Source organism: Macaca mulatta, chromosome 1, assembly GCF_049350105.2.
Source record: "Macaca mulatta isolate MMU2019108-1 chromosome 1, T2T-MMU8v2.0, whole genome shotgun sequence".
NCBI classification, from domain to species: domain Eukaryota; kingdom Metazoa; phylum Chordata; class Mammalia; order Primates; family Cercopithecidae; genus Macaca; species Macaca mulatta.
In genome coordinates, this window is record NC_133406.1 from 110,539,262 (window position 1) to 110,751,127 (window position 211,866).

At 49.3% G+C, this 211,866-nt stretch overlaps 10 protein-coding genes, 1 long non-coding RNA gene, 1 other non-coding gene and 1 pseudogene across 81 annotated transcripts; 6 read left to right on the top strand and 7 right to left on the bottom strand.

Moving 5' to 3' along the window:
• Positions 1-6,026: 6,026 nt before the first annotated feature.
• Positions 6,027-26,376, bottom strand: RHBG (Rh family B glycoprotein). Of its 9 annotated transcripts, XM_077998620.1 has the most exons (12): positions 22,626-22,852; positions 20,211-20,933; positions 17,034-17,155; positions 13,319-13,505; positions 12,665-12,815; positions 12,400-12,547; positions 10,067-10,233; positions 9,637-9,774; positions 9,379-9,512; positions 8,714-8,835; positions 6,647-6,832; positions 6,027-6,470 (listed from the first exon to the last, which is right to left on the bottom strand). In XM_077998620.1, the coding sequence occupies exons 4-12, from the start codon at positions 13,483-13,485 to the stop codon at positions 6,454-6,456; spliced, it is 1,230 nt and encodes a 409-aa protein (XP_077854746.1). In that variant the 5' UTR covers positions 13,486-13,505; positions 17,034-17,155; positions 20,211-20,933; positions 22,626-22,852; the 3' UTR covers positions 6,027-6,453.
• A 14,385-nt stretch (positions 26,377-40,761) lies between these two features.
• TSACC (TSSK6 activating cochaperone) lies at positions 40,762-50,753 on the bottom strand. 13 transcript variants are annotated; one of them, XM_077945089.1, is made up of 4 exons: positions 50,518-50,753; positions 48,302-48,459; positions 43,054-43,182; positions 40,762-40,989 (listed from the first exon to the last, which is right to left on the bottom strand). In XM_077945089.1, exons 2-4 carry the CDS (start codon positions 48,333-48,335, stop codon positions 40,775-40,777), a joined length of 378 nt encoding a protein of 125 aa, XP_077801215.1. In that variant the 5' UTR covers positions 48,336-48,459; positions 50,518-50,753; the 3' UTR covers positions 40,762-40,774. The 13 variants fall into 13 exon arrangements, 11 of the variants coding, with proteins under 11 accessions (XP_077801215.1, XP_014967540.1, XP_014967527.1 ...); XM_015112054.3 differs by lacking the exon at positions 50,518-50,753 and adding an exon at positions 49,469-49,531 and having other exon boundaries at positions 40,762-40,978; positions 48,302-48,358; XM_015112041.3 differs by lacking the exon at positions 50,518-50,753 and adding an exon at positions 49,469-49,531 and having other exon boundaries at positions 48,302-48,358.
• On the top strand, positions 49,827-77,976 carry CCT3 (chaperonin containing TCP1 subunit 3). Of its 6 annotated transcripts, none has more exons than XR_013397321.1 (14): positions 49,827-49,920; positions 52,480-52,541; positions 53,769-53,819; positions 53,912-53,974; positions 55,376-55,472; positions 62,212-62,329; positions 66,333-66,519; positions 68,326-68,475; positions 69,469-69,601; positions 69,767-69,848; positions 74,702-74,886; positions 75,736-75,981; positions 76,244-76,375; positions 77,637-77,976. XR_013397321.1 is itself a non-coding variant. In XM_015112024.3 (14 exons), exons 1-14 carry the CDS (start codon positions 49,890-49,892, stop codon positions 77,739-77,741), a joined length of 1,638 nt encoding a protein of 545 aa, XP_014967510.1. In that variant the 5' UTR covers positions 49,827-49,889; the 3' UTR covers positions 77,742-77,976. The 6 variants fall into 6 exon arrangements, 5 of the variants coding, with proteins under 5 accessions (XP_014967510.1, XP_077799978.1, XP_077799973.1 ...); XM_015112024.3 differs by having other exon boundaries at positions 74,702-74,882; XM_077943852.1 differs by lacking the exon at positions 53,769-53,819 and having other exon boundaries at positions 52,480-52,593; positions 53,878-53,974; positions 74,702-74,882.
• VHLL (VHL like) lies at positions 89,437-89,982 on the top strand (annotated as a pseudogene).
• Positions 94,091-98,629, top strand: GLMP (glycosylated lysosomal membrane protein). Of its 5 annotated transcripts, none has more exons than XM_028827755.2 (6): positions 94,091-94,244; positions 94,749-95,006; positions 95,199-95,399; positions 95,527-95,745; positions 96,187-96,443; positions 96,522-97,072. In XM_028827755.2, the coding sequence occupies exons 1-6, from the start codon at positions 94,125-94,127 to the stop codon at positions 96,604-96,606; spliced, it is 1,140 nt and encodes a 379-aa protein (XP_028683588.1). In that variant the 5' UTR covers positions 94,091-94,124; the 3' UTR covers positions 96,607-97,072. The 5 variants fall into 5 exon arrangements, with proteins under 5 accessions (XP_028683588.1, XP_014967416.1, XP_077800387.1 ...); XM_015111930.3 differs by having other exon boundaries at positions 96,554-97,072; XM_077944261.1 differs by having other exon boundaries at positions 96,334-96,443; positions 96,554-97,072.
• Positions 97,320-107,717, bottom strand: TMEM79 (transmembrane protein 79). Of its 3 annotated transcripts, none has more exons than XM_077944596.1 (5): positions 107,572-107,717; positions 104,607-105,403; positions 104,115-104,328; positions 101,721-101,838; positions 97,320-98,396 (listed from the first exon to the last, which is right to left on the bottom strand). In XM_077944596.1, exons 2-4 carry the CDS (start codon positions 105,361-105,363, stop codon positions 101,757-101,759), a joined length of 1,053 nt encoding a protein of 350 aa, XP_077800722.1. In that variant the 5' UTR covers positions 105,364-105,403; positions 107,572-107,717; the 3' UTR covers positions 97,320-98,396; positions 101,721-101,756. The 3 variants fall into 3 exon arrangements, with proteins under 3 accessions (XP_077800722.1, XP_028683598.2, XP_014967436.2); XM_028827765.2 differs by lacking the exon at positions 101,721-101,838 and adding an exon at positions 106,195-106,328 and having other exon boundaries at positions 107,572-107,713; XM_015111950.3 differs by lacking the exon at positions 101,721-101,838 and having other exon boundaries at positions 107,572-107,713.
• Positions 98,265-143,613, top strand: SMG5 (SMG5 nonsense mediated mRNA decay factor). 7 transcript variants are annotated; one of them, XM_077996685.1, is made up of 23 exons: positions 98,265-98,378; positions 103,802-103,956; positions 111,588-111,686; positions 113,125-113,248; positions 113,901-114,057; positions 116,782-116,871; positions 118,024-118,113; positions 118,778-118,856; positions 123,471-123,596; positions 123,703-123,771; positions 124,204-124,412; positions 125,204-125,341; positions 125,503-126,102; positions 129,026-129,201; positions 131,200-131,275; positions 131,985-132,160; positions 133,438-133,596; positions 139,302-139,361; positions 139,734-139,893; positions 140,320-140,410; positions 141,337-141,411; positions 141,837-141,975; positions 142,161-143,613. In XM_077996685.1, exons 4-23 carry the CDS (start codon positions 113,150-113,152, stop codon positions 142,242-142,244), a joined length of 2,853 nt encoding a protein of 950 aa, XP_077852811.1. In that variant the 5' UTR covers positions 98,265-98,378; positions 103,802-103,956; positions 111,588-111,686; positions 113,125-113,149; the 3' UTR covers positions 142,245-143,613.
• On the bottom strand, positions 117,176-122,587 carry LOC144330981 (uncharacterized). Its single transcript, XR_013397750.1, has 2 exons — positions 122,070-122,587; positions 117,176-119,319 (listed from the first exon to the last, which is right to left on the bottom strand). It is a non-coding gene; the product is annotated as an uncharacterized LOC144330981 (long non-coding RNA).
• Positions 143,614-144,448: 835 nt separating the features above from the next.
• On the top strand, positions 144,449-149,157 carry PAQR6 (progestin and adipoQ receptor family member 6). Of its 17 annotated transcripts, XM_077944704.1 has the most exons (9): positions 144,449-144,550; positions 144,886-145,012; positions 145,765-145,831; positions 146,268-146,395; positions 146,531-146,736; positions 146,873-146,999; positions 147,354-147,450; positions 147,679-147,829; positions 148,184-149,157. In XM_077944704.1, the coding sequence occupies exons 3-9, from the start codon at positions 145,790-145,792 to the stop codon at positions 148,456-148,458; spliced, it is 1,026 nt and encodes a 341-aa protein (XP_077800830.1). In that variant the 5' UTR covers positions 144,449-144,550; positions 144,886-145,012; positions 145,765-145,789; the 3' UTR covers positions 148,459-149,157. The 17 variants fall into 17 exon arrangements, with proteins under 17 accessions (XP_077800830.1, XP_077800787.1, XP_077800845.1 ...); XM_077944661.1 differs by lacking the exon at positions 144,886-145,012 and having other exon boundaries at positions 144,449-144,603; positions 145,765-145,840; positions 146,873-147,020; positions 147,333-147,450; XM_077944719.1 differs by lacking the exon at positions 144,886-145,012 and having other exon boundaries at positions 144,449-144,603; positions 145,765-145,840; positions 147,679-147,900.
• Positions 149,158-149,260: 103 nt separating this feature from the next.
• On the bottom strand, positions 149,261-150,378 carry BGLAP (bone gamma-carboxyglutamate protein). 2 transcript variants are annotated; one of them, XM_077996281.1, is made up of 4 exons: positions 150,272-150,378; positions 149,982-150,014; positions 149,740-149,809; positions 149,261-149,538 (listed from the first exon to the last, which is right to left on the bottom strand). In XM_077996281.1, the coding sequence occupies exons 1-4, from the start codon at positions 150,333-150,335 to the stop codon at positions 149,409-149,411; spliced, it is 297 nt and encodes a 98-aa protein (XP_077852407.1). In that variant the 5' UTR covers positions 150,336-150,378; the 3' UTR covers positions 149,261-149,408. The 2 variants fall into 2 exon arrangements, with proteins under 2 accessions (XP_077852407.1, NP_001074237.1); NM_001080768.1 differs by having other exon boundaries at positions 149,409-149,538; positions 149,976-150,014; positions 150,272-150,335.
• A 2,163-nt stretch (positions 150,379-152,541) lies between these two features.
• PMF1 (polyamine modulated factor 1) lies at positions 152,542-183,440 on the bottom strand. Of its 11 annotated transcripts, XM_077944972.1 has the most exons (6): positions 183,259-183,440; positions 181,812-181,905; positions 162,676-162,781; positions 160,755-160,855; positions 158,014-158,209; positions 152,542-153,035 (listed from the first exon to the last, which is right to left on the bottom strand). In XM_077944972.1, the coding sequence occupies exons 2-6, from the start codon at positions 181,889-181,891 to the stop codon at positions 152,982-152,984; spliced, it is 537 nt and encodes a 178-aa protein (XP_077801098.1). In that variant the 5' UTR covers positions 181,892-181,905; positions 183,259-183,440; the 3' UTR covers positions 152,542-152,981. The 11 variants fall into 11 exon arrangements, with proteins under 11 accessions (XP_077801098.1, XP_077801087.1, XP_077801072.1 ...); XM_077944961.1 differs by lacking the exon at positions 181,812-181,905 and having other exon boundaries at positions 158,014-158,148; positions 160,755-160,852; XM_077944946.1 differs by lacking the exon at positions 181,812-181,905 and having other exon boundaries at positions 160,755-160,852.
• A 198-nt stretch (positions 183,441-183,638) lies between these two features.
• On the bottom strand, positions 183,639-203,506 carry SLC25A44 (solute carrier family 25 member 44). 6 transcript variants are annotated; one of them, XM_077996660.1, is made up of 5 exons: positions 203,362-203,506; positions 197,704-198,412; positions 196,954-197,591; positions 188,394-188,521; positions 183,639-186,167 (listed from the first exon to the last, which is right to left on the bottom strand). In XM_077996660.1, the coding sequence occupies exons 3-5, from the start codon at positions 197,576-197,578 to the stop codon at positions 185,976-185,978; spliced, it is 945 nt and encodes a 314-aa protein (XP_077852786.1). In that variant the 5' UTR covers positions 197,579-197,591; positions 197,704-198,412; positions 203,362-203,506; the 3' UTR covers positions 183,639-185,975.
• A 1,108-nt stretch (positions 203,507-204,614) lies between these two features.
• On the top strand, positions 204,615-204,742 carry LOC114675132 (small nucleolar RNA SNORA26). Its single transcript, XR_003726228.2, has one exon. It is a non-coding gene; the product is annotated as a small nucleolar RNA SNORA26 (small nucleolar RNA).
• Positions 204,743-211,866: the final 7,124 nt, after the last annotated feature.

Consider the following 211,866-nt stretch of genomic DNA (forward strand, 5'->3'; position numbering starts at 1 on the left):
AGATGGATGGTGCTGAGCTGGGAAGGAGGGGATGTTGGTGTGGTGCGGGGGCAACTTCTCCAGCTGAGGGCTTTCCTGCCAAGAAGAGCAGGGTGGGAAAATCCAGACGATGCCCAGGCACAACAAAGCCCACTTCCTCTCTCAGCCTCAGAGCCAAGCTGGGCCTGCTTGGTGCCTGCCTGGGGCCCCACAGACCAGCCCAGAGAGCCCTGGAAATCCAGGCAAAAGGGAAAGGGACACTTCGGGGCAGGGAGCTCTGGGGCCTGCCCAAAGCAATGCTGACCATCTGCTAATGCCTTGGAGAGGGAGGGCAATGGAAGGGACACGTATGCTCTGGGGCTTGGGTGGGCAGAGGAGAGGGGTAGGGATGCTGGATCACTTTCTGAGTTTCCATGAGGCTGTGCAGCCCCAGGTCAGAATGCTGTGCAGGGATTCCAGGTTGGACTAGCACCCTAGATAGGAGAGTGGCTAGATGAGGAGCTGAAGGAGGGTCCACTACCCCAAATAGAGGTGAACAGAACTCTGGCTGCCTCCGCGGCACCATGAAATGCCTCAGCTCCTAGGCCTGGTCCCTGCTCCCAACCTTCCTCTCATCTAATAGTCTTCCAAATACTATTCCAGAAGCCAGGCCCCACTGCCTCACACACCCCAGAATGGCTGACATGCATGCTGCACCTGGATCTTTATAGAGGCCAGGGGGACAGAGGGGAAGAGCTGCATCTCAGGTGGAAGGCTGGGCCACAGCACAAAGGAACAGGCCTCTGAGCCCAGCGCTGGGGCCCTGCCTTCCAGAAGACTGCCTGCCCTCCTCCCTTCCTCCCTCCTCCGTTCATTCAGCCTCTCTCACCTTCCTGCCACTGAAGACCTGGGGATCCTGGGACAGTTCTCATTTTGGTGTTGCCCCTGAAGCCATTATGAATCCTGGAAGCATCACTGCTTCAAGGACCCAAGCACCGTCTCCAAAACAGCATCTCACTTGAGTGGCAGAAGCCCTTGCTCCTGAGTCTCAGGGTGGGTTTAGAAAAGGTGAACTCAGGTCCTGTGCCTTGAAAAGACTCCAGCCCATTCACTGAAGCTCATCCTGGAAGTGCTCAAGTCCAGAGTGCCAAGTTCCCAGCCAGAACAGGCTCTGCTTTGAGCAGAGAGCTCCCCTGCCTGCTGCCCGGGTATTCTCAAGTGTTTGATCAGTGCCTTCTATTAGATGGGTACAATCTCCCGTGCTGGGATACAGCGATGCCCTTCTTTTGCTTGTGGGAGGGACTTTGTGTGACAAGCCCACACCTCTGCATCATTGGAGAAGTTTATTTTCTTTTTTTTTTTTTTTTTTGAGACGGAGTCTCGCTTTGTCGCCCAGGCTGGAGTGCAGTGGCCAGATCTCAGCTCACTGCAAGCTCCGCCTCCCGGGTTTACGCCGTTCTCCTGCCTCAGCCTCCCGAGTAGCTGGGACTACAGGCGCCCGCCACCTCGCCCGGCTAGTTTTTTGTATTTTTAGTAGAGACGGGGTTTCACCATATTAGCCAGGATGGTCTCGATCTCCTGACCTCGTGATTCGCCCGTCTCGGCCTCCCAAAGTGCTGGGATTACAGGCTTGAGCCACCGCGCCCGGCCTGGAGAAGTTTATTTTCATCCTGCCATAACTGGCGTTTCTCCCAGTAAAAAGTTGGGTTATCCACCTGGTGGTGGATGGCAGAGAAAAGAAAGAAAGAAAGCCTGGACTGGGCCTTGGGGCATCTCTGCCCAGTAACCTCTTTTGCTTTGGGGACACCACAAGTATTTCTCTCAGGGCTCTGGAAAGAACTGGCCTCAGAGACACCTGTCAAAGTCTTTTGGGTCAATATGAAGTGTATAAATGGATGGCGTTTGCAGGGAGCAAGTTAAGAGGGAGGGAGGGTAAGAAGAGCCCCAATGATGACCAGCTTTAAACCCCAAGAGACACAGGCTCAGACTTGTGCAGCCCCCCAGGCTAGTGATGGGGCAGCCAAGACGGGGGCCACCATGGCCGGGGCCACCATGGCCGGGTCCCCAAATCAAGGCTCTTTGGGGAGAGGAGTAGGTACGTGGGACGGGGGACAGATGACCACCCCTCTGCGCCCCAAGGCCTAGTTCCGGTCACCCTCCGCCTTCCTCTCGGGCTGGCGGACTCCACTGGCGATCACACGACGGCAGCACAGACAATGGCGCTCTGTCCCGGGCGCTCCGGGACGACAGCTCATCCCTATGCAGTGGCCGCCTCCCCCATCCAGGCCCGGCCGCCAGCCCTTTTCAGGCCGTGGAAGCCCAGGCGTCGGCGAAGGGAATTCTCACAGGCCGTTGGGCATTTGCATAGCCGGCTCGCCCGCCCGGAGACATTGGCCCGCATTGTTCCCGGGCGGCGGCGGCGGGCGCACGGGCCGGGGCGCGCCGGGCGGCGCGGCTGACCGGCTGGGAGCGGGCGGGCCAGACAAAGGAGAAGGGGCGCGCAGGGCCGGAGGCGGCGGTGGGGGAGATCCCGACGGTGGGAGCGGAATATCGGGGTGAGATGGGGGGACGCGGCAGCCGCGCTCGTCTGCCCCAGGACGGCCACCGCCCCGCACTTGGGACACCCACGCCGTGTCTAATTCCTCCCTGAGTTGGGGCCGCCGCGTCGTGATGTGAATCCCAATAGGGGGGAATCTCAGGCCTTTCCCAGGCTGCGCGGGGTTCGGAGTGCCCGGTCCTCTAGAGGTCAGAGGAGCAGCTTCTAGCTCCTGGCCGACAGGGCTCTGGCCACACACGGCAGAAGCACCTGGGGGCCCCTGGGGACCTTGGGCCTCCTATCCAGAGTCCCTGGGCAGGAAATCCTGCTGTCGTCCACAGACACTTGCGCCAAGCCAGAACAGCGGCTGCTTCCGGAGAACCTTCCCTCAATGCCGCTGGCCCCGCGGGCTTCCACCTTGACCCCAGCGCAGCCTGTCTCCCCGCATCAGTCTTCTCTGGGGCGCAGGCAGGGGCCGTGTCCTCGTCCATCATTGTCCTCAGAGATCAGGCATTGGGGTTGGATAGACAGAGTTCATGAGCGGGCAAGTGTCCGATTGTCCTGAACTGAGAGGAATAATGGTGCTGATCAGAGGGGCTGTCCCTGAGGGGCAGAGGCCTCATTGTCCTGAAGGGGTGAGGAAGGAGCCCCCTTGGCCCCTGTCCCTGCCACCTCCTTGACCTGCTTGTTGTCCCCCTATTGACCCAGCCTGAATAGATGGGCCACCATGTGGGGGACAATGCTGCTGAGGCAGGGACTCCAGGGGAGAGGAGGGAAGGGCTTGGTCGCATTTGAGCAGGGGCGCTAAGGGTACCTGTGTTTCCTGTCCTCTGCGCTCCCTGACTGAAATCAGTGGTGGGATGATCACCCACACTCAGACCACAAAGAATGGCTCAGTCCTATGAAGTGGAACAAGGTCTGGAGGGCCCATGATGAGTCCAGCACTCAAGGTAAAGTAGTGGGAGGGAGAGGAGGAAATAGAGTGAAATACCAAGGGTTAGGCTTAGGAAAGTTCCATCCCGGGCAGACAGTCCCCTGAATGAGAATGGGATCAGGGTGCAGGGGCTTGAGGCAGGGATCAGCATCATTGCCTGGGCCATGGGAGGCTTCACAGAGGCGATAGAGCTTAGAACTATCTGTTTACAGGGCACACAGGGCCACCTCTTATGGGTTAGCTCTCTCCCTGACCTTTTCTCGGACATCTTGGCAAGCTATGATGAGACCTATACCCTTTGTCCTGTGGAACCTGGCTGGGCAACTGCCTTCCCCTAAAGAGGGCTCAGTTGTCCCTTTTCCAGGAAGCCTCCCTGGATTGAGATGGGCCGCTCCCCCCAGTCAATGACCAGTCTGGGCTAGAGCTGCCCATTTTTTTCAGACCTGGAGAAGATTTGGTTGTAATCAGGAAGGAATCAACCAGCAAAGGGAAAGGGTCAGGTTGTAAAATGTTAGTGCCATGAAGTTTTGTTTGTTTGTTTGTTTTTTGAGCTAGGGTCTCTCTCACCTAGGCTGGAGTACAGTAAGCGATCATAGTTCACTGCAATGAACTGCTGGGCTCAAGCGATCCTTCTGCCTCAGCCTCCTGATTCGTGGGGACTACAGGTGCACACCACCACACCTGGCTAAATTTTGTAGAGATGCTGTCCCACTATATTGCCCACGATGGTCTCAAACTCCTGGGCTCAAGCAATCCTCCTGCCTCAGCCTCCCAAAGTGCTGGAATTATAGGTGTGAGTCACCTCACCCAGCTGGTGCCATGAATAAATGAAGATTTGTAGCTTTCCTCACCCAGAATGGGCTGGGGCGGGAAGAGATCTCACTCTATCCTTGAATCCCCCTTTCCTGAAAGTCTTCTTTCAGATCTCTGAGGACTTGGGAGAACCGGCCAGCTGGCTGTATCTGGGCCCACGCAGAGCAGAGCTGGGAACTGAGGCCCCATAGGCAGAATGGGGGGTGGGGCCTCAGCTCTCCCAAACTCCCTCCCTTCCTCTTAGCAAGGGCTGACAGTGACCAGGAACCTTTTTGTGATCCCAGCAGTCATCCTTCTGCTTCCACACAAGGGTCTCCTCCCAACACACCTACCCCAGCCAACAATGGGCATGGGGGGCTGTGGAGGAAGGAGAGGAGCTGAAGAGACAGAGGCACAATTGGGCCACATGAGCTGGGATGGCTCCACAGAAGCCTGTTCCTCAACCTCCTTCTCCTCACCCCTGTGCTTGGCCTCTCCAACCAGCCCAGCTCAGTCCCTCCAGCTACGGTGAGCATGGAGCCTGATGGGGCCACCTTTTGTCCTCATTCCAGGGCTAGGTCCCAGGTATCCTTCCACTTCCTCCTTAGGTTCCTATGTCTGATTGGTCTTGGTTTTAGGGGAGAGATAGCTGTAGTCAGAAGCCTAGGGGACAGGCAGGAGAAGGCGGAGGGGGTCCCAGTCCTTCAGTGTTGGAAAGGGGGCTCCAGTCTACTTGGAGGGATGGATTTCTGCTGGATGAGAGACCTGAAACCCCTGGCATCTGCCTGACATGTAGTGGGGGATAGGAACTCAAAAAAGGCTTATGGCATGAATGCATGAGGACCAGAGCTGAAGCAGACAGGAAGAGGGTTAGGCTGTAGGAAGGAGTTTCATTCTTCATAGAGGACCAAGGAGGAGCATAAAGGCTCCTCTTCTGGATTTGGAGCGCCCTCTGGTGGTCAAATGACTTCAGGACAACAGAGGCCCTTGGGTGGGGATCGGGTGGTGTCTTCAACCTTCTCTGCCACAGCCCTAATCCACACAATGATATCCTTGCTATTCCCCACTCCTCAGTCTCGGGACAGGGACATAAGTGGCAACTAGGTGCTGGCTGCTTCTAGCTTATTGGTGGCCCCTTGGGCTCTGTGGGCACCCTCTTCCTTCTCTGCTCAGAGGCTGCCCGAGTTGAAGGTCAGAGTAGCAGCAGTTCTGGAACAGGAAGAACTCTCTCCCGCAGCCCAAGACATCCTATAACAAAAAAAATCCTGCCGGGCGCGGTGGCTCAAGCCTGTAATCCCAGCACTTTGGGAGGCCGAGACGGGCGGATCACGAGGTCAGGAGATCGAGACCATCCTGGCTAACACAGTGAAACCCCGTCTCTACTAAAAATACAAAAAACTAGCCGGGCGAGGTGGCGGGCGCCTGTAGTCCCAGCTACTCGGGAGGCTGAGGCAGGAGAATGGCGTAAACCCGGGAGGCAGAGCTTGCAGTGAGCTGAGATCCGGCCACTGCACTCCAGCCCCAGCAGCAGAGCAAGACTCTGTCTCAAAAAAAAAAAAAAAAAATCCTGTTTCCTGGGAGAGAATGAACTCCCTGTGCCTGGAGACAGGCAAGCCTAGGCGGGGCACTGGCCTGGTAGGACATGGCACTGGGGAGGGACTTCCACAGATCAGGAATCAGGCATCTGTCAGCACTAAAGCCCTCTCCTGCCTCTCCAGGAACCTCCAGGAGGTTCTACCATTGTTGGTTAGAAGGTAAGAGGAACTTCTTATGTTCCCAGGGCACAAAGACAAGGAGTCAGAACCCTTAGAGATGGTGGCGTTTATCACCCTCAAACCAGGCCTGGCTCAGGCTTCACTGTAACTGTGTGACATGGGGCCAGTGGATCACTTGGGTGCTTCACTTTGGCCTCTTCTACCCAAGTGCAGGCTGGTAGGGCAGTCGGTTCAGGTAGCTGGTGAGGTTCCCCCCGCCGTACCCAGTTATGGCCCCACTCCCCACCATCTCCCAGCCTCCTGTTGCCCCTTTCCCTGTGGAGATGCTGCCTGTGGAAAGGGGCCTCCTTCTGGCTCATGGCTCCCTTCTTGCAGCCAGAGGAATGGGGGCTCAAAAAGAACTTCCCAGTAGCAGCCAGTCAGCATCTTTGAAAAGGAGCGTGTCCTCTCAGGGGCCAGCAGTGGGTTAGGCCTGAGTATCTGCCTCCTCCACCCTCAGAGGTCTCTGGGCTTCATCTTCATGCTCGCCAGGCACCTGGAAGGCAGGAGTGGGTAGAGGTGAAAGGGTAGCTCCAGGAGCCTGGGAGCCACAGCTCAGGAGTGTACCCCAGAGGAGAAGCAGCGGCAAGGAAGGAAGAAGGCAGCTTGGGCCATGGGAGACAAGGCAGGGAAGGGAGACTCAGAGGGTGTAAGTGCCCAGTGATGTCTCACCTGCCAGTGAACTTGGTCCTCGTAGCACTGGGAGTCTGGGGGGGAGTCCAGAAAGGGTAGCTTCAGCAGGAGCCCTGGTGGTGGTAGGGAAGGATCTGTGAGGCTTCTCTGCCCCCACCATGGAGGAGGGTGCCACCCAGTGCCATAGGGCACAGGGGTCTAGGAGGCATGAGACCAATATGATGCCTGTGCAGGCAAAAGCAGTATTTGTTGAGTGTCTACTATGTGCCAGGCCCTGTGCAAAGTGCTTAATTAGTCTTGCTTTCCTGAGTAATCACAACAACCCTGCAAGGCCAATATTACCCCGTATTACAAACAAAGAAACAAGACTCAGAGAAGTTAAATAATTTGCTCAAGTGTATGCAGTTGGTAATAGACCAGCTCCTGATTCTATCATGAACCACAGCTGCTGAGCTTTCTGTGGCCTCCCACACAGAAGGGGCACAGAAAATGCTTATTGTGGCCGGGCACAGTGGCTCACGCCTGTAATCTCAGCACTTTGGGAGGCTGAGGCAGACGAATCACTTAAAGTCAGGAGTTCAAGACCAGCCTGGCCAATATGGTGAAAGCAAGCCCATCTCTACTAAAAATACAAAAATTAGGAAGGGTGTGGTGGCTCACGCCTGTAATCCCAGCACTTTGGGAGGCCAAGGCAGGTGGATCACCTGAGGTCAGGAGTTCGAGACCAATCTGGCCAACATGGTGAAACCCCGTCTCTACTAAAAATACAAAAATTATCCGGGTGTGGTGGGGGGAGCTTGTAATCCCAGATACTTGGGAGGCTGAGGCAGGAGAATCACTTGAACCCGGGAGGCGGAGGTTGAAGTGAGCTGAGATCGTGCCATTGCACTCCAGCCTGGGCTACAAGAGCGAAACTCCATCTCTCTCTATAGAGAGAGATAGAGAGATAGAGAGATAGAGAGAGAGAGAGAGAGAGAGAGAGAGAGAGAGAGAGAGATATGCGGGCATAGTGGCATGCCAGTACTTGGGAGGTTGAGGCAGGAGAATCATTTGAGCCTGGAAGACAGAGGTTGCAGTGAGCTGAGATTGTGCCACTGCACTCCAGCCCGTGTGACAGAATAAGACTCTGCCTCAAAAAAAAAAAAAAAAGCTTATTGCATAAAAAAGTTATTAAATGAATGAACTAAACCATATTAGAGAATGAAAATCTCCAGGTGGTCGGGCACCGTGGCTCAAGCCTGTAATCCCAGCACGTTGGGAGGCTGACGGGGGCGGATCACCTGAGGTCAGGAGTTCAAGACTAGCCTGGTCAACACGGTGAAACCCCATCTCTAGTAAAAATACAAAAAATTAGCTGGGTGTGTTGGTGCATGCCTGTAATCCCAGCTACTAGGGAGGCTGAGGCAGGAGAATCGCTGGAACCTGGGAGACAGAGGTTGCAATGAGCCGAGATCGTACCACTGCACTTCAGCCTGGGTGACAGAGCAAGGTTCCATCAAAAAAAAGAAAAAGAAAGGAAAGAAGAAAAAGGAAGGAAGGAAGGGAGGGAGGAAAGGAGGGAAGGAGGGAGGGAAGGAAGCAAATTTCCAGTTAAGAGCAGAAGGCAGGGGATGCTGAATCAGGTTTTATTTTTGAAGGCCAAAAAGACTAAGGCCAAACATGAAGAGGGACTGCCTGATCCAGGGCCATGGGCAGTGTGCCTCTGTGAAAGGTTTTTGCACTGGGATTTGGAGGTGGCAGGCCGTCTCCTCCCCTCCCTGTCCCTGTCCCTGCCCCACATGGCGCAGCCAGCCTCTCCTAGGCTTCAGCCTGAGGTTGGACTTCCCTCTAGTGGGCAGAGGGAGCAGCACAGGCAAGCACAGACCCGTAATTACCAGAGGGCCTCGCTCACCCCTCGCCAACTCCCCAGCCGCCCTTGGCACCAGAAAGGAGCAAGCAACTGCATGCACCTCTGTGCCTGCAGGAGGTTGGTTACCCCTTAACCCACAACCCAATCCCTACTTTATGGCACAAAGTAGATGCTCCATAAATATCTATGATTGAATGAATTCATGTCAGGTGTTAGGATCCCATGCCCCTTCCTCTGGAAAATCCAAGGTTACTCACCTCCGAGGCCCCCACCCACAGAGGCAAACATCAGTGTGACAAACAGCCCGAAGAGCTGGAGCATGGCCTGTGACGTGGCACTGCGCTGGCCCTCAGCTATGAGTGGAAACACACTCTCCAGGCTGCAGGGAGACCAGACGGTGGAAAGGCAGTGGTAGGGGGAGAGAGGGATGCAGCACGGAGCCAGGGCTACTCATGGCACTGAAACTCGCACTGGAGGATGCGAAGTGGCCAAGAGGGTCTCGAGGGTGCATGCCAGGCTGAGTCTCACCTCCAGGCCACTGATTAAGCCAGGCCCACAGCCTGGAACACTTTCCCACCCTCGTAGGCCAGCAGACACCTAGGCACCTTTCAAGACTCCATTTGTGGATTGCTCTTGCCCACCCTTGATGTGCAAAAATAGATCCTAAGAGTTATTAACTCTTATTGACCCTTCAGTAACAAGTAACACTCTTGAAGTCATTTGTCCATGACCTTCTGCTGCACTTGATTGAGGACCAGAAGGGCAGTTTCTAGATTGGTTTTGTTAACTCCAATTTCGTTTGCTCCCAGAATATGGAGGAATGAATGAATTAATTTTTTTCTTGGTCACACACAAAGAAAGAGAATGGCAGACGTCGTTCCAGAGGGATGGTGACTGCAGTGCGGGCTGGGAGGAAACTCACCCATCTCCATAAGCTTCATGGGTAGCAAGCCCAGCCACAAGGACCCCCAGGAGGGCCCCCAGGACCCCCGGCATCCCATGGAGGTTGTGGACTCCACATGTGTCTTGGACTTTGAATTTTGATTCAAGGATGGGCTGGAGGGCAGGACAGATCATGAGTCTCCTGTGCCCACTCCCCACCACCTCATCCTGTTGGAGAGGCGGGAGGAAAGGCACCAAAGACTCCATGTTCTGCCCAGGCCCCAAGAGGCATCTGTACCGTAAAGAACTTGTACCCCAGCGTGGAGACAGTCCCAGCCAAGAAGCCAGCTGCCAGAGCCCCAAAGGGCGTCAGCATCATCTCACTCGAGGTCCCCACCACAACCCCTCCGGCCAGCGCTGCATTTTGGATGTGAACCTAAGGGAAGGGCAAGGTGTCGGAGGCCCTTTCAGATCACCACACCCACAGCAACCCAACCCTACCCACCACAGTGACACCTACTGCTTCTGGAAGTCCCTCTGCCATCTAGCCTCTCAGTCTCCTGCTATCATATCTCCTCCCATTCTGACCCCACAGCCACCAGCACAGATGGAGCCCCTATGCCTGTGCCCTTATCTGTTCCCCGGGAGAATCTTTCCTGAGGGTCTCAGACCTCTCCTCCCCCACCCAGGCCACCCCCTCTGCCTCTCTGAAGTCCTCTTCCCCATACCATGTCAAGCCTCCCGTCTTCCCCCACAAGGGCTGACAAGGCAAAGGTGCCGAGGGTGCTGGCAGCCAGGGAGTAGTATGTGTTGAGGGCCGTCCGATGCTGCCCAGCCCCCAGCGCTGTGAGTGCAGAGTTGAAGCTAGGCCAGAAGATCCACAGGAAGATGGTCCCTAGATGGTGGACAGGCAGTGAGAAGAAGGAAGTGGCTCCCACACAAGGTACAAGTTGTATAACTGCAGGCAAGTCACCTACCCTCAGCAGCCTCAGTTTCCTCATCTGTTCAGTGGGATTGATAATAATACCACCTTGGGCTGGGCACAGTGGCTCAAGCCTGTAGTCCCAGCACTTTGGGAGGCCGAGGCGGGCAGATCACTTGAGCTCAGGAGTTTGAGACCAGCCTGGACAACATAGTGAAACCCCATCTCTACCAAAAATACAAAAGAATTAGCCAGGCATGGTAGCACATGCCTGTAGTTCCAGCTACTTGGGGGGCTGAGGCAGGAGGCTCGCTTGAGCCTGGGAGGCAGAGGTTGCAGTGAGCCGAGATGACGCACTGCACTCCAGCCTGGGAGACAGAGCAAGACTCCATCTCAAAAAAAAACAAAAACAAAAAAAAGAAAGGAAAGGAAAAAAGGCAAAGGCCATTGCATGTTGGGGACTATGCTGGGTGCTTGATACACATATCAGGAAAACAATGATAACCTCAACCTCTCCTAGAGAGGGTGGACCCTTCAGTGTTTGGGAGAGGCCTCTGTTTGCTGAGTACTGAATGGGCTGGGCCTGTGCATTTTGGGAAAGAACTGGGAGCCCATTTACCCTGCCTTCCTGCATGAGGTTCCCAGGCCCGTCCTGGAGGGAGAGAGAGAAGGACCCAAAGGACAAGGTGAGGGAGAAGGCTGGGGATCCTGTGGTGTAAGCCATCGAGGTGGGAGGCTTAGGGACCGCCCCTCAGTCCTGAGTAGTCTGTTGGGTGTGGCTTCTCCCAGCAGCCCCGCAATCTTGAGTAAAATCTCCCACACTCATATTTGCATCCTGTAGGTGGAGCATTTGTGGGAGAATCCAAGAAGGGGCCTCATTCCTGTCTGGGTGACACTAAAATCCAGGAGCTGGGAGGCAGAGAACTGAGAATGCAAGTCTCCTGGGAACACCTGGAAATCTTGGGGAAGCCTTTGGAATTCAAGGCAAACTTATCTGGGTCTCAAAGGACAAGGAGGCCTCAGCTGCCCTGGGGTTCTCTGTACTCTGACCCAGCAGTGCTGAGCAATCCTAAACCAGCCTCTCTGTTTCATACAGGAATAGGCACTTCAGTCCCTATTCAATACCTTCGATGAAAAAAATTAAAAATACGGATTTGCCTCTGTCTGCAGTTATGAAAATAGAGGAACAGAAGCCAAGGTGGAGGCACATGCTTAGAAGCAGGTGGTGGTGGCCGGGCGCGGTGGCTCACGCCTGTAATCCCAGCCCTTTGGGAGGCCGAGGAGGGTGGATCACCTGAGGTCAGGAGTTCGAGACCAGCCTGGCCAACATGGTGAAACCCTGTCTCTACCAAAAATATAAAAAATTAGCCAGGTGTGGCGACACACGCCTGTAATCCCAGCTACTCAGGAGGCTGAGGCAGGAGAATTGCTTGAACCCAGTAGGCAGAAGTTGCGGTGAGCTGAGATTGCACCACTGCACTCCAGCCTGGGCAACAGAGCAAAACTCCGTCTCAAAAAATAAAAAATAAAATAAAAAAAAAAGAAGAAGCAGGTGGTGGTGACAGGGCTCCTAGCTCCTATGGGTCCCTGGGGTGACCCAAGACCCTTCCTCTCCTTATCCCTGCCTGAGAGTGCAGGGGCTTCCAGGCATCAAGAATCTCCCGGGAAGAAATATCCTTAGGAGGGGTAAGGCAGCACCAGGGGCCTGCAGAGACTGCCTGTTTGTCGGGAACCAGACACGCAAAGGCCTGGAGGCAAGGGCAGGCAAAAGCTGAGTCTGGCTGGAGCCTGAGCCAGTGAGGAGGGAGGAGGAGGGGCTGACATGGCAGCTGAGGAGGCCACTTTCTAACCTGTGGCTGGTGGGAGCCCTGGAAGGTTTTAAGTAGGGATGGAGGTGGATTTAGAAAGGACCCAGGGCATATGCATTCCCCAGGGCTGAATTCTAAGAACTTATCATAAAACTGTTGAGAATGATAAGTGCAGATCCCAGAGCTCTCACAGCAGAATCCAAATGGGAAGTGAGTGCCCAGGCACAACCCCAGGACTGCAGTCAGCACCACGAGAGACAGTCGCCTCTAGCCGGGATCAGAGGCCTCCAGACCAGCCCCCTGCCCTGCTACTGCACCTCGCAGGCCTCACCAATCATGGCGAAGAGGTCTGAATGGTAGACGGAGCCCTGGCGGTGCTTGCTCTTCTCCAGCTGGGGCCTGTACAGAACCCGCGAAAGGACCAGCCCAAAGTAGGCACCGAAGGTGTGGATAGTCATGGAGCCTCCGGCATCTCTCACCTGGGGAGGTGTGGTGAGGTGGAGAGGCAGCACCCTGCCCCCGCCCCCACGCTCCTGGCTCAGAGGCTGACCTTGACCAGCCCCCACCCCCCACTCCATCCCTCCCCCGACTCTCACCCCCAGGAGATGAAGGAGCACAAACTCATTGATGCCAAACAGCACCACTTCCAGCAGGGCCATGAGCAGCAGCTGTGCAGGCCCAGTCTTGCCCAGGACGGCACCAAAGGAGATGAGCGCGGCCCCCGCACAAAAGTCAGCGTTGATCATGCTGGGGATGGGGCAGAAGAGGGAGCACAAGAGGGGTGAGGGAGACTGGCCTCTGGGCTCCTGCCTGGCATGAAGCCAGGGCAGCATGTCTTGGTGGGTGGGGTGGGGGTGGAGTTCTGGAGAAAAGACAAGGAGGTCAAGCTCCTCCCTGGAGTTAGAAGGGATCACCTGGCCCTGTTTGTAGATGAGGAAATCGAGTCTCAAGGAGGTTCTGTGACTCGGCTGACAAAAGCCACACTAGGTGGAGGAACCAGAGCTGTCTACCCTTCTCACAGCTCTTGGGGAACAAGGGCCCTAAAGAATGAGGAGGTGGGGCTGAGTGTGAGGGTCAAGGATGGGAGAGGAAATCAGGCAATAAGGACAGGCAGGACACCTAGAGAAACCAAGTGACACCCAGAATCATGAGTCAGGAAGCAGACTTGAAGGGCAGGGCTAGATCTGGGGCCCATGGGCAGGGGCCCCCCGAGTGAACCTGGGGGAGCTGGGCAGGCGGTGGCTGCCCACCTCTCCACGCCAACATGGATGTGTCCACTGTGGAAGGAGTGGAGAAAACCCTGGACCAGTGTGGACCACTGCAGGGCAAAGGCAGCCAGGAGGAAGGTGAAGCCCACGCTGCTGAAGCCGTAACGCTGCAGGAAGACCATGAGGAAGCCAAAGCCCACGAAGACCATGGCATGCACATCCTGGAAGCCTGCAGTGGACAGGGACAGGTGGGGCACTTGGGGGCTGCTCTAGCCGTAGCCCATAATTCAGTCAGCTACCCTGCCAGTGCCCCTGGCTCTCACCAGCCAGGGCTGCCTTGAGCCGAGCCTATAAAACTCCCCAGGCATGTCAGGGGCTCCCAGCTCTGAGCCACCTGCACAGAGCTGGCCAGCTTGGAGCAGTGGGACCCCAACATCCCTGCCGTCCTCATGTCAGAGCAAGGGAGTAAAGCCTTCTGCTCTATTCATTTGCCTTATCCCTGGGTCTCTTACAACAGACTGGCTGGAAGTCCAACCTGTGCTCTTTTCTGCTGCAGTCCCTGACTTTCTCCATGCTCAAAATTATCCCCACTACAGACTTCTTTTCAACATTTCCTCTCTGCTAGAAAGTCCTTCTTCACATCTACCCTCCATCCCTCATACTTCAGAGACTATACCTCTTCCTTTTGAGGATTTTTAAGTTATTATTATTACTAGATGTCTCGTTCTGTCACCCAGGGAAGAGTGCAGTGGCATGATCATAGCTCATTGCAGCCTCAAACTCCTGTACTCAGCCAATCCTCCCACCTTGGCCTCCTAAGACGCTGGGACTACAGGTGAGGCCCACTGTGCCCAGTTATTTTTTTTAAAAATTTGGGGCCGGGTGCGGTGGCTCACGCCTGCAATTCCAGCACTTTGGGAGGCCGAAGCGGGTGGATCACGAGGTCAGGAGATCGAGACCATCCTGGCTAACGCGGTGAAACCCCGTCTCTACTAAACTACAAAACTTAGCTAGGCGTTTTGGCGGGCCCATTTATATAAAACAATAATAATAATCAACTTGGCCTGGTGGCAGGCGCCTATAGCTACTCAGGAGGCTGAAGCAGAAGGATCGCCTGGGCTCAGGAGTCTGAGGCTACAGTGAGCTATGATCACATCACTGCACTCCAGCCTGGGTTACAGAGTGAGACCCCATCTCTAACAAATAATAACATACAGTAATATTGAAAATGAGGTCAGCCGGGTGCGGGGCGCACACCTGTAATCCTAGCACTTTGGGAGGCTGAGGTGGGCGGATCATGAGGTCAGGAGATCGAGACCATCCTGGCTAACACAGTGAAACCCCATCTCTACTAAAAATACAAAAAATTAGCGGGCGTGGTGGTGGGCGCCTGTAGTCTCAGCTACTCCGGGAGGCGGAGCTTGCAGTGAGCCAAGATCGCGACACTGCACTCTAGCCTGTACAACAGAGTGAGACTCCATCTAAAAAAAGAAAGAAAATGAGGTATGAGGTAAATGCAAATACTTTGCTTTAGTTATTAGCTTGTTCTGTAACTGCCCCCTCCCATCTATTTGTAAACTTGTAAATAAGGTTTGAATCAACCTAGTCTGATGATGTTCAGCCCAACCATCTGGTCCTGTTTTCTTTTGTCTTGGGTCTATGTACATAGTAATACCATGCTATATTTTTTACTTTAATCAAGAAACACCAGAGAAAGCATGTCATGAGCACTGTTATTGCATTTGTTGTAAATATGTTATTGAGAAATGGGCTATTATCACCCTAAACCCCAATTTTATAGCTTCATGTAAAAATTTTCTTTCTTTTTTTTAGACAGTCTCACTCTGTCACCCAGGCTGGAGTGCAGTGGTGTGACTCAGCTCACTTCGACTTCTGCCTCCTGGGTTCAAGCGATTCTAGTGCCTCAGCCTCTCCAGTAGCTGGGATTACAAGCATGCACCACTCTGCCTGGCTAATTTTTGTATTTTTCATAGAAGCGGGGCTTAACCATGTTGGCCAGGCTGGTCTCAAACTCCTAATCTCAAGTGATCCACCTGCCTCAGCCTCCCAAATTGTTCAGATGACAGGCATAAGCCACTGCACCCGGCTGTGAAAAATTTCCCTTAGAACTTAGTGCTAAGAAATGTCACTTTCCCCAGGAACCGGTCTGCTTTCCCACCTTCAGGCAGCCAAGGTGCTGCGCACCATGGACCGGGCTCTGGGAATTAACTGTCATCAAGGCAGCCATAGTCCATACTCTCACAGAGCAAGGAAGACAGGCATGGAAGAGTCAAAGCACTGCATGTGTGAGGCTTCCTTGGCTGCCTGGAGCTCAGAGTTCCACTGGAATCACAACTGGACAACTGTAGGCCCCGTATGTGGTTCATTATTTATGTTCTGCTTCTCTCCTTTGCTTTTCTTATACACATGTTTTGGTTGTAAATGACTTCAAGTCTCTTGTAGAAAGAGGTTGATCATAAAGAAAACAAGCCGGGCACGGTGGCTAACGCCCGTAATCCCAGCACTTTGGGAGGCCTAGGTGGGCAGATCACAAGGTCAAGAGATCGAGACCATCCTGGCCAACATGGTGAAACCCCATGTCTACTAAAAATACAAAAATTAGCTGGGCATGGTGGCATGTGTCTGTAGTCCCAGCTACTCGGGAGGCTGAGACAGGAGAATCACTTGAACCCAGGAGGCGGAGGTTGCAGTGAGCCGAGATAGCGCAATTGCACTCCAGCCTGTCAACAGAGTGGATTCCACGTCAAAAAAAAAAAAGAAAAGAAAAAAAATTATGCTCCCCTTTTTTTGGTGGAATCTGATGAGGCACCGACAAGTCAGAAAATAATTGTTGAACTTTATTTATTTTTGTAGAGATGTCAGTCTCGCTATGTTACTGCCCAGGCTGCTCTCAAACTCCTAGCCTCAAGCAATCCTCTCACCTCAGCCTCAAGAGTAGCTGGGATTGCAGGCATGAGCCACCACACCTGGCTCAATTACTGAACTTTAGAATGCAATCAATAACTTTGAGAGAAGTATGATTTTACGCTTTGTGTGTGTGTGTGTGTGTGTCATATGCATGGGCAGATAAGAAATGAGTTAGCAAGGCCCTGGAAGAGGGCTGGATACGTGCTGTAATTAGAGGTCTGAGGCCGGGCGCAGTGGCTTACGCCTGTAATCCCAGCGCTTTGGGAGGCTGAGGTGGGTGGATCACCTGAGGTCAAGAGTTCAAGACCAGCCTGGCCAACATGGCGAAACCCCCCCTCTACTAAAAATATAAAAATTAGCCGGGTGTGGTTGTTCACACCTGCAATCCCAGCTACTAGGAAGGCTGAGACAATAGAATCGCTTGACCCAGGAGATAGAAGTTACAGTGAGCCAAGATAGTGCCATTGCACTCCAGCCTGGGCAACAAGAGCGAAGCTGTGTCTCCAAAAAAAACGAAATTAGAGAGGTCTGCAGCTACCAACCCTGCACTGCTTCTCCAGACCTACCCACTCCCCAAATCATCCAGATCCTAAAACAGTAACAGATGAATGGATAAAGAAAATGTGGTATATATACACTGTGGGATACTATTCAGCCATAAAAAAGAATGGAATCTGGCTAGGCGAGGTGGCTCATGCCTGTAATTCCAGCACTTTGGGAGGCCGAGGCAGGCAGACCTGAGTTCGGGAGTTCGAGACCAGCCTGACCAACATGGAGAAACCCCATTTCTACTAAAAATACAAAATTAGCCAGGTGTAGTGGCGGGCACCTGTAATCCCAGTTACTCAGGAGGCTGAGGCAGAAGAATCACTTGAACCTGGGAGGCAGAGATTGCAGTGAGCTGAGATCGTGCCATTGCACTCCAGCCTGGGCAACAAGAGCGCACTCCATCTCAAAAAAAAAAAAAAAAAAAAAAAAAAAAAAATGGAATCCTGTCATTCCTGGCAACACGGATGGAACTGGAGGACTTTATATGTGAAATAAGCCAGGAATGGAAAGCTAAACACTGCATGTTCTCACTCATATGTGGAAGTTAAAAAAAAGTTGCTCTCATAGAAGTAAAAAGTAGAACAAACGATAATAAAGACAGAAGAGTAGGGGGAAGGGGGAATAGGGAGAGATTGTTAAAGGATACAAAATTACAGCCAATTATATCTAAGACAGAAGGAATAAGGTATAGATCTAGTGATCTATACCCAGTGATCCCCAACCTTTTTGGAATCCGGGACCAGTTTCCTGGAAGGTAATTTTTCCACAAATGGTTGGGGGGTGGGAGATGGTTTCGGATTGATACTGTTCCATCTCAGATCATCAGGCATTAGATTCTCATAAGGAGTGCACAACCGAGATCCCTCACATGCACAGTTCGCAATAGGGTTCGCACTCCTATAAGAATCTAATGCCACCATGATCTAACAGGAGACAGAGCTCAGACAGTGATATTCATTCGCCTCCTGCTGTGCAACCCCGGTCCTAACCAGCCTAGGAGTTGAGGACCTTATAGCACTGTAGAGTGACTACAGTTAACAATAATATATTCTATCATTTCAAACAGGAGGAGGGTACTGAATGTTCCCAACGCAAATAAATGATAAACATTTGAGATGATGGGGAAAAAAAGGGAGGGGAAGCATCACTTAAAACTCAGCCCACACCCTAAGTTCTTTTAGCCTCACCGCTGGCTGCTTTTCTCCTTGTGCAAAAAGTAAAGAGAATCCATGTCTATTCTAGTGCTCAAGGACAGCAAGATAAGGAAGGGTGCTAGGTCGAAGGGCTCCTGACCATTACATGCCAAAACCAGTCCAGAACTTGTGTGGTGTAAGTGTTTACATCTCCCACCCCAGGTTTGTTGGGAATCAAAACTCAAGGCTCTGACCTTTCAACTAGAGTCTAAACATCAAGAAATCTCCTTCTCTGGGAACATTCCACAATGAGAAATTCTTTTTGGGCTCTGAGAGGTGAGGGGCTGTTCCAGTTGGAGGTGGAGGAAAAAGATAAGGCAACCTCTCAACATCCCCTTTAGAGTATGCCTGTGCGGGTGGGATGGAGTCTGATGCCCACCCTGCCCCACCTCCACCAAACCCATGCACTTTTTAATTTTTTTGAGACAGAATCTTGCTCTGTTGTCCAGGCTTGAGTGCGGTGGTGCCATTACAACTCGCTGCAGCCTCAACCTCCTGGGCTCAAGCAATTTTCCCTCCTCAGCCTCCAGAGTAGCTAGGACTACAGGTGCTTGTTACCACATTGGGCTAATTTTATTTTTTATAGAGAAGAGGTCTCACTTTGTTTGTTGCCCAGGCTGGTCTCAAATTCCTGGCTTCAAGCAGTCCTCTCACCTCGGCTTCCCAAAGTGCTGGGATAACAGCATGAACCACAGTGCCCAGCCCCAAGCACCTTTGACTGGAGAGAAGATAAAGCTCTTCAAAGCCACCTATTACTCTCCCTCCTTCTCTTACTGCCTCTCTGCAATCCGGCTAGATAAATCCTGGACCAGACAAGATTATGGGAGAAGAAACTGTTAAAGCTGGGGCTTTGGCATCTAGCAGAGCTTGATTTAAATTCTAGGTCTGGCCAGGCCTGGTGTCTCATGCCTGTAATCCAAGCACTTTAGGAGGCTGAGGCAGGAGCATTGCTTGAGCCTGGGAGGTGGAAGCTACAGTGAACCGTGATCATGCCACTGCACTCCAGCCTGGGTGACAGAGTGAGACCCTGTTTCAATCAATCAGTTAATTCCAGGACTCCCTGCCTCCTTCTGATCCTATGACCTTGGGCAAGCCTCTGAGCCTGTTTTCTCATCTGTAAAGTATGGATATTAAATATGATAAGCAAGAAGAAGCAGGGGGAGCTGAGGGGGCCATCTACCCCAACTTCCCCACCATTCATCCCGCCTGCCTCTAGGGGACAGTAGGGCTGTGTTCTCTCTCCTAGAAGAGATCACAAGCCACTCTGGTGCTGGTCACATCCTTCATCCCCCATCTCTTCCAGGAAGATCCTGATTCCATCTATCTTAAATCCCTCTCTCTGCAAGTAAGGTCTGTGATACGTATAAAAATAAGAACCTGTCCATGTTTTTTCAGAACGCTTTCTCATGTTTGCTTCTGTAGCCCTTTAGCCCTGGCTCTTTCCCCTTCTTTTTTTTTTTTTTTTTTTTTTGAGACGGAGTCTCGCTCTGTCACCCAGGCTGGAGTGCAGTGGCCGGATCTCAGCTCACTGCAAGCTCCGCCTCCTGGGTTCACGCCATTCTCCTGCCTCAGCCTCCCGAGTAGCTGGGACTACAGGCGCCCGCCACCTCGCCCGGCTAGTTTTTTTTTTTTTGTATTTTTTTTAGTAGAGACGGGGTTTCACCGTGTTAGCCAGGATGGTCTCGATCTCCTGACCTCGTGATCCGCCTGTCTCGGCCTCCCAAAGTGCTGGGATTACAGGCTTGAGCCACCGCGCCCGGCCTCTTTCCCCTTCTTTGTTATTTTTCCACCACTTGCTTTCAGGAAGAAGAGGCTTGTAGTGTAGGGGGAAGGACACAGATGGGGAATCAAGAGACCTAGTTCTAGCCTGGCTCTTCTGTAACTTGCTGTGTGACTTGGCCAGGTCACATGACCTCTCTGGCTCACTCTCAACATCTGAGTGGGTGAACCAGATGGGCTCTCAGGGTCCTTCCAGCAGAGAAAACAGACGGACCCTCAGACTAGCCATGTCTTGGCATTGGCCGGTCCTGGAGCTCAGCAACAGCCGCACAACTCCCTTTCATCTCCCGAATCAAAGGGCAGTGACTACACCTCCCTCTGGCCCTGACCCCTTCCCTTGGGCACAGGGACAGATGAGGACCCGGCTCATCAAAGCCCCAGGCTCTAGGGACCTTGCACCTCCCTCCTTTCCAACCTTCCCCCACAACAGTATCCAAGTCCACAGGAATGGAAACCTAGGGCAAAAAAAGAAGTAGGAATCCCACCTGTTATATCTCCCTTATTGCAATTCAGAGATGAAATACTGTATGTCTGAGGAGAGCCTACCATTGCAGCACAGGGGCAAGAGGCTGGACTCCAGGGAAGGCTTTGTAATAAGGAGGGCTTCGAGGAGAAGCAAGTCAGGGGTTCACGGCAAGCAGCCAGGTCAGACCCTTACACAACAGCTTACTTCTGTCAGACTCTGGACTGCTCCCTCCCAACTCTTTATCCTTCTTTTCTAGCCAGGACTGTGGATGAAATATGGGGAGGGAGGAGCTGTAGCCCCTTCTGCCTAGGGTGGGTGGGGGGTCTGGTGTTTCATGCCCAAGTCCAAGTTTCCACCTCACCCTCTATATCCGCAGTGTTTTGAGCTTCATTTTGTTGGGTCTAGAACAGGGTGAGGTGGGGATAGCCTGCCATCAGCTCTGCATACAGAAAGTAGGGTAATAGGGCCAGGTGCGGTGGCTCACGCCTGTACTCCCAGCACTTGGGAGGCCAAGGCGGGTGGATCACCTGAGGTCAGGAGTTCATGACCAGCCTGGCCAACATGGCGAAACCTTGTCTCTACTAAAAATACAAAACTTAGCTAGGCGTTTTGATGGGCGCCTGTAATCCCAGCTTCTCAGGAGGCTGAGGAGGGTGATTTGCTTGAACCTGGGAGGTGAAGGTTGCAGTGAACCGGGATCGTGCCATTGCACTCCAGCCTGGGCAACAGAGTAAGACTCTGTCTCAAAAAAAAAAAAAAAAAAAGAGAGAGAGAGAAAGGAAGTAGGGTAATGACAGCTGGAAATTTTTAATAGGAGACTCTCACGCTCTAGGCCTTGTTTGAATGTATCTCCTTTAAACTGAGGCATCCTTTTTCCCCTTGCTCAGATGGGAAAAACTGAGGCTTGGAGATGACCTGCCCAAGCACTTGTGATAAATTCTGGGAGATCTGGTGCTCTTGGTCCCAGATGCCTAGGGTCTAAATTGCAAGACAGGGTCCCCAACCTTTGAAGGAGAGGCTCTATTCCCATGGGGCTAAGGGTGGGGGTGGGAGGTTAACTCTCTCTCTATCGAAACTTGTCAGCAGGCAGGTGACTTGGGCAAAAAGCTTAGGATGCCTGAGTTCTAGTTCCAGCTCTGCCACTCACCTGATGGGTGATAGTGAACAACTCACAACCCCTCTGAGACTCAGTTTCCCCCTCTGTGAAATGGGCTAATGACCCTACCATGCTTCCTGCCAAGTCTGGGGGCTGCTGCTCTGTGATTAGCAGGTAGAGGGTGCCTCATTTTCTTTCTTTTTGTCTTTCTTTCTTTCTTTCTTTCTTTTTTTTTTTTTTTTTTTTTGAGACAGAGTTTCATTCTGTTGTCGCCCAGGCTGGAGTGCAGTGGTGCAATCTCGGCTCACTGCAACCTCGCAACCTGCACTTCCCTGGTTCAAGTGATTCTCCTGCCTCAGCCTCCCAAGTAGCCACGATTGCAGGCGCCCACCACCACGCCCGGCTAATTTTTTGTTTCTTTTGTTTTGTTTTTGAGATGGAGTCTGGCTCTGTCACCCAGGCTGAAGTGCAGTGGCATGATCCTGACTCACTGCAACCTCCGTCTCCCGAATTCAAGAGATTCTCCTGCCTCAGCCTCCCAAGTAGCTGGGACTACAGGTGCCCACCACCACACCCGGCTAAATTTTTGTGTTTTTAGTAGAGATGGGGATTTCACCATGTTGGCCAGACTGGCCTTAAACTCCTGACCTCAGATGATCTACCTGCCTCAGCCTCCCAAAATGCTGGGATTACAAGTGTGAGCCACCACGACTGGCCAGTTGCCTCATTTTCTCTTTGTCTCTGAAAGGACCAGCTTTGAGGGACTGGGGAAGAAATGCCTGATCCCAACTGGTCTTGGCTGCCTACATGTGTGGGCGATTCATACCTAACACCTGCCATTATGACCTCTCGCAACCCCACTCTTACCTTCCTTGCCCAGCAGGATTCTCTTTCCCATGCTCAGGGTGGAGCCCCTAGGAAAGGCAGTCTCAACTAGGCCAATTTGCTGGGCCTAGTTGGGCCCAGCAAAGCCCAACTAGGCCAATTGAGAGTGGGACAAGGGGATGGTTAAAGCTGGGGCTCTAGATCTGGCTTCCAATCCCAACTCCCCCACTTGTGACTATGTGACCCTGAATCAGCCACTTAACCAAGCCTCAGTTTCCCCACCTTTGTCTATCTCATAGACTAAGTGAGATAATGTATATGTACCAGCACGGTACCCTGGATCATAGCAGGCACTAGTGAAAGGGTGAGATTTTAAACCCAGAGCCTCTCCACCTCAGAGCGAGATGGCTGCCCAGCTACATGGGGGCACCCAAATGCTCCCTCCCAAAACGCCGGAGGATCTTTGCAAAGCTTGGGTTCTTTGCTTCCCGCGCGCCCTCACCCCACACTCACTTGGGTAGCGAAAGTAAAATTCATTGTCCGCGTTACTGTGGTTGCCCCGGTGCCAGAGGGCAGCGTCGGTTTTGTGGTTGTAGCGGACAAAGACAGCAAAGAGAACGGCAGTGGCGCCCTGGAGGAAGAGGCAGAGCAGGGGAAGCTGCAGTCGCCGGCCCGCGGCGCGGCTGGGAGACCCGGCCATAGGTCTGGGCTGCGATATAGGCTGGCGCTCGCAGGCTCTGGCAGACAATCCCCGGCGGCAGGGCAGGTTTCGCGGAGCTCCGCCCACAGAGGCCCTGCCCACAGAGGCCCCGCCCTCACCTGCCGCAGGCCCAGGGCCCCGGGGACCAGGAGCAGGGCGTCGGGGGGTCCTGGACCCTCGGCCCGAGGTGGGGCCAAGACTTGGGGAAGGGAGTCGCACAGTCCTGGCGCTGACCCTAGCACTGTTACGGTGCCAGGTCCTTGGACGTGACCCTGGAAAGGCACCATGTGTTCTGCCCTGATAGGCACAGCTGTGGGACCTGGGGGTGGGAGAACCCGCACCCTCATACATGATGTTACTTTAGAGTGTCTCCCAAGGAATAAGTGGCCCTTAAAAATCCTGGTCTGGGCCGGGCGCGGTGGCTCAAGCCTGTAATCCCAGCACTTTGGGAGGCCGAGACGGGTGGATCACAAGGTCAGGAGATCGAGACCATCCTGGCTAACCCGGTGAAACCCCGTCTCTACTAAAAAATACAAAAAACTAGCCGGGCGAGGTGCCGGGCGCCTGTAGTCCCAGCTACTCGGGAGGCTGAGGCAGGAGAATGGCGTGAACCCAGGAGGCGGAGCTTGCAGTGAGCTGAGATCCGGCCACTGCACTCCAGCCTGGGTGACAGAGCGAGACCCCGTCTCAAAAAAAAAAATAATAATAAAAAAATCCTGGTCTGGGCCGGGCGCGGTGGCTCAGGCCTGTAATCCCAGCACTTTGGGAGGCCGGGTTGGGTGGATCACTTGAGGTCAGGAATTGGAGACCAGCTAGGCCAACATAGTGAAACCCTGTCTCTACTAAAAATAAAATAAATAAAATAAAATAAAATAAAATAAGATAAAATTAGTTCGGCATGGTGGCAGTGCTCCTGTAGTCCCAGCTACTCAGGAGGCTGAGGCAGGAGGATCTCTTGAACCCAGAAGGTGGAGGTTGCAGTGAGACGAGATCGTGCTACTGCACTCCAGAGTGGGCAACAGAGCAAGACTCTGTCAAAAAAAAAAAAAAACCCTTGGTTTGGCCCCTCTAGGGTTAATACAAGAGAGAGTTTAGGGGTTACTCAATCTTTTCCCTACTGAAAAAGCAGAGGTGGAGAACAGAGATAAACAATGCTCTTCAGGCACTCATGATTAATCAGGCTGGGGAGTCTGGGCCTCTGCAGTGGAGTCCCTTACACTGCTCTAAGTGGTGTAAGGTAAGGGACTCTTCCCTTTCCTACCCCCAATCTGTACCACACCACAGGGAAGCAGGCCGGGCAGGGGCCACACTGACACCCGGGTTCCCTGCGTGCCCACTGTGGATGTGAGAGAGCCTGGGCTGCCTCTGCAGCTGCAGTGGAGGGAGGCTGAATGCAACGAGGGCTTCTCAATTCCAAGTCCAGAGTTCCTCATTACCCAAGCAAGATTGGCATCCACTGGGGGCCCGGTAGACAGACATGGAGGAGACAGACATTTATTGAACACTTACTGTGAGGCAGGCTTTGGAGATGAACCAGATAGCCCCTCCCTCCAGGAGCCACTGTCTGGTGTGGAGACAGACACTTAGGAGGAAATTTGATTACCAGTGGGATAAGCGACCAACCCAGAGAGGAACAGAGATTGCAGGGGCCCAAGAGGAGAGGCTGCAGAGGCCCCAGGGATGGGGTAAAGGAGGGGACTGAGACGGAGAATAGCTTCCTGAGAAGGTAGTGAATATATGAAGGTGATCTGGAAGGACAACCTATGAATTGGACAAGTGAAGAAGGAAGAGGAGATATTACAAGAAGTGGGACCAACATAGACCGAGCCTGGCAGTGTAAGCATCCAATGTGTTCAGGAACTGAGGCTGGGAGAGGCTGGGGGCAGTGCTGGGAAGGCCCTGAAGGCCCTGCTAAGGCACAGAGCCTCTACTCAGTGGGTTCTGGGCCACTGAAGGGCTCTAAATAGGTGTGGAACCCTGGCACTATTGGTTCTGACACGTGACACCTCCACAGGGTGAAGGCAAGTGTTCCACGGGGCTGGTGGGAGGGGAGGCTCTCTCTCTATGCTGCCGCCCATCCCAGGCCAGCCTGTCTGAGGGAGCCATTGTGTGGAAGGAGCCCGTGGGGTGTCCCAAACCCCAGTCCCAAGGGAAAGCTGCCACTCCCATGAATATGGCCTAGGTCCCTAGGGGCCAGCCTCCCCCCAGAACAGATGCAGGGTAGGGCTCCTTCTCAGGAATGGGCAGGGATGGGGTCAACAGTAGAGTCCCTAACCTCTTCCTTTTCTTTCCTGCTGTCCCTTCCCCAGCTCACTTCTCTCTACCTCCCCTTAGGGGCTCCAGCCTCTGGCACAGAGTGGACTCTGGAGGACAGTTGGATTCTAGGTATCCAGTTTCCCTAACTCAGGTGCCAGCCAGGGGTCAGACTCTGGGTGGCAGACTCTGGTAGCACTGCTTTCTGGTAGAGGGCTTTCTGGCCCTCAGTGGCCTCTGTCCCAGAGAGACTCTCTGTCCCTACTTGCTCAGCAGGAAGCTTGTTTTCTAGCCCTTCCTGGGGCAAGGGGTATATCAGGTCAGCATCCTTTGTATAATGATTCTGCATCTGGAGGCTCCACCCAGGTCCAGCCTTCTGCCCCAAGACACTGCCTGAGTCCTGTCTGGGAGTGGGGGGTTGCTCAGGGCTGTCCAAGCAGGGACTGGACAGGCCCTGGGATGGGAAGAGCCTTCAAAAGCTGCAAACCAGGGAAAACAAGGAGTAGGCTGGGCCTTCCCAGCATCTTCTGGGAAGTGCCTCCCTGATTCCAGCCTCTTCCATCTCTTTGTCACCTTAGTCTCTTTTCATTCCTCTAGGTCTCTGATTCTCTCTCCTCTGTTGCTCATTCATTCACTCAACAAATACTCATTTAGCACCAACCCTGGGCCAGGTCTGGGGCTACAACCTCATGTTCTAGTCAAGGTATAAAACAGGGCTCGGTCCTGGGGCCCTCTGCCTGGTAGGTGTTAACCTCTTCGTTGCTGGATTATGGGGAGATATAAAGGAACTCCCCCCTGCTGGCCCAGGAGAGCTGGGCCAATCTCTGGAGGGTACACTTAGAGACCTTTGGGCAACAGCTACTTGCCAACTTGAATGAGATAATCTTGATATTTCAACAGCTAGTGAGCACCAGCTTAGCTGGTATCAGCCCTGGTCCAGAAGACAGCAAGACCCTGACAGCCCTCCCCTTGGGAGGGTCCCCTCCCTGGCTCCCCCACCTGTCTGAGGACTTCCCTGCCAGGCTGCCACCTTAGGGGATCTTAGAGGACCCCCTGACCCACCACTTACCAAACACTATGGAGAGGCTTAGTTTATGGTTTCCTTTTGGATTGTGAAGTGATGTCAAGCCCTTGGTCCTCCCCCTGCCTTCTCTGGCCCTGGTGGTTCTGATGGAATGGTGAGGGCTTCATCTCTCACTCCTCCTTCCACTCCAGGCCTCCTCTGAGAAGCCCCTGACTCCACCATCAGCTGTCATTTGCCTGGCCTGAAGTCTGTCCCATCTTTGACCTTCCATCTCCAGATTCCAGCTGTGACCAGCTGAGTGCCAGAAGGGTGGCCAAGGGGAACCGGTGTCTGCTGCCTGCCCTGGCCCAGATTGGCCAGTTTGTCCCTGGGGACCAAGTATTTGAGGTTACTGAGTAACTTGGGGTTGCTCAGAGCTGATTTCTACCAGGGTCAACTCCTCCCAACCTCCTGCTCTCTTGGCTCAGGAATCCCCAAAGCCACTTGGCCCCTTTAGTTCCATGGAGCCACCCCCAATGTTTATATTGGAAAGAGAGAAAAATAGCAAAGCACCAGAGTCAGTAAAGCTCTTGTTAATCCATTTATTCATTCATCCACCCATCCATCCATCCATCCATCACATCTTTACTGTATGACCTTGGGCAAGTAATTGAACCCTCTTTGAGTCTCATTTTTCTTATCTGTAGGAGTAATAACAGTTCCTTTGTGGAAGTATAAGGATTCCAAATAAGTGATGTAGATCACTGGCATTTTTGTAAGCATTCAACAGATGTGCTGATTATTATTGTTCTGATTGGCTGAGCAGGAAGGGCAAATGGGTGGCTGGCTCCAATACACTACGGGGTGATAGTGTCTCTGATAGGAACAGATGGAGAGGGCAGGCAGAGTCTTGACGCATTCTCCTGTCATTGACTGGAGGGAGGTGGCAGCAGGGGCTAGGGGCCTAGGATAGGCACATTCGGGAAGGACCATCAGACCAGCAGCCCCAATGACATAATAACTTTTTTTTTCTTTTTGAGATTGGGTGTCACTCTGTCACCCAGGTTGAAGGGCAGTGGTACAATCACAGCTTGGCTTACTGCAGCCTCAATATCCTGGGTTCAGGTGATCCTCTCACTTTCAGCCTCCCAAGCAAGTAGCTGGGACTACAGGTGCAAGCCACCCTACAGGCTAATTTTTGTATTTTTTGTAGAGATGGGGTTTTTCCATGTTGCCCAGGCTGGTCTTGAACTCATGAGCTCAAATGATCCTCCTATCTTAGCCTCCCCAAATGCTGCAATTATGTGCCCAGTCCATAACAACTTTCGAACAGATGAGATTTGGAAGAAGACAAAGTCTTCCTTCATTTAACAAACATGTGTTGAGTGAGCACCTACTGTGTGCCAGACACTGTGCTAGGCACTGGGCATCCAGTGGAACAAGGTATAACCCCTGCTATACATCATCTCTACCCAGGGCCTGGCAAGAGACCTGGCACAGCAGGGTAGGAAGAGACAGGATGGAGATGATGAGATGGGTCCTCAAGGTCTGGCAAGAGCTGTTGGCCCTGAGCAGCTTGTGGCTGGAACACGAGCAGTGCAAGGGGCATGCTGGGAGGGGGGCAGCTGGGCCAGGGCACCCAGGGTGCAGGGAGGAGCAGGGACTTCACAGTGAGGACTACGGGGAGCAACTAAGGGGTTAACAGCAGAGAAGTCATATGATCCGACCTGGCGCGGTGGCTCAAGCCTGTAATCCCAGCACTTTGGGAGGCTGAGACGGGCGGATCACGGGCGGATCACGAAGTCAGGAGATTGAGACCATCCTGGCTAACACGGTGAAACCCCGTCTCTACTAAAAAAATACAAAAAAAACTAGCCGGGCGAGGTGGCGGGCGCCTGTAGTCCCAGCTACTTGGGAGGCTGAGGCAGGAGAATGGCGTAAACCCGGGAGGCGGAGCTTGCAGTGAGCTGAAATCCGGCCACTGCACCCCAGCCTGGGCAACAGATCGAGACTCCGTGTCAAAAAAAAAGAAAAAAAAGAAGTCATATGATCCGATTTGTTATGTTAAAGTCCTGGCTGCCTGGGGACCATGGGCTGTAGGAGCCAGTGGAAGCAGGTTACCAGTCAAGAGGCCACTGCAATAACCCAGGCAAGAGCAGATGGTCATGGTAACAGTGGTGAAGAGAAGTAGGCAGGTTCTGGATGTATTTGGAAAGTAGGAGGTACATCCTGTTGGATTTACTGAAGGATTAGGTATGAGGGTGAGAGACAAAGGAGTGCTGATTGGACCAGACTGTGTCTCTCCAAAGTTCATGTTGAAGCTCTAACCCCAATGTGATGGTAATTAGAGATGGGGCCTTTGGGAGGTGATTAGGTTTAGATGAGGTCCCAAGGGTGGCTCTCGTGATGGGATTAGTGCCCTTATAAGAAGAGACACCAGAGAGCTTGTGCACACTCGTTCTCCCTCTCTCCCTCTCCACCCCACCTCATTCTCTATCTCTGTCTCTCTCTGCCATGTGAGGACACAGCAAGAAGGTGGCTGTCTACAAGCTAGGAAGAGGGCCCTCAGCAGAACCATCCTGGCTGACCATGTGGGCACTCCGATCTTGGACTTCCAGCCTCCAGAACTGTGAGAAAATAAATTTATGTTGTTTAAGCCCCCCAGCCTATGGTACAGTCATGCACTGCATAATGATATTTTGTCCAACAAGAAACTATTATATATGACAGTAGTCCCATAAGATTGTAATGAAGCTGAAAAATTCCTACACCTGGCATTTACCCTCCTATACTTCTTATCATTCTCTTAGCTTATGTTTCTTCTACTTATTAAAAAGAAGGTTAACCGTAAATAGGCTCAGGCAGGTCCTTCAGGAGGTATCCAGAAGGTGGCATTGTTATCACAGGAGATGAGCGCTCCGTGTGTGTTACTGTCCCTGAAGACCTTCCAGTGTGTCAAGATGTGGAAGTGGCAGCCTGGCCAACATGGCGAAACCTCATCTCTACTAAAAATACAAAAATTAGCCAGGCGTGGTAGCAGGTGCCTGTAATACCAGCTACTCAGGAGGCTGAGACAGGAGAATCATTTGAACCCAGGAGGCAGAGTTGCAGTGAGCCAAGATCGTGCCGTTGCACTCCAGCCTGGGCAACAAGAGTGAAACTGCATCTCAAAAAAAAAAAAATGTTGAGATGAAAGACAGTGATATTGACAATCCTAACTCTGTGCAGACCTAGGCTAATGTGTGTGTTTGTGTCTTTTTTAACAAAAAGTTTTTTAAATTAAAAAAAAATAAGTAGGAAAAAGCACAGAATGAGGATATAAAGAAAACATATTTTGTGCAGCTATACAATGTGTTTGTGTTTTAAGCTAAGTGTTATTACAAAAGAGTCAAAAAAGGCCAGGCGCGGTGGCTCACGCCTGTAATCCCAGCACTTTGGGAGGCTGAGGCAGGCAGACCACGAGGTCGAGATCGAAACCATCCTGGCCAACATGGTGAAACCCCGTCTCTACTAAAAATACAAAAATTAGCTGGGCGTGGTGTCGCATGTCTGTAGTCCCAGCTACTCAATAGTCTGAGTCAGGAGAATCACTTGAACCCGGGAGGTTGCAGTGAGCCGAGATCATGCCAGGCTGGCAACAGAGCCAGACTCTGCCTCAAAAAAAAAAAAAAGAGTAAAAAAGTTTTTTAAAATTTGCCAGGTGCAGTGGCTCATGCCTGTAATCCCAGAGCTTTGGGAAGCCGAGGCAGGAGGATCTCTCAAGCCCAGGAATTCAAGATCAGCCTGGACAAAACAGGGAAACAGTCTCTACAAAAAATGTGAAATAGACAGGCATGGTGGCACACTCCAGTGGCCCCAGCTACTCAGGAGGCTGAGGTGGGAGGATCACCCAGCCTGGGAGGTCGAGGATGCAGTGAGCCATGATCGCACTACTGCACTCCAGACTGGGTGGCAGAGCAAGACCCTGTCTCAAAAAAATGTATAAAAAGTTTTTAAAAGTTAAAAAAATTGCTGGGCACGGTGGCTCACACCCGTAATCCCAGCACTTTGGGAGGCCAAGGCAGGTGGATCACAAGGTCAGGAGATCGAGACCATTCTGTCTAACACAGTGAAACCTCGTCTCTACTAAAAATACAAAAAATTAGCTGGGCATGGTGGCAGGCGCCTATAGTCCCAGCTACTTGGGAGGCTGAGGCAGGAGAATGGCGTGAACCCAGGAGGTGGAGCTTGCAGTGAGCCGAGATTGTGCCACCGCACTCCAGCCTGGGTGACAGAGTAAGACTCCATCTCAAAAAAAAAAAAAAAAAATTAGGCCGGGCGCAGTGGCTCATGCCTGTAATCCCAGTAATTTGGGAGGCTGAGACAGGAGGACTGCTTGAGTCCAGAAGTTAGAGACCAGCCTGGGCAACGGTGCAAAACCCAGTCTCTAAAAAAATTTTTTTTTTTAATTAGCCAGCCCAAAAAACAAACAAAAAAAATTAGCCGAGCATGGTGGTGCACACCTGTAGTCTCAGCTACTCAGGTGAAATGATTGCTTGAGTTCAGGAGGTCAAGGATTCAGTAAGCCATGATCATGCCAGTCTGCATTCCAGCCTGGGTGACAGAGTGAGACCCTATCTCAAAAAAAAAAAAAAGAAAAAAACAAAAGTTAAAAATATTTGAAGGCCGGGCGCGGTGGCTCAAGCCTGTAATCCCAGCACTTTGGGAGGCCGAGACGGGCGGATCACGAGGTCAGGAGATCGAGACCATCCCAGCTAACCCGGTGAAACCCCGTCTCTACTAAAAAATACAAAAAACTAGCCGGGCGAGGTGGCGGGCGCCTGTAGTCCCAGCTACTCGGGAGGCTGAGGCAGGAGAATGGCGGGAACCCGGGAGGCGGAGCTTGCAGTGAGCTGAGATCCGGCCACTGCACTCCAGGCTGGGCGACAGAGGAGACTCCGTCTCAAAAAAAAATAAATAAATAAATAAATAAATTTTAAAAACACTTTTTTTTGTTTCCAATAGGGTTAGACAAAAAAAAAAAAAGCTTTTAAATACATTTAGTGTAGCCCAAGTGTAGTGTTTATAAAGTCTACAGTAGTGTTAACACTCTAGGCCTTCATATTCATACACCACTTACTCACTGACTCATACAATACAACTTCCAGCACTGCAAGCTCCATTCATGGTAAGTGCCTTATACAGGTATACGTTATTTTTTTTCTTTTTCTTTTTTAGACCCTGTCTCACTCAGGCTAGAGTGTAGTGGTACCATCTCGGCTCACTGCAGTGTCGACCTCCTGGGCTCTGGTGATCCTGCCACCTCAGTCCCCCAAGTAGCTGGGACTACAGGGGTGTTCAGGAATGCACCACCATGCCCAGTTAATTTTTCTTAAGACGGGGTTTCGCCATGTTGCCCAGGATGGTCTCAAACTCCTGGGTTCAAACAATCTGCCCACCTCGGCCTCCCAAAATGCTGAGATTACAGGCGTAAGCCACAGCACCCTGCAGGTGTGCCATTTTTTATCTTTTATATTATATTGTTATTGTGTCTTTTCTATGTTTAGATACACTTAGATACACAAATACCACTGTGTTACAATTGCCTACAGTATTAGGTACAGTAACATGCTGTACAGGTTTGTAGCCCAGGAGCAACAGGCTATACCATACAGCCAAGTGTGTAGTAGGCCATGCCATCTAGGTTTGTGTAAGTACACTCTATGATGTTCACACAACAACGAAATTGCCTAATGACACATTTCTCAGACTGTATCCTCGTCATTAAACAAAGCATAACTGTACTTTTTTATGGCAGCCCAAGCTGACTATCAGAGGAGTCAAAGATGGTACCCAGGTGCTTGGCCTGAGCCACTGGTAGAATGGTGGTACCGTGTGCCAAGCTGGGGAGCACTGAGAGAAGAGCAGGTCTGGGAGCCATCGGGTGTTCCATCTGAGATGTCAGGAGGCATCAGATACATGAGCCCAGAGTTCAGGAAAGAGGTCCAGGGTAGGGACAGAAATGTGGGCGTCGTCAAAGCCTAGCACCGTGGCTCAAGCCTGTAATCCCAGCACTTTGGGAGGCTGAGGTGGGTGGATCACCTGAGGTCAGGAGTTCAAGACCAGCCTGGCCAACATGGTGAAACCCCGTCTCTACTAAAACTACAAAAATTAGCCGGGCATGGTGGCACATGCCTGTAATCCCAGCTACTAGTGGGGCTGAGGCAGGAGGATCGCTCAAACTTGGGAGGCAGAGGTTGCAGTGAGCTGAGATCACGCCACTGCACTCCAGCCTGGGCAACAGAGCAAGACTGTGCCTGGAAAAAAAAAAGAAAGAAAGAAAGAAAGAAAAGAAAAGAAATGTGGAAATGTGGGCATCGTCAGTGTGGAGCTGGCATTTAGTCATGTTCTGGGTGAGGGCAGCTTGAAAGCAAGTAGAGAGAGAGGGACAGGAAAAGAGGGGGATCCCAATTGAGCTGGGAGGTCTAGGCTGCAGTGAGCTGTGGTTGCACGATGATGGCACTCCAACCTGGGTGATGCATCAAGACCCTGTCTCAAAAAAAAAAAAAAAAAGTGCTTTTGAACTGGTAAAATGCTGGTAGAATTTATCAAAACTATTGTTCACAAACCTACTTACCAAACAGATGAGAGTAATAAAGATGGCTCTGCAGAAGTGCTCCAGGAAAACATTTTCTGAGCAGTTCACATATGGCAACATGAGTTATGAGCTTAAAATCTTTAAATCCTAGTGATGAATTTGGGAGTAAAGTAGCAATGGCTTAAATCTCCCACAGCTTCTCCTAATCTTAAAGGATCCTTATAACATACCATATAGGAAGATGTAGTGCAACTGAAAATACTCAGAAAATATTTCTGTTTCTTGAAGCATGCATACCAGCCGCTAAAGAGGAAAGTAACTTCCAAACAGAAAGAAATTGCAAAGATAAGTTAGCCTCTTGCTGCTCTTGGGAGAAGAGACAGCCTGAGTGGAGAGTGAGCAATCTGGGAGAGGGGGAAGCCTGGGAAACAGCCAGCTCACCTTTCAGAGAAAAAGAGATGGGCCATGCCTCTGCTGTGCCAATTCCAGGAAAATGCACTTCAAAAGACTTGGGTGAGCCTGTTGTCATGGAGACCACCAGATTGAAGGGCTGAGGGTCCAGCCCGGCCCTGGACAGGTGACATTTTCACTCCTCCTGAACCACAGGGCACTTGGCCTCTGATGTCTTTCTCTTGGCTTAGCAACCCCTTTTTCCACCTGCCTCCAACTCATTCTCCAAGTCTCCTGCCCACCTTGGGGAACCTTCCCCCAACACCAACTCCTGTGCCCCCTCTCTGGGTATAGACTCCTTAAGTAGGAGCTTATGGTACAGTGGAAAGAGCACAGTTTTAGAGTCAAAAAGACTTGGATATCAATCTTGCTTCTGCTCAAACAAACTGGATGACCTTGAACTAATTACTTAACCTCTCTGGGCCTCAATCTCTGTTTATTAAAATGGGGATGCCACTATGAGGTTGACCAGGTGGTTGTGATTCTAAGATGCTGTGTATCCAGTACCCAGGACAGAATAAACAATGAACAGAGCTATTATCACTTTATTATTACGTAGTATTGTAATGAATTGTTTATGTACCTTTTTGGGTAGACTATGAACCCCTCAAGGGCAAGGGCCCTGTCTCATTGACCTCTATCTAGTGCCCAGCACAATGCCAGATGAAAGTAGGTGCTCAGGGAGTATCTGTAGAATGCATGCATGAATGAAGCAACTGGTGGGGGGTGCAGAACCACTCCATCAGGTCCCCAGTTCTTCCATGATCATTTTACTTATTTATTTATTTAGAGACTGTGTCTTGCTCTGTCGCCCAGGCTGGAGTGCAATGGCATGAACTCGGCTCATTGCAACCTCCACCTCCCAGATTCAAGCCATTCTCCTGCCTCAGCTTCCCAAGTAGCTGGGATTACAGGTGCCCACTACCATACCCAGCCTTTTTTTTTTTTTTCCATTTTTAGTAGAGACGTCGTTTAACCATGTTGGCCAGGCTGGTCTCGAACTCCTGACCTCGAGTGATCCATCTGCCTTGGCCTCCCAAAGTGCTGTGATTACAGGCGTGAACCACCCCGCCCGGCCCTCCATGATCATTTTAGAACATCCCTTCTCCCTCTGATTCCTACAGATGCTGGAGAGCCAGCCCGTGGTCAAGGTGTCGCTGGAAGCCTCGGTCAGCCTCCACTCGTCTTTGTAATTCACATACACCACACACAACCCCACACTCCCCAAGACCTCACCCCCTCCAGCCACCAAACCCCTTCGGACAGAAGCAGGCAGGCCTATCTCCAGCGGGGAACTGAGAAGACCCCTCCCCAACGCAGCCTGTTCCTCCCTCCAGGTTGAAAGACTCATTTTCCAGGCTCTGCACTTGTTCAGGCTGTTACCCACATGCTGCTTCTGCTAAAACAGAACTCCGCCTGCAAGGCGCACCCCAAATGTGATTTCCTTAGGAAATGACCCCTGCCTTTGGACTCCTTGCTGCATTTTCCCCCCGAATTAGAGCACAGAGCACTCCACTGGGATTTATACTTCCACCCCTTTCTCTGGACTGGGGGTGCCTTGAGGTGACACCCCTTCACCCCTGCCCCGCATACTGGGCATAGCATGGTCCCTATTCCCAATTCCTGAATGAAATATCTCCTTGAACGAAGTCGTAGCCTTGACTCCACCCAAGGGAAGCGTCCCCCAACGTTGCTGGGGGTCCTACGCAGATTCCCTCCCACCGCCAGGGTCCTCCCCTGCCCTTCCCTGCTGGGCTCCTCCCCCTCCGGCTCTCACTGCCGGGCTCACTAGTCCTGAGCCAGCCCGCCACCTAGCGGCGGAGCGAAGTCCACGCCCTACTCTGTCGGCCAAACACCTCACCGTAGGCTTTCAGCCAAATAGTTCATTCAGGTATAGAGAGCAGGGACCAGCGGCTGCAGCTAGCCCACAGCCTGTGAGCTGGGGGAGGGAGCAGCGCAGGGAAGGGTACGTCCTCCCTCTCCAACACCACTGGTGGCCGAGGGGAAGGGGTGCCCCCCACTGCCTTGACTGGGCTGTGCTCCCTGGCTGGCTGTTTCCTCTTAGCCTCCCTTTCTTCTCAGCCGGATTAATTTGTAAACAATATTATCCTTCCCACTTATCCATTCAATAAGTATTTATCTATTTAAATATTTAATTTTGGGCAAGCAAGGCGGCTCTTGCCTGTAACCCCACACTGTGGGAGGCCAAGTTGGGAGGATCACTTGAGGCCAAGAGTTTAAGACCAGCCTGGGAAACATAGGGAGATCCTGTCTGTAAAAAAATGAAAAAAATTAGCCGAGCATAGTGGCGCGTGCCTTTAGTCCCAGCTACTCGGGAGGCTGAGGCTGGAGGATCATATGAGCCCAGGAGACTGAGGCTGAACTGAGCTATGAACGCACCACTGCACTCCAGCCTGGGTGACAGAGTGAGACACTGTCTCAAATATGTATGTATTTAATTTTATTAGTCAAATAGGTAGCAAATACTTAAGAGTGACAGCTATGTGACAGGCACTGTTCTGTGCACTGGTTATACAGCAATGGAAAAAAAAAACTGTCAAGAATGGGGGGAAAAACACTGATTTTTTTTCACTAGTGTGAAACTTTTAAAAAATTGTATTGTTTTAGGCGGGGCATGGTGGCTCACGCCTGTAATCCCAGCACCTTGGGAGGCCGAGGCAGGTGGATCACGAGGTCAGGAGATCAAGAGCATCCTGGCTAACATGGTGAAACCCCGGCTCTACTAAAAATACAAAAAAATTAGCCGGGTGTGGTGGCAGGCGCCTGTAGTCCCAGCTGCTCAGGAGGCTGAGGCAGGTGAATGGCGTGAACCCGGGCATCTGTCTCAAAAAAAAAAAAAAAAAAAAAATTGAATTGTTTTAAAATGTGTTACTACTTGAAACTGGTAATTTGACTTTACACCAAACTCCTACCAAGTGGATCGCAAATGTTAGAAGATGAAAAATCTGGCAGGGTGTGGTGGCTCACGCTTGTAATCCCACCACTTTGGGAGGCTGAGGTGGACGGATCATGAGGTCAGGGGTTCAAGACCGGCCTGGCCAACATGGTGAAACCCCATCTCTACTAAAAATGTAAAAATTAGCTGGGTGTGGTGGCCCATGCCTGTTATCTCAGCTACTCTAGAGGCTGAGGTAGGAGAATCGCTTGAAACTGGGAGGTGGAGTTTGCAGTGAGCTGAGATCGTGCCATTGCACTTCAGCCCAGGCAATAAGAGCAAAAGTCTGTTTCAAAAGGAAAAAAAAAAAGAGAAAAGAAGAAAGAAAAATCCCAGATCATGTTTCCAGGAAGGGAAGAGATGGGCTAGGTGTTGGAGCAGGACCCAACAGGATGTCTTGGGGAAGATGCTCCCTGGAGCATGCCTGGAGAACCCCTGCCAGCTTCCTGAATCTCCCCTTCCAAATTCCATTTCTCCCAGACTCTGAACACACCTGGATCTCTGGACTCAGTTAGCAGTGCTGCATCTGAGATGGGCAATAAATAGGCAAGTTTGGATGAAAACTGCAGGAGGGTGTTAAAGGAACTGGGCTGCTTCATCTGGAGAAGAGGGGCCTAGGATGGGAGGGGGAGCAAAATTGGTCCCTGTCTTTCCTACGAAATTGGCTCACTACGGGCTTGGAGAAAGATGTGGGAGTCACACCCAGGTCCAGGTACAGGAAGAGCCTTCTCACCCAGACCTGCTGCCCTGGGAGGGGGCTGGCCCTCCTGAGGCTAGGCTGATAGCCGGGTGACTCCTGGCAGGAGAATCATGGACCCAGAGGGGTAGGAAACCTAAAGCACACTCACCAGAACCCCTGGGTAACATTTTATTCTACTTGCTTTTTTACATAACTATACATCTATCCATTAATCCATTTTATTTTTGTATGCATTTCAGAGTGAATTGCAGATGTCAGTATACTTCACCCCTAAGACCTTCTGTATGAGTAGCATTAAGTACAGTTCAGTATTTGTTTACAGTTTTTTAAGGTAAAATTTATATCCAGTAGGCCTGGCGCAGTGGCTCACACCTGTAATCCCAACACTTTGGGAGGCTGAAGCAGGAGGATCACATGAGGCTAGGAGTTCAAGACTAGCCTGGCCAACATGGCAAAACTCCATCTCTACTGAAAATACAAAAATTAGCCAAGCATGGTGGAGGGCACCTGTAATCCCAGCTCCTCAGGTGGCTGAGGCATGAGAATTGCTTGAACCCGGGAGGCAGACGTAGAAGTGAGTGGAGATTGCACCACTGCGCTCCAGCCTGGGCGACAGAGACCTTGTCTCAAAAAAAAGTGTATATCCAGTGAAACGCACAAATCTTAAGGGTACCGTTTGATGAATTTTAATAAATGCATAAACCTGTATAACCCAAGCCACTGTATCAAAATATAAAACCATCAACCTATAGTTTCCTATGCCCCTTCTGTCAATCCCTATTCCCACTCCTCCCACAATGGCCACCACTGTTTTTAGTTTTATCTACCATATATTAATATTGCCTGTACTAGAACTTCAAATAAATGGAATGGTACGATGTGTATTCTTTTTTTTTTTGAGATGAAGTCCCCCAGGCTGGAGTGCGATGGCACAATCTCGGCTCACTGCAACCTCTGCCTCCTGGGTTCAAGCAATTCTCTTGCCTCAGCCTCCCACGTAGCTGGGATTACAGGTGCCTGCCACCACGCCCAGCTAATTTTTGTATTTTTAGTAGAGACAGAGTTTCACCATGTTAGCCAGGCTGGTCTTGAACTCCTGACCTCAGGTGATCCACCCGCCTCGGCCTCCCAAAGGGCTGGGATTACAGGCATGAGCCACCGTGCCTGGCCAATTTGTGCCCGGTCAATGTGTATTCTTTTGTGTAAGACTCCTTTTACTCAATGTAATGTTTTTAAGATACTTTCATACTGTTGCATTTATGAGTCCTTTGTTCTATTTTATTGCTAAGTAGTGTTCAATTGCATGAATGTAAGTTTATTCTAACCTTTTTATCATTATGAAATGTCTCTATTTGTGACAGTACAGTTTGTCTTAAAGTTTGCTCTATGTTCTCTGATATTAATATAGCCATTCCAGTCATCCTCTGATTACCCGTGGCCTACTGTATCTTTTTCCATCCATTTACTTTCACCTAAATGTTTTTATATTTAAAGTATGTCTCTAATCAGACTGACTCCTGAGGGTTTGTTTTTTTTTTTCCCCCACAATTCTAGCAAGATTTGATAGCCTCTTTTTACCAAATAGGGTAAGATATTCTAGGCTTATCTTGTATTTTTTTTTCCTGCCTGAGACCTGAAAACAGTCATTTCTTCAGGATCCTTCCTTCATTTCTTGAAAAAAGTGGTATTTAGAGACTATAATCTGTGTGCTAGGGGTATTGTTGCTACCAAGTTAATCACTGTTTGAAGGTCTTTTCAGTGAGCATGACTTTTTGGCAGGGTCTAATTTTTTTGCATGTGATGTCTAATTGTTCCAATACTATTTGTTGAAAAGACTATCCCTTCTCCTTTGTATTGTCTTTGCTCCTTTGTCAAAGATCAGTTGTCTATATTTGTGTGAATTTTTTCAAGAGCTGTGTATTCTGTTCCATTGGTATATGTCTATTCTTCCATCAGTATCACACTGTCTTGATTAGTGTAGCTTTATATTAAGTCTTAAAGTTGGGTAGCATCAGTCCTTTCAACTTTCATTCTCCCTCCACATCAAAATGTTTTGCCCATAGTGTTTCTACTATCTTATGTGTGTCTCATCGCAACCTGGACGCTGACAATGGCTTTCCAGACTTTCTCTTTTTTTTTTTTTTTTTTGACAGGGAGTCTCACTCTGTTGCCCAGGCTGGAGTGCAGTGGCACAATCTCAGTTCACTGCAGCCTCCACCTCCTGGGTTCAAGCAATTTTCCTGCCTTAGTCCTTAGCCCCCAGAGTAGCTGGGATTACAAATGCGTGCCACTACGCTTGGATAATTTTTGTATTTTTTTTTTTTTTTTTTTTTTGAGACGGAGTCTCGCTCTGTCGCCCAGCCTGGAGTGCAGTGGCCGGATCTCAGCTCACTGCAAGCTCTGCCTCCCGGGTTTTTACACCATTCTCCTGCCTCAGCCTCCCGAGTAGCCGGGACTACAGGCGCCCACCACCTCGCCCGGCTAGTTTTTTGTATTTTTTAGTAGAGACGGGGTTTCACCGTGTTAGCCAGGATGGTCTCGAACCCCTGACCTCGTGATCCGCCCGTCTCGGCCTCCCAAAGTGCTGGGATTACAGGCTTGAGCCACCGCGCCCGGCCAATTTTTGTATTTTTTAGTAGAGACAGGGTTTCACCATGTTGGCCAGGCTTGTCTGTAACTCCTGACCTCAAGTGATCTGCCTGCCTCAGCCTCCCAAAGTGCTGGGAATACAAGTGTAAGCCACTGCACCCAGCCACTCTCCAGACCTTCTAAAAGCTGCCATCAGAATAATTCTGCCGGAAAAGCTGACTTGCCTCAGCTCCTTTACATTCTACTTCACACTCTATATTCTGGGGGAAAAAACTCTTCCCCTTATTTACGATGACTTATTCTCCTACTGATATGGTTTGGATATTTGTCCCCACCAAATCCCATATTGAAACGTAATCTCCAGTGTTAGAGGTGGGGCCTGGTGGGAGGTGTTTGGATCATAGGGATGGATCCCTCATGAATGTCTTAGCACCATCCCCTTGGTGATGAGTGAGTTCTTACTCTAAGTTCACATAAGATCTGCTTGGTTAAAAGTGTGTGGTACGCCGGGCGCGGTGGCTCAAGCCTGTAATCCCAGCACTTTGGGAGGCCGAGACGGGCGGATCACGAGGTCAGGAGATCGAAACCATCCTGGCTAACACGGTGAAACCCCGTCTCTATTAAGAAATACAAAAAACTAGCCGGGCGAGGTGGCGGGCGCCTGTAGTCCCAGCTACTCGGGAGGCTGAGGCCGGAGAATGGCGTGAACCCGGGAGGCGGAGCTTGCAGTGAGCTGAGATCCGGCCACTGCACTCCAGGCTGGGCGACAGAGCGAGACTCCGTCTCAAAAAAAAAAAAAAAAAAAAAAAAAAAAAAAGTGTGTGGTACTTCTCTTTCTCACTTACTCTCTTGCTCCCTCTCTTGCTATGTGACATGCTGTTCATCTTTGCCTGATGCAAAGCTCCCTGAGGCTCTCATCAGAAGCAGATGTGGCACACACAGCCTACAGAACCAAACCATGAGCCAAAATGAACATATTTTCTCTACAAATCACCCAACTTTAGGTATTTATTTATAGCAATGCAAGAATTAACTAATACATCTACCTCTAGGTTTTTGTCCAAGCTTCCCAACTGATTTGGACCTACCTGACTTCATCTGTCCATGCCACCCAACCCCTCCCTTCTTCAAGTGGCATCATAAAGCCACATTCTCCAGCAAGATTCTAAAATTGGTCCAGTTGTATCCTAGTAATCTCCAGTGTTATTTCTTAACCTCCATCCCCTTTCAGAATACCACTACATTTTGCAATGAATTGTCTGCCTCGTTAGACAGTAATTCCCCCAAACTCCTTTGTACAATGCTTTGAACTCAATGAGCACTTATTATGAACCTGTGAACAAATTAACCATATGTAGAATACATATACCCAGATTCCAAAAGGGTTTACTGGGAACACAGAGGAAAAAAAACACAATAACTTTGTTCCACAATTCATTTACTGAATTGGGGCAGGTGATTTAACAATGGATTAGGAGATAAGGCTGGGAGAGAAGAGTTATTGCTTCCCCTCCCAGGAGCCAGTTGTGTCACGGATGCCTGTAAATGTTCCAAAATAGCCATCTGTTGTTGGGCGAGCTGGGTCTGAAGCTGGAGGTTGGCATACATACATTCCAGGAGTCCTAGGCATTCCTTGGGCTTGTGATCAACTCCAGAAGGAAAAGCAATGGAGGTGCAAGGAAACAAAGGAGAGAGATTTGGTAATTGTACTGAGGTTAGAAGGACCCTAATAAAATGACCTCTCCAATCTTTCCAGGCACAACCCAATCCAGACATACCTTTGCCCAGCTGTCACCTCCCAGTGAGGCATACCTGGCTATCCTATTTTAATTTGAAATCAGTCATTGGAACTTATACCTCTCTCCCTTGTTTTACTTTTCCCATAATATTTATGGTCATATTGCATATTTTATAATTACTTTATTTTTGTCTAAGTTCCTCTTCTAGAATGTAAGCTCCAGGAAGGCAAGGATTTTTATCTGATTGATTCACTACTTTAACCCAGCACCTAGAAAAATGCCCGGCATATAACAAATATTTGATAAGTGAATGAAATGGTCTGGGAGGGAGTCCTAACTTCCCTAGAGCTCATGGGATACCTCAGCCTCCTCTGTTACCTGACATAGTGTCTCACTGACCTGAAGTTCCCTAACTTCAACCATTCTTGCTGCATCGGTCCATTCTTTTTTTTTTTTTTTTTTTTTGGAGACGGAGTTTCACTTGTCACCCAGGCTGGAGTACAATGGTACGACCTCGGCTCACTGCAACCTCCACCTCCTAGGTTCAAGCAATTCTCCTGCCTCAACTTCCTGAGTAGCTGGGATTACAGGCAGTGCCACCATGTCCGGCTAATTTTTGTATCATTAGTAGAGATGAGGTTTCACCATGTTGCGCATGCTGGTCTTGAACTCCTGACCTCAGGTGATCTGCCCGCCCTGGCCTTCCAAAGGGCTGGTATTACAAGCGTGAGCCACTGCACCTGGCCAGTCCATTCTTTTTCTAATAATTTTCTTTTTCTTTTCTTTTTTTTTTTTTTTCAATGGAGGCTTGCTCCATCTCCCAGGCTGTAGTGCGGCAGCACAATCCCAGCTCACTGCAACTTCTACCTCCCAGTTCAAGCAATTCTCCTGCCTCAGTCTCCCAAGTAACTGGGATCACAGGCAGGTGCCACCATGCCCAGCTAATTTTTGTATTTTTAGTAGAGACGGGGTTTCGCCATGTTGGTGAGGCTGGTCTCAAACTCCTGACCTCAGGTGATCTGCCCGCCTTGGCCTCCCAAAGTGCTGGGATTACAGGCATGAGCCACCACGCCCCGCCAGTCCATTCTTTTTTTTTTTTTTTTTTCTGAGACGGAGTTTCACTCTTGTTGCCCAGGCAGGAGTACAATGGCCCAGTCTTGCCTCACTGCAACCTCCGCCTCCCGGGTTCAAGCGATTCTCCTGCCTCAGCCTCCGGAGTAACTGAGATTTCAGGCATCTGCCACCACACCCGGCTAATTTTTGTATTTTTAGTAGAGATGAGGTTTCACCATGTCGGTCAGGCTGGTCTCGAACTCCTGACCTCAGACAATCCACCTGCCTCGGCCTCCCAAAGTGCTGGGATTACAGGCGTGAGCCATTGTGCCCAGCTACTTTTTCTAATATTTTAAACTACACTATACACAGCCAGTTAACTTTGGTAATTATATTATCTGCTGTTTGTATTTTTATCAGTCTTGACTTCTTTGTTGGACTCTGAGGTCCTCAAAAACAGGGGTTATGACTATCTAGTTAGTGCCCTGTTTGGTTCCCCATAGCTATGCCAAATACCCACTGACCTCCCCAGGGGAAGATGAATGATGAAAATTCAAAGAACCTGAGACTGAGCTAATAGTTTCCTTCTCTGGCCACCATTTTTAAAAATTTTACCTTCCCAAGTGAACAGGGGTAAACCTGGCCATCTTTTAACTAAAATTATCAGTAAGCAATGAGGGGTTCACTTCACTCCTGCCTAGTCTAGCAAAGGTGCTAACAAGCAAGGAAACAATACAAGTTGGTAGAACTGGGATGATAATGAAATCAATGAAACTAAATAATCAACAAGCTACCATGGAAAAATCTATAGATGCCTAACATAGATTTGGCTCTTGATCAATAGGTGACAGCTCAAGCCACCTCCTCCATGCAACCCCTCCCCCTGCTGAGTCCATTAGAAAACCCTCCCTACATACTTACCTGAGGGCAGCTTTGTTGTCTGGATGTTCAGAAAAGTGGCTGGTGGGGAACTTGCTTGAAGATTAATATAGCTGGGGGAGGGTTTTGCTCTACAAAGAGGCACAGCATTAGCTTCCTCTTTGGCTGGAACTAAATCAGAGGTAACTAAATCAGAGCTCATTCCAACAAGGGACAGCCATTCTAATTAGATCCCTGCACCTGGTCCATGAAAGCAGGTGCCCAGGCCCTGCCTTGAATATGTTACATATCAGAAAGACACATAAGACAAAAAGGAAATCATAATAGGATTAAGAGAAACCAAGCAGGAGTGGGATAAGCTAAAATCTGTTTACAAGTTCTTACTGATACACACTACATGTTTGCGACTATACTAAATCCTAGCGAGTACATGAGATATGTTAAGACGTGGTTTCTTAGATGCTTATTATCTAGTTAGGAAGACAAATCGCAGGTGAAACAGTGATCTAACAAGACGAGGACATAAACAATGAGTCTGATAGTCTGGGGTGAAAATAAAAGCCTTTTATCTGTTAGTTATACTATGTGATTACATGTAAAGGTGAATTTGTTTTTTTGTTTTTTTGTTTTTTTTTTGAGACGGAGTCTTGCTCTGTCGCCCAGGCTGAAGTTCAGTGGCGCAATCTCGGCTCACTGCAAGCTCCGCCTCGGGTTCATGCCATTCTCCTGCCTCAGCCTCCCAAGTAGCTGGGACTACAGGCGCCCGCCACCATGCCCGGCTAATTTTTTTGTATTTTTAGTAGAGACAGGGTTTCACCGTGTTAACCAGGATGGTCTCGATCTCTTGACCTCGTGATCCGCCCGTCTCGGCCTCCCAAAGTGCTGGGGGATTAGAGGCGTGAGCCACTGCGCCCGGCCAAGGTGAATGTTTTTTAAAAGGGAGAAGAGATCAATATGAGTAGTGAGAGAACTCTACCTGCCTTCTGGTAGAGGATATTCACTAAATCTTAAAAACTTGAGAAGTGGCTGGGCACGGTGGCTCATGCTTGTAATCCCAGCACTTTGGGAGGCCGAGGCGGGCAGATCAGCTGAGGTCAGGAGTTCAAAAAGTAGCCTGACCAACATGGTAAAACTCCATCTCTCCTAAAAATACAAAATTAGCCAGGCGTGGTGGTGGGTGCCTATAATCCCAGCTACTTGGGAGGCTGAGGCAGGAGAATCGCTTGAACTCAGGAGGGAGAGATTGCAGCGAGCCAAGACGCCACTGCACTCCAGCCTGGGCAAAAAAAGTGAAATTCCTTCTCAAAAAAAACAAAACAACAACAACAAAAAGCTTGAGAAGCCAGGCTATACTGGTAAGACCACAATCAAGCCCCTCTCCCTAACAAGGATTGGCCTGTGACCCAATACAGGCCAATCATGGTATTCCCATTCCCCTTGGCAACTGTGACTGAGCCAAGGGAGTAGGCACATGAGGTAAGCTGGGCCAGAGTCATTCCCTGGGATCAATATATGGATTCCGTATCTAAGAAATTTACTTTCTTCTGATCTCCTATTCTGAGAAAATGTATGGTTGGGCCCAGTGAAAGCTATATGGCTACTACACCATGAGAAGTGGATAAAAGCAAGAGATCAGAGACAAGAAAAAGCATAGGAGATAGATGGACACACAGACACCAAGAGGCACTGAATCTCCAGTTTTAGTCCCTGAGGCCCTGGTTTTTGCCACTCTTCTTCCCATTATTCTGTGAGCTACTTCAGCATCTCTCCCAACTGCACAACCCCTGAATTGCCTTTTTGACTTAAAGAAGTTTGAGTACAACTCAACTCTCATATTAACATAATCACATCTGGACATATTGAATCTGAGGTGAGAGTAGGAAATGCCAATAGAAGTGCCTAGAAAAACAGCCAGAGAGCTGGCACCAGAGCTCAAGTGAAAGGTCAAACTGCCAGGCCAGCCCCAAAAAGAGGATAAAGAAGCTGCAAAAATACATTAGCTCTCCAAGCTAAAAAACAGAGAGAGAAAAACTGAACCTTCAAAGAACTCCTCCTCAAGAGTCTAGAAGATGAAAAGGAAGTGGCAAAGTAGACAAGGGCAGTGGATGGAAAGTCAGACAGCTGGAACTAGGTAAGAGTTAAAAAGGCAAGACAGTAGGGAGACAATAATTCACTGTTACAATGAAATCAAGAAAGGACGGAAAAACAATTCATTTTCATTCACACACATAAGAGACAGCTAAGTGCCTGCTATGTGTCAGTCACTGTGGATACCACAGTTTGCTAAACAGAAGTGGTCACTACTCTGCTGGAACTGACAGTCTTGCTGTGCAGACAGTCATTAGGTGATCAAGCACACACACTATTACACTTCAGTAAGTGCTATGAAAGCAACTGACCTAGTCTGTAGAGCTGGAAAACATGTCCTAAGGAAGTGATATCTCAGCTGGGATCTGAAGGATAAAGAAGGGCCTCTTCATAAAAAACAAGCCTGGTGGCAGAAGTGTGAAAAGTAGGTTGTATGAAGAAAGATGTCTTATTCTTGTTCTTTACTCAGAGGGCAACAGAAGGAATGGCCTGGTAAGAGGAAGAAGTGCTTATATGTGGGTGCCAGGGTGAGATGCTTTCTGTCTGGAAGGTCACTGAGCCTATGAAAACTGAAATCTGTTCTCTGTCAGTCACTCTTGGTGAGGAAAATATATTTTATTGGTTTTGCTATTTTTCTTTTGCACTGGGTTACTGGGTTTGTGGATTTTCCAAGCTCTACTGGTAGGTCATCCATCTTCTTTTCCCTCCTGCTCCAGAGTCATCAGCTCATTTGATGGTTTGTACAGAATGTGGTAAGGAGACAGAAGCTGAAACTCAGGTCTCAAGACTCTTCTCAATAATGTGTTAATTTCCATGCAAAATATGTTAATTCCCATGCAAATGCACTTCAAAATAATTTGAGTCCTTCCTAGACATATGAGAATGCATTTTGTTTTTTTTGGAGACGGAGTCTTGCTCTGTCACCCAGGGTGGAATGCAGTGGTATGATCTTGGCTCACTGCAAGCTCCGCCTCCCAGGTTCATGCCATTCTCCTGCCTCAGCCTCCTGAGTAGCTGGGACTACAGGTGCCCGCCACAATGCCCGGCTAATTTTTTGTATTTTTAGTAGAAACGGGGTTTCACCGTGTTAGCCAGGATGGTCTCGATCTCCTGACCTCGTGATCCGCCCGCCTCAGCCTTCCAAAGTGCTGGGATTACAGGCGTGAGCCACCGTGCCCGGCCGAGAATGCATTTTATACTGGGTTATAAGGTTTGAAGAATGCTTTACACATTTTTACACAAGGTGGCATGAGAAATTAAAAATTGTTTTTAATTTAAAAAAAGAGACTGCTTTACATACACTCTATACTAAAGGAGCTGTATTTCTGACAACGTATGACAGAGGATGAGGGTGGAGAGAGGCCAAAGGAGGCAGAACAGAGGATATGATAATAAAATGTGCTTTACGTACATTCTCTTATATGTTTCTCACAATGACCCTTAAAGTAGAGTCATTGTGGATACCACAGTCTGCTAAACAGATGTGGTCACTACTCTCCTGGAACTGATAGTCTTGCAGTGTAGACAGTCATTAGGTGATCAAGCACACACACTATTACATTTCAGTAAGTGCTATGAGAGTCTTGTGGAACTGGGGAATGTGACCTGAGGAATGCAGATAAAGTAGGTAGCTTTACCTACATTTTACTTGAGGAAACTTAAGTCAGGAAATTTGCTCAAGATTCCACAGTTAATATGTGTGAATGAGTAATGTTTTTTAGTTAGGCCTTGCTTTATACCCTTAGCCCATCCCTTAGTAGCAGTAAATTTAAATGTTTCAATCTGTTGTGGGGTTAACAGTATTTTCTAGTAGAATTGTGAGCATTAAATAAGTGGTAAACTGGCTGGGCGCGATGGCTCACGCCTGTAATCCCAAGACTTTAGGAGGCCAAAGTGGGTCGATCACCTGAGGCCAGGAGTTCAAGACCTGGCATAACCCCATCTGTACTAAAAATACAAAAATTAGCCAGGCGTGGCAGCATACACCTGTAATCCCAGCTACTTGGGTGTCTGAGGCACAAGAATCACTTGAATCTAGGAGGCAGAGGTTGCAGTGATCCTAAGTAGGTAAACTGCTTAAGAGGGTCTGGCAAGGCTGGGCGTGGTGGCTCAAGCCTGTAATCCCAGCACTTTGGGAAGCCAAGACAGGTGGATCACGAGGTCAGGAGATCGAGACCATCCTGGCTAACGTGGTGAAACTCCGTCTCTACTAAAAAAAAAAAAAATAATACAAAAAAACTAGCCTGGCGAGGTGGCGGGCGCCTGTAGTCCCAGCTACTCCGGAGGCTGAGGCAGGAGAATGGCGTGAACCCGGGAGGCGGAGCTGGCAGTGAGCTGAGATCCGGCCACTGCACTCCAGCCTGGGCAACAGAGCGAGACTCCATCTCAAAAAACAAAAACAAAAACAAAAAAAAGAGGGTCTGGCAAATAGCAGCTGGAATTAAATTTGGTCCTGTAGACTCCAAAGTCATGCTCTTTACCACTGCACTACATACTCTGTGAAAAGAGCTAGTTAATTTATGTCCAAGCTGGGGCCGGGCGCGGTGGCTCACGCCTGTAATCCCAGCACTTTGGGAGGCCAAGGCAGGCAGATCACCTGAGCTCCGGAGTTGGAAACCAGCCTGACCAACATGGAGAAACCCCATCTCTACTAAAAATACAAAATTAGCTGGGCGTGGGGGCACATGCCTGTAATCCCAGCTACTCGGGAGGCTGAGGCAGGAGAATTGCTTGAATCCGGGAGGCAGAGGTCGCGGTGAGCCAAGATCATGCCACTGCACTCCAGCCTGGGCAACAAGAGCAAAACTCTGTATTAAAAAAAAAAAAAAAATTATGTCCAAGTTTTGGAATAGTAGGTCTTTCAGATAATGTATTCCACCTAAAGTTAAGTGGATAGGCTCTGGAGTCAGAAGGCCTCAGGCATTTCCCTGGCCACCAATGGAACTGTCCCACTATAACTCAGTATCTGTTCACTCTAGCTAACACCATGTCTTCTAAGATCCTGTACACAATCTTGTTCTAAGTATTAAGAGGAGATACAAAGGAAGAATAATAAATTCATTTAACAAATAATTACTGAGCATCTACTATTTAACAGATCCAGTTCTAGGTTCTGGGAATACAGCAATGCTCCCAATTTAATGGGGAATGCAAAGGAGGTCTTGCTTTTTAAGGGAGGGGAAGCAGGGCCTCCAACACACACCTTTTCTGTTAGGATGACTAGTGTGCTGCTCCATCTGAACACCAACAGGTGTGGTGCCTGGGAAAGAATCATAGCATCAGATGATCAACAATCCATGCTAGTATTTTCACTATGACAATTTCCTAAGTTGTCTCCAGCAGATCTCAGGCTGTTCCAGTCTGCGGAGGAAAAAGTAGGAAACTCTATTTCATGGCCAAACGCGTGACTGTTCTCCTTCACTAGTTTGGAAAACAGTTATTTCTATACCAGTGCTTCATTTTTTTTTTCTGGACAAAATAGTAATTTAACCAAAGCCAAACCTTAAACCTCTCTGATGAACGGGCAATTACTTTCCGTGTTCTCACCATGTTTTAATTTCCACGGTATGATGAGTCCTTCTCCTATCCCGAATGGTAATTTTAAAACTCTGGCTCCCCATCATCTCTAACTAAGACTGAGGACAGCGGGAGAGGGATGGATGTGGGGAAATAAAATCTCAAAGCACCACAGGGAATACTTTTTTTTTTTTTTGAGATGAAGTCTCGCTCTGTCGCCAGGCTGAAGTGCAGTGGCGCGATCTAAGCTCACTGCAACCTCCGTCTCCAGGGTTCAAGCGATTCTCCTGCCTCAGCCCCCCGAGTAGCTGGGATTATAGGCGCGCGCCACCACTCCCGGCTAATTTTTGTATTTTTATTAGAGACGGGGTTTCACCATATCGGCCACGCTGGTCTCGAACTCCTGACCTCAGGTGATCCACCCGCCTCGGCCTTCCAAAGTGCTGGGATTACAGGCGTGAGCCACAGCGCCCGGCGGAAATACTTGGGAAAATATTTTAGATAGGGTAACTTAAGGAAACGCAAGCCATCACCCTCCGGTACTGCTCACAGCCTCACTGAAAGCATTTCCTAAGAAGGGAAAAGTCCACACACAGCCATTAGTCCAGATGCGATAAACCACAACTCCCAGTGTGCCCGGAAAAAGGCTGCCCAGTCCCGCACTGTAAGACTACAACTCCCACTTCACCCAGGGCCAAGCCGGCCAGGTCTTCCCCCATCTGCTGGCCGGAGTCCCGCCTCTCTAGTCCACCTATTACTAAGGCTAGAACAAAAGAGTGGAAACTGTCAAGCCTTTCTTAGCCTTCACGGTCGGATAGGAGCCGAGTCGCAATACACAGTTTAACGACCTCACCTGCGGTGTTAACCGAAAGCCGCAACCCCAGCACCCAACCCTAGAGTTGACACACATGCGTAGCGGCGTGCCGGCCAACTGCCAGAGCCTTGGCGCCTGCGCCGACGTTCGCGCTGCACGCGGCCGGGAGCGGCCACCCTATTGCGCAAGCGCCTGTGCCCTCCCAGTGCCTTCATCGTGCTCTCTCTGCCTAACTTGTCTGGTCGTTCTTGCGTAGAGGGCGGGACTCAGGATGTCAATTGGTCTGTTTTTGTGCCGATCAATGAGATAGGTGCGGTGATTGGTGACTACCTTGAGAGTAGCGGGTTAAGGTGTAAGCCCTGAGGAGGCAGCGTTTTCTGGGTTTCCGTCTGGTTCTCTCTCTCCAGAAGATTCTGCCGGTTCCCCCAGCTCTGGGTACCCGGCTCTGCATCGCGCCGCCATGATGGGCCATCGTCCCGTACTCGTGCTCAGTGAGTTCTGGGGATACCAGGAAAGGGACTCCCTTTTCACCCTTCTGCGTCCATGGTTTTCTGTGTTGCCTCAGCTCCGTCCCGCCCTGACCCGGCCCCCGAGCCTTCCAGTCATCATCTTCATTTTGGAAGCCCGGTGTCCCGCTTTCCTTTCTTCCCTTAACCTATTCGCTTCTCTTCACAAACTCAAACTGACCTTTTTCTCGCCGAGCCTCTTTTCTTGACGTGTGCTCGTCTTGGGAAGCTCTTCCCACTCCGCGTTCTGTCCCTCAGTCCCCACGCTTCCCCCGCCGCTGCACCCTTTCTAGCCTGATTGTCGCTATATAGTTGCATGAATAATGTTTTTTGTTTTTTCAGTTAGGTCTAGCTTTATATCCTTGGCCCATCCCTTAGTAGCGGTCATTTAAATGTTTCAATCTGTGTTACGGAGTTAATAGTATTTCCTAGTAGAATTGTGAGAATTAAATGAGATAAGTGGGCAGACTGCTTGAAGAGGGTCTGGTGAATAGGTAATATCCTTGGTCACTTTACGTTACATTTATTTTCAGTAACAGTCACTTGAACAGCAACCCCTGTTCTAGAAGTAACCGTACTTGCTTCACTGATCATAGATGTAATCGTTCCCTCCGTGTCCCCGGCGTTATAATCTTTCCCACTCACCAGTTGGGTTTTCCCAGATTTCTTGACTGGTCATCTTTTCCCGTTGGAAGATCCCTTATTTTTTTTCTTTCTATTTTTTGAGACAGAGTCTCGCGGTGTCACCCAGGCTGGGGTGCAGTGGCGCGATCTCTGTTCACTGCATCCTCTGCCTCCCAGGTTCAAGCATTTCTCCTGCCTCAGTCTCCCGAGTAAGCTGCGAGTACAGGCGCGCGCCACCTCGCCAGACTAATTTTTGTGTTTTTGGTAGAACTGGAGTTTCACCATGTGGGCCAGGCTGGTCTCCAACTCCCGAGCTCAGGTGATCCGCCCACCTCAGCCTCCCAAAGTGCTGGGATTACAGACGTGAGCCACCGCGCCTGGTCCCTTATTTCTTCTAATGAGCACCACCTCCATTGTCTTCCTTTGATATGTTTCCATTCTGTGTGTAACTTCTGTACCTCATCTGCAGAGCCTGACTAGCCATCTCTCCTCCCTTACCGTCTTCTGTATACTGAATGCCTTTCAGAGTTTTTATTCATTATCTCTGTACCTGGGAAATAACTTTTAAGGAAAAAAATAAAATAAAACTTAACGCTATTTTGGGGAAAAAAAAACAGGTTGGGCGCAGTGGCTCACGCCTGTAATCCCAGCACTTTGGGAGGCCGAGGCGGGCGGATCACAAGGTCAGGAGATTGAGACCATCTTGGCTAACTCAGTGAAACCCCGACTCTACTAAAAAATATAAAAAATTAGCCGGGCGTGGTGGCGGGCGCCTGTAGTCCCAGCTACTCAGGAGGCTGAGGCAGGAGAATGGCGTGAACCCGGGAGGCGGAGCTTGCAGTGAACCGAGATCCCGCCACTGCACTCCAGCCTGGGCGACAGAGCGAGACTCCATCTCAAAAACAAACAAACAAAAAACCTTGTTTCTGATGGATTGTAGGTCCATGCGGGTTTTTGGTTACAGCTCCCTGAGATAGATGTAAATCCTAAGCATTGTGGGTGTTTTGGTTTGATGGGACTGGATTGAAAGATTTACAGACTTAAATTGTAAGGGAATGTAATTTAGAGAGAGGAAGGAAATAAACATTATGTTGGTTTGGTTGTAACCACTGGCTTGTCTCCACTGGGATGACCTGGGGGTGAGTGGTGTATTTGCAAAGCTCCTTTCAGATCTGCATTAATCTCTGGCATTAGTTGACTGTGACCAATTAGGCTCCCAGTTAAAGTATGTAGTCAGTTCTTAGTGGTGGTAAATGGGTTACTGAGGCCTTCTTATTACATCCAGTTATGAGGTGACTATATAATTTATCTTGCATACTGTTGAGTGTGTTCTAAACAGTATACTGTGGGGGCACTATCACTAATTATGTTGGACCTGTTAGAGTATGATCCCCCTATCCAAGCAGAAAATGTGAATCCCCAAACTCTTTCCCTGCTTACATAAAGCAATGAATGGTCATTTCTTAGGGTCACCAGCCCTTTGAGATAAATAGCTGTGGATCCTTTTTCTGGGGGAAAAAAAAAAATTGCAGTCTCTCTCATTTTCTCACATAATCTCAGGGAGTTCACTATCCCATTAAGGCCCATTCATGGATCTCAGGTTATGAATCCCTGCTGTAAATATATGAATATTTGGTTAGAAGATAAGTATTAACCAAGATTGCAAAGTTATTTCTTAATACATCAAGGGTTGAAATACAGAAGGAAGTAAACAGCCATACGGACATATGTTTACAGTTTTTTGAGATATGGTTGACATATAATAAACTGCACTTATTTAAAGTGTAGAGTTTGATAAGCTTTGCTCTGTGGATACACCGTGAAACCTGCATTCTTATTTTTCAAAGACTGGGAAATAAATAGCTTGCGTACGATGGGGCAGTCCTGGGCTGTTAACTGTTGTGTTTTTATCTATTTTAGGCCAGAACACAAAGCGTGAATCTGGAAGAAAAGTTCAATCTGGAAACATCAATGCTGCCAAGGTCACAAATCTTTTAAGTGTTTATGGTAGTTTGTCTCCAGCTATCTTCCCTGGTATTTGGTCATAGCCGTGTGTCCTGTGCATCTAGACTTTATAGAGTGAGCAAATAGACAGAGGAAAAGTTGACCTCTTCTTTCAGAACATTTTCCTGATGATGGTGGGGGAAAGGAAGCCCTCCCCTTCCGAGTTAGGACTGATAATCTTCTCATATTGTGCATTATTCTGTTGCTGTATATTGTTTTATAGTATTCCATTTGTGTTTGTCTCCCATACTAAACTGAGTTACTTGAACAGAAGTACTTTATTAATTCCCTTTTGTATTCCTAGTGCCCACCGTAGATCTTGAATAGATATTCGGTAAATGTCTTTTGAATGAAATAGTGAAGTAGCCTTATATCTGATTTAGGATGGTGTAGAGGCCACTGTCATGGAAAGAAATACTAAGACGTGGACTTCTAGTAATAAGGACTGCTGGGAAACAGAAGCTCTGGGAGCCATTTCCCCCTTACTCTTGTGAAAAGTCATTTCTGTATCCATCCTGAAAGCATTCCCAAGGGGAGAAAAACAACAGAGCTAGCCACATGCTGTATCTTTTTTTTTTTTTTTTCTTTAGACGGAGTCTCGCTCTGTCGCCCAGGCTGGAGTGCAGTGGCTGGATCTCAGCTCACTGCAAGCTCCGCCTCCTGGGTTCACGCCATTCACCTGCCTCAGCCTCCCGAGTAGCTGGAACTACAGGCGCCCGCCACCTCGCCCGGCTAGTTTTTTGTATTTTTTAGTAGAGACGGGGTTTCACCGTGTTAGCCAGGATGGTCTCGATCTCCTGACCTCGTGATCCGCCCATCTCGGCCTCCCAAAGTGCTGGGATTACAGGCTTGAGCCACCGTGCCCGGCCGCCACATGCTATATCTAAAGTGGCATGCTGTGTCTAAAGTGATTGCTAACCATGCTTTAGGGGTGTCATTAAAAACACTGACTCTGGCTGGGCGCAGTGGCTCATGCCTGTAATCCTAACACTTTGGGAGGCCGAAGTGGGTGGATCACTTGGGCCCAGGAGTTTGAGACCAGCTTGAACAACATAGTGAGACCCCATATCTAAATATAAAATGAAATTAAAATAAAATAAAACACTGGCTCTGTGGGTTGTTCATGCCCCTTTCCCCTATTACTCCAACATTCTCACACTGTCCTCTGATTTGTGCTTGCATGTTTTATGTTCCCTTTCCATTAGACTATTGCAGATATCATCCGCACATGTTTGGGACCCAAGTCCATGATGAAGGTAGGCTTATCTCTTCCTAAAACTCTTAGACTACAATTTTTTTCTTCCTGTTATCTAGGACACTTTAAATATACCTTTTGCTTTCATCTTAGATGCTTTTGGACCCAATGGGAGGCATTGTGATGACCAACGATGGCAATGCTATTCTTCGAGAGGTGTGTTTTGTTTTTGTTTTTGTTTTTTTCTTTTTTTCTTTCTGACAGTTCTATAAACATAAGGGACCTATTAAGATACAGGCTCTGATTAGTTTTTTTAGGGCTGCTATAACAGATTACCAGAAACTGGTTGGCTTCAACATTTTTATTTATTTATTTATTTTTTTTTTGAGATGGAGTCTTGCTCTGTGCCCCAGGCTGGAGTGCAGTGGCGCGATCTCGGCTCACTGCAAGCTCCGCCTCCCGGGTTCAAGCCATTCTCCTGCCTCAGCCTCCCAAGTAGCTGGGACTACAGGCGCCCGCCACCTCGCCCGGCTAATTTTTTGTATTTTTTAGTAGAGACGGGGTTTCACCGTGTTAGCCAGGATGGTCTCGATCTCCTGACCTCGTGATCCGCCCGCCTCGGCCTCCCAAAGTGCTGGGATTACAGGCGTGAGCCACCGCGCCCGGCCCAACATTTTTATTAACAACAAATTTATTATCTTATAGAATGAAGCTAGAAGTCTGAAATAAAGGCGTCAGCAGGGCCATGCTCCTTCTGAAGTCTCGGGAAGATCCCTACTTTTCTTCTCGCTTCTGATGGTTGCTGGCTTTCCTTGGCATGAACTTGGTTTCTGCCTCAGTCTTCATGTTATTCCCCTTGTGTGTCTTTTACACAAGGACACTGGTGATTGGACTTGGAGCCTGCCCTAATTCAGAATGACCGTATCTAACTTGGTTACATCTGCAAAAACCCTATTTTAAAATAAAGTAAAATTTACAAGTTCTGGGAGTTATGACTTCAATATATCTTTTTTTTTTTTCTTTTTTGAGACGGAGTCTCTCGCCACCCAGGCTGAAGTGCAGTGGTGTGATCTCGGCTCACTGCAACCTCCGCCTCATGGGTTCAAGCAATTCTCCTGCCTCAGCCTCCTGAGTAGCTGGAATTACAGGCACGCGCCACCACCCCCGGCTAAGTTTTATACTTTTAGTAGAGACAGGGTTTCGCCACGTTAGTCAGGTGGTCTCGAACTCCTGACCTCGGGTGATCCACATGTCTCCGCCTCCCAAAGTGCTGGGATTACAGGTGTGAGCCACCGTGCCTGGCTGGCTTCAACATATCTTATTGAAGAACACAATTCAACCACAGTGGTGCCTCCAGTAGATAAGCTAAAAGATATTGGTCTGTACTCTGGAAACTTTAATAGTTGAGTTCATGTAATACATTTTTTTCCCAAAAAGAATTTGGAAAGTGCTTTACTTAAGCTATTTGGGGTGCCATTTTTAATCTTTCAAGATATGGTAAAACATTAAAGGGAAAGTAAGTACGTATAGAAGCAAGAAGCCCAAGAGTTAGGGCCAAGCTTCATGAGTTAAGAAGTCTTTGAATAGTGTGAATTCATTAGTGATCTACCTTTTTAGATTCAAGTCCAGCATCCAGCAGCCAAGTCCATGATTGAAATTAGCCGGACCCAGGATGAAGAGGTTGGAGATGGGACCACATCAGTAATTATTCTTGGTAAGAGGAGAATAGGAGATTGATAAGAAAAATTAGAAATAACACCCGCGTCATATTTTAAGAAGGAATTTATGTTACCAATCCACTAATTACAAATATTTAAATAACTTATTGGTTATTTTCTATGTATTCTCTCCAATTGAGTATAAAATATTTATATGAGCCGGGCGCAGTGGCTCAAGCCTGTAATCCCAGCACTTTGGGAGGCTGAGACGGGCGGATCACTAGGTCAGGAGATCGAGACCATCCTGGCTAACACGGTGAAACCCCGTCTCTACTAAAAAATACAAAAAACTAGCCGGGTGAGGTGGCGGGCGCCTGTGGTCCCAGCTACTCCGGAGGCTGAGGCAGGAGAAAGGCGTAAACCCGGGAGGCAGAGCTTGCAGTGAGCTGAGATCTGGCCCCTGCACTCCAGCCTGGGCGACAGAGCCAGACTCAGTCTCCAAAAAAAAAAAAAAAAAAATTTTATATGAATAGGGTGAGCCATGCAAATCTGGCTGATAAAGTAATAGTTAATTCTCTTTATTCACCGTAAGTTATAATTTTTTTTTTTTTTTTTGAGACAGAGTCTCAGTCTGTCACCAGGCTGGAGTGCGGTGGCAAGATCTTGGCTCACTGCAACCTCCGCCTCCCAGGTTCAAGTGATTCTCCTGCCTCAGCCTCCCAAGTAGCTGGGACTGTAGTCGCGCGCCACCATGCCCAGCTAATTTTTGTATTTGTAGTAGAGACGGTTTCACCATGTTGGCCAGATGGTCTCGATCTCTTGACCTCGTGATCTGCCTGCCTTTGCCTCCCAAAAGGCTGGGATTACAGGCGTGAGCCACCACGCCTGGACAAGTTACAATATTCTATAAAGTCACCACAAACACTGAACTGGCAAATAATAAATCATTGCTTCTATAGAAAATACAGGGTTAAGTACCTATAAGCCTCTGGTCACACTCTTTTTTCTGTTCGTTTGTTTGTTTGAGACTTGAGTCTTGCTCTGTCGCCCAGGCTGGAGTGCAGTGGCGCAGTCTCGGCTCACTGCAAGCTCTGCCTCCTGGGTTCACGCCATTCTCTCGCCTCAGCCTCCCAAGTAGCAGGGACTACAAGGTGCCCGCCACCACACCCGGCTAATTTTTTGTTTTTGTATTTTTAGCAGAGATGGGATTTCACCGTGTCAGCCAGGATGGTCTTGATCTCCTGACCTCGTGATCTGCCCGTCTCGGCCTCCCAAAGTGCTGGGATTACAGGCGTGAGCCACTGCGCCCGGCTGGTCACACTTTCATCAACTGATAAATATATACCTTATTGTATGTGTTTTCTGTCTTCAAGACGCCCATTTAATATATATAGTTGATTTATTAGCATTGAACTCATAGCCCATAGCAATATAACTCGTGCCTGGACAAAGCTCACCTAACATGTATTTTCTCTGTAAGGCACATCACAGCCTTCTCGCATGTAGAAGCGTTAGATAGCAGTGAAGCACTACACTTGTGAGCCGTTATAAATACCGAAATCATCAAGAAAAATGTGAAAAACATAACCTTAAATATACTGCATAAAGGACACTTTTTTTACAGTGTGAGAGCTAAAGGCCTTGTTTGACCTCACCTAGGAATGTCTGTCATTGGGTGACTCAGATTTTTTGCCATCCTGTGAATTTCCATGAATGACTATGAAAGTGTCATGAATATTGATTTGGGGGTTGCAAATAATAAGAAATGAAATCTTTAGGATAAGGACCCTGGGCTATGTATGTTTAAAGACTGATCTTTCTACTTCCTATAGGATCATAAAGAATTATTTTTCAAATCTTGGCCTATTGCCTTTATTGTGTAAATGTCAAGATGATAGTAAAATTTTTATACTAGAAACACTAGTTTTAAAAAATCTGATTGCAATCAAGTGTGGTGGCTGACGCCTGTAATCCCAGCCCTTTGGGAGGCCAAGGTGGGCAGATCACGAGACCAGCCTGGGCAACATGGAGAGACCGCGTTGCTATAAAAAAATTTAAAAATCAGTTGGATGTGGTGGCACACACCTGTAGTCCCAGCTGTTGGGGATACTGAGGTCGGTGAGGCAGGAGGTTGAGGCTGCAGTGAGCTGTGTTCGTGCCACTGCACTGCAACCTAAGCAACAAAGCAAGACCATGTCTCTTTTTTTCTTTTTCTTTTTTTTTTTTTTTTTTTTTTTGAGACAGAGTCTTGCTCTGTCACCCTGGCTGCAGTGCATTGGCACAATCTCAGTTCACTGCAACCTCCGCCTCCCAGGTTCAAGTGATTCTCCTGCCTCAGCTTCCCTAGTAGCTGGGATTACAGGCATGTGCCACCACACCTGGCTCATTTCTGTATTTTTAGTAGAGACAGGGTTTCACCGTGCTGGCCGAACTGATCTCAAACTCCTGAGCTCAGGTGATCTGCCAACCTCGGCCTCCCAAAGTACTGGGATTACAGGTGTGCGCCACTGCGCCCAGCCAAGGGATGCTAATTTATAGTGTTGGCCCACATACCTAAAAATAAAGTTCTTAATCAAAATTATTATTTATTTTTCATAGAGATGGGGTCTCATGTTGCCCACCCAGGCTTGCCTCAAACTCCTGGGCTCAAGCGATCTCCTGCCTCAGCCTCCCAAAGTGGTTTTTTTTTTTTTGGAGATGGAATCTTGCTCTGTCACTCAGGCTAGAGTGCAGTTATGCAGTCTCAGCTCACTGCAGCCTCTGATCCTGGGTTCAAGCGATTCTCCTGCCTTAGCCTCCCGAGTAGGTGGGATTACAGATGCCCACCACCGTGCCTGGCTAATTTTTGTATTTTTAGTAGTGACGGGGTTTCACCATGTTGGCCAGCTGGTCTTGAACTGCTGACCTCATGATCCACCTGTCTCAGCCTCCGAAATTGCTGGGATTACAGGCTGTGAGCCACCATGCCTGGCTAAGCCTAGCTGATTTTTCAAATTGAATTTACTTATTTATTTATTTATTTTTGAGACAGGGTCACCTAGTCTTGGCTCCCTGCAGCCTCCACCTCCAGTGTTCAAGTGATTCTCCTGCCTCACCCTTTCTGTTAGCTGGGATTACAGGTGCCCACCACTGTGCCCGGCTAATTTTCATAGTTTTAGTAGAGACAGGGTTTCACCATGTTCGCCAGGCTGGTCTCAAACTCCTGACTTCAGGTGATCCTCCTGCCTCAGCCGCCCAAAGTGCTGGGATTACAGGCGTGAGCCACCATGCTTCTCAGCCATCTTTTAAAATGCAATAATATGCTGCTTAATGATGGATATATGGGCCGGGCACGGTGGCTTATGCCTGTAATCCCAGCACTATGGGAGGCCAAGGCAGGCGGATCACAAGCTCTGGAGTTCGAGACCATCCTGGCCAACATGGTGAAACACCGTCTTTACTAAAACTAGAAAAAATAACCTGGGTGTAGTGGCGCACACCTGTAGTCCTAGCTACTTGGGAGGCTGAGTCAGGAGTATCGCTTGAACCTGGGAGGCGGAGGTTGCAGTGAGCCCACCATATCCCACCATTGCACTCCAGCCTGGCGACAGAGCGAGATTCTGTCTCAAAAAAAAAAAAAAAAAAAAAAAGATAGGGATACGTTCTGAGACAAATGTGTTATTAGACAGTCTCATTACTATGCAGACTTCATGGAGTGCACTTCACAGACCTGGGTGGTACAGCCTACTATATACTTAGGCTGTATGGTATAGCCTATTGCTTCTAGGCCACAAAGCTGTATAACATATTACTGTACTGAATATAGTTATAATACGGTGGTATTTGTATAATAAGCATAGCTGAACATAGAAAAGGTACAGTAAAAATATGATATTATAATCTTACAGGACCACTGTCATATATGTGGTCCATTGTTGGCCAAAACATTAAGTGGTACATGACTGTATTTTTTTATTATTTTTCTTTCAATATACATGATTGACACTTAGGAATTGAAACCAAATATATTGAATTCAGGCCGGGCGCGGTGCCTCAAGCCTGTAATCCCAGCACTTTGGGAGGCCGAGATGGGCGGATCACGAGGTCAGGAGATCGAGACCATCCTGGCTAACACGGTGAAACTCCATCTCTACTAAAAAATACAAAAACCAGCTGGGCGAGGTGGCAGGCGCCTGTAGTCCCAGCTACAGGGGAGGCTGAGGCAGGAGAATGGCGTAAACCTGGGAGGCGGAGCTTGCAGTGAGCTGAGATCCGGCCACTGCACTCCAGCCCGGGCAACAGAGCAAAAGACTCCATCTCAAAAAAAAAAAAAAAATATATATATATATATATATATATATATAGAATTCAAACACTGGAGCACAAACTAATGAATAACATATTATGTACATTTCTAAAAGCTTATTTTACCTGCCAATAAGCAGGTAGTACAAGCAATTTGTGCAAAAGGCTTTTGACAAAAAGAATATTTACAATACTCTCTTTACACTTTTTCTAGAAACAGGCTTTTTTGTGTGTGCATTTATATCTATGTATGTGTTATTTTGTGTGTGTCTATTAGAAAGTAAAGACAAATTTATTCATTTTGAGACAGAGTCTCACTCTGTCACCCAGGCTGGGGTGCCTGGGCACAGCCTCCACTCACTGCAACCTCTGCCTCCCAGATTCAAGCAATTCTTATGCCTCAACCTCCCAACTAACTGGGATTACAGACACCCGCCAACACACCTGGCTAATATTTGTATTTTTGGTAGAGACAGTTTCACCATGTTGTCCAGGCTGGTCTCAAAACTCCTGGCCTCAAGCAATATGCCTGCCTCGGCTTCCCCAAAGTCCTGGGTAAAGACAAATTTTAAAAGAAGGAGATGTTTTACCAATAATCCCTCATCCAGTGGGTGAATTGTATACATTTTCTTTTTTTTTTTTTTTTTTTTTTGAGATGGAGTCTCGCTCTGTCGCCCAGGCTGGAGTGCCGTGGCCGGATCTCAGCTCACTGCAAGCTCCGCCTCCCAGGTTCACGCCATTCTCCCGCCTCAGCCTCCCGAGTAGCTGGGACTACAGGCGCCCGCCACTTCGCCCGGCTAGTTTTTTGTATTTTTTAGTGGAGACGGGGTTTCACCGTGTTAGCCAGGATGATCTCGATCTCCTGACCTCGTGATCCACCCGTCTCGGCCTCCCAAAGTGCTGGGATTACAGGCTTGAGCCACCGCGCCCGGCCTTTTTTTCTTTTTTTTTTGAGATGGAGTCTCACTCTGTCACCTAGGCTGGAGTGCAATGTCATAATCTTGGCTCACTGCAGCCTCCACCTCCCTGGTTCATGCGATTCTCCTGCCTCAGCCTCCCAAGTAGCTGGGAATACAGGCACTTGCCATCATGCCCGGCTAATTTTTGTATTTTTAGTAGAGACAGGGTTTCACCATGTTGGCCAGGCTGGTCACAAACTCCTGACCTCAGGTAGTCCATCTGCCTTGGCCTCCCAAAGTGCTAGGATTACAGACGTCAGCCACCACACCCAGCCTTAATTGTGCACATTTTTAAATTTTAACTTTTTCTTTTTTTGAAACAAAATCTTGCTCTATTGCCCAGGCTGGAGTGCAGTAGCGTGATCACGGCTCACTGCAGCCTTGACCTTCTAGGCTCAATGAGCTTCCCAACCCAGCTTCCCAAGTAGCTACAGGCAAATGCCACCATACCTGGCTAATTGAATTTTTTTTGTAGAGACAGGGTTTTGCTATGTTGCTCAGGCTGGCCTAAAAACTTCAGGGCTCAAGTGATCCACTCACCCTAGCCTCCCAAAGTGCTGGGATTACAGGTGTGAGCCACCGCATCCAACCCTGAATATTCTTTCAAATGTAAGTTTTTGTGTGTTTTGTTTTTAGTTCCAGCAGTTTGACTAGATCCTAAGGTATTAAGGTACTAATAAACAAGTCAGTTTTTCTTTTGTGCATTTTTCTTTATTTTATTGCCTTTAGGGAAATTTTTTTTTAGAAAGATCAAGAGAAGGCCAGGTGCAGTAGCTCACGCCTGTAATCCCAGCACTTTGGGAGACCAAGGCAGACAGATCACCTGGTTCGAGACCAGCCTGGCCAACCAACATAGTAAAACCCATCTCTACTAAAAGTACAAAAGTTAGCTGGGTGTGGTGGTGCATGCCTGTAATCCCAGCTACTTGGGAGGCTAAGGCGGGAAAATCGCTTGAACCTGGGAGGCAGAGGTTGCAGTGTGCAGAGACTGCGCCACCGCACTCCGGCCAGGGTGACAGAGCGAGACTCCTCAAAAAAAAAAAACTAAAAAGATCAAGAGAGTAAGTAAGCCCTGGAATCATTCTTTCATCATTTTATTTGTTGAGACAGGGTCTCACTCTGTCACCCAGTGCAGTGGTGCAGTCAAGGCTTATTGCACTGTCAACCTCCCAAGCTCAAGTGGTTCTCTTAACTTCAGCCTCCTGAGTAGCTGGGACCGCAGGCTCGTACAACCACACTAAGCTAAATTTTAATTTTTTTTGTAAAGACAGGGTCTCACTATGTTGCCCAGGCTGATCTTGAATTTCTGGGATTACAGGTATAAGCCACCATGCCCAGCCTGGTCTTTTAAAAAATGGACAGCAAGGATGTTTTCTGTATGAATTGCCCTGTCTTACACAAAGTGTAAAATTTGGAATAGTATGAATGGCCAAATGTCATATCTTTTGGGAGAGTCTGATTTAGGAGAGTATTTTTTGGAAGAATAATGAAGTTACTTGCCTTGTTATCCAGATACTTTTAAATATTACTGTGGTGCTTATATCTTTTTCAGCAGGGGAAATGCTATCTGTAGCTGAGCACTTCCTGGAGCAGCAGATGCACCCAACAGTGGTGATCAGTGCTTACCGCAAGGCATTGGATGATATGATCAGCACCCTAAAGAAAATCAGGTATCTTGGGGGCAAGAAATAGGTAGTATCAAATATGATACTGGCCAGAATTGGTGGCTCATGCCTGTCATCCCAGCACTTTGGGAGGCCTACGTGGGTGGATCATGAGGTCAGGAGATCGAAACCTTCCTGGCCAACATGGTGAAACCTTATCTGTACTAAAAATACAAAAAATTAGTTGGGCATGGTAGCACATGTCTGTAGTCCCAGCTACTCGGGAGGCTGAGGCAGGAGAATCTCCAGAACCCAGGAATCAGAGGTTGCAGTGAGCTGAGAGAACCCCATTGTACTCCAGCCTGGTAACAGAGCAAGACTCTGTCTCAAAAAAAAAAAAAATTAGCCGGGTATGGGTGGCGCACACCTGTAATCCCAGCTATTCGGGAGGATGAGGCAGGAAAATTGCTTGAACCCAGGAGGCGGAGGTTGCAGTGAGCCAAGATCTCTCCATTGCACTCCAGCCTAGGCAATAATAGTGAAACTCTGTCTCAGAAGAAAAAAAAAAGCATATATTACCTCTAGCTTCAGGGAATTTTAGTTAAGGTTTAACATCGTGTGGAGTCATGTAGAGCAGGTCTTGAATAAACGTTTTTGTTTAAAAAGTAAAACTTGGCAGGGCCCGGTGGCTCGTGCCTGTCTGTAATCCCAGCACTTTGGCCAAGGTGGGCGGATCACGAGGTCAGGAGTTAGAGACCAACCTGGCCAACATGGTGAAACTTCGTCTCTACTAAAAGTGGAGAAAATTAGCTGGACATAGTGGTAGGTGCCTGTAATCCCAGCTACTCAGGAGGCTAAGGCAGGAGAATTGCTTGGACCCAGGAGGTTGCAGTGAGCTGAGATTGTGCCACTGCACTCCAGCCCAGGCGACAGAGTGAGACTGTCTCAAGAAAATAAAAAGTAAGACCTGGACTGGGCGCGGTGGCTCATGCCTGTAATCTTAGCACTTTGGGAGACCAAGGTGGGTGGATCACCTGAGGTCAGGATTTCGAGACCAGCCTGGCCAACATGGTGAAACCTCATTTCTACTAAAAATGCAAAAATTAGCCAGGCGTGGTTGCATGCGCCTGTAATCCCAGCTACTCAGGAGGCTGAAGCAGGAGAATCACTTGAACCCGGGAGGCGGAGGTTGTGGTGAGCCAAGATCATGCCATTGCACTCCAGCCTGGGCAAACAGCAAAACTCTGTCTCAAAAAAAAATAAAAATCGATAATGTATTCTTTTTTTCATGCCTGACTGGAAATAGTTTGTTTGTTTTTTTCTTTTCTTTATTTAAATGTTCTACTCATATGGTTGAGTCACTAGATGCATAAGTATTTAGTAATTTGGTGAGGTTTATATTATACTGTCTGCGCTTTTTTTTTTTTTTTTTCCTAAGATGGAGTTTTTGCTCTTGTTACCTAGTCTGGAGTGCAATGGCGCGATCTCGGCTCACCGCAACTTCCGCCTCCCGGGTTCAAGCGATTCTCCTGTCTCAGCCTCTTAAGTAGCTGGGATTACAGGCATGCACCTCCACGTCCAGCTAATTTTGTATTTCTGGTAGAGACGGGGTTTCTCCATGCTGGTCAGGCTGGTCTCGAACTCCCGACCTCAGGTGATCCACCTGTCTTGACCTCCCAAAGTGCTGGGATTACAGGCGTGAGCCACCGCGCCCAGCCATATACTGCCTGCTCTTAAACAAGTTGTATACTAATATCTTTGTCTGGCACACTTAAGGAATGAAGTGTTTAATTATTTTTATGCAGTAAGCTCTGTGAGAATGTAGAGGTACCTAGAGATTTTATTGTGTGGAGCTGCACCCTTAGCTTTTTTTTTTTTTGAGATGGAGTTTCACTCTTGTTGCCCAGGCCAGAATGCAGTGGCTGGATCTCGGCTCACCTCAACTTCTGCCTTCTGGCTTCAAGCAATTTTCCTGCCTCAGCCTCTTGAGTAGCTGGGATTATAGGCATGTGCCACTAGGCCTGGCTAGTGTTGTAATTTTAGTAGAGATGGGGTTTTTCTCCAAGTTGGTCAGGCTGGTCTCAAACTCCTGACCTCAGGTGATCTGCCCACTGCCTGCCTTGGCCTCCCAAAGTGCTGAGATTACAGGCATGAGCCACCGTGCCTGGCCCAAAATATATATTTTTTAATCAAGTAATAACTGCCTACCTAGAACACTTTAGTCTTATGTAAAAACATTTTTTGGGGGGGAGTGGGGGGTCTTGCTCTGTTGCCCAGGCTGGAGTGCAGTGGCACGATGTTGGCTCACTGCAGCCTCTGCCTCCTGGGTTCAAGCAGTTCTCCTGTCTCAGCCTCCCAAGTAGCTGGGACTACAGGTGCATACCACCATACGTAGCTAATTTTGGTATTTTTAGTAGAGATGGGGTTTCACCATATTCGTCAGTCTGGTCTCAAACTCCTGACCTCAGGTGATCCACCCACCTCGGCCTCCCCAAAAATTTATTTTTTAGAGATATGGTCTCACTCTGTTGCCTAAGCTGGAGTGCAGTGGTGCAATCACAGCTTACTGCAGCCTCCGGCTCCTGGCCTTAAACAGTCCTGCCCCAGCCTCCCAAGTAGCTAGGACTACAGATGTGTCCATCACGCCCTGCTAATTTTTTTTATTTTTCATAGAGATAAGGTTTACTATGTTGCCCAGGTTGATTTTGAACTCCTGGCCTCAAGCTCTCCTCAGTCTTCCAAAGTGTTGAGATTATAGGTGTGAAGCATGGCACCCAGCCCCCTTTATCTTAGATACTACTTTTGGAGTCATTTCTTCTTCCCAAAAGTCCATAATTCAACCATTTAATAATTGGTATATTATGTGCCTTTCACTGTTAAAAGAGGAATTTGGTTTATTTTGGTGTTGTTTTTTTTTTTTGAGACGGAATCTCTGTCGCCCAGGCTGTAGTGCAGTAACACGATCTCAGGTCACTGTAACCTCTGCCTCCAGAGTAACTGGGACAACAGGCACAGGCCACCACTCCTGGCTAATTTTTGTATTTTTAATAGAGCTGGGGTTTCACCATATTGGCCAGACTGGTCTCGAATTCCTGACCTCAAGCGATCTGCCTGCCTTGGCCTCCCAGAGTGCTGAGATTACAAGTGTGAGCCACTGTGCACGGCCAAAAAAGATATTTTAGCATTATGTGAAAGTATCTTGTGAGGAGAGACTGAAATTAATATAAAAATGGAAAATACAGAAAATGTGTTTACAGTAACATAAAAACACAAAGATGACCAGTTGGTGGTCATCTTTGACCACTGTGGCACACCATGAGTTAAAAAATAAAATTTGCTGTTCAAAATGAATGATTGATGAAACTCTTAAAGTTAGCTAGTTACAGGATAGAGTTTCATAGAAAAAAAGTGTCTTGATCTGAGTTGTAAAAGTTGAAAAGTTTACTTGGTTGAAGCAGAAAATAAGGAACAAATTATTTTACTATAATCTTTGTATGTAAGTGTAAAGGGTTGCTCAGGGAATTAAGGCACTTCTACAGATGAGTTGTAATCTTGCTGAAAGGCAGAGGAATGGATAAAGGTTACCTCCTAATGTCCTTTTTGTTTCCTCCAAAAGAACAAGTCCCGGCCGGGCACGGTGGCTCAAGCCTGTAATCCCAGCACTTTGGGAGGCCGAGACGGGCGGATCACTAGGTCAGGAGATCGAGACCATCCTGGCTAACACGGTGAAACCCCGTCTCTACTAAAAAAATACAAAAAAAACTAGCCGGGCGAGGTGGCGGGCGCCTGTAGTCCCAGCTACTCAGGAGGCTGAGACAGGAGAATGGCCCGAACCCGGGAGGCGGAGCTTGCAGTGAGCTGAGATCCGGCCACTGCACTCCAGCCTGGGCGACAGAGCGAGACTCCGTCTCAAAAAAAAATAAAAAAAAAATAAAAAAATAAAAAAAAAAAAGAAAGTCCCCGTGTTCTGCCTCTTGGTCCATTATTATAGTCACTGCGGTATAGATGAGGCACATCTCTACATATCTAACATGCCTTCTTCACATATCGTCTGGTTTTCTTTCTCTAGTATCCCAGTCGACATCAATGACAGTGATATGATGCTGAACATCATCAACAGCTCCATTACTACCAAAGCCATCAGTCGATGGTCATCTTTGGCTTGCAACATTGCCCTGGATGCTGTCAAGACGGTACAGTTTGAGGAGAATGGTCGGAAAGAGATTGACATAAAAAAATACGCAAAAGTGGAAAAGGTAAACTTTCACAGTGTATACATTGGGTCAAATTATATCTTAGCATGAGTCATCTCACTTGTGAGGAAATAGTTCGTTTTTAGTGTTGTTTTGTTTTTGAGACAGAGTCTCACCCTGTTGCCCAGGCTGGAGTACAGTGGCACAGTCATAGCCCACTGCAGCCTCAAACTCCTGGCCTCAAGCAAATCCACTGATTTTCTAGGACTACAGGCACATGCCACTGTGCCCAGCTATTTTTTTTTTTCTTTTTGTGGAGATGAGGGTCTCATGTTGCCCAGGCTGGTCTTGAACTCCTGGCCTCAGGTGATCCTCCCACCTCAGGCTCCCAAAGTGCTGGGATTACAGGCATAAGCCATCGCACCCTACTTGAATGAAATAGTTTTAAATCAGGGCTAGGTATGTTTGTTTGTTTGATATGGAGTCTTGCTCTGTCGCCCAGAGGCTAGAATGCAGTGGTGCAATCTCAGCTCACTGTAGCCTCCACCTCCCAGGTTCAAGTTATTCTCCTGCCTCAGCCTTTAAAATAGCTGGGATTACAGATGCCCGCCACCACACCCAGCTAATTTCTTTCTGTATTTTAAGCAGAGACGGGGTTTCACTGTGTTAGCCAGGATGGTCTTGAACTCCTGACCTGAGGTGATCCGCCCATGTTGGCCTCTCAAAGTGCTGGGATTACAGGGTGACCCACTGCACCTGGCCAGAACAAGGTACCTTTAATTAGAACTGGGAAGAATTGGCCGGGCGCGGTGGCTCACGCCTGTAATCCCAGCACTTTGGGAGACTGAGGTGGGTGGATCATGCGGTTAGGAGATCGAGACCATCCTGGCTAACACAGTGAAACCCCATCTCTACTAAAAAAAAAAAAAAAATACAAAAAATCAGCCAGACGTGGTAGTGGGAGCCTGTAGTCCCAGCTACTCTGGAGGCTGAGGCAGGAGAATGGCGTGAACCTAGGAGGCGGAGCTTGCAGTGAGCTGAGATTGCGCCACTGCACTCTAGCCTGGGCAACAGAGCAAGACTCTGTCTCAAAAAAAAAAAAAAAAACGGGAAAGAACTATACTTGCTGCCTGGAAACAAAAACCTAAAGAGGCTACCATCCTGAAATAATTTTGTTGTTACCTTCACTGCTATCCCTACACAAGGTTTATAAGGACAAGGGACAGGCTTATTGGTGTCTCCATGTTTGTGTATTTGCATACATCAGTCATTTGATCAGGATATAAGCTTAACAAGGGCTCTATTATATAGTACTATTATAATGGTAAGCCCCAGAAAGCTTTCTCTCCTCTACTAAGTTTCATTAAGATCAAAAAGTTTAGTAGTATAGCTTGTGGCCAGTAGATGGAGCCCCAAGCCTAAAATTCTCTGGCAGCTTTTTTTTTTTTTTTTTTTTAATTGGAGAGACCTAAGCCCTTATTTATTTAAATAGCAATTGGGTCTCAATGTGTTGCCCAGGCTGGTCTCGAACTCCCAGCCTCGAGGGATCCTCCTGCCTGAGCCTCTTGAGTAGCTGGGATTTTAGGTGTGAGCCATTGTGCCTGACTCATAAGCCCCTCTAAGTCTTTTGTCAAGTCATTGAATTTCTGTGGGTCTCAGCTGACCTTCAAGTTGAGTGTCATGGTCTAAAATTGGTGTATTTCCTAGTGGGGAAAAAACGTGATTCCAACCATATTTTTGAACTTCATCAAAGAAAGGAACTTTAGAAACCTGAAACAGTGGCTATTTGGGAAAGATGAACATCTGGGAAGGAAATTAAGAAATTGTCTCTTGATTGTGGATTATAAAGTGCAGTTGTCTTTTGTTCAGATACCTGGGGGCATCATTGAAGACTCCTGTGTCTTGCGTGGAGTCATGATTAACAAGGATGTGACCCATCCACGCATGCGGCGCTATATCAAGAACCCTCGCATTGTGCTTTTGGATTCTTCTCTGGAATACAAGAAAGGAGAAAGCCAGGTAAGGTTCTTGGCCTTGTTCCTTAAAGTAGATGCAAGAATCTGACTACAAATATGAACAACAGAAATAAAAGGTATGTTTACTGCATGCCTTCTGGGTGCATAGTGTACACTGACTCTTAGAACAGTCCTTTAGTTGGTATTGATTCCATTTTATAGATGAGGGATCTGAAGCTCAGACAAGTTAGGTTAATTGCTCAAGGAATACAGCTGGTATTGGCCAAAATCAAGATTTGAACCTGGTCATGTTTGGCTTGTTTTATACTATCATGCGACCTTTCCTAATGTACCAGGGGAACATAAGGTAGGAGTTAATTCAGCTTTGAAGTACTAAAGGAGAATTTCAGCTGGATGCAGTGGCTCACACTTATAATCCTAGCACTTTGGGAGGCTAAGGTGGGTGGATGGCTTGAGCCCAAGAGTTCAAGACCAGCCTAGGCAACATGGCGAATACTGTCTTTATTTAAAAAAATTAACTGGGCGTGGTGGCACATGCCTGTAGTCCCCACCACTAAGGAGGCTGAAGCAAGAGGATTCTTGAACCCAGAAGGTCAAGGGTGCAGGGAGCTGTTATCACACCACTGAACTCCAGCCTGAGCAACAGTAAGACCTGTCTCAAAAAAAAAAAAAAAAAAATCTAGGGTGCAGGAGGCTCACAAGGCTCCATCACATTTGGAAAGAACAAGAATCAGTTAGTGGGAAGAATTAAGGCCTGGAATTTTCATGCACATTGCCAGGACAGATGTAGGATTGGACTGGGTGGTCAGAGTAGAAAGGCCAGACTCAACACTAATTGCTGTGTGACTTTCAGTTCTGGTTGTTTTATAATGATATAACTAGAGCTAAATTGGCTTACAGAGGTATTGAGGTCATGGCTTTAACATAATTCTGAGTCTGAGATACGTGGGAGACGTGGGTGGAGGGAGTATAGTAGGACCCTTAGAGCTTCACCAGTCCAGGGATTTTAAAATCGTGTCTTTCCTTTACCACATAGACTGACATTGAGATTACACGAGAGGAAGACTTCACCCGAATTCTCCAAATGGAAGAAGAGTACATCCAGCAGCTCTGTGAGGACATTATCCAACTGAAACCCGATGTGGTCATCACCGAAAAGGGCATCTCAGGTGGGACTTGTTAATTTTTCCAGCCTACCTTTGAGGTAGATGAGGGTGGGTGATTTGTTTTTTCCCCTCATGTTTGGCAGAGGCGTAATAGCATGATGGTTAGAGTACTTTGATTATAAAACCAGTTCAGAACCCAGTTTGACATCTGTACTCTTGGATTTGTAGATTTAGCTCAGCACTACCTCATGCGGGCCAATATCACAGCCATCCGCAGAGTCCGGAAGACAGACAATAATCGCATCGCTAGGTGAGTAGGCCAGGTAAAAATAAGACTTTTCTTCCCGTGTGTTTCCTTTTTGTAGTTGTATAACATAGTCATCATTACCTGAAAAGGTTTAATAAAGGATACAGTAACAGGTGGAAATAACCTTGGCTTAGCTGCCTGCCCTCTTCAGAAGTCCTCTAGTCCAATGGTTATTTACTGCATGAGTCTCATCTGTGCTGCCCCTAACCATTAGTGAGCAGCTCGTGCTTAGACATCTGTAATTGCTACCTTGGTGGGTGTCCATTACATTTCTAAATAACTGCCTATCAAAGAGGTTTTTTTTTAATGTCATTATGATGATTTTTGAATGAACATTTCCAGAATAGCCTGTTTTAAGTGGCCTGGATTATAGCAGAACCATCAGTTTCCTCAACTACATCCTTAGCTGCTGTTTATGCAACTCTAGATTGCATTCACTACTTTTGCACTGATGTCTGTGCTCAGAGACCATTCTTTTTAATAGACGAGGTCTTGCTGTATTAGCTAGGCCTGTCTCAAACTCCTGGGCTCAAACAGTCATCCTGTTATCAGCCTTCCCAGTACCTGGAACTATTGGCATGCACCACCATGCCCAGCAAAGTTCATTCGTTTTTAATACTAATTTATTAAAAAGCTGACAAATGTACCCCAACATAATATATCACAGATCCAAATCATCTTTTATACCTTTATACCCCAAAGGGTATTAACATGCATACACATAGTTGACTTCACATGCCCATGAGTTGGAGGGAGTGCCAAATAAGCAATTAGTCCTATATTCATTAAACTTGGGTCAGACGTATGCAGTCATCCCTTGATATCCATGGGGCATTGGTTCTGGGATCCCCCCTTGAATACTAAAGTTTGTGAATGCTTAATCCTTGTATAAAATGGCATGGTATTTGTGTATAACCTATACGCATCCTTCTTTACACTTTAAATCACCTTTAGATTGCTTATAATGCCTAACATAATGTAAATGCTATATAAATAGTTGCTATACTGTATTGTCTTTAAAATTTATATTATTTTTGCCGTTGTATTATTGTCCGTCCCCCCACCCCACCCCCCTGCCATATTATCGATGCTTGGTTGGTGGAATCTGGATGCGGGACCTGCGGATATAGAGGGCCGACTATACTTACATGCTTATTCGCCTTCCTCCTTGCTTGACGTTTGCATCTTTGGTACAGTCCTATTATTGGCCTGGAGACTCAACTGGGCTGTACAGGATGGGTTGTATCTAGAAATTACCATTATATAGTATAGACATGTTAATTTTTTCTTTCTTTTTTGCACATTCTAATTCTCTAGTTGAAATATGTACATGTTAGATATGCATGAGAACTAATTTGTCCAAATTTTAGTAACCACATAGTATATTTTTAATTCAACCATATCTGGTTATAGTAGTGATGACTAGTTGCCTTAGGTGTACACTTGACCCTTGAACAACTTGGGGGTTAGGGGAATCAGCCCCTAAGGAGTTGAAAATCCATGTATAATTTTTTAACTCTCCCACTCCTAATAGCTGACTGTTGACCTGAACCGTTACCAATAACACAATTAACTCACATATTTTGTACATCATATGTGTTATATACTGTATTCACTTCAATAAAGTAAGCTAGAGAAAATAAAATGTTATTTTTTTATTACAGGCTCATGCCTATAATCCCAGCACTTCGGGAGGCCAAGGCAGGTGGATCACCTGAGGTCAGGAGTCCGAGACCAACCTGACCAACATGGTGAAACCCCATCTCTAATAATAATACAAAAATTAGCTGAGTGTGGTGGTGCATGCCTGTAATCCCAGCTACTCAGGAGGCTGAGGCAGGAGAATCGCTTGAACCAAGGAGGCGGAGGTTGCAGTGAGCCAAGATGGTGCCATTGCACTCCAGCCTAGGTGACAAGAGTGAAACACCGTCTCCAAAAAAAGAAAATCATAAGGAAGAGATAACACATTTACTATGCCTTAAGTGGAAGTAGATCATCATAAAGGTCATCATCGTCTTCATGTTGAATAGGCTGTGGAGGAAGAATAGGGGCTGGTCTTTCTGTCTTGGGTGTCAGAGGCAGAAGAGTGGTGGAAGGGGAGGCAGGATGGGCAGGAGGCACACTCGGTGTAGCTCAATGAAAATACATCGTAATTTGTCTGACTTTTGCTTTTTCATTTCTCTAAAAATATTTCTGTATAGTACCGGTTGCTCTTCCACTGTTTTAGTTTCAGTGCCTCTATCATAGAAGGGTCCATATTGTAAAAGAAGTCAAAAGCAGTCTTGAATAATCAGAAGCCTTCTGCCAGATTGTCTGATGTCAGTTTGTTTTCTGGCACTGCTTCTTCTACGTCCTCTTCCTCATCGTCTGGCACTGGTTTGGAAGCAGTCGTGTCCATCAAGTCTTCTTCTGTTTGGTTGTTTTTGTTTTTGAGACGGAGTTTCGCTCTGTCGCCCACGCTGGAGTGCAATGGCACAATGTCAGCTCACCACAACCTCTTGCCTCCCAGATTCAAACGATTCTCCTGCCTCAGCCTCCCGAGTAGCTGGGATTACAGGCATGAGCCACCATGCCCAGCTAATTTCGTATTTTTAGTAGAAACGGGGTTTCTCCATGTTGGTCAGGCTGGTCTCGAACTCCCAGCGTCAGGTGATCTGCCCGCCTCAGCCTCCCAAAGTGCTCGGATTACAGGTGTGAGCCACCGCACCTGGCTTGTCATCTTCTGTTAATTCCTCTGGTGTATTGTCTGTTAGCTCTTTAATTTTTCCAAGATTCATATCTTGAAACTGTTCACCACCACCACACCAATTTTTTTAGCCACATCCAGTCTCTTTCATGATTTCCTTGATTGGCTCTGTCATAAATCCTACAAAGTCATGTACAACATCTGGACACAGTTTCTTCCTGCAGAAATCTTCTGTTTTGGGCTTGATGGCTTTCATAAGGCTTTTTCTATAACAACTGGTATCTTCAGTAGTATAATCCTTTCATATTTTCATCATATTCTCTTTGTTGGGGCTCTCTTTCATAATGTTGACTTTATTTTTTATTTTTTATTTTTTTGAGACAGAGTCTTGTTCTGTCGCCAGGCTGGAGTGCAGTGGTGTGATCTTGGCTCACTGTAACCTCTGCCTCCTGGGTTCAAGCAATTCTCCTGCCTCAGCCTCTGGAGTAGCTGAGACTACAGGTGCACACCACCATGCCCAGCTAATTTTTGTATTTTTAGTAGAGATGGGTTTTCACCATGTTGGCCAGGATGGTCTCGATCTCTTGACCTCGTGATCTGCCCACCTGAGCCTCCCAAAGTGCTGGGATTAAAGGCATGAGCCACCATGCCCAGCCAACGGTTCTTTACATGAAGTACCATGTGTAATAAGCCTTTCTCTGACTGTCTGGTCTAGAGTATTTGAATGTCTTCAGTGTTGAACTTATGTGTCTCTGGGTATCCATGGGCATTGCCCAATATCAGAAGCACTTTCAAAAGTAGTCCCTTTGTGGAAAAGTACTTCCTGACTTAAAGGACAAAGCATGGATGGAAGCAATCCAGAAAAAGTGTTCTTATTGTCCAGGCCTGGTTGTACAACCACAAGACATAAACTTGACCCTCCAAGGGACAGGCTAACTTCTTTGCACAAAATCCTGGTGCTCCCTTTTCTTTCTTACTAATAAATGTCATTTGTGGCATAATCTTCCTGATTAGGTCACTTTCATATACATTAAAATTGTATTTAGGCAGATACCATTTCTCCTCAATGATTTCTCTTTTTTTTTTGAGACAAAGTCTCACAGTCACCCAGGCTGGAGTTCAGTGGCACGATCTTGCTCACCACAACTTCTGCTTCGTAGGTTCAAGCGATTCTCCTGCCACAGCCTCCCAAGTAGCTGGGAGTACAGGCGTGTGCCACAACACCTGGCTAATTTTTTCTTGTATTTTTAGTAGAGACAAGTTTCACCAGGCTGGTCTCGAACTCCTGACCTCAAGCGATCCACCCGCCTTGCTTGGCCTTCCAAAGTGTTGGGATTACAGGCATGAGCCACCAAGCCCCTGGGAACATATCTGCTGTTTCTTGGTCAGCAGAAGCTATTTCCTGTTATCTTGACATTTTAAAAGCCAAACAAACCTCTTTCTAAAATTATCAAACCATCCTTTGCTGGCATTAAATTCTCCAGCTTTAGATCTTTGACCTTCCTTTTTTGATGAGGTGTCATAATGATTTCATGTTTTCTCAAATCATATTAGCATATATAGGTATGCTGTTCTTACCTACATAAAAGCTGCATTTTCAATGAGATTAATAGGTATATTTCTCAAAAAGCACAGGGTTTTCACAGCTGCTGGCATAACTGCAATGCTGCTGTAACGCAATGACAGCTTCAGTGGTTTTTTTTGTTTGTTTTTTGGGTTTTTTTTTTTTTTTTTTTAAGATAGGGTCCCACCCTGTTATGTAGGCTGGAGTGCAATGGCATGGTCACAGCTCACTGCATCCTTGGTATCATGTTTTCAAGGGATCCCCCACCTCACCCTCCTGAGTAGCTGCAGCTACAGGTATGCATCACTATGCCCAGCTAGTTTTTTATTTTTTGTAGAGACAGTCTTGTTACGTTACCCAGGCTGGTCTCAAATTTCTGGGCTCAAGCAGTCCTCCTGCCCGGCCTCCCAAAGTACTGGGATTACAAGTGTGAGCCGCTGTGCCTGTCCCTCTGGAAATCTTTTTCACCAGACAGGCAAGACCTCTTAAGTGATGTTTCCAGCAATCCACTTTTGCCCTTATCCCTAACTACAGACCTTAGAGACTAGGGAAATGGGTAAAAGTATCTGAAATCATCTGATTCTCCCCACCTTTTCCATCCAATAGAGCCTGTGGGGCCCGGATAGTCAGCCGACCAGAGGAACTGAGAGAAGATGATGTTGGAACAGGAGCAGGCCTCTTGGAAATCAAGAAAATTGGAGATGAATACTTTACATTCATCACTGAGTGCAAAGACCCCAAGGCCTGCACCATTCTCCTCCGGGGGGCTAGCAAAGAGATTCTCTCGGTGAGTCAGCCTTGGATGTATGACCAGATGAAATAGATCACTGGACTTTTTGAGAGTTTCCCAAAGGGCCTGAAATAATTCTGTGGTCCATTTATAGCTATTTAATTTGGACTTATAGCCACAAATTCCTTTTCTGCTTCCTTTTTTAAATTAAATAATTTAAAATTTTTAAAATTGTAATAAGCATAAAATTTACCATCTTAATCATTTTAATTGTACAGTTCAGTAATGTTAAGTATATTCACGTTCTTGTGCAAGAGATCTCCAGAACTTTTTCATCTTGCAAAACTGAGACTCTGTACCCCTTGAACAAGATATCTCATTTCCTCCTCCCTGGCAACAACTGCTTTCTTATTTTTTATGTTGAAGTTATAAATATTACTTTTTTTTTCCTCGTTGAGGCTAAGTAACTTTCCCAAAGGCACATAGCTAGTAAGTGGGAGAGTTTGTACAACACCATGCAACCTCCTAAAAGATACAGCTAGGAAGGGATGGAATAGGTTTTGGCTCTTATCTAGCAAGACACATGCTGTTTATTTCCAGATAACTAGCAGGGGATGAGATAGGTTATTGCTCTAATCTAGCATAATGGATAAAGACCTAACTTTATGGTTGGGTGATACCCCCAAACCCTTTGCAGTTACCACTCCCTGCCACCCTATATTATAGTCATGAGTTACATATTCTCAGATAAATAATCTCCCCTGCCCAGCAGGGGTTCCAAGTACCTTTTCTAGTTGCCCTTCTTGGTGGTTTATTAACTTTGGCAGTTAGGAAGTCCTTTTGGTGCCTCTGATTTTTTTTTTATGAGTCATCAAGCTTTGGCTTCATACTGTCTGTTTGCTTCTCCAAGGAAGTAGAACGCAACCTCCAGGATGCCATGCAAGTGTGTCGCAATGTTCTCCTGGACCCTCAGCTGGTGCCAGGGGGTGGGGCCTCCGAGATGGCTGTGGCCCATGCCTTGACAGAAAAATCCAAGGCCATGACTGGTGTGGAACAATGGCCATACAGGGCTGTTGCCCAGGCCCTAGAGGTCATCCCTCGTACCCTGATCCAGAACTGTGGGGCCAGCACCATCCGTCTACTTACCTCTCTTCGGGTGAGTTCCTCTCCAAGCTTTTCTCTTGATGGAGCAGGGAAAGCTGTGTTTGCCCTGAGGGGAAGGTTCATATCTGGCTATCCAAATTCTCTTTATAGTTTATTCCTTGAAATCTTTCTCTCCTTTTAGTCTTTGACTTGTTTGCTGTCATTGCCATTTTTCCCTATCCCTTCCATACCAGTCCATTATTTTTTACTTCATTTTTTACCTGATGTTTCCTGTTAACGATTATTTTCCCCTTTACTTCTTGCTTCAATTGCAGGCCAAGCACACCCAGGAGAACTGTGAGACCTGGGGTGTAAATGGTGAGACAGGTACTTTGGTAGACATGAAGGAACTGGGCATATGGGAGCCATTGGCTGTGAAGCTGCAGACTTACAAGACAGCAGTGGAGGTAAGGCACCCTAAGATATGTACATGCTGTTTAAATTTTTTTTTTCGTTTTTTTTTTTTTTTTTTTTTTTTTTGAGACGCAGTCTCACTCTGTCACCCAGGCTGGAGTGCAATGGTGTAATCTCAGCTCACTGCAATCTCTGCCTCCCGGGTTCAAGCGATTCTTGTGCCTCAGCCTCCCAAGTAGCTGGGGCTACAGGCATGCACCACCACTGCCAGCTAATTTTTATATTTTTTAGTAGAGATAGGGTTTCACTATGTTACCCAGGCTGTCTCGAACTCCTGACCTCAGGTGATCTGCCCACCTTGGCCTCCCAAAGTGCTGGGGTTACAGGCATGAGCCACCATGCCCAGCCTGGTCTAGTCTTGAAGGGAGGCGTATAGAAGGCAGAATATTCCTCCAAGGTATTATACCTAAGATAATCCCTAATTATCTTTAGCTCATACTAAAAGCAAGATAACATAGCACAAGCTGTATCACTTGCTTAGGGAGAACTGCAATTGTTTTTTCTTTTTTTTTTTTTTTTTGAAATGGAGTCTTGCTCTGTTGCCCAGGCTGGAGTGCAGTGGCATGGTCTTGGCCCACTGCAGCCTCCACCTCCCGGGTTCAAGCGAATCTCCTGTGTCAGCCTCCCAAGTAGCTGGAATTACAGGTGCCTGCCACCACGCCTGGCTAATTTTTTCTATTTTTAGTAGAGACAGGGTTTCACCATGTTGGCCAGGCTGATCTCGAACTCCTGACCTTGTGATCCACCTGCCTTGGCTTCCCAAAGTGCTGGGATTACAGGTGTGTGCCACCGCGCCTGGCTGAGAACTGCATTTTACATTCAGGACTGAAAAGGTGGGACATGGTGGCTCACGCCTATAATCACAGCACTTTGGGAGGCTGAAGTAGGTGGATCACGTGAGGTCAGGAGTTCAAGACCAGCCTAACCAACATGGAGAAACCCCGTCTCTACTAAAAATACAAAATTAGCCAGGCATGGTGGTGTGAGCCTGTAATCCCAAATACTTGGGAGGCTGAGGTAGTAGAATCGCTTGAACCCAGGAAGCGGAGGTTGCAGTGAGCTGAGATCATGCCACTGCACTTTAGCCTGGGTGGCAAGAGGGAAACTGCATCTCAAAAAAGAATAAAAGACTGAAAAGGTAGATGTCAGACAAAATGGCAGTTCTGTAGTAGGATCTAGGTGATAGATCTAAAGGAAAGAAAAGTGTCCTTTCCTTCTCTGCTGACCTCTTTGCATCTGTGGTTTTTCTTCTAGACGGCAGTTCTGCTACTGCGAATTGATGACATCGTCTCAGGCCACAAAAAGAAAGGCGATGACCAGAGCCGGCAAGGCGGGGCTCCTGATGCTGGCCAGGAGTGAGCGCTAGGCAAGGCTACTTCAGTGCACAGAACCAGCAGAGTCTCCCCTTTTCCTGAGCCAGAGTGCCAGGAACACTGTGGACGTCTTTGTTCAGAAGGGATCAGGTTGGGGGGCAGCCCCCAGTCCCTTTCTGTCCCAGCTCAGTTTTCCAAAAGACACTGACATGTAATTCTTCTCTATTGTAAGGTTTCCATTTAGTTTGCTTCCGATGATTAAATCTAAGTCATTTGAGAAAGTTGTTATGTGTTTTTCAACCTTGGGCCATCTCTCTTATCTTCTGGCAAATAGGAGGAGGCAGAAAACCTTACTGGGGAGGGAAGGGAGACCTGGAATGAGGGCATTCAGACTCTTTTGCCTTCTTGAGGGAGTATTCTTCAGATTTCTCAGTAAATTTTGGTTGGAAAGACCCTTTTGGAGTTCAAAGGATAATACTGTAAAGCTTACGAAGCACCATTTTGCATTCACCACCCAAAGAATGAGCAACCTGTCTAAAGCATGGGTGTTCCCCATATGTGGTTGTGTGTAGAGCAACACCCAGTACCTCCTAGGGCTCTGGTATATAACATATAACATATAAAGGACATATAACATATAAAGGACATATAACATCTTTTTTTTTTTTTCGTATAGTTTTCAGAATTCTCCCCTTACCTGGAGTTATTTTTCTCTGCCTTCTTCCAATGTTCCTTACGATTCCAGTCTTCATTTTGGCTTTCCGGCCTATTCTCATGCCAGTATTCTGTCACAGTCAGACCTCTCTGCCTTTCTGCTAGCAGAAACAAAATATTTAAATTTCATTTGTTTTTATCAAGGAGAGAAAAAAATCTTGAGTAGTGGTCCCAGGATGCTAGAGGCTAGGTGGTATTATCCTTTGATTTCTTCAGTGTTCCACTTGGCTACTGGGCTTTTCACCCTCACGTCCGTCCTTATGACTCATACATTTAGCCTTGTTTATCTCTTCCCTGACCATAGGACCTAGTCATATTAAGTTGAATACTTGGTAGAATGAAGGTAAGTACTATCTAACAGATGTATTCTAGTCATTTTGAATGTTAACTAATGGATCCTCACAACAGCCCTCTAAGACAGGTAATGTTATCCCCCATTTTGTGAGGAAGAAATCTAATGCATAGATATGTAACTTGTCGAAGGGTCACAGACCTGGAATTCATATGTAGGCACTGTGGTTCTAGAGGCCTTGCTTTAGAGATGGGGTTTCTCCGTGTTGGTTAGACTGGTCTCGAACTACTGACCTCAGGTGATTCATCTACCTCATCCTCCCAAAGTGCTGGGATTACAGGTGTGAGCCACCATGCCCGGCCAACAAAGCCATGCTTTTACTGCTGGCTATCCTGACTGAACTGAGGTGGGATGGAAAGGGGCTTGTGAGATGCCTATGGCTTTAGCTTCCTGCTTAGGTCAGTCCAAAGCCGTCTGCCTATACTCTTTTACAAGGGGCTCAGAAATAAGCCTACCTGCCTTTTGCTGAAGTCTCTGCCTCTTTGATTGCAGTGTTTTAATTCTCTTGGAGCTTTAACTCCTCAGAGATAAGTTAATTCTTTTATTTATTTATTTTTTTTTTTTGAGACAGAGTCTTGCTTTGTCACCTGGGCTGGAGTGCAGTGGGGTGATCGCAGCTCACTGCAGCCTCCGCCTCCCAGGTTCAAGCAATTCTCCTGCCTGAGCCTCCCGAATAGCCGGGACTACAGGCGTGTGCCACTATGCCCAGCTAATTTTGTTGTATTTTTAGTAGAGACAGGGTTTCACCATGTTGGTTGGCCAGGATGGTCTCCATCTCTTGACCTCGTGGGCCTCCTGCCTTGGCCTTCCAGAGTGCTGGGATTACAGGCGTAAGCCACACCACTTGGCCGATGAGTTAATTCTTAAATGAATTAGTAAAACAAGATAGTGAAATAGTGTCCATAACACCTGAGAAATGATGAAAGTCCTGGGAAAGCTAGTCATCTTGTAGATTCTTTCCTCCCCTTTGTTCCTTAGTCAGTCTAGGTTCGTTTTGTTGTCAGCTCTAATAGTTAAGCACTTGGGTAGTGTCATAGTCTTCCTTACTATTATTGGTACCTCTTTTTTTTTTTTTTTTTTTCTTTTTAATGAGATGGAGTCTCACTCTGTCACCCAGGCTGGAGTGCAGTAGCACAATCTCAGCTCACTGCAAGCTCCGCCTCCCAGGTTCACGCCATTCTCCTGCCTCAGCCTCCCAAGTAGCTGGGACTACAGGCACCTGCCACCACGCCCAGCTAATTTTTTGTATTTTTAGTAGAGATGGGGTTTCACTGTGTTAGCCAGGATGGTCTCAATCTCCTGACCTTGTGATCCACCCACCTTGGCCTCCCAAAGTGCTGGGATTACAGGCATGAGCCACTGCGCCCAGCCTATTGGTACCTCTTTTTTAAAGCATCTGTAATATTTGGTTTCTTTTTCCTTTTTATTTATTTTCTAGTTGTTTTTGCCATTTCTAAACCTATGTAAATCCTTCTGGCATGTTACATCACTTTGGACTGTTTATCTTTCAAAGCCCCACTTTGCTGTCTAAAACTTAGCGATGTACAGATTTAGCATAGGCTGTACGTGGCAGCTCATGCCTGTAATCCCAGCGCTTTGGAAAGCCGAGGCAGAAGGATAACTTGATTCCAGAAGTTCAAGACCATTCTGGGCAACCTGGCAAAATCCTGTCTATAAAAAATTTAAAAATTGGCTGGGCGCAGTGGCTCACACCTGTAATCCCAGCATTTTGGGAGGCCGAGGCGAGTGGATCACCTGGGGCCAGGAGTTCAAGACAAGCCTAGCCAACGTGGTGAAACCCCATCTCTACAAAAAATACAAAAATTAGCCAAGCTTGGTGGTGGGTACCTGTAATCCCAGCTATTCAGGAGGTTGAGACAGGAGAATCACTTGAACCTGGGAGGTGGAGGTTGCAGTGAGCTGAGGTCTCACCGCTGCACTCCAGCCTGGGCAACAAAGTGAGACTCCGTCTCGAAAAAAAAAATTAGCTGGGTGTGGTGGCATGGCCTGTAGTCCCAGCTCCTCAGAAGGCTGAGGCAAGAGAATCGTTTGAACCGGGGAGGTGGAGTTTGCAGTGAGCCAAGATGGTGACACTGCATTCCATCCTGGGCGACAAAGTAAGACTGTCTCACTTTTGTTGCCTCCCAGGTTCAAGTGATTCTCCTGCCTCAGCCTCCCGAGTAGCTGGGATTATAGGCATGTGCCACCATGCCTGGCTAATTTTTTATTTTTGTATTTTTAGTAGGGAAAGGTTTTCTCCATGTTGGTCAGGCTGGTCTCGAACTCCTGACCTCAGGTGATCTGCCTGCCTTGGCCTCCCAGAGTGCTGGGATTATAAGTGTGAGCCACCACACCCAGCCCAAACAAAAATTTTAACAGTGATGAAAGGCTGCCCAGGCCACTTCTGCTCCCCTGCATGAACCCTATTCACTAAACATTTGATTCCATGAGTGTGAGTTTCCCATGTCCTTGACTCTGCCAATGATCCTTCCTCTGTCAAATTCCTACATTTTAGTCGAGTCCTATGTCGCCTGCCATAAAGCAGTAATTTGGGGGTTGTTGTGGGAGTTTGAATTCCTGACTGCTATTTAAGCCCTCTGTACTCAGCCAAGACTTGTTTTTATTCTCCCTTATCAGATTCTAGAGTTGATATCTTAGAAGATAAATGTACAGTCATCTCTCAGTATCTGTGAGGGATTGGTTCCAGGACACTCCCCTATACCAAAATCTGCAGCTGTTCAAGACTCTTACATCATCATCATTTCCTTATTATTATTAGAGACAGAATTGCTGTCACCCAGCCTGGAGCGCAGCAGCACAATCTTGGCTCACTGTAACCTCCACCTCCTGGGTTCAACCAATTTTCATGTCTCAGCCTCCTGAGTATCTGGGATTACATGCCTAGCTAATATTTGTATTTTTTATAGAGATGGGGTTTCACCTTGTTGGCCAGTCTGGTCTCAAACTCTTGACCTCAAGTGAACCACCCGCCTAGCCCCCCAAATTGCTGGGATTACAAGCATGAACCACCACACACAGCCAGGACACATTAAATGGCATGGTATTTGCATATAACGTATGTACATTCTCCCATATAATTTTTTTTTTCTTTTTTTTTTTTTTTCTTTCGAGATGGAGTCTTACTCTGTTACCCAGGCTGGAGTGCGGTGGCACTATCTCGGCTTACTGCAACCTCTGCTTCCCGGTTTCAAGTGATTCTCTTGCCTCAGCCTCCCAAGTGGCTGGAATTTCAGGCGTCTGCCACCACACCCAGCTAATTTTTGTATTTTTAGTAGAGACAGGGTTTCACCATGTTAGCCAGGGTGGTCTCGAACTCCTGACTTTAGGTGATCCACCCGTCTCGGCCTCACGAAGTGCTGGGATTACAGGCGTGAGCCACCACACCCAGCCCTCCTTTCATATATTTTAATCATCTCTAGATTACTTATGTAACTTAAAGCATTGTCAATGCTGTGTAAATAGTTATACTGTTTTCTTTGTAGTATTTTAATTTTTTCCTCAAATATTTTCTTTCTTTTTTTTTTTTTTTTTGAGACAGCCTTGCTCCGTCGCCAGGTTAGAGTGCAGTGGCACAATCTCGGCTCACTACAACCTCCGCCTCCCGGGTTCAAGCAATTCTCCTGCCTCAGCCTCCCGAGTAGCTGGGATTACAGGCGTGCACCACCATGCCCAGTTGTATTTTTAGTAGAGACGGGGTTTCACCATGTTGGCCAGGATGGTCTCGATCTCTTGACCTCCTGATCCGCCCACCTCGGCCTCCCAAAGTGCTGGGATTACAGGTGTGAGTCACTGCACCCGGCCTTTTTTCCTCAAATATTTTCAATCCACAGTTGAATCTGTGGATGACGAGCCAGCAGATACAGAGGGCCAGGCCAACTATACCTTTTATTCTCCAGAAAAATGAGTTTCTGAGAACATTTTGAGAGTTTATTTCTGGAGTAGCTATTTGTGGTTGAGGGGGGGAGGCAGGAAATTGGATCCCTACTAAATTACAACAAAGTTAATTCCCGGCAGCTGAAAGGTGTAAATATAAGAAAATACAGGCCGGGCACAGTGGCTCACGCCTGTAATCTCAGCACTTTGGGAGGCCGAGATGGGCGGATCACAAGGTCAGGAGATCGAGACCATCCTGGCTAACACAGTGAAACCCCATCTCTACTAAAAATACAAAAAATTAGCCGGGCGTTGTGGCGGGCGCCTGTAGTCCCAGCTACACGGGAGGCTGAGGCAGGAAAATGCCGTGAACCCGGGAGGCGGAGCTTGCAGTGAGTCGAGATCGCGCCACTGCACTCCAGCCTGGGCGACAGAGCAAGACTCTGTCTCAAAAAAAAAATAAATAACCATAAGAGCACTAGAAGAAAAGTGGGGTTTAAAATATGTGAGGGGACTTTGGGAGGCTGAGACGGGTGGATCACCTGAGGTCGGGAGTTTGAGACCAGCCTAACCAACATGGAGAAACCCTGTCTCTACTAAAAATACAAAAAATTAGCCAGGCGTGGTGGCGCATGCCTGTAATCCCAGCTACTCAGGAGGCTAAGGCAGGAGAATCACTTGAACCTGGGAGGCGGAGGTTGCAGTGATCCAAGATCATGCCATTGCACTCTATCTAGCCTGGGCAATGAGTGAAACTTCATATCAAAAAAAAAAAAAAGAGTTAGGGGGTAAGGAACTCCATACAAAGTTTGCACTGCAAAAACAAAAGGGGGAGAGGATTTGCAACAATGTTAATTTCCTTAAAGAACTTTTAGGGTGGACAAGATGGTGTATGCCCATAGTCCCAGCTACTAAGGAGGCTAAGTTGGGAGAAATCACTTCAGCCCAGGAGTTTGAGGCTGCAATTGAGCTATGTTTGCACAGCTGCACTCCAGCCTGCCTGATGCAGCAAGACCCTGTCTTAACAACAACAACGTAACACTTTCAGAACTTGACAATTAAGAAAAGGCCTGTAGGCCGGGCGCGGTGGCTCAAGCCTGTAATCCCAGCACTTTGGGAGGCTGAGATGGGTGGATCACGAGGTCAGGAGATCGAGACCATCCTGGCTAACACGGTGAAACCCCATCTCTACTAAAAAATACAAAAAACTAGCCGGGCAAGGTGGTGGGCACCTGTAGTCCCAGCTACTCGGGAAGCTGAGGCAGGAGAATGGCGTGAACCCGGGAGGCGGAGCTTGCAGTGAGCTGAGATCCGGCCACTGCACTCCAGCCTGGGCGACAGAGCGAGACTCCGTCTCAAAAAAAGAAAAGGCCTGTAGAAAAATAGGTAAAGGATTTAAGGCCGGGCGCGGTGGCTCAAGCCTGTAATCCCAGCACTTTGGGAGGCCGAGATGGGCGGATCACGAGGTCAGGAGATCAAGACCATCCTGGCTAACATGGTGAAACCCCGTCTCTACTAAAAAAATACAAAAAACTAGCCGGGCGAGGTGGCGGGCACCTGGAGTCCCAGCTACTCGGGAGGCTGAGGCAGGAGAATGGCGTAAACCCGGGAGGCGGAGCTTGCAGTGAGCTGAGATCCGGCCACTGTACTCTAGCCTGGGCGACAGAGCGAGACTCCGTCTCAAAAAAAAAAAAAAAAAAAAAAAAAAGGATTTAAAAAGCTCCAGAGAAGCAAAAATTGACTAAAATGTGAAGAGATGCTGGCCGGGCGCGGTGGCTCACGCCTGTAATCCCAGCACTTTGGGAGACCGAGGTGGGAAGATCAACAGGTCAGGAGCTCGAGACCAGCCTGACCAACATGGTGAAACCCCATCTCTACTAAATACAAAAAAAAAATTATCCGGACGTGGTGGCGCACAACTGTAGTTCCAGCTACTCAGGAGGCTGAGGCAGGAGAATCGCTGGAACCCGGGAGGCAGAGGTTGCAGTGAGCCAAGATCGTGCCACTGTATTCCAGCCTGGGCGACAGAGCAAGACTCCATCTCCAAAAAAAAAAAAAAGAAAAACACCAGGCACAGTGGCTCACACCTGTAATCCCAGCACTTTGGGAGGCTGAGGTGGACGCATCACGAGGTCAGGAGATCGAGACCATTCTGGCTCACATGGTGAAAGCCTGTCTCTACTAAAAATACAAAAAGCCAGGCGTGGTGGCAGGCGCCTGTAGTCCCAGCTACTTAGGAGGCTGAGACAGGAGAATGGCGTGAACCCGGGAGGCGGAGCTTGCAGCGGGCCGAGATCATGCCACTGCACTCCAGCCTGGGTGACAGAGTAAGACTCCATCTCAAAATAAACAAACAAACAAACAAACATGAAGAGATGCTTAACCTTATTCAAAGGGAAATGTAAGCATAATTTGGTAAACACTTGCAATGTGCTCTCAAGCATGTGGTTTGAGTGTCAATTGGTAAACCTCATATAAAGGGCAGTTTGAGCTGGCGATTCCACTCCTTGGTACTTATCTTACTGAATTTGGTTATTAATATGAAATGCTGAGAACTCAGTATTTCTCCTTGGTTGAGTCCATTTCAGATAGGGATATTCTTTCCAGCATTGTTTGCCACAGCAAAATATTACTACATCAACAAGGTTCTGATTAAAAAGATCAGGGAACATACCCCTGCAAGGAGAATGAGGTAACTCCCAAGTGCACTGATACAGAACATTCCTCAATATATGAGTTAAAAATGCAAACTGGGGCCAGGTGTTGTGGCTTATGCCTGTGATCCCAGCACTTTGGGAAGCCGAGGTGGGTGGATCATTTGAGCTCAGGAATTCAAGACCAACTTAGGCAACCTGGCAAAACCCCATCTCTACTAAAAATACAAAAATTAGCCGGGCTTGGCAGTGCACACCTGTAATCCCAGCTACTTGGGTGACTGAGGCAGAACAGCTTGAACCCAGGAGGTAGAGGTTGCAGTGAGCCAAGATCTCACCACTGCACTCCAGCCTGGGTGTGACATCGTCTCAAAAAACAACAACAACAACAACAACAAAAAAAAAACGAAGAACAGTGTCTGGGTACCACTGTGTATTATTTGTATGTGATTTCAGTATATTTGTATTCTTGAGTATAGGATATATTTAGAAGGATACATAAGAAACTGGTAGTGGGCTGGGGTGGTGGCTCACACCTGTAATCCCAGCACTTTGGGAGGCCGAGGTGGGTGGATTACCTGAGGTCAGGAGTTCGAGACACCAGCCTGGCCGACATGGTGAAACCCCATCTCTACTATAAAATACAAAAATAAACCAGACTTGGTGGCACATGCCTATAATTCCAGCTACTTGGGAGGCTGAGGCAGGAGAATTGCTTGAGCCCAGGAGGCGGAGGTTGCAGTGAGCCAAGATTGTGCCACTGCACTCCAGCCGGGCCAACACAGCGAGACTGTTTCAAACAAACAAAAAAACTGGTAATGATGGTTGTCTCGGGAGGGACCAGTTTGTTGGTGAATAGGAATGATGCCCTTTGGTACATTTTTTTTTCTTTTTTTTTAATGACAAGATCTCAATGACGCAGGAATTTTCTCAGACACTTTGCCAGCCGGGGACCTCTGCAGCCAGCGATGCCCCCTACCCAGGCCTCACGCCCCCGGCTTGCTGCTGGAGGTACCCTGCCCACTCGGCCCACCTGGCCACGCCTGGCTTGCACACTGGCTCAGCCCTTGGCTGGGCTGAGGCATGCCCCAGGCTGCCTGTGTTTCAGCTTGTACCCATGTTCAGCAGTTTCCGAGTTTTTGTCGTGCATCCAAGAAGAATGAGGTTATGCTGACAGTTCAAAGGATGAAGAGGGTCGGAGAGAATTTTATTGAGCGATGAAACAACTCTTAGGCCAGGCGCGGTGGCTCAAGCCTGTAATCCCAGCACTTTGGGAGGCCGAGACGGGTGGATCACGACGTCAGGAGATCGAGACCATCCTGGCTAACACGGTGAAACCCCGTCTCTACTAAAAAATACAAAAAACTAGCCGGGCGAGGTGGCGGGCGCCTGTAGTCCCAGCTACTCGGGAGGCTGAGGCAGGAGAATGGCGTGAACCCGGGAGGCGGAGCTTGCAGTGAGCTGAGATCCGGCCACTGCACTGCAGCCTGGGCGACAGAGCGAGACTCCGTCTCAAAAAAAAAAAAAAAAAGAAAAAAAGAAACAACTCTTAATGGAGAGGGGAAAGGAGAGTGGTCTCCCAAGTTAGGTGGTTTCTCTCCCATTGTGGCTGGGTCCGGGGCTTTGATGGGCTCAAAATGGGGGTGTGTGTGCTGATTGGTTTGAGTGTATGCAAAAAAAAAAAAAAAAAAGGCTAAAAAAAAGGCTAAAACAGGCACGGTGGCTCACGCCTGTAATCCTAGCCCTTTGGGAGGCCAAGGCAGGCGAATCAGGAGGTCAGGAAATCAAGACCATCCTGGCTAACGCGGTGAAACCCGGTCACTACTAAAAATACAAATAATTAGCCGGGCGTTGTGCTGGGCACCTGTAGTCCCAGCTACTCGGGAGGCTGAGGCAGAAGAATGGCTGAACCCCAGAGGCAGAGCTTGCAGTGAGCCAAGATCACGCCACTGCACTCCAGCCTGGGCAACAGAGTGAGACTCCGTCTCAAAAAAAAAAAAAAAAAAGGCACCATTCAAAGATGGGCTTGACAGTGTAACAAACCAATTAGGGAAGGGTAGGTATACGAAAAATAGGTGAAGGGTAGGGATCAATCAGAAGAAAGTGCAACAAATGGGAAGAGGGGTTCTCAATTCCACCCATGCATTTATCCAGGACTTGTAGCTTGGCTTTCAACTGTTTTCTGCTTGAAGGTGGAGTTTCACTGGGAACCTGCCCCTGTCTGCCTAGGATTTGTCTGCCTCCTGTTGCTATCCTCACTTTTTTGCCAGGCTGGAGTGCAGTGGTGCAGTAGGAGGATCGAGGGATCCTCTCATTTCAGCCTCCGGAGTAGCTGGGACCACAGGCATGCACCACCAGGCCCAGCTAATTTTTGTATTATTTTGTAGATATGGGGTCAGGCTATGTTGCCCAAGCTGGTCCTGAACTCCTGGACTCAAGACATCGTCCCACCTCAGCCTCCCAAAGTGCTGGGATTACAGGCATGAGATACCACACTGAGCCCTTTGGTACCTTTTGAATTTTGTACCATGTTCATTTATTAGTCAAAATAAGATTAAAGTAGGCCAGGTGCAGTGGCTCGTGCCTGTAATCTCAGCACTTTGGGAGGCCAAGGCGAGCAGATCACTTGAGGTCAGGAGTTCGAGACCAGCCTGGCTAACATGGTGAAACCCCATGTCTACTTTAAAAATACAAAACTTAGCTGGGCATGGCAGTGGGCACCTGTAGTCCCAGCTACTTGGGAGGCTGAGGCAGGAGAATTGCTTGAATCTGGGAGGCAGAGGTTGCAGTGAGCTGAGATTGCACCACTGCACACCAGCCTGAGAAAACAGTGCAAGACTCCGTCTCAATAAATTAAAAAAAAGAAAAAAAACGTGCATCCCACCAGATGTCACCTCCCTCTTTTGACAAATACCTGTATTGCCCCCATATCCTATTTTCTCATATCCTATCTTTTCTCCACAATCAAATTGTGAACTCTTCCTGGACCAGAACCTGAATAATTAAGTGTTCAATAAATATTACATTTTTTTGTTTGTATTTTGTTTATTTGTTTTTCCGAGATGGGGTATAGATCTGTCACCCAGGCTGGAGTGCAATGGCATGGTCTCAGCTCACTGCAACCTCCACCTCCCAGGTTCAAGTGATTCCCCTGCCTCAGCTTCCCGAGTATCTGGGACTACAGGCACACACCACCTCACCCAGCTAATTTTTGTATTTTTAGTAGAGATGGGGTTTCACCATGTTGGCCAGGATGGTCTCGATCTCCTGACCTCGTGATCTTCCTGCCTCGGCCGCCCAAAGTGCTTTTGTGAGACACGGTTTTTTTTTCACCGCGGTTTTTTTTTTGAGCTGGAGTTTCACTCTTGTTGCTTAGGCTGGAGTGCAATGGCGCAATCTCAGCTCACTGCAACCTCCAACTCCCGGGTTCAAGCAATTCTCCTGCCTCAGCCTCCTTAGTAGCTAGGATTACAGGCACCTGCCACCACGCCTGGCTAATTGTTTGTTTGTTTGTTTGTTTATAAGATAGGGTCTCACTCTGTCACCTAGGCTGGAGTGCAGTGGTGTGATCTTGGCTCACTGCAACCTCTGCCTCCCAGGTTCAAGCAATTCTCCTGCCTCAACCTCCCAAGTTCCTGGGATTACAGGCATACGCCACCATGCCTGGCTAATTTTTTTGTATTTTTAGTGGAGATGGGGTTTCACCATGTTGGCCAGGCTGGTCTTGAACCCCGACCTCAGGTGATCCACCTGCCTCGTCCTCCCAAAGTGTTGGGATTACAGGTGTGAGCCACTGCGCCCAGCCATGAAGTGTCCAATAAATACTAGATTGACATAAAGAACCCTCAGGTGTGCTATCTCATGGAATACCCTCAAATTCCTCTTTGGATCTTCCTATCACAGTTGTATTATTGGGATTCCATTTGGATCTCTCCCACTATAGGTAGCTCTTCAGTGGGACGGGCTAGGTAGGAGAGACTGGGAGTAAGTCTGTCTGATCTAGGATGTCTTGCTTACCACCCAGGTAGGAGGTTATGTACTCGCAGCCTGCTGAAATCCAGGTGAAGGGAAGTAGTTTCTTTAAGAACTGGTATGGGCAGGCCCGAGTTGTCAAGGCTTCGGAGGTAAGGCCCTGGAGAGCGGGGAACGGGGTGGAGTTAGAGGCCAAGGCGGGCACCCAAGAGGCAGGCCCAGAAGAGTACTGCCAGGAAGAGTCGGGCGCCGAGGAGGAGATGGCGGCTGGAGCAGCATGGCCTGTGCTGCGCTCCAGAAACTCACCTGGGCTCTCCCTGGTCATTTGCAACCGCAGCCCACGCATCGTGCTGCCTGTGTGGCTCAACTGCTATGAAGAGCTGCTGCCCGGCAGGGACTTCTGCATCCACAATTTCCGAAGCCACCCATGGCTCTTCAGAGATGCAAGGACACATGATAAACTTATGGTTGACCAAACTGAATTGTTTACGCCATGTTCCAATGTTGATGGACAGCCTGTTTTTGCCAACATCACACTGCCAGCGTATACCCTGAAAGAGCGATGCCCCCAGGTTTTCCGAAGCCTAGTTAAGCCTGAGAATTACATGAGACTGGACATTGTCAGATCACTCTGTGACGATCTGGAAGACCAGCCAAATGTACTTGAAAGACCTGGAGCGGCTGACGCAGGAGCACAGTGAAAATCTGTGGATGGCTGGGCATGGTGGCTCACTCCTGTAATCCCAGCACTTTGGGAGACCGCAGCAGGCAGATCACTTGAGGTCAGGAGTTTGAGACCAGTCTGGCCAACATAGGGAAACCTGTCTCTACTTTAAAAATACAAAAATTAGGCCGGGCGCGGTGGCTCAAGCCTGTAATCCCAGCACTTTGGGAGGCCGAGACGGGCGGATCACGAGGTCAGGAGATCGAGACCATCCTGGCTAACACGGTGAAACCCCGTCTCTACTAAAAAATACAAAAAACTAGCCCGGCGCGGTGGCGGGCGCCTGTAGTCCCAACTACTCGGGAGGCTGAGGCAGGAGAATGGCGTGAACCCGGGAGGCGGAGCTTGCAGTGAGCTGAGATCCGGCCACTGCACTCCAGCCTGGGCGGCAGAGCGAGACTCCATCTCAAAAAAAAAAAAAAAAAAAGGACAAAAAAAAAAAATACAAAAATTAGCTGGGCGTGGTGGCACGTGTCTGTAATCCCAGCTACCAGCTACTCGGGAGGTTGAGGCAGGAGAATTGCTTGAACCCGGGAGGTGGAGGTTGCAGTTAGCTGAGATTGTCACTGCACTCCAGCCTGGGCAACAGATTGAGACTCCATCTCAAAATAAATAAATAAATAAAAAGAGAGAGAGAGAGAGGGAAAAAAAAGAAAATTAATGGATGGAAGAGGAGACTGGAGATTTTTTTTTTCTTTTTTTTGAGACGGAGACTCGCTCTGTCGCGATCTCCACTCACTGCAAACTCCACCGCCTCCCGGGTTAACGCCATTCTCCTGCCTCAGCCTCCAGGGTAGCTGGGACTACAGGCGCCCGCCACCACGCCCGGCTAATTTTTTTTTAATTTATTTTTTGTATTTTTAGTAGAGATGGGGTTTCACCATGTTAGCCAGGATGGTTTCTATCTCCTGACCTCGTGATCCACCCGCCTCGGCCTCCCAAAGTGCTGGGATTACAGACATGAGCCACCGTGCCCGGCCTGAAGTTTTTTTTTTTTTTTTTTTTTTTTTTTGAGACAAGAGTCTCACTCTGTCACCCAGACTGGAGTGCAATGGCGCAATCTCGGTTCACTGCAACCTCCACCTCCTGGGTTCAAGCGATTCTCCTGCCTCAGCCTCCCGAGTAGCTGGGATTACAGGCGCCGCCTTGCCTGGCTAATTGTGTGTGTTCAGTTCGATAGCAGTCTGGACAACATGGTGAAACCAGCCGGGCGCGGTGGCTCACGCCTGTAATCCCAGCACTTTGGGAGGCCGAGGCGGGCGGATCACAAGGTCAGGAGATCGAGACCACGGTGAAACCCCGTCTCTACTAAAAATATAAAAAAATTAGCCGGGCGCGGTTGTGGGCGCCTGTAGTCCCAGCTACTCGGGAGGCTGAGGCAGGAGAATGGCGTGAACCCGGGAGGCGGAGCTTGCAGTGAGCCGAGATCGCGCCACTGCACTCCAGCCTGGGCTGGGCGACAGAGCGAGACTCCGTCTCAAAAAAAAAAAAAAAAGCAAAAAAGAAAAAAAGAAAAAAAACATGGTGAAACCCCATCTCTACTAAAAATACAAAAATTAGCCAGGCATGGTGGCGCATGCCTGTAGTCCCAGATACTCGGGAGGCTGAGGCAGGAGAATGGCATGAACCCGGGAGGCGGAGGTTGCAGTGAGCTGTGATCACACCACTGCACTCTAGCCTGGGCGACAGAGAGAGACTCCGTCTTGAAAAAAAAAAAAAAAATTAGCTGGGCATGGTGGCGTGTGCCTGTAATCCCAGCTACTCGGGAAGCTGAGGCAGGGGAATCACTTGAACCCGAGAGGCAGAGGTTGCAGTGGGCAGGGATCTTGCCACTGCATTCCAGCCTGGGAGACAGGTGGGACTCCGTCTCAAAAAAAAAAAAAAAAAAAAAAAAAAAAAAAAATCCCCCCAGTAGAGAAAAATTTGGAAGACACAGAAAAGTAAAAAAGAAGAAAAAAATCACTATAGATAGACTACTTAAATACAACCACTATCACCATTTTGAGCTATTACCTTTATCCTTTTTTTCCCACATAGTTGAGATCTTACTTTTTATATAGTTTTGTATCCTACTTTTTCATTTAATTTTAATTTTATAACAAATATTTTTCTATGTTATAAGCTCTTCACAAACATTAGTCTTTTTTTTTTTTTAAACAGAGTCTCGCTCTGTCGCCCAGGCTGGAGTGCAATGGCACGATCTTGGCTCACTGCAAGCTCCGCCTCCCAGGTTCACCCCGTTCTCCTGCCTCAGCCTCCCAAGTAGCTGGGACTACAGGCAACCGCCACCAGGCCCGGCTAATTTTTTTTGCGTTTTTAGTAGAGACAGGGTTTCACCGTGTTAGCCAGGATGGTCTCCATCTCCTGACCTCGTGATCCACCTGCCTCAGCCTCCCAAAGTGCTGCAATTAAAGGCATGAGCCACCGTGTCTGGCCAAACATTAGTCTTTTTTTTGCAATTAATGTTTGGGGTATTTTTTGGCATCTTTAGTTCCTTATCCTAACCTTTGCGTACAAGTCCTATGTTCTAAAATCAGAGTGATGGCTGGTGTGGTGGCTCACCCCTATAATCCCAGTACTTTGGGAGGCCCATGTGAGAGGATCACTTGAGCCCAGGAGTTCAAGACCAGCCTGGGCAACATAGTGTGACCCTGTGTCTAAAAAAAAAAAAAAAAATTTAAATTAGCCAGGCATGGTGGCATGTGCCTGAAGTCCCAGCTACTTAGGAGACTAAGGCAGAAGGATCACGTGAGCTCAAGAGTTTGAGGCTGCAGTAAGTCGTGATTGTGCCACTGCACTCCAGCCTTGGTGACAGAGCAAGATGCTGTCTCAAAATAAATAAGTAAAATAAAATCAGAGTGAAGTGAAGAAAACAAACACTTCACAGTTTTCTACAACCCTTTTAAATTTCACCGAATTTTAGCTCTTTCCTTCCTTCCTTTCTTTTTTTTTTTTTGAGACGGAGTCTCGCTCTGTCGCCCAGGCTGGAGTGCAGTGGCCGGATCTCAGCTCACTGCAAGCTCCGCCTCCCGGGTTCACGCCATTCTCCTGCCTCAGCCCCCCCAAGTAGCTGGGACTACAGGCACCCGCCACCACGCCCGGCTAATTTTTTGTATTTTTAATAGAGACGGGTTTCACTGTGTTTGCCAGGATGGTCTCGATCTCTCTCTCTCTCTCTCTCTCTCTCTCCTTCGACAGAGTTTTGCCTCTCGTTGCCCAGGCTGGAGTGCAATGTCCTGATCTCAGCTCACTGCAACCTCTGACTCCTAGGTTCAAGCGATTCTCCTGCCTCAGCCTCCCAAGTAGCTGGGATTACAAGCGCCTGCCACCATGCCTGGCTAATTCTTGTATTTTTAGTAGAGACGTGGTTTCACCATGTTGGTCAGGCTGGTCTTGAACTCCTGACCTTAAGTGATCCACTTGCCTCGGCCTCCCAAAGTGCTGGGATTACAGGTGTGAGCCACTGCGCCCGGCCTTTTCTTTCAACATTTAACAAGTAAGTTGGCTTTTTTGGAAGTATGTTGTTATTTAGTGACACATCTCTAAATATTTACAATTTTTGTTGAAATGTTAGGCAGGGAAGAAGAACCACACTGTTCCACAGGGAAGAACCCCAAGGAGTTTCATAGTTCACAGAGAAGAGGAACCGCAGGATTTCATGTGCTAGAGTAGAAAGCAGCTGTATGAGTTCCACAATGGGACAGGGTCGGGGACTTAAGGCAATGTGCTGGTCCTGCAGTAGTTCCCTGTTGGGTTTATTTTCTTTAACCTGTCTTTGTGTCAAAATGAGATTTCACATTCCTCTTAAAACATGCCGTTTGAATACTGTATTTTTGGCATTGTCCAAGGAAGACTGAAAACTTGTAGCATGAATAATGTATTTTTTCATTTAAAATCTTGTGACTGTATTAAATTGTATTACTTGTAAGAGACTGTGACGTTTCCTGTTTTAAGATAGAATACAAAATTGTTCTTTAATACATTAAATGGTGCTGAGGAAAGGAAATTAAAAAAAAAAAGCAAAAACTGGTTTGGTGGCTCCGCCCTTGAAAGGGATCAGCTGAACCTGAGTCATGTGACCCTCCGTGGCACCTCTTCCGTCGGCGGAATTGCGGCCGTATGCACGGCTCTGTGGAGCACAGCTGGGGTTGGGGGCACTCTGCCCCCAGCCCCCTGCTCCTTTTGACTCTGTTTCTGTTTGCAGCCCCATTTGGCCTGCTGGGGGAGACGACCCGCCAGGTGAGGGCCCTGGGGCTACAGCGATAGAAGTTTCAGGAAATGCTACCCTTGCAGGGTGGCTGGAACCGGGCATCCAGGGGCTAGGGGTGGAGGGCAGCTGCCAAGAGGAGGGTTCTTCAACCTGGAGGGTGTGGGAGATGGTCATGGGTCATGGGACGGGATTGTGGAGTAGGGTGAATGTGAGGGTGAAGTCTGAACCCCGACTCAGCCCTGGGTCCAGGCAAGTGTTGAATGTTTTCTTCTTCCCAGCCCTGTGCCCTGACCTGCCCACCAGGGTCAGGGGAGTCCTGGCTATACCCTCTACCCTACCCCTTTTTGGATATCCTGTACCCACTGCCCCTTACCCCAGGGTTCCCTCAGCTCCCGCACACATTCCTCTTGTCTAGTCCCCAAGATCCCATCTTTTCTCCAGCACTTTCCAAACTCCCCTCCCCTCAAACTTCTCTTTTGCCCGTGTCTCTCCTTGATCCTGTTCCCTCAACCCTCCACTACTCCATGTTCCAGGTGTCTCTGGAGGTCATCCCTAACTGGCTGGGTCCCGTGCAGAACCTGCTTCATATCCGGGCAGTGGGCACCAATTCCACACTGCACTATATATGGAGCAGCTTGGGGCCTCTGGCAGTGGTGCTGGTAGCCACCAACACCCCCCACAGCACCCTGAGCGTCAACTGGAGCCGCCTGCTATCCCCTGAGCCCGATGGGGGCCTGATGGTGCTCCCCAAGGACAGCATTCAGTTTTCTTCTGCCCTTGTTTTTACCAGGGTGAGGAGGTTGGGAGAGAACCAAGGAGAAGAGTGCAGAGGAGAGAGTTCATCCCAATTAGAGGGTGGAACTAAAGACTGGGGGTGGTGAAATAGACTCAGATATGAAAGCCTTGGTAGGGGGTGAGTGGGAGGTGTGGTCTCGGGAGAAAAACTGAGGCAAGCCCAGTTCCACCCCACCCCCACCCTCCAGCTGCTTGAGTTTGACAGCACCAACGTGTCTGATACGGCAGCAAAGCCTCCAGGAACACCATATCCTCCATACTCCTTGGCTGATTTCTCTTGGAACAACATCACTGATTCATTGGATCCTGCCACCCTGAGTGCCACATTTCAAGGCCACCCCATGAACGACCCTACCAGGACTTTTGCCAATGGCAGCCTGGCCTTCAGGGTAAGGGGTGGGAAATTGGAAAGACTCAAAAAGGCTGATTTGAGAGGGTGGGATTTAATGATGGAGGTGGCCCTTAAGAACAGGCATCCAGCTATTTCCCACACCTCCCATGCTTCTTCCTTCCTAGGTCCAGGCCTTTTCCAGGTCCAGCCGACCAGCCCAACCCCCTCGCCTCCTGCACACAGCAGACACCTGTCAGCTAGAGGTGGCCCTGGTTGGAGCCTCTCCCCGAGGAAACCGTTCCCTGTTTGGGCTGGAGGTAGCCACACTGGGCCAGGGCCCTGACTGCCCGTCAGTGCAGGAGCAGCACTCCATCGACGATGAATATGCACCTGCCGTCTTCCAGGTCAGGCTTCCTGGAGAGAGGCAGAGGGGTGAGGAATATAGGTGGGACGCCATTGGGACCTAAAACTCATTCAACCATTTGCCATTTAGCAACACTTACTTTGGGTCGTTTAAGTGCTAGGCACTGTGCTAATGAGTCTGACCCAGTCCCTGCCCTCAGTGGAGACAGACAGGCAGTGCAGTATGACTTACACTCTGGCAGGTGGAGATCTGCAAGGGGCCTGGGGGCCAAGAGGAGGGCTGAGTCCAGACTTGCAGGCTTGGAAAACAACTCAGTCCTCACCCAGTCGAACTCTCCATTTTTACAGAGGAGGGATTGAGGCCCTGCCTAGGACTCAGGACTCCTGTTGCTAGTCACAGATGAAGGCTGGGAGAGGCAGGGAAAAGAGGGTTGGGCACAGGTTGGTCCTCTTTACCCTCCCTTGTTTGCCTTTCTTCCCAGTTGGACCAGCTGCTGTGGGGCTCCCTCCCATCAGGCTTCGCACAGTGGCGACCAGTGGCTTACTCCCAGAAGCCGGGGGGCCGAGAATCAGCCCTGCCCTGCCAAGCTTCCCCTCTTCATCCTGCCTTGGCATACCCTCTTCCCCAGTCACCCATTGTCCGAGCCTTCTTTGGGTCCCAGAATAACTTCTGTGCCTTCAATGTGACGTTCGGGGCTTCTACAGGCCCTGGCTACTGGGACCAACACTACCTCAGCTGGTGAGAGCCAGGGCTTGGGCTGCGGGCTTGGGGAGTTGAAGTGGACCAAGGCTGAGTCTCCCAGCCTTTCCTCCTAAGCCCGCTTACCTCTCTCTCTCTGCTTGCTCTAGGTCGATGCTCCTGGGTGTGGGCTTCCCTCCAGTGGATGGCTTGTCCCCACTAGTCCTGGGCATCATGGCGGTGGCCCTGGGTGCCCCAGGGCTCATGCTGCTAGTGGGAGGCTTGGTTCTGCTACTGTACCACAAGAAGTACTCAGAGTACCAGTCCATAAATTAAGGCCCGCTCTCTGGAGGGAAGGACATTACTGGACCTGTCTTGTTGTGCCTCAAAACTCTGGAGGTTGGAGTATCAAGTTCCAGTCGGCCCCTTCACTCCCCCGTCTTGCTTTTCTGTGGAACCTCAGAGGCCAGCCTCAATTTCCTGGAGACCCCCAGGTGGGGCTTCCTTCATACCTTGCAGGGGGAACTTTGGAGGGGGTGGAGGACAGGGCTATTGATAAGGTCCCCTTGGTGTTGCCTTCTTGCATCTCCACACATTTCCCTTGGATGGGACTTGCAGGCCTAAATGAGAGGCATTCTGACTGGTTGGCTGCCCTGGAAGGCAAGAAAATAGATATTTTTTTTTTCACAGGGCTCCAGTTTATTGATGTGTGAGTGTCGTTGGGCTGGTCTTGGGCTGGTTCCAGGGAATGGAAGGGCTAAGAGATGGGCTTGGAAGGCAAGTTTCTGTTTGAGGCTCCATTTCCTTGCTGTGGAACCAAGGAACCTGCCAGCTCCACTCCACCAGGTAGAGTTAGGAGGTTTCTATTGTCATCTGAATGAAACAGGGAAGGGACACTCGAGACTGGGGGACAAACAGGAAGAAAAAGCCAGCAAAGACTGGTAGTAATTTATTGTTACACACACACACTCATACTAGGTTAACATCAGCCACCGCACCATCCAGGCACTCCCCAGCCACCACGTGTGAGCGTGCGCGTACACACACACACACACACACAGACACACACACACCCTCTTGGGAGGCAGATTTCCCTGTCTGCTCCCCTCTTCCCGTGGGAGAGGCATGGCTTCTGGGCAGTTTAAAGGTGGGTAGTTACAGGGGCCTAAATAGGTAGAAGAGCAGCAGCTCTGGACTGGCCAGCTGTAAATAGTCTTAACTCAGGCTAAGGGGCCCTAAGGCCAGTCATGGAGGGTCCTGAATCCAGATCCCCAGGAAGGTTTTCACCAAACATCACAGTCCCATTTGATGTGATGCCCAGCCTCTATCCTTAAGGCATTTCCAGCGTCCTTGATGCACTGTGCTTAGACAACTGGCACAGAAGTGGTCAGGGCCTTGGCTGTGGCTCTGCCTCCTGCCTCATGGGAAGCCGGGGAGTGGACCAGAGTCCAGCATTAGGGAGCCCTTGTGGTAGTGGTGGGAGGCTGCTCAGGAAGGAGCTGTGCCTCTCCCCTGGTCCTGGCCCCATGCCCTCAGCATCCGTAAGAAACATGGCTGTCCACCTTTTTCCCTGCAAGAAAACTAAGTCCATCCCTTATGACTGTCCCGGGCACCAAAGGTGAAGGGCAGCCCGGGCAAGGGGAGAACTCTGATTGATTGGAGTCCCTGTTGGGGTAGTAGCAGGGTTCCACCCACCGCGGTCCTAGGCCTGGGGGCGAAGTCCAGGCCTGGCCACAAGGTTCAAAGATATGTCAGACCCACGCTGCTACCCGCTACTCCGAGTGGGAGGGCGGAGCGGCTCAGCCCCAGGGGCGGGGCCTGTAGTCGGAGGCCGACCGGGCGTGGTCCGGGTAGTCCAGGCGGCTCTCCGTGGCAGTGAGCATGCGCTCCGGCTCCACCACGAACATGTAGTAGAGGTTCCACATCAGCATTGACAGCAGCGGCAGAAACGTCAGGCCATAGCCGAAGCCGCGGAAGGAGCGGCCCACGGCGAAGGTCAGCCAGTAGATCAGACTGGGGGGGCAAGAAAAGGGTCAGGCTACTCTCAAGGGAAGCGCTTCAGCTTGGCAATAGGCTGACAGTGGGGGGAGTAGATAGGGAGGCAGATGCAGTTGGTGGGTATGGCTGGTGCTTCCAAATACAGCCAAAGTTTATGCATTTAAAATGTATTAGGCACAGCGCTAATTACTATAAGTGATTGATTTTGACTTCCCCACATCTTTATGAAGTCGAGTATATTATTCCTTTCCCTCTTTTATTTATTTTTCGATTTATTTTTATTTTTTTAGAGACATGGTCTTGCTATGTGTTGCCAGTCTGGGCTCAAACTTCTGGCCTTGAGTGATTCTCTCACCTCAGACTCCTGAGTAGCTGGGACTACAGATGCGAGCCACCACACCTGGCTGTACAAACTTTAAAATGTTTGAGCAAATTCAATCAGTATAGTAAAATATTTTCCTCCCTTTACCGATTCCCACCCTATTCTCCCCCACCCCCACCCCAGGCATCAGTATTATGGTTTCTTGTGCACTAAGTGATTTTTTAAATTATTATTATTATTTTGAGACGGAGTCTCGCTCTGTCACCCAGGCTGGAGTGCAGTGGCATGATCTCAGCTCACTGTAAGCTCCGCCTCCCGGCTTCAAGCGATTCTCCTGCCTCAGCCTCCCGAGTAGCTGGGACTACAGGTGCCCGCCACCATGCCTTGATAATTTTTTGTATTTTTAGTAGAGACGGGGTTTCACCCAAGATGGTCTCAATCTCCTGACCTGATCATCTGCCCTCCTTGGCCTCCCAAAGTGCTGGGATCACAGGAGTGAGCCACCACGCCTAGCCTTTTTTTTTTTTTTAGAGATGGGGTCTTACTCTGTCAGCCAGGCTGGAGTGCAGTGGCAGCCCCCAACTCCTGGGCTCAAGCAGTCCTTCCACCACAGCCTCCCAAGTAGCAGGGACTACAGGTGTGTGCCGCCATGCCCAGCTGATTTTTTAAATTATTTTTGTACAGATGAGGGTCTCAAACTCCTGGCTTCTAGCAATTCTCCTGCCTTGGCCTCCCAAAGTGCTGAGATTACAGGTGTGAGCCACCATGTCCAGCAGATTTGTTCTTTTATTTATTTTTTCTTAAAGACCAGTGTGCTTTTCTTGGAGAAAGAAGAAGGAAGAAAGAAGAAGGAAGGAAGGAAGGAGGGAGGGAGGGAGGGAGGGAGGGAGGGAAGGAAGGAAGGAAGGAAGGAAGGAAGGAAGGAAGGGGAAGAAGAGCCAGTGTGATAGTACATTGAGTGATTTTTTTAAAAGTGCATATATGAGCAAAAAACTATTTTTCCCTTTTTTGAAGTATGGCAGCATACTATATAGACTGTTCTCTGCATGTTTATTTTTTTCCCCATTTAATATATCCTGGAGGCCGGGCGCGGTGGCTCAAGCCTGTAATCCCAGCACTTTGGGAGGCCGAGACGGGCGGATCACGAGGTCAGGAGATCGAGACCATCCTGGCTAACACGGTGAAACCCCGTCTCTATTAAGAAATACAAAAAAACTAGCCGGGCGAGGTGGTGGGCGCCTGTAGTCCCAGCTACTCGGGAGGCTGAGGCTGGAGAATGGCATAAACCCGGGAGGCGGAGCTTGCAGTGAGCTGAGATCCGGCCACTGCACTCCAGCCTGGGTGACAGAGCGAGACTCCGTCTCAAAAAAAAAAAAAAAAAAAAAAAAAAAAAAATATATATATATATATATATATATATATATATATCCTGGAGATCATTTTATATCAATATAAAAATGGTTTTTCCATTCTTTTATAGCTGCAGTGTGTTCCACTGTATTTATCCTTTTGCAGATGAAGAAACTAAGATTTCAAATGGGTTAAGTAAGACTCATCCAAGATCACACATCTGGGAAACAGAAAAGTCATGATTTGAACCCAAGCCTGTTCATTACCTCCTCTTCTGCCAATTTGAGGGGCAGATGTAAAGAGGAGAGCAAAGAAGCCACCTCCAGGAGGGCTTGAAGCCCAGAGGATGGGTCAGCCACAAATTTCGTGGAAGATTTGTTCAATACACACCCCTCAATGGAGGGAGGGAAGAGCAACTTCCTCTTACATAATTCATGTGCCTCTGTTCTTTTTCACCTGTGAAAGGGAGGGAAGAATAACTGCTGCTTCTCTTCTGCACTAGGAAGCAGCACAGCATAATGAACCCTTACCAAATACCAGATTTTTTTGTTGTTGTTCTTGTTGTTTTTTTTGAGATGGAGTCTCACTGTCGCCCAGGCTGAAGTGCAGTGGCCCGATCTCGGCTCACTGCAAGCTCCACCTCCTGGGTTCACGCCATTCTCCTGCCTCAGCCTCCCGAGTAGCTGGGACTACAGGCGCCCACCACCACTAATTTTTTGTATTTTTAGTAGAGATGGGGTTTCACCATGTTAGCCAGGATGGTCTCAATCTTCTGACCTGGTGATCCGCCCACCTCGGCCTCCCAAAGTGCTGGGATTACAGGCGCCCACCACCACACCCAGCTAATTCTGTATTTTTATTAGAGACGGGGTTTTACCATGTTAGCCAGGATGGTCTCAATCTCCTGACCTCATGATCCACCTGCCCTGGCCTCCCAAAGTGCTGGGATTACAGGCGTGAGCCACTGCGCCCAGCCCCAAGTACCAAATTGTTTTAAGTACTCTACATGAGTTAACTCATTTAATCCCCATAACAACCTCATTTTACAGATGATGAAACTGAGGCACAAACTGCTTAATGAACTTGTCCATGGTAAAGAAGGACCCTGGATAAGAGAGGGAAGGGACCTGGATTCTAGTGCTGACACTATTGCTGACGACCTGAGCAACTCTTCTCCCCTACATCTGTTGTGATTTCCCCTTTGTAAAATGGGAAGCCTGGACCAGACAATCACTGAGTCTTCCTTTAGCTCCCTGATTACTTTTACTGCTTAAGCCAACTTCTATCTGAGACCAGTATTCCCCAAGAGTTTGAGATGGGAGGCTGAGTTACGTGAGCAGGAACATATTTATTTCGGGAAAACCTACTGGGAGAAAATGCAAGGCTGCATGATGGTCAGGAGGCTGGTGGGACAACTGACTGCTGGACCACAATCAGAAGTGACTGGAAGATTAATTTTAGCTCAACAGGAATAATATTTTATTTTAGCAAGCTACCTGGAATCCTGTATCAAAAGTAACAAGAGCAGGCCAGGCGTGGTGGCTCACACCTATAATCCCAGCACTTTGGGTGGCCGAGGCGGGTGGATTATCTGAGGTCAGGAGTTCAAGACTAGCCTGGCCAACATGGTGAAACCCTGTCTCTACTAAAAATACAAAAAAATTTACCTGGGCATGGTGGCTCACACCTGTAATCTCAGCTACTCAGGGGGCAGACGCAGGAAAATTGCTTGAGCCCAGGATACAGAGGTTGTAGTGAGCCGAGATGGCGCCACTGCACTCCAGCCTGGGTAACAGAATAAGACACCGTCTCAAAAAAAAAAAAAAAAAAAGTAACAAGAGCATATGTATTAGGGAAAATGGAAGAAAACACCTGCATTTGGGTTAAGAAATTCAAAGGTGCCTTCTAGGTTAAGGTTAATAGTAGTTCATGTGAAAATACCCCTAAGGATTTTAGGTGATGGTAAAAAGTCTGAATGAAAGGAGAGTAAGGGCCAGGCGCGATGGCTCACGCCTGTAATCCCAACACTTTGGGAGCCCAAGGCGGGCAGATCATCTGAGGTCAGGAGTTCAAGACCAGCCTGGCCAACATGGTGAAACCCTGTCTCTACTAAAAATACAAAACATTAGTTGGGCCTGGTGGTGGGTGCCTATAATCCCAGCTACTTGGGAGGCTGAGGCAGGAGAATAGCTTGAACCCAGGAGGTGGAGATTGCAGTGAGCTGAGATCATGCCATTGTATTCTCCAGCCTGGGCAACAAGAGTGAAACGTTGTCTCAAAAAAAAAAAAAAAAAAAAAAAAAGAGAAGAGTAAGAAGGCTGCGACGAGAGCTCACATGTCCTTGGTTTGTATGAAGAAAAGGACGGTACCTTCTACCGGGGCCCTCTCGTCATTGACAAACAGGAAGAGGACAGTACCCTCAACCAGGCCCCCCAACTGTGACAGGCAGAAGTTTCTTCCCAGGACAGTGAAGAAACCGGGCCATTTTGCAAAGCAGATACTAGGGGGACAGAGTGTTAGAGTGGGGGGATTGAGAGGTTGTGTCAAATATCTAAATTTGTCCTAGGCAATTCTGGAGGTCAGAATCTGGGCAGAAATGTTTAGCGCAGTATGAAGAACTGTCTAACAATTAGTACCTTTAAAAATGGAAAAAGGCCGGGCACGGTGGCTCAAGCCTGTAATCCCAGCACTTTGGGAGGCCGAGACGGGCGGATCACGAGGTCAGGAGATCGAGACCATCCTGGCTAACACGGTGAAACCCCGTCTCTACTAAAAAAATACAAAAAAAAACTAGCCGGGCGAGGTGGCGGGCGCCTGTAGTCCCAGCTACTCGGGAGGCTGAGGCAGGAGAATGGCGTGAACCCGGGAGGCGGAGCTTGCAGTGAGCTGAGATCCGGCCACTGCACTCCAGCCTGGACGACAGAGCGAGACTCCGTCTCAAAAAAAAAAAAAAAAAAAAAAAGGAAAAAGACTGGTTTATATGAAGAATTGAGTAATCAGCACACTGGGAAGTTGAGGCAGGAGGATTGCTTGAGGCCAGGAGTTTGCGACCAGCCTGGGCAACATAGTGAGACCTCATCTCTATTTTTTATTTTATTTTAATTAATTATTTATTTGTTTGAGCCAGAGTCTCGCTCTGTCACCCAGGCTGGAGGGCAATGGCGCGATTTCGGCTCACTGCAACCTCCGCCTCCCAGGTTCAAGCGATTCTCCTTCCTCGGCCTCCTGAATAGCTGGGATTACAGATGCCCACCACCACACCTGGCTAATTTTTTGTATTTTTAGTAGAGCTGGGGTTTCACCTTGTTGGCCAAGCTGGTCTCGAGCTCCTGACCTTGTGATCCACCCGCCTCAGCCTCCCAAAGTGCTGGGATTACAGGCGTGAGCCACTGCACCCGGCTATTTGTTTTTTTGAGATGAAGTCTAGCTCTGTTGTCCAGGCTGGAGTGCAGTGGCACGATCTTGTCTCACTGCAATCTCCGCCTCCTGGGCTCAAGCAATTCTCCTGCCTCAGCCTCCTGAGTAGCTGGGACTACAGGTGTGCACCAGCATGCTCAGCTAATTTTTGTATTTTTAGTAGAGACAGAGTTTCACCATGTTGGCCAGGCTGGTCTCAAACTCCTGACCTCAAGTGATCTGTCACCTCGGCCTCTTAAAGTGCTGAGATTACAGGCATGAGCCACTGCACCCAGCCTTCTCTCTATTTTGAAAAAATATATCTATTTTTAAGTTGTACATTTGGTCATAGGGGGTGTTCAGCTAGAGACCAAAACAGCTACCTGACCAGATTGCCACGGGAGTGGCTGCAATGGGTGCATAGATCTAGATGACACCTGAAAGCCTTTTTGTTTGACATGGTTATATGTATCTCTGAAATCAGCTTCCATCTGCTGACCAGCTGAAGTAAGGTACAAGAGAGAAGGTGGGCTTATCTCCCCAGGGCACACATTTGGGCCAGGGTAGAATCCGGAAAGCTCCTGACCCTGATTCTCCAGACATTCAGATGCCTAGGTTCTCTAGCACCATTCCCTCTCCCATGCCCACCCCCTGCCCCAACTTACCGGGAGATGGCAAAGAGACCAGTGAGCAGAGGGAGCAGTTTGAGGGTGTCCTGGGGCAGGTAAGTGGAAAGCACGGCCAGGTTGAAGAAGTAGAGGATAAAGAGCTGGATTGACTGGGCCACATATCGCCGGTGGATCTCCACTTCCCGCCGTGGCTCCCCAAAGGGCCGAAGGGCAGAAAAGCATAACAGGCTCAGCCCGTACACCAGGATCCCTGGGTGGAGTTGGGAAACACAGGGTAGGGTCAGAACAGGCAGGGTAAGGGCGCAAGAGGCAGTAAGCTGGGGGCAGGTTCACTGTGGGCAGTGCATAGCCTCTACACAGTGGGGTGGAAGTGGTCCTGGGAGGATATGGGCATGCAGACTGGCAGGGGGTGGGAGACCCTGAGGGGCCCAGGCCAAGTGAAGGGAAACCCTCCTGCTCCCCATGGCAGGCAGGCCCTGCCCTCCTCAAGTCCACTTCCCAATCTCCCCTTTCTTCTCACAGGCTCACCCAGCACAATGGGGAAGGTGGCAAAGACCCCGCAGCGGAGTGTGTAGATCAGGCGGGAACTCATGGTGGGCAGCCGTGGGACATCAAACGGCAGGAAGGCATATGCCCCATATAGTAGGCAGGGGAAGAGGATGAGTGCAGCTCCCACGGAGGCCACAGCCCTTAGCCACTCACGGTCTCCACAGCTCCCGCAGCCCCCACAGGAATGGCCAGGCGGCCTCACCACCGCCTCAGCCCACTTGCGCTCAGTGGGGTCGGGCTGGGTGGCCCGGGGGGGCATGAAGGTTCGGCACTTGCCCTCGCCTGCCTCACAGCGCATGATAAGATCTTCTTGGGGCCGCCGCTCAATGCACTGTAGGTCAATAGGCACGAAGGCACGGGCCGCTTTCTCAGGCAGCAGGTTGGCATCGTCTTCGGGCAGCTCCTCTAGCTTGGTAAGTGGCTCTGACTCAGGGGGCTCTGGTTCAATGTCCCGCCAGCCAGGGGGATCCGGGAACGGAGCACTGGGCTGAGGGCCGGTCCCCCAGGGCAAGGTGGCAGCCTCGCTTACTGTGCTGTCTAGACCATCCTCAGCCCCCTCTATGGCTGTGGGAGACCCAGCTGAAGACCCCACTCTGACGGACTCAGCTCCTGGGGATTCGGCCCCACCTTCCCCTTCTGGCTGCCGGCCATTGGGAACCAAGGCCTGGGGTGAGCTCTTCTCTGGGGAATCCGACCTCTTCACTTCCAGCAGGGCCAGGGTCTCCTGTTCTGTCATCCTGGGGCCTCAGTTCTGGGATCTACAATGTCAAGTCATCCTGCAGGGAGCAGAGGAAAGCTCTGTCAGAAACCCCTGTCTTCTAGTTGTTAGGACAGGTTGACAGAACTCATACTCCCCAGGGCAACTGGTTTCATGGGCTTTGGCCCCTTCTGGAGCCTTAGGGAGAAACTGGTACAGAGGAAGACGTTGAAACAGAGGGAGGAGGGAAGGAAGTGAGCAGCCGAAATGGAGGCACCCTTTCGACATCAAATGCCATCCAACAGGAGAGGGTGAGTCAAGGGGCACAGGCCCTGGCAGCTGTGGCCTCAGTCAGCCTCCACCCACGCCTTCTATGCCCCTCCACCAAAACCCCTGGAGTCATGGCCACCCTAATGCAGGAACAGGAGGCAGAAGAGGTGTCTAGAACTTTGCCAAGTTTCTTTCCTACCGAGGATCTTGCTGTATGTAGACAGAGAAGCTTCCCCTCCACTGTCCCATCTCCCCTTCTCCCTGCATATCCCTGCTTGGAACCCTCCTGCATTCCAGGTGAGACCAGTGATTTGCCAACTAATCTGTCCCAAAAAGCTGGCAGTTGCAGGCACCCTCTTCCTTCATTGGTACTTGGTCAGTTCCCAAACTCCTCACTAGCCCACCTCATCCATCTCTGCAGGGCCTGGATCTGTTATTCCGGCATTTAGGTCTGATCATGACTGTTTTGTATGCCTTCTCTCCTGTCTTTCTCCCCTCCCTGCTGCCCTTCATCTCATTGCTTCTGGATGGGACTGATTCCCTTCCTTCATCTCAAGGGCCCTCCAAACCTTGTAGTTTGGACCCAGGACATCCTCTTACTTTCCATATGGAGTGGAGGGTCCCCAGCGTCCATCCGTCTGTCCGTCTGTCCGGGAAGGAGCTGCCCAGCTACCTGCTGGCTCTGCAAGTATTTCTCTCTGTCTCCCTCCCTTTACCTGTGTCTCAAAACCTGTCTGACCAGAGCAGGTGGGGCCCAGATTAAAGGGGCAGGCCCCGCCCTGCTGAATCTGCCGACAAAAAAAGCATTAGAGGAGGATGTCGTCATTCTTTCCGAAAGTTGGGATGCAGCTGGGCAAAGAGGTAAGTTCACATTCTAGGCAACTGGAATGTGTAGGAGCTCCCAGCTCAGGAAAGCAGAGGGAGAAAAGTGGATTTGTGCACCAAAGGGTGCTCGGAGTAGGCTGGGATACCCAGAGATGGAATTTGTACACTTATTCATTCAGTAAATATTTACTGGTCACCATTATTAGCTAGGAACTATTCTAGGCAGACACAGAGGAGAACAAGATGACAGTCAAGGTCTCTGCCCTTGAGAAGCTTATGTTCTATTGGGGTAACAGATAATGAAGAAGCCTAGCAACTAAATCAATTAGACAATTTTTATAGGAAAGACCTCTTTGGTAAGGTAATATTTGAGCTGAAACCTGATGGGAAATCAGGAGTATGAGTGTTACAGGCAGAGGAACAGCAAGTGAAAGACCAATGGATGGGAAAGACTTAGGCTGTTTCAGGAACAGAAAGAAGATGGGTGGCTGAAGCCAAGAGCATAGCGGTAGAAGGGCAATTTATGTTCTCATTACAATTCGTACACAGGCAAAAAACAAAACAAAACAAAACACAAAAAACAAAACAAACAAAAAAACCCCTTGCTTTTAAACTTAGGTTTAAGCTAAAACAAGACAAAGCAGTCACGCTCCTAGCTGTGAGCCCACCTGCCCTGATATCCAATGTGAGGATCAGGAGATAGAAACGTGAGGGACTAGCTTCTCATTCCTATGAGTCCTTATCCCTAAAGTCATTTGAGCTTTGTGAGGGCAGGGATAGTGTCTAGCTTGCTCACCTCTCTGTGTCTAGAATCCTGCACTGTGGCTGGAAGACAGCAGTTCAATAAATGTTACTGGGTGGTAAGAGATATGCAAGCTGGAAATCTTTGGGAGGGGAGCTGAAGGGCCAAGACGCTTGTACAAGTCATTTCTTCCAGGGCTTTACTCCTATGTGATGCTCGGCCCTTTCCAAGGAAACTTTCACATGCACTTTTTGTTTGTTTAAATTATGGGGGAAAAGGGAAAGCTGGAGTCACTCTAACCAGTAATCTGAAAGAGGCTTGGTTCAAACGGGGAGGCGGGAAAGGGGCAGAAGGATGGACCAAATGACCACTGTGGGACAAAGCAGTCACCCTCCTAGCTGTAAGCTCACCTGCCCTGATCCAGTTAAGCTTTGGCCGCCTCAGTGGGTACACTGTCAGTTCTCTGATAGCTTTGCCAATAAAGTTTTTCGCAAGGGTTTGGAGAAGCCGGAAAGAGGCCATGCTGCCCAGAGTTAGTTCTGGCAACTTCCCGGGAGGGAAAACGAGTTTCGCGAGATTTGGTAGCAGCAGGCCACTGGTCCGCAACTGTGCGGCTGCCATCGCGAGATTTGCCAGGCGGAGGAGGAGCTGTCGCGGGCAGCCGCCTCACAGCGATGGCGGCCGAGCAGGGCCGGCGGCGGCGGCGGCTGCGGCTACGGCCGGAGACGGCAGTGGTGGTGGTAGTGGTGGGTGGCGGGGGCCTGTGACCGGGAGCTGCCCCCGGACCCGGGCACCATGAGCCAAGGCCCCCCCACAGGGGAGAGCAGCGAGCCCGAAGCAAAAGTCCTCCACACTAAGCGGCTTTACCGGTGAGAGGGGCCAGGGCGTGAGAGCAGCCGCCAAGGGAAGTGGGGAGACGGCGAGGGGCGGGGCCTCCCGGGCGGGCGGGGCCCCTGTGTCGGGGTAAGGTGCAGGCGAGGAAGGAGGATGCAATTTTGGAGGCGGGGCGGGGTCCCGTAGTAACTCAGGATGGAACTGAAAGGAGGAATTGGGTGGGTGGGAGGTTTGGAGGGAAGCACGTGGAGGAATCCCCTCTGCAGTGAGCTTGCTTGGGGCGGGCACTAAGCTTTGTGGAGTTCGGGTAATAGGGTGAGAATTGAAGGCTGGAAGGGTTGGGTAGGTGAAGGTGGGGTCATAGGTGTAGAAAAACCCGGAAGGGAACGATGCTTGGAATCCTGTGGGATTTACAAGGAAGAGTCTTGGACTAAAGTCCGTAGAGCTAGGCTTAGGTCCATCCTTTGCCACTCTCTCACGATGTGACCTTGGGCCTCAGTTTCTTTATCCTTAAAAATAAAGATTTGAATTGGATGTGCTCTAAATTAGAGTCCCATACAGCTCTAATTTTGAGGAGTCTGAATGAGAAAGTCTTGGCCTGGAAGGGCCACGAACGACTTTGTGTACAGAGCGTTCTTGGGATCTGGGAGGCAATTCCGGGCACCTGGGGACTCCTGAGTCCTGCCTTCCTCCCAGCCTCATGACTGTAGTCTCTTGCCAGGCAACTTCCGTTCCTGGTTTTTGACTTCCATAATGCCACCCACGCTTCACAAGTCACATCTTCAGCCCTTCAGCCCTCTGTTAGGAACAGGCCCGAATGAGCTCTTCCCATCGAAGGTGGAGAATTTGTTGTGTAGGTCAGCTAGAACATGGGCTCCATAACTGGGTCAAAATAGGACGAAGCATGGAAACTGAGTTTTGTGCTTTCTACTACAGAGTCGAGTTTGGGGTTTTCATTTAGCTTGGGCTTTATAGAACACGGATGCTTGCATGAGAAGAAGACCCTCAGAGCCTTGGCCCCGTTTTGGCAGTGAAAGAGTCAAGAGGGCATGTTGTCTTTTCCTCTGAGTAGGCATCCTGCCTTCTCTGGCTTTGTAAGCCAGAGGCAGAGGGGACTATAGGCTACTCCAAAAATAGAAAAGTGATTCAATCTAGCGGCCCCTGGGCTCCCACTATGAGCTGCCCCAAGCAGTCCCCAGGCGGGTGAGGAGTTGGCTAGGGGCGGCACGTGTGCCTCATCATGCTGCCGAGTGTCAGTGCTGCCAGTCAGACAGCGCGTGGGCAGTGTCTGCAGTATTCCTTGTCTCTAGCATTTAGGGATGGCTCTGGTCATCCTTCCAGTTGTCGTTAAATGTAGTTCTTTCTTAAACCACTACATTCACAGGACTAACCTAAGCTGATGTGTTTGCCTATGTGGCTTACCTATGTGCACATGGGTGTAATTGTGTTGTTGACTTTGAGCAGGGTAGAAATTTGAAGCAGCCAATCACTGTTTTTATAATTTATTATAGCTGGGTGATATGTGGAAGGAACTAGGAGGAAAGTCTGATTTCTCTGCTCAAGATAAATGTGTTGCTAGACTGGACTTGTCACTCTGAGCATCAGAAATTTGGGGAACTCCCACACGTAGCTGTTTACTGATATGAAATTCTGAAATATTTTAAGTCAGAAGAAAGGGCAGCAGGAGAAAGGAGCCTGGAAGCACCAGTTAATTAGGCCAATTCATTAGTTCTTTGTTTTTAAAAACATTTTTGTTTTTGCTAGGCCCGGGAGTGAATGAAACACACGACTAGATTTTGTAGTTTTTGTCCTAAGAGAGATTATAGTTTAGTGGAGGAGCTTATGATCTGACGGAAAATGAGAAAAAAGTGGTGAGCCCTCTCATATTAAAGCATCTGCAATTAGAACTTCCCAGAGTGGTGGTGATTTACCTTCTTTTGGATTAATGATATAAAGAGAGCTATGGAGCTTTTCTATAAAAATATACACTCACATTAGCTCTTTCCATGGCACCAAAGATAAAAGCCCTGCCCTGGGAACTGAGCTGGTATAAAGTAAATCACTAGTGCTGCGCCTGGCATCAAGGGCCAGGTTGGCCAAAAGGGCTTGGCATGCATCTCTAGGCTGTCCAGTTTGAAGAAACATGATTGTTTGTGAGAAGGTATTGATTACCATCCCACCCGCTCCGCTGGGTGCTGGCGGTCACTTCACCCTGTGCAGGGCAGCTTAGTAGTATGCCTCCTGAGCCACCACCACCACAGGGTGCCAACTGTTGTGGCCCACTTTCCCCAGCCTGGGAGCACCTCTTGGTTTGTTTGGAAATCTTCGCTGTGTTTTTGTTGCTTTTGTGTCCACAGTTGTGCCTGATTCACATGTTCTTATAGCTCCTGCCTGATGTCTTCTGGGTTTTACCCTTCCAGATACAAGACCTACCTCTGGGATTTCTTGGCCATCCATTGTAGAGTTTCTGTGACTTTTTCTTTGCTGTGATGACAGACTCCCTTAGTGCCTGGAGTCTCCCCCTCAGCCTTAGGACAAGAAGGATGGAGACTAACACTTGGAGTGATTACTATATATACCAGGCACTGTTATGGGTGCTCTGTGTATTAGCTAATTTAATCCTCACAAAATAGGTAATAATATTTCCATTTTATGGTTGGGTGAAGGAACCCAACCATAAGGAAGTTAGATATTTTGCCCAAGACCACATAGCTGGTAAGAAGTAGAGGTAATATTTGAATCTAGGCGGTCTGGTTTCATGCCTCCACTCTTAACCACTATGTTCAACAAATAATTCCTTCAGCAGAATCCAGGCTTACCCGAATCCTACTTACGGCTAAGTAGTCTAGGAGCTCCCTCTACTTGCCCATCATACCCTACAATTCCGTAGTAGAATTTTATACTAGAAATGCCTTTCCTTTATGTCAGGGATAATAAGGCCTTATATAATAATTTATTCATTCTACTATTATTGAATGTTTACCATATACTAGAGCTATATAAAAATTATGATTTCATTTAATCCTCAAAACAGTTCTCTGAAGTAGCTATTATTATCTTCATTTTTATTGATGTGGTAACTAAGGCTTTAAAAGGGTAGGTAATTTGCCCAAAGGCACAGAGTAAGACACAACCAGGGTTCAAACCCTAGATTTTCTGCCTGGCATCACAGCCTGTGCTCTTTCCATTGGGAGAGTCTGCCTTACCATATCACAGTTTCTCTAGTTTGACACTGTTGACATTTTGGGTAGGGTAATGCTTTATTGTGGTGGGCTGTCCTGTGCATTACAGGAGATTTAACAGCACCCTCTAAATGCCAATGGCAACCCTCTTTCCCCCGAGTTGTGATGACTCTAAATGTTTCCACCATTGCCAAATGTCCCCTGGTGGGCTGCGGGTGGGGAGGGGCAGGTGTTACTGTAACAAGATGGAGACTGTGTTCATCTTGTTTTGTACAGAGCTCAGCCTGCAGCCTTCTCCTTTTTTCCTCGCCACTGATTCTGTAGCTTCTCCTCTAGAATCAGTGTCCCAGCGTCATCCTACGTGGACCATGCATATGGCTCAGGGGACATTTGCCTGTATTTTCCTGCAGGGCTGTGGTGGAGGCTGTGCATCGACTTGACCTCATCCTTTGCAACAAAACTGCTTACCAAGAAGTATTCAAACCAGAAAACATTAGCCTGAGGAACAAGTAAGCTAGAGACTCTAAACCACAGATCCTTACTGTTTCCCTGCCTATCTCTACCAGAAATCTTCTCAGATATATAAGCACAAGCTCTGTTTTGCCTCCTTACCTCATGGTTCCTTTATGGTCTCTGTAATCTCTGGCCTTCCTAAGAGAGGAGATAGGATCCCTCACTCCATCTGCAGGTTTTACATCTAATAGACTGGTGCTCTAAGGTAGCACAGTCTCTACATCTAAAACGTAGAGTAAAATAAAACAAAAAGAATGGCATTCGAGGCTGGGCACAGTGTCTCACATTTATAACCCCAGCACCTTGGGAGACCAAGGCAGGAGGGTCACTTGAGCCCAGGAGTTTGAGACCAGACCTGGCAATATAACAAGACCCTGTCGGCCGGGCGCGGTGGCTCACACGTGTAATCCCAGCACTTTGGGAGGCCGAGATGGGCGGATCACGAGGTCAGGAGATCGAGACCATCCTGGCTAACATGGCGAAACTCCATCTCTACTAAAATACAAAAAAAAATTAGCCGGGCGTGGTGGGTGGGTACCTGTAGTCCCAGGTACTCGAGAGGCTGAGGCAGGAGAATGGTATGAACTCCGTCTCAAAAAAAAAAAAAAAACAAGACCCTGTCTCCACAAAAAACTTAAATTAGCTGAGTGGCCGGGCGCGGTGGCTCATGCTTGTAATCTCAGCACTTTGAGAGGCCGAGGCGGGCAGATCACGAGGTCAGGAGATCGAGACCATCCTGGCTAACACGGTGAAACCCCGTCTCTACTAAAAATACGAAAAATTAGCCGGGCGTGGTGGCGGGCATCCGTAGTCCCAGCTACTGGGGAGGCGAGGCAGGAGAATGGTGTGAACCCGGGAGGCGGAGCTTGCAGTGAGCCCAGATTGCACCACTGCACTCCAGCCTGGGTGACAGAGCAAGACTCCGTCTCAAAAAAAAAAAAAAAAAAATTAGCTGAGTATGGTGCCACACACCTGTAATCCTGCACACCTGTATTTAGGCTGAGGTGGGAGGATCATTTGAGCCCAGAGGTTCAAGTTTACAGTGAACTATGATCCCACCACTGCCACAGAGTGAGTGAGACCCTGTCTCAAAAAAAACCAAAAAAACAAAAAATTTGAGTCAAGGGAGTTGGCCATACTGCATAATGAAGGGGAAAAAAGAGGCAATAAAAAGGCAGAGAAAAAGGGAGCAAAGTGTGCAAAGGGAAAAAATGAGGCTTATTAGAATGTTTAATGCTTCGTGCTTCTGTCTTCTGGGACTCCCACTGCCTTCCTAGGTTGCTATTGTGCTGGGTCATATTGACCCTGCATGTCTCTTGGAAAGCACAGAGATTTGTTGGTGGGGGTGTTGGCACATGACTTCTTGCCCTTAGTTCTTGTGTCCCCGCTCCAAGGGATGGGCTGTCTCTCTCATGCTCCCCTACACCCTTCCAGGCTGCGTGAGCTCTGCGTCAAGCTTATGTTCCTGCACCCAGTGGACTATGGGAGAAAAGCTGAGGAGCTGCTGTGGAGAAAGGTATACTATGAAGTTATCCAGCTTATCAAGACTAACAAAAAGGTAAGGGGAGGTCCTTGTCTAAAGAGGGAAAGCCAAGGAAGGAAGAGACAGCTAGGAAAGTGGGCCCAGAACAGGGTTGGAGGTAGGGGAGCCAAGAAAAGATGGCAGAAAGAGGCTGGGCATGATGGCTCATGCCTGTAATCCCAGCACTTTGGGAGGCTGAGGTGGGCGGATCTTCTGAGGTTGGGAATTCGAGACTAGCCTGACCAACATGGAGAAACCCCGTCTGTACTAAAAATATAAAATTAGCCGGGCTTGGTGGTGCATGCCTGTAATCCCAGCTACTCGGGAGGCTAAGGCAGGAGAATCACTTGAATCCAGGAGGCAGAGGTTGCAGTGAGCTGAGATTGTGCCATTGTACTCCAGCCTGGGCAACAAGAACGAAACTCCATCTCAGAAAAAAAAAAAAAAAAAAAAAGACAGCAGAAAGGAAGGAGAGAGAGAGTCAGATATAATTAGGATTGAAGAAGGAGGGGAGCCTGGTCCCAGATGGGAAAACCAGAGAGTTAGAGCTAAGAGTATGAGAGTAACTTGTAGATGAGAGTAGATGTAGATGAAGTTCCAGAGCCAAGTGAGATGAACAGGGTAAGGGAGGGTGAGTACAACTCTGAGTTTATTGCTTAACCAGCCCCTTCCCTTTCACAATCTGTAGCACATCCACAGCCGGAGCACTTTGGAATGTGCCTACAGGACGCACCTGGTTGCTGGTATTGGCTTCTACCAGCATCTCCTTCTCTATATCCAGTCCCACTACCAGCTGGAACTGCAGTGCTGCATTGACTGGACCCATGTCACTGACCCCCTCATAGGTCAGTGGAACCTGAAAGGTGGATTTGAGCAGGTTCTCATGCTTCTACCTCTGGCCTTATCCCTCAGGGTTCATGTAGCTTGTGACCCAGCCAGGCAGAGAGAGTTCTAGCAGAACTACATACAAATGGTTTATGAAGTTTGGTTTTATCCAGAAAATCATATGAGTTAGTGTAAAGATCTTAAGGAAAGAGAGAGGCCTGGGATTGTGGACTGAGGCAGAGGGAGGGACGGAAAGACCTAGAGTAGGTCTGGCACTGGAAGGTGGTGTGAATAACATTTCTTCTCTTCTCCCAGTTGAATTTGGCCAGCACCGTTTCTTTTGACTTTAGAAATTATTTCCCAATGTTTGATGAAAATATTGAAATCTTTAGATATGTTGGGAAAATTGTGGACAGTCTTTCAAGATAGTGCAAGTTCCTTTTCTACCAGCTGAGGTACTGGCAACTATAATTTTAACTCCTTTTCTAGTTGGTAAATTTTCTCTTCAGTTCAGCCATCCTTTAGAGCTCCTTCCCCCAGCTCTCTCTGCTTTCTCTGTCCCCTCTATTACCAAGACAGACATTCTGGGTCAGAGATGGAGGTTGTGTCCTTGTCACCACATGGAAGAATTCTGTGATCAGAAGCAGAGCACTTGTGTTTTATGCATTTAAAAACATCTAGGCCGGGCATGGTGGCTCATGCCTATAATCCCAGCACTTTGAGAGGCCAAGGCAAGTGATCACCTGAGATCAGGAGTTCGAGACCAGTCTAGTCAACATGATGAAACTCCGTCTCTATTAAAAATATAAAAATTAACTGGGCATGGTGGTGTGCACCTGTAATCCCAGCTACTCAGAAGGCTGAGGCAGGAGCATCGTCTGAACCCGTTAGGTGGAGGTTGCAGTGAGCCAAGATCACACCACTGCACTCCAGTCAGGGTGACAGAGTGAGACTCTGTCTCAAAAAAAAACAAAAAACAAAAAAAACCTCTAGGCCAGAGGTGGTGGCTCATGCCTGTAATCCCAGCACTTTGGGAGGCCAAGGCAGGAGGATTGCTTAAGGCCAGGAATTCAGGACCAGCCTGGGCAACATAGTGAGATCCTACATAATCTCTAAAAAAAAAAAAAATAATTTAATTGGGCATGGTGGTGCATGCATGTTGTCCTAGCTACTTGGAAAGCTGAGGCAGGAGGATCACTGAAGCCCAGGAGTTCGAGGGTGCCGTGAGCCATGATTTCATCACCAATATTCCAGCCGGGGGCAATTCAGCAAGACCTTCTGTCCAAAAAAAAAAGGCCACCACATTATCTAAAAACAAAGACAAGATTATTCTGGGACCATGTTCATAGGTTACCAGATAGCTAGAGGGGTCCACAGCTTTGAAAAAAAATATCACTTCAAAAAGTTACTTCCCCAAACCACTTTAGTTTTTGTCTTCACTGATGTTTTCTCCATTCAGCCAGCTGAGAAGTATCTATAGAAAACATTAGGAATGGCTGTTCCAAATGGAAGCAACATACCCGAGAGAGGCAGTAAGAAGGAATGGATAAGAGGACAGTCTCGCCGGGCGCGGTGGCTCACGCCTGTAATCCCAGCACTTTGGGAGGCCGAGGCGGGCGGATCACAAGGTCAGGAGATCGAGACCACGGTGAAACCCCGTCTCTACTAAAAATACAAAAAATTAGCCGGGCGCGGTGGCAGGCGCCTGTAGTCCCAGCTACTCAGGAGGCTGAGGCAGGAGAATGGCGTAAACCCAGGAGGCGGAGCTTGCAGTGAGCCGAGATCGCGCCACTGCACTCCAGCCTGGGCGACAGAGCGAGACTCCGTCTCAAAAAAAAAAAAACAAAAACAAAAAAAAAAAGAGGACAGTCTCTGGAGCCTTTTGTATCCTAGCTCTGCTGCTTAGCAGCTGTGTGACTGATTTCCTCAACTGTAAAATGGGAGTAATAAGAGTAACCTCATAGGGTTGCTGTGAGGATTAAGTCAATACTGTAGAATGCTTAGACAAGTTTCTGGCACATGAGAAAACTGCCTCCCAAAGATCTCAAGCTCTCTGAAGTTACCAGGCAGTTTCTTGGAAGGGAGAGGTAGGTGAGTGCTCAGGCATATTTAGCTTTGGCCATCAGCAGCCTCAGGCAGGGCAAGCCCACTTTTCTCTTTCGTGGGCACACTCTCCAATAGGCTGCCTTCTCTGTGAATCTCCACTAGGAGCATCTACCTTGGCCTCATTCACATTTCTTTCTTTTTTTTCTTTTTTAAATTTTGTCGTTGTCATTGTTTTTTTTTTTTTTTTTTTTTTTTAGTTGGCGTCATTCACCTTTCATTCTCGGGCAAGTTAGTTTCCCATATTTACCCAAAACCTTTTACCTTTATGTGTGTAACTTCTACCCAAGACACTTATGACCCTCTTCATACTTGAAGCTCATCCTTCCTCCTTTCTGGAAGCCTTCCTGTGATGATCTTCCTGCAAGGTGCCATCCTAGGTTGAGGGCCCTAGCCCTCCTCTTCCAGTTCCTTCCTTTCCTGTGAATGAATCTGCCTATAAGTCTCTGAGTCCCTGTGTGTGGCCACCTGTGATCCTCTGTGTCTCTCCCTGTGTCCTGGATGAGTGTCTCTCTGCCCTGGAAGACAAGTTCCAAGACAGGCCCTGGATTCTTAGTCTCTACATCTCGGAGAGTTATTTCCCCATAGGTGCAGGGAGGCAGAAGAATGGGCTCATAAATCTCTTTCTCTTTGTCTCATAGGATGCAAGAAGCCAGTGTCTGCCTCAGGGAAGGAGATGGATTGGGCACAGATGGCATGTCACCGATGTCTAGTGTACCTGGGGGATTTGTGTAAGAATTTGCACCTTTCATTTTCTCAGTTTTGGGTTACAGGACAGGCCCAGGCTGCTTCAGTTGTTGGTAACACCCATTACATGGTTGGAGAGCAGGAGGGATAGTTTGGCCTCTGAGAACTTTTTTTCCCTCCCATCTGTTTCAGTGATCCCTTCTTTTCACTGCCCTTCCATGAGTCAGAGAGGATCAGTGAATACAGGAAAAAGGGAAATGTCTTTGAGCTTTGAGCAAATGAAGATAATAATTCTCTTTCAGTAGTGGGTTGGGAAGATTATAATTTGATATTTTTCTTCTTTGAGTGTTTCTTTTTTTTTTTTTTTCTTTTATCTTTATGGACTCCTAGATAAGTAGCAACTTCAGCACAGGAATTGAAATTAGACAGCAAGGAGGACTTACCTTCCTAACAGATGTTTCTAAGGATGGAAAAGTACTCTTTTGCTTTATGGCCCCTGGGGCCTCTCGTCCTGATAAGACAGTGGTTTCTCATTAGGCTGTTGGTGTGTGGCTCTGGGTGCATTATCTCTTACTGACCTGGGTCTCCTATCCCTGCCTCCAGCCCACTCCTGGACCCCTCATGAGCAATGTGTGCAGAGAGTCAGCTGTTTCATATTTGGTGGACCAGAGTATCATTAGTAATGTCTTCCCTGTGGAATTGAGCATTTGCATTTCAGAACTAAATATCAGAGGTCTTTGCAAGCATGTATGTGTGCTGCAGCTCCCCTTCATTGGGAAGAGATTATCAAGAAGAGCCTGTTCAGGCTGGGCGTGGTGGCACGCTTCTGTAGTCCCAGCTACTTGGGAGGCTGAGGCAGGAGAATCATTTGAACCCAGGAGTTGGAGACCAGCCTGGGTGACAGCAAGACCCCATCTCTAAAAGAAAAAACAAAAGAAAACAACAAAAAAAGAGCTTATTTACTTCACAAACACTATTCTTTACATTTTGAACCTACCAGCAAGGAAGAGAGTTGAACAATTTGCCCATAGTCATGCAGATTTAGGACTGTGCCAGAGACCCTAGCAACCTGCCTCCTAGCTCAGGTACCTTCCTTCCAGGCTCTTGTTACAGCTCTCAGAGTGGACTCCCAGATGTGGGAGAGGGTTTTCTGAAACAAAATCATCGAGTTTCCCTTCCTTTTCTCTCTTGTGCAGCACGGTATCAGAATGAATTAGCTGGCGTAGATACTGAGCTGCTAGCCGAGAGATTTTACTACCAAGCCCTGTCAGTAGCTCCTCAGATTGGTAAGTTGTCCCCAACTTGGGCCTCCCAATCCAGTAGGATTTTCCTAGGGAAGATGTTGTGGAGATGGCAGGCAGTTCATACTCATTTTCCCCAGCTCCTCTTCATTCTCAGCTCTCTCGTACTTCACCTCATTTATACCTTTTCCCTCTTGTAACACACTCGGAAAATGGTGGAAGGGGAAGATAAATGGGAAAGTCTTGAACTAAGAAGGAGTGAGGCAGAGTAGAAGGAAAAGAGAAGATGGCTTTCCTCTCCCCGAGGTCTCTTGTGGAAAGAGGAGCACAATGAAATAGAGCGTAAGACTCTATTATAGAGAGAGATGGGGATTTGCATGTAGGAACAAGCACTCAGAGCTGAGATAGAGGAGAGGGCTCTGTGGAGTTCCATCAACCTTGGAGGAGCCATAGTGGAAGCCAGAGGAATGGTACTTCATCAATTCAGGTAATGCCTGGCACACCAGGCGGGAACAAGCTGATGGATAAAAGAAGATGTCAGTAATCCCCTAGAGGAACAAGATTAAGCTGCTAATCACCTGAGACACCAGTGTTGCCTGCAGACCCAGCTGTTCTCCCCACAAGTTCTCTGATACTTAGCATTGCTTGGGCCTGGCAGCTTTGAATGAGTATTGTGGCCTTAGATTGCATGAATTCTCTTTCTCCCTAGGAATGCCCTTCAATCAGCTGGGCACCCTGGCAGGCAGCAAGTACTATAATGTGGAAGCCATGTATTGTTACCTGCGGTGGTGAGTATTTGCCAGCTCTTTTTCCAACCCTGTTTTTTTGTGTGCATATTATTCCAGCTTTGTTTTCCTTCTTCCCTTCCTCCGTCCTCTAGCTTGTGGCTGAGATAGGGGAATGCTAAGATTGAAGGGTCCCTCCGTCCAGGGGGACTCTGACACAGCCCTGCTGCTTTTCACATAACCGCTGGAGCTGTAGGCACTTGGGCAGCTAAAATAGTTATTTACTATCTTATGCAAAATACAAGATTGCTGTTTTCTTGAAGAAGGAAATAAATTTAATACAGTTAGTAAAATGTTACCAAAGTGGCTTCTGACAAGATCATGAGAATTCTAGAGTGTGTTAATGTGGTAATATATGTGGAGGGACCGGCAGGGTGAGTCACTGCTTCCCTGGGTCTGACTCTTAGCTGTTAGAATAAAAAACATTTTTGTCAGGGCCTGGTAGCTCACACCTGTAATCCTAGCACTTTGAGAGGCTGAGGCAGGCGGATCACCTGAGGTTAGAAATTCGAGACCAGCCTGGCCAACATGGCAAAACCCCATCTCTACTAAAAATACAAAAATTAGCTGGCTGTGGTGGTGAGCGCCTCTAATCCTAGCTACTTGGGAGGCTGAGGCAGGAAAATCACTTGAACCCAGGAGGCAGAGATTGCAGTGAGCCAAGATCATGCCACTGCACTCCAGCCTGGGCAACAGAGCAAGACTCCATCTCAAAAAAAAAAAAAAAATTTTTTTTCAGGGCACCCAGAATTGGTTAAGCTTAGGGTATTGAGTCACTGTACAAGTCACCGTAACAAGAGCACATGAGACTGAGAGGTAAACCAGAATACTTTACCTGGAATGCTTTTAAGTTATACCGAGAAATAAATTGCTCATTCTCAGAAGAAGTTATGTAATAAGCTTGGGCTTCAAGCAAAAGGAGTAGGGTGGTCTTCATAGCTTAAGTGGTCAAGTACTAAAGTATATCCAATCCAAATAGTAAAGTAATCAGATAATAAAGTACAAAATAGTAACATACTAATTGTACCTCATAATTCCATATGCCATGGTTTCTGGTTCACCTGGCCAAGGTGACCTAGTCCCTGTGTTCGGTTTAGCTTGTTGGGAGTCCCTGTCCTTGTCTAGATAAGTGCAGGCTGGCCTTCTATACTTGCACCACCACGTCCATTCATTCTTAAGTATCATTACTAGGTTTATAACCTGGTGTATCTTTCTCATGTCTTTTTTTTTTTTTTTTTTTTTGAGATGGAGTTTCAAGCTTGATGCCCACAGTGGAGTGCAGTGGCATGATCTCAGCTCACTGCAACCTCTGCCTCCTGGGTTCAAGTGATTCTCCTGCCCCAGCCTCCCAAGTAGCTAGGATTACAGGCATGCACCACCACACCTGGCTAATTTTGTATTTTTAGTAGAGACAGGGTTTCTGCATGTTGGTCAGGCTGGTCTCGAACTCCCAACCTCAGGTGAGCCGCCCTCCTTGGCCTCCCAAAGTGTTGGGATTACAGGTGTGAGCCACTGTGCCTGGCTGTATTTTTTCCATTTCCTTTTCTTTTTTTTTTTTTTTTTTTTTGAGACGGAGACTTGCTGCTCTGTCGCCCAGGCTGGAGTGCAGTGGCACGATCTCCACTCACTGCAAGCTTCACCGCCTCCCGGGTTAACGCCATTCTCCTGCCTCAGCCTCCCTAGAAGCTGGGACTACAGGCACCTGCCACCACGCCCAGCTAATTTTTTTGTATTTTCAGTAGAGACGGGGTTTCACCGTGTTCGCCAGGATGGTCTCGATTTCCTGACCTCGTGATCCGCCTGCCTTGACCTCCCAAAGTGCTGGGATTACAGGCGTGAGCCACCGCGCCCGGCCTGTTTTTCCCATTTCTTAAATGCTTCCAGAGAATGATCTCCCTTACTTGTCCTGGGTCCCTCATCACACTCTTAAGCATGATTTAGGGTGGGTCAGTTCCAAAAGAGAGCCAGGCATATCCAAGTTTGGGAGGTGCCCACTAAGGGCATACCTGACTCTGCTAAAACAATTCTCTCTCATGGTTTATGGGTTAGACATTTGGGCAGGGCTCAGTTGGGCAATCCGCCTTCTCCCAGTGGCATTGTTTAGGGTTAGTCATTGGTATTCAGCTGATCGGAAGGTCTAATATGTCTGAAGAGTTGACTCATTTGGCCCCTCTCCTTCTCTGTGTGGTCTTAGGACCATATGTGGTATCTTCCACAGGGTAGAAGAACTTCTTATGTAGTGGCTCAAGGCTCCAACAGTGAACAATGACTTAAGAGACTTGGAAGTTGTTACTTCAGTAATATTCTCTTGGTCATAGCCCTTCCTCCCGCAGCCCCCTGCAAGATTTAAGGGGAGGAGATAGAGACCACATTTCTCAGTGGAAGGAGTGTCAGATAATTTGTGGCTATCTTTAATTCACCACAGATATTGGTTTCTTCTATTTTATACCTCACTTTTTATAATTGAAAACATGTTTTTAAGAAACAAGACACAAAATGTCATGAGTGTTAAAGTCATTGGGGTTTTTTTTTCTTTTTTTTTTTTTGAGACAGAGTCTTGCCCTGTCGCCTAGGCTGATGTGCAATGGTGCGATCTCAGCTCACTGCAGTCTCCACCTCCTGGGTTCAGGTGATTCTCCTGCCTCAGCCTTCTGAGTAGTTGGGATTACAGGTGCATGCCACCATGCCCGGCTAATTTTTTTTTTTTTTGAGACGGAGTCTTGTACTGTCGCCCAGGCTGGAGTGCAGTAGTGCGATCTTGGCTCACTGCAAGCTCCACCTCCTGGGTTCATGTCATTCTCCTGCCTTAGCCTCCCAAGTAGCAGGGACTACAGGTGCCCACCAACATGCCTGGGTAATTTTTTGTATTTTTAGTAGAGACGGGGTCTCACCGTGTTAGCCACGATGGTCTTGACCTCCTGACCTCATGATCCGCCTGCCTCGGCCTCCCAAAGTGCTGGGATTACAGGCGTGAGCCACTGTGCCTGGCTCTGTGTGTGTGTGTGTGTGTGTTTTTTTTTTTAAGTAAGATTGGGTTGAGGGCTGGGTATAGTGTCTCACACTTGTAATCCCAGGACTTTTGGAGGTTGAGGGTCACTTGAGTCCGGGAGTTTAAAGCCAAGCCTGGTCAACATAGTGAGACCCCATCTCTACAAAAGAAAAGTTAAAAAATTAGGTGGGGCTGGGCTTGGTGGCTCATGCCTATAATCCCAGCACTTTGGGAGGTTGAGGCAGGTGAATCACCTGAGGTCAGGAGTTTGAGACCAGCCTGGCCAACATGGTGAAACTCCATCTCTACTGAAAATACAAAAATGAGCCAGGCGTGGTGGCAGGCACCTGTAATCCCAGCTACTTGGGAGATTCAGGCACGAGAATTGCTTGAACCCGGGAGGCGGAGGTTGCAGTAAGCCGAGATCGTGCCATTGCACTCCAGCCTGTGTGATAGAGTGAGACTCAGTTTCAAAAAATAAAAAGACAGGCGGGGCTCAGTGGCTCACGCCTGTAATCCCAGCACTTTGGGAGGCCGAGGCGGGCGGATCACGAGGTTGGGCGATTGAGACCATCCTGGCTAACACGGTGAAACCCCGTCTCTACTAAAATACAAAACAGTCGGGAGGCTGAGGCAGGAGAATGGCCTAAACTCGGGAGGCGGAGCTTGCAGTGAGCTGAGATCCGACCACTGCACTCCAGCCTGGGCGACAGAACGAGACTCCATCTCAAAAAAAAAAAAAAAAGCCGGGTGCAGTGGCTCACGCCTGTAATCCCAGCACTTTGGGAGGCCGAGGCGGGCGGATCACGAGGTCAGGAGATCGAGACCATCCTGGCGAACATGGTGAAACCCCGTCTCTACTAAAAATACAAAAAAATTAGCTGGGCGTGGTGGCGGGCGCCTGTAGCCCCAGCTACTGGGGAGGCTGAGGCAGGAGAATGGCGTGAACCCGGAAGGTGGAGCTTGCAGTGAGCCGAGATCACGCCACTGCACTCCAGCCTGGGCGACAGAGCGAGACTCCGTCTCAAAAAAGAAAAAAAAAGAAAAAAGAAATAAATAAAAATAAAAAGACAGTGGGATTGAGGACTTTTCTCTACCACGTACTAACTGTGTGACCTTGGTGGGTGTGCTTGTTCTCTCACAGGCTCTGTGTCCTCATTTGTGAATGTGGACAATATTAGAATACATTGCCTCTCACAGTGGGTGCTCAGTACATGTTTGTGTTTGCATCTTGGGAGGATTAACTGAAATAGTACATGTAAATATCCTTGCAGGTAGTAAATGCTTGTTAAATGCTATCCATTATAAAGTATTCTATGCTTAAAAATAGATGAAAAATAGTGTATTTCAGGGATGGTAATAACTAAGTTTGTAACAGGGTGGGATTGATATTCTTCTTTCTAGATACAAAGGAGAATAAGACATCCTTTTTTTCTCTGACTAATCTAGAAGTTATGTGTGTGTGTGTGATCAGGAAAGCTAGCTCATGAGCCTTTTACCCTGAGTATGTACATGGAAGCTGAGGCTGGGAGCAGCCTGTATTTACTAGTAACATTGTTTCCTAAAGCCCCAGCAGAGTAACATATCCTCCCCTGGTCAAGACTCAATAGCTCACCTCTCTCCTACAGCATCCAGTCAGAAGTGTCCTTTGAGGGGGCCTATGGGAACCTCAAGCGGCTGTATGATAAGGCAGCCAAAATGTACCACCAACTGAAGAAGTGTGAGACTCGGAAACTGTCTCCCGGCAAAAAGCGGTGAGTGGGGCCTGTGAGGTGGAGGGGGTTTTTCTGCAGTTGGTGCAGTAGGACCATAGGGACTGTGGGGCCATTCAGCATTTACTTTGGGCTCTTCTCATTTCAGATGTAAAGACATTAAAAGGTTGCTAGTGAACTTTATGTATCTGCAAAGCCTCCTACAGCCCAAAAGCAGGTGAGTGGAAGACAGCATGAACCCAAACTGTCCTGTGAGCCCCAGCCATGATACTTTACAGAAGGAGCCTTGAAAAGGGTGGACTGTCGAGTTCTGCCCTCATTTGGAACATCCGTAGCCAATTTGTCTTTTCTTGGCATTCCTCACTGTTTCTCCCAAGAGTCCTGTGCCCATCCTTCTCCCAGCAGCTCTCTGGCACAGAATAGGTGCTTAGAAGATGTTGAAGAGGGAATGGCTGAATGGGAAGCCTATTCACATCCCTTCCCCTGTTTTAGTTGCTGTGGAGATCAATCCAGCACTGCCCTTCCCTGCTGTGCTCTCAGGTCTCCCCTGCAGCATCCCATAGTCCTTTCTCTGAATCTTGTATTCCCTGCTCTTCTCCTTCCCCAGCCCCCACCACTGACCTCCCCTGTTACTCCTGCCCCTCTGTAGCTCCATGGACTCAGAGCTGACCTCACTTTGCCAGTCAGTCCTGGAGGACTTCAACCTCTGCCTCTTCTACCTGCCCTCCTCACCCAACCTCAGCCTGGCCAGTGAGGATGAGGAGGAGTATGAGAGTGGATATGCTTTCCTCCCGGACCTTCTTATCTTTCAAATGGTCATCATCTGCCTTATGTGTGTGCACAGCTTGGAGAGAGCAGGTAACCTTCCCTATGTTCCTCTTTTCTCTTCCACTGGGTTCAGGGATCCTCACTCCCCTTTTCTACAGCTCCTTATTCATAAACTTCCTTCCACAAGCAGCCTCTTCACTCCTGTGTCACTGCTTGGCTGTGGGCGAGTAAGGGCCAAGGGATCCTAACCTAAAGGAGCTCCTGGTAATTGAGTACAAGCAACAGCACATTTCCTTCCCCCTTCTCCTTACCACCTCCCATAAATATGCACACCCTTGGCCGGGGCCTATGCAGAGACGAGGGTCAGGATACTTAGTGATGATCCAGACAGAATTTCAGACCTTGCCCTCGGAGGCATTTAGGCAATTCTGGAAGCCTTTCTGGCAGATGTGTATGCAGAGCAAGATTGGGAGGTAAGGAGGGATAGGGCTGGATGTGAAGGTTCTTGAGGTATGGGGAGGAACCTCAAAGCCAGGAAGGATGAGGTGGGACAAAAGGATATGCTTATCTGAAGGAGCACAAGGTGAGATGTTACATTCTAGATTATGGAAGGAATAATAGGACACGTACAGTGCCTCACGCCTGTAATCCCAGCACTTTGGGAGGCTGAGGCGGGCTGATTGCTTGAGCCCAGGAGTTCAAGACCCAGCCTGGACAACATAGTGAGACCCTTGTCTCTAAAAAGTTTAAAAAAAAAAAAATCTTTGATGAGTAGTTGGATCCTTGGAAGAGTTGAGAACAAATGAGATGTAGTTGGAATTAATGGTGCCTGCTCCCCATCAGGGCCCTAGGCCCCTAATGCCTGGCTTTCCTAACTTCAGGATCCAAGCAGTACAGTGCAGCCATTGCCTTCACCCTGGCCCTCTTCTCCCACCTCGTCAATCATGTCAACATACGGCTGCAAGCTGAGCTGGAAGAGGGCGAGAATCCTGTCCCGGCATTCCAGAGTGATGGCACAGGTGGGAGAATGGGGGAGATCATCACTATGGAAAGATTGGTGTGGGGCATGGGGATGAAGGAAAGGAACACAGACTTGGGGGGAAGTGGTGTTGGAGAGCACATTCCAGCATCCAGGCTCTACCTGTTCCTCGGGCTCCACCTGACCTTCCTCTTTCCGCAGATGAGCCAGAGTCCAAGGAACCTCTGGAGAAAGAGGAGGAGCCAGATCCTGAGCCTCCTCCTATAGTACCCCAAATGGGTGAGGGCAGAAAGAGCCGTAAGTTCTCCCGCCTCTCCTGCCTCCGCCGTCGCCGCCACCCACCCAAAGCTGGTGATGACAGTGACCTGAGTGAAGGCTTTGAATCGGACTCAAGCCATGACTCAGCCCGGGCCAGTGAGGGCTCAGACAGTGGCTCTGACAAGAGTCTTGAAGGTGGGGGAACGGCCTTTGATGCTGAAACAGACTCGGAGATGAATAGCCAGGAGTCCCGATCAGACTTGGAAGATATGGAGGAAGAGGAGGGGACACGGTCACCAACGCTGGAGCCCCCTCAGGGCAGATCAGAGGCTCCCGATTCCCTCAATGGCCCACTGGGCCCCAGTGAGGCTAGCATTGCCAGCAATCTACAAGCCATGTCCACCCAGATGTTCCAGACTAAGCGCTGCTTCCGACTGGCCCCCACCTTTAGCAACCTGCTCCTCCAGCCCACCACCGACCCTCATACCTCGGCCAGCCATAGGCCTTGTGTCAATGGGGATGTAGACAAGCCTTCAGAGCCAGGTATTTGGACCACTTCATCATCCTGTTCTGGTCCGCACCTCCATGCCACAGACACTCACCAGAGAGGCCACTTTCCTCTGTATGTGAATGACCTTTCATCTCTACCCTTCCCTTTGGCCCTCTGCCTATGGTGTAGCCCATGAGTTTTTTCCTGAGGATCCGCTCTCCTGTTCACTTCCTTATTCCCAGCTCCCAACCCATTTGTTGGTTTTAATTCTCTTGCACTTCACCCTGCCCTGTGGGTTTGGGGCTTTCCTCCCTACACAATTGCAGCTGCCGCTTCCTTCCCCAGTACCATCTGGTACCCACCGGGGCAGGTGCATTAGAGTGAGACTTCTCTCTTGAGGATCTTCCCTGCAAAGAGAGTACCCATTTAGTAGCAGCAACTCTTTGTTAAGGCTACCCTGCGTTGTTCTAGGGTGGTGTTTTATTTAACCTTCATAGCAGTCCTGTGGTAGAAGAGTTGTCATCCCTACTCTAGGCTGTCTTTTACTTCCAAAGTTTTTTTATTGTTTTTTTTTTAAAGACAGGGTCTTACCCTATTGCTGAGACTGGAGTGCAGTGGCGTGATCTTGGCTCACCGCAACCACTGCCTCCCAGGCTCAAGCGATTCTCCTGCCTCAGCCGTCTGAGTAGTTGGGATGACAGGCACGCGCCATCACGCCTGGCTAATTTGTGTGTTTGTAATATATATATATGAAAAATATATAATATATAATATATATTATATATATGAAAAATATAATATATAAAATATGTAATATATAATATATATAACATATATAATATACATAAAATATATATTATATATATTATATATATATTTTTTGGAGACAGAGTCTCACTCTGTTGCCCAGGCTGGAGTGCAGCAGCACGATCTAGGCTCACTGCAGCCTCCGCCTCCTAGGTTCAAGTGATTCTTCTGCCTCAGCCTCCCAAGTAGCTGGGACTACAGGCGTGTGCCACCATGCCCGGCTAATCTTTGTATTTTTAGTAGAGACGGGGTTTCACTATGTTGGCCAGGCTGGTCTCAAACTCCTGACCTTAGGTGATCTGCCTGCCTCGGCCTCCCAAAGTGGTGGGATTACAGGTGTGAGCCGCCATGCCCAGCCTCTCCACACTTTTTTTTTTTGAGACAGAGTCTCACTCTGTCACCCAGGCTGGAGTGCAGTGGCCGGATCTCAGCTCACTGCAAGCTCTGCCTCCCGGATTTACGCCATTCTGCTGCCTCAGCCTCCTGAGTAGCTGGGACTACAGGCGCCCACCACCTCGCCCGGCTAGTTTTTTGTATTTTTTAGTAGAGACGGGGTTTCACCGTGTTAGCCAGGATGGTCTCGATCTCCTGACCTCGTGATCCGCCCGTCTCGGCCTCCCAAAGTGCTGGGATTACAGGTTTGAGCCACCGCGCCGGGCCCCCTCCAAACTTCCATACATAGTGTTCTGTCTGTCTGGCACGTGCTTTTCCTCCCTTGCTCCCAGTCTGTCACTTAGCTAATTCTTTTTTTTTTTTTTTTTTTTTTTGAGACGGAGTCTTGCTCTGTTGCCCAGGCTGGACTGCAGTGGCCGGATCTCAGCTCACTGCAAGCTCCGCCTCCCGGGTTTACGCCATTCTCCTGCCTCAGCCTCCCGAGCAGCTGGGACTACAGGCGCCCGCCACCTCGCCCGGCTAGATTTTTGTATTTTTTAGTAGAGACGGGGTTTCACCGTGTTAGCCAGGATGGTCTCGATCTCCTGACCTCGTGATCCGCCCGTCTCGGCCTCCCAAAGTGCTGGGATTACAGGCTTGAGCCACCGCGCCCGGCCTCACTTAGCTAATTCTTACTTGCCTCCCTAGATTTTAGCTTAAAAGTCATTCATTTGGTCTGGGACTCCTTCAAGGGTATGTTAGATTTGCTTCCTGCGGCCACCTGCACCTCTGCAGCCTCCAGTCCTTTCCCACTCTGGTGAGGTTGCCTGTTGGTTTGTCTGTCTTCCCAGTTAGAGTCCGAACTGCTTGAGGGCAGGACAGAATATATCTTACTTATTGCTGTATCCCCAGTAACTAACACAGTGCCTGGCACATGGGTGGGACTTAAGAACTATCGAATACTGGGCGCGGTGGCTCAAGCCTGTAATCCCAGCACTTTGGGAGGCTGAGACGGGCGGATCATGAGGTCAGGAGATCGAGACCATCCTGGCTAACACAGTGAAACCCCGTCTCTACTAAAAAATACAAAAAACTAGCCGGGCGAGGTAGCGGGCGCCTGTAGTCCCAGCTACTCGGGAGGCTGAGGCAGGAGAATGGCGTAAACCCGGGAGGCAGAGCTTGCAGTTAGCCGAGATCCGGCCACTGCACTCCAGCCTGGGCGACAGAGCGAGACTCCGTCTCAAAAAAAAAAAAAAAAAAAAGAACTATTGAATGACTGAGTGAATGACAGAAATGAGGAAGCTGATGCTCAGAGATGTGAAGGGACCTGCCCAGTGTTCTCACTTGCAAAGTAGAAGAGCTAGGAATTGAAAGTAACTCTTTTAAAACCGTACCCCTTGCTTTTCTCCCTCCCTTGGAGCTCCCCTCTAATTATCTGCCCTGCCTTCCAGCACAGAGGAGGCACTTTATAAATCCTGGTTGAATGAATAGCTGTAGATCAACATCACAAATTACTAGAGTCTGTAAGAATCATATTTAAAAGGTACCATATTTAAAAAGCAACCTTGGTAAAATGAATTGGAGGAGATTAAAAAACAAGAGTTAGTGGGCCTGGAAAAATTGAATAAAGGGCTGTAAGTGATTCGGCCTGTAAGTGATTCCCCAGATTTTTCATCTCCGAATTCCTTGGAAGGGCCCAGGCCAGGTGGAAGCATGCTCCCTGCACAGAGCTGAGGCCTGCTGCCAAGTGTCTCTTGTTTATCCTAGTTTTTTCTCTTCCATTCACCCACTCCCCAGCCTCTGAGGAGGGCTCTGAGTCGGAGGGGAGTGAGTCCAGTGGACGCTCCTGTCGGAATGAGCGCAGCATCCAGGAGAAGCTTCAGGTCCTGATGGCCGAAGGCCTGCTTCCTGCTGTGAAAGTCTTCCTGGACTGGCTTCGGACCAATCCCGACCTTATCATCGTGTGTGCACAGGTGTGTCAGTCCACTCCATTGCCCCTGTCAGGTCCCAGGGTCTTGGAGGAGGGGATGAGCCAGGATGGGGCCTGAGGATCCCCCCAGATGGCCAAGGCAAGAATTATTGCCAAGCAATTAAGCACCTATCTGTGCTGGGCCCTTATGCTTTGACAGGGAAGGATTAGGCATGGTCTTGGCCCTCACAAAACCTGTGGCCAGGGAATAATGAGTGAGCTGCTTATTTTGCTTTGTATCCCCAAAGCTGGGCATAATGTCGGCCATTATAAGTAATGCCAGTAGAAGTATGTGTTCAAGGACCAAACTTGATAAATACCAAAGAATCCAGAGAAGGGAGAGAGCACTGAGTAGAGGATAGTGACAGAAGAGATGGCAACTTCTGACAAGAGTTGTGAAGATGTCCTAGGCAGGGGAAACAGCTTAAGGAGAGTCACACAACAGGACCAAGCTCTTGTCAAGCCGGCTGCCATGGAGGCTGGGTGGGGCCATGGTAGCTTTCCCTTCTCAGGTTCAGAGTGTCAGCCTTGAACTTCTAATTCCCAGAGGCATTTGTTCAATGTTTTCTTCTGGGGGCATACCTGCCCTGCTGTGGAAGACTCTCTTCCCTGTGGGTCGCCCCAGTCCCTAGATGAGAGGGTTTGGGTCAGGGCCAGGTGCACCCTTGGGTGTGTGCTTATGTTTGATGACAGTTAGTTAGTCATTAGTCACTGAGGGAAGTGTGCTGAAGATGGAGATGCTGAGTCACATCTCCAGAGAGGTGTTCCAGTATGGGCACATGGCAGGGCTGGAAGGATAGGTTACTGCTAGACGTAGAGAAGCAACGTCCTTTAACACCCTGGCTTTTCCTACTACCTAGATCCAGAAAGTCCTTGTGGTTTTGCTGCTTTCTCCTTTTTTTTTTTTTGAGATGGAGTCTCGCTCTGTTAACCAGGCTGGAGTGCAGTGGAGCGATGTCGGCTCACTACAAGCTCCGCCTCCCGGGTTCACACCATTCTCCTGCCTCAGCCTCCTGAGTAGCTGGGACTACAGGCGCCACCACGCCTGGCTAATTTCTTGTATTTTTAGTAGAGACGGGGTTTCACTGTGTTAGCCAGGATGGTCTTGATCTCCCGACCTCATGATCCGCCTGCCTCAGCCTCCCGAAGTGCTGGGATTACAGGCGTGAGCCACCGCGCCCGGCCTGCTTTCTCCTTTCATGAAGTATTCAGCTGGTGAAAAAGCTCAGCCAGGCTGGTCTCAAACTCTTGACCTCAAGTGATCTGCCTGCCTCAACCTCCCAAAGTGCTGGGATTACAGGCATGAGCCACTGTGCCCGGTCCGAATGTGGCTTTCTTTGTTTTGTTTTGAAACAAGGTTTTACTCTGTTGCCCAGGCTGGAGTGCAGTGGCGTACCTCAGCTCCCACTGCAGCCTCAACCTGGGCTCAAGTGATTCTCCCAACTCAGCCTGCCCAGTAGCTGGTACTACAAGCGCATGCCACCATGCCTGGCTAATTTTTTTTTTTTTTTTTTTTTTCAAGAAGGAATTTCGTTCTCATTGCCCAGGCTGGAGTGCAATGGCAGAGTCTCAGCTCACTGCAGCCTCTGCCTCCTGGGTTCAAGCAATTCTTCTGCCTCAGCCTCCCAAGTAGCTGGGATTATAGGCACTTGCCACCGTGCCCGGCTAAATTTTTTTGTGTTTTTAGTAGAGATGAAGTGTCATCATATTGGCCAAGCTGGTCTCCAACTCCTGACCTCAGGTGATCCGCCTACCTTGGCCTTCCAAAGTGCTGGGATTAAAGGCATGAACCACCATGTCCAGCCAGCCCAGTTAATTTTTGTATTTTTTTTTTTAGAGAGAAGGTTTTGCCTTGTTGCCCAGACTTTTTTTGTTAGTTTTTAAATCAAACCCCCATAGGCCTCTGAACATAGGCCAGATCCTCCAGGGTGGTGCTTTCCTTGCTCACTGCTGTTCACCACTGTCTCTGGCTGAAGGCCTCCTCTCCCTTCTCTCTCCCCAGAGCTCTCAAAGTCTGTGGAACCGCCTGTCTGTATTGCTGAATCTGTTGCCTGCTGCTGGCGAACTCCAGGAGTCTGGTGAGTAGGTCCCTGGCACTACCCTCCTTTCTTTTCTCTCTCAATGGCCCTACTAAGCCCATCCCGCCTCCCCATAACCCAGCCATTGGGGTAAGGAGGTTAATGGGATTCACTGCCAGCCTCCCTAGCACACAGCAGTCATTGTGTGGTCTAGGCCTCTCCGGTTTCCCACCCCAACACTGCTGCACTGTGGGCAGGTGACCTGGTCAGCAAGGGAGTGTGCTCCCTGGGGAAGGTAAGGGCAGAGTGAGAGGGCCCTGGGAGCCAGACCTAGCTGCTGCTATTGCATTGATGTCTGTGGTCATTGAGAATTGACTTTGATCTACCAAGTTTATTTGTCTGGCTCATCTCCTCCTACCACCTTCCAGCTGGAAAACTCCACCTGCTCCTACCCCCTAAGACTTGCCAAGGGCTATTCATTCATCCTGAGCCCCTCCTCTCATTTCCATCCCAATGTAATTGTCCCTTCTGTCAGGAAGCCTTCCTAACCTGAGCCATCCTTATTCTTCCTGAGCCCCTCTGCTCTGCCTGACTGGCTCTTACGTGTCCATCTCTCTTTCCTTCACTCCCTCCATCTCTCCCCATTGTCCTAGGGTATGTCCTGTCTCATCGTCTCATCAGCCTGATAATTCCCAAAGGGAAGGGCTGTGTCTCTCTGACTGGGAGTTCCCACAGAACAGATGGTCTTACGTGTCCTTCTTCTGCCCAGGCCTGGCCTTGTGTCCTGAGGTCCAAGATCTTCTTGAAGGTTGTGAACTGCCTGACCTCCCCTCTAGCCTTCTGCTCCCGGAGGACATGGCTCTTCGTAACCTGCCCCCGCTCCGAGCTGCCCACAGACGCTTTAACTTTGACACAGATCGGCCCCTGCTCAGCACCTTAGAGGAGGTAAGGATAGCATTTCTTATGCCACAGCTGTTTGTCAGTCACACACAGCGGCAAACGGGTTCAGGTCTGGGGAGGGAGGGGGCAGGATGCCCTCTTCCACCCAGACAGGGACAGTGTCCTTGGGGCTACAGGCTATGCTTCCTTCTTCATTCAGTGAGCCATTTTAGCTTTTTTCCTGCCTTGGCAGGATGTCCTTCTAAAGGTCTGCCATTCTTAGTTTCTACTATTGTAGAACAACCACCCCCCTCCTTTCTCTGCCTTCTGTAAAGGGCAGAACAAATAGTTATTAGCGCTTTGAAATCTTATCAGTCTCTTTTCTAACTCTGGGCCCAGCCTGCTCTGAGCTGAACATGAAACAATCATAGAAAGTTAGAGCTGGAAGGGAATGTGCTGCCCCCTTAGTCCAGCAACTTTCACCCTTAAATCTCCATCACCACATGGGCCATTTGGGGGCAGCAGAGGGAAGCCAAGCAGACAGGCCACCCGGTCCTGGCATACACGAACCACCTGGCTGCTTCCTCTCCAACCAGAGCTGCTTGGCTCTGGTTTATATTTTAGAGTTCTACATAAGATTTTTATTTGAGAGGGAAGAAGGGTTTTACTGACCACAAAAATAAGTTGGGGCCAGGTGTAATGGCTCACCTCTGTAATCCCAGCACTTTGGGCCAAGGCAGGTGGATCCCTTGAGCTCAGGAGTTTAAGAACAGCCTGGGCAATATGGCAGGACCTCATTTCTGTCAAAAAATACGAAAATTAGCTGGGCATGGCAGTGCGCGCCTGTAGTCCCAGCTACTCGGGGGCCGAGGCAAGAGGATGGCTTGAGCCCAGGAGGTAGAGGCTGCAGTGAGCTGTAATCACACCACTGCACTCCAGACTGGGTGACAAAGCGAGATTCTGTCCCAAAAAAATTGGAAAATGTGGTCTAGTTTGGTCTCCTGGAGCATGTGAGAAGCATTAGGAGAGAGATGGCATTAGAATCCAGGTCTCCTCACTTCCAGCCCAGTGCCCTTTGCTCTTGTTTCTTAGCCCAAGTCCTGGTTCTCTGGTTCTCCTAGGAGTTTCCTTGCTGTACCTACTCGTTTTCTGGCAGTTAGAGGCTCTGGGCCTTAGTGTTTCTCCTTTCCACCCCATACACCGCAAGTCTTCCCCTAGAGCCCTCATTGCTAAGGTGGCTGGGCCAGCAGGGAGGTGGGAGGGAGGAAGTGGGGGGTCCTGGAGGGCAGGGTGGGTCTAGAGGGCCCTGCTCAGCGGCGCTGGGCTCCTGTATCTCCCCACAGTCAGTGGTGCGCATCTGCTGCATCCGCAGCTTTGGTCATTTCATCGCCCGCCTGCAAGGCAGCATCCTGCAGTTCAACCCAGAGGTTGGCATCTTCGTCAGCATTGCCCAGTCTGAGCAGGAGAGCCTGCTGCAGCAGGCCCAGGCACAGTTCCGAATGGTGAGTCAGGCCTTCCCCTCCCCGTCAGCTATGCTCCCATTGGGCTTACTGAGAAACCAGGGCAAGAGGCTCAGACCCACTGGTGGTCTCCATCTGAAGGACATTAGTAACATGCCTAGAAAGAGGGGAGGGAAGGCTGGGAGGGAGGCCTGGGAGGGACTAAGGGATAAGACTGATAGACAGGGACTGAGAGGGGGCTTTTTTTTTTGAAACGGAGTCTTGCTCTGTCGCCAGGCTGGAGTGCAGTGGCGTGGTCTCAGCTCACTGCAACCTCCGGCTCCCAGGTTCAAGCGATTCTCCTACCTCAGCCTCCCGAGTAGCTGGGACTACAGGCGTGCGCCACCACGCCCAGCTAATTTTTGTATTTTTAGTAGAGACAGGGTTTCACCATGTTGGCCAGGATGGTCTTGATCTCTTGACCTTGTGATCTGCTTGCCTTGGCCTCCCAAACTACTGGGATTACAGGCGTGAGCCACCACGCCTGGTCTGAGAGGGGCTTTGAGCAGAGGCTGCCTAGCTCAAGACCTGTACCCAGACTGACCTGGAGTTGAGGCCATCTCTGTCACCTCTTAGTCTATGAATTGATCAAGTCACTTAACCCCACCAAGCCAGTTTCCTTGTCAGTTTTGTGGGAACAAATAGAATCCACTTTATGGAGTTTTTTGAAGATGGAATAATAGTGGATATGAGGTGCCTTGCACATTGTCTTACAGAGTATGTGTGTGCTTAGCAAATGTTCCGTCTATTCCCTTTCATTTAAGAGGGATAAAGACTGAGGAACAGAAGGGAGTGGAGGGCTCCTGGTATAAGGGGCCGTGAAGGAACCTTCCCATCCCAGACATGGTCCCATCCCACAGGGGCCCCAAAGGATGGAAAGTGGCCTGTGTTACCTCTTTTCCATCCAGTAATTCATTCCACGAATATTTATCAAGAACCCACTTTGTGCCAGACATGACAGTATTCTAGGCACTGGGGTTACAGCAGTGAACAAGACCGTCCTTTCTCTTGTGGGCAGCAATCTGGTTTTCACAGTGGGGCCTGCACAGCTCTGGGCATGTTTCCCAATACACCACCCTGAGCTAAGTGGCACCAGTACATTTGGGGTGTTAGTGTGTGGCACAAGAAGTATGATGTGTCTCAGCAACCCCTCAGGGTTTCTTCTTCATCTCAAGCCAATCCCCTCCTCCACATTCTTCCTTTCCACCCGTCCCAGGGCCAGCAGCTTCCCCACCCTGTCTGAGTGCCATTTCTTGTGGGCATTCTGCTTGGCTGGAAAGGGGCAAAAGCTCCCCAGAAACTCCCTTCCTTACTGTCTTATAAACAAGCACATTCTGTTAAAAACAAACCTTTTGTGTTAAGGCTTTTATTGCTAGTCCATAGGGGAAGACATGGGGCAACGGGGGTGGGGGGGGTTACAAAAATAATTATGGGGAAGTTAGACGGCTTCAAAAAACGTTAGTTTTTGCAGGCATTTCCTCCAGCCTAAAGCTCCTGAAGACACTCCTCCTGTCGGGGGCAGGGAGTACCTGCAAGCCCTTCTCATGTGGTGCTAGACTCCACAGGCCAAGCTAGACACAGGCCATGTTGCTTGCTGGGGCTGCCTCCTCCTCTGCTTGAGTCACAGGCTTTTACCCCAAAAGGCTTATCCCCAGTCAGAGGAGTGTTGTCATCACGTTTATCATGAGCTTTCTCTGTGCACAGCCTGGTTTGCATGTGACATCTCATTTAACCCTTGCAGCAGCCCAGTGAGGTAGGTGTTTGCATTCTCCATTTTATAGATAAGAAACTGTAGGCTGGGCGCTGTGACTCACGCCTATAATCCCAGCACTTTGGGAGGCCGAGGTGGGCGGATCACTTGAGGTCAGGAGTTCAAGAACAGCCTGGCCAACATGGTGAAACCTCATCTCTACTAAAAATACAAAAAATAGCTGGGCATGGTGGCGGGTGCCTGTAGTCCCAGCTACTCGGGAGGCTAAGGCAGAAGAATCACCTGAACCCAGGAGGCAGAGGTTGCAGTGAGTCATGATCGTGCCACTGCACTCCAGCCTGGGCAACAGAGCAAGACTCCATCTCAAAAAAAAAAAAAAAAAAAGAAAAGAAAATGTAGAAAGACAAAGGAACATTCCCAAGATCAGAAAGTAGTCAATGGTAGAGCCAGGGCTCTGGAGTTGGACACACTGTGGAGTTCTTATCCTGGCTCTTTCTGCTGCTTTAGAGACTTAGCTTCTCTGTAGGCCAGGTGGGCACTAGGAGTTGCGGGGGCTGTAGTACCTGCTGATGGGACCTCTGAAGGTAGGCTTTCCCTCTGAGGAATACGTAGGCCCACATCTGTTTGAAATGCTGGGTTGGTGATGTCAGAGTCTCAGATTAGCACAGCTCCCTCTTCTTGGGTCCAGGCCGATCCCACTCACCTGCACTAGTTCTCTGGGGGGGCTTTTACACAAGTGCCCCCATCCCCCTCTCTTGAATAAGGGGTTTCACAATTACCATTTTAGTCTAAAAGCAACTCATGGGCTTGAGTTCTGCAGTGGGAAGAGTTTGTGGTGCCTCCCTTGCTTACCAGTTTGCCCACAGGGCCCGTCAGAAAATGACTCTCCCAGGAGGTTGAGGCTGCAGTGAGCCAAGATCTTGCCGCAGCCCTCCAACCTGGGTGACAGTGAGACCCTGCCTCAAAAAAAAAAAAAAAAGAGCAAGAGAAAATGGCTGTCACCTAGGCTCTGGCCTTCTGCTTCCATTCGTCTACACTTTCTCAAGGGGACACTCTTGGCACTTTGGGCAGGACAGTTCTTTGTTGTGCAGGACTCTGCAGGGGGTTGAGAGTGGAGTTACTACAGCCCCCACAACTCCTAGTGCCCACTTGGCCTACAGAGAAGCTAAGTCTCTAAAGCAGCAGAAAGAGCCAGGATAAGAACTCCACAGTGTGTCCAACTCCAGAGCCCTGGCTCTACCATTGACTGTACTTTCCAACCTTGGGAATGTTCCTTTGTCTTTCTACATTTTCTTTTCTTTTCTTTTTTTTTTTTTTTTTTTTTTTTTTTTTTTTGAGATGGAGTCTTGCTCTGTCACCCAGGCTGGAGAAACTGTAGACTTTATTCCTCTTTCCCTAGTCTTCCTACTAATGTGTGTTTTCTCTTTGTAATCCAGTCCAGGACCCACAGTATGTTTGACTGTCATGTATCCTTGGTCTCATGCAATCTCTGACAGTTCTCAGTTTTTCCTTCTCTTTCCTGGTGTGACACTTTTGAAGAGTACTGGTCAGTTATTTCATAGTGTCCCTCAATTTGGGTTTGTGTGATGTTGTCTCATGATGAGAATGAGAATTTTTTTCTTTTTTTGACACAGGGTCTTGCTCTGTTGACCCAGGCTGAAATGCAGTGGCACGACCATAGCTCACTGCAGCCTTGAACTCCTAGGCTCAAGCAGTCCCCCTGCCTCAGCCACCTGAGTAGCTAGGACTACAGGCTTGATTAATTTTTCAGATAAAAAAAATATATATTTTTTTTGTAGAAATGTGATCTTGCTGTATTGCTGAGGGTGGTCCCAAACTCCAGAGCTCAAGCAGTCCTCCTGCCTTGGCCTCCCATATTGCTGGGATTACAGGCGTGAGCTACAGTGCCTGACCCCAAGATTAATATTATATTTAATTTTAATTTTGTATTTTTATTTATTTATTTATTTTGAGACAGAGTTTTGCTCTTGTTGTGCAGGCTGGAGTGCAATGGCATGATCTTGGCTCACTGCAACTTCCGCCTCCCGGGTTCAAGCGATTCTCCTGCCTCAGCCTTCCGAGTAGCTGGGATTGCAGGCATATGCCACCACGACTGGCTAATTTTTATATTTTTAGTAGAGACAGGATTTCACCATGTTGGTCAGGCTGGTCTCGAACTCCTGACCTCGTGATCCACCCGCCTCAGCCTCCCAAAGTGCTGGGATTACAGGCATGAACCACTGTGCTCAGCCCCAATTTTTGTGTTTTTAGTAGAGTCAGGGTTTCACCATGTTGGCCAGGCTGGTCTCGAACTCCTGACCTCAGCCTCCCAAAATGCTGGGATTACAGGTGTGAACTACCATGCCTGGCCCCAACATTAATATTTTATTATTTTATTTTATTTTATTTATTTTGAGATGGAGTCTTGCTCTGTCGCCCAGTTTGTAGTACAGTGGCTCTGTCTCGGCTCACTGCAACCTCTGCTGTCCAGGTTCAAGCAATTTCCCTGCCTCAGCCTCTCAAGTAGCTGGGATTACAGGCACGCGACACCACGCCAAGCTAATTTTTGTATTTTTAGTAGAGATAGGGTTTTGCCATGTTGGCCAGGCTGCTCTCGAACTCCTGACCTTAGGTGATCCGCCTGCCTCGGCCTCCCAAAGTGCTGGGATTACAGGTGTGAGCCACTGCACCCGGCCAAGATTAAAATTTTAAAGCACCACTTTGATGATGCCACTTTGGTCATCAAAGAGTCTTCAGTGGGCCAGGCGCTGTGGCTCACACCGGTAATCCCAGCACTTTGGGAGGCCAAGGTGGGCAGATTGCTTCAGCCCCGGGAGTTTGAGACCAGCCTGAGCAACATGGTGAAACCCACTCTCTACAAAAAATACAAAACTTAGCCAGGCATGGTGGCATGTGCCTGTAGTCCCAGCTAGTTGGGGGGCTGAGGCAGGAGGATCATTTGAGACCGGGAGGCAGAGGTAGCAGCAAACGGGAATTGTGGCACTGCACTCCAGCCTGAGTGACAGAGTGAGACCCTGTCTCAAAAAAAAAAAAAAGAAAAGCATAATAAAAAGAGTCTTCAGTGGCTCCCCGTATCTTACAGGATAAAGTCCCCATCCTTAACCTCATCTTTTAGCCCACACTAAGGAATTTGGACTTTACCCAGAATACAGAGGAAAGGGATCAGAAGACTTAGGTAGGGCTATAGTGGGCATCAGATGGTTTTTAAAAGATTGCCTTGGTTGTAGGTAGAGAAAAGGGATTGAATTAGAGGCAGAGACCAGTACGTGTTTGTTACAGTAGTCAAGGAGAGGTGTTGGCTTAGACTGGGGTTTCACAGTGGAGGTGGGAGGATTTGCACGCTGTTTAGGGGGCACAATTGACAGGACAGGGAAGCTGATAACTTCTGAGGCTGAGAGAGAGGGAAGACTCAAAGCCAACCCTGAACTTTCTGACTTGGGCAGACTGTGGTTTATTTACTAGGCTAGGGAACACTAGAGGAAGAGACGCAGGTTCTGAGGAGCAGATGGGGCTGCTGAGTAGGCAGTTGGATGTGTGGATCTGGAGCTCAGGATGGTCAGGCTTGGGCTGAATCTGCAGATTTGGAAGATGTTAGCAAGTGGATGGGGGTAGAAGGTGAGGAAGTGCTTGGGTAGGATCTCCTGGGAGGGGAGACCAGATTGAGAAGAGCAGAGATTGAATCCTGAGGCACAGCCAGGTGATGTCCTGCATGGCAACGGCACATGGCTGTCTGCTCCCCATCCCCTGCAGGGCCTGGAACATCATGACCTGCCTCGGGTTGGTAATGGAAGTGTTCAGAGTGCAGCAGAAGAATATTTGTTCTTCCATGGCTCTCCTCCCCTCATTTAGCAGCAGTGCTAGAGAGTGACTTTGCATGAGGTCACACTGAGACCCCAGGAAACCCTCTTGGTCTTCCTGATGACTGGAGAAGGGAATGTGTACCCCAGCTCCTTATAGCTCGTTGTTTCCCTCATAGGCACAGGAGGAAGCTCGTCGGAACAGGCTCATGAGAGACATGGCTCAGCTACGACTTCAGGTAGGAAATCAGGGCCCAAGTGCTTCTTCTGCACTTGGTAGAGCTTTTGCTTCAACCTTACTGGCAGGTCTCCCCCTTCCGCTGCAGTCCCCCTGCTCTGTTGCCTCTGTGTCCCTCCACTTCTCCCAGATCACCCTCCTTACTACTCACTCTTCATTCAGCCATGTGCCTCCTTTCTGCCTTCACTTCTGTCTCTCCCTTTCTCTTTAACCCTTACTTCTGTCTACTTTCCCCCCAAAGCCATTGATAGAAAGGGTCCTCTGATCCCCTTAACAGGAGGAGCCCTATAAGAGCCACCTTGAGCACCACTCTTCCCCCAGCCTGGCTGCAGGGGTCCCCCGCAGCTGTGCCCACCCTGCCCTCTCTCACCAGCTCGAAGTGTCTCAGCTGGAGGGCAGCCTGCAGCAGCCCAAGGCCCAGTCAGCCATGTCTCCCTACCTCGTCCCCGACACCCAGGCCCTCTGCCACCATCTCCCTGTCATCCGCCAACTGGCCACCAGTGGCCGCTTCATTGTCATCATCCCAAGGACAGGTAAGTACATTGGAGAGATAAGGGGACAGATAGAGTATGGCTAAAGGAGATTCTGGGCTTGGGATTAGGAGACCTTATTTGGGCCCAGTTTATACACAGTCACCTTAGTCAAGTCTTACCACCTTTATGAACCCGTCACTTCATCTGTGAAATGGACATAACAATCCCTGTTCTGCCTCACAAGACAGTTGGGAGAAACAGAAAATGTAAGTGAATATAATGTGAAAGCACTTGGTAAATTGCCAAGTATATTGCTGGCGGAAGGTCACATTTTCAGAGAACTTTGGGAGCCCTCTCTGGAGCCAGGGTCCCTTCTCTGCCTGAAGAGTGTACTGAGGTGAGCTCAGATACTTCCTCCAGACCCCCTTGTCACAGCAGTCGGAGCTTATCTGTTTTGTCCTTTCCTACCCCCACCTTGCCCACCAGTGATCGATGGCCTGGATTTGCTGAAGAAGGAACACCCAGGGGCCCGGGATGGGATTCGGTACCTGGAGGCAGAGTTTAAAAAAGGAAACAGGTGAGTGCAGGCCTGGCTGGACTTGTGCTGAGCCCTGGATCTGTCTTTCGGACGACACATGCTTATGAGCTGCTTGCTCCCTATGGGTAAGACACATACATACCCATCTCTACTCACAGTCAGCTCACTGCATGGGCAGTGATACCAGAGATAATCAGAAGTCAAGGTTGTAGGTGCTGAAATAGAGGGTGATCAAAGGGGCCAGGAGCCCTGTGGGTAGCACTGAGCTGCTGTCCTTCCTCTGCGACAAGCCTGTGATCAGCACCCACTGGGGAGAAGGGAGCAGACCTCCTTCCCCCAGCTTTAGACTTTATAGGAATTTCTCCTGCTTTAGGGTTGGGACAGGTGATCAGGTTTCTCAGAGTGTGAAGGCCTTCTTCCAGGCTGCCCAGGGGCTTCCCACCTCCCCGCTGAGCTGAGAGAGTAGTGAGACTGAAGCCAGCCAGGGAGGGGCAGCTGGCAGCATGTAGCAGATGCTGAGCCAGTACAGGCCTGCCCTTCTGGCCTTTGGGGCCGGAGGAGGACTAGGCAGAGGGTGTAGGGAATAAGAAGAAAGCTTCCTTTTCCCTGCTAGCTGGCCCACCCCCTCCTCTGCATCTGCTCTGCCTGGCCAGGAAGCTGCACAAGGCCTGATTGTTTGGACCTTGTCTCCAGAAGCCCTGACTTGAAAAGCATCTGCTGCTTCTCCCCTCTCAGCTCCTCCCCTGAGAGGAACCAAATAATTGATGTTATCAGGAGAAAAAGTGAGCTGGGCCCAGCAGCCAGGAAGCCACTTAAGAATGGCTCCAAACAAAGCTGTGGTGGGAGAGACATGTTCCCCACCCCCACCTGCAAAACCAGGCCCCCAGAGCCACAACGGACTGCTTCATGTAAGGCGCCCTGCCAGTCCCCTGCTCCTGACCTCCACTCGCACATCTCCTCTGCAGGTACATTCGCTGCCAGAAAGAGGTGGGAAAGAGCTTTGAGCGGCATAAGCTGAAGAGGCAGGATGCAGATGCCTGGTAACAGTTTAGCCCTCACCCCTAGAACCTCAGTCAAGCCACCTGCCTTGCTCCTCCATGAGCATTCCTAGGGAGAACGGGTAGGGCTGGAGAATTCTGAGGCTCCACACGTAGCCTGCCGGGGCCCTCCTGCAGGCCTCACCTTGCGGGGAGTACGAAGTTGCCCCAGCACCTGAGCTTTTCCTCTGTAGGCAGATGGATCAGCCTCTTCGGGCCTTGCGATGCTCAGGCTTGGTGTTTTCCCTCATCGCACCTTTGCCGGCTCCCCATAGTGTCTCCAGGGCCAGCTTCCAGGGCCCACTGCCGCTTGCTGCCCTTCCAGCCCCCAGCTGCCCCTAGCTGCCCCTGTCCCCTGGAGATCCTGGTGTTTGGGCTGTGCTAATGCTGGGTCTTGGCCCATCTTCCCCTCCACCCCCTGTCCCCAGGACTCTCTATAAGATCCTGGACAGCTGCAAACAGCTGACTCTGACCCAGGGGGCAGGTGAGGAGGATCCGAGCGGCATGGTGACCATCATCACAGGCCTTCCACTGGACAACCCCAGCGTGCTTTCAGGCCCCATGCAGGTGGGTCATGGGTGAGTTGGGGGGATGGTGTGGAATAGGGATGAGGTAGCAGAGCAGACTCCATCCCCAGACCCTCCACATAGCTGCATTTTTCTCTTCCATCACTCCTTCCCCAGCGCCTCAATGATTTGCTCCTCAGTTCAGGAGGTCAGACCCTCTCCATCTTTCCTCCTCCCATTCCACAGGCAGCCCTGCAGGCCGCTGCCCACGCCAGCGTGGATATCAAGAATGTTCTGGACTTCTACAAGCAGTGGAAGGAGATTGGTTGATACTGACCCCCAGGCCCTGCAGTGGGGCTGACTCCAGATCTCTCCTGCCCTCCCTGGCAGCCAGGACCAGCGCCTGTAGTCACCCCACCACACGCAGACTCATGCACGCACACAGGACGGAGGCCTAGCTGCTCAGAGGCTGCAGGGAGGGCCCAGGAGCCGGCTGGGAGGGTGGGGTCCCTTTGTTGCCAAGACGTTAGGAAAGTGAGGAAAGTGCTTGGATTAGGAGAGTCTTGTGGGCCCCTGGCCAGCCTTCCTGCCTCAGCTCCCCTGCTGTCTCCAGGGGCGGGTGGCAGGCATGGGCACCTGCATTTCACTGGAGTGGGTTCTTGGATCTCTGAGGGGAAGGAACAGCAGAAAAGGCCCTTCTTCCTCACCCAAGATGCAGAGTGGTTGGGGCCAGGAGTTTGGACCCTCCAGTTCTTGGGGGAAGAGCCGGGTAATACCTGGTGTCTGAGTGATTCTCTGCAGACCCTTCCCCTCCTCAAGGATCACCCATCCTCCTTTCAGCCCCCTTTATGGGGACCAGGCAGCTCTGGAGCCAGCCACAGGGGCTCTTAGAGAAGCAAGGCCTGGTGTGGCCTGCACCGAATAGCAGGGTCAGGGTTCGTGTGCTCCTCCTCCTGCCACAGGGGCTGCACATCCCATTGCCCCACTTCTGCTTTCTGTCTCCCTCTGTCTAGCTTCCAGGGCAGGGAGCAGGCCCCACCTAGGGCTGCGGGCAATCTGGCCTGTGCCAGCATGGGCTCCTGTGCCCACCAGCCCTACAGGTGCTGTGCTTTGTGCTCTTGGCTGCTGTGCTGGGAGAGAATGGGATGTCAGGAAGAGAAGAAAGGGGGTGCAGTCTGAGGCCACCACCCCGCTTCCTATCTGAGGGAGGGCTGAAGACAAGGGGCCGGCATTCAGTGGGCGGCCGAAAGGAGAGGCCCCTTGAAGCTGCTCAGTCAGAGCCCTCTGTCCCTCCTTTTGCCCTCCCCAGGACTAAAGACCTGAAGGGGCTGAGTGTGGGGCTGGCTTTTGGAGTGTCGAGGTGAATATGTGGGAGCAGAGATCATGAATAGCTCAGGGCAGTGAATGGCGCACCAAGAGCAGGGCTGTGTGTGGGAGACTGAGGCCAGAATTGCCTCAGCTCCTCCCCCTCAGGCTGGGAGGATAGCACGGGCTGGGGGTGGAGGGTCTTAGCTCTGCTGCCCCCACCCCAGTACTAGCCTAGTTTCCCAAGCTGTGGCTTAGAGGATAGTTGGCTTCCTGCCTCTTTCCTCTAAAACAGCAAGTCTGGGAAATCCTGGGGTGAGTGGAGTCACCCCACCCCCAGTTGCTGGCAGAGACTGAGACTAAAGCATCACTTAATAAACCCCCCCAAGCCCAATCCCTGTCTCCTGGTGCCTGTCTGTACAGAAGTTTCATGGGGAGGTGGGACATTGAAGATGGCGTCCTGAAATGCATTTTGGAAAGACTTCTTTGAAGTGGATGGAACAGAACAAGAAGCAGGCAATTTGAGTGAAAGCCCTGGAGATGGTTTGATAGACACTGTCAAGCTCCTTGACCCTGTAAACTGAGGCGGTGCCTTTGCAGGGGTGATAGTGAAAATCTCCTGCCAGCAACATCCCTGCCTGGGGTTGGTTCACTGTCACCAGCTGGGTCCTCTTCCTCAAGGGGGTGGGGGAGGTGAGCCTTGAAACCAGCCTCTGAGTCCTCAAGTGCCTGTCCTGCAAAGATTGGCACTTCAAATTGTGTTCAGGGTGGGGATGGGGAGGTGGTGAGCCTGGTGAATCCCGCATGGTAGAACCAACATTACCACAGGCAGTTTGCTGAGCCCTACCCAGCACCAGGTGCTAAAAGGCAGCAAAGCATGGTAAGAGAGGGCTTCTGAAACAGGTTCCGCATTTGGGGATTTGGGTTCCTCTGCCAGCCTAAGGCAGAGCTGTCCTTAACTGCTGGGAGAACCTGGAACAAGGAAACTGCTCTGAGTCGCCGGGGGGACTCGACAGCACCATGGCCACATCCTGGCTTGGGCCCCTAGCCTATTCTAGCCAGTCAGCACAGGGAGTTTGGGTTGTGCTAGAGGAGCTGGCTGTGTGCAGGCGGCCGAGTGAGCTGCCTGCTAATGGGGCTGGGCCACCCTGTGCTGCTCCCTGGAGGCTGGACAAGGCTGGGATTGTTCCCTGGCTCCCCTTTGTCTCCCCACTCCCCGCCCAGGCCTGGCCCCTCTCCTCCATCAGCCTGGCTGGCAGCAGCCTCGGACTCCGCCCGTGGAGCCCTGGGCCTGCTGACCCACCAGCTTAGGAGCACCCGCCAAGCTCTGGGTAAGGAAGCTCACCTTCTGGGGCTCTGACACCACCTCTCTGGGGAAATAGAGGTAAAGCACCTTGCTCCAGCCGTCCCTCCCCCATTCCCACAGCAACTGCACACACCCCACTCCAGAGATCTCCAAACCCTACTACTAAGGGAAGGCACCGTGAGGGGAGCTAGACCCCAGTGTATTCCTCACTCCTTCCCCAGATAGATGGGCAACACTCAGGATAGGGGAGAACTCCCCCATCCCACTTGTGGGAGCAAGCAAAGGATACCCTGGGAGGCCCTCATCCATCTTTGTTCTGCTGGGGTGCAGGGACTAGGGCCAGGTTTGCCCTGTGCCCAGCAGGGTCTCCAGCACCCATCTCAGGGGCAGAGGCTGGGGGGTGACTGCTGGTGCAAGCCCCAGAGTGCATGCAGCAAAAACACGGATGCATTGCTGGTGGCAGGAAGAGGAGGGACTAGGCTCTAGAGTTGCTGCAAAGTTTTGGCCTGGGTTGGTGGGGGGAGTGTCCTAGTCCTCCTCCTGGGGCAGCTCCGCCTGCCCAGCTGGCCCAGCCCCTCCACTTGTGCCAAGGAATGTGCCGGGAGAGGCCAGCAGGGCAGCAGAGCCGCGGCCACCTGGAGGCAGTGCACAGGTCTGGGGCTGAGGGATATGGGGCTCAGGAGGGGCAGGGACCCCAGAACTCTCCTGGGGGGCACAAGTATAGTCCTCAGAGAAAAGCCAGGCATCCCCCAACTCCTTGTCCCACCTGATGGCATCTGGCTTCTCCAGAGATTCTGAGTGCCAAGAGTGTTCTGTGCTCAGCTCGGGCACTGTGGGCGAAGCACATTCTGGTGGGGCAGGGAGTGGTACCCGGGCTGTCTCTGTGCTGGCCTCCAGGAGTCAGAGTTCTTCCGAGACACAAACTGGGAGCCTGGGGGTTTGGATCACTATTTGGGGCAGCCTCCCGGCTGGGAGGACCCCACCACTCCATGCTGGGCTGAGGCCGCCAAGCCCCTCAGTGTGGGGACTGAATGCCCCAAGGAGAACAGGGGTTGGAGTTAAGTGGTGCAAGGGCTGGGGAAGGTGGACCAGCCTCCCTGGGCCTGAAGGAAGCAGCTCCAGGAGGGAGGGTGCCATCTGCCTCCCACACGTGCTGCCCATCCTGGGGCTGAACCCAGGTGAAAGGGGCCTGTGGATGGGGGCAGATATCTGATCCCCTATCCCCTGCTCTGTCTCTAGGTCAACGTGGAGGTGCCAGGCCACCATGCTCAGTCTCAAGCTGCCCCAACTTCTTCAAGTCCACCAGGTCCCCCGGGTGAGGGGCTCCATTCACTGACCCACCAACCCCCATTCCCTAGAGGACTGACTAGGGGCTGACATTCTCTTTTAGCTATTGGGGCAGCCCCTCCTGCAGGCGAACTCTTACTCTCCCTTTCCAGTGTGAGGCTCTTCCTCTCTTCTCTGAGGAACAAGCTTGTGGCCCTCCATCTGGAGTCCCCTTCCCCAGAGCGCCCTGTGTGCTGCGCCCCACCCCCACCCCACCCCACTCTGGCTCTTCGGTTTCCCATCTGTTTTGCGGGTTGTGGGTGCTGGGACCTGTGGTAAGATCAGATCAGATTCAGTTTGGCTTGGGGGCTACGTTGGTCTCCAGCCCAGCCTCTTTGACCCTGCTTCCAGAGATCTCAAATGGAGGGAAAGGGTCGGGGCACAGTGACGCCCCTCCTCTCCCACCACTACCCTAGGTGTTCTGGGAAGATGGCATCATGTCTGGCTACCGCCGCCCCACCAGCTCGGCTTTGGACTGTGTTCTCAGCTCCTTCCAGATGACCAACGAGACGGTCAACATCTGGACTCACTTCGTGCCCACCTGGTGAGGGGAGGCTCTGCCCCAGGCCGCGGCCTTGAGCTCAGAGGGGGTACCCAGGCGGGCAGGGACCGTCCAGGCCCACGGGCTGCAGCAGCAGTCGCGGGGGTCCACGGCGGCCTGAGCACGCGCCCGCCGCAGGTACTTCCTGTGGCGGCTCCTGGCGCTGGCGGGCGGCCCCGGCTTCCGCGCGGAGCCGTACCACTGGCCGCTGCTGGTCTTCCTGCTGCCCGCCTGCCTCTACCCCTTCGCGTCGTGCTGCGCGCACACCTTCAGCTCCATGTCGCCCCGCGCGCGCCACATCTGCTACTTCCTGGACTACGGCGCGCTCAGCCTCTACAGCCTCGGTGAGCCGGACAGGCGCGGGAGCGCGGGAGCGCGGGAGCGCGGGGTCTGGGCGTCCCGGAGCAGGTCGAGGGGTGGTACACGGGACATAGGGGCGTGCCCCTCAGGCCTCAGCTGCATGCCCCGACCTCACCGCAGGCTGCGCCTTCCCCTATGCCGCCTACTCCATGCCGGCCTCCTGGCTGCACGGCCGCCTGCACCAGTTCTTTGTGCCTGCCGCCGCACTCAACTCCTTCTTGTGCACCGGCCTCTCCTGCTACTCCCGGTGGGTTCCCAGGCCCCTCCGGTGGGGACGGGGAAGGCGGAGGCACAGGAGAGGACACACCTCACTGCTCTCAAACAGCATTAGTGACATCGGGACCATGTACTGAGGACTTCCTCTGTCAGACCCTGTATGCTCATACCCGTGCTGTCTCCTTTAATTCTCACAAGCCACCATAAAAGGCAGATGTCTTTATCCCCACATACAGATGTGGTCGTTGACACAGGTCATACGCCCTAAGGGTTTTCTTAGCTGCAGGCTGTGCTGATATTCCATCTTTGCCCAAGTCCTCTTGCCTTTCCTGACCCCTACCCTGAGCACAGCGATGGTGACCAGCCTTTTCCTCCCGCCTCCCAGTTTCCTGGAGCTGGAAAGCCCTGGGCTCAGTAAGGTTCTCCGCACAGCAGCCTTCGCCTATCCCTTCCTGTTCGACAACCTCCCACTCTTTTATCGGGTAAGGAGGCCTGGGGCCCCTGCCCAGACACCTGCTTTCCTGTCCAGACCCTCAAAGTGCCCACTTCCAGCCTTGCCCCCTCAGTCCCTGCCTCAGCCCAGCCGCCTCTCTTCTGGTCCAGCACCCTGCCTAGCTGTGCCCGCCCGCTCTGCCTCCTCACCAGATCCCAGACACTCCCTATGTTTTGGCTCCCAAGTCCCTCTCCAGCAGTCTCTTTTCCTTTGCCAGCTCGGGCTGTGCTGGGGCAGGGGCCACAGCTGTGGGCAGGAGGTCCTGAGCACCAGCCATGGCTACCACCTCTTCTGTGCGCTGCTCACTGGCTTCCTCTTCGCCTCCCACCTGCCTGAAAGGCTGGCACCAGGACGCTTTGACTACATCGGTGAGGGCACGCCTGGCCCGGCCCGGGAAGAGGCAGGGGCAGATGGCTTCCTAGAGCACAGAATGAACTGGGTAAATGGGTATTACAACCCCAGGATGGAGGCAAATTATAGGAGGGACTTCCCTGTTTTCCTCTAACGAGAGCATCACTGGAAGGGTCCTCCACCTGCCACTTCTCAGGTAGCAAAACTAGTACCATGTGTGCTGGGGCCACATGCACAAATGCTCATTCGCTCCTTTCAGTCACTCTGGGAGTCAGGGTTTCTTAATTCTCAATAGGGGAGTAGCAGGCCCAGAGGGTGGGGTGACTTGCACTTGGAAAGGTGTGGCTCTGACCTGCCCATCCTCTCCACAGGCCACAGCCACCAGCTATTCCACATCTGTGCAGTGCTGGGCACCCACTTCCAGCTGGAGGCAGTGCTGGCTGATATGGGATCGCGCAGAGCCTGGCTGGCCACACAGGAACCTGCCCTGGGCCTGGCAGGCACAGTGGCCACACTGGTCTTGGCTGTAGCCGGGAACCTACTCATCATTGCTGCTTTCACGGCCTCCCTGCTTCGGGCCCCCGGTACATGCCCTCTGCTGCAGGGTGGCCCACTGGAGGGGGGTACTCAGGCCAAACAACAGTGAAGCCCCATCCCTGACCCTGCCCTGGAGGGGGCAGAGGCCAGGACCCCGTGCTGAGGAGGAGCCCAGAGTTGGGCCTAATCAGGTGGGGACACATCTCAGCTTGGAACCAACAGGGGCTGAGGAGAGAGGGCAGAGGAGAGGAGGGGTGTCTAGGGGGAATGGCAGAGTGTGAGCGGGACTGTGAGGGGGCTCTTGATGGGAGTAGAGGAAGTGCTGAGGGTCTTGAGAGGGGAGATGCATGCGTGTCCAGGCTGAAGATGCCCCCACACTCTGTCAAGGCTGGGGCCAGGAGGTGTTGGGGTCCTTTCATCTGGCTCCATTTCTGGTGCTCCTGAAGTCTCTGCTCAGCACAGGGAAGAACTAACACGACTAACCTAGGCCTACCCCAAATGCTTCTTGCTAACCAGGCCGAGAGGCCACACACTTGCCCCCCATCCCCACAAACCAGGTAATGCCAGTTTGCCAGCAGCTATTTGCCTAGAGAGATGAGTCTGTCCTGGTCATAACTGTGTACTCAAGGTGTCCAGGCTTTTGGGGGTGGGCCTATCTGGGTGCATTGTGGATGGTTCAGTGGATTGAGGTGTGGGGAGGAGGGTCCTAGGCTAGAGGGGGGATCCCTAGTTAAGACTTTAGGAAGCCACCTTCAATGTTTTCTGGAACAAGGCAGGTACAAATAAAAAAATAAAACTTTGGAAAGCACTTTCTAGAACTGAAGAAGGTAAAACCTCCTCACCCCCATCCTCCTGACACCTCCCTCCCACACTCCATAAACTGGACAGATTCACAGGCCCACGGATTCCTCTTTTGAAGTTTATTTGGGAGCAGCTGGATGATGGGGACCCCACATCCATAGGGCTGGGAGGTCAGGGCAAGGGCAAGGGGAAGGGGAAAGAAGGGGGCCTGGAGAGGAGCAGAACTGGGTTTGCCGGCCAGGCCAGCGGAGCGACACCCTAGACCGGGCCGTAGAAGCGCCGATAGGCCTCCTGGAAGCCGATGTGGTCAGCCAGCTCGTCACAGTCCGGATTGAGCTCACACACCTCCCTCTTGGGCTCCAGGGGATCTGGGTAGGGGGCTGGGGCTCTGAGACACCCGACGTGGTGGCATCAGCCCCCGTGCAAAATGCCCATCCCTCCTCTCACTACACATGGGGCTCCAGGGTCCCCACCAGGGCTGGCTGCCTGTTCCCCCACCACAGCCCAGAGAGGCCACTCCCTGCTGCAGCTCCCCCACAGACCATCCCGGAGAGGCAGGGCCTTGGCCCAGCTCTGCCTTTTCTCTCACCCCAGCCATTGATACAGGTAGCGCCTGGGTCTCTTCACCACCTCGCTGCCCTCCTGCTTGGACACAAAGGCTGTGGAGCAGAGGGGCAGGAATCAGGTGGCTCTGGGTTTGGGAGGATCAGGTTGGCAGCAGGCTGGCCTTCCTGACAGCCAGACAGGAGGTGGCAGGAGTAGGGGAATGAGACTGAGGGACCAAGGTGAGAAGGGTCCAGGAGCCCATCAGGTCCATCCTCTTACCTGCACCTTTGCTGGACTCTGCACCGCTGGGTTTCGCACCTGCAAAGGAAAGGGAGCCTGGTTCACCCCTGCTCATCCCCAGGGCTCTCATCCTCCTTTCCCTGTGTCTCGGGCAGCTTGCTCTTCCTTCCTCTCCCTCTGCAAGGGCAGAGCTGGGGCAAATGGATTGAGCCTGCAACAGGGTGATTAGACTACAAAGGGACTGCCAGCCAAAGGGGTGAGAAGAGGTGGGCCATGGTGCTTCCTTTTCTCAGCCCCCACTGCTGTGCGGCCTGAGGGGAGGTGGGGGCACTCACCTGCCTGGCCAGTGATGCAAAGTGTGGCCAGGGCCAGCAGGGCGAGGAGTGTGAGGGCTCTCATGGCGTCTCAGTGGCTGTGTTGGGCTCCTGCTCAGGACTCAGCTGGCCTGCCCCGCCAGCCTCCAGCACTGTTTATACCCTCTGGGCTGTGTCCCGGTGATGAGGAGGGGCGTGCCTGACCATGGTGCAGGCGGGTCTAGGGGGAATCTGCCAGGGCTATTTGAGGGTCATCCGCACCAGCTCCGTAGGCCAAACCCCAAAGGATACTGTGGTTGGGAGCTGCGGCTGCCAGGCCAGGGGCCCCTGGGAGTGATGGAGGGTGAGCCACAATCAGACTGCCCGGCTCTTGACACTGCCTCTGGCCCCTTCCTCAGGGGGCAGCCCGAGACCCCTCAGCCCCGACTCACTCTTCTTCAGAGACCCCCAGCCTCAGGTTGAGCACTGGCTGAGCTCTAAGGAGATTCTAAAGAGGAAGCAGGGGTCAGAGACCTAAAATAGGTTCAAGCAGAGCTGGGCTCCAGCTGTCTCACAGCCTGTGATTTCTACTGTCAGCCCCGTAGGCAGGAGCCAAACCCAGGGAGGAGATGCCTCGCAATGCCCTCGTTCACCCGGTGAGACACCAAAGGCAGTCTGCTGTGGGCGCAGCTCGATGGCTCAGGCCCTGCACATCAGGACAGGAGAAAGGGTCGGGCGGCACAAGGCCAAGAGCCAAAGCCAATGGAGGTGGGGCTGGGCAGATGAGGTCAACTGGTTGGCCTCTGGGACACGCTAGGTGGCTGTGACTGCCAGGTACACAGGCACAAGGCAGGGAGGCAGGGCCTGAGGAGCATGGAGATGGAGTGTGCCTCCGCCCTCCCGGTCCCCCCGATTCTCCTCCTGACCCTGCAGCCTCCACGGTGTTAACCACCCTGGGGAGGGACCTGCCCTCCCGTAGTGCTCCTGTAAGCGATAGGAAGGCCTGTCCTCTACGGTACAGAACCACCCAGCCTGAAAACCTATCCCACACCTGAGAGCCTCCACTGCCTCAGGTCAGCCCAGAGAGGTAAGAGGTGTCCTGGGACCTTCCCCTGTCTAACCTGTGTCACTCACCCACCCACCAACCAACCAGGGCTTGAGACCATCTGCCCAACCTGACAAGTAAACAAAGCACCCAACGGGGCAGGCCTGACAGGAGCAAGGCATTTGAATGCTTGAATGCCACAGCTCCATGGTAACAAAGTGGGCAGAGGGAGACTGAGCTGAGTGCTGTTTATGGGAGGGGGGAAGTGGGGGCCACCTGATGCTTGCCTGTGTCCCCAGTGTGCCTCTGGCAGACCTCACCAAAGCCCTCACTAGGGAAAAGTTCTGCCCCCATCCACACCCAACCCCTTTCCCCCTCTGGTGGATCCAGGAAGCACCCATCCTGCCTTTGGCTGCCCTGGCAGAAGAATGAAGTGGAAGAAGCAAGAGAAACAAAGTGCCCGCGATTCTTTTTTTTTTGAGACGGAGTCTCGCTCTGTCGCCCAGGCAGGAGTACAATGGCGCCATCTCGGCTCACTGCAACCTCTGCCTCCCAGGTTCAAGCAATTCTCCTGCCTCAGCCTCTCGAGTAGCTGGGATTAGAGGCACGTTCTAATGCCCAGCTAATTTTTTTTTGAGATGGAGTTTCACTCTTGTTGCCCAGGCTGGAGTGCAGTGGCGCAATCTTGGCTCACTGCAACCTCCACCTCCCGGATTCAAGTGACTCTCCTGCCTTAGCCCCCCGAGTAGCTAGGATTACAGGCACACGCCACCATGTCTGGCTAATTTTATATTTTTAGTAGATATGGGGTTTCACCATTTAGCCAGGCTGGTCTCGAACTCCTGACCTCAGGTGATCTGCCCACCTCAGCCTCCCAAAGTGCTAGGATTACAGGCATGAGCCACTGCACCTGGCCTAATTTTGTATTTTTAGTAGAGACAGGGTTTCACCATGTTGGCCAGGCTGGTCTCGAACTCCCGACCTCAGGTGATTCACTTTGGGCCTCCCAAAGTGCTGGGATTACAGGCATGAGCCACCGCGCCCGGCCGTAATGATTCTTGGAGGGTGCCAAGAGTGACACCTCCTTGGCAGCTCATCCTATCCACAGGGAACCCAGGGGTCCTGGTTTTTGTACAAGGGGCTCTGCTGCTCTCCGCACATGGTCTGGTAAGCCCCTTGCCAACCCACCCCTGCCTGGAGGCTCCCAGAGGACCACGACTGAAGACTTGGCCCAAGAGAGGCCAGGCAGAGGAAGCATCCTCACAGATTACAGTGTAGTGGAGGAAGTTTATTTACGGATGTGGGGAGAACATGGTAAAGGCCCCTGGGCTGGGCAGCAAGGGGGCAATCAGTGGAGATTGAAAACAGATTCTCCAAGCCAGGCCCAGGGAAAAGGGCTCAGGAACCAGCAGGAGTGGGGCGGAGGGGCAAAGCTGACCTGAACCTAAAGAAGAGAGAACATGGCCAAGAATTATCCAGGTAGAAGAAACAGAGGAATCTAAAGGGGGTGTATGTCCAACCCCAAGGGTACCCCAAAGGCACAGTGGCAATGAGGCTTTCTCTGGCCTAGTCCTCCAGCAAATTCCATCACTGCTGAGGGACTGGGCACCATTTCAGCCGTTCTCAGAGGCAGGCCGCCCAGGCCAGGCATGCTGGCCACAAGCTCTTGACCTTGACTGCCCTCTGCTTCTGGGCCTGGCGGTCTCCTCACTCAGGCTCCCTCAGCACAGCAACCAGCTCTCTCTGTTCTCTGTGTAGAGCCTGAAATCAATGGGAGACAACAGACAAACTGGGATCTGAGAAAACCCAAATCCTTGCCCTCCACTGTCCCTGACTCCAGGCCTGGGGTTTCCCCCAGGACAATATGGATGGAGTCTGTGGCTTAAGTCATGGCCCTGCAGAGCACGTTAGGATGAAGACACATTAGAAAGTCTGTACCATTCGGCAAGTATTTATAGCAAGCTGGGTTCTGTGACCACCTAGGCTGGGCATCCCCGGAGCAGAGCCCATCTTCAGCAAGGGTCCCCAAAGTGGTCCTTCAATCCTCTGACCTCAACAGAGCTTTCTGGCGAGAAACTTTCTTGAATTAAATAAACTTTCAGTTGAGTTACAGACATGGAAATTGCCCACGTCAAACAACATGAAGGTCTGTGGCTGGAATAGGTGGGGCATGGCTTTAAGAGCAGAGGGCTTTGTCCCTCTTAGGATAGCACTGTATCCCAGAGCTGGTGAGGCCCTGGGATCATTATCCAGCCAATTTGGAAGCCAGGACCCAGAGACAGGAGTGACCCATGGCCTCATGGTGACTGAGTAGTGATGGTGGAGCAGCGCCTTGCCTGAGGACTCAGCAGGGGGCCCTGGGAGTGCCCGAGACACAACTTGGAGTTGTGCCCTGCAAGATGGCACCAGGCTTAGGGTGGGGGCCTTGGTCACTACCACTTTTGTGCCTGCTGCCCGGTCCCGCAGGCCAGTCTGTGATGTGGGGAGAGCAGAGGGAGTGGGGACAGTAGGGAGCAGAGCAGCTGCCAGCCTTCCACTTGCCACTGCCTCCTGGCCAGGGCCCTTCCTAAGCTGTGGCAGGGCCTTCAGGCTGCAGCTAACTGGTATTGGGAAGAGAAGACCAGGGAGATCCGGGAGCCATAAATTTGGGGACCTGTAACCCTCAGGAATATGAGGGTTTGCCCCAGGAAGGGGCTGCCAAGTGGCTATAAGTAGATGTCAATTGGATGCTGACATGATGGATGGAGGGAGTTCGACAGAGATGCCGCCACTTGAGCCCTACCAGAAAGCTTCTCTTGGAAATGCACTTGGAGCCCATAGGAAAATCTGTCTCATCGAGGTGCAGCCAAGCTGCTACCTGTGCCATCCAGCTTGATCCTCTTCTTCTCCTTTCTTTACCCAACGTGGCCCCAAGTAACGTCAGGCCACTTTCAAAAGTTAAGTTCACCCTCAAAGGACACACAATTGTGGCATGGAGGATATGTGTTAGATGTGTGAAGGCTCTACAAATCATTCTAATATACATATTATTCAAATATCAGGCAATGGCAGATAGTCAAAATAATCCTGAGCACAAAGAACAAAGCTGGAGGCATCACACTACCTGATTTCAAATTGTACAAGGCTATAGTAACCAAAACAGCACTGGTACTGTTATAAGAACAGACACATAAATAAATAAATAAATAAATAAATAGGAACAAACACATAACCAACAGCATAACAGAATACAGACTCAGGGCCGGGCGCGGTGGCTCAAGCCTGTAATCCCTGCACTTTGGGAGGCCGAGACGGGCGGATCACGAGGTCAGGAGATCGAGACCATCCTGGCTAACGTGGTGAAACCCCGTCTCTACTAAAAAATACAAAAAACTAGCTGGGCGCAGTGGCGGGTGCCTGTAGTCCCGGCTACTCGGGAGGCTGAGGCAGGAGAATCGCTTGAACCCGGGAGGCGGAGCTTGCAGTGAGCTGAGATTTGGCCACTGCACTCCGGCCTGGGCGACAGAGCGAGACTCCGCATCAAAAAAAAAAAAAAAAAAACAACAGAATACAGACTCAGAAATAAATCCATATACTTATGGCCAACTGTCAGCAAAGGCGTCAAGAACATACAATGGGTAATTTCAGCACTTTGGGAGGCTGTGGCAGGTGGATCACCTGAGGCCAGAAGTTTGAGCCCAGCCTGGCCAACATGGTGAAACCCTGTCTCTACTAAAAATACAAAAATTAACCAGCCATGACAGCAGGTACCTGTAATCCCAGCTACTCGGGAGGCTGAGGCAGGAGAATCATTTGAACTCGGGAGGCAGACGTTTGCAGTGAACCAAGATCATGCCACTGCACTCCAGCCTGGGCAATAGAGCAAGACTGTCTCAAAAAAAAAAAGTTAAAATAGAACATTTTTGGGGCCGGGTGTGGTGGCTCACGTCTGTAATCCCAGCACGTTGTGAGGCTGAGGTGGGTGAATTGCTTGAGCCCAGGAGTTTGAGACCAGCCTGGCCAACATGGTGAAACCCCATCTCCACTAAAAATACAAAATTTAGCTGGATGTGGCAGCTCACGCCTGGAATCCCAGCTACTCAGGAGGCTGAGGCATGAGAATGGCTTGAACCTGGGAAGTGGAGGTTGCAGTGAGCTGAGATCGTGCCACTGCACTCCAGTCTGGGCAACAGAGTGAGACTCTGCCTCAAAAAACAAAAGCCAGGTACGGTGGCTCACACCTGTAATCCCAGCACTTTGGGAGGCCAAGGTGGGTGGATCATTTGAGGTCAGAAGTTCAAGACCAGCTTGGCCAACATGGTGAGACCCCATCTCTACTAAAAATACAGAAATTAGCTGGATGTGGTGGCAGGTTCCTGTAATCCCAGCTACTCGGGAGGCTTAGATAGGAGAGTCACTGAACCCGTGAGGCAGAGGCTGCAGTGAGCCACAACTACACCACTGCACTCCAGTCTGGGAGACAGGGCGAGACTCCGTCTCAAAAAAAACCAAAAACCAAAAAACAAAACACAATGAGATATCACCTTACCCCAGTTAAAATGGCTACTTTTTAAAAATTTTTTTATTTTTTGGAGACAGGGTTTTGCTCTGTCACCCAGGCTGGAGTGCAGTGGCATAATCATGGCTCACTGCAGCTTCAATCTCTCAGGCTCAGGTGATCCTCCTGCCTCAGCCGCACAAGTAGCTGGGACTGCAGGTGTGCACCAACATGCCTGGCTATTATTATTATTATTATTATTGAGATGGGGTCTCCCAATGTTGCCTAGGCTGGTCTTGAACTCCCGGGCTCAAATGATCCTCCCTCCTCAGCCTCCCAACGTGCTAGGATAACAGGCCACTGCACCCAGCCTAGAATGGCTATTATTACCTTTTTTTTTTTGAGACAGACCCTGACTCTGTCACCCAGGCTGGAGTGCAATGGCATGGTCTCGGCTCACTGCAACCTCTGCCTCCTGGGTTTAAATGATTGATCCCACCTCAGTCTCCTGAGCAGCTGGGACTACAGGTGCCCGCCACCATGCCCGGCTAATTTTCGTATTTTTAGTAGAGACAGGGTTTCACCATGTTGGCCAGGCTGGTCTCGAACTCCTGACCTTGTGATCCGCTCACCTCGGCCTTCCAAAATGCTGGGATTACAGGCATGAGCCGCCACGCCTGGGCTACAATGGCTATTATTAAAAAGACAGGCTGGGGGTGGTGGCTCACACCTGTAATCCCAGCACTTTGGGAGGCCGAGGCGGGTGGATCACAAGGTCAAGAGTTCGAGACCAGGCCGGGCGTGGTGGCTCATGCCTGTAATCCCAGCACTTTGGGAGGCCGAGGCGGGCAGATCACAAGGTCAGGAGATCGAGACCACGGTGAAACCCCGTCTCTACTAAAAATACAAAAAATTAGCCGGGCGGGATGGCGGGCACCTGTAGTCCCAGCTACTCAGAAGGCTGAGGCAGGAGAATGGTGTGAACCCGGGAGGCAGAGCTTGCAGTGAGCCGAGATCGCGCCACTGCACTCTAGCCTGGGCGACAGAGCGAGACTCCGTCTCAAAAAAAAAAAAAAAAAAAGAGTTCGAGACCATCCTGGCCAACATGGTGAAACCCTGTCTCTACTAAAAATACAAAAAGTAGCTGGGCGTGGTGGCGGGCGCCTATAGTCCCAGCTATTCGGGAGGCTGAGGTGGGAGGAGCACTTGAACCCAGGAGGCAGAGGTTGCAGTGAGGTGAGATCGTGCCACTGTACTCCAGCCTGGACGACAGAGCAAGACTCCGTCTCAGGAAAAAAAAAAGAAAAAAATAACATGCTAGTGAGGATGCAGATAAAAGTTGATCTCATAAAGGTAAAGAATGATAGTTAACAGAGGCTGGGGGAAGGGGTTGGGGATGAAGAGAGGTAGTTTAATGGTATAAACTTATAGTTAGGCAAAAGGTGTAAATTCTATTGTTCAACAATAGAGTAAGGTAACTATAGTTAACGACAACGTACTCCATATTTCAAAGTTGCTAAGAGCCTTGTACGGTGATGAGCACATGTAATCCCAGCTATTCAGGAGGCTGAGACAGGAAGACTGCTTGAGGCCAGGAGTTCAAGACTGGCCTGGGCAATATAGCAAGACCTTCATCTCAGAACAAAACCAAAACCAAAGTAGTTAGAAGAGAGGTCTTGAACTGCTCCCAACACATAGAAATGATAAATCCTCAACGTGATGAACACCTCAAATACCCTGACTTGATCACTGCACGTTCTATGCATGTAGCAAAGTATCACATGTACTTCTTAAATATGTAAAATATGATGTACCAAATTTTAAAAATACTATCTCATCCTCCGTTCTCGTTCTCTACCCACCCCGCTACCACATACCCGGTTTAGAATGTATGTATCTATGGTGGGCAGTGGTCACATGGAGCAGTAGAACCACCACCAGGTTTTAACTCCAAATCTGTTGTGGAGGTGCTGTTACCTTGGGTGAGTCACCTGCCCTCTCTGGGCCTGTGTCCTCACCTGCTCCATCAGGGGAACACACGCCCGTGCCTGGTGGAGGGTCTGGGGGAGAAAACTGTCTGCTGAGGCTGGCAGAGACTCCTGCACACGCCCAAGGAGAGGCAATGCATGGCCGTTCCCCAGGGGGCAAGCTCTCCTACTCCCTGTGGGGGTCCCTTGTGTTGGAATGGAGGAAGCCACCAATTTGCGGATCTCAGAGGGCCCATCAGAGATGGAAAAGGAAGAGGCAGGCTGGGACACTGACCTGCCAGGCCTGCTGCCGGGCCTGGACCTGTAGCTGCAGCTCCTCCACCTGCCTCCGCCCTGCCAGGACGGCATCTGCCAGCTGCTGGTTCTCAGCCTCCTGTTTGTGCACGTGGCGCCGCAGGGTGTCCCGTTGCTGCAGGAAGTAGGGTGCCATGACGCTGTGCAGATCCTTCTCTGGGATCCCGCTGGGGCGCCTGGAGGGCCACATGGGGCACAAGGAATAAGGGAGACGGAAGGCCCTTGTGGAAGAGGGTTCGGTTTCCAAGCCCACTCGGTGACATGCCCACCTTGTCCCAAGTTGGGCTGGCTTCCCAGGTCTCTCTCCTCCCAAGACCTGTTCCTCATAAGAATGCTCACTTCCTGTCCCTGGGTTTCAATGTTTAGGGGTCCACCTCTCCCCCTTCTCACTTCAGCCCCTATCTTAGCCTTCCCGACCATACCCCACATTCCCCTTCTCTCCTCCACATACACTCCCCCATCCAGAACCCTTCAGGGTCACTTTCCAGCCCCTGCCTCTGTCCTTGTGACCACTGCCTGGCTGGTGCTTCCAGTCCATCAGACTGTGAGTTGGAGAGGTTGGGGGTGGCTCCGAACGGAGGGCCCAGACTGTGGGAGACCCCCATAAGTGCTGGCTGCTCTGGGAAGATAAGGAAAGTCAAGTCTGAGGAGGCAAGATTACACAAGAGGTGGGTGGAAGGCACTGTGAGTTCTTTAAAAATTCTTTTTCAGGCCGGGCGCGGTGGCTCACGCCTGTAATCCCAGCACTTTGGGAGGCCAAGGCAGAAGGATCACGAGGTCAGGAGATCGAGACCATCCTGGCTAACATAGTGAAAGCCCGTCTCTACTAGAAAAACAAAAAATTAGCTGAGCGAGGTGGCGGGCGCCTGTAGTCCCAGCTACTTGGGAGGCTGAGGCAGGAGAATGGTGTGAACCCGAGGTGGAGCTTTCAGTGAGCCGAGATCACGCTGCTGCACTCCAGCCTGGGAGACAAGCAAGACTCCGTCTCAAAAAAAAAAAAAATAAAATAAATTTTTTTCAATGGCCGGGCGCGGTAGCTCATGCCTGTAATCTCAGCACTTTAGGAGGCCAAGGCAGGTGGGTCACCTGAGGTGGGGTGTTTGGGACCAGCCTGGCCAACATGGTGAAACCCTGTCTGTCTCTACAAAAAATACAAAAATTAGCCAGGCGTGGTGGCGGGCGCCTGTAATCCCAGCTACTCAGGAGACTGAGGCAGGAGAATTGCTTGGACCTGGGAGGCTAAGGTTGCAGCGAGCTGAGATGGCACTGCTGTACTCTAGCCTGGCCTGGGCAACAAAGTGAGACTCCATCTCAAAAAAATAAAATAAAATAAAATTCTTTTTCAGTTGTGAAACTTAATTCCCTTAAGTATTAAGGTCATAGAGCATTTTTAAAAGTTGGAAACTACCAAAAAGATTTCTACTCCCTCTGGCCTAGGATTCTAAGGGAGGGAGGGTTGCGGGAGGCAGGGGCTCAGCTGCTGGGGTCTTGTTGGCCCCTGCTCTCCACTGCTCATCCCAGGCCCCACTTCTCCACCTTACACTTGGTGTACCAGGTGGCCAGCTGCTGCTGAAACGTCAGCTCCAGGAGAGCAGATATTTGGTCTGTCTTGTTCACTGCTAAATTTCTGGCATCTAAAACAGTATCAAAGCCGGGCGTGGTGGTTCACACCTTTAATCCCAGCACTTTGGGAGGCTGAGGCAGGAGGATCACCTGAGATCAGGAGTTCAAGATCAGCCTGGCCAACATGGTGAAAACCCGTCTCTACTAAAAATACAAAAATTAGCCAGGCGTGGTGGTGAGTGCCTGTAATCCCAGCTACTCAGGAGGCTGAAGCAGGAGAATTGCTTGAACTCAGGAGACGGAGGTTGCAATGAGACAAGATCACACCACTTTACTCCAACCTGGGTGACGCAGCAAGACTCCGTCTCAAAAAAATAAAATAAAATAGTATCAAGCATATAGTAGGTGCTCCCTAACCTGTTGAATGAACAAATGTATAAAAACCAGTTGCCCCACCAGCCTCATCTACACCTGTAAGATGTACATGGTGATTCCAAACCTCACAATTCTGCCTCCTACTCCCCCACCCTCCCTTTCTCCCACAGGCCCAACAGGCCCTAAAATGAGCTCTCTCAGGAAGGCTTCTTCAGTCTGGCCTCAGACTACTTCCCTCCCTAATCCCCTGAACAACATGGCTTACCTGGGGCTCTCCTCCCCTGAAGGGAACTGTGCGATACAACAGCTTTCGGTTACTGTTTGGTGTCTGTCTGCTCTACTTGTCCCTGTCAAAAGGTTCTCTCTCAGAGGCAACAAGCCCAGAATCTCATGGATATGGTGGACATGGGGTCAGCCTTTTAAAAGCTTTTTTGGAGACAGGGTCTCACTATATTGCCCAGGCTGTTTCTGAACTCTTGAACTCCTGGTCTCAAGTGATCCTCCCACCTCAGCCCCCTGAATAACTGGGATTACAGGCATGAGTCACCACTCCCTGCTTGGGTCAGTTTTAAAGTCTCCTTCAAGAAGCTGAATTGGCCAGGTGTTGTAGCTCAAGCTTGTAATCCCAGCACTTCGGAAGGTCAAGGCGGGAGGACAGCTTAAGGCCAGGAGTTTGTGACCAGCCTGGCCAACATAGTGAGACCCTGACTCTAGAAATAAAAAACAAAAAGCTTAATTGCTGCCTCTTTCCTGTGCCTTCTCACCTCCCCTCCCCACTCTTACCAGGCCGGCTCTTTGCGGTCTTTGCCTTCTTCCACAATTTTATCCAAGGCATTCAAGACGGCTTCCAGGTTCCCCTCCTCTTTGATGTCAGAGATTTCCTCCTGAAGAGAAAGGAGGAAAGAGCTGTAATGACACGAGACGAGCTCATGGCAAAAATATGCTAAATTGCTAACAGCACTTGGTAAGATTTTGGCTAATTTCTGTTCTAGGTCTTTATGCTTTCCCTAACATTCCAACTTTTCTACATGTGGCTTGAAATTAAGAAAATAGGCTGTGCGCCGTGGCTCACGCCTGTAATCCCAGCACTTTGGGAGGGCCAAGGTGGGTGGATCACTTGAGGCCAGGAGTTCGAGACCAGCCTGGCTAACATGGTGAAACCCTGTCTCTACAAAAAAAAAAAAAAAGGCCGGGCGCGGTGGCTCAAGCCTGTAATCCCAGCACTTTGGGAGGCCGAGACGGGTGGATCACGAGGTCAGGAGATCGAGACCATCCTGGCGAACACCGTGAAACCCCGTCTCTGCTAAAAAATACAAAAAAACTAGCCGGGCGAGGTGGCGGGCGCCTGTAGTCCCAGCTACTCGGGAGGCTGAGGCAAGAGAATGGCATAAACCTGGGAGGCGGAGCTTGCAGTGAGCTGAGATCCGGCCACTGCACTCCAGCCCGGGCTACAGAGCGAGACTCCGTCTCAAAAAAAAAAAAAAAAAAAAAAATTAGCTGGGCATGGTGGCACTCGCCTGTCATCCCAGCTACTCGGGAGGCTAAGGCACAAGAATCACCTGAACCCGGGAGGCGGAAGTTGTAGTGAGTTGAGATCACGCCACTGCACTATAGCCTGGGCAACAGAGTGAGACTCTGCCTCAAAAAAAACAAACAAAAATAATTAAGGAGCCGGGCGTGGTGGCTCAAGCCTGTAATCCCAGCACTTTGGGAGGCCGAGACGGGCGGATCATGAGGTCAGGAGATCAAGACCATCCTGGCTAACACGGTGAAACCCCGTCTCTACTAAAAAATACAAAAAACTAGCCGGGCGAGGTGGCAGGCGCCTGTAGTCCCAGCTACTCGGGAGGCTGAGGCAGGAGAATGGCGTAAACCCGGGAGGCGGAGCTTGCAGTGAGCTGAGATCCGGCCACTGCACTCCAGCCTGGGCGGCATAGCGAGACTTCGTCTCAAAAAAACAAAAAACAAAAAACAAAAAACAAAAAAACAAAAAAAAAATTAAAGAAATAAAATATAAAGTGGGAAAAGTGTTTTATTTATTTTTATTTAAAAAATCTTTTTAGCTAGGTGTGGTGGTGCACATCTGCAGTCCCAGTGACTCAATCTGAAGTAGGAGGATTGTTTGAGCCTGGGAGGCAGAGGCTGCAGTGAGCCGAGATCACGTCACTGCACTCCAGCCTGAGTGACAGAGCTAGACCCTGTCTCAAAAAGAAAGAAAAAAATTAAAATTTTGGGCCACTATACCGGCCTGAAGTGGGAAATATTTAAAAAGAGTCTGTAGGCTGGTAGTTCATGTAATCCCAGCACTTTGGGAAGCCAAGGTGGGAGGATTGCTTGAGCCCAGAGTTTGAGGCTGCAGGGAGCTGTGATTATGCCACTATACTCAAGCCTGGGTGACAGAGCAAGATCTTGACTTAAAAAAAAAAAAGACCCCATCAGCCCTTGCTGAGTTTGCATGGTCTAGAGGGCAGGCAACATAAAACATGTAATTACATTACAGGACAGTGAGCAAAGGCTGCATCTAAGATACCCGCATCATTTGGAAGGGAGAGATGATGGATGCTGCAGCCTGCCGGGCACCCAGGACAGCTCTAGGGGGCTGAGGAGACAGAGGGGTAGAGGGTGGGGCCGCTGCCCTCAGCAGACTGACAATCTGGAGATAGAACCCAAGTCAACAGCACCTGCCGGGCTTCCTGCCACTCACCCGGATAGAAGTCTGCAACTGAGCTATAAACTTGTCATAGATTCGCTGTGTGATGTCAGGCTGCAACTGGTAGAAGCGCTTATAGCAGTCAGTGAATCTCTGGTAGCTGGCGGGAAGGAGAGAAGCAAAGGTGGGGAGGGCCAAGCACGTAGCCGGCCATCAGCCTGCCTGGGCACCTCTGCTTCACATTACAGGACTCTGAGCTCTGTCCACTTCATGGCCCTGGTTAAAGGCAGTGGATGCAAATCTCTTATCTAAGCACGAGCCATTGAAGCACGAGTTCAACCCCATCAATGCCCCATCAGCATCCCCACTCCCTCTTAGGAGAGCCCCAGGTGAGTTTAAGTGTTTATCCCTTAAAGATTACTCCCCACTCCTTCCACAGTTTCTAACAAGCTCTCAGGTGAGGCTGATAGTGCTGGTCTGGGGAGCCACACTTTGAGAGCCTCTGGTCATTCCAGTGCCCTGAAGGACTTGGATTAGGACAGGGCATGTGACGTCTGAGAAAGACTGGCTTACTCCTAAAAAGAGCCACATAGAAAGCATCTGATGCTCTCTCTGAAGGACATTACTATATCCAGGTGATGCTCTTTGGCAACCATAGGGGCCCTGGCCTGAGGGCAGAGTTTACACCAACCTGCAGCCACTCTACTTTGGGGCTTCTTGTTACACGAGGTAATATATTTCTCTTATTGTTGAAGCCTGATTTTCTTTCCTTTGTTTTTCTTGGAGCAGTCTCGCTCTGTCGCCCAGGCTGGAGTGCAGTGGCGTGATCTTGGCTCATTGCAAATTCCGCCTCCTGGGTTCAAGCGATTCTCCAGCCTCAGCCTCCCAAGTAGCTGGGATTACAGGTGCCCGCCACCACGCCTGGCTAATTTTTGTATTTTGAGTACAGACAGGGTTTTGCCATGTTGGCCAGGCTGGTCTCGAACTCCTGACCTCAGGTGATCCACCCGCCTCAGCCTCCCAAAGTCCTAAGATTACAAGTGTGAGCCAGTGCCCAGCCTGAAGCCTGATTTTCTACTTTTCTTTTTGAGACAGGATCTCATTCCATCACCCAGGCTGGAGTGCAGTGACATAATCCGAGCTCACTGCAACCTCCAACTCCAACTCCTGGGCTCAAGGGATCCTCTTGCCTCAGCATCCTGAGTAGCTAGGACTACAGGTGTCACCATCATGACCAGCTAATTCTTTTATTTTTATATTTTCGTAGAGTTGGGGTCTCACTGTGTTGCCCAGACTGGTCTCAAAAAACTGCTGGGCTCAAGTAATCCTCCTGCCTCAGCCCCGAAAAGTGCTGGGAGTCTAGGGGTGAGCCATCATGCCCAGCCAAGCCTGATTTTAAATCAGGTCTCTGCCACTAGCAGCTGAGAGCTCCTCACTGCTCAATCCTTTGCAGCTGGAAGTATCAAACGGTATCCAGTATATTCCCAATGGCTTATTCCTCTTGGACAGAGAAACTCAAGTTAAATGAACTCTTTTGGCTGTTTTTCTCCCTCCCCCTTGTTTCCTCCCTCTCCCTTGCCTGTGTCTCTCTGTCCACTCTCTCAGGCCCTTCCCCTTCAACAAATATTCACTGAGTGTCTGCTATATGCTGATCGCCCACCAGGAACTGGGTATCGGGGTGGATAAGACTGACACGGCCCTCCCAGAGCTTCCAGTAGAGAAGGAGAGATGGCAGAAATGCGGAAACTCACATGCAAGTGATAATCATCTCTTGTGGAGAATGTTTTAAAAGAAAAAGGCCAGAGTTATAGGGCTAACAGTGTATTATAAGGACCTTCTTTAAATTGGGAGCGGGTGTGGTCGGATGAAGCAGTGTTCGAGTGACTTGCAGAAAGCACCTGAGCCAAGGAAGATCTTCAAATACACAAAAGCTCACACTGATGCTGTCTCTATAGGTCAGGATGCTCCTCGGCTGTGAGGATCAGGCTGGCGGGTCACTGGGTAAACAGGGCATTAGGGCCCTGATGCCCAATGCAAAGCCCCACCCCCAGCCAGGGAGTCACTGCTGGGTCCTCCCTTTCTCATAGCTCTTTAAGCCTCCTCACCAAACCCGCCCCCAAACAATGTTTTTGGAAACAGGTGAAGACTACAAGCAGTGCTGTACTGGAGCCAGCTCACAGTGGCCTGCAAAAGAGAACTGCCAAATTTTCAGGAACTCTGGGCCAAGTGTCAAACACAGCCATTATTAAGAATTAAATTACATTAACTAACAATAAATTAACTTTAAAAACAAAGGTCCTAGGCGCAGTGGCTCACGCCTGTAATCCCAGCACTTCGGGAGGCAGAGACCGGCGGATCGCCTGAGGTCGGGAGTTTGAGACCAGCCTGACCAACATGGAGAAACCCCGTCTCTACTAAAAAATACAAAAAATTAGCCAGGTGTGGTGATGCACGCCTGTAATCCCAGCTACTCGGGAGGCTCAGGCAGGAGAATTGCTTGAACCCAGGAGGTAGAGGTTGCGGTGAGCCGAGATCACGCCATTGCACTGCAGCCTGGGCAACAAGAGCGACACTCCGTCTCAAAAACCAAAAAACAAAACAAAACAAAGGTCCTAAAGACTCCAAACATACCACTTCCTAATCATTCTACCACCTTTTACTCTGCTCTTGAGGTAATTCGTATATATTGCTTCTGTCCGTGGAAATACTGGATCAAGGTATGCTGCTGCCCAGCTCTTCTCAACTCTGTATAGTGATGCCATGTTGGTAGCTTAGGAGTATCTACACCTTGGAAACTGGCAAACACTGCAAACAGGGGCTCTCTTTTCAGAGAGCTGGTTGTAAGCAACTACCAGTACACTTCTGGGTTACAGTGGCAGTCTCTCACCTTTTCAGTGGTACACATTCCATGTGAGTACACTTTGGAAGCTAAGCTTAGGTACCTAAAAAACAATACTATAGGCCGGGCACAGTGGCTCACGCCTGTAATCCTAGCACTTTCGGAGGCCAAGGTGGGCGAATCATGAGGTCAGGAGAGGGAGACCATCCTGGCTAACACGGTGAAACTTCATCTCTACTAAAAATACAAAAAATTAGCTGGGCGTGGTGGCACATGCCTGTAATCCCAGCTACTCGGGAGGCTGAGGCAGGAGAATCACTTGAACCTGGGAGGCGGAGGTTGCAGTGAGCCGAGATTGTGCCACTGCACTCTAGCCTGGGCGACAGAGCAAGACTCCGTCTCAAAAAACAAAACAAAAACAAAAACAATACTGTACACAGAATAGATGATGGGCATTCCTTCAACCCTCAGCAGACTCCCAGACATCTTGTCTTGCTGCTGGCCTGACTAGCCACGCAGTCTGTGGCTACCAGAAGGAACGCGGAGGAACACACGATGCCTGACCAAGCAGGGCTGGAATTGAAACCGGGTAATTGTGGCTTAAAACAGGTTTGGCTTAGACATGGGAGATCCTGTTCCTCCACCCAACTTACTTAGCAGGCGGAGGGTCTGAGCTGGACGCATCTCTCTTCAGCTCAGGCAGCTGACAGCGGATAGGGCCCAGGGCAGGGGTGAAGCAAACTGACCACCAGTGCTGCCTGTGACTTGTACTGAGTTCTCCTTTATGGTATGATAATTCAGTGAAAGTGAAGGACCACAGAAACACACACACTCATACACAGATGCAAGATGAAATATACGCTAACAGGACAATGTGGCTTAACCAAGGAGAAAGGCAGCCAGATTGGTGCCAATGTCAGTGAGTACAGGCAGAAGGTGTTTTTCTTGAGAGCCAATGCAGAATTCGGAATGTTTTGAATGCCCTTGTGGATTTTCTGAAAAATATACTCAGGGAGAAGCAGGAAAGTGACACATTAAAAAAAAAAAAAAATTTGCTGGGTGCGGTGGCTCACGCCTGTAATTCCAGCATTTTGGGAGGCGGAGGTGAGCAGATCACCTGAGGTCAGGAGTTCGAGACCAGCCTGACCAATATGATGAAACCCTATCTTTACTAAAAATACAAAATTAGCTGGGCGTGGTAGTGCATGTCTGTAATCCCAGCTACTTAGGAGGCTGAGACAGGAGAATCACTTGAACCCGGGAGGCAGAGGTTGCAGTGAGCTGAGATCATGCCATTGCACCCTAGTCTGGGCAACAAGAGCGAAACTCCGTTTCAGAAAAGAAAAAAAAAAAAAAAAGGTCAGGTGCAGTGGCTCATGCCTGTAATCCCAGCATTTTGTGAGGCTGAGGCAGGAGGATCACTTGAGTCCAGGAGTTGGAGACCAGCCTGGGCAACATAGCAAGACCCTGTCTCAATAAAAAAAAATTTAAGGCTGGGCGCAGTGGCTCATGCCTATTATTCCAGCACTTTGGGAGGCTGAGGCAGGGGGATCACCTGAGGTCGGGAGTTCGAGACCAGCTAACCAACATAGAGAAACCCCATCTCTACTAAAAATACAAAAAAATTAGCCTAAACTAAAATTACAGGTGGTAGGCACCTGTAATCCCAGCTACTCAGGAGACTGAGCCGAAATCATGCCACTGCACTCCAGACTGGGCGACAGAGCAAGATGTTCTCAAAATAAAATTAAAATAAAATAAAATAAAATAAAATATAAAATAAAATAAATTTAAAAGAAGTTTTAAATCTCGTTTTAAAAAGTTTAAAAAGTTTTAAAAAGTTTTAAAAAGAAGTTTAAATCTCGGCTCACTGCAACCTCCGCCTCCCAGGTTCAAGCAATTCTTGTGGCTCAGCTTCCCAAGTAGCTGGGATTACAGGTGCCTACCACCACACCCAGCTAATTTTTGTATTTTATTTTTTATTTTTTATTTTTTTGAGACGGAGTCTCGCTGTGTCGCCCAGGCTGGAGTGCAGTGGCCGGATCTCAGCTCACTGCAAGCTCTGCCTCCCGGGTTTTTACGCCATTCTCCTGCCTCAGCCTCCCGAGTAGCCGGGACTACAGGCGCCCGCCACCTCGCCCGGCTAGTTTTTTTTTTTTGTATTTTTTAGTAGAGACGGGGTTTCACCGTGTTAGCCAGGATGGTCTCGAACTCCTGACCTCGTGATCCGCCCATCTCGGCCTCCCAAAGTGCTGGGATTACAGGCTTGAGCCACCGCGCCCGGCAATTTTTGTATTTTTAGTAAAGACAGGGTTTCACCATGTTGGCCAGGCTGGTCTTGAACTCCCAATCTCAGGTGATCCACCCACCTCGGCTTCCCAAAGTGCTGGGATTACAGGCGTAAGCCATTGAGCCTGGCCAAAAAATTTTTTTTAATTCTTGACTATTTGCCCCAAGTGTCAAATTTTATCTTCTTACGCAAATTATAATATCCTTGTGGACAGGGATGCCTTCTGCAATGCTGCTGGGATCTCCAGGGTGCCCACAACCATGTTAGATGCACAGCAGCATGTAAGACACTCTAGACTGGGTGACTGGGGCTAAGGTAAGGCCTGGGCTGCCTACCCTGGACCCCAGGATCCCAGGACCTGAAAAGCTTGGGAAGAGGAGTCCTCCTTCAGGAGCCTCCTTTGCAACCTCTGTGTCAAGGCTCCTCTTCACCCCATGATGGGACGGTCTCTTGGCCCTGGCATCCAAGAGTACATAAGAGGTCACGCCTAGTACCCAGTGCATACTGGGTAACTTTATCGGCTCTCTGGACAGATTGCCTGTCATTTTCCCTGGGTTCAAATCCTATCCCTACCACTCACCAGCTAGTGACCTCGGACAACTTCTTTACCTCTATAAGCCTCATTTCCTCCTCTGTCAAATGGGGATAATAACTATCTAGGTCTCACAAAATTACTGTGCAGATTAAGTGAGGTAAAATATACAAAGTCCTCAGTATGGTGCCCAGCACATTGAAATGCTTCATGTTAGCTACAGTTATTCTCACTAATCTCACAATAACAGTCCTCACTGCCCTTCAGAAGTACCGAAGTCAGTAACTTGGCTTCCCAGAGATGGGAAGTCTCCTCCCCGGTGGAAGGCAGGTGCTAGTGAATGAGGCTTGTGTGCAATTGCTTGTGCAGAAACCAACCCAGCAGGGGTATGAACCAGCTGTCAGGATTTGTCCCCACCAGACAGAAAAGGCCAAATTGTGGCCCCAAAAAGGCTAAATTTATCAGAAATGAAAGTAACTTTTAAAAACCACATTTACTGAGTTTCAAAACTGAGATGACGATATTAACTGATTTTAACCTGTTATTTTTTCTCGGGAGGCCAAGGCAGGAGGATCACTTGAGCCGAGGAGTTCGACATCAGCCTGGGCAACGTAATGAGACCCTGTCTCCACAAAAAAATTTTTTAAATAAAAATAAAAAAATTAGCTGGGCACAGTGGCTCATGCCTGTGATCCCAGTGCTTTGGGAGGCCGAAGTTGGGGGGGATCACTTGAGGTCAGGAGCTCCAGACCAGCCTGGCCAACATGGTGAAACCCCATCCCTACTAAAAATACAAAAATTAACCAGGTGTGGTGGTACATGCCTGTAATCTCAGCTACTTGGGAGGCTGAGGCAGAAGAATCGCTTGAACTCGGGAGGTAGAGATTGCAGTGAGCAGAGATTATGCTGCTGCACTCCAGCCTGGGCGACAGAGTGAGACCTCACCTCAAAAAAATAACAAATAAATATTTAAAATATTTATTTAAAAAATATTTAAATACATTTGACTTCAAAATAAGCACAGAATCAGGCTCTGGTCATTTGTCAATCTGTTGGTTTACATACGCAGATAAATTGTGCAGGACAGCATGGAAAGACAAAAGAGGGTAACACAATATCACGGTGTACACAGTGCTAAGAGAGCCAAAAAAGGAGCCAGGACTTGCCTTCTTTGTGGTAACCGCCCAACGGAAGGCCTGTTTCACAGGTTGTCCACCAGAGGGCAGGTGGGGACCAGCACTTCCGTCCCAGTGAAGGAGTGGAGAGTGGGGAAGGCTGAGAACAAAACAAATAGAAGCTGGGGACGCAAAGGCAGAATGGTACAATGGACTTTGCAGACTCAGTGGGGGGTGGGGGTGAGGGATAAAAGACTACACATTGGGTACAGTGTACACTGCTCGGGTGATGGGTGCATCAAAATCTCAGAAATCACCACTAAAGAACTTATCCAATGTAACCAACCACCACTTGTTCCCCAAAAAACTATTGAAATTTTAAAAATTAAAAGGCCGGGCACGGTGGCTCACGCCTGTAATCCCAGCACTTTGGGAGGCCGAGGCGGGCGGATCACAAGGTCAGGAGATCGAGACCACGGTGAAACCCTGTCTCTACTAAAAATACAAAAAATTAGCCGGGCACGGTGGCAGGCGCCTGTAGTCCCAGCTACTCAGGAGGCTGAGGCAGGAGAATGGCGTGAACCCGGGAGGCAGAGCTTGCAGTGAGCCAAGATCGCGCCACTGCACTCTAGCCTGGGCGACAGAGTGAGACTCCGTCTCAAAAAAAAAAAAAAAAAAGGCCGGGCGCGGTGGCTCAAGCCTGTAATCCCAGCACTTTGGGAGGCCGAGACGGGCGGATCACGAGGTCAGGAGATCAAGACCATCCTGGCTAACACGGTGAAACCCCGTCTCTACTAAAAAGTACAAAAAACTAGCCGGGCGAGGTGGCGGGCGCCTGTAGTCCCAGCTACTCGGGAGGCTGAGGCAGGAGAATGGCGGGAACTCGGGAGGCGGAGCTTGCAGTGAGCTGAGATCTGGCCACTGCACCCCAGCCTGGGCGACAGAGCGAGACTCCGTCTCAAAAAAAAAAAAAAAAAAAAAAAAAAAAAAAAAAAAAAGGCTGAGGACTGGAGTGACAGGAGTTCTTGCTCTTCATCCCCTATTCACTATACAGCTGTCCATTTCATTAAGAAATGTTTCTCATCTGGGCGTGGTGGCTCATGCCTGTAATCTCAGTACTTTGGGAGGCTGAGGTGGGCAGATCACCTGAGGTCAGGAGTTCGAGACCAGCCTGGCCAACATGGCAAAACCCCATCCCTACTAAAAATACAAAAATTAGCAGGGCGCGGTGGCAGGCGCCTGTAATCCCAGCTACTCAGGAGGCTGAGGCAGGAGAATCGCTTTAACCTAGGAGGTGGAGGTTGCAGGGAGCCAAGATCGCACCACTGCACTCCAGCCTGGGCAACAGAGTGAGACTTTCACTCAAAAAGGGAAAAAAAAAAAATTCTCCATTCAGTCTTTTTCTCTCTCCACTTTCTGGTCCTGTGTACACTGGGAAGCCCCAGGACTGAGAAAGGGAGAGGAGGAAAGAAGAAAGGGATAAATGTTTCTTAATGAAAATAAGAGGAAAGTCTCCAGGCCAGTGATTCAAGATGAATGATTGTATTAAAAGGTTATCCTTTAAAAATTAGTCTTCTGACAGATACAAAGTTACAATTAGATAGGAGGAATAGGTTCTGGTGTTGTACAGTAGAGTGACTACGGTTAACAGTAAAATATTGCATATTACCAAATAGCTAGAAGAGAGGCTTTTGAAGGTTCTCACCACAAGAAATGATAAATCCATGAGATTACATGCTAATTACCCTGATTGGATCATTATATAACATAGATATGTACCCTATAAATATGTACAATTACAATGTGTCAATTAAAAATACTTAAAATCAACCCTAATTATATTTTTAGGTTATTTGGTCTCTTGGACTAACTTAACCTTTCATTGTTTAGCTTCTTCCTTTGAAAACTGCTGGAAAACTTCAAAAACCTGAAATTGGGATACTTTTCCTGAGAAAGATGGAAAAAACTTTGTGGTTTGATAAATATTAGCATGAAAATAAAAAATACCAGCAGGATAATTGTATTCATTTAATAGACACTTACTGAGCACCGACCAGGTACCAGGCCAAGCTTCGTGGTACAAACCCAAAGACGAGACAGTACAATTCCTGCTGTCAAAGGGACTGCTGATCAGCCTTCAGGAAAATGAGTATGAAAGAGCATGGGGTCTTAGCAGGGGCTCGGGAAAGGCTCCCTAGAGGAAGCAATGTCAGAGAGAGAAGCAGGAGCTGGCCACGGGACAGGAGAAGAGCAGCATGGAGTAAGCTCAGGGAGTGTAGCTGAAGGGCGGGGTGTGTGTGTGTGTGTGTGCATGAGCACCTATGTGCATGTGTGTGAAGATGCAGTAATAACAGGAAACTGAGAACTTATTAGTGCCAGGCCCTGTTCTATGCACTCTACATAACTCATTGAATCCTTACTATGAATGACCCTATGAGGGGGGATTCTATTATCATCACCCTCATTTTTCAGATGAGGAAGTTGAGGCAGAGAGAAGCTTGCCCAGGGTCACACAACCAGCATATGATGGAGCCAGTTAGGACTCAATCCAGGCCATATGGCCATGTTGGCTTCCACGCAGGGCCAGACAAAGAGTCTGGAGTGTGGATGTATCATGACCGGAGGAGCTAGAAAAGGGACTGAAGTAGAGATGTGATATGAACAGATCTATACCTTAGGATGTGCACTCAGCTGCTGTGTGAGGGTGGATTCAGGAAGCACAGCTGAGACAACGGCAGCCCGGAGCAAGACAGAAACAGTGGGGACAGAAAGAGGTGGATGGTCTGGAAATATACGGAGGGAAAGTATGAGCATGCCAGGCCTGGAGCCACACACCACAGTTTGATGACTCATGTCCACCCTTCAGAAACAAATCACCACCAGTAGCAGGCATCACCGGCACATTCAAAGAGGGTGAGATATTTCCAGGGCATTTATAGTCAGAACAGTATATATATTAAACCACTCTTTTTCCTGTGACAAACTATTTCCTATAAACACCAACAGTCTTTGGCACTAGTTTAAAACTCTGAGTTCATTACAAATGCAATTCGCTTTCTTTTCTTGGTCACTGCCAGACGTAGACTTTAAGTCACTTTATACATCTTACCCTGTGCGGCATATCCCAGGTCAGAAGACTGGACCACAAGGACATCTCTAAGTATGGCATCTAAGAACTCAAGAACTGTCGCCAGACATGGTGGCTCACGCCTGTAATCCCAGCACTTTGGGAGGCTGAGGCGGGCGGATCACCTGAGGTCAGGAGTTTGAGACCAGCCTGGCTAACGTGGTGAAACCCCATCTCTACTAAAAATACCAAAATTAGCCTGGCATGGTGGCGGGTGCCTGTAATCCCAGCTAATCAGGAGGCTGAAGCAGGAGAATCACTTGAACCCAGGAGACGGAGGTTGCAGTGAGCAGAGATTGCACCACTGCACTCCAGCCTGGGTGACAGAGTGGGACTCCGTCTCAAAAAAAAAAAAAAAAAAAAGGCCAGGTGCAGCAGCTCACGCCTGTAATCCCAGAACTTTGGGAGGGCGAGGCAGGCGGATCACAAGGTCAGGAGTTAGAGACCAACCTGGCCAATATGGTGAAACCCCATCTCTAATAAAAATACAAAAATTAGCTGGGCGTGGCGGTGTGCGCCTGTAGTCCTAGCTACTCTGGAGGCTGAGGCAGGAGAATCGCTTGAACCCGGGAGACGGAGGTTGCAGTGAGCCAAGAGCGTGCCACTGCACTCCAGCCTGGGTGACACAGCGAGACTCCATCTCAAACAAAACAAAACAACTGTCAAACACCTCTTGCTCCCTTAGCCCCCACAAACCAACACATGCGGCACAGCTGCCAGGGTGCTGGAAGCACCTATAGCAGACCCAGCTTCTCTCTGAATAGTACTAACTGGTCCTCAATCTGAGCCCCACTAACGATGCCTCTAACCAACTGCCTCTCTTGGTGGGTCGTGGTTTGTAACAAAACACAAAAAGGAGCACCCCATCTGCTTGCTTTAGCTCAAGAGAAGAGTTTTCAGATGGCTCAGGAGGCCATGGGGACAGAAAAGAACCCTTCATTTCCAGAGACCTAGGCAGAGGTTACAAAGGGTAGGCTCCAACAGGGCCATGTTTCTCTGCTCTGAAGCCCGAGAGAGAACATACTGGGGAGTCTCTCCCTCGGCCAAGATAATGAAAGAAAGATAGCTTAAAGGAAGACAGCAGGGTGTGAATCCACGGGATCTGAAGCCCATCGTGGCCGATCATCTTTCAGTCTTTTCAGGTGCATCATATAATGCACCTTCTCACTCAAACTGACATTTATGTGGAAAATATGCTGAATTGTGGGGAAAATCTATCTATTCGTTATCCTTTTGGATAACGAACACGTGAATAAACTCACATTAACCATGTTCAGACTCCTGTCCCAGGTGTAAGTACTTCATTCTTGGGACTGAGGACTTTAAAGGCTTTTAACTTAATGGCTTGGGACTGGAGAAAAGTCAAGTATTTGCATACATCTTAAAAGTCTGTATTTGGCTGGGAGCAGTGGCTCACGCCTGTAGTCCCAGAACTTTGGGAGGCTGTGGCGGGCGGATCACCTGAGGTCAAGAGTTTGAGACCAGCCTGACCAACATGGAGAAACCCCATCTCTACTGAAAATACAAAATTAGCCGGGTGTGGTGGTGCATGCCTGTAATCCTGGCTACTCGGGAGGCTGAGGCATGATAATCGCTTGCACCTGGGAGGTGGAGGTTGTGGTGAGCCGAGATCACGTCATTGCATTCCAGTCTGGGCAACGAGAGCAAAACTCATCTCAAAAAAAAAAAAAAAATCTGTATTCATATATGACACTTACTGAGCCCTTTCTCTGTGGAAACTAGCTGAGAGTAAGCTCCTATTTAATCAAATGAGGAGAAGGATGTTCTAGTGAGGAGAAGCAGCAGTGGGAAGACAAGATGACAGGGGTGAAGGCAGGGGGCAGTACTCAGTGCAGAAGAGCTTCCGTGCCCATGTGTGTGTCTGCACTGGCACTCAGGTGTGCATGCGCTGTACCCTCAGGGCCCTGACTTGGGGCTGGTGAGATGGGAAGGAATGGCCTTGCACGCCATGCTAAGGAGCTGCATTAATTCTGGAAGCAACCCTGACCAAATAAACATTTTAAGCAGGAGAAGGGGATCAAATCTGAGCTGTAGACTGGAGGGAGGGCACAAGACTGAAGCTGGAGGGCCAGTTTGGAGGCAGGTGCAAGAGCCCAGTGAGAGACAGTCACGGCCTGAATTCAGAAAGTGTCAGCAAGGATGGAAAGGAGGAGTCGGAGGCTAGAGAGGCTGGAGCCAACAGGGGTGGGCAGCTGAATGGAAGTGAAAGTGATGGACGTGCCAACGAGGACTCTCAAATCTTTAGCCTAGAGAATGGATAGTGGTGATTCCTTCAACCAAATCAGGGATCACAGGAAGGGAAGAGGTGGAAAAGAAATCCTGTTCCCATGCTGAGGTGATGATTCTGTGGGACACCAAGTGAAGATTTGTAGTAGTAGACTATTGGAGATAGAGGTCTGAAACTCAGGGGAGATATTGCTTGGGATTCTCCATTTATCTAAAACTATGTACTGAATGTCTCCTGTATGCCAGGCACCGTGATGAGTAAAGAATAGAGAATGATGAACAAGACAGACGAGATTCTGCCCTCAAGGACTTTAGGTTTTATGTAGGGGAGACTGACCGCAAATAAGTAAACAAGCAGACAACAGAACAGCAGACTGCAATATGTGCCATGAAGGAATAAATAACTGGTGTCTATCATGACAAATAACCAGGGGAGCAAGGTGGCCTTACAGAGGGTCAGGGAAGAGATGGACGAAGACCATTCTTGGCAGAGCAAACAGCAAGTACAGATGCCAAGGCAGGAAAGCATTTGAAGTTCCAGGCAATGAGGAGGTCAGTATGGCTGAGTATGAGTGCAGCGGGGCACAAGAGGTAGGCAGGGCCTGGAAACCCTGGTGAGGACCAATGGACAGTCACCAAAGGCTTTCAGTAGCAGCGAGACATCAGATGGGAGAGGCGGGTGAAAGTAAGGAGAGGGCAACGTTCACATGTTTAAAGGACAGGAGAAGAGGAGCCTGGGAAGGAGCAGCTAGTCAGGTAAAGGGGCAGAGAATGATGTCAGAAGCCAAGGGAGAAATCTGAAGAACAGAGGAGTGGTTGACAATGTCAAAGGCTACAGGGAAAGCAAGTATGTTAATATTTTAAAAATACATATCCAGCTGGGCGCGGTGGCTCACGCCTGTAATCCCAGCACTTTGGGAGGCTGAGGCAGGTGGATCACCTGACGTTAGGAGTTCAAGATCAGCCTGGCTAACACGGTGAAACCCCATCTCTACTAAAAATACAAAAATTAGCTGGGTGTGGTGGTGGGCACCTATAATCCCAGCTACTCAGGAGGCTGAGGAGAATCGTTTGAACCCAGGAGATGGAGGTTGCCGTGAGCCGAGATCACGCCACTGCACTCCAGTCTGAGCAACAAGAGTGAAACTCCGTCTGAAAAAAAATAAAATATACACACACACACACACACGCACACATATATATGTACATATCTCCAAAGTATTTAGCAACAAAGAGGTGATTAATAACGCTGAAAGGGGTAGTTGTAAAGGAAGGGTGGCGGAAAGCCCCATGATGAGGAAAACTTGGAGACAGGCCGGGCGCAGTGGTTCACACCTGTAACATCAGCCCTTTAGGAGGCTGAGGCGGGAGGATTGGGCAGTTGGATCCTAGAAGTTGGAGACCAGCCTAGGCAATGCAGTAAGACCCCATTTATACAAAAAAATTAAAACAAAAATATTAAAAAATTAGCCAGGTGAGGTGGTGCATGCCTGTAGTCTCAGCTACTCAGGAGGCTGAGGCAGGAGGATCACTTGCACCCAGGAGTTCAAGACCAGCATGGGCAACATTTCAAAACCCCATTTCTACAAAAAATACAAAAATTAGCTGGGTGTGGTACTGTGTTCCTACAGTCCCAGCTACTCGGGAGGCTGAGGTGGAAGGATCACCTGAGTCGGGGAGGCGGAGGTTGCAGTGAGCTGTGATAGTGCCACTGCACTCCGGTCTGGGCGACAGAGCATGACCCAGTCTCAAAAGAGAAAAATAAAATTAGCTGAGTGTGGTGATACACACGTGCAGTCCCAGCTACTTGGGAGGCTATGCTGGGAGGATCACTTGAGCCCAGGAGATTTAGACTACGGTGAGCCATGATTGTGCCACTGTACTCCAAACTGGGCAACAGAGCAAAACCCTGTCTCTAAATAAATAAAGAGAAAAGATGGGACTTGCTGGACCAAACATAAGGTTTCCTACAAGGGCCTGGTTTTAAGAACCCACATGCGCTGGCAGAGACAGGCAGATTGGTGGGGCAGGAGAAAGACTCAGGGACATAGTGGGCCCAGAGCTGGCCATTTGGTAAGGTGGCTCCATCAAGCAATGGAGATGAGCTGTGTAGTTGATGGTATTTGGGAAAGTTAGAAAAATAAGGCTGGCTTGAGATGATCACTTTATACCTTAATCCAGCCAGAAGAAAGATTTAAAGAGTGAAACGATGAAACAGCTAACAGAAGAAAACACTGGAGATTATCTTTGTGACCTAGATGTGGGCACAGTCTTCATAAAAAAGACCCCAAGGGTCAGGCATGGTGGCTCACGCCTGTAATCCCAGCACTTTGGGAGGCTGAGGCGTGCAGATCACCTGAGGTCAGGAGTTTGAGACCAGCCTGGCCAAAATGGTGAAACCTCGGTCTCTACTAAAAATATAAAAATTAGCCAGGCATGGTGGTAGGCACCTGTAGTCCCAGCTACTTGGGAGGCTGAGGCATGATAATTGCTTGAACCTGGTAGGAGAAGGCTACAGTGAGCCAAGATCACACCACTGCACTCCAGCCTGGGTGACAGAGCGAGACTCCGTTTCAAAAAAAAATAATAAAAATAAAAAAACAAACAAGACCCCAAAAGCACAAATCATAAGGTGAAAAAAAAATGAATGGAAGTAATTACATGAAAATTAGGATTAAAAAAATAAATGGATTAGGCAATATCTGGTTTTTGTTCTTGCTGTTGTTTTTTGAGATGGAGTCTCGCTCTGTCACCCAGGCTGGAATGCAGTGGCACAATCTCAGCTCACTGCAACCTCCGCCTCCCAGGGTCAAGCAATTCTCCTGCCTCAGCCTCCTGAGTAGCTGGGACTACAGGCGCACGCCACCGCGCCCAGCTAATTTTTTTGTATTTTTAGTAGAGATGGGGTTTTACCATGTTGGCCAAGATGGTCTCAATCTCTTGACCTCGTGATCCACCCACCTCAGCCTCCCAAAGTGCTGGTGATTACAAGTGCGAGCCACCTCGCCTGGCCTATATCTGGCATTTTTTAAATGGCTCTTTGAGTTAGTCAAGAGGCTGAGAAAAGGAGTCAGGAGGATCCATACAGCTCATAAAGGGTCTGCAGGGATAACTGCATTTCTCTTCTGTGTCATCCTCTTAGGGGAAAATGGAAACAGTTAAAATGTGTGCTGCTTTTTATTTAATTGAAGACTTCTGTTCCTCAAAGGACACCATCAACAAAGTTATCACCCAATAGACAGATAAGATATCTCCTTCTATACTAGCAACTCTAGCAAATCAACAAGATAAAAACTCCCATTTTTAAAAAGGTCTGAAAATCAAAGGCTGGAGGAAATGAGCAGGCAGTTCTCAGAAGAGGAAGCTGAAATGACTTAGTACATGAAGAAATGCCCAAACCTACCAGGAATCAGGGACACACAAATTAAAACAAGATACCCCTTTCACACTTGGCAGAATGACAAATATTAGAATGGTAAAAACCCAGTGATGGTGAGGAGGTGGGGGACAAGAACAGCTTTTCTGGAAAGTAATCTGATGGAACACAGGTAGGTATAAACTCTGGGATCTAGTGATCCCTCTCCCAGTTATATGTCTCAGAGAAATTCTAGCACTAGCTCCTGAGGAAATGTACAAGGATATTCACCCTGGAATAATTTATGGATGAGGAGCTGATAGGAAATGGGTAAGTGGTGGATGCATATCAAGGACTGACAGGCAGCACTAAGAAGCTATGAACCATGCGCACCTTTAGAACATGGTGGCCGGGCGCGGTGGCTCAAGCCTGTAATCCCAGCACTTTGGGAGGCCGAGACGGGCGGATCACGAGGTCAGGAGATCGAGACCATCCTGGCTAACACGGTGAAACCCCGTCTCTACTAAAAAATACAAAAAACTAGCCGGACGAGGTGGCGGGCGCCTGTAGTCCCAGCTGCTCGGGAGGCTGAAGCAGGAGAATGGCGTGAACCCAGGAGGTGCAGCTTGCAGTGAGCTGAGATCCGGCCACCACACTCCAGCCTGGGCGACAGAGCGAGACTCCGTCTCAAAAAATAAAAAAAAAATAAAATAGAACATGGTTAGATTTTTTTTTTTTTTGAGGTGGAGACTCGCTCTGTTGCCCAGGCTGGAGTGCAATGGTGCAATTTCAGCTCACTGCAACCTCCCCGCCTCCCAGGTTAAGTGATTCTTCTGCCTCAGCCTCCCAAATAGCTGAGATTACTGGTGGGCGTCATGACACCTGGCTAATTTTTGTATTTTTAGTAGAGACGGGGTTTCACCATGTTGGCTAGGCTGGTCTCGAATTCCTGACCTCAAGTGATTCACCCACCTCGGCCTCCCAAAGTGCTGGGATTACAAGCATGAGCCACCACGCCTGGCCTGACAAGGTTAGATCTTGAAAACAATGTTGTTGAGTAAAAAATGGCATATGTAGCACAATATCATTCATATAAATTTAAAACATAGACAAAAATATAACATATTTTGGCCGGGCGCAGTGGCTCAAGCCTGTAATCCCAGCACTTTGGGAGGCCGAGGTGGGCGGATCACGAGGTCAGGAGATCGAGACCATCCTGGCTGACACGGTGAAACCCCGTCTCTACTAAAAAATACAAAAAAAGGCTGGGCGCGGTGGCTCAAGCCTGTAATCCCAGCACTTTGGGAGGCCAAGACGGGCGGATCACAAGGTCAGGAGATCGAGACCATCCTGGCTAACACGGCGAAACCCCGTCTCTACTAAAAACACAAAAAATTAGCCGGGCGAGGTGGCGGCGCCTGTGGTCCCAGCTACTCGGGAGGCTGAGGCAGGAGAATGGCGGGAACCCGGGAGGCGGAGCTTGCAGTGAGCTGAGATCTGGCCACTGCACTCCATTCTGGGCGACAGAGCGAGACTCCGTCTTAAAAAAAAAAAAAAAAAAAAAAAAAAAAAAAAAAAAAAAATACAAAAAAAACTAGCCGGGCGAGGTGGCGGGCGCCTGTAGTCCCAGCTACTGGGGAGGCTGAGGCAGGAGAATTGCGTGAACCCGGGAGGCGGAGCCTGCAGTGAGCTGAGATCAGGCCACTGCACTCCAGCCTGGGCGGCAGAGCGAGACTCCGTCTCAAAAAAAAAAAAATATATATATATATATATATATATAAAACATATTTTACAAGCATACATCAAATGCCACTTCTTTACCCTCCTCCTCACCCTGACTCCTCTTCCCCATTGCTCTCTATTCCTTTAACTGATTTTATTTTATTTATTTTTTTGAGACAGAGTCTCACTCTGCTGCCCAGGCTAAAGTGCAATGGCACGATCTCGGCTCACTGCAACCTCCGCTTACCAGGTTCAAGCAATTCTCCTGCTTCAGCCTTCCAAGTAGCAGGGATTACAGGCATGCGCCACTAGGCCCGACTAATTTTTGTATTTGTAGTAGAGATGGGGTTTCACTATGTTGGCCAGGCTGGTCTCGCTTCTGACCTCAAGTAATCCACCCACCTCCGCCTCTCAAAGTGCTGGGATTACAGGTGTGAGCCACTGCCCAGGCTCAATTTTATTTTTTTTAATGGTACTAGAATGTCTACTCCATGAAGATTGGAACCTTGTCCATCTTGATCACTAACTTATCTCCAACAACTAGAACAAACCCTGGGACACTGTCAATGGTCAATAAATATTTGTGTTATAAATAAGTGGCCGAGGCAGGCAGATCACCTGAGGTCAGGAGTTCAAGACCAGCCTAGCCAACATGGCAAAACCCCATCTCTACTAAAAATATGAAAATTAGCTGGGCGTGGTGGTGCATGCCTGTAATCCCAGCCACTTGGGAGGCTGAGGCAGGAGAACTGCTTGAACCCGAGAGGCGGAGGTTGCAGTGAGCCGAGATCATGCCACCACACTCCAGCCTGAACAACAGAGCAAGACCTTGTCTCAAAAATAAATAAGTAAATAAATAAATAAATAAATGGGCCGGGCACTGTGGCTCATGCCTGTAATCCCAGCACTCTGGGAGGCTGAGGTGGGAGGATCACTTGAGCCTCAGAGTTTGAGACCAGCTTGAGCAACATAGCAAGACCTCATCTCTAAAAGAAATATAAATAAATAAATAAATAAATGGGGGACATATAACTAAGAGAAAGTGGGGGCTGTGAGAGGGGAGACAAGGGCAAGAATGAGTAGGGAAAAATAAATACAACAAGGGAGGGACTGTGCCAGAATATATGATGATGACATGCCATGATTGGTTCATAAAAGTGATTACAAATTATTTTATCAAATTCATTATTATGGCAAACTAGGCCCTGCATGATAAAGCTGTCACCTGCCTCTCCAGCCTCATTTCATTTTACTCTGATCACTACGCTGTAGCCAAGGAGGTCTCTGCCAGTTCCTGGAATATCTGATCACCTCAGGGACTTTGCACAGGCTGTCCCCTTTGCCTATACACTCTTTCTGTAATTCTTCAAAAAGGTGGTTCTGGCTAGGTGTGGTGGCTCATGCCTGTAATCCCAGCACTTTGGGAGGCAGACGTGAGTGGATCGCTTGAGCTCAGGAGTTTGAGACCAGCCTGGCCAACATGGTGAAACCCTGTGTCTGCTAAAAATACAAAAATTAGCTGGCCGTGGTAGCAGGCACTGGGAGGCTGAGGGAGGAGAATCACTTGAACCGGGAGGTGGAGGCTGCAGTGAGCTGAGATGGAGCCACTGCACTCCAGCCTGGGCAACAGAGCTAGACGCTGCCTCAAAATAACAATAATAATAATAATTATTATTATTATTATTATTTGGTTCTTTCTCATCCTTCAAGATTCAGCTGAAATGTCACTTCTCAGAATGGGCGTCCCAACCAAACTATCTAGTGGTATCATTACCTGTTCACATCTTTTTTTTTTTCTTTTTTAGAGGCATGGTCTTGCAATGTCACCTAGGCTGGAGTGCAATGGGGCTATTATTACTCACTGAAGCCTCAAACTTCCAGGGTCAAATGATCCTCTTGCCTCAGCCTCCCAAAGCACTGGGATTACAGGCATGAGTCACTATGCCTGGCCTTATCATCTTACCAGGCTATGCGATGATGTTGTTGGTGTCTCCACCCATTGAATGCAAGCTCCAAAAAGACAAGAGGCCTTGTCTGCCTCATGGTATCCCCAGCACCTGACACAGAAAAGGCACTCAAATATTTGATGAGTCATGAGTGAAAAGAGAGATCATTAATTATGTGTAGGAAAGGTAAAGTGCTGAACCCAGGAGGAATGGACTGGGAATAAATGAGAGTCCTGATGAAGCCAAAGACCAGAGAAGTGGGGACAGAGAGGGCTAGAGGAGGAGAGGCTGTGGTCAGGGCCCCGAACTCCCAGGAGCGTTTCAACCCTGATGTGCAGGGGTGGTGGGATCATGGGCAAAACTCTTGAATCATATACACTGTATAAAAGTCAGGGCCGGGCGCAGTGGCTCACGCCTGTAATCCTGGTACTTTGGGAGGCCAAGGCGGGTGGATCACAAGGTCAGGAGTTCGAGACCAGCCTGGCCAACATGGTGAAACTCTGTCTCTACCAGTAAAGATACAAAAACTTGGCAGGGCGTGGTCGTGGGCGCCTGTAATCCCAGCTACTTGGGAAGCTGAGGCAGGGGAATAATTTGAACCCGGGAGGCGGAGGTTGCAATGAGCCGAGATCGCACCATTGCACTCCAGGCTGGGCGACAGGGCGAGACTCCGTCTCAAAAAATAAAAATAAAAATAAATAAAATAAAAGTCGAGACAGGAAAAATGTTTCTTTTCATGTTAACACATTTAGTCCTGGCAATCTCCCAGTGAAGAAGATATTCTCATAATAGCTAACAAATATTTCTATGTGGCAGGTCTTGTCCTAGGCGCCTTAGGTGTATTTACTCATATCAAAACGACCCTATGAGAAAGGTACTATTGTTGCCATTTGACTGATAAGGAGCCGAAGTGGGACAGGGGGCTTACGTCTTGCTCACATAGTGGTGGGCCGCGACTTAAACCCTGATCTGTAGACGGGCGCGGTAGCCCGAGCCTGTAGTCCCGGCTACTTGGGAAGCTGTGGCGGGAAGATCGCTTGAGCCCAGGAGTTCGAGACTGCAGTGATCACGCCACTGCACTCCAGCCTGGGCGACAGCGCAAGGCCCTATCTCAAAGATTAAAAAAAAACAAACTCTGCTCTAATTTGCAATAGCTCTATCTTTCCTCCCAGCCATCTGAAGTTTTAGTGAAAACGGGGCTTCCTGGAGGAAGGAGTAGCTAGCTATCCCGGTCCGCTACAGATTATCAGTGCGTGAATACCCTGAGTCCTTCGGCTCAGAATTTGACTGGGTCGCCTGGTCCGACTGCCCCGCCCCCGCCCCCGCCCCGCCCCCGCCCCCGCCCCCGCCCCCGCCCCCGCCCTGGGCCTACGTGACCGCGCGCCGGCCTGCGGCCGTCCTGATCTCGCGGGATTTGAGCTTCCGTGCGGACAAACCCTCCCACCGCGGCTCCCTCCGCTTTACCTGCCGGCGGCGACCAGCTTCTGAAGAAAAGTGTCCACCATGGTGTCGAGGAGCTTCACCCTCGAAATGGTAGTGCCGGGTGGCACAGACTGTGGAGACGACCTCTCATGCCTTTTTTCCTCACAGCCGCCGCCTAGATTGGCGCTACTTGCTTCGGCCATGTTGAAGTTGAACCGCCAAATGTAACTGGCCCGGCCTCCCCGCCCGCCGGAGCTCCCGATTGGCCGCTCCCGCGACGGGCGCCTCCGATTGGAAGCGGTAGAACGTCTGTCACCGAGCAGGGCGGGGGCGGGAAAGTCATCGGAGGCTGAGGGTCGCAGAAAGGCGAGGCTTCGCGCGGTGGGATGTCCGCGACCCGAAAAATATGCGCAAGCGAAAGCTCGGGAGCTCAATAAAAACTTTTAATTACACTTCAGAGACTTCGTACAGTGCAACAGTGAATATTCACTGTTAATATTCACAAGAGTCCATTTCATCAAACGTTCAGAGTCTGCCTTTTCATTCTCAATGCTCCAATCAGGTTTCCCGTCTTGGCCAGTCTCCCAGAGGTTTCTTTTAGCTTTGGTTACCGACCAAAACTCCAGTTTAGGGAGAATGGAAGTCCACAGTCCCATTCCCCACCAAAACATATTTCAGTCAAACCCAATCCCAGTCCCTAAAGAATTAGGAAAGTATGGGCCAAGGGTCCCTTTAATTATACACACATCACCCTTAAAACTGCGTGTGTGTACGAGAAACAAAGAATAAAACACAAGAGGGGCTGTAAAATACTGCACAAGACAACAAAACAGAAGGAAAGTCTTGGGGGAGAAACACTAAGACGCGAGTGGCAGGATCCTACCTCCCGTCCGTGACACTTTCCCCACTGTGCCATGGTGGGGAAGGACTGAAGTCTCTAGGGTCTCTAGAGGTCTTGCTAGGATGAGCTTAAAGACATGGTGGGGGAGGGGGCCCCACTGCTTCCATTATATTTGTGGTTCTCAGAGTAAAGCGGTGAGGAGGGGCAGGAAGATTCAGAATGACTGGTGGGTCCAACCCTTTGGATGTGAACATTCCTGGATAGAAACTGGAGGACTCTCTTGACAAAGTGCAGGAAGGGATTAACAAAAATAAAATCAAGTGAAAGGGAAAAACCCTCAATGAGATCAAGATGGACAGTGGTGGTGGGGAAGGTAGAGAATGGTTTTCACAACCTGTTCTGGCCAGGGTGGAAGAATGTGCAGCAGCCATGAAGAAATATCAAGGCTTCAGGTAGCTAGCACCTTTCAAATTGGCACCATGGCCTTTCCCAGGGGGTGGGACCAATAGAGTTTGGAGGATCATCCAGGTCAAACGTCTCAGGTAGAAATGCAGGGTTTGACATGCCTTCTCTATTTGCTGCACCTCTCTACCTGCAACACAGGCTCGGGGGGAGTAGCAGTAGGGAGGATGAGGCAGGGAAGAAGGAGCACTCCTCTTCTAGCTCCTGAGAGCATCAGATAATTTTGGCAGTATCAGGCTGGTAAATGCAGTGGTCCTTGTATTGGGTGACTTTCTGAACTGCTCTTTATGTTCTTCCAGTATCCCTCCACAGGGTAACATGACTGGGATGACTACGCATCCAGTGATGTGGATCTTAGAGATCGCCATAGTGAGACAACACTTGTTGCCATAAGTCTGAGTGATTGGGGTATTTATGTGTATGTTATGGCCGCCTGGGGCAGAGAATCTCCTCACTGCCCTCTCCTAGGTTTGGCTCTGCTGGCCTGGGTAGATGTGCTGGGGAACACATGCCCTCTTGTTGCCTTCTAGATCAACTACTTTCTCAACCTGACTTCTCAAGGCAGTGCTCCAAGTCCAGTGCACCCAAGACAGCCTGATCCACTTAGAACTGTGCCCACCACGGGAGTCCTCTGGGCCAGGGGATGCCCCAGCTTAGACTCTCCTGGGGCTCCTGAGACTGAAGGGACAGGGAACTAGAATTGAGGAAAAAGTCACATTACATTTTTCTACCTGTCTTAGGAAGGGGGTGAGCTCTGACAGCAGGATTGGCGCTTTAGCAGGACTAATAGCCTGGTTCATAGATGTTAATACACACACGCACACACACACACACAAAATAAAAGTATCAACATTTCTCCCCAACCTAATAACCCCTCCAAAGAGAGGACGAGTGCTCTGGAGAACCAGAGATTTTTTGCTGCTCCTGCTCCCTGTGCAAATAAGTGCCTGGCACCTTAGCCCCAAGTGCAGGGAAAAGCAGAGTCATCTAGTGGGCAGCTCGGTCCCAAAATAAAAATAAGCAAGGCTAAGAGATGAAGGGAGAGAGGGCTGATAGCAGCTGCTTGGAATCTGGGCTGAAAGCCCAAGAGGAAGAACCAGTGGTAGTAAGCAAGCTCTATGTACAGCTCTTCTCAGGGTCTCAGGGACACAGACGGAGGGGGAAGCCAGAAGGGCTAGCAGGGTTGGGGGTGGCCTTTAGGCCAGTATGGAATACAGGGACTGAGTGAGGGAGCCCAGCTCAGAAGAGAATTTTAAATAGTGGGGGCAAGGGATCCAGGCGTGGAGCCTCTTCAGCAAGAGCAGTTCAAAGTCTCTATCCCTATCCCAGATAGGCCACCTGGCCCAGGGCAGGGCTGGGTGTGTGGTGGGGGCATCTGGAGAGGGTGCCATCCTCTCCACTCTGCCCCTGACCCACGGTAGTGTGGAAAACAGCAGGCTTCTCTCCCCACCACTGGTTACCAGTGTCTCGAGTCCACCAGCTCAGGTCGGAGGCTAAGTTTCTTGAGGCTCTCATAGCCCACCACAATGACAATGGTGGAAGGTGTGGCTGAGATGATTCTGGCCGAGAGGCCCTTCATGAGGCCCCAAGGCCCTTCTTCTGCCATCAGTTGTCTGAAGGTCAGGATGATGGAGTTCTTACCCTCAACCTGGAAAAGTCAACACAGTGGAGGGCCATTGTCTGTAGTCAGAGCCCGTCTGCTCAATCTCCATCGGCCTTAGGCTAAAGTGGGGAGAACTAGACTCAGACATCGGAAGGTGTGGATTCTGCTTGTGAGGGATGGTACCGCACAGTGATTTAGTATAAGCCCTGGTGCCTGACTGCCTGAGTTTGAATTCTGCTTCCCAGCCTACTAACAACATAACCTTGGGTAATTTAACAATTTGTGCCCCGATTTCCTCAAATATAAAAGAGTGATAATAGTACCTGCACCATGAGGTTGTTATGAGCAAGAAAGAAAATAATATTCATAAATACTAAAACAGTGGTGGCAGATCGTTTCAGTGTACAATAAATGTTAACTATCATTGATATCATGAGATAATCTATGTAGCTATGAGTCTTTGAACTGGATGTTGCTCTTTGGTCTCAGGGAGGCTGGGTTAAATCCTCTCTAAGACCCTCTGCAGCTCTGCCAGTCTGATTTTGATTCTGATCATTTCAATCCCTTGAAGTTCTAGAGCTGGAACCTTCCTCTCCATCTCTGCCATCTCTCACATACCCCAAGAACAAATATAGGTATCTTCCCTATCACACTGAAAGCCTGGCCAAGCAGAAATCACTTCTCTCTTCTTTCTCAACAGTTCCACACCCTCCCTGACCCCTAAACTATACCTTTATAAACCACCCCTCAGCCCCTTGGCCAATACAGGACAGATGCACTCCTTGTTCATACCGCCCCTTATATGATACGACCTTCACAAGGTATCCCAGCCATGGCTAAGAACATCTCCTGCTTCCACCCCGCCTCCTTCAGCACCCTCCTACGCACTCCCTTCTTCCTCTCCAATACTCTCTCCTGTGACCATCTCTGCTTCCCTAACCCTTCCACTTTTTCCACAGCCACGTCAAGGACTTTTTCACCTGTGCCTCTGGGTCGTTCCAGCCTGGAAGCTCCTCAAAGTAGAGACCTGTCCTTTCCCTTGGATCTCCTCCTAGACCGCCCAGAATAAAGCTCAGGAAAGAACGAGGACTGACCCTGTGTGCTTTATTATTTGCAAACCAACCAGATGCCAGTGTATTCATTTTCAAATGAGGGGGCATTCTTTCCTAGAAACAAAAATACCTATATTTATTACTTATCTCCTTCCCAACATCCTGGTACTAGGGAAGCTGATTTTATCCCTAACCTGTTATTTTCCTTCCCTCCTCCCCTCACCATAACCCAGTGACTTCATTCTCTTGTACAACTTTGATTCTCCACCTCAAATCAGACATAAAACTTTATATGGCAACACCTACTATTTGCATATTACATATCATTCAGATTCTATTTCCTTGGTCTAAGTGCTGTGTAACTGTCTTTAAGCTGACTGAAGACAGGCATTACTAAGGGCTTTGTCAGGGTTTTGCTGCATCCACACCATAAAATCTGTGAAACCTATTTAAGAAAAGTCACTCTCATAATCCATAGAGAACTTACGGCCTACTGGAAAAACCAGACAGACTTACGAATTAACTGAAATCAATATTTCTTATAACCACAAACCTGCAAGGTAAAGGAAAGAGTTGTTGACAGGCTATGCTAATAGGCTACGGAATAGGACTCCAGTAAAGGCTGGAAGAAACCAGTAAGATTTCCTGGAGGTATGGGCATGTGATGGAGGAGAGAGGTATGCAAGGTAGCAGACAGAGTGAGAAGCATTATTCCAGGTACTTTTAAGTGCTGGGCGGGCTTCTTTTTTTTTTTTTTTTTTTTTTTGAGACAGAGTCTCACTCTGTCACCCAGGCTGGAGTGCACTGGCGTGATCTCGGCTCAATGCAACCTCCACCTCTAGGTTCGAGTGATTCTCCTGCCTCAGCCTCCCGAGTAGCTGGGACTACAGGCACATGCCAACACACCCAGTTAATGTTTTATTTTTAGTAGAGACAGGGTTTCACCATGTTGGCCAGGCTGGTCTCGAACTCCTGGGCTCAGGTGATCTGCCCACCTTGGCCTCCCAAAATGCTGGGATTACAGGAGTGAGCCACTGCACCTGGCTGTGGGCTGGCTTCTATAGATGCTAAGCACACAGAAGGGGCTTACATGTTCAGGAGAAGACTGACTGGACTAGAGGGCCAGGAAACAAAGAGGTTAGGGCAACACTGGAGGGCTTGAAGGTCATGCTTCTAATGGTTTCTCCATGAGGAGGGTGAGGGAAGTGGCCAGTCTTACCTGCACGCGGGTTCGTATGACATCCATGGGATTGGTGAGGATGGAGGCAGTGGCTGCAGCCAGGGGCCCTGAGACGGCTTGGAAGACAATGTGAGGGCACTCCTTAGGACACAGGTAGGAGAGCTGCTCTGGAATCCAGGGAAAGACAATGGCTCAAGACACAAAGCACCACCGGTCTGGCCTCCCTGTGCTTGCTGCTTCTACCAGGTGGCTTTCCCAACCCAGACCGGCCCTCCACTCTTCGCCACCTTAGACACCTAACTCCTATCTTTTATTTTCTCTGCTTCCTTCAAAAAATTATTAAGTCTCAGGCCCTTTCCAGGAGTCATCTTGGAAATATCACCCATTTATTTTGATTGATTTTTTTTTCCGAGACAGGGTCTTGCTGTGTCACACAGGTTGGAGTGCAGCGGCATGATCATGGCTCACTGCAGCCTCAGTCTCCCGGGCTCAAGCAATCTTCCCATCTCAGCCTCCCTAGTAGTTGGGTCTATAGGCTTGTGCCACCATGCCCAGCTAATGTTTTAAAAAATGTTTTGTAGTGCCGGGCGCAGTGGCTCACGCCTATAATCCCAACACTGTGGGAGGCCGAGGCGGGCGGATCACGAGGTCAAGAGATCAAGACCATCCTAGCTAACACGGTGAAACCCCATCTCTACTAAAAATACAAAAAACTACCGGGCGTGGTGGCGGGCGCCTATAGTCCCAGCTACTCGGGAGGCTGAGGCAGGAGAATGGCATGAACCCGGGAGGCGGAGCTTGCAGTGAGCCGCGATCACGCCACTGCACTCCAGCCTGGGCGACAGAGCGAGACTCTGTCTCAAAAAAAAAAAAAAAATTAGCCAGGCATGGTGGTGGGCGCCTGTAGTCCTAGCTACTCAGGAGGCTGAGGCAGGAGAATGGCGTGAACCCGGGAGGCGGGGAGATTGCAGTGAGCGGAGATCACGCCACTGCACTCCAGCCTAGGTGACAGAGCGAGACTCTGTCTCAAAAAAAAAAAAAAATAAGTTTTGTAGAGATGGGGGGTCTCACTATGTTGCGCAGGCTGGTCTTGAACTCCTGGACTCAAGCAATCCTCCCACCTCAGCTCCCAAATTACAGGTGTGAGTCACTGCACCTGGCCAACATCATCCATTTAAACAGGACAAGATTCCTTGGAGAGGGAATACATTGAGTAACTCTGGTAGGATACATTAAAAACCAATGACACGGCCAGGCAGTGGTGGCTCAAGCCTGTAATCCTAGCACTTTGGGAGGCCAAGAAAGGTAGATCACTTGAGCCCAGGAGTTTGTGACCAGACTGGACAACATGGTGAAACTCCTCCTCTACTAAAAATACAAAAATTAGCTGGGCATGGTGGCGCAGGCCTGTAGTCCCAGCAACTTGGGAGACTGAGGTGGGAGGATCGCCTGAGTCCTGGAAGCAGAGGCTGCAGTGAGCCATGATCATGCCACTGCACTCCAGCCTGGGCGTCAGAGTAACACCCTGTCTCAAAGAAAAATTAAAGCTGAATGTGGTGGCTCACGTCTGTAATCCCAGCACTTTGGGAGGCAGAGGTAGGCAGATCACCTGAGGTCAGGAGTTCGAGACCAGGCTGGTCAACATGATGAAACCCCGTCTCTACCAAAAATACAAAAATTAACCAGACGTGGTGGTGCACACCTGTAATCCCATATATTAGGGAGGCTGAGGCAGGAGAATCACTTGAACCCAGGAGGCGGAGGTTGCAGTGAGCTGAGATTGCACCACTGCACTCCAGCCTGGGTGAGAGAGCAAGACTCCATCTCAAAAAAAAAAAAAAAAAAAAAAAGAGATTAAAAATTAAATAAAAACTAGTGACACTGGGAACCAGGTGAGTCAGTCTTTTTGTTGCATACTACATACCCTTTCTTAACTTTTGAATTTTGAAACATGTGCATGTTTTTAAAAATAAAAACAATATTAAAATAGAAAGTCACATCCTACAATGAGCACTTTTCTCCAGCTTATATCAAGAAAGAAAATTCATCTTTCAAAATGCTAATGAAGATAGAATGGCACCCAGGTTAACCCATCCCAGTACCACTGAGAAGTCTACCTGCAATTGAATTTTCTTTTTACTCTCTCTGGAGGTGAAAGACAACATGTTCATTCATTTATTCAACAAAGATTTATTGAGCGACTACCATGAGCTGGTCATCTTGGGTCCTGAGGATTTAACAGTAAATTAAAAAGCCTCAAATTCCTGTGCTTAGGAAATTTATATTCTAGTGTGAAGAGATAATAAACAAATAAAAAAGCAAAATACACAGCTATGTCAGCAGGTATGTGCTATACATAAAAATAAAGCAGGAAAGGGAGATAGGGAGGCCAAGGGTGGAGGGGAAGGGGTTGCCATTTTATCTTTCATTTTTTTTCTCAGACCTCTCAGGGATAAAGGATGAAAGCCCATTCCAAGAAGGTGAAGTCTGAGCAAAGACCTGAGGGAGACAGTGCAAGCCACATGGATCTATGGACAGAGCTTTCAAAGAAGGGATAACATTCTGTGCAAGGGTCCTGAGGACAAGCACACAGCAAGTGTTCGAGGGGCAGCCAAGTCCAGTACCCTAGAGCAGTATGAGTAAGGGAAGGAACAGCATATGAGATCCAAGAGGTAAGTCACGTAGGGTTTTCTCTTCTATAGTTCAGTTGTCATACCTTTAAGAATTTTTTCCTCGGCCGGGCACGGTGGCTCATGCCTGTAATCCCACCACTTTGGGAGGCAGAGGCAGGCGGATCACCTGAGGTCGGGAGTTTGAGACCAGTCTGACCAACATGGAGAAACTCCATCTCTACTAAAAATACAAAATTAGCCAGGTGTGATGGCGCATGCCTATAATCCCAGCTACTTGGGAGGCTAAGGCAGGAGAATTGCTTGAACCTGGGAGATGGAGGTTGCAGAGAGCCAAGAACACACTATTGCATTCCAGCCTGGGCAACAAGAGTGAAACCCCGTCTCAAAAAAAAAAAATTTTTTTTCCCTCATGCTCCTAGTTTTAGTTTGTGGCCAGGGAGAAGTAGGGAGGTGGAGGCAGGCAGAGCAGAAGTGAGAGCTTCCAAGTCTCAGGTGGCATGGCAGAATTCCCTAAACCTCACCAGAACCACCTCTCCCCCAGTTCTAATTACTGTCTTCCCCAGAATCAGCATACAAACAGAAACAAAGTGAACTGGTGGCTCAGCCTCACTGGTGTCCTGTTTCTCCCAAGAATAAGGCATTTTGCAATCATTAAACTGTAGCACCTGGGCCAGGCATGGTGGCTTACGCCTTTTGAAGGCTGAGGTGGGTGGATCACCTGAGGTCAGGAGTTCAAGACCAGCCTGGCCAACATGGTGAAACCCCGTCTCTACTAAAAATACAAAAAATTCACCGGGTGGGGCGGCGGGCGCCTGTAATCCTAGCTACTTGGTAGGCTGAGGCAGGAGAATTGCTTGAACCCGGGAGTTAAAAGTTGCAGTGAGCCAAGATCATGCCATTGCACTCCAGCCTGGGCAACAACAGTGAAACTCTGTTTGAAACAAACAAACAAACAAAAAACAACTGTAGCATCTGAACTGGCACTGCCTGCCTCCTTGGGCCTGTCTATTATGGCCTCCAGGCCTGCAAGCTATAGCAGGATCCAGATTCCAATTTTAATCATGCACATATGCCATTTTCCTGGGGCTTGGGGAGAAGATGGAACACAAAAGCAAGAAAGTGGTAGAAATAACTCTGTGTCAGACAGGGCATGGTGGCTCACACCTGTAATCCCAGCACTTTGGGAGGCCAAGGCGGGCGGATCACCTGAGGTCAGGAGTTTGAGACCAGTCTGGCCAACATGAAGAAACCAGAAACCCCATCTCTACTAAAAAAACAAAATTAGCCAGGCATGGCGGCTCATGCCTGTAATGCCAGCTACTTGGGAGGCTGAAGCAGGAGAATCGCTTGAACCTGGGAGGTGGAGGTTGTGGTGAGCCTAGATCACACCACTGTACTCCAGCTTGGGCAACAAGAGCGAAACTCCATCTCAAAAAAAAAAAGAAGAAGAAAAGGCCGGGCGCGGTGGCTCACGCCTGTAATCTCAGCACTTTGGGAGGCTGAGGCGGGCGGATGACAAGGTCAGGAGATCAAGACCATCTTGGCTAACACGGTGAAAGCCCATCTCTACTAAAAATACAAAAAACTTAGCTGGGCGTGGTGGCGGGCGCCTGTAGTCCCAGCTACTCCAGAGGCTGAGGCAGGAGAATGGCATGAACCCAGGAGGCAGAGCTTGCAGTGAGCCAAGACCGTGCCACTGCACTCCAGCCTGGGCGACAGAGTGGGAAAAGGGAGGGAGGGAGGGAGGAAGGAAGGGAGGAAGGGAGGGAGGGAGGGAGGGAGGGAGGGAGGGAGGGAGGGAGGGAGGAAAAGGAGGGACTCCACATCTTTCATTTTTCTCCATTAGTAATTTAAGAAACATTTAAGAATCTCTTATCGCCGGGCGCGGTGGCTCACGCCTGTAATCCCAGCACTTTGGGAGGCCGAGGCGGGCGGATCACAAGGTCAGGAGATCGAGACCACGGTGAAACCCCGTCTCTACTAAAAATACAAAAAATTAGCCGGGTGCGGTTGTGGGCGCCTGTAGTCCCAGCTACTCGGGAGGCTGAGGCAGGAGAATGGCGTGAACCCGGGAGGCGGAGCTTGCAGTGAGCCGAGATCGCGCCACTGCACTCCAGCCTGGGCGACAGAGCGAGACTCCGTCTCAAAAAAAAAAAAAAAAAAAAAGAATCTCTTATCTACCAGGCAAAAGATGAACTCAGGCTGACTTGGTTTAAATCCCTCTTGGCTAAGACTGGCTTGACTCTGGACAAGTATTTAATGATATAAATGAGTATTTACTTAATAATAGATGCCAGGCACCACGATAAGTACCAGACATAGAACAGAGACATGGGCCGGGCGCGGTGGCTCAAGCCTGTAATCCCAGCACTTTGGGAGGCCGAGACGGGCGGATCACGAGGTCAGGAGATCGAGACCATCCTGGCTAACACGGTGAAACCCCGTCTCTATTAAGAAATACAAAAAAAACTAGCCGGGCGAGGTGGCGGGCGCCTGTAGTCCCAGCTACTTGGGAGGCTGAGGCCGGAGAATGGCGTGAACCCGGGAGGCGGAGCTTGCAGTGAGCTGAGATCCGGCCACTGCACTCCAGCCTGGGTGACAGAGCGAGACTCCGTCTCAAAAAAAAAAAAAAAAAAAAAAAAGAACAGAGACATGGACAGGGAGATGCCTTCATGGAATTTATATTCTAAGGAGCTGGGAGTTGGGGGTAAAATAACTGCAAATTATGACAAGTACTAAGAAGGAAAGAAGGTGTTGAAATATAAAACAGAAAGAGCCCTCTTTCCAATAGAATAAAGTCCTTTTCGCAAAGGTGATGTGTAAGCTGAAGCCTGAAGCATGAGAAGGAGCCAACCACATAAAGAACAGGGGAAAGGATGTCCAGGCAGAGAACATTATCTGCAAAGGCCTTGAGGCAAGAACAGAGCTTGATGTATACCAGAAACTGAGGGAAGAGCAGTGAGGAAGAGGAGAGTGGCACGAGGTGGGGCTGGAAAAGCAGATAGGAGTCAGATCAATAGAGATGTATAGACCATGGAAAGGAAAATTGATTTTATTCTAGATGCTGGTAAGGCAGCACTGGCAGATTTTAAGCAAAAGGGAGTGGCAAGAACCAGTCTATTAATTCAAAAAACATTTACTGAGCAATTAAGGTTCACCAGACCCTGAGTTAGGTGTTGGGAGGTACAATAGTGAACAAAAACAGACACGGTCCCTGTTCTTATAGAACACTTACATCACAGGGTTATTGTGAGATTGGAATTATGAGATATGCAAGCCCTCAAACAGAGCCCTGGCACACATGGGCATTCAATAAATGTTAGTTTCCTCTCCCTTCAGTAGAAGAGATAAGGCACACACAAATAATATCAAGGCAAATGTATAACTGCCTTAAGAAAGATTCAATGTCATGGGGATGAAAAAGGGGAAAGATCACTTCTGGGTTAAGGGTTACATGGAGAGGAAGGAAGAGGAGGCAATAAGGAGCACTTAAGGTAAGTCATGATTGCACCAGGGGTAAGCAAACCTGGGAGGCATCTAGGTAGAGGGGTGGCAGGAACAAAACACGGTGGTAGGAGAGGTGACGTATGGTTGAGGAATTGTGCACTACCTGCCCAGGCTACAGCACAGACTGCCTATACCTAGGGGAGAAGCAAGAGATTTCACTGTTAAGGGAGGCTGAAGTCAGGCTGAAGAGTTTGGATTTTACTCAGTAAGCAGTGGAAGCCACTGAACATGACAACTCCAGTCGAAAAGTTCAGTCCATTAGAGATGTATGTGATGGACGGGAAGGAAGAGAACTCAGGAGGGAACAGCTAGAAGGCTGATGCAGCAGTCTGGGAGGAAGGTAACAGAGGCATGGTTCCCAGGGAAGGCAGTAGGAATGAAGAGAAAGTTGGGAGAAAAATTCTAGAGTTACCAGGACTAGACGTGGGGACAAGAAAGAAGGAGTGGTCACGCACAATCCCCAAGACTTCAGTCTCAGTAATCTGAAGAATAACAAGGCCACTGACCGATGAAAGTAAGTCAGAAAAGACAGCCAGCTTGGGATGAATACTAGTTACTTGAAGAAAGTTTTAGACATAAGTAGATGCATCTAGATGGAGAAGTCCTACAGTCAGAATGCCTGTCCAGAGCTCTCCACAGGCTAGTCTGAGAATGGAAGTAGAGATGATGGGCACATCAGAAAAATGCAGCTCTAATTGGTTTTTTTTTTGTTTTTTTTTTTGTTTTTTTTTTGAGACGGAGTCTCGCTCTGTCGCCCGGGCTGGAGTGCAGTGGCGCGATCTCGGCTCACTGCAAGCTCCGCCTCCTGGGTTCCCGCCATTCTCCTGCCTCAGCCTCCCTAGTAGCTGGGACTACAGGCGCCGCCACCACACCCGGCTAATTTTTTGTATTTTTAGTAGAGACGGGGTTTCACTGTGGTCTCGATCTCCTGATCTCGTGATCCACCCGCCTCAGCCTCCCAAAGTGCTGGGATTACAGGCATAAGCCACTGTGCCTGGATGATGCAGCTCTAATTGTAAATGCAGTCAAGTGAGGAGAGAAGGCTAAAGACAGACTCCAGAGAAGATCCTCACATTTCCTAGGAAGCGTTGTTTTTTTTTGTTGTTGTTGTTGTTGTTGTTTTTCTGGGAAGCTTTTTTAACATTAAAGGGTCAGGGTAGAGTCCAGGAACCTGACTTTTAACAATACCCCAGAGGAAGCATTGTGCTAAATAGAAGTAATAGAGCTAGCAAAAAAAGAAGAAGAAAGAAGAAAAGGAAGAAGAAAAAAGAAGGAAGAAGAAGAGAAGGAAGAAGAAGAGGGGGAAAAGGAGGAGGAAGAAGAGGAAGAAGGAAGAAGAAAGAAGAAGCAATAATCAGAAAAACAAAAAAGCACCAGGAAAGTACAGAGCCACAGAAATAAAATCATTACAGGTTAAGAAGGCATCAAAATTTTGGTCAGAAAAGTTTCCAATGGGGTGGGACAGAATGCCCATTACCAAGGGTTGTGAGCCAACAGCAGGGATTAGGGAGGCTGCAAACATAGGCTTCCCTAACGGGAGTTTTGTGGTTACTCAAAGCTGTGGATGGATGTCCCAGGGTAGCAGACACACCCAAGTCCTGCTCTTCAACAATGCATCGTGCCCTTTGAGAAGGCAATCTGGCAGTATGTTTATGGAAGCCCTCAAAAATGTCATATTTGACTCAGTAACCCCATTTCTAGGAAATAGGAAATACTTAAAAAGTAAAATGTCTTATGAACAAAGATACATCACAGGAGTGGAGAGGTTCAAAGTTATATCACACCTTGAATTTAAAATGCTGAGGGGCTGGTGGCTCACTCCTGTAATCCCAGCACTTTGGGAGGCCGAGGCGGGCAGATCACAAGGTCAGGAGCTATAGAACAGCCTGACCAACATGGTGAAACCTCATCTCTACTAAAAATACAAAAGTTAGCCAGCCATGGTGGCACACGCCTTTAGTCCCAGCTACTCAGGAGGCTGAGGCACAAGAATCGCTTGAACCTGGGAGGTGGAGGTTGCAGTGAGCCAAGATCTCACCACTGCACTCTAGCCTAGGTGACAGAGTGAGACTCCATCCAAAAAAAAAAAAAAAAAAAAAAGCGGAGGAAAACATCCAACTCAAAAGCTCACTATTACCCATCAGATTTGTCTTCAAATCCTAAACATCCCATGGCTTTTGTCCTCCCCAACCTTCCAGTGACTCCAAAGCACACAGAGCATATGCTACACACTGTTCTAGTCTTTTTACCTGTCTGCTTCCCTCACTACATTAGAAGCTCCTTGAAAGTAAAAACTATGTTTTATGCATCTTTAAATCCTCTTGGATTCAAACATTTGCTGAATGAATGATCCATTCCCCCATTAAATCTCACCTCCACTCTAACATGCACAAAGCAACAGTATCTCAGCCCCATTAGAAATCCCACTTTCCTCCCCCACTGTCCTGGTCCCTGCTTACCTGCGTAGAAGTGATAGAAGGGCCACCAGACAGCACTGTTTGGGATATAGGTAAGCAGTGAAGCCACATAGCCTCGATAGAAGCCGCGAAGCCCATCAGCCTGCAGGATCTGCCTGATGATGTCCTTGGTTTGGCCAAAGGCAACTACCCCTTGTCCCTCTGGGTTCCCCCGCACCTGAAAGCGGCCCATTTTCTCACCCTTGCGCTGCATCATGAGGTGCTGGGAGACTACATCAATGGGTACTGTGATGCTCTGGGCCACAAGGGAGGCTGAGCCACCAGCCACCAGTGATTTGACTGTGTTACTCTGGCTGTAGTCAGCCACAAACTTCCGGGTGAGCTCATAAGTGGTGACATAACACTGGCCAGAGATGAGGGTGAAGGTATTGACCAGGAACCCTCGGTAGAGGCCAGTGATACCATCTGCTCGCAGGATCTTGATGAAGGCATCGAAGGTCCCATGGTAGAGGCTCTTCCCCTTCTGAACTTGCAACCGGGTGCGGATGAGGGTGAATGGGTAGACACTGACACGGATCATCATTGTCATTGCCACACCAAACACGTAGAACTTCTTCTTGTCCAGGTGTTCCCACTCGATGATCTGGATGTTGCGTTTGTCCTCCATGGTGCCTGAAGACCTGGGATTTGAGCAGCATGGAGGGATGTGAAGAAGGAGGTCAGAGCTTTGTGCTTTCCCCTTCTGGCTGGGCTCTGAAGTCCATTCTCAGACCTCATCTCCAGGACACTCACTTGCCCAAAGCTTGGACTCCACCCAACCTGGCTCTGTCAATCCGCACTTGAGTCTTCCTTCATAGATCAGGATACTGTCCCCTTCTCTGTCTTTGGCCAGGCCTTCCTTACTCAGTTTCCCTCCTCCAGAAATTGTCCCTCACTTCAGTGATTCCCTTGGCTCCATGGCCTCCTCAGCTCCCTACCCCAGCTTACAGGATCTTCTATCCTGACTCTCTGGGCCCTGGTGTCACTACCCTGACCAGGGACCATTCTTTTTGTCTGGCTCACCCAGGCAGAGCTCAGGATGCTGTGGACCAACCAACTACCTGACAGGATGCAGGGCCTTTAAGCAGGTGAATGGGACGTCACTAAGTGACATTTGGGAGGCTCCTGAAGGCTGAAAGGGACTGTTCCAGTTTTGATGCTCCTGGGCCTACTGAGGAGGCATCACCTTTGGCTGTGCACCCGCAGCAGGGTGCCTCTGATTGCCAACTGACTCATTTTGTCTCCGGTTTCCCATGTTGGCCTCTCAGAGCTCCCCTGACCCACAGTCACTACATTTACATGATATTTTCTCCCGTCTGCATTGGAAGAAAGTGTGGGCAAGTGGGGCTTTCACACCACAGGGCACCCCCCACCACCACCTCCTTTTCCTCCAGCAAAAGGATTTAGAAAGTCAGGAACAGGTCAAAGGGCAGAGTCCTCTTCAGTTATTAGATAACTAACTCTGAGAAAAACAGAAAAGAACCACCTGAGAGCTAAGTAGTTTCCCTGGAGAGTCTGGAGAACTACAGAGTACAGAACATGTTGGACCGCATGCTTTCAACTCTAAGCGTATAAACCACAACCTCAGTCTTAGATAATGAAGGGGCAGAAGTGACAGAGGAGAACTCGGACTTCAAGAAACCATCTGTTCAAGAAGACACAGTATTGCTCTGGGGAATGGACACAAGATACAGAGGAAAAGGCTGGACATGGTGGCTCACGCCTATAATCCCAACACTTTGGGAGGTGAAGGTGGGAGGATCACTTGAGCCCAGGAGTTCAAGGCCAGCCTAGGCAACATAGGGAGACTCCGTCTCTACAATATATAAAAATAAGTTGGCCGGCATGGTGAAACCCCGTCTCTACTAAAAATACAAAAAATTAGCCGGACGTGGTGGCAGGCGCCTGTAGTCCCAGTTACTCAGGAGGCTGAGGCAGGAGAATGGTGGGAACCCGGGAGGCGGAGCTTGCAGTGAGCCAAGAATCGCGCCACTGCACTCCAGCCTGGGCGACAGAGCAAGACTCCATCTCAAAAAAAAAAAAAAAAAAAAAAAAGCCGGGCATGTTGGCATGCACCTGTGGTCCCAGCTACTTGGGTGGCTGAGGTGGGAGGCTCACCTGAGCCCGGGAGGTTGAGGCTGCAGTGAGCTGTGATCACACCACTGCACTCCAGCCTAGGAGACAGAGTGAGACTCCATCTCAAAAAAAAAAAAAAAGATACAGACTGAAGGAAACAAGAGCATGTTAATGCACATGTAGCCCTTATGTTAAGTGTATCCAGTGCCTAGAATTTCAAACAAAACTAACAAGCTTACTAATTTCGAAACCGTATAGAATCAGGAGCTTCACATTTAGGAAATGTCAAATCAGAGGATATAATTTATTAGACATATTTAGTGGTAATACGATGTGCTCCAGTGTAGCCCACCACTGTTCTGTAAGATACTAGAAATTTTCAGCCAGAAAGGGAGAGTGGGAAAATAAATTCCAGGAAGTGAGAAGCAGGGGCTCCCCAGACTTGAAGAGAAATCCCAGAGAAAGGAGGTAGCCACATCACAGGGACAACTCTAGGGGGCTGAAACATTCTACACTAGCAGTTCCATTAGCAAACCTCATGCCAAGCATCTAATCACAGTCCGTCCTCAACCACCTTCCCCAACCAAAGGTCCTAACTCAGGCTTCAGGTAGCTTTTATTCCATGAGAACTGCCTTTTGGTTACCATGGAAGCAAGGGCAGTTTTTCAGGATTCCCTGAGCTGGACTGTATAACTTTCGTTAACATAGGGACTACCTGCAGTGCAAACTGAGTACTTGAGAGCTGAGGGGAAACCTCAGCTTCAAGGTAAGGATTGAGGGAGGTGCACATAACCTGCACAGGCTTCCTACAGGACAAAGCAGTTTGAATTAAGGATAATCCATGTAGACAGTGAAAGGGAGAGAACAAAGGCTTGGAAATGAGAAGACAGAAGTCAACTGGATTGGCAAGACTGGAAAATCTAGGCTGTGGAAAATGAGCTGCAGGCAAAGTTCTGTCGTCAAGAGAACCCCTAGAACAATGATATGCCACTTGCTGTAGGCAAAGGTGGCCCTCCTCCCCAGCCTCAGCCTGGAGGACCCACTAAGTCCTGTGGGATAATATTCTCCTTTGAGCCCTTCAAAAGGTGGTCACTGTCTCTCCCGCTCCAGAGTGGCTGCCATCCAGGGTCGCAAGATCATATTTCCAACACCAGTGAGAGGTGAGAAGACACAGAGAAACAACAGGATTGACTGACTGTCTATACCTCATGTAATTCTTACAATTTAACTTGTGTACAGTTAGACACTTCTGATAAATGAGGAAATGGAGGGTCAGATACATTAAAAGTAACAGGCCCAAGGTCACATAGCTGATCAATGGAAGAGGCAGATATGAGCCAAGATTTCTTCTCTACTCCACCATGCCTTCTACCTTATGGGATTTGAAGAATTCTAACACAAATCACTGTTTAAGGCCAAGTCCTTCCCACCTCTGGAAGGCAAAATTAATGCCCTTATGGCTGCAGGTCACTCAACAGTTAAGCATAAGCTCCTGGCCATGCAGATGCCCAGAGAGTTCTTGCAGCTCTGTTCCAGAGAAACCAAGAACTGCCTCTGCTTTCCTAGTGTGTCTGTGGAGTGACCAAGCTTAGTGGCTGAGCAGTCACCTTGTCAACACAGACAAATACAGCTGGGTTCAAGCAGGAGGGCCTCCTGCCAGGCACATGCAAAATGCGTGCTCTACAGGGCAGAGGGTCAGAGCAGCTAAACGACAGAGCAACCAGGGATTCTGTGCCAGGACCTGGTTTCATGGCACCTTCTCAATTTATCAAGCTGAAACACCAAGTACCAGCATCTCCTGATGAGAAATCCTAAGACAGGATCCAATTTCCCACCTTGTCTCCATCTCTCACATACGCCAATCTATTTTAAACTCCCACAAGGAAGTGGGGACTTTCTGAGGCAGGTAACTCCTATCCAAGGGTCATGCCTTAGAGGGATAAGCCACTACAACAGAAGGGGAGAGGGCACTACACCCACTCCCTTTACCCCTTCAAAAGGGGCAGGCTGCTCCTAAAACGTAGGATCTCAACCTGCTCTTTGTTACATAACTTCCAAACTTCTTGCAGAAATATCAATCCCATTCTTCTTGTTTTGCCCTCTGAAAAATCCTCTTTGCAGATACCCATATGCAAAGTTCCTCCAGCCTTCCCTTCTCCCAACTTAGCCCAACTTCTTTAGGGCTCTTTCTCAGACCCTCATGTGCATGGTTCCAATTCCGGATTTTCTTCTACTTTTCTTTTCTTTTTTTTTTTTTTTTTTGAGGCGGAGTTTCGCTCTGTCTCCCAGGCTGGAGTGCAGTGGCCAGATCTCAGCTCACTGCAAGCTCCGCCTCCCGGGTTTACGCCATTCTCCTGCCTCAGCCTCCCGAGTAGCTGGGACTACAGGCGCCCGCCACCTCGCCCGGCTAGTTTTTTTTGTATTTTTTTAGTAGAGACGGGGTTTCACCATGTTAGCCAGGATGGTCTCGATCTCCTGACCTCGTGATCCGCCCGTCTCGGCCTCCCAAAGTGCTGGGATTACAGGCTTGAGCCACCGCGCCCGGCCTCTTCTACTTTTCAACACTGCTCAGGCACAAATGCTGAAGTGCTTCCTCTGGGGACCTAACAGGTGACCCAGAATTAGTGAGTGCTTTGTCCTGAAGTCATCAAGTGAAGTGTTAGAGGCAGAGCTCCCACTACTGACCCCACCAATGGAAAGGGACAAATTGGCATATGCCTCCTCCTCTTCACCTCTACTCTCCTTGTACCAGAAAATTCACATGGGACTGACTATTCACTAGGTTCCAGGATAAGATTCTGGCTCGAGAGAAGGCAGTGTCACCTGGAAGGCAAGGTCATACAACGGAAAGAACACCAGCAATCGGGAGATCCATGTTGAATTTCACTTCCATTACTCAGTAGTATAAGACTGGAACCAAGTCACTTCACTGAAATTCCGTTTCCTTGTCTGTTGAATCAGGCTAATAAAGCCTGTCAATGCTGTATAAGAGTTTTGGTGCAACTCATATGAGTTAATAATTGTGAAGGCATTTTGTTAACAGCAAAGCATTATCATTACAGAAAGTTCTACTGGACAGTGATGCTCTAAGTCCTTGCCACCCAAGGTGGTCCACGGACTTGCATCATGGACATCATCACCTGGGAGCCTGTTAGAAATACAGAATTTCAGGGTGCACCCTAGACTTGCTGAATAAGAACCAAACTTTTATAATATATAGGTTTGGGAAGCATTGCTTTAAGTATTAAGGATTGTCAGCATTATAAGAATTGTAATGGCCAGGCGTGGTGGCTCACGCCTGTAATCCCAGCACTTTGGGAGGCCGAGGCGGGTGGATCATGAGGTCAGGAGATCGAGACCATCCTGGCTAACACGGTGAAACCCCGTCTCTACCGAAAACACCAAAAAAAATTAGCCAGGCGTGATGGTGGGCGCCTGTAGTCCCAGCTACTCAGGATGCTGAGGCAGGAGAATGGTGTGAACCTGGAAGGTGGAGCTTGCAGTGAGCCAAGATCGCGCTACTGCACTCCAGCCTGGGCAATACAGCGAGACTCTGTGTCCAAAAAAAAAAAAAAAAGGAATTATAACAACTACTCCAGGACTCTGGGACCATTATGAGTAGGTTAGGAGCCCTCTGACTCCATCCTGACTTGTCAGTAGAACTGAGCACAATGATGACCATTTGATCGATTCGGATCTTTTCAAATCAAATCATCTTCTACAACTCCTGACAAGACATCCATGGGTCCCCACTTCTCAGCTGGAAACAGAGAATAGAGACCAATACCCTCTATTCCTTCTGTTCTCCCTATTGCATCTGCATCCTGGGAGCTATCTACCACATGAACGTGAATATATGTACACGCTTGCCCACCTGTCCTACTGAATATACATTTCCCTAGGGGAATGCCTGGGGATGCCTTCGAACCCTCCTTCAAGATCATCTCCTCCCTACCTCGGACATGGTGAGATTCCCACCCAGCTTTCCTTCGGTCTTCCATAGGTACCCACGTGATCCCTCATCACAGACAACACATGACAATCCTCTCAAGATACTCCGTGGGACACCCCCTTTATACAGCCTCTGTCCTGGCCCCCGCACACCCAACTCTGGCTCTTCGAGCATGCCCCCTGCCGTGCTTCTTCGCTGTCAGCGAATCTCACGCTCCTCTGCCAGAAAGAGACGCCTCACAGCAGTTGTCCTTCATTCCCAGAACTGTACGGCACCACTGTATGGCACCACAGCCTGGCACCCCAGGCATCCTTTGCCTCCTTGACAAGTGCAGATCCTCAGAGACCTTAGTTGTCAGGGACCCCGAGCCGGTGGCTTATTACCTTCTCAGACTCCGGCGGCTCCGCCGCGTCTGAGGCGAACTCCAAGCCCGGACCTCTAGGCCGCAGCCCCCAGTCTATCCGTCGTTCCCAGCGAATGCCGTCCGCCGGTCGCATCTTCCTCCATCTCGACTCGGCTCCCGGTACTGCCGGAACCGGAAACTTGGACTCTGTCATTACCGCCCCCTGCGGGGGGCGGAGGATGAGCTGTCGACGATTCCGCCAATGGCGTTTGAGCTTTTGAGCCTCCCAGGAGCGAGGATGGGCTGCCCTTCCGAGAACGGACGGCCTCCTGGTGGCCATCTTGGATTTGGGCAGTAGCCACGCCTTCTTTACCTTCGTTATGCCCTCAGCGTTAAGGCGCCTGCGTGTTCTGGTTGGGCTCTTTCTAATTGGCGGAAATTGAATCACCAGACGCTTATTGAAGATCCAGTTGTAAATAGGGGCACCTTGTGTTTGGGGGTGTTGGAACCTTTATATTCAAATCAAGGCTGGGCACGGTGGCTTACATCGGTAATCTCAGAATTTTGGGAGGCCGAGGCGGGCGGATCACCTGAAGTCAGAAGTTCGAGATCAGCCTGGCTGCCTTGGCGAAACCCCGTCCCTACTAAAACTACGAAATAAATTAGCCGAGAGTGATGGCGCGCGCCTGTAATCCCAGCTACCCGGGTGGCTGACGCACGAGAATCGCTTGAACCCGGAGGTTGGAGTGAGCCGAGATCGTGCCACTGGACGGCGACAGAGCGAGACTCTATCTCAAAAAGAAAAAAAAAAAAAAAAGAACAAATCTAATGTGAGATTTTTATATAACTTTTTCTTCTTTCCTCTTTTTTGTTTTTTAGAGTCACAATATTACTCTATCGCCCAGGCTGGAGTGCAGTGGCAAGATCATAGCTCATTGTAACCTGAACTCCTGGGCTCAAGCGATGCTGCGGACTCAGTCTCCTAAAGCACTGGGATGACAGGCGTGAGCCACTGTGCTGGTCGCATTTCTCATTATTTATAGAGCCAAAATAGTAGAGGTCAACATGCAGCAAGAATGACTGAGGATACACAGCCAATTTTGAAGTTTGGGAACTCAAAAAACTGCAGGAATGGGGGACAACCTGAAGGTGGAGAAAAATGACATTAAGGGTCTTTTCCAGCTTTTGAAGCTATTTGCCTGTATATAGACTTAAAAGAAGAGGAGGGAGCACTTTAAATGAGGGGCTAGGAGGCATAGGCTGCAGAGTCAGTTCATTTCAAAGTTGATATCTCTACAATTCAACGACAAAAAGACAAACAACCAAATTAAAAAATAACACAGAAGAGTAAGGTAAGTCTCCATTAAACACAGGAAAGAGACTGGAAAACTCCTCTTTGGATCCTGTCTATAGTCGCAGGTGAAATAAAAGAAATAAAAGGAGAGAAAAATGGGCAAAAGACTTGAATAGACCTTTCCCCAAAGAAGATATACAAATGGCCAAGAAGCACATGAAAAGATGCTCACCATCATTAGTCATTAAGGAAATGCAAATCAAGTTGATAAAATGCCACTTCACACCCACTAGGGTGGCTAAAATTAAAACAAACAAAAAGCAGAAAATGAGCGTTGGTAAGGGTGTGGAGAAATTGGAACCCTCAGATATTGCTGGTGGGAATGTAACATGCTACAGCTGCTGTGGAAAACAGTGGCAGTTCCTCAATAAACTAAACTTAAAATTAGCATATGATTCAGCAATTTTACTCCTGGGTATATACCCGATACAATTGTAAACAGACATTCAAACAAAAACTCATACACGAATGTTTATTTTTAGCAGCACTATTCACAATTGCCAAAAGTAGAAGCAACTCAAATGTCCATCAACCCATGAATGGGTGAACAAAATGTGGTATATTTACACAGTGGAATAGTATTAAGCAATAAAAAGGAATGAATGTGTGCTACAACATAGATGAACCTTGAAACCATTAAGCTAAGTGAAATAAACCAGATACAAAGGGCACATATTATGTAATCCTATTTATTCCAAATAACCAGAATAGACAAATCTATAGAGACAAAAAGCAGTTTAGTGGATAAGTGATTGCCAGGAGTCTGGAGATTAAGGGAGAGGATGGAAAGTAACTAATGGGTTCAGGGTTTCCTTTTGGGCAATGAAAATGTTCTAGAACTAGGTAGTGGTGATGGTTGCACAATATTGTCTACATATTAATGTTATTAATAGTAAATTTTATGTTATGTGTATTTTACTATTTTTATTTATTTTTTGTTTATTTTATTTTATTTTTTTTGGAGATGGAGTCTCACTCTGTCTCCCAGGCCAGAGTGCAATGGCATGATCTTGGCTCACTGCAATCTCTGCCTCGCAGGTTCAAATGATTCTCCTGCCTCAGCCTCCCAAGTAGCTGGGAGTACAGGCACCAGCCACTATGCCTGGCTAATTTTTTGTATTTTTAGTAGAGATGGGCTTTCACCATGTTGGCCAGGCTGGTCTCAAACTCTGACCTCACGTGATCCACCTGCCTCGGCCTCCCAAAGTGCTGGGATTACAGGTGTGAGCCACCGCGCCGGGCCTACTATTTTTAAAAATTGATATTTCTAGGATGGATCCCTCCTCCTAAACTCCAGACTTATTTATAACTGCCTCAAAATAGCTAATGGACATTTCAATCTTAGTGTGATGGTTAGTTTTCTATCAACTTGGCTAGGTTATACCACCTAGTTATTCAATCTAACACTATATAGTGTGATGGTTAGTTTTCTATCAACTCGGCTAGGTTATACCACCTAGTTATTCAATCTAACACTAATATAGACCAGGCACAGTGGCTCACACCTGTAATCTCAGCACTTTGGGAGGCAGAGGCGGGTGGATCACTTGAGATCAGGAGTTCGAGACCAGCCTGACCAACATGGGGAAACCCTGTCTCTACTAAAAAGAAAAAAATACAAAAATTAGCCAGCTGTGGTGGCACGTGCCTGTAGTCCCAGCTACTTGAGAGGCTGAGGCATGAGAATCACTTGAACCCAAGACGTACAGGTTGTAGTGAGCCCAGATTGCACCACTGTACTCCAGCCTGGGCAATAGAAGGAGACTCTGTCTCAAAAAACAAACAAACAAAAATCCCACTAATATAGATGTTGCTATAAAGGTTATTTTGCTGGCACAGTTAACATCTAGTCAGCTGACTATAAGTAAAGGAGATTGTCTCAATAATGTTGGTGGGCCTCATCTAATGGTTTGAAAAGCCTGAAGAGCAAAACCGAGGTTTCCCTGAGGAAGAAATTCTGCATTAAGACTGTAACATCACCTGCTGCCCCCAGAGTTCCCAGACTGCAGGCCCGCCCTACAGATTTCAGACTTGCCAGCTCCTACAATCAAATAGCCAGTTCCTTGAAAAAAGAAAAAAGACATATGCAGGCCAGGTGCAGTGGCTCATACCTGTAATCCCAGCACTTTGGGAGGCCAAGATGGACAGATCACTTGAGGTCGGGAGTTCAAGACCAGTCTGGCCATCATGGCGAAACCGTGTGTCTACTAAAAATACAAAAATTAGCTGGGCATGGTGGCATGTGCCTGTAATCTTGGTTACTCAAGAGGCTGAGGCATGAGAATTGCTTGAACACGGGAGGCAGAGGTTGCAGTGAGCTGAGATTATGCCACTGCACTCCAGCTTGGGCGATAAAATGAGACACTGTCTCAAAAAAGAAAAAAAGGCCGGGCGCGGTGGCTCAAGCCTGTAATCCCAGCACTTTGGGAGGCCGAGACGGGCGGATCACGAGGTCAGGAGATCGAGACCATCCTGGCTAACACAGTGAAACCCCATCTCTACTAAAAAATACAAAAAACCAGCCGGGCGAGGTGGCGGGCGCCTGTAGTCCCAGGTACTCGGAGGCTGAGGCAGGAGAATGGCATAAACCCGGGAGGCGGAGCTTGCAGTGAGCTGAGATCGGGCCACTGCACTCCAGCCTGGGTGACAGAGCTAGACTCAGTCTCAAAAAAAAAAAAAAGAAAAAGAAAAACTTGTATATGTATATAAATGCTCTGGCTAGGCACGGTTGCTCATGCCTGTAATCCTAGCACTTTGGGAGGCTGAGGTGGGCGGATCAAGAGTTTAGGAGTTTGAGACCAGCCTGACCAACATAGTGAAACCTCGTCTCTACTAAAAATACAGAAATTAGCCGGGCGCGGTGGCTCAAGCCTGTAATCCCAGCACTTTGGGAGGCCGAGACGGGTGGATCACGAGGTCAGGAGATCGAGACCATCCTGGCTAACACGGTGAAACCCCGTCTCTACTAAAAAAATACAAAAAAATGAGCCGGGCGAGGTGGCGGGCGCCTGTAGTCCCAGCTACTCGGGAGGCTGAGGCAGGAGAATGGCGGAAACCCGGGAGGCGGAGCTTGCAGTGAGCCGAGATTGCGCCACTGCACTCCAGCCCGGGCGACAGAGCGAGACTCCGTCTCAAAAACAAAACAAAAACAGAAATTAGCCAGGCGTGGTGGTGGGTGCCTATAGTCCCAGCTATTCAGGAGGCTGAGGCATGAGAATGGCTTGAACCCGGGAGGCGAAGGTTGCAGTGAGCCAAGTCGCGCCACTGCACTCCAGCCTGGGTGATAGAGCAAGACTCTGTTACAAAAAAAAAAAAAAAAAGGCCGGGCGCAGTGGCTCAAGCCTGTAATCCCAGCACTTTGGGAGGCCGAAGCGGGTGGATCCCGAGGTCAGGAGATCGAGACCATCCTGGCTAACATGTTGAAACCCCGTCTCTACTAAAAATACAAAAAACTAGCCGGGCATGGTGGCGGGCGCCTGTAGTCCCAGCTACTCGGAGGCTGAGGCAGGAGAATGGCGTAAACCCGGGAGGCGGAGCTTGCAGTGAGCCGCGATGGCGCCACTGCACTCTAGCCTGGGTGACACAGCGAGACTCCGTCTCAACTCTAGCCTGGGTGACACAGCGAGACTCCGTCTCAAAAAAAAAAAAAAAAAAAAAAAAAGCTCTGTATATAGAATATATATATTCTATATATACATAGTTTACATATTATATTTTTATGTATTATAAATTTTGTATATTGTAGGAGAGTGGTCAGTGTGGTGGGAGAAATTACAGGGAAAGACACAAACCTTCTTGGAAGGCCAGGAGGTTTTGCAAAAGCTTTGAAAGAAAATTTGGCTGAAGGCAGCCAATTCTCTCATTCAGAGCCTGAGAGCAAAGGGCAGATAACAAGGGAATGTAAAGGAACTTATCTAGATAAATTTGTTTACTCCTGCCTCCAGAAACCAACCTTTGATCATTTGCACACAGGACTGGTCTCTACTTGGGGGGTTGACAATGTTTATTACCCACAAATTGTGTTTGCTCCAAGCCTTTGTCATTAAATCTGTACTAAATAAATGTGAACATCACCGGCTTAGCGGGGCTGCGAACTCTCTTCAGCCCCTAGTGCTGGTAGTTCCCTAGCTGGCTCTTTCACTGGACACCTATGTCTGAGTACTCCTTTCATTCATTGCTCTGGCCCGAGTCTGTGGGACAGATTTGGCAGGTGGTGCCCCATGTGAGGAATGCTGCAATGGATCGCAGTGGAACCCTCAAAAACAAAGGTGAAGAGACTGTGCAGTCAGTAAGTCAGTAAGTCATTGGTGCCTGCTCAGGATTTCCAAATTCGAGGGAATTGTTCACACTAGGGTTTTATCATGGACAACAGTTGTATCAGCTCAAGAGCAGCAGTATATAAAAGTGTTGAAACATGGCCTGGCGCGGTGGCTTACGCCTGTAATCCCAGCACTTTGGGAGGCCGAGGTGGGCAGATCATGAGGTCAGGAGATCGAGACCATCCTGGCTAACTCGGTGAAACCCCGTCTCTACTAAAAATACAAAAAATTAGCCAGGCGTGGTGGCGGGCGCCTATAGTCCCAGCTGCTCGGGAGGCTGAGGCAGGAGAATGGCCGGAACCCGGGAGGCGGAGCTTGCAGTGAGCCAAGATCGCACCACTGCACTCCAGCCTGGGTGAGAGTGAGACTCCGTCTCAAAAAAAAAAAAAAAGTATTGAAAAGGCTGCTTAAAGCTAGCGGAGCCTCGGTTTCGCAGGCTTAATTAAGGGACCTAATGCAAACTGTTGTTTCCCATAACCCATGATTCCCAGAAGAAGGCACACTAAACGTAGAGCTCTGGGAACAAATGGGAAGAAATCTTAACATTATGCACAAGGGTAAGGGGTCCAAGTAACATCTCTAATGTTATGGGCGTTAGGGCTGCTTTGGCCCCGCTCTACACAGAAGAGCCTAAAAAGGGAAGGGAGAAGAAACCACCACCTTCCTAACCGCCTCCCTCTCCCTCAGCCCTGCTATCACCAGGCAAAAATACCTGAGCCCTCTCCTCCAATAAATTGGAAAAAAGACAAGGGATATGTTACAGCTATGGGACCCTATCTTAGGCAAGTGGCATTAGAAGGGGAGCTCTTAGCCTGCCTGGTAATGCAAGATTGACAAGGCAATCAGTTACATTAACCCATTTATTTTGGTGCTTATAAAGAGATAAGAAAAAGCATTAGAGAAAACAGAGCTGCTAGCCCATTTACAAAAGGATTAATTGAGGCCATAGCAGACAACTTCTGTATGACCCAATGGGACTGGTCAATGCTAGCAAAAACAACTTTAAACACCAGTTAATACCTCCTCTGGAGGGCAGAATTTGATGAATTATGTAAACAACAAACCCTTTTCTAGTAATGGCCACTGTTATACCTCCCCTACCCCTAACATTGGCTCTTCCCAAAAGGTCTGGCAAATGGAGACTTTTGCATGACTTACGGGTTATCATTGCTAATTTGCAACCTATGGGGCCCCTTCAACAGGGGCAGGTGCCTGTAATCCCAGCTATTCAGGACACTGAGCCAGGAGAATCACTTGAACCTGGAGGCAGAGGTTGCAGGGAGCCGAGGTCACGCCACTGCAGCACTCCAGCCTGGGTGACAGAGTGGCTCATGCCTGTAATCCCAGCACTTTGGGAGGCCAAGGAGTGAGGATTGCTTAAGTCCAGGAGTTCAAGAACAGTCTGGGTAACATAATAAGATCCTATCTCTATAAAAAAATAAAAAATTAGCCAGACATGGTAGCACATGCCTATAGTCCCACCCACTCGGGAGGCTAAGCAGGAAGCTCATTTGAGCCCAAGAGCTTGAGGGTGCAGTGAGCTACAGTCGAGCCACTGCACTCCAGCCTAGGCAACAGAGTGAGACCCTGTCTCAAAAAAAAAAAAAAAAAAATTGTAGACACCCTTCCCACTCCCAAACTGCTTTCCCCGGATCCATTTTTTCCCTACAGTACATCACCATCTAATGTACCCTACCTAGCTTACTTATTTATACAGTTGAACCTTGACCAACATTAATTTTAATTACATAAGTCCACTTTTAAGCATATTTATTTTTGTTTTTGAGACAGAGTCTTGCTCTGTCACCCAGGCTGGAGTGCAGTGGTATGATCTTGGCTCCCTGCAACCTCCGCCTCCCAGGTTCAAGCAATTCTACTGCCTCAGCCTCCCAAGTAGCTGGGATTATAGGCATATGCTACCATACCTGGCTAAATTTTGTGTTTTTAGTAGAGACGGGGTTTCACCATGTTGGCCAGGCTGGTCTTGAACTCCTGACCTCAGGTGATCCTCCCGCCTCAGCCTCCCAAAGTGTTAGGATTACAGGCGTGAGCCACTGCACCCGGCTTAAGCAGATTTTCTACTGCCTCTGCCCTGAGACAGCAGGACCAACCCCCTCCTCTTTCTCCTCCTCCTCAGCCTACTCAGCCAACATTTGTGATGATCCACTTCCACTTAATGAATAGTACATATATTTTATTTTACATATTATTATTATTATTAGAGACAGGGGATTACTCTGTTGCCCCAGCTGGATTGCAGTGGCATGATCATAGTTCACTGCAGCCTCAAATTCCTGTGCTGAAACAATCCTCCCACCTCAGCCTCCTGAGTAGCTGGGATTATGGGCATGGGCTACCTACCATATGTGGCTTATATACATATATATATGTATATATATACAGGTAGAGATGGCTAAGAGGGGTGGGGTGTGGGCATGGTGGCTCATGCCTATAATCCCAGCATTTGGGGAGGCTGAGGGAGGGGTGTTGCTTGAAGCCAGGAGTTCGGGACAGCCTGGGCAATATAGTGAGACCCCATCTCTAAAAAAAAAAAAAAAATAGCCGGGTGTGGTGGCATGTGCCTGTAGTCCTAGCTACTCAGGAGGCTGAGGCAGGAGAATCCCTTAAGCCCAGGAGTATGAGGCTGCAGTGAGCTAGGATTGCGCCATTGCACTCCAGACTGGGTGACAGTGAGACTCCATCTCTCATTTTAAAAAATAAATATATACTTGTTAGACTGGGTGCGGTGGCTCACACCTGTAATCTCAGCACTTTGGGAGGCCGAGGCGGGCGAATCAGCTGAGTCCAGGAGTTCCAGACCCACCTGGCCAATATGGCGAAAGCATGTTTCTACTAAAAATACAAAAATTAG

Excerpts from the sequence above, each read along its gene's own strand:
- GLMP (XM_077944242.1), top strand. The coding sequence starts at position 94,125 with ATGCACGGCTCTGTGGAGCACAGCTGGGGTTGGGGGCACTCTGCCCCC. Across the intron at positions 95,007-95,198 it reads CTGCCCTTGTTTTTACCAGG|CTGCTTGAGTTTGACAGCAC; the intron begins GTGAGGAGGTTG and ends CCCACCCTCCAG. Across the intron at positions 95,400-95,526 it reads ATGGCAGCCTGGCCTTCAGG|GTCCAGGCCTTTTCCAGGTC; the intron begins GTAAGGGGTGGG and ends CTTCCTTCCTAG.
- BGLAP (NM_001080768.1), bottom strand. The coding sequence starts at position 150,335 with ATGAGAGCCCTCACACTCCTCGCCCTGCTGGCCCTGGCCACACTTTGC. Across the intron at positions 149,810-149,975 it reads AGAGTCCAGCAAAGGTGCAG|CCTTTGTGTCCAAGCAGGAG; the intron begins GTAAGAGGATGG and ends TCTGCTCCACAG. Across the intron at positions 149,539-149,739 it reads TACCTGTATCAATGGCTGGG|AGCCCCAGCCCCCTACCCAG; the intron begins GTGAGAGAAAAG and ends CGGGTGTCTCAG.
- CCT3 (XM_015112024.3), top strand. The coding sequence starts at position 49,890 with ATGATGGGCCATCGTCCCGTACTCGTGCTCA. Across the intron at positions 53,975-55,375 it reads GCAATGCTATTCTTCGAGAG|ATTCAAGTCCAGCATCCAGC; the intron begins GTGTGTTTTGTT and ends CTACCTTTTTAG. Across the intron at positions 76,376-77,636 it reads CTTACAAGACAGCAGTGGAG|ACGGCAGTTCTGCTACTGCG; the intron begins GTAAGGCACCCT and ends TTTTTCTTCTAG.
- TSACC (XM_077945054.1), bottom strand. The coding sequence starts at position 49,334 with ATGGGGGAAGACCTGGCCGGCTTGGCCCTGG. Across the intron at positions 48,359-49,303 it reads CCTGGCCGGCTTGGCCCTGG|GCACCACACCTGTTGGTGTT; the intron begins GTGAAGTGGGAG and ends ATTCTTTCCCAG. Across the intron at positions 40,990-43,053 it reads GACAACAAAGCTGCCCTCAG|TTGATCACAAGCCCAAGGAA; the intron begins GTAAGTATGTAG and ends TTCCTTCTGGAG.
- SMG5 (XM_077996670.1), top strand. The coding sequence starts at position 107,957 with ATGAGCCAAGGCCCCCCCACAGGGGAGAGCAGCGAGCCCGAAGCAAAA. Across the intron at positions 139,894-140,319 it reads TGTCATCATCCCAAGGACAG|TGATCGATGGCCTGGATTTG; the intron begins GTAAGTACATTG and ends CTTGCCCACCAG. Across the intron at positions 141,412-141,836 it reads AGGCAGGATGCAGATGCCTG|GACTCTCTATAAGATCCTGG; the intron begins GTAACAGTTTAG and ends CCCTGTCCCCAG.
- RHBG (XM_077998540.1), bottom strand. The coding sequence starts at position 22,812 with ATGGCCGGGTCTCCCAGCCGCGCCGCGGGCCGGCGACTGCAGCTTCCC. Across the intron at positions 12,548-12,664 it reads TGCTCCTTCATCTCCTGGGG|GTGAGAGATGCCGGAGGCTC; the intron begins GTGAGAGTCGGG and ends ACACCTCCCCAG. Across the intron at positions 6,833-8,713 it reads TGTGGGTGGGGGCCTCGGAG|GCATCATATTGGTCTCATGC; the intron begins GTGAGTAACCTT and ends TTGCCTGCACAG.
- PAQR6 (XM_077944627.1), top strand. The coding sequence starts at position 145,119 with ATGTGCCGGGAGAGGCCAGCAGGGCAGCAGAGCCGCGGCCACCTGGAG. Across the intron at positions 145,841-146,267 it reads AAGTCCACCAGGTCCCCCGG|GTGTTCTGGGAAGATGGCAT; the intron begins GTGAGGGGCTCC and ends CCACTACCCTAG. Across the intron at positions 146,737-146,872 it reads GCTCAGCCTCTACAGCCTCG|GCTGCGCCTTCCCCTATGCC; the intron begins GTGAGCCGGACA and ends ACCTCACCGCAG.
- SLC25A44 (XM_077996658.1), bottom strand. The coding sequence starts at position 197,578 with ATGGAGGACAAACGCAACATCCAGATCATCGAGTGGGAACACCTGGAC. Across the intron at positions 188,546-196,953 it reads CTTCTATCACTTCTACGCAG|CCATTGTCTTTCCCTGGATT; the intron begins GTAAGCAGGGAC and ends TTGTGTCTTGAG. Across the intron at positions 186,168-188,393 it reads TCATACGAACCCGCGTGCAG|GTTGAGGGTAAGAACTCCAT; the intron begins GTAAGACTGGCC and ends TGACTTTTCCAG.
- PMF1 (XM_028827809.2), bottom strand. The coding sequence starts at position 183,419 with ATGGCCGAAGCAAGTAGCGCCAATCTAGGCGGCGGCTGTGAGGAAAAA. Across the intron at positions 169,558-183,258 it reads AAGCTGGTCGCCGCCGGCAG|CCTTCCCCACTCTCCACTCC; the intron begins GTAAAGCGGAGG and ends TTTTGTTCTCAG. Across the intron at positions 153,036-158,013 it reads CCCGGCAGCAGGCCTGGCAG|GCTCTACACAGAGAACAGAG; the intron begins GTCAGTGTCCCA and ends CATTGATTTCAG.
- TMEM79 (XM_015111950.3), bottom strand. The coding sequence starts at position 105,363 with ATGACAGAACAGGAGACCCTGGCCCTGCTGGAAGTGAAGAGGTCGGAT. Across the intron at positions 104,329-104,606 it reads CACCTTCCCCATTGTGCTGG|GGATCCTGGTGTACGGGCTG; the intron begins GTGAGCCTGTGA and ends AACTCCACCCAG. Across the intron at positions 98,397-104,114 it reads GGTCTCTTTGCCATCTCCCG|TCTGATCTACTGGCTGACCT; the intron begins GTAAGTTGGGGC and ends TTGCCCCCCCAG.